The sequence below is a fragment of the Paralichthys olivaceus genome, chromosome 3 (assembly GCF_024713975.1).
Source record: "Paralichthys olivaceus isolate ysfri-2021 chromosome 3, ASM2471397v2, whole genome shotgun sequence".
Taxonomy (NCBI): Eukaryota; Metazoa; Chordata; class Actinopteri; order Pleuronectiformes; family Paralichthyidae; genus Paralichthys; species Paralichthys olivaceus.
Genome location: NC_091095.1, coordinates 19,877,863 through 20,109,606, shown reverse-complemented (window position 1 = coordinate 20,109,606; position 231,744 = coordinate 19,877,863). Strand labels below are relative to the sequence as shown.

The following is a 231,744-nucleotide window of genomic DNA, read 5'->3' as shown; positions in this document are numbered from 1 at the left end:
GATTTGGCACATCCCACATGACACAGCGAACATTAGACAACATTAACGACATCATATTCACAAAAAAAAAGGCAAACCATCCCTAAAAAATATAATATGGGAATAGTCAGTTTAGTCACTGTGCATAATGTCTCAGTGCTAGAGCAAGATGGATGTTTACATCAGCAACATCCCTCCTGCAATGCTCTCATTGGGTGTTTTAGCATCTAATGAGGTCTGTCTGCAGGCCTCGCCCAGTCCTGCACCAGCCTGCCTCATCAGCCGAAGCAATTACACTGTCAGCTTCTCAAACCATATCTAATATCTGCGACCAGGCATTTGTTCTGCAGAGCAGAATCTGAAGCTGCAGCAGGCGTCCATTTCCCCAGAGTATTCTGGTTAACAGTCTCAAAGCGTCTCACATTGTTGCAGATGAGGCACAGTTTATGTTTAATGTTTATTTGCATTTACAGCTGTAGCTGTAGCCATGTTAATATTCGTCCATTGTTCCTTTCCCAAATTCCTTTTTTAATCAGATGGAAATAATTATAATGGATAATAATATTCAGCCACCAGTGATTTCACTCAGCTGAACATTATCTGTGTACTGATACTGAATGAAGTTTGTTGTGCGTTCATAGCTGCGGTGATTAGTTTTCCACATCAGTAAATGCTGTTTGTGATTTTGTGTTTACAACTAAATACTTTGAATGCTATTGGATGACAGAGCTTGAATAATATCATCTTATGGTTTTCGCCACAGAAGAAGAGCAGAAATATGTGCTGTGGTTTCCAGTGTCATTCCAGTGTGAGCAGGGATCCCACGCTAACCTCTGTCGTGTTTACTCCAGAGAATCATTAAAATTCACAGCCTCCTCACAAAAACACAAACTCTCCTTTGTCAGCATCGGCATTAAAGATGATTCTGAAAGACTTGGAGAAAATGTATTGGAAAAAGAGGGGCACATTATGCAGAGAGCCATGTCATGGAAACTTCCACTGTGCCTTCTCATCACATTCCCACACAATGAATGTGTTGTCTGATGTGCAGCAGTTTCTGAGAGGTCCTGGCTCTTGGGACTCAGGCCAGGTCCTGCTGCCATGTTGTAACTGAGAGGGAGCCTGTCGATGCTGTCTCAGATCAGTTCTCTGTGCCTGGGGGGGGGGTTGTTTGCTCAGGTGCGCAGTGGTCATCTGTGGTCTCTCACACAAGTGCACTAACAGAAAACATGAATGCAAAATTCACAACACAACTGCGAATGCCACAAATAAATGCGGCAGTGACAACACAACTGCAAAAGCCACAACACACATTCGAAAGTCACAAAATGAATGCAAGAGTCATAACACAAATGGAAAAGTGACAACACAATTGCAAAAGCCTCACAAGGGAAACACAACTCCAACGGAAGCGGATGATGACAATGAAATATGCTGTGGAAACTTGGACAGGCTGGTCAATTTTTAAATTTGAAGTGTTATGGTACAAGTGCATTCTTCCTTTTTGGCTGCTCCAAGCACCTGTACTTTAGCACCTCAGTAGACAAGCATCTCATTTTTATGTTTATCTGGGTTTTCACTAACGATGGCTCACTTGTCCCATATACCCATGAGTTGACAACAGGAAGTCAACATCCCTTGTTGCTCACTTCTCTTGTGGTTTTTTCCATTGTGTGGCTTTTGCGGCTGTGTTTTGGCCTTTGCATCCGTGTTGCGACTCTTGTCATTGGGTTGTTACTTTTGCATTTGTGTTTTCCGTAGTCATATGTCTCGACCATTGTATGAGACTGTGTACAGATATGTCGGTGGGAGAGAAGTTTGTTAACTGGTCAGGTCACTGGGACTTGATTTTAGAGGAAATAGTAATCCTCTGGTAGTGAATGAGACTGACAGTAGTCGTTGGAGCTCACCCTAAACACACTCCGAGCTGCAAACCCAGCTAAAGTTTCCAGTTTGGTGGCAGGAGCCTGACTCATCACTGCTGGACCGTGTGATGTTTCCTCTGGCTCCTCATCATGTGCTCAGTACTGGCTAGAGTCGAGTTTCTGGCGGTCGAGTGTGATGAGTACGCGCCCTGAACCCACTGCCAGACCAGAGGGGGGATTATTAATGGGGCTGTATATCACAGCACACGATGACATGGTTACGGTTGACCAGCCTGTGGTGTGTAAATCATAGGCAATATTAAAATAGACAGAGGGGAGAAGGAAGGAAGGAAATCAAGGCAACAACACAGTGGAGGTAAGTGGGGATGTGCTCAAGTGAGAAAACTGCTTGTTCTTCAGGTACTAATATGATTTCTTCTCTAGTTAAGTAACATTTCAACAGAGGAGTCAATGAGCCACTGCAAGTTGACCAGGCATCTGTGTCTCAGTATTGTCTGTGGTCCAGAGAGGCCATTAAACACATCTGGAACAGAGCGGGATGCACACAATTTACGACAGGAGGGACCAAACAGAAGTAGATACAGACACGGTGCTCATGACTGTTGTGGCATACATCAATCCAATGTTGTGTGTGAATAATTGTAAGTCCACAAACTCAGCCCCACCCGCTTTTTATTCCCCGTTTACACTCTTCTGGAACACCCAAGGGTGTCCTCCTTGGCGCTAGCAAAGTGCATGAGATCATGGTGAGGGGCTGGCTGCAGGCACCAGCTGGTGGATGCTGCATGAGGAGGAATCAGGCGTGACCGCTGGTCTTCTTCTCAGCTCCAGTGAGATCAGACATCAAGTGACCAGATTCCTCTGCCAGAGATAAACACTTCCTTCCTTTTCTCTATGACGACTGTGATATCAAATAAAGAAAAACGACTTAAAAGTTGGACTCTCTTTTTCCCAGTGCAGACATTTATCTTTGTTTCCTCTTCCTGCTCCGTCAGCCGCTGCACATCTGGGCCCAAGTCAAATGATTTTATGTGCCTTCTCCAAAATAGTCAATTTCTCACAAACTGTGATGCGATGTGTTGATTTCCTGACACCAGAGACGGAAATTAAATGTTTCAATTATTAGTGCAAGTCCAGAAAAAACACATTGACTCTCAAAAAAATCATATTTTCCTCATGAAATCAGCACAGGTGCTTTCTTATGAGCTGTGCAGACCTGGCCTGGTGATCGTGTGCCCGGCCTTTCAAGATCTTGAAAGAGCAGGGACACAAAAGCCCTGCAGAGCCCAGAGTGAGGTGATGTGGTTCATGTATTTTCCACAGGATCGTTTTAAACACGTCGTTAAATTCTCACAGGCTGTCGTGACCTTTTCCTCTCTTTTCTGGAGGATTGAGACGTTCAACGAAATGTCAGTGGCCTGGCAGAGAGAAATTCATTTACATTTTCAGATCTCACAGCAGCAAAGCAAAGATGTCAATCTGTGCTGTAATTACATGGTTTGCTTTGTTGGGAGCTGAACTCAACCTACCTCTCATCTCCAGAATGCTCCATATGAAAACACATCTGGATGGTGTGATTAATGGGAATAACAGCCACTTACATTACAGACTAGCACTGGCAGGGTACGAGGGCCATGAAGGCAGGTGTGAGCATTTGAGGTTACTGCTCCACTGGGGCTTGTTACACTTTTCGTTTGACGGAAACAGACGATTAAACCTGGCGCCAATCTAGTGGCCGACTGGCCTTAGTGCTGAAGACCCCCACCCAGAACAGAGATGGTGGAAGTGAACATTAGAGGGGGAGAGAGAAAGAAAAAAAGAAAGATCTGGTGGATCTGAAACCTGTAATAATAACCACCTCACAGAAAACAAGTACTACTGTTAAATACATGGAGACTTTCTTGTGGCTGTGGTTTGACCTCTGGGGTCTTTACAGCTTCACTTATACCCACTGAACACATAATCACGTCTTCAGATGTGTCTTTTGTCTATTTCTGTCTCTCATGCACTAAAGAGACAGACGAGGAGACAGAAATAAAACAGTTTTCTGCTCAATAGATTTTCACAGAAGAGACAAATTCAAAGAGGCTGACAGAACAAGTAGAACATCACAATAAAATGTACGTAACATCAGTAGCATTGTGTTGTGTAATTCAATTTGTCTGTGTTTAATGACGAATAGGTGAATGTGAAAAGGCGACTGGATTGGATCTGATCTTTCACTTCGGGATTAGCACATGCACAGTGTTATGCTCTGCCTTTAGAAGTATTGTAATTCCACCACTAGATGGCAGTTAAACATTAGAATTCACTTCTGTATGTCCCAGTTTCTTACACAGTAGAGGAATTATAGAAATCATTTAGTTAAGTACAAAGTAGTAATACCACAATGAAAAAACACTATTATATACAGTCTTGCTTTCAGAGTTCTACTTTAGTAAAAGCATTATCAGCAAAAAGTACTCAACACCAGAATGTCACTAAATCCAGATTTTTATTTGGATCTGCACCAAATTGCTCACACTCATAAATCATTCCCCTGAACATGATCCATCTGTTATTCTCAGAGAAATCAATGCAGATGTTGCAAAACGCCTCATAATGTTAAAATTCAAAAAATACATGGCTCCACAACAACATGTAATGAGTTCTTCCCTGACACATGCAGCATCCCTCCACCAGGTTTTGTAGAAATCAGAAAACAGAGTCTCCTTGGCAGAGGTAATACAAGTACAAGATAAGTATGAGCCCTTGAGTATTGTTATGTTACAATGTTGGATTAATCTAATGGATGCATTATCAATGCATGTATGCATTTTGAATTTCTACCATACAGAGTGGGTTAATTTTACATTTTGGTAGAAGGTATTTTCTTATGTATGATATACTACTAACAAGTAATTCCAGCAGGTAAATGTGTAGAAAAAGTACAGCACTTGCCTCTGATATGTAATGAAGTAGAAATACAAATATAAAGTAAAATAAAATAGAAATGCTCAATTAAAACAGTTTCTTTAAAGTTGTAAGCTACTTCAGTGCAGTATTTAATAAATTGACTTTCTACAACTGCACCTAAGATTCTTACAGTAAACACCACCTGAAAAACAGCTCATCGCTCAGTTAACAAGAACTTGGTAACTGTATCACAGCTGATCGGCTGTGATTTATGTGCATCTTCCTGCCCGGGGGCCCCTGAACCAACACAGGACTGTGTGGGGACGTACTTCATTCCTACCAGATGCCCTGTGTCAGCCAACAGTCGATTCTCCAAGAAGAGGCAGAGAAATAAATATTTCTTTGGGACGTGTAGGTGAAAAACAGAGGAGGACTTTTGACTGGTAAGTGAGTTAAAGATAGAGCTCCTGACCAAGACCAAGGTCAAGGTACGACTCTGTTTAACAGCAGCCTGGTCGGAAACAGTTTCTAAAGGGGCCACAGTTCACACAGAGGGGCCAATATGCCCAACATGTTTGATTCCTTGTTTACTGTTCTCACCTCACAGCCACACATCATTGAATATATTTTGAAAACAAAAATTAACTTATTGTCATGTTCATGGTTAGTATTATTAGTAACTGACTAGTTTATTTAAGTACTACTTATACAGGGGGACTTAAGGGGCCAATCAGATTTCAGTTGGGGCCAGGAAATCCACTTTCCTACGTGTACTGAAGACAATGCCCTAAAAAGTCAGTCGATGTTACTTGCATATGATCAGGAAGTTAAATAAAAATACCAGCATGATCACGAAAAACTGGCTTTATGAGCTTCATTAGAAACGTGATCCTCTCTCTGTATGAGTGAGTTGGCAACATTTGCTGACCTTAGTGTTTTATGTTTTAAGACAGAAGAGTGATACTGTTCATGTCCTCATGTATCTGAGTTTGGAAATCCTGTGTATACACTCTCATTTATGTTTTCTACAAGTACCTTGAATGTACAATAGATGTTTCTGTGTGCACATATGGTAGTTTTGTATAAAAGGCAGGATAAATAAAAACGAATGAGTCATAACGGTGAAGGCTGTGTCCTGTAAAAACTAAATGAAAAGAATTTAAGTTCTCATTAGTCTGTTTTCAGCCATGAACCTGATCTTTTCTCTCTGTCTTCTGTATTGTTAAAAAGCACTCGATCATTCACAGCAGGTGGTCACGAGACACTTCACTCACACAACTAACATGTTTGACCAGTCAGAAGAAATGTGATGCAACAATTAACAGCAATCTCCTGTCTGACTGCTCTGTTCTTCACGGCACTGTACGTACATATCAAACACAATATATCGGTAACACATCATGCCTGGGGCAGATCCATGAGGGGCCAGGGGTCAGGGGGGGCACTGACATCTCATTGGCCTCTGAAGTGCCCATGTCCTGTCAGTATTATTATCTTTTTTATATAAAATATTCACTCACCTACAATACTAACAATAAATATGACAATTTGAAGTACACAATGTGCCGAACTGTTGTGATGCAGCGCACCACAGCAGAGAGAGAAGGAGTAGCCACGCCCACCAAAACACACATAAAACACTGAGACACTGAAAAAATAACTTAACAATCCATGATATGAACAATGAATATTTTCAAAATCTATTAAATGGTTTGGGGCTTTCCTCAAAGCGATAGAGCTGATTGTAAACAAGCAATGACTTAAATGTGAACCTTACTGACTCAGGAATTGTTTATGGATGTTTGACATATAATTGGCCCCTCTGTGTAAACTGTGGCCCCTTATTGCCCCTGATTTAGAAAAATCTTGCTAATTTTTTGATGTAACTGTGGTTCCTTGTTACACATTTCCCACAAGATAACATTGCCCTTTTGGGTCAGCCTATTAAAAGTTAAGATCTGTTTATGCCCCATTTTATCTCCATTTAGATTTCTCTTGAAGAACAGCTCATCACATTTCCCACATGTCTGACTCAGTCTCAGTGTAGAACTGAGTAGAGAGTGGAGGCCTGGTATGTTTACAATAATGATTACTGTTCTCGTATATTAAATAAATTATTATTTTGAATTTCCCTCTGGAATTAATAAAGTATTTGTGATTCTGATGTCACTCTGAGGAGTCTCTTTGATGGAAATTCAAAAGAAGAGCCATTTTTATTAATGATGTGTTTTGTGAATCTCCCACAACTTTGTAACCTCTGTCAAGCACACACATGCTAATCAGGAGGTTACTGGACACACAGGATTCAAACGGTTTGGATATTGTGAGTTTTTTTTGTCTGTGTTTGAGAAATAAAGTCTTTACTGAGAAAGTTCTTTTTTTAATCTCACTTTTATGTTTTTTCTTGTTTTTTCTTGAGGATAAACAGAGATGAGTGCTAATCATTGACTGACTAGTTCATCTGACACTCATCACAACAAAATCCTACGTACAACAGCTTGAAGTCAGAAATATTTACCATTGTTTATAGTTTACCACTTTTTATATAATTTTTTTTTTGACTTTGAAACTACTTGATTCTCTTATCACAGGTCACTCAGCCTGGCATTAACATGGTGATGTGTTAAACTTGAGCCACACTGCATATGGTTGATTGTGGCATCAGGACAAGCTGGTTGTGCTCTTGGCAGCTGGAAGTCAAGAAAGACTAACGGAAAGTTATGAGCCCTCCTCTCTCCAGGGACTTTGCAAAGGAATTTACATCTAGAGACTATTTTTAGAGCACTGCTCCAACAATCAGTAAGAAACTAAAAGCTCGGTTTTATTTTGGGCTTTTTTCCGAGCAGCTGTCACCAAAATAGTCATGACTAACGGCCCAAGATTGTGTTGCATAGTTTTATCCGTTATAAAAAAAAGGCAATAAAGTTGCAGAGATTGCACAAATCAATTGAAATAAAGCCATAGTGGAAGAAACATAGATACAAAGATACATTCTTATATTGATCGATGAAATTATAACCAATCATATACATATATTAAACACATACAATTTTAAAACTCATAATCATTCATACTATATACCTATAACAGTCTAATTATGCATATATCTACATGTACTTTTCAAAATCTCCTTTTACATAATGAACAATAGAGTTTACATCCTCATGCAATCATCCTGTGTTACTGCACTTTTCTCAAGTACATGTATATTCTCTGTATTTGTATTCCTATATCTCTATACTATATCTATTTTGTTCTCTAACATCTTCTCTTGTCTACCTCGTTCTAACCATCTGCTGCTGTGATGAGTGAATTTCCCTGGCATGGGATTATTAAAGTTGAATTTATCTTAACTATAAATCTGTAAGTGACCCTGAGAAAAGTTTTCAAACTGTGATTTTTAAGGAAGCAGCATGTGAACAAGAAGGCAGAACATCTCATAGTATGAAAACCCCCCAGAGCAAAGGGCTTTGTTGATACAAAAAACTATTATGTCACTCATTTGCCCATAAAAATTTAAAAAGACCATTTAAAAACAAAACAATTAGAGTAAAATGTATATATATATGTAAATATGCTTATTCTTCCTCTGAACACTTCATGGTATTTGGAAAAGTGATCACACTGATCTGAAAGTTTATTACTTTGTTTTCCAGAAATGACCTTGTACAAAAATAGAGCAGACATTATTATAAACTGAACATTGGCTCATCATTGTTGTTCATTGTTGGTTTCTGGGTTGGCGTTACTTCACTGAAACCTATTAAATCTTTAGTTTCTGGGAAGATGCTGAGGGTAAAAAATGCTGTTATTACATGGAAACAATTTTTGCTGTCGCTACAAATTCTATGTGTGCGCATCCCTCTGTACGCCTCTCTGAGAAAGTGTTTCTGAGAAACAGATCATGTCCAAGACAATACAGTGGTTTTTCACTGTGTTGTCATTTCAAAAACATTAAAGAGAAACAGGTCAGAGCAGCACATCGACTTCTGAGGAGAGAGGAAAGATGACGGGTTGAATCAGAGCGTTGTAGGTGGGGGATAACATCTACAACACTGCTCTGATTATAACTTGTTTAGATTGTGGTTTTGTGGGACATGGTGCATAATCATGACACTATACATATACATATATATATATATATATATATATATACACATATATATATATATGACTAACTACACCATTTATAGGGAATTGTAAGCCCAGTAATTCGTGAACAACTAGAAATTATCACTGAATCCATTCAAAATTAAAGTGTGCCGACTCATATTTTCCATTAAGACACAAATATCCAACATTTTTGTTAATCAAGAGGTTTGTGACTCCTCAGAATGTCCGACTGCCTGAGCTGTGTTTGGTCGCTGGACGGGAGCAGACCGTCAGCTGAGGTAGCAAACAAAGGGAAAGAGGAGGTAAAAGGCAGAAGTATCAACACAGAGAAAAAACTGTGGCAGACTCCTGGCAGGCGCTGTCATTTTTTTTCCCCCTGTGGGATTAGCTGAGGTTTCAGGGTGAGTGAAAGGACACAAAGCTGATAGCTGTGAAGACAGACATGTCTAATTTTCAGTGAAAACCAAAACAAACACAAAGCTAAGACATATTGTGAACAGACTTGGAGATGATACATATTCACCATGAAACTCTGCTGAGTCTCTTCTTCCTGAGAAAACTGTAGTATGATGTTGAATGGTCTCCAGGGAATGATCTTGTTTTCCAGAGAAGCTGTTATCAAGACGTTCTCATACATGATAGACAAGTAATGAGACTAAAGCTTTATGTAGTCAGACTAATTCTCAGCATGTTTTCAGAATAGTGTTCAAACTGAAACATTTAGACAATAATATACATCCACAATAGAATTACTGCTTTACAATTGTGTGCCTCAGCCAGGTTTATGTTATAATTTAATGTCCATTTTATTGTAATTATACATTCATTATCTAATTTTGCTCACCAAAGGATCACCAAAGTCAGTAGAAGTAGAAACCGTCTGTAAATCATGAATGTCGGCTCAATATTTCATGATAGTCTATGGAGTAGTTGTTGCGGTGTCAGGGAGGACAAAGTGTTGGACAGAGTAACCAACAGTGTCATCCCAAGATCACTGCTTACATGAGAGAAGAAGCCATTGTGGTTTTTCACACTTCAGCCTCCTCAGCAGAGGAATTAACAACAAACAATCCAGTCAGTGGTTTGATAGTCATTTTATTGAACAGAAGAAAATAAAAACTCCAAATGGACGTATTAGACTGTGGTTCTTCATATTAAAGCACTGAAGCTCATCACTAATAAAGTGCACTTTCAGTTTACAGCCAAAACAGAGACTTGGATTCATATCCTCCTTCCCTTGCACAACAAGCTGTCAGATCCCACCGGCTGCAGGACCGAGCTCTCATAGGTAGAACACTGTCACAGTAAGATATACAGACGGGTGGTGAACTGAGGGAAACACCGGAAAAAGGAGCAGAGCCAAGAGGACGATGACCTATGCCCAGTGAAATGTTTGAATGTGAAAATGAATCACATGCTATGGCCTTGGTTAACCAGATCTTCACCCAACTGAATAATGTTTATCTTCACCAAATAAGGGATTATCCTTTGGAAGAATGTCATCCATCCCAACATTAGCGACTTGTAGAATCAACGCTGTGGTGCACTGAAGCTCTTTCAGCAGCTCATGGTGGACAAACATCTTCCTGAGACATGTCATGTTGGGTTTTCCTTTTACTTCATCACCCGTCTGTATAACACCAAGTGCACCAAGTTAGCATCTCAGTGCGGGCAAGTGCATAAATGTTTATGGAAGATCAGCACATGAAGAGTCCCTTTCTTCCCACCTGAGTCTCAAAATATCTCAGACAACTCCTGCTTCTGTTTTCTACCCAGTGAAAGCAACATGACAGATGGAGACCTCTGCACACCATTCTGATTGATTATGTGATCAAGTGATTGTGAATTAGCACAGAACTTCTTAACAGGGTTTCATTAATGCTCAGCTAAAATCTTGCACTTTAAAAAAATATTATTTTTTATATTTCCAGATGTGTTTTTCTACATAATATACATGTACAACTGTATCTTTACAAAGAAAATAAGGTTCTGTTGGACTGTTGCAACGTCAGTATGAACTCCAGTTTGGCACGTATTCCTCGTGACTACACCCGCTGACAGACTACACGGGGGAGACGGCACATAGACAAGCGCAGTGACACCCCGAGTTTCACCGTTGTCACTTTAAATTCTGCCTCTCCTGAACGCACACAGACAAACCAGAAAATAAACCCTAATCCTACCTCTTAATTATAATGACATGTGTTTGAAATGCTAATTTCCTCTGAAGTGCAGCAAACAGGAATGTCATTCACATGAAAAAGGAAAACTGAACAGTTCTTCCATGTCGCTCTATTCTACAGGGCAGGTCAACAAACCCTGGGGGAAACTTCTACAGTACAAGGGATATATTGTATTACTCAACAATGCAGCTTGAATTTCACCTCTGGAATCCTGGGACTTAGGTTTCAGATGTACTACGTATGACACACACACACACACAATCAACATCATCACGCTGTGGATCAACATAAGAATGAAATTAAAAAAGAAAAAAGTACGCTGTGTAAGGTTAAAAAAAAAGGATGAGAGAACATTGAAGCTATCATCCCAGCAGCTTGTGCGCATTCCACATGGTGAAATGGAGGCATTTACTTTGATAGCACGAGCACTCACACACAGCACTGGGTTAAAAAAGAATCATCCGAAAACAAACACTTCTACTACCAACATTTAAATGTCCTGTATATTAGTATCGCTGGGAAAATTGCACATTGGATCACTTCACCTCTTATTGCACTAGTTTCACTTTTTCTATCCAAAGATTATTAGAAGGTCGTGTCTCGCTTGCATTATGTTAATCCGTCATATTTTTATTTAACGTGCAAAGGAAAGAAAAAAAGTTAACGGATAAAAGCAACTTTTTTTTAGCTGTCATATGAAGTTGTGCATTAGATACACCATGTCCTTCACACTGAGAGCTTCCACCCCACAGTCCTATCACACAGGGCTCCCAGAAGAGCCACGTTACACAAACTCTTATTATCTACCGGTCGGTATGAGAAATAATATAGAAATAAATATGTTCAATAAATAGGTTTTCTATGACAATAAAAAATGATAATGAAGCAGCTGATTTGAATGGAGATCAAACTGCACTCACACTCAAATAGAAACGCTTTTAATAAGATCTCCTCCGCTCCAGCATTCAGCTCTTCTCCTCACGCTGAGCACATTTGAAACGTCTGCTCTCTGACTTCTCCTCTGCTCTTCGATTTTTGTCTGTTAACATTCCCCAACCAGTAGATTGCCAGGTTCAGTGGGTGTGCTAGCTTAACATCATTGTGATCACCTGTTCTTAGTTAGCCTGAAGATAAAAACATCTTCATTGAGTCCTGCAGATCGCTGGTCACCATGGTGCAGCAAAATCAAGGATCTCAACTTTCTTACATTATGGGAACGCTGTTGCTAGCAAGTATTAAACTAAATAGACACAACCCTGTTTCTCTTCCTCCCCTGTATTTTATGGGAACAGCACCAAAAGCAATTTCATCTGTCATCACTACACCTGGCATTCTTTTGTTTGGGGAATTTTGAAACATTTGTTGCACAAAAATATTTAAGCACTAAAGAAAAAAAATCAGAGAGCAGACATTTCACACATGCACAGAAGCAGCGTGAGCGCAAAGAGAAGAGTTGAAGCTGGAGCGCAGGGAAAGCACAAGCAGGGTATATTTGAGTGCGAGCACAGGGTTTTGAGTGACAGCATGAAATCAGTGAGTCCTACTCTCAAACTGAAGGACCACACCATTGAATAAAGACCTGGAAAAAAAACACGTAAGGGCTTCCTTTCCTGTGTAGTGTTTAAGCGTCAAAGTATTCATTTGTATGTGGTTCGATAAAACATGAGCTGTTGCATTGACGCACTGCAGCTCACAGAACGAAACAACCTCTACACTGTTAACAAATTACTCAGTTTAAGTAGTTGTTAGCTTGTGACTTCTATAATGAATGCTAACATATGTCTTCAGATTCTCTCTATGCTTTTTATACAGTGTTTGTCTCCAACTTCATTCATGAACACATCAGAAGGACAGGACAGTGACAGGGACAATGAAAGGAATCATGAGAGGGAAGGGGATGTTATATATAAATAAATGATATAGTACAATTTCTGACAGCTGTCTGTATGTGCATCAGACCCTTCACCTCATCTGGTAGAGAATCACCTCCTTCTCCCACTAGTCGATACCAAGCACGTACACTCCTTTTTGTTTCTGTCATGCTGTTGAGGATTTTTGCTTTTGCTTTTTGTTTTAAAGTGCAGTCCAGATGCAGGTGACTGAAACGCACAGAGAGAAAGATGAAGTACAGATAAACCCCAGAGGCTGATGACACTGGGACTGGCAAAAGATTGGCACATGTGTCAGAGAGGTCTGGTGTGGAGGTGGAGGTGGAGGAGGAGGAGGAGGAGGAGGAGGAGGAGGAGGAGGAGGAGGAGTCTGGGGTCTGCTGGGCTGAAGGTTAAACAGTCTCATCCTATTCAGTCTCATCCTCTGTCAGCGCGGAGTCACTCTCTGGACTGGTAGAAGAGGATGTATCCTGACTCAGAGTTCTTGGAGATGTCTGAGGTAAGCCCGTAAAACTCCTCGATGGCCTGGGCGTCAATTTTCTGCAATAACAGAAGTGAAATGTGGTTTAATTGATGAACAAAATCAACAGGAAAAGTGGTAAGTCAAGGAACATCAGGCAGACAACAGTCAGAGAGAGAGAAAGGGTGACGCACCTCCACAATGTCATCATCAAACAGCAGCCAGAAGCCATGACTCTTCACTATGGTGATGTAATGACCTCTGTTTGGACCACTGAGGAAAACCACAGAGACATTGAGTGACCCTTGATGTTTTCAGTCATAAACCATAAACTTGGTCCGGACATTTACCAGAGTTTGCCTTTCACATCTGAACAACGCAGTACCCTAACGTAACGTAGTGGGTAGAGCATGCAGGACTTGATATGAATGAATTCAGCCCCAGCATTAGTTCTTCTTCTGACATCTTCATCGTAATGTTTTATTTACAGACCGATAAACAGACTAGAACACAAGCTCCTTAACAGAGGTAAAAAGAACTACATTTTCTTGATTATTGAAAACAGAACTGTTGATGTCGGAGCGTATTGATATGACAGTGAGTGCGCAAACTTCATGTGTAAAATGGGTGGGGTGCCCCTTTAATTCATACTAGTAAGGACGAACTGTACCTGCCACAGTGAACCACCACAGCAACTAGATCATACATGCGATCCAGGTTGACCGCGTCCCCAGACGTGTTGAACAGACGCAGTTCCAGGGGGAACACCACTCTGTAGGACAGCTTGGTGTAGCGGTGCAGCTGCTCCATGTACTTGAACCTCTTCAGGTGCAGAGCCAGGATCATAGGAAGTTTCTTCACACGCATCCTGCAGAGAAGTACACACATGTTCAGTGTGTGTCTGACCCATTACAGCGGTGATGTGAGCTCGGGGCTTTACTCACCGTTTCTGTGCTTCCTGCTTGCTGCAGCACGTCTCACAGTAGTATTTGTACTCGCTGCACAAAGTCTCTGTGTTACTGAAGTCCCTGAAGGGGAGAGCGTGCCACAGGAGGCTGAGTTATTTACCTTCAATTATCCAGTGTATGACAATATAGAAGACAGTTTACCGTCAGCTAGGGTGGGTATTGTTTGGATTTGTTTCCGATACAGATGCTAAATCAATATATTTCAAATGTGACTGGGGCCTTAAACGTTCAAATTTCTTTAAAACCGCACAAAGCAACGGTCGATAACAGATTTTTATTGCTAAGGTAAATTGGAAGTTGAAATTAACATATTAACTAAATACTTAACTTAAATACATACAAATATAAATTCTAAACAAATTAACATAACGAAATCACATTATTAATAAAACACAATAAAAAAGTAATAATACATAAAATTGCTTAAAACAGAAAAATACTTCAGCTCTTCCCTCCACCGGGCCAGGGACACACACAGGGATGAAGTGACGAGGTCACACGAGCAGTCGAACACAGTGAATCTCTCTGCTTTCAAATGCATCCTTGTATTACCAGCTCATTCATTGAGTTTGTTGTGCTCCTCCCTTTGCACAGAATTGTTTCCAAACATTCGCTGTGTTGAAATCCTTTCACGTAAAACGCAGACCAACCTCTGACCGTTGAGCTTTAGGCATTTTGTTGTCACATTGACTAGAGTGTATGCTAACGTCACGTGCTGCCAGAGCCATGTAGAGTGTGTGTTCCCACCAGAGTTAGGTGTGATGTTAACCAGGCTCGTGTTGTTTACAAGTTCAGAGCTCATGCACAGAAATGAGGCATTCAAATCTGCGTTGTGAGTTGGTCCAATAGGATTTCAGAACACAACCCTGAGCCCAATGCAGAGTAAATGCATACTACCTGAGACAGTGTGTTATTGATGTGTTCTGCTCCACATCCACAGAAAGATCCAGAAAATCCTCGTCTTTGCTGCTCACCTGTCACACAGAGGGAGAGAGGAGACTAAACTGTCATTTTCTGTGACTGAGTCAGTGAAGATCACACACGCGCGCACGCACACGCACGCACGCACGCACGCACGCACACACACACACACACACACACACACAGTCTTTGAAATGCTTATTATGCTGAGTAGCTTTTGTCTCTGCACAGTGCATCGCCTCTGTGTTTGCAGGGGTTGTTCAGGGCAACTCGTCCCACTCCTCGCCCTCGAATCTGAGGACAAAGCTTGTGGCGATCCTGACGTAAACTGGGTGGTCAGAGTCTACGGGTTGTGTTCACTTAATCAGTTGTTTTTTTTTTATTTTGCATCTCTCAGCGTTTCTTTGAAGGGCTAATCCCCTTTTCAGACTTATTCAGGAGACACCTCTGAGTCAGGGTGATACAGGGACTCGGCAGCAGTGTAGACAGAAAATATTAAATGTTCTAACCATCTTAAAGAACTCTTGTAAATAAAGCAGGGGCACTGACCGTTTCACAGTTGAGGCAACGCGTCTCATTGGTCAGAGTGCCTTGGAAGATATCATGAACCCATGTGGGCTCTGTCTTGTTCTCCGTCTCTGTCTCTGTGGTGACCGCGGTGCCATTGTTCTTGAGGCGTCCGTTCTGCCTCTCCTGCTTCTTCTCCTCCTGCAGGATGTCAGCCACTGTGTTCAGCAGGTAGTTTAGGAATTCGTGTGCGTCCTGTTGCATGTAGTTGTCAAATAGATCTGGAGGGAGATACAGAACAACATGAAGGATGATGACTCATAGAAGAAGATCGAGGACGTACAGAAAAGTCAAGGCCTCTGATTCCAGCCAGTTGATAGAGGGGAATATCTGTCCATTTTGATATTTACATTTCTGGACTTGTTATTCCTGCTCCTTGCAGGCCCATACTAAAGAAATTTTAAACACAGAGATGCATTTTGGGAACAGGCTTGTTTGTTTTCTGTTTGAAAGTTGGATAGAAAGATACCTATTTTATATCTGTCTACCAAGAATTACATTATCATCCATGATCTATACTGCTTATGCTTTAAGGGTTAGAGCCACTCGCAGCTGACACTGGGTTAGAGGCAGGGGACACCCTGGACACCAATGTATCACTGGGCTGACATATAAGCTGCGTTCAGACAAGCACTGAGAACTGAACATTTCCATAGGGGCTGTATGTGTCCATGTCAGTTGCCCCAGACATATCTGGAACTTTTCCTGCAAGTCCCCTTAAGTAAAATGTCCGAGTGAGTCCATGTCAGACTACAGCGGGAAAACTTGAGGAAAATGTACAGCGAGCGAGTGCGTGTTTCTAAGACTGATGTCGACTTAGAAATAAAAAAAGATTTGAGTGTTAAGAGCTGATGCTGTAATCTGAAACACAGCAGGTTTTACAGATCATGTCATCCTGAATGCTCTGCCCCAGAAATTTGATGCTCATGTCTGAAAACATATTTAGAGAAACATAATTTTCCACACTAACAATAAAGACAATTTAAAATGTCAAATCAACCCAATCCCCAATCTGCATGGCTGTGGACTGTGGGAGGAAGCTGATGAACCTGGAGAAAACCAAAGCAGACACGAGGAGAACATGCATACTCCAAACAGTAAAACCCCGGCTGTACCAAGATTTGAACCTAGAACCCTCTTGCTGTGAGGATACTGCCCAGTATAACATTATGTTTAAGTCCATTAGTGAGCTTTAGATGTGCTGTTTCCTCCTGTTTCCAGACTTTATGCTAACCTTATATACACAGCAACGCTGTACAGACATTATGGTAACACTTTATATTAGGGAACACATATCAACCATTAACTAGTTGCTTATTAGTTCCCTTACATAAAGTGTTACCGACATTATTAATAACATCAATAACAATGACAAACTGACACATAGCATTACTGTGGTCATTTTATTGAGAATTTCTGTCCTGGGGATGTAAATAAAAACAGGCTCCACTGATGAAATCAGTCACGGTACACGCTCCTGTTTGACAGATCCGTATGTGAAAGGTGAAAACTGAGAAGAGGGGGATCGGGGGAAGGGAGAGAGAAAAATTGAAGAGGCGAGCAGAGCAGGCAGCTGACCAAACAGAGATTGCATTGTTCATTCACATAAAGAGCTTCCTCAATATGGAGGGCAGAGAACAGTCGGCCTCTCTGTCAGCTCGACTCTGAACGACCTTACCACCAGCATACACCTGTCCTTCACCTCAAATATTCAGAGCACATTAAACCAACACAGCTACTGGACGACGACTCAGAACCACACATCTCCACTCTCTGACTGTGTGAGTGTGGAGAGGTGAACTGTGTGGCTGAGCAACAGAAATTGCTGATTGTTAATGTTTACACATTCTTCCAGAACTCCAAAGCCCACATATATGTAGACCAATAAGACATGAAGTCCAAACAAATGTCTGCAAATTGTTTTGCTCTGCCTTTCACAAATGAAGAACGCAGCAGGTGGTTGTCCAGATCAGACGTGTTCACACCAATAGGAAAATGTCCAGATCATTCAGGTGAAGGGTGTAGCCTGGGTAGAGCATGCAGGAGGCAGGACGTGACGTATAAATTGTGCTATAGAAATCATTGGGTTTTTTGTTTACAGCACATCAACACCAGCATCGGCCCTTATCACCAAAAGCTCTCAACTCCTTTTCTTTCTAAGTTGACATCTTCTACATATATGGCACCTCTTTTTCATCCTGACATATTTGTAGGGAAGTCATGTGACCAGAAATTTAATTTAGTAAAAGGTATAGCTCAATGTCTGTGGAAAACAAAAGCAGAGGCCACACACACACACACACACACACACACACACACACACACACACACACACACACACACACACACACACACACACACACACACACACACACACACACACACACACACACACACACACACACACACACACTTAGCGTCTGTTGCGTCATCCACACAGCCAGTCACTTGGGTAAGGGTTACCTTTTTTTGACATTTTCCTGCTGTACTCTCACATGGGCTCACTCTGACATATTACAAAGGTGTGGGCAGAAAAAAGTTCTGGAAAATATCCGGAGCAACTGAAATTTTCACAATAATATCCATTGATTAGTGAATCTCTGAAAGCAGCTAATCATTATTTTTTTTTAAACTAAATATAAGATTTGTAAGTGAGTCTTACCGTTCTCTTTCCGTAGGCGGGAGATGAACTTCTTGGGTGGGATGACGCCCACTTTCTTCTTCTGTGTGGCAATGGAGTGGAAGAGGTCGGCCAGACATGTGAGCAGGTTCTCCTTCTTTTTCTGCTGGGCTTTGTAGGCCAGCACGTTCTCCCGGAAAGGCCGGCAGAAGTAGAGAGCCTGGAGCACCGAGTTACAGTAACATGTGTTTCCGAACTGGAGGAGGGAAGAGAGCAGAAGGATACGAGGAGGACAGAGAGAAGGTTTCAGTCCATAAGTCAGTGCAGCTGGGGGAAAAATACCAATGCGCTCTTTTGTTTTTATCATTGACTGTGTTTAAAGATGGATGACTTGTCTCCATCGAGTCATACAGTCGACCAATCATGAGTCTGTCTCAGCTGTCAATCATGATGTTTCACCTCATTTTTATGGCATTAAATAACTAATTCAAACTAAAGGTACCGAAAAAAGTGTGATAACAGCTACCTAACATGACAGATACCATCTCTGAGAAAATATTATTTGACGTGTACTTTAACTTAACTTTGACCCTTCCTGTTCCTGTTCACTATCATGAGGGAGGTGGGGTTTATGACCTACAGTATACTGCAGCCAGCCAACTGGTGGCTTCACTTTTAGGAAGCTGTGATGTCATCCATCTTTATATATAGTCAATAGTACTTTTTCATTTGGTGGACGCTGCATCTGTTGTGTTCATGTCAATGTCACATTGAATAAACACAACATGCTTTTGATTGGCCAACAGACTCACGAACAACACTGTTACCACATGGTAACAGATCATGTAATAAATCGTCCAGTAAACACCATGACTCACTGCAGTGCTGTGGCAGTTTGTTTTGAATAATGACACCAGTGTTTAGTCATTGACCTTTGTTCATGTATGAGAGGATTTAGCAATACTCACATTGACCAATCCAAAGTAGTGTTCATTGATTGGAAATTGCTCCGGGCCGATGTCTTTCTCCAGAGCAGAGGCATTGGTGCCCTGAAAGGACAAAACAGGAAAACAAGGGATTGTGCATTAGGTTGTTGTCCTGTCCATCGTCTCATGTGACACAGTTTACATATTAGTGTTTATGGAGAGTCACGAGGCTTAAACCAAAAGATAATTTGTTAGTCTGTGAGCAGCCAAATTAATATGGAAATATTGTGTTTCCAGCAAACGACAGGCTACTGAAGCTTCAGAGTCCCAGCGATGTTTTCTTGCGATACAAGATACAAAATCTTCTAGTGACTTCCTCATAAACGTCTCTTGAAATAATTTGACATAGCCTGTTTTTCCATAAATGTGACAGACCAAAAAAGTTATGTCTTACAGTTTGTACCGGCTCTGTCGGTGATTTACTGCACCTCTCTGTGTCTCTATCATTCACGCTGCGTGCTGCCAACCAAATCAAGCGTGCTCGCCAACTTCTCCAGCTCCATACATTGTCTAAGTTGACAAATTCTGTTGTTTATACCCAGTCTAAGTTTACATCCTATTACACTGTGTGTGTTGGTGTGTGTGTGTGTGTCAGTGAGAGAGAAAGAAGTGAGCAGCAGGGTCTGGGTGTGTGTGGGCCGTTGCCTTTCCCTCAAGCCCTGGGACTATCATACAGAAGCTACACAATTCTTTTACAGTGATCAACCGCTCTTAGTGATCAATTTGCCCGGGACAAACGTGATCGCTATCAGTGGTTTCTACTGTAATAGAATTTTGTCTGACGGAGGCTGCCTCTATGCAGCATTAACACAGGTCAAGAGAACAGACATGTTAAGAACAGAGCACTAGTATATTAAAAATATTCACCACAAGTCCCCCATTTGAGAACCACTGTACTAGATTGACCCAAAAAGTCTCTTTCTTAAAAAGCATAATTGATAAAAAAAAAAAAAGATCCTTTGTCTAGAGTGTACAACATCCTGCTCATTTTCATTCCTTTGCTTTCCTGGAAAGAAAACTTCCTGTCAAAACAGAAAATGGATATGGTCTAAATAGGCCGACCCGTGTCAAAAGTCAGGAGTATTTAGCATCTGACTGCTGGGACAGAGCACTTATCTGTTGTCAGGTCCTTTTCACATCAGACCTCAAAGCTTTCTCCAAATGAACCTCAGCTTTGTCAAGCTAACACAGAGGACAATTTAATCTGGGGGAAGGCTTTGACTTTCAATGACCATCATTTCTCTCTGTCAAACCAGACCGTGAATAATACCTCTTTGTCCGATTTCTGCTTCCAGACTAAGATGCTGCAGTGTGTACGCAGGCACAAGTTCATGCACTGAACACATTGAGCCTTCAGTTCACAGACTCTGGACAGATAAGGTTTGCCAGCTGTGGACGCAACATCGACCGACACCTGAAGCCACATTTCAGCCCCATAGCTGGAGCCCTAATTAGAAAAATAGTCAAACTAATGCTCTGACTATAATCCCCCAGCTTTACAGAGGACAGAGAGGTGTACTATACAATGACACACTGAATGTCAAAAAGCCATACTGCCTATATTAACAACTTAGTGATTTTGTCTCTTAAGGTAGGGCCATTCACTAGAAGGTTGCTGGTTTGATCCCCACTTTCTCCTGTCGGCATGCACGGACAAGACACCGGACCCCAAACCTGACAGCTGTCCTGTCAGTGTGTGAATGATGTGTGATAGAGGAAGTGCTCTGTACAAAAGTGTGAATGGGTGATTTTGACTTGTAGTGTCAAGTGTTTTGAGTGGTTGACAAGAAAAGCCCTGTATGAATGTAACACACCTCACCTGGTCTGAACCAAGGTTCATGTTGTTTACATTTGATCCAGTTCGTTTTGCTTTCACTGTGAAATTTAGGTTCTTTTGAATGAAATATGTACGTCCTGTCATCATCACCTGTGTGGTCTGTTGTATGCACTACCTTTGATGAATGAAGTGCATGGTCAAATCTCTATCTGTTTGAATGGAGAAATGAATGAATGGTCCTCGTCGTCAATATGGTTTTACTACCAACAAAGTGAACGTCCTCATTGTTGACTACAAGCAAATCTGTGACACGCTTCAGCTTCCTTTTCTTCTTCGATAGTCTGAACAATTCAAGAACATGTTTTCACCCTGCAAACGGTTCAGTTTGATCTGGACTGAGACCACCTCTTTTGGTCGGACTACATTATGGTCCGTTTGTCCGAGCCACCTTTCACACCTATTTTGGTTTGGACTAAACTGAAAAGTTGAAGGTCTGGAGCAAACAAGGTAGCTATAAAAGCGCCCTAACTTTAACTAGCACTAGTGTTCAGTGCACTTCCTCACCTGATCTCCTGCACTTTGTCTCATTGAACCGATTTAGCATTTACTTCAAGCTCTCCCACTGTACTTAAGATTTAATGTTGTCTCTGTGTCGCTGAATAACAACATGCACCAAAGGCGTAAACGTACAACATAATAACATCCGATGTCCACCTGAGGTGAGATCATTCAGAGCTTGTGTGTGTCTGTGTGTGTGTGTTAATGCGCTCAGGACACTGACAGAGGCTGCAGGCTCTTGACAACAGTATCCTTCTAAATAAAGGGAAGGCCTTCAGGGGCATTAAGCAGAGCCACATAAGACTGTTCTTAGTGAGCACAACGTAAACACAGATTAGTGCAGATCCCTGCTCTCTATGACCAGGATGTGATGTGACCAGTGATCTGCAGCAGCAGCGTGCACTACCTGTCAATCATCGCTGACAGCTACACTGAAGGCACATGGTCTCTGCAGGTTGCAACACACAGATTCAACACCACTAGAAAAGGTCTGAAGCTCATTCGTGTCAAGGTTTGGGCTGCAGGCCTGTGTGTGAGATGCTGCAGGGGGAGGAAGAAGAGGAGGAGGAAGCTGAACATGCACCCTGCAGGAAGAGGTGGTGGAGGCAGAGGATAAAGAAGAGGGACATAGGAAGAGGAGGAGGAAGAAGAGGGAGCTTAAGCATAAACCCAGCAGAGGGAAGAGGCCGACGAGAGAGAGGAGGTAGCTGGAGCATGCACCCTGCAGGAGGAAGAGGAGGAGGAAGCTGGGGCATACATCGTGCAGGAGGAGGAAGAAGGAGAGGAGGATGAGGCTGAAGGGGAAAAGGAAGAAATAGGAGGGAGGAAGAGGAGGAAGCTGGAGCATGCACCTTGCAGGAGGAGGAAGATGAGAATAAAAAGGAATAGCAGGAGGAAGATGAGGAGGAGGCGGAGGAATGGGAGAAGGAAGCTGGAGCATGCACCCTGTAAGAGGAGGAGGGTCACCAATGGACATCAAGTTCAACACAGGCTGCAGGCACTTCAAACACACACACACACGCACGCGCACACACACACTCCCACACACAGTATGTTACTCACCATATTACAAATGGAGGCGATGTTTCTGACAGTCATTTAGTTCACAGTGTCCCCCTCACCACCATCTTCATAAAACAAACATGATGTGGCAGCGAGGCGACGCGGAGAAATGAAGCAGGTTTGCAGCCGCGGCTGGAGGCCAGACTGCAGCCTCCAGCGTCAGGGAGCAGGCGGAGGGACACGGAGCAGCATGCAGCCAGCGAGGAACCGAGCGGCGGACAACACTCAGCGTCGAGCCGGCCTCATCCTCACACACGGCCCGGGAACTCTGCAGCTACAGACCGCCGATGCATGAGAGAACCGTGACAAGTTCCAGGCAGCAAGTTGTTAGCAACGACCGGGAGACAAGCGTGATGTGCGGGGGGAGAGCACCGGTCCCGCCCATCCCGGGGGGAAACTCCAGGGCTGATTGGTTCACGCTGTTATCATCTGATTGACAGGGAGGCAGGACCATACGCAGACGTGCACGGCAAAGCTCAGTTGAGCTGCAACCAATCTTCAGCGACTCAACGAAACGGTGGCTTCTGGGAAATGTAGTTGATCATTGATTATGAAAACTGATCCAAATAATAACTTCTCTGCTCATTGATCAACCACTTGTTTTCAGCAAAAATGCATAAACAAACAAGAAGTACACTTACTAATTGATTAATAAGAAAACAAGGAATCCAGTTGAATTAAAGAGCCACTCAGTCAATTTCACGTTCATCCTCACACACACTAGTTATTAGTATCTGCCCTCCCATGAATCTGTAGTTCTGAAGACTAATTGTGTTGAGCACATAATTTCTGACACGTACTGAACTACAGATATTCTTCTGACATGATCTGGAGCGGCTCTGTGTGAGAACATTAATGTCTGAGTCAGTTGCTTTGGACAGTTTACTGCACATCTTGTGAAATGTCTCCAGAATCTCTAAGCCTGTGCCCCTGTGAGAAGATATTGTCCTGCATGTTGAAGACGTTTCTAAAGAGCAACGGACCCAAAACTTGAAATAGAATGAACACAAATATCTCAGAATGAATATGTGGTGACACACAAGTAGAGGACGCAAAAGAAGATGTCAAGGAGATCTTCTGGTGACAGGAACTGATGTCAGTGTTGACATCCTGTAAAGAAAACCATATGATTTTGGCAGTAGAATTTACATGTAATGCTCCGCTTCCTGCTGCTCGACCCAGGATCACCCCTCATGCTCCGGACATTTTCCTATTGTTGTGAATGCATCTGTCCTGGATAATCTTCTGCTGCGTTCTTCATATGTGACTCTAGAAAGTGTCCAGACTCGATTGTCCAGATGTGTTTTCATGTCTGAAAGCAGTTTAGTTTGCTGCAACTGGACTACTGTGTTCTGACACATTACTCTGATGATGTCATCAGGGTTCATGTTTCTGTTGAAGACAGTGGAGTGGCTCTTTAATGCTTAGACACAAGGCTTTACAATCAGTGTTGGGGTTTGTTGTCATCCTTAACATTTTGTCTACTAAGTAACTAATCCTTTAATTTGCAGGTATTCTGGACCCTAACCATCTATTATGTGACTGTAATGAAGAGGCAGGACATTAAAGAAGGTAAGTGTCCTGTCTGCAGAGCTCTGCAGGACGCCAGCGCCCTCAGGACACTCCCCATTCACCTCCGGCTTTGATGGCGCTTTCACAACAACCGACAGCCCCACAATTATCTCCTTAGCATGTGAACAAAAAGAAAGGAAAACAACAAATAATTAAGATGAACACACTTCAAAAGGAATGGGAAAGGAGAGAGGAATGAAAAGTATTTCGAGAAAAACAAATAAGAGAATGACAGGGTGCGGATGGAAGAGGTTCGGAATGCACCCAGGGTTAATAGGACATTTGTTGGTTTATGAATACTTTTGATACTTTTGATTGACATGTGCGGTGGCTCTAAATACAAAACATCCCCAGACTGACTTTCTATTTCAGTTCCCGTCAGTATTAATAAAACAGAGAAACTGCCCCTTTTCCTGATTTTATCATCACCACTACAGCTCTACATGCTTTCTCATGGAAACATACAACTACATCTCAAAACATTCATTGACATCCTGAAACCAAAATAGGCCTGAAAACAACTCCAGGCCTGATGTTCAATTCCCAGCCTTGTTTATGAGATCACATCTCCTGTCGACACTTCGCATGAACAGTCTGTGTTTATACAGAGTTTTAATCTCTTTGTGTTTTCCTCCTCAGGTTTGCACAGAGCTGACAGCACCTCTGTATCCACAACATGTTTTTTTCCAGCCAGTAGGTGAACCTCAGAGGACCCTGTCCGCTCGCCTCAGTGGAGATCAGATGTGAGGCTGAATGTTTGGACTTTCATGTGGGTGCACACACACACACACACACACACACACACACACACAGATATAAGGAAACACTGGAGCTCAGACAGTGTTTCCAGTAAACGCGGCCGGCTGTATTTCTAAAAGCACCGACGACCTTCCTGTTGTAGAGAATTATGAATAATGCATCTTTTTCTGTGTTGCCAAGGAAATAGTTCCCAGCTCTGAGCGTGTGATTCATTGCAGCCCGGTGACATTTGGCTGCATCTTCTGAAACATCAAGGTTAAGAACAGTCTATTAAAATTGTTTTATATACAAGGTGACTTGTAACAAAGAAACTATTCTCGCTCGCCGCACCAGAGATGGTGTGTGTTCCGGGGACTGGGTGGATTGAGATGGCTGCAAAGACAAAATGAATCATAGTCTGAGTCTCAAAACGTGCTGTTACATTTTTGAACCTTCACTCATGAATGTTTCTTTATTAAGCTGCATTCTTTGACGTCACAGGGGGAAAATTAATGCACTAGAAGTTTTTACTTGATTTTTAAAACTTAGCTCATTGTCAGTTGCCTATGACACAAAGGTTATATTCACTTAACCTTTAAAAACATGTAAACAAACAATCACCATCTCTGCTTTTTGAGTTTCTCAAATCTGTGTGGGTACAGAGATATCATAGTGATAGTATCAGCAGCAGCAGGCCCACAGTTACTGCACTGAGAGATGCAGGTGTGATGATAGCGGGATCTAATCATTTAAGCAAAGTTTCCGTAGACGTGACTCTGTACAACACAGTCCACGGTGAATAACTTATATATCTTTTAAAGCAACATCAATCACACAGAGCAGCCTTTGTCTCAGTCAGCATCTCATGTGGTTTCCTCTGTAAGTTTGAGCTGAGATCCTGACTCGGTCTTTCAGTAGAAATACACGTCTACTAAAACATTCATACAGTCATTAAAGCAGACTTGAAAACACTTTTCCTTTTAAGGAAAGTTTCTGCATGTTGTTCTTTGCAGAATTCCACTTTATTGGTATCCTAATCTCCAATCACATCTAGCTCGACTAAACATTATTTTGATTGTCAAATATTTATGATGTTTATTGTTTTGTTGCTTTTTGTATTTAGTTGTTTTCAGTTTTTAATATATTCGTTGTGTTCTTTTATTTTCATAATATTTCAAACCTGCACTTTGGTCAACAAAGTGCTACATAAATAAACTCAGCACTCGCAGGGATCCACAAACATTAAAACTGTTGTGGTCTCCAAGTCTGAGTCAGAAGAGCTCAAGTCGAGTAGCAAGTTTAAATTGTGAGTCCAAGTCCTGGACTACAACACTGGCTGCAGTACAAAGATTCCCTGCCATAACAGTTATGACAGGAGGGGACGGTGGATTATTAGTCACACACACACTTGCTTTGGTATCCTGTGGCCTTCGGTACACATTGTTCCAAAACAGACTCATCTGTTCTCTAGTTTACATGCATGGTACCCAGACTTCCATAAACAGAGCAGCAGGGCATTATGGGTACTCACAGTCAGTGCTCAGTGGATGCACAACAACCCCCCCCCCAGTATATGACACATTAGCATGCTGCTTTCTGTCCTCTTTGTCGAGAGGAAACATTTACGGCATACCTGTATTTTTGGCAGAGCTAATGTTCTGAATCAAAATAAACACTCCTGTCATGCTGGTCATCACTGTTTGTTTTCAGAAAAACAATTAACGGTAGTAAAATAAGAATAATTTATTGACTGATCAGAAAATCTATTCCCTATAAAAATGTTGAGAACTTTGCAAAGCTCCGTGTTTTCCTGCCTGAGTTCAAAGTTGATTTTGTACAATAATCAACAGGATAGATATCAACATACATATTTGATCAAAATAAAAAAATATGCATTAGTATCCTGTAGCAGCAGTTTTAATGCAGCACTGACTCTGTGTGGATATTTAGTTTTTCTCCAGCAGTTCACATCTGGATTCTACAAATTTTCACCCATTTTTCTTTGTAAAGAAGCCCAAGCTTCAGGCCAATTGTGCAACATGACACAGTCTTTAAATCTACTTTGATTTAATGCTGTAAAACCATGAAACACAAAACCTTGAAAATATAATAGTTTTTATTGATGCTGTTGTAAAAAAAGGCCAAATATAACTTCCCAGAGCCAAGAGTGAATTCTTTCATGTGCCTGTTTTGTCCAACTAACAGTCAAAACAAGTTTACATTCACATGAAACAAAGAAAAACAGAAAGTCTCATGGGAAAAGGTGTGATCAGTTTCTGTCTGACATTTTCCTGGTGTACCATTTAATTTCAAGCTCATGTATTTTGTATCGTTTCATAACAAATACATAAAGAGGATTTCACAGACCATGACTACTACATCCTTTACATCAAAATGAGCAGATATATTCAGGTAAATCCACTAATAAGGTGATTGACTTCTATCTAGATGCTGTTGCACGTTGTTTCCAAGTTTTAAAAAACAATAAGTACCTTAAACGTTCATGGCTATTTACGCGGCAATGCCTGGAGATTCAAGAAGTTAGTGTGTTCACCTTCGTGTCATGTTTCCATATACAGGTCAGAGCTGGAGCCAATAAAAATCTGCATCTACTGCTGAGTCATTTGACTGGGAGCGAATCCTGATTGTATCCATTCCCTTTGCAGACAAAAGCCAGATGTTAGTGGGTGTTTGTGGGTTTTTTGACCATTGGAAAAGGGACTCAACTTATACCACTCACAAATAGTCCCCTGCCTGATATTTTTCATCAAGATCCATGACTTCATCTCATTTACAGTCTGCTTATTTTCTGAGAAAGAAAAAGTGAAAAACAATCCTGGATCTGCACAAAACCTTTTGGGTTCTTCCATACTTACAGACCAAACAACAACACACAAACAGACAGGGGGTAAAAATATATCCTCAGTGTTTTTATCATTTTCATGTTGCAGGCCCTGTTCTCAGCCTCCTCCACGTTGCTCCTCAACTAACCCTGAACGCTGCTGTTCTGCTCCACAACAATTTTGAGTCAGTGAAACAGCGACAGTGACACAACAGCTGTGTTATTGTCACAACACAATACAGGGAGCAGAGGAGTTCACTGTCACCTTCTAATTCAGGCGGCACTAGAAATTGTATCTGCATTTATCATGTCTGTGACTCACAACTAAATCATACTGATGTAAAGCACCCACATGGAAAAGGGTCACGGAATAATGTTTATGTGACGTTCACTCAACAGTTTCACATTCAAACATCAGGAATAAACCAAGAACTCAGTGTCACTGGATAATAGCAGCAGTCAGGTTATATAAAGCACTGAACTACTTCTTATCAACTTTTCACACATCTCACACAAGGACAGAGGCATTCACACACTTTGCTGTCAGGTGATGAGTGCAGACTGTGGCTCTTCATTTAGATCTGACAGAATCTGACGAGAGAAGCAGCTCTCATGTTACAGATGTTTTCATCTGAAGGGGATGTGCATTGTAAGTGCTGACACATACATTGTCTGGCATGATACATAAGTAATTCACAGGTAAGAGCATGATTTCATTTTATTTATATAAATAAATTATGCATTTGATGTCAGGTTCAAATTACTTATTCAAATCTAACGTGTGACAGGGAACAGGGATCATAAATGACAAAAATTCTGCTGTATCACATATGAATTCATTTACATTATTAAATAGAATAGAATAGCTCTTTATTGTCATTGTTTAAAACAAGAAGTTTTACCTTCAAGAATTGTGCAGTAAATTGTACATTTCCTGGAACTAAAATGTTGTTGTTTGTGGTACCTGTGGCCAGGTTCGCCGAGGTGCTGCAGACAAAAACAAGGCAAAGATGTACCATGACGCTCTCCTATTTTCATTTAAGTTTACTTCACGTCTGACGTTTGAGCAGAATGGACTTTAAACATTTTCAAGGGACTTTTACAGAAATTCAAATTTATATTCTCATGCCATGTGTCTCATACCACGATTTACTAAGATGGTTTGAACTGTGTTTATTCATATAGTTCTTATACGGTGTATGGAGTTTGGGGTCAGTATGGCACAAATACATACTGTACACACATGTATCCCCCGCACAGTCCCCTCGTCTCCACAGCTCCAGATTCCTGTGCTGCCCTTCCTGCCCTCTGGATGCTCAGAAACATCTTCTCCTGATCACGGCCACTAACAATAGATCTGTTATTACTGGATGTGGACGGTGAGCTGAGTGAGCTGCAGTGGAGCCTGACCCGCTCTCCGCTCCTGTGACCCACATCAATCCACTCCTCCAGGTGCAAGGGAGTCTGGAGGCAAAGTTTATTTCTATAGCACATTTCAACAGCAATTCAATTCAGTGTGCTTCACATAAGATGTGAATGTGTGTCTCTACACAGAGCAGAGCTATGTTTGAGATCTTGATGTAACAGTGTCAAAGACCCTGAAACAAGTTTTGTTGTATAACTGTGTCTTCAGGGCAAAAGGAAATATAAGACTGAATGGAGACATGCAGAGATTCTGATTTTGTTACAGCAACATTGGTTAAATTCTTGTAAACTGTAATTCTATTACTTATTTCATATTATGGATTGAAACAATTACATTTGAAATGTTCACACTAATAAACCTAAATGGAAATTCTGGAAATTTTAAATGAAATGTAAACAATCACATCACTAGTTTTGATGCTTGACTGAGGAGAGAGGGCAAGTGTATTGAAAAAAGAAAAACTAAGTGCTGTGCAAACAGACTAATAAACATGTGACTGAAACCTCTGCTGCATGACAGAGATAAAAACCAGTGACAGACAACAACACAGTGTGAACTGATGAGGAGACTGTGTTCAGGTCATCATTAACCTGGAGATGTTTTCATGACCTCATTAAAACATTTTGCGCTACATATGGAGAGATGCTTTGAAGCAATTGAAACTAATCAAACAGTCAGACTATAGTTTACAGGTAAAATCAACAGCTAATAGAACAATTCATTAATTCAACTTATACCAGTCTGTCAAGTAAATACAGAAATACCAAACAGAACTTTCACACTACAAAGAAGCTAAACTAATAAATTATAAAGTAATTCACTTAGTGCATTAGGATGAGTTAAGAAATGATAGACTTTATAGTCCTACCCACACTGGGTGGTGCAAAAGGCTTTGGGGGACATCAGTGGTGTAGTGGTCCCTGGAGAAGTGGGTATCCTCTCAATGTTTGCCCTTTTTTAACGCAACCCAGAAAAATGCCCTGTTTTAGAGACAGTGACATGTTAGACTCCTCTATTTAGTTTACCCAACAATCCATCAGTAGTATTTGCTCATTGTCACATAATTTCTGCTGCTTGATCTCAGGGAGGAAGGATTATGAAATTACTAAACCAATACTGGCCCACAGACTAGTGAGAGACAACTATGCATTTTGAGTGAACTATTAACACCTATTCTCTCACTTGGAAAGTCAGAAGTTTCTTTTGTAAACTGTCTCTTTGAACAGCTGATTTGCAACAGATAGCGTGGGCCAGAGTGTGCCACTATTATAAAATTAACACGACTTGATCAGGAGCAGTTTGTAGGTATTACTGGTCACACAGGCAGCCTGCATGAATGTAAAATATAGATGAGGCAAACATGGTGTTTCAGTTATTTTTTGAACATTTATTTAAATAAAATACTTCAGATCTGAATTCGAGAATGCATCCTTGTTCATATTTCACCTTAGATAAAAAAAACTGCAAATCATTCTCTTCCACACATCAAAACCAATCAGATAACTCAAAAGTGCACTGTCATAAAATTGAAAGAAACACTATTTTAGCATAACAGGTTTACAAAATGGGTAATTTGGCTCGCGGATACTACTGAATGGTGCGCATCAGGGGGGATTTAGAAGTGGGTATACACAATGCTTATTGAAAAATAGGCGGGTATACGCCGTATACCCCCGTATACCCCCGTATACCCTGGACTACACCAGTGGGGGACATCACCTTCTCCGCTGCGATCTGCAGGACATAAATAGTTACTAAATGCTCTTATTCACTTCATGATTTTGAATGCAACATTTGCGTAGAAGTATTCCCTTCTTCTGAAAGACGCTGAGCTCCTCTCTGACGCATAAGCACAGAAAAATATTGTGATTATCTTATCGACAAAAAGTGAGAACATGCACACCTTGACTTTTCTCTCCTGCGTCAAACCGGAGGAGAATCTGCCACCGAGAAAAGCTCCTCTTAAATTTGAATGTGTGCAACGTCCTTCAAGCCCTACCACATATTATTTGAATGTGTGAATGCTCAGGTTTATTAGTTTGTTATGAGTAAAAGTATTGTCATCATACCCAACCACCACGCTTCTGTTTTCCTCTGCAGTGAGCGGGCTTGAAGAGTCACATCTCTTCATTAAGAGCGACTGAGGGCACATGATGCAGTTGTGGTCCTTCCTTCAGCATCTCTGACGCACGTCTCTTTTATTTCTTTCTTCATCGTACTTGGTGCCAATTATTCTTTTGCAAAAAGTACAGTGTGTTCCTTTCAAGAACACAGACACATATCCTCCATTATTGCCCCGAGCAGTTTGGCCTGTTTGTCTGTCCTGCTCATGCTCTGTGGTGTCATAATGGCCCAGCTACACACCACAGCTCCTCTCTGCAGCAGTAATGTCAGAGGGAGGGAGGGAGAGAGAGAGAGGGGAGGTTGCGTGGGGGTCTTCAGTTGTGTTTCATCTTTGAAATCTGCAATTTAATCTTCTGCTTCAAACTATAGTTGCACTGATTAAAACACCCAACACTTTATTACTCACACTCTCTTCCTGTAACGGACCCTCGGAAATGCTCCACAGAGAGGTGACCTTGAGATGCTCAGAGGAGATTTGTCTTTGTCTGCCTCTGAATCACAAACAGACACACACAGACACACACACACACACACAGACACACACACACACACACACACAGACACACACACACACACACACACACACACACACACACAGACACACACACTCAGGATTCTTGCTTTGTGCGATGTCTGTGAGCGTATAGATGCACAATTACGCATATGTTTAGCATGGGAGTGTGTGGGAGTGCATGTGCATATGAATGAATGTGAGGCACTTTGTGATGACTGTGATCTTCACAATGAAACATGTTGGAGGATCTCTATGCGACAGTCCGGTGTTTCCAAGTCAGCATGAGCACACACTCAAACAGCTTGGAGGAGAGTTCCAGTTTTAAAAGGTTGCTAAGAAGAACATTGTGTGATACAAACATTATAGGTCATGTGGGTTAGAAGAGCACCAGTGACTGTGTGAAACTCTGGATCAAAGTGTAGACGCACATGTGCACCTTCCTCCCCGCTTCTCCCAAACGACCACTGTGACTCACAGCGGTCAACCCACAACACAAGAGAAGCCAAGTCATTCAGTAAATGGATTAATAAAGTCTGAGCCCTCTGAAGAAGCACTTCTCACAGAAACACTTTCTGACCAGGACACAAGACCAAATACTGACAGAGCAAGCAGTTATTAACATTTCCCAACAGGGTGTCTGACTGATGAAAATCTTCTTTTGTTGGTTAACTGAACTGCCTGTTTCTCACCTGACTTCACACCAAATCACAGGTCGTCCATCTGCACCCGTGTTGTTGTTTTTTCTGCTTAAATGTGTGTCTCTTGTCCGTCTGTCTGCAGCGTGTTGATGGAGCGTCCTCGTGCAACACAGATGTAAACAGGGCCGTGTATTCACAACCTCAGATTTGTGGTCCCAGGTGTCTAATTCACCTGTGTGCAGGTTTATTCTTCCTGGGAGAGGCAGTGACAGAGCTGAGCCTGTTTGTCAGTCTGTGCACCAAACTTTATACAGACTCGAAGACGTGTGATAGACAGACAGACGACAGACACACGGGCAACCTCTAAAAATAACAAATCAGTGTATTGATGTAGGATAATGATAATAACTGCAGGATAATGATTATAGTTATGTGACATGGGTGAACAAACTGAAACATAATCAGATATCGTGAAATCAAATATGTGGCAGCTTATTTTCACATCTTGTTCTTCTCTTTCCTTTGTTTATTTTCACATAGTCGACCTGGATCTGGCTGCACATGCCCGGCACCATCTTGCTCATCACTGGGCTGTTGTTACTTATGAGCTGATGAGCTGAGCGAGGCACGGTGTCCTGCTGGGGACCGTGAAGAGGCCAGAGAAGAGCTGCGGTAACAGTCACATCAGAGGTGGCAGAGTTAAAGCATCACATCCAAATAACACCTCTGCTTTTCCTCTTTGTTGTGCACAGAGAACAAAAAGTTCTTGTCCATACACCTCACACTCTCATTACACAGCACACCCAGTTCTACCACACGTACATTTTTGTTGATTTCATTATGAGGAGGTGAAGCAAGGGCTTGGCAACATCTTCATCTTGGCAGCTCATCCACAAATCAAGAGCTTGAGCTCTGTCCCAGAATCAGCCAGCGAGGCAGCTGTCTGTTTGTATTAAAGCACCACGGAGGCCTGAGACTGAACCTGGCTCTGCCGTCAGCTCTGTTCAAGCTGAGCAGTAAAAACAGGCGCAGGATGGAGAGACAGGGCTCTTGGGAAAATTAGTGACAGTGGCCCAAATCCTTGAATGTGGACCACTGCACAAGCCCAGAGCAGTGTCCTCATCTGACTCTGTGATTTCTTCCAATAACGACCAGGATCACTACGTTTTTGTCCATGTAGAAATTACATAATAAATACATGTTTGTGTGTTTGTTGCCATGGAGATCCATTTATTGACCTCTCTTACAAATTCCACAAATGATATGAGCATCATGTTTCATTAGAAATGAATAACTTTCTGTTCTTTATTATCAAGCTTATGTCATTGGTGACTAGTGGATGAACTGCTGGAGGTGATTCAGGGCTGACCCCTTTGTTCACTGTGCACACAAAGACGAGGTGCAGAAGACACAGGTACGGATGTTAATAACATTTCAAAAGCACACTGTGGACCAAGAGAGGCAGTACTAACTATAAATACATAAATGAGAAAGTTATTTTAAAAGTATTCTTTTAAATGTATGATAGGTATTAATAATAAGGCTCATTCAGAAAGCTGCCTGAGTGTTTTTTGCGAAATTCAACATTTCCTCCATGAAAACAATTCAAGTTTATTTATGTGAAATGGTGGAATGAAATTTTGGTCTCTGGGGAATCGTGTGCACATAAAAACAGTTAAGAGACAATAGAAATACTCTGTTAAATACGCATTACTGAGTTAAAATTATTAAAAATATTAAAAATAGGTAGCACACAAATTCAATGACTTTATTTATCCATTGGAAACTTCATTTTTATCAGTACATATCATAGACATATACACACAGTGGTAAGTGCAGCTTGTCAAAGTAAAAGTAATAAATTAACAATAAAGAGTGTTAAAATGAATAGTTTTATATTATATAGACACAAAGCTGAAGCTTATGTAAATGACCTCTATCTCCTCTCACATCATAACTTCCAGCTCCTCCTTCACTTTGGATCGTTAAAAACAACAACTAGGTTTAAGTCGAGTTTTTCCTTTACTCACAGGTTTTGCATGTGAGCAGAAAAAACAACTTCTCACTGTAAACAGGATAATCCCTCATGTTTAAAGTCTTACCTCAAACACAAGTCTGCGGTCACATGCACGCCAGGCGAAACCCCCCCCCCCACCGCCTGTGTCATCCGTGTGCCATATACATGTTGGCACACATATACATGTTGACGACTGGCTTGTGCACGTCAGAAATGAAAGTGGAAAGCAATTAGCAATGTCACAGCAGAGATGAGCTGTGGAACGTAAACAGAAGATTGAGACGTTTCCCATCATGTTTGTGAAGAAGTAAAAAAATGAATGTAAAAGCTCAGAGCTGGCATTCTTAGAGGGAAGAGGAGGTGTGGTGGTGGTTGAGGCTATTGTCATACAGAAAAGAAAAATACACCAGTGCCAGCCCCCTAGTGCTGTTGACATTCAGAAGTATGCAAATGCTCCAACATGTCAGAGGGTCTCACATTTCAATAAGAAACACTAACCCTCTTCCTTTGTGCGGGCTTGTGCCGGCAGGTCAATACAATTTCCATTGGTCACTGGAAATGTAAATGTTCTTGTTGATAAAAACAAATAAGAAGGAGAGAGCGATGAAATGACGTGTGAATGGACCTGCTCTTCACAGTTTGGTTTCTGTGCATCTGCAGTAAAAACAGCAAGGTTTTACTTTAGATAATTATTTATTCGCATATGAATAAAAACAAGGAAATGCAAGCAATTAAAACATTGAAGGTGCTTTTGGAATTTGAAACATTTAATAAAGTTTTTATTGAGTTGCATTCCCACAGCTTTGAAGTAAACATGAGGTGATAACAATCTCAGCACAGAAGCCAGTGTAAAGTAATTTGCTCCTAATAAACACCTTTACAAACAATGATAAAAGGCAATGAGAATGATAAGCATCTATCATGATACTGATAAACACATGGGCTGAAATCCTCTAAATTGGCCCAGTTTCTCTCTGATATCCCAAATGACCTTTCTTTGTGGGAAAGGGCCCGGGGGCGAGCGCTGGCCGTGTGTGCCTCCTCTCAGCTGCAGTGTAAAAGGTGCGGCCACCTCGGAAAATCAGCCCTCACCTCCGTGTCAACAAGGACATCCTTCTGAGAACAGATTTCACCTGCCCCTCGACCCCTCCCTCCCTCTGCCAGCCCCCAAATTACCTCGACATTCTTCTGTTTGCAGTGAAAACCCCTGAACCCTCCCTGACAATTGTCCACTCCCCAGCTATAGAGGATTAACCCCCCGTTTTTACCCTCCGTAACCATCTATTGTCACCTCCGTGTGAATGACACTCTGATCCCCAGTCAGGCCTTGTTCTGCTCTGTTTTAGCTCCACTTGTCAAAGGCATTCTAATTTGCCTGCAGTCCTGCCTCAGGGCACATCCACACAAAAGGCCCAACTGTAATCAGACAGTGACGTTTATTAGGCTACATCCACACTACTACATTTTCATTTGAAAACAGTGTTTTAAGATCAAAACCATCTCTGTTATGGCTCTGTATCAGTTTTGATCCCCGTCCACACTAACATGCCTGAAAATGCACATGACGTGACGACTCAGTGAAGGTTAAGTCATGACAGGAAAGATCCAATCAGCAAGTGGTTGAGTGTCGATGTCATAATTTCCAAAAAACATCTCAGTTTCTGCCCGTCCAGACCAAAAAAATGCATTTCCAGGATTTTAGGGCTAAAATTCTGGAGTGGTGCAGACAGCAGGTGTTTCTGTAGCAGAGTTAATGTGTTTTCAAATTAAAATGTAGCTGTGATATAAAACACGTTGCAGGCACAGATTTAAAAAGCCAGGAGCTTCAGCTTCACTCACAAAAATAAACTCAACCACGGAGAAAACATTCAAAACAACATCAAATATGTGCTGTGATTATGGTATCATGTGCAGTATTTGCTCAGTATTTGCAAGACAGCAGGCTGCACCATGGTAACACTGCTGAGGGTGGCGTTTACCACGTTGGCTGTGATGTGGTTAGAGGGGCAGCCGTGTGTGTGTATACACCTATAGCAACCGAGTCTGCTCATGAGTCTTGGCCACTAATTTCATATTTCAGCGCAGCCACCTGTCATCAGCGCTCTTATCAAAAATACATACCAGAGCATAATCACAGAAGCAGCGGCTGCCAACATACCTCAGAGCACATGAGCGCAAATGAAAGATGGGGGAGAGGGAGGCGTGCGGGGGGACGAGACCGTGGAGGAGGTGAAAGAAAGTGGGACAAAGAGATGGTGCAGGTTAAAACACAGTCACTGAAATGATTCACCATGTGAAAGGTAAATTAATGTTTTCTTATGCTGCAGCCGTTCATGGAGAACTGCTGTACTGGATGTTCAGGGCTGGTAGATCTCATATCATCCACACCATGAATGAGCTCCTGTCAGGTATGTGTGTGTGTGTGTGTGTGCATTTGTAAAACAGCACCCCCTGTGTGGAGGATGCACATGTATGGGGGGCATGTCTGAACAGGTCACCAGCTTCAACACAACACCAGAATGGGATCAGCCACATCCCAGTCCACACATTAACATCATAATAACATCATAATAATAGGTTTTATTGCCTCCACCTAAGAGGGTACGGTTTAACACCTGGCTGTTATTTTGTAAACAAGATTGTAGAAAAACAACTGAGCAGATCACCACGTCACTTGGTGGAAGGATGTGCTGCCTGGTCAGGGACAAACCAGTTCAGTTGTTGTGTGGATCTGGATCAGGGGTAGATCCAGGATAGTTTTCAGCTTGAGCCAAGGAGTGATGAAAGTGTGTGACATGTCTGAAAGCTTACACAATGCGTCACAAAATATTAAGAATGATTTAAAGTTGTATTAACTTTGTCACTTGATATTTTGAATGAAATTGTGATTTATGAATATGGGCTGTACAGATTTGATTGATCTGTACACACTGGGGCCCAACCTTTTACTCCAGGCAACATCTGAGGTCTTTACATTTTTTTCTCAGTTCACCGTGAATATCAATTTTATCCTCTTAATTAAAACTGCCAGTTTGAGACCCTCTTTTCATTTGAATATATTCAATATTGACTTTTTACAATAACTGACAGCCCAATGGGCCGACTGAAACTTAGGCTCAGAAACGTCTGGAGTTTGTAGCTTGCAACTCTTTGATTTCTTTACTCATCATACGCTCTTCAGCAATAAATGATGAACAAACCATAAAGAATAAATGAAGGAAAGACAAATAAAGGAGAAAATAAGTTTATGTCAACATGACTCAACAGTCATTTGAGTCTGAGACAAAATGAAATATGGATCTTATTCATTCTGTGTGGACTCAAAGTGTACTGCTGAGCAGGAGGCAGAGGTGTCCCTCCGGATTTGTTTGAATAGATTCATGTTGTGGGTCTCTGCATATCTTTGTATGATATTATTGTATATCAGTTCTAGTGCTGATTGTAAAGCATCAGATGCCTCTCTCCTCCTCCTGCTCCTCCTCCTGCTCCTCCTCCTCCTCCTCCTGCTCCTCCTCCTCCTCCCCTGTAGATGAGTGTGTGATGGGCGGGGCCCTCACCCTGAGGTCTCACCTGCTGCAGGATCGTCTCTGAGCTCGTGTTTAACACATAGACATCTGTCCACGTGTGGGCGGGAGCGCACGGGGAGGAGGCACGCGCGGGGGGGAGGGATTGGGAGGGGGGATTGCTCCTCCGCAGCCAATCAGATGAGAGCACCGATCCAGCCTTATAAAGCTCGCGTGCGGCTGAGAGCAGCAGAATCCAGCGTCTGTGACCTGCGTCTGTTCCCAGCCCGTCAGTGTGTGCGCGCAGCTGGACTCACTGTGGATTACTGAAGCTCTCTCTGAACATCTGCAGACTCGTGTTTCGTTTCCTCTTTGATTCTTTCTCTTTTGGACGGAAAACAAAAATGCGTCTGATCCAGAACATGACGACCATCGCGGAGTGTGCGGCTCCTGAATACCCGGCGCACAACAGGGTGATGAAGATAGCTGTGGTAGGAGGCAGCGGGGTGGGCAAAACAGGTGAGACGCGAATATATGACAAACATCTCTATTACGCTGAAATTCTAAAGTGACGCATTGATCCTCATCATTTGTTCTAATGTGGTGGCTTTGCTCTGTTTCAGCGCTTGTTGTGAGATTCCTCACCAGACGATTCATTGGAGACTACGAGAGAAACGCTGGTGAGTGACTGAGAGACGTGAAACCTGATGTTACACCGACTCTTTAATATCCTGAGACCGAAGGTCTAATGTTTCCTTGTGTGTGCAGGTAATCTGTACTCCAGAGAAGTCCAGGTGGACGGAGAGCAGGTGACCATCCAGGTTCAGGACACTCCTGGTGCAGAGGTGAGATCTTTGCTCTTCTTCCTCTTCTTCTTCCTCTCAGACAGATGTTACACAGTTTGTTTTTTTATGACCTGACTGTCAGGTATCAGAAGAGTGAGAGTTTCACACGAGACAATCTGTGAATAATCCAACACAAAGATCATAATCTAAAATCACTGTCTGACCGTTGAGAGCATCCAAGCCTCTTCTGACCGGGCGTCAGTCCAACACTGAAGATGTGTGTGTGTGTGTTATTATTTCCTTCTGAGGCCAGAGTGAATGATACTGATCCACACACAGCCCTCACCCACACCTCTCTGTTCAGCAGCAGTAACTCTAACCATCCTGTCTGCCTCACTTAACATTCCAGTCGTTTCAGAAAATCACTTCCACAAAGTCAGGGAACGTTTGGTCTTAGTTCTGAAAATGTAAGATCTAAATCGGAGTGTGTGCTTGGTTGTGTATTAATCTCTCTCTCTCTCTTTGTTTCCAGATGACAGATAATGGAGTCAGTCTACCTGACCATGTGAGCTGCTCCATCCAGTGGGCCGATGCTGTGGTGCTGGTGTACTCTGTGACAGACCGCCGCAGCTTCGACCAAATCCAACAGTTGCACCAGCTGGTGACTCGCACCGGCGGCGCCAACGTGCCCCCCGTGATCCTGCTGGCCAATAAGGCGGACCTGGTGCACCTGAGGCGTGTAGACTCCCAGCAAGGCCCCCTGCTGGCTGGAACTCTAGGCTGCTCTTTCTACGAAGTGTCTGCTAGTGAGGACTACAGCCAGGTGCACGGCGCCTTCCACAGGCTGTGCGGCCAGCTAGCCAAGCAGCCGCCGCCCGCCTCCAGCTCCTCAAACAACTCTGTCGGTGCCACCACGGAGAAGAGGCGCTCGCCCCTTATCCCCAGGCCAAAATCTCCCAACATGCAAGACCTGAAGAGGCGATTCAAGCAAGCGTTGTCTGCAAAGGTCAGGACCGTCACCTCGGTGTGAGGACTAGTTGGAAGTGGTTCAGAGCGACCACAGGAAGAAAGAAAGATCTGTGCTTCTTCACTGAAGTCCTGTTCCAGCCTGGCTGAAGAAGGCAGGAGTGAGGTGAACAGTGGTAACCTCTGTGTGGTGGGAGGCAGATGAATCTTCAGAGGTTAATGACCTCGGTAAAGAGCAGGAGTCTGTCCTTATAGACTACATGTGAGAGGAGAAGCAGGGAGGAGGCTCATCGTCCTTTCAGGAGCAGAGGAGACGAGCAGCAGTGTTCAGTCACAAACTGTAGATGAAGCTCCCCTGGAAACAGCAGCTCTCAAGGACTCTGCTGCTTATTTTTAGCTGTGGTGCCCGTTCAGACTGCTGCCGCTGCACAGCTCTGCCACATGATGGTACAATGATACACCAGCTGCTCCAGCCACAGCTCGGTGCAGCTGGGTGTGTGTTCGTGTGTGTGTGGGGGGTTGTATCTGGGCAACCAATACAGCATGTAGCGTGTGACGTTATCACTAATGCACTTTATAAAAAAAGAAAAAGTCCAAAGGGCCTGTTTTTATTTATTTGTTACTAATTCACTGTGTGTTCACAATAAAATGATGATGAATTTGACTCTGTCTCTGGGTTTTCACTCATCACTTTGCAACAGACACTCATCTTTCTGTATGGTGCATGTGTCCATGGCCTTGGCTTCATAAGAGTACGATACAGAGATGACGCAAATAGAAGAGATTGTGTATTGTAGTCAGGAGAGCACATTCCTCCACCAAGGCCCAACAGTATTGAATTCTACCCATCTGCACCAAATGTCACACTCACATCATATCTTGCGATGTTAAAGGAAGTGATACAAAATTCCTGGATCCACACCAATATTTGAGGGGCTCTTTCCTGACCGCATTCCAGATCCTTCCACCAAGTTCTGTAGAAATCTGCTCAGCTGTTTTTGTGTAATCTTGCTCACAAACAAACCAAAAGAAGGGGGTTGAAAAAAGACAGAAACACATCTGTGCAGCTCACGATTTTCAGATCTGTCAAAAGCCAAAAAATGTTTCTGGGGTGATGTCCTTCACCCCAGAAAATCAGTCAGAAAAAAGAAACTGAAGAAATATCCGGAGCAGCACAGGAAGATTTCATGTATGTTTACTCAGGGACGACCTTGTTTTATTAGGGACTCTACTGAGAATCACAACCTCCCAGAACACGAGGACTCTTCTCAATAATAACCTGAGTTTGTGTACATTAGAGATCGGTTTATTTACAATTCAAAATCTAATTAGTGAATCTTAAATATCCTGTTCCTGACGGGTTAGTCAGGCCAGAGCAGGCCAGTACACAGGATTCAGTGGGGAACTGTGCTCCTCCTGCTTACACAAAATTCACACAGGCACTATGAAACGACTTGTTAATTATTCGGTTAGCCACCATTAGATGTGGCGAGGTGAGAGCGCTAACAGAGAGTGTGTATTCTCACCAGCACAGCAGCCTCGCTCTCTTCACACCTTCATTGTAATGAGTTCACACACGTGGCCTGATTCTAATGCACAGCCAACAAGTCAGGCAGTGTGTATGCCACGTTTGTGTGTGTGTTGAAAAAAAGTATAAGAAGATTTATTTTTAATATTATTATTTGGTGAAAGCAGTATCTGAAATATACCACAGAGAAAGACGAAGGTCGTCACATTTATGTTGAATTTCTTTAATGTTTTCGAGAGAGATACATCTAATATCTATATCATTAATTTACAACTCTCTTTCAGAATATTTGAACCAACTCACACACAGGTTAGGAATGTTGCACTTGCTAATCAATCCCTTCATTTCCATTTTTACAGCTTTTTTTCTGTGGTGCACGAGTTCTTCTGCCCTTTAGACACCGATGTCAGGCGCCAGTCTTTGGGTTGCGAAGAGCAGCTCAGGGATATCGGTCGGCCTCAGCAATCTGGTGGACAGGACCAGCACCTGGAGCAGAGCAGATAGACTCATGATGGTTATAATAAGCCACAGTCTTTAACTTGAAGTTTACAAAATCTGTGAACTTAACAGTGAGAATTTTTGCTGCACTTTATTTTTATTAGGTGTCATCTCAAAGCGTATGTTTTTGTCGGTGGTAACAGAACCACAATCTGACTTTTTGTCATTCAAACACAAGTGTAAATGTTCATTATGGATTTATTCACACATGAATCAGTTAATAATTTATAAATTATTTTCCTGAAAAAGCCTCGGATTAAAAAATCTCAAAATACATCACTGTCCACAAGATTTCACTACTTATTTAATGTCTCATAATACACAAGCATGAATGACAAGCACAGGTCATCCTATATAACATGGTCATGATTTTACAGCTTTAATTACAACCTTGATTATTGGATTATATACAAAGTATGATTAGTGAATAGCTGCTCTGATGGAAATACATAAAGGCTGTAACTGTCCACACACTGTAACAGTATGAGCTGCGCATTGAAGCAAACTAATGTATTCTCCTGTGAAGTCTGCAGGATGAAGGGTTTGACACTTTGTGTGGATCTACACATTTTTTAATGAGCTAATGCACTTTCTTTAAAGGAAACAACCCTGACAACATTTTTGTATGTATCCTATGATGTAAATAATGCTAAAAATTCAGATGGCGATTTAAAAAAACAAACATACATTTTGTTTCTATAAGTGGCAGATTTAGAAGACTGGAGGTTGTTAGCCGGCACACACAGTCTGGTATAGCCTTCTAGTTTGAGTTAGAACTACAGCTCTCTCATGCTGTATAACAGAGAAGCTCTGTTCTTCTGCAGCAGTGTTGCTTTAACTCTGGGTCAGCACCTAAATTTGGCAACGGCCCTGTTTGTAGTGGCACACGGATTCTGTTTCTGAAGAAGTTCGTCCAAGTGCAAGAGCAAAACTTAGCAGCTTGTTTTCAGAGGAACTTCAGTGGAAGATGAATCAGAACTTCATGAGTGTATGGTCCACAGTATGTTGTGCATGCACTGTATGTGGTAAGGTAAGAGTGTGTATCCTAGTGTGTGTGTGGGCTAGTAGCCTATTACTGTATATAGGCTGGTCTGTATTCAGTTTCCCTGATTACAGATGGGAGGTTTTGATCCTTGCGAGGCCTTTCATTGCCTCTGGCCTCTTTCTCAAAGCCTTTTATTAAGACAAAGCCACATTACCCCGCCTGATCTCCATGTTTGCCCTCCTCGCTCTCCTCTCACCCAGAGGAAACGCATACATCTGCATGTTTTCTATGCCACTGTGGACTGCATACGTAATCGACACTTAAACAGCGAGCAGGCAGACACAACATCTCATGCATGTAATCAACACGAGAATCAGATGCTCTCACCCGATTTGACAGAAGCCTGATCAGTGTATGTAGGGCAGCGTTCATGTCTGCTCATTGTTTGTCAGGTTCAATGAGACATCTGTCTGAAGGTGGACAGTTTGTAAACCTTTCTCTATTTATGTTTTGGCTAAAGACATAAATCGGTTCAATTCAACACATGAGTCTTGTTTTTCTGTATCTACATAGTATACTTGTAGACTCCACTTTCTTTTTTTAATAACATATAATAGCTAAAAAAAATAATTTTCACTTATTCCGGAATAGCATAGACACTAAAACTTACGTCATGCACAAGTGAGGTAAGCAGTGTGGTACGAGTTTTAGTCACCTGGTGGTAAAAGACAACTGAGTCTTATCTACTCACCTGCGTCCCTGGTTTGTGTGTGGTGACAATCTCTTTGATGAGCCGCAGCTCTGAGGGTGTGACGCCTCCTACCACAAAGAGGAGGAGCACGGGGTTGTCGCTGGGATGCGGACGACTCACCTGGAGATAAGACAGGACATTGCGATGAGTTATTGTTTTTTTTAGGTCCTTAGGTGTTGATGCTGTCCACCATTATAGACAAGTCAGTGACCTTGTCCAGTGAACAGTTTTATCATTTCCTCTCTTTGTTGCTTTCTGTGGTTCTCGGTGTCTTGTTGCTGAGTCACCACTCAGCAGGACACCTGCGATATTGTGATGATACTAAGGAGAGAGGACTCCATAAGGACACAGGTCACAGCTTCACAGCGGATGATGTCTTCTCATGCTGGTGTCATGATGGCTGACACGTGGACGGGGAGGTAGACACCCCCCCACCCATACAACACATGCAGACACGAACATATGTCCCACATCACCTGTTCACACACACACTCAGAAATGTAAAACCATTTACTGTCACTTAAAGATGACCTAACAGCAGGGTAGAGTCTGAATGAGACTGACTGCAGGAGAAGAATGACTTTGTGTTTTATTTATCGAGCTGCAACATGTGAATGCAAACCTAGCAATTAGAGCAGCAGGGGGGCGGACCTGAACTGACAGTAGCTGTACACGTGAAGCACCAGCAGGCAGGGATGAAGCGTGTCAAGTGTATTCAACATGTGTTTGTTGATTTAAAAATAAAGTGTAAATAAATGCTTTCTGGTGTATTTGCTCGTGTTAAATTTTTTGTTTTATCAGACAGATTTGCTGACACTAGACATCACACGGCATCGCAGACATGTGCTCGTAGAGCCACCACGTGCCTGTTGGCTGCGCCCATAGACACATTGCAGCCGCCTGAGGCTAACCATGTGCACTGCCATGGGTTACACTGGGAGGGAGGGGCTTATGGATGTGTGTGGTGAGGAGGTGTGAGTGAGGAGGGGACAACATTATTCATGGAGTTATATAAATATCACCAACTGAAATACCATGTTTTAGACCAGATACTCACACTTCACTTCCCACTACTCACACATCAGTGGTTCCCATCTGAAGACATTAGACCACGGAACATACGCTGCTTCTTATTATCTTTTTATTTTATTCAATAAAAATTAAGTGCATCTTCTTAAAGCTGCATTCACCCAGTTGTTAATTTAGTTAGAATCTTCATTATAAGGTGTGAATATGGAAACAGCCACTGGTTTGAATTTTTGAGAGTTTAAGTCGAAAAAGTTTCAGTCCGATTGTTTGATGTGTCCCGTCGACTGTTTTAAAAAACTTTTCAGACCTGCAACACCGTGAGAGGCCACTGGTTCAGATTGGCAGTATTGCAGCCATTTTCCTCTGCTGTGACCCTTGTTGCAAGAAACATTGGGATACTGACAATCTATATCATCTCACTGCTCCCTTATCGATGAAAAGACAATGGACAGTTAAAATCTGGAGAGACATTGGACCATGTCTCAGGGTAAAACAACATGTTAGCTATGATTAGACAATAGCTAACTTTAGCATCACAATACTTCCTATATAATGTTACTGGTCTACATTTTTTAACAGATCAATGGTTATGAAGGACAGACTCTTTCAAGACCACACCTGTCAATGGACATTCAAGATAAGGGTCAAATTACAACAGAACCTGCACCAACAAGCTACTAGCTCTGTAAATCTATATGTCGTAGCACTGCTACTTATAGGAAGAACGAAGAAGACATTATTCTAGAATCTCACTAGATACTAAAATAATTCATATTAACTCGCCCACATGCTTGTGATCCACTCAGAGCATAATCATGGTCCACTTCTGGACCTTAAGCCACCGCCAGTTGGAACCGCTGCACACTTCTGGATACATCCCAGCTTTTTTAGACTTTTATACATTTGCAACAGTTTTTCAACAATTTATTGTTGGTGTTGTTCACACATGGTCTCAATGTAATGGTCTGTAATGGTCTCCTGATTTCCTGAAGTTGGTCATTCCAATCATTGTCAAACATTGCATCATTACTCTTGAAGTAAGTTCCAAAGCTATAGACCCAATAGTGATTCCTGAGACGTATATGTATATGAAAAACACTCCCTCATAAGAAAGTATCAAGAGCACTAATAATCAAAAAGCAAACTGTAAGTAAGTAATTGTTCTCCATAAATGTGAGATATCCTGGGACATAAGCATTTATTTGCTGGTGTTAGTTAGACAGAGGTAGTGAGGCTGAATTGACATTTGAAGGAGTAGGAGCCAGTTCTCCTGTACAGCAAGGACTCTGTCTAAACAAAGACTTAACATAGCACAGCAGACACAAGATGGTATTTTAAGCCACAGTGCACAAGCTTTCAGTGGGTCATAATTCAGACTCGGGTCCAGTCTGTTTAGCGATATAAACCCTGGAGTATGCATAGGTCCTGTGGTTAAATATAGACGTTTTATTAGGGTGTTTTATTGAATAAAGGGTGGGCACTGTGCTTCTATAGAACACTCCAACTTTAGGTTTATAGGTTTGTCTGAGTTGGTGTTTCCTGGGCCAAGTTTCTTAATGTGTGTAAAACCAGGCCACGGTTACACAACCGCTCTAATTCCTCCCCCCAGGGTAATCATCAGTTTAAGCAGGCCCATATGTGGGATAATCGGACTGTGGACAGCGATCTGCTTTGTGGTGGATATACATTACCCACAGGTCTAAAAGTACATGTCTGTAGCTGAAAACCTTCAGTGCAAACCAAAAATTCTGACCTTTCGTTTTCTCCAGGTACATTTACAACTTTAGAGAAACAAATGATTGAAAGTCAAATAAACTGATCATTTAAAAAAGCAGGCTATCAACAACAAAAGATGTGAAAATTAAACTGTCAGTTTCTCAATTTTCGGCAAAACCAACTGCATCATTTGAAAAGATGAAACTTCAAATGGATCAAAGAGGATGTATGGTGGTTTTTGTTATGCAAATACTGGTATTGACCATTGTCTGATCACTTAACACTTTCTCTTCCAGTGTTTCTGTACCTTTTAAACTTTTGTTCCAGGACTATTTATTGTGCTCGACACATCTGAGGTTAATATTTTGCACCATAAATAAATGGGATTCTTGAAAGCTGTCACCTGGTTTGATGTTTACATGTTTTTAATTTTCAATAACCAATACGTTTGATTAAGGGTTTTGAAGACCAGCGCTAAAAAGTTGCTTATTCCTTTGACTTTGATCAGTTTTTTCTTGTGAGGGTTGATTCTCCCCTTTTCAACATTCTGACCAAACACCTAGTTTCAAACTTCAGACTGACTGCAGCTTCACAGTTTCAGATTAACTAATGCTCTGTCAATTCAGCAGCTAGCAACTTTTTTTTCCCACTCCATTCACCAAAGTTGGCAATGTCATATTAAGATGACCCAAAAAGCACTGCACATAGTTGTTCTTCACCCACTGAAATGTGGCCTATTGATAAACACAGCATTATTTTCTCACTGCAACATCCCATAGGAACCACATAAGTAATGTCAAAGACCCTCAACAGTCAAATTTCATTCTCATTCACAATCAAAAGAAAATGATACTAAACTGATGCTATGATTCTTTGGACATTAAAGGCATACTTAGTACAGAGGTGTTATATTCAAACAAATTACCAACCAGCGAGCAAACAAACAGAGACACAACAGAAGTGCCAGTGGGGGAGTTTGATTGCAAAGTGTCTTGAGAATTGTTTCTCTTGTTTAGTTATAATATATGTTGAGCTGAAGAACTGTTGTCTTTGCAGGTGAAAACACCTTTTGTCTTGTTTCGTCCTCTGAAGGTGAACATGACTTTTTACTTTTACTCCCTACATTCAAACACAAATATCTGTACTTTCTACTCCTTACATTCTCAAAACTGGGTCGTTACTTGTTTATACGCTTTTACGCATGGAGCACCTCTCGCTCACTCGCTCGCCCCCTGCCACGGGAGACGCGCAAGCCCTGGCGGCGTTTGCTGTCGGGGGGGGGGGGGGTCAACTGAGGTCGAGCTGCTGTACAGGTAATGATCCTTCCTCAGGTTGACCTACAGAAACTTTGTTACATTTTGCCAAGTTATCAAAAGAGGCATCGTGTATCATTGAAGTTAAAAATGAGTTTTTACTTATGTACTTAAGTACTTCTCAGAGCCTGTACTTTCTCACTTTTACTTGAGTAAAGGAGATGAATCAGTACTTCTTCTTTTACCTTAAGTAAAGAATGTGAGTACTTTTGCCACCTCTGCTGGTAACTCCATGCAGAGAGATGTGAATGTGTCATTGGCTGATGAGAGTAAACACTTGCTATTTGCAGACAGGAGAAGCTCACCCAGCACATCAGGCTAAATTAGGTCAAGTTCTCCCAATGGAAGGAGGTACTTCATTTTCCGTAGTGGGTAGTGGCAAAGGGTTTAAGAAGAGGTGACCCAAATACAAACAAATCTTTGTGGGCTTGTTTATATTCCGTGCAGGAACCTCAGACTGAATAGACTGACCCAAGAGGACTTCGTTGAGATGCCCATGAGCAGAGACTGCTTTTTGAAGGTTAAGGCCCTGTCCCAATTCCTCTCCTCTTGCTCGGAGTGTCCCCCTCGAAATAAAACCACAAGGGAGAGGGTAAGAAAATCTTCCCCTAGGAATTGGGACACCATTCTCTACATCATCAGCAGCCAACGTTTCTACAGTGACAAACAATATCAACTAATGTTATTATATCAACAACCATTATTAACCAACATTATAATAGTGACACATCTGACAACTGCAGCTGGTCAATTGATCAATTGATCAATATACAGTCAGTCAGCGTGTTTACATCCATTATTTCAATGTAACATCCTGTCCATAGAAACTTCTGCCCAATAGTGACAATGTTATTATAAGAGCAGGGAAATTTGCTCTCACTCAGACTATTGACATGCTTGTTTTCACAGTGTGAATAGCGATATTCCTTTGTTATGCTTTGCTATTGGATTAAAATAAGATATTCCGCTGGATTTAAACATTTTAACATGATTATTTTGAATGATGTCATATTTACACTTATGAGCATTTTACCCATTGCGGTCATCATGTTTATTTTCCTTATCTGTTTGTACAGCATTCAGGAATTTTCGTCCACCCCTTAATTTTTTTAGGGGGCCCTGAATTCACTACGGTTGAAGGGGTGTTTGAAGGGCTAGCTGGCCACTACCCCTACATCACATAAAGAAATGGTACAAAACTATCCCTTCAAGGCCACGCCCAAAAGAAGGGGTAGGGCCAATTGGTAGATCTAAGGGTTGAATTGGGACAGGGCCTATGACTTAGTTTTAGGGTAACAAATGGGTTTCAGTTAGAGTTAAGTATTTAGTTGTGATGTTTAGAGTTGGGGTAATGGGCCAGAGAACTATGTCAATGATTAGGGAAACAAGTTTGTGTGGGTGTGTCTGAGTGGTTTCTGACCTTCATGAACATACTGAAGCCGGTCTTGAGCAGGTCTGTGAGACCTCCGGACATGTGTTCGATGTCAGGACATTCGAGTCTGTCAGGGTGGAACACTTCCTCCAGGACCTGTCGCAGGAAAGGACGATATGTTGCCTGCAAAACATGAACACCACACAACCCAGTTGAACATAATGATCAGTGACAACTCGAAATATTTTCACTGATGACAGTTTTAATATTATGTATAAAGATGTATTAACAATAAAAAATGTGAGTATGAAGAATAAAGAGCAGTTGTTTTTCAATAGAATGGCTTTGTTTTAGCCTCTGTAAAGACAGTGGAGTTATAAACAGCTCTACTTGACCAAACAGGCCTCTGATCTATGAGTCACTTCAGGATTAACAGTTTGAGCACTTCTGTAATCACAACAAAAGTATAACACTGCTGGGTGTGGCTAAAATTAGTATTTGATCAATCAAGATCAGATATTTAAGGTGACAAACCAAAATCCCTTTTAATCTTAGAGAGTCCTCTCAGTATTGCTGAACAAAACATTCATGACATCATCCAAACTACCATTCTGCTATTATCACTTTTAAACTTGTATTCTTTGTTTTTCCAAGCCACAGGAGATGGTGACACAGGTTTAACGTTTGAGATAAAAAACCTATGAATGCTGGAGGGGACTCATATTGAAGCTTGTTGTTGATGCGCTGCTATCTTTCAAATGCACAAACGTATCGGTGCCATCACGACCATATCCTTCTTTGTGAAAACAGTAGACATCTTTCCGCTTACTTCTCCAAGGTAACGAGCTGCCAAACTTTCACAATCACAGCAAGTAGTTACTTTTATTTCCTCAGTCTAAATGAGAAAAGCAGGAGCATCAATGAAACGCTGATGTCCTCGAATGAGCTGAACTGCAGAATCTCGACTAAAGCATGATAAATACATTTTAATCTTCCTAAAAGTTGATTTATTTCAGCTCTTTCTGCCCAGCTATCCAGGACATAATGTACCATTTATAGCCTTCAAAGCTAGTGGATCAAGAATCCAAGACAGATTTTTTTAAGGGAGGGAGGTTTGCTGTTCCAGATAAGACTTGGCAGAGCTTTGTTTAAGTACTTTGAATAGCAGGAGTCTTAAAATAGGCAGAGAAATATCTTTCAGTGCTGAAGCCCTGGATAACTTTCTACATGAGGCCATAGTTTACAGTTAGTTAGGAGTTGGTATGTTGCTTATTGAGGAGATATGCTGAAATGTGAGCAAAGTAAGAAACAAACCCTTTCCTTTCAATGTAGTTGAAGGAACATCTGAACACTCAGAAGACTACAACCAAACTGTTGATTCAAGCATTAAATATACACCTACACACACAATATTACCCAAATACCAATGTATCCAGGTGCATCTGCCCACAGACATCCCCTCACCTCAGTGTGGAGCATCAGCATCTATCATTTTTACCAGAAGACTTGCAGCCTCCCACTCCTCATCCATGTGGAGCAATCAAATCAGGGGAAAATCTGCCGTTCACATTGTATAATCATAATTATACAAACTAATATTTACATCCACCCACAGAAACTCTGCTGCAAGGGTCAGCTTGCACAAACTAAACTGGGAGTAAACACATTAGTGATTCACCCCTGGTCATACATAAACAACAGCATCCCAGGCATAAATGACGAATCCAGCCCACAGTCACGCTCAGTCCATTTTCATCTGCTTTCCAAACAGTTAAAAACAATCCCATCACATCACCACTGCAAACACCCACATTTTAAAAACAATATTACAATTAGTCACAATACCAGAATTCCTCCATGCACACGCACACACACATGGAATTGTTGTGTGAAAATAAAAGTGTTGTAACAGTACAGTAAAGTGCTTTGAGGGGTCATCAAGACTAGAGCAATGTGTAAGACCATTTACACACACACACACACACATATGCACACACACACACACACACACACACACAGATATCAAGGTGGATTTCAAACTGAATGAACAACTATGCCAAAACAACAGTGACAACCTAGGCCACCTCATGGTTTTATTCTTCCATCAGCCAAGTTGCAGTGATGCTTGAATTCTCCTGCAAAGAAGCTAAAAATTCATACGCTTCTTTGTCCACACAGCACAGAAGATCTATACAATCACCACAGCGCCAAAGTGGGCATTGAAATTATAGCACTGTCAAAGGCTAGCAAAGTGTTTTTGCACAAAATCATGATTCCACAGTGAAGTTGTGGATATAAAATGACATGTGTTAAATTGTGTCTTTAGGTAGCAAACTCTGCCCACCAGCACCTATACTGCTCACAAATGAACACATTTTACTGTATCTTGTTTATTCAATTCATCTAAAAAATGTTGAGTGAGACTATTTCTTGGTTAGGCGTTGGGTACTCCAGGGAACCACTGGCTAGTCGAATTAAACCTTTATATTAAAGATTATGAGGAAATTTTTTTTGAAATTTTATTTGGTAAACTGACCCTTTAGTTTAACTGCCAGAGTGCAATGACACTAATACCACTTTTTTCTCCAAGTAAAGAGCTAGAATTTTCTGAAACTGAGATTTTGTGCTATAAAATCAAATGGACGCACTGGGGAAAAACACAGGCAGTGGGAAAGGAGTTCATAATTTTTTTAGTGGCTTTACACACGTTTCAAAAACCTGTGTATACTTGCTTATTTTAGCGTAACAGAGGTATAGCTAAGTCGTCTCAAACTACTAGGCCGACGGCTGCGTAACATGATGAGACAACTTGTTGAAGTCAGTCATCAGGAACATTGATCATGTGGTCCGTTACCAGTGACTTATGTACAGTATGTAAACTCTTAACTGTAGGAACAGAGGTTAGATAATCGTCGACAGCAGCAACACTGATAGTGTGCAGACATGCATGTGCGTCATAGCTGCTTTAAAAAATAGCACTACACTTCTATTCACAGAGTTCACTGTTCAACCGTGGTGGTAATGACTGATGTTTCCTGACACCATGTTAATGTATTATACGATGAAATAATGATCCATAATGGACAGAGAAGGCAAATAAATACAGTTGGTACATTATCAGTACAGCCTATGCAGATTCACCTTGCAAATGCTCAGACATACACAAAGGTGTTTTTGCTCGCCACAGTCTGTCAGCACAGATGAATCGTTTTCTTGTTATTGTGGCTTTAGATTGGTTATATAACCCTCCCTGTGTCTCATAACTAATCCTAACAAGTTCAAAGAACGGCAATATAACTGCCATCATCTCCAGACAAGCTCCTCCCATCCACTGAGGCCAGTATCAATCAATTTGTCAATATAATCCCCCTACATGAACATTGAAAGCTTTCCTGCTGCATCGTACAGTACACAATGCTCAGTGCAACTCATGCAAACATGCTGGGATAAAAGCGTATGATCCCATCGACTCACTGCAGTGTTATTTTAGGATTTCTGAGAACAAAAGTAGCAGACACAGGTGAGAGGTTGTGGACGATGTCAAAACCTCTCACTTGTGTCTGAACCTAAGTGCAGAGATTCCAGGGAAAAGCTTCTGTTTGAGGACGACATCTTGACCGATGTTTCGGCTTCATGGGCAGAGGGGCTGCATGCTGAGAGAAGCTAATGGATTTCTGATGTTTCACAGGAACAGCCAGTAGCTGGCAGATATCAAGCTGTTCTCCTTTTGTAAGGAGCCATTTTCAGCATTCAGCCGGAACAGGAACAGAAGATTCTGTCCTGACAGAAAGCATCAACACACTGTGACAAAGATGACAAAGGCGTTATGTTCCCAGCTATCACTCTACTCCACTTAGGTGTTGATACTGATTTTAAAGCAATATTCACAAATTCTAAAGTTTGAGGTTGTGAGAAATTCTAGTTTGTACATTTGTATTTGTAAAAATATAATTAAATGTGAATAATCAAAGTGCTTCTGTGAACATCTGAGTGCAGATGACTAACAGAAAACTCTGTTCCTCCTTTTGCCTCTGAGGCCTCTGAACAAACTTTGATTTACTAATTTGACATTCTGAGAAATTGTTGTACTCCCTTTCCTGCCAAGAGTTAGATAAGAAGATTGATATCACCCCAGAGCTTAGTTTATGTTAGTAAAAAAGAATATATGCTTTTTATGTAAGTCTTTGTCCCTGATGATTTCTTGGTCTGGACCAGTTTCCTAGGAACCAGCAGAGACTCCAGGAAGTAACTTGTCCTGATCTCTAGCTAAGCTTTTAGCTGTTTTAAGATATGAACTTTGCCTTTGTAGAACGCAGCAGGAGATTGTCAGACACATGCACAATAACAGGAAAATCTCCAGGGTGTCAGGAGTGGGGCCTGGGTAGAGCCTACAGGAGGCAGCACTTGACGTACAGCTGCACAGATCACATGCTTTTGTTTACATCACATCCACACTGTGTGTTTGACATAAGCTCTTGAATCTCGTTGTCTTTCCAAGTAAAATCTACTTTGGCATCTTTTATGTGTATGGCTCCTCTTTTTCATCCTGAGATATTTGTATTCTTTTTGTTTTCTTCAGCTTTGTGTCCATCACATCATAGAGACATCATCACCTCACTGACACGTTGGACATTTGCATTCTCACATCCAACACCTCCATCTGAGATTACAGTTCAGTGCATGTCTTCTTAATCTTTTTGACTAACTAAGCAAGCATATAAACCTATTTTCACAAAATGACTTTTCTTTCAAATATTTCTGTATATTGTTGAATGCAAATTTTAATCAAAGAGGCAAAATCTGATGGAAATAGATTAATTGCTCAGAGAACTTCATACATTTAAACATTTGATTCATCATCCTGCTGAACACAGTAGAACTCCAACTCCTCCAATTACAATAAGGCTTTGTGCCTCATGTGTTCATGACAGGATAAAAGATTTATGTAAGAATTGTAAAAAGACAAAGGCATGTCAGCCGGCTGAAGCTTGTCTTCAAACTCATCTCTACCTCCAAGAGTATTTCTTTCCCTCTGCTGTCGGTTTCTTTTAAATTTACTTACTTCTTTGTATTAAAAAAAAAAAAAAAAAAAATTAAGTTTAGTTGTACTTACTTGATTCTTGTTGATCTAGGTTTGTATAGTTGAATGCACCTATGTAAGTCGCTTTGGATAAAAGCATCAGCTAAATGATATGTGATGTAACATACATTTGGCGAAGAAAATCATTGTGACCCCAATAGAAAAAACAAGTTCCTTGAATTTCAATTGCTTTACTTTTATGTTCCCAGCCTGCATTCTCTGATAGAAGAGTGAAGGACAGCGGCTAGTGAAGCTGCTACTGTTGACTGTCTTTAAGAAAAGGTAAAAGCCCTTTCATGAGGACAAAGCTTTCAGAAGCAGAAAAAGAAGCCTTTCTGAGTTACATAAGCTTCCAGACACAGACTGAAGACTGTGAAGAGCCTTTCACAAGCTTCTCTGCAACTGTGTGACGCACAGTGGAGGGACACAAACACGGCAAAGGCCAGAGGTCCTCTGCTACGTCTGCTCCTGTGATACTGCCTCAGCAAAGAAAACAGGTAAATAAAGATGAAGGAGTGAGTAATGTGCAACTCTAACTAAATATTCAGTTTTTCACTTTTGCTGGGGATTACTGATGCAATGTCACAGCTGACGTGTGGGACTCGAAAGACGGAAGAGATGACAAAAAAGTAATGTTGGATTTGTCTGCTAAAATGGAACCATCCTACAACATCTGTTTACACAGTCACATTATGGGGACTTGTCTTTCTTATAGGGACAAAAGCAAAGTCCCTGTAATATAAATAATATAATATAAAATGAATATAAACTTCTGGGCTTGCGGACACTTGGATGACACCTCACGGGCAGTATGGAGGCATGCTATGTTTTTTCAGTTTTTAGAAGCAATCGCCTGGGCTAAAACACAGTTTACCTCCGAAACTCCAATATTGTTTTGTGGACTCAAACACTTCACTTCACCCACCACTCCATCGGCATATTAGTGACTTTTGTTTTTTTCTGTGAACTATCCCTTTAAGGTTATGTTTAGGATTATGCAGGTAGTAATTCAGTAACTATGGCTAGGGTTAGAGTTAGTCTCAAGGAAATCAATGTAAGTCAATGTAATGTCCTCTGAATACATGGAGCCATGACTTTGCATGTGCATGTGCATGTGCGTGTGTGTGTGTGTGTGAGAGAGAGTGTGTCGTACTTGGTGAACTCCATCGCTGGCAGTGTAGACGGAGTGCAGCTGCTTGAGGTGATCTCTGGAGTGGCTCAACCCTCTGAGGGTCTTGAACATGTCCTCCATTGCAGAGTGGGCTCGCTCTGTGGTCAGCTCCTCTGAGTTTGAACAGCCTGACAACACACACAAACATACACACACTCTTACTAAACAAAAAACTGAATGTGTATTTGTGAAAATGCACTGTAATGACAAACCATCCACCCAGAAAACATTTGCATTAGCAAAAATCAGCCCCAAGACGCAGCATGTTGCATTTTGCAGGTAATTTTCTCAGCTGGGTGTGCACTGAAACCAATTATCAAGGTTAACGCACAGGAGCGAGAGGACAAGCGCGCCTTTATTCGGGCAGAAATGCTGCTGCCTAATGAAAAGCTGATGTTCCCTCCTTTCTGAAGAGGTGAGCAGGGAAGACTTGTTGTGAAACAAAGCTGAAATGATAGAGCATGAGATAAAAGGAGAGGCATGGTAGAGAGGGGTTTGCAGAAAATACAGCATATGGATGTGAAAGAGCTTGAAGGGGGAGAGAGAGGATGGAAGCCAAATGGGCACTTCACAATGCAATGTAGGTCGCCTGGCACCTGCACTTCTCCCTCGTACTGCTGCTGCTCAGGAATGTGGCCTCCTTCTGTTAATAAGAAGATCAGCTGCGTTATAGAAGATATAAACCCAAGAACTGTATCAGCACAATGGGCTCCCACAACAACGAGAGCATTGATGACTCTGACATTAACGCAGCTAAATACAACTAATTCACACATGATTTTTATTTACCAATGCTGCACATGCATATTGTGAAGGAACAGCTTCATATTCTTAACATGACGGACATGCATTAAGTGGAAATTTAAGCTTTCAGTTCCCCTCGGTCAGGAACTGTGAAGATGATGATAGGATAAGAAGATTAAGCTGCAGGAGAACCTTCTCACAGCACTATGTTGGCCCACTCTATGATATAGCTATTATATCATACTACTACATTTCCTTGGGAGGTTTTGGTTAAAACACAAATTATGTAGAAACCTAACACAGTCCTGTACAACATCAACATAACTCCTGCTAGCGGCCCACAGTGATTATTTAAGTTAGGATGCTGGCCAAGTCACAACGATGATACTAATATGCCAGTATGCTGGAGGCAGACCATGGAGCACTTTAAAAAGTAATGACTAAAACAACTGGAAGCCATATAAACTGCATTTTTAGCAAGAAGGCTAAAATGGAGGGTACCTGATTGTTTTTTCTAATTGTCACGCTTAAGCGCTTATATACTTGAGGGCATGAGTGGGCTATGCCACTCAGGAAGGTAATCAGAGAATAAAAACAATGAATTTTGAAGAAGGAGAAAGCTACATTAACTGTCTCCAAGTCAGAGAACGATTTGAAACAAAGCAATGTTGATTAAAAAATTTATAATCAATGGTTAGAAAGTTAGAAAAGACTAGAAAATAACTTGGTTTAACAGAGGGGTGATCAAATGTATGATGAAATTCTTAATTATTTTACCGAAAATACCTTGTTGGATAACGTCATGAAGCAGCGCGGGATCATGGGATTTATTTTCTTTTGAAAATCTACCAGATGCAATTTCTATTCACGTTACGAACAAACAGCAATACGTAATCATGATCCATTACAAGTGATCAATACACACACCAACCAATGGAAGGATAAAACAGACGACAAGCTGACTGGCTAGCAATGTGTTTTACCTTCATCACACGTCATTTGCCCCAGAAGTTATAGCAGAGAAAGGCAAAACCACGGATAAAGAGGATAACAGGAGATCAAATGAAACGTCCCATTACCTTGACTAAAATTGGGGATTTCTCTGGGTTTAAACATTGTTGGGAATATTTTAGATAATGCCAGTACATGAGTCAATAAAATATAACAAAAGTCAAGTCATTTTTAGACATTATGATGAATACTTGTTAATGTGAACCTGCTGAACAAAATCTTATGGTAAAGTACTTTATAAAATACAGACTTAAAGATTACCTACTTTTTGCTTCAAAGCAAAAAAAACAACATGTAAGCTGTCTCTGTTCAATCTTTCTGCACTGTAGAAGACAGAATACAATAAACCAGGAAATCTCCATCACTCAGTAGCATAGTGTATTGATCTTCATTGTCTCACTAAAAGGTTCAGTGGGTAGAATTGCCATGCACTCCAACTTTGATTAGACTTATTTGGCTCTAAAAGTGAAGCATGACTCTGGCCACCACGGGGTAAACCAGCCATCTCCGGAAAACTCAATTACAGCTCTTGAAGATTATATAACAACATATGAGCTCACATTTTATACAGCAGACAGTAATGTGAGTTTTCCAAGATAAGATCTAACATTCTCAGGACATGTGGTAAAATTCTCCCCCTAAACATAATGATTCACTGACTGTAACATACTATAAACCGAAGGACGGTCACTCTTAACTCTTCCCCCTCGACACTGAAAAGAATGAAAAGACACAACTTTCAAGAGGCTGAAAACTGACCTGCATAGCTACATTTGCTTCACATTATCTGGCACATTACATGTATTTATGTGGAGGAACACATCAATGTCAGCACAGCTCGATAACATACGCTGAACAACTCGATTTGGTCAGGTCTCAGTCTCTGTTATCCTTCCCCCATAGATGATATCACATTTAGCACAGCCGCTCTTTGTTTGGAGCCTCTGTGTGGAGGAATGTGAAGTGTCTGGCCCCGTGGTTTACTCTTCTGCACTGCCCTGGCTGAGAGGTAAACTCTCTGAGGAAAAACAGCAGGGCTATTTGATGGAGGTGAGCGTGAAGACTTAGTCAGATGTGGGTCTTATCTGTGCAGACACCTGCAGAGGAGAAAGGCATCCTACAAAACAAACTGCACCTGATGTTTGTCCATGGGCTATTGCATTGTCTAAGAGCTTGCATTATACAATGCTATGATGAATACAACATATGCATTTAGGTTGAAGCAAATGACAATAACCATGTGTCACAACCTACAGCTGAGGATGTGTGCATCCTCAGTGTGTTTGTGGTGTGCACTGGATGGATAAATTAAAAGGGCTGGGTGAGAGGAGATCAGTTTGACTGCGTATATGCCGTGAGAGAAGCTTGTTGACTTGTTGCCAAAGCAAACAAGTGAAAGCAACGGGCCTCCTTCTTCTGCTGTTGAATGTGGGCCCCCCCACATGCCCTCCCTCCCTTGAGGCAATCCATGGTTTAGATGTTGATCGAGGCGCTGCACATCCTGAACGGGAGCAGGACCAGGTGCTGATCCCGAAACATTGGCTGTGAGGACGAACACCTGTGTCTGAATTCATCTCACGCAACGCTATGCTGCCACGCCACCCATCATATCTACATTTAACACCACATAACACCACACACGTTCTGCTGCCTCTCACGCAAATATGTCAACTGACTTCCGGGTTATCCAGATCGAATGTTTATGCCACAGCCATATGGTGGTTTCTAGTACAGCATCCATTCTGAATGATGATTTCAACATTTCTTAAAACCAAGGCCGAGTACTTCCACTTCACTCAGCAAAAACCATTTAAGTCCACAAAACACATTTATTTCCTGACACCATTCACTTTAACAATCGCCTACTTGTGTAGAAAATTACAAAGTAATATCTGAGACTGACTCAGCTGCACTGAGGAGCAAGTGATGAGATCATGGTGGGGAAGTGAGACTGGAGAGGATGTCGTTTGCACAGGAAACGGCTGATTGTCGGCTTTCTTAATTAGATCTTACAAAGCCGGAGGTGAGCAATAGTCACTAAGAGGAGTGTAAGCGCAACCTATGACGCTCAGAAGGATCTGCATGGGCCAGCCAATCAGAGGAGCCGAGAGGAATGTATCACTATGAATAGAGCTGGATTGAGGTAAAAATAAAGAACTGCAGACGGGGAAATGATGCAACCAAAGACAATGAAAAAAGGACTCATGGTTTTTATTTAAAAACGTGTAACATCTATAACCTACATGTGCGTCCTTGAAGGGAACTGTCAAGTTGAAATGATTAGTGTGACCAGAGAAGATCCAGCCTGCTTCTGCTCTCACATTAGAGACTTCATAATGCATAGATTATTATCCATAACCATACTATTATGAATAAACAAAAGCCATATAACCATCATTCAAAGATATATATAGAGATAAAGATATAAATAGATCTCTCTCTATATATATTTAGTTGACCTGACACAAGTTTTGCTGACTTGATCGAATTGCAACCTTTATTATGTGACAAAATTAAACTAATTTCAAAAACAAATTTCAAAATCAGAATTCTGCGGTTAAGATGAGGTAGATCTAAGTGCATTGTTCTGAAGAACAAGAATTGTTTCTTCATTGTTAAGTGCATCATTTCCTATTAGTTCCTCCAGAAATGATTAAAATGAATCAAAAATATATGCTTTCATAAAAAAGGCTGAATAATTTCTGTAGTAATTAAGGCAGCAGGATGATGACACTTTCTGAAAGAGGATTATGAAAATAAAAAGCACATTTTCTGCTTCAAATTTGTTAAAAAATACATTTAGATGATGACAATATTTAATTTCTCAATGAGAATAAAACGAATGTCTGAGAGAGACAGAAGCACATAGGTCTCGTGTCCCCAGCCTCCTGACTCCCGATTACGTGGATTTCATCAGAATTCTATTGCATTCATTTTTTTTGTTTTTTCCTACGAAACCTGGATGAGAACAGCTTCGAAAATGAATCCCAGTGTTCATGGAAATGAAGAAACATGCCCCCCATTGTTTTTATTTGGGCCGTGACAGACGACCTGTCCCTGAGATTGGCTGAAGCCCCCCTGTGACCTGGATGTTTGTATTTTTCAGAGACATATATCAAGTATCACATTCTTTAACGTTCTGAAAGAGAGCCTATTTGGACAAACTCCAAAGGGAACAATTCATGTATCTTGAAGAAAAAATTTAGCATTTAGCAATATGAGTACGTGCAATTTGGGGCAGATCCAAAAAAAAATCTGGATCTAGCAGATATAAATGTGGTTAGATAGAGGGATAGGCTTTTTTCCATCTGATACGGACAAAGGGGCAGATCCAGGAATCACTTTCTGTAACATTGCGAGATAAGGTGCTTGGCTGTGTGACAAACAAAGCAAACTAAGCAAAACAATTCAGGAAACAGAGATTGAAAACAAAACTTGTGTAAATAATGAAAAAAAGAAGAAATGTGGAAGTAGGAAGTCATTTGTGTTCATTAGCACCAAACTGTTGGTTTTACAGGGAACATGGTTTCTGCTAAATAACAGTCAACATTAAATCAGAGAAAAAACACAGTCTGTTTCCTCAACAACCCTCAAAACACAGCAACGACTCACATCCATGCCCGACCCCGCAATCAAAACTAATCGCTCAGTACTTATCACTGGAATGTAGACAACAAGACTACTTATAAATATCCTGGCTTATTTTGAAACCTGATCAAAAATTCTATTCTGGTCTGAGAAAAGAACAAGAGTACGTGATGTTAGAGGGAGGAGGCGGGACAGAGAGACGGACAGACAGACAGAAAGGGAGGCATGCAACAAAGTGACTCTTACAAAGACTTTATCAGATGTTTTAATCCTGTGTGGAATGCTGGGAAGGGAAATCTCTTCGCTACTGTACCTCAGGATGACAGAAGAGAGATAGAGATGGTGGGTGTCCTGAGCTAAATGCTTGTGATGCCCCCTCTCCCCTCACAAGATGTCACCATGGTAACCACACGATCTCTAGGTCAGGAGGAAGTCACCTTTGCTTTAGCTAAATTAAGCCAGTAGATACATGTAAACTTGAAAAAAAGATGGAATTATCCAGAGCAGGGCTCCATAAAACAAAAGTCAGACATACATATCAAATCAATTCTTAGAATTTTTTTTTCTGTGTGTTCATTTTAGATTTTATAGTACTTTATACTTATCACACTGTTATAAATATTAATTTCTCAAATAAGTTTGTTGTTTTTGATGCTACAAAACTGGGGTGAAAGGTTATGATTGATTGATGAAACGTATGATTGGCCAAGCACATCAATCAACTGTGGCTCCACACCATCATCAGCACTGCACAGGCTGTGGCTCCAAGTGACTTCAGAAGTGGAAGACGGTTACACCCGTAGCCGTGATATTTTAGCTTACTTTAGTCCAATAGGAGTAAATGAAGTTGCGTCTACAGTCTATGTAGTTCTCCCTTGATTTGTCAGTAATCCCTATGGATATTCTACAAAAGACTGCACAAACACAAACTACCACTTAAAGGAATAGTTCACCCAAAAATGAACAATCACTCATTATCTACTCACCACTATGCCAATGGAGGGGTGGGAGTTGGATTCCACAATACACTTTTGGAGTTTCAGGGGTAAACAGCGCTTCAGCAAGTTCCAATACAATTGAAGTCAATGGTTGAAGTCAACGTTCTTCAAATGTAAAAAAATCGACAGAAAAATCGACAGCCCTGGCATTTAAATTTGACTCAATGTTTTTAACTTAAATGCCCGCTGTGATCCACGTCTGAACGTGGCTCCAGAGGAGGACAGCAGACATTTAGACTAAAAACATGGTTTTAATGATGCAGTTCGATTCAAATTTGAATGTTGAGGCTTACGGACACTTGGATGAGCAGTATGGAGGCATTTAATTATGTTTTCTGTTGTTTTTTCTGTTTGAAGAATTGTTGGTGGTCTCAAACACTTCACCCACCCCTCCAAAGGTATAGCGTTGTATAGATAATAAGTGCATTTTTAAGTTCCCATTCTATTCTGATTAAAGCATTGTCTCCACAAATGAAGGCAGATTGAGACGAGGGTCAAGGTTTCCATACAAATTTAGTGCAAATAATCACTGAATTTCCATAAGAACTGCTAAAATATTGATTAATGAAGCTTTGCGTTAGTTCATGCAGGACACGGAGTCATGTGCTCGGCTTTTAGCTACCGATAGGTCATGGGTGCTCGTCAGCCCCCCACCAATCACAGCTCATTCTCTCACCAAAGAGGTCCCTTTAAATAAGACCTCATCCTCCATGATCCCTGCTCAGCTACACTGCCACCAGGGCCTGCTGCCAGCAGTCCAAACACGGCCATGGTAAACGATAAGAAAGGCACATTGCCTGCTGCACCCAACAGGGGGTTCTGCATATGTTCCCTGTTTTATCTTAGCACGCTACTCGGGTCATCCAGGAAACATCCAAGGAATGGAGCCTTTAACGGCAATCATAACTGTATTCCCATTTGCAACAAATGGGTAAATCAGGACAGAGTGTTCCTGACTGAAATACGCACTAGTTTCCATTTGCTACTGGTAATTTTTTGGGGTAAATGGTGCTAATTCTTGTTCTTTAGTTGGTGCCTTGTTGCAGAAGGTTGCACAACCAAATGACATAGTTAAAAGATCTTCAGTCAAACCCCAAATGATAGAAAACCATTTGGAAAACATGATGGAAATATGGGATTTTATGCATGTTTCATGCATGATGAGCATAATAACGGCCAACAAGGTGCTCGACACTGGAAAAACTAAGTGCGATGCCAGGCCACAAATGCTCAATGACAGGCAGCAGTCAGCGGTCTGCTTGCTGTGTCAGCACACTCCAAGTAGTCTGAATTCCCGTGGTAAGCTTAATCCTCTTCGGAGAGGCCCGGTTGAGAGAAAACACAAGACCTGGTAATCTGGGCTGTTTCATAGACTCTTTAGGAAGTGCAGAACAAAGCTCCTCATACTGTGCAACACACACACACACGTGCACACACACATTTCAGGCTATCAAGCAGTTAAAGCTCAAACCTCTCTCAGTGCTATGAGACCTCGTTGAGACCCCCACACGTTTGGACTTTGCATTTACTTCCTGTCATTGTAGACAGCCTAACCAAAAGCTTATCACTACTCTTCTCCTATAACCTTAACCTAACCACAGTTCACATCTTACTTCTAACCTCAACCAGGAGCTCAGAAAGAAGAGCTTTGGTCCCCATGAGGTCCACAGGTCCTGACAAGGTCAGTGTTTTAGCTGGAAAAAGTCCAAGGAGGTAACAAATATGAGTACACCAACAAACACACACAAACATACACACGTATACCCACATACAAATACATACAAGCCACCGCATGCCAGCGGCCAAAACATCAGTGCTCCGCTGAAAGTGATGAATCACTCGCTGAGGAGGGTGCGGTCTCAGCTCTGCCACTGATACGTGTAGAGAGAACTTGTCATGGTAAGGAGTTGGCCACAGGCAGCATAACTGTGGGGAGTGGAGGGATCTGCATGTAAAACACTGTCTCCTGAGTGCTTTGACATCAGCTGGCTGGTTGTGTTAGTGGATGGGCATGTGGGCTGCTCAGTGGCTTGGCAACGAGGAGCTTCAGATGCGCTGTCTGCTAACAGGCGAGAGGAGATCAAACATTCGGCATGTAGGACTCAGCCACAGAAGGGGGAACACCTTGTCAAACGCCCAAGGGAAATCCAGACTCTGTGCGTGGGTATATAAATGACAAGAATGAGGGAAAACACATGTATTACCAGAAATAGATGCAAGAATGTGTTTGAACGTTAATGTGTGTGTGATAAATGTGGGGGCAGAGGCTTAAATCACAGGGTACTGATCTGCTCAATTAGAGAGAGTGGCAGCCACTTATTTCCCCCTCTGACTTAAGGTCTTTTAAAGCAGATTAAAAACATGTACGCACACGCACACACACAAACATACAAAACAGAGACTGCTTGGGCAAATCCTGACGCCATTGGAGATACAAGATGATTTTCAATTGATGATCATAAATAAGATGGAAACTAATTGGTACTAACCTTTTCACATACTTCCTATCTACCACCTTTTGCTAAGCAGCACCAACCAGTACTAATGTTCTTAACATAGCGAATGCACTCATTTGTTTTAAAAAGGGAAGCTTCCCTCTCATTGGTTCACTGCATGTTACATCCAAAACAAAATGATGACTGATTAAAATCCTTTCTGCGAGGCACCTGGTGCTGATGTTAAATAAGCAGAAGTGTATTTTGGTCTCACCCTAAACGCACTAGCACCAATGCGTTTTAGAGCGTGGGCTTAGATTGTTAAAGATTTTTATTTCAAACACCGTGATTATCTCCTACAATAACTGATTCAGGACCAGCATTAACTGCAGAAATGAAAACCTTCAGTGCCGTGTGTATTAGTATGTGTGTGTGTGTGTGTGTGTGTGTTAATGGCAGTGTGTGTTATAATCAGAGTGGTTACAGTGTTTTTAGCATGGCTTCCAGTCGCACCATTGAAATCTGGCAAAGCTCAGAAAATGCCACTGACTGCAGACACAGAAAAATAAAATTACAGACACAAAATTACAACTCTGCACGCAATGCAACATGAGTCCCCTCCTTCATATGTGGTGGGGGGCGTGTGATCGTGCGTGAGTGTGTGCATGTGTGTGTGCGAGACAGTGTGTATTATGGTGGGATGTTAAACAAACCCCTTTCCACATCACTGTTACTGTGGCTGTCTGGCTGACTGGATATACAATATGTTAACTCTCCTGTCTCATAAATTTCTCAGTAGTTGCATAACTACATCCCAGTGGAACACACCGTGCTCTTCTTCGTCTACTGCAAATTATTATTCAGCAGATTCACTCGATACTCACACAAATCAAGCATACTAATATAGCATCAGTGTGTGGTTGCACATAAAAATGTCATGGGCTGAATGTTGTTGTCATGGAGATTCTAAGGTGAGATGCTGCCAGAGTTCCTTGATGAGATGCTGCTATCAGGGGTAAAGCCTTTATATAAATCATTCATCCAACATTGTACTGTATGGGGGAGGCAAAGTGTAGCACTTTTGATAAATTCATATATATTCCAAGTCTCATTCCACAAGTAAACTGTTTGCTTCCTGATTGCAGCATTTCAGGTTTTTGCTTTTGAATAAAAACTGGAACTACAATCCATCGGGATCCAATGGGATTATAATTCATATTTTAACGAAATCTAATTACAAACTGCATTAGTGGACTGCATATCTATCAGATAATCCAAATTTTGTAAATCAAAGCAGCTACAATGCAATTCCAGACATCTCACTGTGAAAAAATGTTCCCAAACATCTTCAAACTGTGTCAAATGTATGTGAGGATTCACAGTCATCTGTATTTCTAAGTGCTACAAGGAGGAAAATTCACTTGCTTGCCTCTGTTTGGTTCTCAGAAAGAAACTGTGTACACACTAACACACAGTTGTTAATGCTCAACCTGAGACAAAAACACATCTTTGCCCACTTGGTGGTAGTGGAAACAAGCACAAATCTGAAGAATTATTACCTCATAATGTTCTTATGCACTACACTTCCATGTTTATACATACATACAGACACTGTGTGGAGCAACATCAGCCTTCTGTGGGAGTCGTGTCACCGGGTTTATGCATTTTTATTTTTACTGTCCTTTAGCTCTGTTTTTGGGGACTCTTAATAGAAATATTAGAATATCAGACAAATCAACTGCCTGCTGATGAGATCAGTGGGAGTCTGACAACAGAAATGATGAGCTGAAAGGTGCTATAAAACTCTATAACTAAGGGGGAACTGTGGAGCTTGGTACTAATTCTCTGAGGGTTTCTTAAAACCAGCGACAGTTTTTATGTCTAACATGTTTTTCCCCGTTGAAAATGTGCCTGTTGGTGAGTATCATCTTTAAAGAAAAAAAAATAGCCTGAAGGGAGAAATGAACACAGCAACATCCTAAAATGTAATTGTTAACCGAATAAGCAGCGATATGAAAACTTCATTTTAGAGAACTCAGAAAAAGATGCTTGGGGTAATGATATTTCATATTTTGTCCAGTAGAGTGCGCTACGACTGACAATGTTTAATGTTTACAAGACTATCAGCTCTGTCTGGAGTACATACATCAGACAGTGATGGAGACTCAAGCGGTGTCTTCACAGTGAGTTGCTAAGTAGTTTGTGAAATTGTGATAATTGTGGTATTGGTAAGTGGTAAGTATTAAAATGTCCATATTATTTTTTATCCCTTTTCAATATCATACCATTATTATTGTTGTACTATCACCTTTAAGCCTCTCAATTACAAATCTGGTTAAACCTTTTGCAAACCACAATGTTTTATTTCAAATGTGAACAGCTTGTGTAATGTTGTGCAATAGTCAGAACAAAAGTCAACATTAACTTTGTCAATGTTACATTTACAACTGTGTCGTTTTTGTATTAATGCAAGTAAAAAGTAATTGTAATCTAATAGCAGGAAAGATTAACCCAAACTCAAACTGCACAACGTGGAATTAATAATTGCATGAAATTGTGAATAACAAATGTTTTGTAGTTAAGAAGCTTAAAGTCACTGGTAGCAAAGCCCTGAAAAGTATATGTGCTCTTGTGTACTTAGGGTGTCTGAGTTCATATAGCGTGTCACAAGGTGCTTATTTGGTCAGTCTGCAGGATTTATGTTTCTGTGGGAGAGAATGTAGTTGACATGGCAATCCAATACCTTCACTGGGGCTGAAAGGCTGCTCTCGTTGTATGAGCACAGTATAGCTCATAAAATCTCAGGGTCTCTCTCTCTCTCTGTGTCTATGTGCATTAAATTCTGTCAGCGTGTGTGTGTGTGTGTGTGTGTGGGGGGGGGTACCTGAGCATACACACACATACAAACACACACTTACATATATGTGTCTATGTGTTCCAAATTATCAGCAGCAGCTTTTTCCTGCTATGCGAAACGAGAGCTTTAATTAACAGTGAACGTTCGGGGAGATTTAATTACATTTTAGAAGCCAAAGGTATCATGCAATTGGCTGGCCAAGAAGGTGTTACGTAATGAAGAAGAAGAAAAAAAAGAAAGAAAGGAAGGAAAACCTAACACCTGTTTATACAACAATACTTACGTAAGTATGAAAGAATTAGGGGATTGTATTTAATGTGATCTTGATGTAAAAAGTGAAAACTCGGAATCAAGAGATAGTTCGAGAGAGACTAGAGAGAGATACGAGAGATATGAGAGACAGAGAGAGAGAGATACACTGGACAAGAAGAAGGAAGACGTTTTAAAGAAATATAATTGTATAATAAGAGGAAAAACAAATCTGTTCCCTGACCTGTAACACTGTGGCTAAAAAGCCATCATGCTGTGAGCTTGTCAGACACAGGAAATCGTTCTTCATTAAAGTACTCATTACTTTATTAAACAATGGAGCTTTTTTTTCTAAATGTTGTAAAAAACCCAAATCCATGTAAATGACCTCAAGGAAAGAAAAACATCCCTCTCCAGCAGGTCGGGCACTGAACCCAGCTGAACCTGCGAAGCGCTGCTGCACAATCATACCTGCCTGTGTGAAGGAATGCCATTAGCACCGTGATGAATGAGTGTGTGTGTTTTCCAGCCCAGGACAGAGAGGGTGATTTTTTAATTTGGTGAAAAATGCTGTGTTTGTGCACACAGACCTGATTAAGTGGCTGCTCGGGAACAGTTTTCATCACTCCTCAATTCAAGACCATTCCTGAAGCCGGGCGTCAGGCATCAGGCCATTCCACAGAGAGAAGTGCTCACTGTGTTTCCTATTTCTAATCTCACAGCAGGAGCTGGCAACATCTGAGCTCCTGCAACTGCTGACAAAGACCTGGACTGTGAGGTGAGATTAGACATCTCATTTAAACAAGTTACTGTGAGCAGGCATGCCATCAGATAATCATGCTGGGTTGACCACCTCTTCTTTTAGGAAGGGCCTGTCAGTTCTGTCTATGAGCAAAGGTAGGATTAGTCTGCCCTCTGTAGGGTGACAGTGACAGTGCAGACGGTAAACTACTCACAGCACACTGAGGGTGGAATAATAGCAGCTTGTTTAGAGTCAGAATAGAGCTGAATCAATAGTGTCCACTTTCACTGCCGAGCTGTAGTTCCTTCCACAGTCTAAACAGAATAAAACTTTATTACAGTATATGTGTAACAGGTAAACCTTTATGAGAGTTGAGTGTGCTCCTCCTGAGACCAGTAAACATGTTTTCCACTCACACAGAGCCCTCTGTTGGTCAAAGACAGAGCAGCACATAGTACAGTGTCTCATCAGCCTTTGTTCAATGACTATTACAAATGACAGGTGTGGGGGGGGTTGCTTTGGACAAAGGTGTTTGACAGTAGAATATAGTGCAGTGCTGATGTAATAAATGAACGTAAATCAATATGTTCTGACTTGACCACTGCACAATCAACAGCAGTGTAACAGGAGCAGATGGCTTGTAGCAAAGAAATGTACAAAACATACATTTCACAGGTTTGACTTGACCTGACCGTGGTTGCATATGATTCAAAACACCACATTGTCTACATTACTTCCACAATAAGCGTACTGTGAACCCTGGACGCCCAAAGGACAGCCACTTTATAATCCATCAATCAAATTTTATATGTATAGCCCATATTCACATATCACATATCATTTGTCTCATATGGCTTAGACAAAGTGTGACATCCTTTGTCCGTAACCCTCAACAAGAGTAAGGAAAAACTACCAAAACACCCTAACAGAGTAAAAATACGTAGAAGTCTCAGAGAGCCACTGAGAACATCAGCAAAATAACAGTATTTACAACTTGATTAAAAGAAACAGTTTGTAACATAATAAGTGTGTCGAAAGTATTTATGCATGAGAAAATGTCTGATAGAGATGAAAGGAGCAGCAATTAACTTCAGTTCTTCAAAGACAAGCGTCAGAGGGACGAGTCATCTCTGAAGCTTGATGGGGAAAATTATCTTACTTTGCACACACACACACACACACACACACACACACACACACACACACACACACACACACACACACACACACACACACACACACACACACACACACACACACACACACACACAGCTTGGGCAAACCCTGATGCCTCTGGAGATTACTTTCAAGTGTGATGATAAAAACGATCACTGACATTTTAATGCTGTTATTTTATGATGAGATCAGATTTTTGTTTGAGATAAAAAGTACAGAATCCAGTCAACACACACCTGCACTGATGTCATAATGTTGAGAATGTTTGCTGGTCTGACGTTTTCTTAGGGTCAGAACACTTAGTCACTGATTACGAACATGCCAGTCACATGGTGGTAACCAGTGGAATATCTCAACAGTTTCTGAAACAGTGAGACTTGAATAGCACGAGGTCATAAAGCCTAAAGAAGAGGGAGGTCAGACACAAGGTTAAATATGAGTAAACAAGGACTTCCTCCCTGAGGGTAAAATCTGCACCTGGACTTCTCATTACTGCTCCGCTCTGAGTCTGCTCAGCACCAAACAGCACATGTGGCCCAGAGGAAACAAGCTCAGAGCACTGCTTCTCTCCAACACTGAGTCAAACACACACACAGACACACACACAACAAGTTCTGGGAAAATGTACCGGCTAATAAGGGTTCAATGGACCACCTCCCCAGTTTTCATGAGTAACCATAGTTGGATTGCCTTCAGTAAAAGTGTTAACAAAACTTATCATGCAGCTGCGCACACACAGATAAAAAAAACAAACCTTCAGCTTTACTGATGTAATGCATGTTCAACATCTACAACTGACTCTACCATACTCTTCTTCACCTCTACCATAGCCCTCTGTCCCTTAATCGTCTAAATGCTGTTTACACCTGTTCTTCTCTTAGTGAGGACACGGGCATAATGCATTCCCTACCCCTTTACCCAAACATTCACCATCACAACTAAACACCTAACCCTAACTCTAACCTTTACATCAAGTCTTAACCAGCCCTTCCTAATGCTCTATTACAGCATTGGGTCCATCTACCCACAGGGAGGGACATTGATCAATCTACGTCTCACTGTCACTTTGATCCTCGTCAATTTAACTTCTCCTTTGCTCCGACTGTCACGTTCATCTCCTGTAATCAGCATCGATACAAACGACCCGTCTTTTCAGTGTCAGACAGCATATGCTTTCTATCCTTCTCACGTTCATCTTGTGTGCAAGACTGATGCATGTGTCAGGTTAAAACAACCTATGTTATCACCATTATAAAGCCTAAAGACAAATGTTTGGCCTATATAATACAAAAAAAGCTAGCGGGCTTGTACTCGTTCTTCATGTGTTTCTCTTCTCTTCCTCCATTACCGTCTTACTAAGGTCTCCACCTGGGGCCTGTGCAGCCATACACCATGGGGAGCAAGACATTAATCAGAGGTGGAGCAGAAAGATGAGGGCAGGAGGAGGAGAGGGTGGCAGGTGTGTCCTGCTCTCCCACAATGTTTTCTCCAACCCATACCTCCCTTTTCAGGATTTAAAATCTCTTTCAGTCAGAGGAATCATCAACCTTAAAGCCCCTCCCTTGAAAGTAATGGATCGTCCAGACATATGTACAAGAAAACACAAAGAAATCTGAAAGGAAAAGATACTTACGCCTTATTTATCCAAATGCAGGTTAAAAGAAAATGTAAAAAAAACCATTGAGATTATTCAGACAGAGCAAGTGGTGAACTGCATATATAAAAGTCAAAAGTGGGGGGTTGTTTTTATTTTGACAATTCCTATGTCCTGGAGGAAAATGGCCTCTGATCTGTTTGTTTTCCAAGGAGAAACATCTGCACATCTGTGGTGCAACATGCTGGGTTAGAGTTACAAGCTGCAGCAGAGCACAAGAACGCATAAACACATGTGCTGTCGACACACACACACACGCACACACACACGCATGCACACACACTGAAACGTAAGGATAATGTTAATCAGAAGATGATGCACTGTCTCTCCGCTGCACCATACATTTGCTATAAATCTGACCTAATGTAAATCCCACATGTGTTATAATCAGATGAGTGGAAATTCCACAACACTTCAAAGTCAGCCTGAGGAATGTCGCCTAACGTCAGGGCTGCTGGGACACCAGTGTGTGTCTGTGGCTGATATGAGCTTCTCTTCAGGTCTACAGCATGGACACATTCACTGTCTTCTGGCTGAGATGGAATACTGTGTTGTATTACTTCATATGGAGCCAAGAAACCCAAGGCTCAAAAACAACTCTTGAACAAATAATGTGTCAGCGCTAACATATTTCATTTGGCAAGACGACCTCTTTGTCACAGGACTCCTCATTCAGAAACAATAAGCAGGTTTAATCACCCTGCATTGATCTCTGTTGTGGTGAATGCTGATGAAATGATTGTGTTATGAAAAATTTCTTCTAAACCACAGAGACAAGCATGTTCTCAAACATTTTGATCACAGAGAGGAACTTTTTTGCAGCCGGTTCAGTTTCACAACTCCTATGCTGATGCAGTTTTCAACACGGTCACCAGGGGGCACTGTTACACTGCTCACTGAACCCTGAACCCTACCACAAACACAAACACACACACACATACATACACAAATCCACACTTTTATCAGCCCCCACTCCCAAACACACTGCTGCCACGACTGAGCTGTTTTCACTCTTTCTCTTGAGGGGGATCTGCTTCACTTTTTTTTTTTTTTTTTTACTGCATCCAGCCTCTCCATCTCAGATAATACAGAGGTTGTGTTCCAGATGCGAGGCACTAACTGTAAACCTGCTAAAAACACAGTCACTTTCCCTTCTCCTCTGATGTCTGTGTGTTTTCCTGTCCACTTTTAACCTCACTTTTGGGCTGTACTTTTTTTCGCTTTCTCTTGAAACTAATGACATATTACAAGGAACCACGAAAACAGAAATTTTACTTTCTGCAAAGCAAAGTACAGATACTGTGTATATTTACATTTCATGTGGTTAAAATGTGCCTGGCAACATAAGTTGAAATAGAGGAAACATAAAAAAGAGCAGCTGAGGCAAATAGATTTGATTTAAACAGAAGAGAATTTCTGGTTAAGAGCAGTCATATCAATTTATCACAGCCAGTGTTTGACTTTGTTCTGTTCTTCAGCCGCCAGAAAACATTTCAGTGTAAGTGCAGAGTGCAGTGACACTGGACCAAAATGTATACAGCCACAGCCTAAACCTCCTGGATCTTCTCTTTTATTATTCTGGACCTTTCTTTTAATTTGCGCTTGGTCAAACACTCAGGTGTGACATGTAAGATGGATAAAGTGCAGAGTTTTTCAAACCACAGCAGTGAGGTGCTCTGCCTCATGCAGAAATTGTGACCTGTAAATGTGCAATAATGGGTGAAAATAGAGGCTTGACTGGCTTTGCAATAGCAAGTGTAGCACATGCACATGTCAACACAGGTTGACATTAGAGAGAGACACTATGGCACAACATCAGATCTGGGCCCCAGCAATAAAGACAAGGAGAACTGATTCTCAAAACAATAATTGGGCGGCAGAGTGGTGAAGTGTTAGCACTGTGGCCTCACAGCAAGAAGGTTTCCGGTTCAAACTGGGTCTTTCTACGAGGAGTTAGCATGTTCTCCCTGAGTCTGCATGGGTTTTCTCCCAGTACTCCATCCTAATGCAGATTAGAGTTAAGTTAATTGGAGACTGTAACTTGTCCATTGGTGTCAATGCTTGTTTAGCTGCCTTTACAGTCGCTCCTCGCATCTAACTCCTACCAAAAACATGAACTTCACTTTTAAATGTCCTCTAGATAAAATAAACTCCACAATCGTACACTATGTTCCTCCATACCTGCACAACAACCCAAGAGACTTAATTAAAACATTGCTGCAAAACCTACAAACAAACATATGGTCGAGTTGGTGCTGTGTTGTTATGTCACACATCTGTTAAAGTAGAGAAAATGAGCATTTATCCACAGGAGACGATAACTGGCAGCAGGAGGACATGGAAAAAAGATTATAATCGAGTTGATTGAGTTAGATACACATTCTATGGATGCTTCAGACTTCAGAATTCAGAATATTACAAGGTAAGTAAGCAGTTTTGTTGACTAACATTAAATCTGTCAAACACTACAAATATTCCAATGAACTGAAGAGAAATGTTAGAATAACCAAGCAGACAGACCATAATATACAGACCACAGGTCTGTGTCGGATCAGTGGCTGAGAGCGCTTATAGCCTCATGGTAACTGTTCAGCCCTGCACACTGAGAAGCATGATAATGTGATAATGTGCATGGCAGCGCTGACTGCCCTGAGTGTAGCCTGGCTGCTCTGAGTCTACACCACCGTGCTGTGAATGAAGAGCTGGAGGAGCGGCACGGCTGCAGGCCAGCCTCACTGCCGGGGCCATCACTAATGAACCGTGGTGCAAGGGTGGTGTAATTCATGGCAGGACATCATTTCCTCTGCCAAAGTCAGACAGATACACTGAGAAACCAACCTACAGCAAAGTTTGGTAGATATAACTATTGCTTCTGTAATGATATAAGTGATGTGTTTGTCTGTTAGTTAGCAGGACTACACAAAAACTAAAGGACGATTACTTTGAAACTTGATGGAGATGTAGCATGGGTCAGGGATTAACACAGTCAATTTTGCTTTGGGTCCAGATCAGGGGGTGTATCCAAGTTTTTTTTTCCACTGTCTTTTTATTCTCAACTTTTTGTTGATTTCTCTTTGAATCATTCACAGGACTGATGTTTATCAGTGTGTGCGATTGGGTGCAGATCTAAATAAAAATCTGGATCAAGTGAATTTAAATGTGATTTTATAAAGTGACTGCTGGGCCTTGGTGAAGGTACGCACTCTACTGGCTGCTGTTATCATTAATGACATTATTACATCTATAAATATGTCTAATATTATTTTCATCATAACTACCAGTCTGACAGAGCCTACACCCAATAGTTGCACTACTGTTTCTGATCTCTCTCTCTTTTCTGTCCCAATCACTTCACTTCTCTCCCTTTTCTACCCCATTTTCTACCCTCTTGCCCCTTTTCTCTCTCCCCTCTAACCCCAACTGGTCGAGGAAGATGGCCACCCACACTGAGTCTGGTTCTGTTGCAGGTTTCTTCAGGTTATAGAGACTTTTTCCCTCCACAGTCACCAAACCGTTCGCTCATTGTAGGAACTGTTGGGTTTCCCTATAATATGGTGAGGTCTCGACTTTATCATGTAAAGTGCCTTGAGATAATGTGTGTTGTGATGTGACGCTGTGCAAATAAGGACCTGGTCATACATATGCGACTGCTAAGCAAATACTGCATGTCAAAGTTCTCCAAAGTGGAAATCCACCCGAATCTATGCTGAGATTTACTGCTCCACAGGATGCAAATGTTTTATCCGTCCCCTTTATTGTGCTGATTGGAAGTGAACGGGAGGCGAAGGTTGGCATTTCTATGACCGAGCCATAAAACTGTGACTCCTCATGGTTTGTGCATAATGCAGAACAGCAGTTATAGTGTAATGTCTCCAGTCTGAGCCCAGAAATGTTATGATTACAAAAACAAGTAAGAAAGAAGCAAATGAATACTAACAATAATTGTTCATCACTCTTTATAAATTCATACATTGCTAGAAGGAAACTGTTCAGCTACTTGGTTTTATATTCTCAACTCCTCTCCAAATAATAATGCATAATTAATTCTCCATTAGTTTTATGAGCACACAGCCTCAAGTGCTGATCTGAAAACTTACCACAAGGAATATTCCTGAATATCAACTCATGAATTGGGATAATTATGATGTTTGAAACGTATTATCATGAGAGAAGAACACAAACACCCAAAAATATTCTCACAGCTTGTAAGAGCAGTTTATAAGCAGTTTGTAAGAGTCACTGCTCGGCTGCACAATCACTTCAACTTCAGCTGAACAACAACTCACACAGAACTTGCATATAATACTCAAGCATTTCCACAGCCATCTTGTGCCCCTGACCCATTTCAAAAATCTCCATTTTGAGGGTGCATCAGAGGGTTTTCTGTAAACGTACACCTTCTGAATGAGTAAGCACTTCCTGTTTCAGTCAGAGTTGAGGTAACAGAGGGGGTTACACTCTGAAATGTCCCATTCCCCCCACTCTCTCTCTCTCTTTTCTCCACAACTCCAAAGAAAAAAAAGTAAACGGCAGGATTTTCAGTTCACTTGCAGACTTTTAAACATGCAGCTAAAATCTCACATACTTATCAAATTATAGAACAGCTCTGTTACACAGACTTTACTGGAGAATACATCAAATTAATAGCCAATTTTACAACTATTACTGAAACTCTTGGTTCCCATTAAATCAAATAACATAAACAGAGAATTTCTTTGTTTCATCGTGGAAAAAAAACATACAGAAGATGAAGAAAGATAGAAGAAAACAAAGTGAGGAGGAGGACAGGACTGTATATTTACAGTGTGCAAGTAAAAAACACTTGTGAGGAAGAAAATGCTCCCACAGATGAACACACACAGACCCACACACACACACACACACACACAAGCACACACACATGCACACACACACACACACATTAGACAAGAGGAGGACAGATATAAGTGAGGGTGGTGCGACTGATGAAAAGACATGATTAACCTTTGATCTTTACTCTGTATTGTGCATGTGTGTGTGTGCGTGTGTGTGTGTGAGTGTGCACGCAGACAGGCCTGTGTGAGCTAGTATGTGTGAAGAAAGAGAGAGAAGGAGAGTGTGTGTGTTTGTTGAATGATAACTATGCTATGTGCTTGGCTGCCCCCAGAGGAGACACATAGATAATGTTGATGCTCCTTTGATAGTGGCTGAGGAGGAGGAGGATGGTGGGCATCTGTGTTTGTGTAAAGGACGTATGTATGTGTGTGTTTGATGGGCAGATGTTGGTAGAGGTGTTTATGTAGCTCTCAGTACTTCTGGTCTATTCAGAGATGGTGACTGAGCCGAGGACAGGAGAATTATTTGGTGTTTGACCTCTGAAACCAAGCCAACCCAGGACAAAGCACTGGAGGAGCCATGTATATTTAGTGCATGTCAAAATAAGATGAAGGGAAACAAAAGAATAAAACCACAAGTGTGCATCTGTGGGAAAGCAGAGACGTGAGATTAGTGTCTATACATGCTGGACAATGAGTTGTGTATATTTGTGTGAACAAGTTCATGCTCGACTGTTTGTTGACTCTGCAGATCTGACCAAGAGTACACATGTGATTGTGAGAGAGAGTTGCGGGTTTCATTTGATACCTGAAAGACAAATAAACAACTCAGACATGCCAGATTCAAACCCAGAGCAATAAACTGCACTGTTATCTGAGATGCTGGGTCTGTTTACAGGTTCATCAGTCAACACACCACAAGGCCAGACATATATACACACATCTTAACTTGGAAACTCTCACAATAATCTTCACAATTTCGTAATTTTGAATAGAATCTGATTCATTTGCTGTAGAGTATTTAAAACTTGTGATGGTATAAAAGGCGAGGACAAACGTGATGTAAAATCTACCGCGACATGACTTGTTTTCAATCACCGAGATGCCTTCAATGGTCACATGTCTGTGTGAAGGGTAAAAGAGGGGTGAGAGGCAACAGAGAGCAGAGATTGAAGCCACATGTCGAGGCGCAGTACACACTACACACACTACACACACGCACGCACGCACACACACACACACACACTACACTCACAGATTGATTGATTAATCTCCAATGTCTTTTTCCTTTGTCTCTATAAGACTATGCAAAAAAGCCAGAGCACAGGACCATGTACTGCTCATTTACTGTAGCACATGTTAGTTCAATTTTTTCCACTGAAGCTGCTTCTTTAAAACACACACACGTGTGAGGTGATGAGGTGTTGAGCGGCGCTTTGCTTTCAAACTGAAGCTGCAGAGAACAAAGAGACCAAGACAAAGTCTTTGTCCCTCAGTTCTACGAGGAAACTGTAACACCACAGAGACAAACAGTGTGATTCCCCACTGACAACTGCTGTAACAGTAGAGAAATGTTCTGATATTAGAATAATGGGACAGTAGCACACAGCAGGAGGGATGGGCTGTATTGGCGTCAAATCCCACAGTGGGGAGGATGATGAGGCTGCAGACAGATGAGAAGAGTTTAAAAAATGACCTCTCAGATCGTGAGGAGCATCATGGGAACTAAAAACACAACGTCATACTAGGCCACACTTGAAAAACAGTTTTCATAGGATCAATTATTTCCGTAGAAAGTAGTTATAGTTATGATTGTTCACAGGGGTGTCTATGCATGTTCTGGAGTTACTAAGAGATTGATTCTGGAGACAGAGGGCCTTTCACATCACCTTTTTAAAGATTTTACAGGATATGAGGGGCATTGTGGGAAAACAGGGATATAAAAGGGCTATGCTACACATAAAAAACACTGCTGCAGGACCCACTGGCAAAAGTTATCAGGGGCTATTTCTTTGGTAGGTCCAATAAAAACTGTTCTGTGGTTTTTCCATTGTATTGTGGACACTCTGTGTGTTTACATGTGTTTATAGTCAACTGGTGTTGCATTCACAAAACATCCTGAGGCTAAAAGTGTCTCCTATGGCCAAGTTAGAAAAACCCTAACTCTATAGCAGGACTCACATGTTTGTGTTGGAGGCTTCAACAGAAACACTGCTAATTTACTTTGAAAGGGGGGACATCATGTGTAGCATTTTGGTTTCGTTGCTCGTACTGCATACAGCAGACGTGGAGCAGAGCTCAAGATTTCATGCAGCTCTGGTTGTGGATTTTATTTGCCATGTACTTCTCTTCATTATCACATTGGTAGCTAGCATTACATATGTTATCACGAAAGCCAGCTATGTTGTGTGTCCAGAGCATGAATTTGTTCCCATGATGATCACACCACCACCAAGTATTGGGGACAACCCCTGTCAGGCATTAACACAAGGCAGACATGTGGGTAACCTTAACTACAAATAAGGGGCATCATAATAGGGATACGAGTAGTAGGATGCTTTATGCTATTTTATTTTTCTGGCCTAAGAGTCATTTAAACAACGTTTTAATGCTAAAAGTAACTCCAACGTCTAAGAGAAATTGGACCAGATCACAATCACTGAGCTGCTACAGGTAATGGGCTTCATCACATCAACAATTTGGAGAGTTACAAAGGTAGAAACATTTAAAAAGCAAATGTAGATGGCATGAATGATAAAAATATCATCAGCTCATCAACCAATTGAAACAACTGAGTACCACAGGAGCTGATGGTTTGTACAATTCTAAACTACTGTTGATCTGGAAAAATACACATTGGTGTGCTGATGAACTGGATGGCTCTATTTACTGATGTAAGCACATGATTTAAAGAGCGTGGTGTAGTTAGGGTGAATCTAAATCCAGTGGATAAAACGTCGCTGTGCCAGACACATGGTTCAATGGGGTTAGACTTAAGTCTCTTATCTAATCGTGCTTTAGATGTAACATGCAACAAACCAATCAGAATGCCAAACTCCCTTTCTCTGATATACTAATATATATTTTCTCTCCCATTCAGACCAGTCAACTGTCAACAAGTTACTGTGCACATAGAGAAGAGGTTCATTCATGAAAGACACGTCACTAACTGTTCACTTTGCTTGTTCTCTTTAGTCAACTGCTAAAGGAGAAAGCTTTGTTAGTAATCACTTTTCATGCAGTTCCACTGTCTGTACCTGGTATTCAATTCTGCTTATTATCGGTTTTCTCTGATGTGCCTCCTCTAACAGCAGCAGAATTTCTTGTGATGTGGTTTTATTTTTATTTCCACTTCTGCCAATTTCCATTGATTTCATCCCTGTTTATATCATATTACAAATGTATGAGATTGTGTTTGGTTTCCAAATAGAGATATGGATAAAGGATAAATGAGAAAACATGTTTTTTGTGAATTGACCCTTTAACCTGGGAGAAAATGTTTAGCACACACAACTGGCATGCTCCTGCAACAGTAAGAGAGGAGTCAAGTATAAGAGAAAGTTGTCATTGCCAGACAGTGAGCAAGGGGTGAGATAAGGTGGTGAGTCCCACAAACACAGAGGAAGCCTCCTATCACCGGAAGCTCCTCTTTCAAATGTCAGATCCTCCTAATTGCTGGTCGGCTTCCTGTTTCAGTCCCCCAGAGTCGGACTCATCACAACTCGCAATAGTACCCACTTCCAGTTGGGATCATACATATACTTACCCATCTAGGCGGGCATCCTACTTAAACATCACATCCTGCTGGGGCTGAGGTCCACATCAAAGTGGATTATAGGGTGGATGGGGTTGGCGCTATGGTGACCGCCCACCGACAAACCACTTATAATTTCTGACCTTGATAAGTTGACGCTACCCTTGGAATATAGGAACATTTAAAAACTATTTGTCTGCTCGTCCCTTTCACTTTTACACAGAAAACACACACATACATATGTAATCTGGTCAGTGACCAAATCACAACAGTCCAGCGCCTCCCGAACGTAAAAGAGCTTAAAACTGAAGAATGCCTGTATCATATTCCAGGCCTGAGGGCTGACAGTGGACCCGCAATAACCTCCGCTGAAGAGATGTACCGCTCACCAAAATAGGTTAGCATAACACAAATAACACGCTGGACTCTTAATAACACACACACTCTTCATACACATCAGTCCTATAGAAACACTCCCCGTAATCCTGTCATTCAAAATACACAACGGGCTAATCCGCTCCCACACATCCCAACCGCGAGCCGTCACGGATGGGACAGGAACTGAGTATCACAACTGAAAACATTTCAAGTTTGCTAGTTTTAGAATTATTTAGATCAAGTGAAAGCAAATGTGTGAGGCAGTGTGTGTGTGTATGTGTGTGTCTGTGCGCGCTCAGGCTCTTGACTTGTGCTGCGGTGCTGAAAGCCCTGGCAAAAGACGGTTGCTCCCACCTGAGAGACAGATGTTTGTGTTAATGTGTGTGAGTGAGTGTGAGTCCATGTACAAGCAGACGGTAGAGTGCTAAACCTGCCACACTAATGTTATAAAATAATCCTATAAAATGCACATTAGAGCGTCTAATAGCACTTCAGGGTTGAATTAAACTCGATAAACCACTCAAATATTCAGATTTTATGGTTCTTTAAAAATAATACATTTATAATTCCACATGTTGTTTCCTACATTGATTGTAAATCTCAGTTTGTTTAACACAAGATCTGAATAAGACGTCACACCACTATTGCTACTTGTCAATGTATTGTAATGAATAAGAGTTTCAATAAAGTCTGTGGACAACTGTAAAACTCTGGAGAATGAACACTTGTGAGGAGAAAGTGGAGGGAGGCGTGGAAGAGCAAACAGGAAAAGGGGAAATTAAAACCATACATCCCATCCTGGATCCCCAACAGATCCCCTACAGTGGATTTTCTTTTGGATTTGCTATGGCTACACAACAGAGAGGGAAATTAAAGCGCAGCCAAAAATAGTTAGTGTTTTCAATGTGGAGAACTGAGTTTGTGTGTTCTGGGTCAGGGACACTGGAGTGGGCAGAGGAGAGCATACAATAGAGAAGTAGGGGTTACTCTGGCCTTAAGGCGAGGGGCAACAGTTATAAGGGAGGTGTGTATATGTGTGTTCTAATGTGTATATTTTCAGGGGGGGCTGTGTTTATGCTGGCTTCACTGCAGCAGTTCTCTCTACAGACGGTCATTATCACCGCCCACGCTCCATGGATGGCGGGGTTAACTGTAGCGACGGTCCTCTTCGCCAAAATGTTTCTCACCCGAGAGTTTACAGAGGAAATGTTAGCCACTTCATTCATCCCTCCATGGCCTCATGTCTGGACCATCAGAGATAGGGGAAACTGGACGAATGTGATAGAGCTGAGATCATGGACACAGTGCAGACAGCGAGCAGCTGTCAGCCTCAAAAGTGTGTGTGTGTGAATTGAGAGAGAATGAGTGGAAGAGACAGCCAGAGAGGACCAAGAAGAAGCAGACAGACCTCAGAGAAGATAAGACGAGATGCAGAGGCAGAAAATGTGATGAAGAAAAAGAAGGATTTAGGGCACTTTCACAACAATCCTGTTTGGTCTGGACCTTCTGACTTTTCAGTTTAGTCTGAACCAGACTGTTGGTCTCCACGATTGAGACCAACTGACCAAAATTTAGTCTGACCAAAAGAGGTGGTTTCATTCCGCATCAAACTGAACATGGTTAAGTTTGTTTGTATGAAAATATTTTGGATAGTTCTGACTTTGAACAATTGCAGGATACAAAGATCTTCAGTATGCTCACTAAATTACAATGCCAAACCAAAACTAACCAGATACATTGACCAATCTGACCATGGTCCAGACTTTCAGGTGTGAAAAAGTACTGAAATCATGGCAGCCATCTTCACAAAAAGTCAGAGTGAGCAAAGTCTTTTACCACAGGTGGACAAAATAGCTAGAACATCATACAGTTAAGGCTGTGTATTGAACTTCATCACTTCCTGAACACCAAGGGAGATGCATTGAAGCAGATGTTTAAAATACCTGCAGTCATGTGATTGTTGTCTATAAACTAACACAAGAAACATTCATTCAGTAATCATATTTGAGCTTAAAGATGGCTGGTGAGGAATAAAAAGAGTCACTTATTGAAATCTGAAACTTGATCCACTTCATAACCATGTTTATTTATGCTTTGATCAGCTGTGTAAAGATTTACTCATCATTTCTTTTCTATTTAGGCATAATTCCTGTACAGCTGCTTTTTGTCAATACAGAATTCAACAGTGAAGCTTTCAGGAGGTTTGGTCTGACAAAGACCTTCTGTTAAACAAAAATGTTCATATTTCTCCAAGTTTAGTATTAACAAAAGGACTGTTTCAGCTCAATGTAATATAAAAGGACACTTACCAGGGAAATCAGATTATATGATTCTGATTATATGAAAAACTTAGCTAAAGTCTTAAAATATAGTAGAATTGCAAGTTCATTATTGAAAGGGAATTATTATGTGACATTACTACCTCCTGTTGGTTGGTTAGTTTGTTAGTTTGTCAGCAGGGTTATATAAAAAACTATTGAATGAAAAGATAAGACATGGCCCAAGAAATAACCACTTACATTTTGACATGATCAGGACAAAATGGCAGATCCAGGAAATGCTTTGCATCACTCTCTTTTACATTGGGCGATAAGTATGTTCACCAATTTCCAAAGGAATAATTAATGGATGTGGATGGAAGAAACAGGCCCATTTAGGTAACTGATCTATGAGTGTATGAAATTTGGTGCAGCTTGATTGAAATTAAGGGTGATGTTGGGCCTTGGTAGAGGTATACGCTCAACTGAGCGCCATACAAGTTGTTATAGAAGCAATGACTGCATTGTTGTATCTACAGTAGGTAAAATTACCTGTTTACTGGCTTCACTCTTCAGTCTTGTTGAGGTTAGAGGGTTTTCATTAAAAAAAATCTTTACTCATCAGTGTGTTTTCGGATCATCGATGACCCCTTATGTTTTGCTTTGCTGCTCTTTAACAGTAGAAAATTGCTATTTATTTGACGAAAAGGGAAGGCTTAACATTCAGGTTTGGTTAGATACATTTTTTTACCTAGGTTGTGAAATCGATTATTGAATAAAGACAGGCTCTTTAAAATCTGTAATGATCTCAACTGCTCAAAGTGAAATCATCAATCTGCTAACACAGCCACAGCAAAACCCCAAAACTGAAGAAATATTATATTTTCATGCCAAAACACTCCCAAGTACGATTTCCAGTCACATTTGAACTGAGTTTTCTGCAAGGGAGTTATCTTTTGTGAATCAAACCAGTACGAGGCTACGTGAGCTCCACATGTATGAGTCAAGAGCCTCTTTGCTGTAACTGTAAATGAGTCTGCGGAAGAAGTAAATCAGCTGAGTCATTGTTTCACCCTAGAACACTGGAGATGAGGCACGCAGACCACTGGGTGATTAAGACAGACACAGCGGGAACACCAGGCAGGAGGGACAGAGTCCAAACATTCCCTCTGACCCCCCCCCGGTCAGCGTGGAGGTCAGCTGAGTGGGAGGAGCAAGGAGATAAGCCTATCTCTACCAACAGAGGCTACGGAAAGTGACCAGACATCAGACCACATGTAAAGAAAGACTCCTTTCTCCTAATTCCTTAGTATCTCCTTCCATCTGTTGGCTGAACCTGCAGTCCTCCATAGGGACACTTTGATAACACAGACCGTAACGTCCTCATGATTTACGACCACCTAAAGACACTGTTGGAGTATGAAAAGTAAGAGACCAGCAGGGCTACGGAGTGGAAGACAAAAGACCAGAAAGAAATGGGGGAAAATGGGGAAGGAGAGAAAATATGTGTATTTCTTAGGTTCTCCGCTATGACGGGACGTAAGAGAAGAGGGGCTATTAAAAAAATGGGATCAGGAGGAGGAGGCAGGGGAGTAGGGGGCGTTCCCCCTGGCTCAGGCCTTGATTAACACCAGGCCTCCTGACAGGAAATGACCCGGCCAGCTCCTAGCGCCAGGAGAGCTTCCATCTGGTGTTGAGGCCGTGGAGAAATTCTCCACCCGAGAGAACTCGGAACCAAACAGGGGAACTTCGAACTAAAAGAACACCAAGTTTAATTTCCAGGACTCACAGATTAGTCCCACTGCTTGAACTGGACTCCAAAACAGGAACCATAATTATGTTCGCTGAGTTCCAGCCTTTTCACTTCAGGCATCAAAAACCACAATCACATTGCAAACATTTTATTGCCTACTGATATCACCATAGAAAGAAATGGACCTCCAGTGAGGAGTATGAAGGAAAATTCTGTAACTCAAAAAAAAAAAGTTGCTTGAAGTAGGGATGGGAGAGGGTGGAGGGAGCGAGGGGACAGTTTGGGGAGGAAAGCGGGTACATTAGGACAGGTCATCTTTCACTGTGGACTGGAATCCTAAAAGTAAACAAGTTCTTCCGCACCAACAGATAAAACACAGATACACTGTAAAATCCAAGTGGGTCTGGTAAAAAACAGACTCTCACACACCATGCTTTGTATACACACTTATTAATGAATATTGTTTGAGTCAAGTCATTTGTTTCTACAGGCCATCAGACTGCAGAAAAAGCAGATGCAGAACCATACATCCAATACACAGAATCGCCTGCGAAGACCTGCTTTAAATTCTTTGTATCTAAGTCTACACAGACTGTAAAGCAGAAACTTATGTATGCAGATCAAGAGGGGTCTCTTCTCAAGAGGAGCCAGGGAGTTTCCCAGGCAGAAGAAAAGGAGAGAGAGGCGAGCGGGTAGAGCGTGTCCGCCGGACTCCTCTGCTGATCCCCAGTCAAAAGGGTCGCAGATTGACCCCTGTCTGCACTGACACGTGTGCAGGGGCCAGGGGCCACGGTCTAAGCCTGAGTCCCTCTGGAGTCACTCTGTGTGTGAGTGTGTGTGTCCCTGGTATGTATTTCTCCCTTTTGCTTTGTTGAGCGCATCTGTGTGGGATCATGATAGTGTCCTTTTCATTATACAAGTGCAATTCCCAGTGGAGATATAAGTGCTTACGAGCCTTTTATTATGTGCATTTCCTGTCATAAATAAGAGGCAGAAGAATTCTCTGCTGAGCGGTAACGCACTCCATAAAGCAAACAGAGGTGTAAACTACACTCCGGGCAAGCTCTGTGAAATCTACCCGACAAAACGCGGCTACTGCTGACTGCACTGCTTTGGGAAATGATAGCTTGATTCTGAGTGGCATTACAAAACATGTCTGTGTCTCTCACTGCATTCAGAACTTCACAGCACTACCTACACTTCAGTATCTGGCAGTCCGAACTCAGTGGAAGCTCATAAAAATGTCTCTATTTCTACCAGCGTGTTTCAAGTCATCTCATCCAAGAGATTTCATCTGTGTTTCATTGCGACTTGACATTGTATTCTATCTGAATGAGATAAACCTACGTAAGTTTTGACTGAGTTCTACTTATTAAATTTGAATACTGTGGGTCACCGAGACTTGTCAAAGCTATTTAGTGTGGGTGAGAAAGATCTGGTGGATCAGTTACTGATATTTCAGATATTCTGGAATATTCTAGAATATTCTAGAATCTATGGGAAAATAATGAGAGAAACTACATGGAAATAAGTTGAGGAGCTGAACATAGACACATCCACATCAGACATGGTATGACACCACTTTGAATGGTAAAGTAGTCCTATTCAGTTGCTCTCAGAGCGCATACCTCGGCTAAGGCTAATGGTCTATCTCACCACGCCAAAGTAGTGTTTCCCATTAATTATGTAGACTGTGGTGGACTGGGGTTTCTTAATTACATAAGAGATATCTAACTTGGTGTCAGTTGCTGCATTGTATAGCTGTGTCCAGCGCTATTTGCTGCATGCTTGCTTGTGCACTTGCGCAATGCAGATCTCTCTCAAAAAATAAACTAGTCTTTCACTCTGTGTACCTGCAACTTGGAAACTGTTGCACGTAAGAGCAACGTTCATATGCATGCAGTGCACCCCCGCTACCGCCATGAAATGAATGAATTCTGAAGAGAAAGTGAAACAAAATCCCTGGATCTGCCCTTTTATTCAGATGCACATGAAAAGTGTTCCTTCCTGACCCATCCCTCATCCCTCCAAGTGTCATGGTAAAATGTCCACTAAGTTTTTGCATATTCCTGCTGACCAACAGACTGACAAACAAAGTGAAAACATAACCTCTTCAGCGGTGGTAAAACAAAATTTGTGATTAGTTGTCTCTTTATTTTAAGGTTTGACAGGCTACTTGCACAATCTATCACTTTCGCCCCTTCTTCCCCTGTGAGGACTGCTTTCTACATATATCTGTCAGTACATCTACTGACATGTTGCTATTCTATTTCTGAGGTGCATCTATTTATCTTGTCTCCCTGTTACCTGCTGTCACTGCCCCTTTGGCCCACATACTGTAAGTACAACCCAATAAAGAAGAAAGTGGTAAAGATACACGCTACAGAGGGAAACGTATGGGGACCAAACTCTCTGCAGACTTGGGAGCAGACTTGGTGGGTTGCGGGTCTGGGGGGGCTGATCGCGACACTGTGTGTGGCCCTGCCTGTGAACCAGGCCTGTCTGGCCCAGCAGTGCAGAGCTGATGAGCACCCAGTTAATTAAAGCCTGAGCTCCATGTCATCAGCTTATCTGATGAAGTGAACTAGAGAGCGTGATGCCACTGGCAGCTTTGTTCACCCCGGGGATGATGGTTTTCACCCCATATATGCATGTGTATGTGTCCCTGTGTGTTTGTGTAACATGGGAGGAAGCAAAGAAAGAGCACCAATTAAAAATAATTGGGACTAATTTCATAAACACAGTGCAACAGGGGGAAATATGTTTAATCAGGCGAGATCATTAGACCAACTTATGCTCCACTTCCTCCCTGCAACCAGCTCGGTGCTTTAGGCCCTGAGAGAGAAGAGAGGGGTAAAAGGAGAAAATGGGGAGAAATGGAAAAGGAAATTTAAAAAAACAAAGAGTCAAAAAGTTTGTAAGCGGACGGAGAGCTGGTGGCTGGAGTTATGTGTGATCTCTTTCATGTCCCTCGACTGGCCCGTATAGCCATGCCAACCCAAACAGCCGCGTTGGGGAGGTCCGACTCTCCCTACTGCTCTCCTCTTCCCTGCCCCGTGCACACTACACTGACAGGATGAATAACAAACCTAATGTCTGTCTGAGGCAGAGCCATGACATGAGACCAGTTCCAGTTCAAATTCACATCTTCGTCTAAAAGCTTTTAAGTGACCTTCTTTCACTGTCACTGCCGCCTCTAAATCACTGTCACCAACACTGGAGATTTCACATTCTCACTACTGGAGCTGTACACCCACACGCTGACATAAGTACAGACAAACTATGATTCATCATCTTAAACTAGCTGGATGTTCTAGGGTGAAGAATTTGGAACATTTGCGTTGGCCTGCTTTCTGCCTCGAGTTCCTGTACCCCATTCCTGGGAAAAGCAATGAAACATTTTGAAGAGGGAGGGCGATTGAGTCTGAAGCAAAGAAAATCAAAATCCAAAGGACACAAATCCATAAAGTCGTCAGATTTTTTGGTCTTTTACCAGCAACAAAGTAGATGTTGCCACAACTGAAATGAGGGATTAACAGTAAATGCTCTGAGCTATTTACAACCTGCACACATCACACACACCACCCTTGTACACCACAGACTTTCTGGAAGCAGCCAATCAGACTCAGACTTTCAGGAGATCAGTGGGTTCCTCGTCCAATCCCATTGTTTGCTCTCCCTCAACAGCGCTTGCTTACGACCAATCCGGTTCCTTCCACATGTGGTGTTGGCTGCGGAGCGTCTGGTTTAAGAGCTCATTTCCCAGTCCGCAATAAGCAGAACCATTTTCTTGGACAAATACTGTGCGACCCTTTAATCAAAGCCATACACCGAGACAACAATGCACAGACATGTTCATTTGACATGCACAGACACACAAAGTGATGAGAAAGTCAAATTGTACACACAAATGAGCACAACAAAGGTTTTCTTCCCTTAAAAACTGTTTTGATATACTCTCTTTTCCCTGTCCCTGTCAATGAGATCCTAAAACCAAGTATTAGGTGTGGAGCCAAAGTCTGATAAGTTTAATTCATTTTTCTTTGAGGTTTTGCAATCTTAAATTCTTCTTTGCCTTTATCCTTGAAACATTCCTATACATTATATGTAAATATCCACCTCATGGTTCATGCAACAAACAGGTACAGACACATTGTTAAAAAAACAGTGCATTCATTGAAGTTTGATGCTGCACTAAAGAAAACGATGGTCCACTAGGCCTGACAGTGAATATGGAAAAGTAAATAAATCTACAGTATGTATTCGTCTGAGGAGGAAGATTTCCTGAAGGTGCTCTTTAATTAAGTCCCCAGAAGGAGGTAGTTATGGAGGTCGCTGTGTTTTTCATAGGCCTGTCCTGCGTCTTGTCCTAAACTCACTTGTCCTTTTTCCTTCTTTGTGTTTCTGGCATTGTTCCATGTGAATGTTGTCTCTGTTTTTCTGCAATCTGAATGTGCATGCACTTTGTCTGTACGTGAGCTGTCTGCAGCGTGTTAGCTAAACTTGGGCTGCTTACTGTAGCCGAGGGGAACAAAATCAAAGAATTTGCAAAAACATTGTTCTCATGGAGACCAGGTTTTTATTCAACGTCTGGTTTCCATTTGAGTCTTTTAATTGGGGAGAATGTCACAATCAATGTTTTACTCTGGATGCAGAAAGAGAGACGACCTCCCGTGTCATGTTACTCCAGCCGAGCACTTCATTGGCTGCCATAAAAACCCTTGCACTGGCACTCCTTCATGAACATACACACACACTCAAATTTGAAAGAAAGGTGCACACACTGCTGAATTCCTCTGAATGGGCAACATGTGCGCGCACACGCACACAGTTTTTTTTTGTCTAAAAACACCTGGCACACCACGACAGGGTAATTTCCAGAGACGTGTTTATAACAGAAAGTCAGGTTTTTAACATGAGCCACATCTCTCAGCGTGCGCCTGCCAAGAGGCCCCTGACATCCAAACTGCACTTAGCCAACTAGAGCAGGAAGAGAGAGAGACAGAGTATGTGATGGAAAGAGGGAGAGAGAGAGTGTAAAAAAAGAGCATGGGGATCAACAATCTTTATTAGTGCTTAATCCATCAACCCTATACATATATATATACATATATAAATTATATATACCATATGACCCTGTGTGCGATATAAGATGAAAACACTAACAGGGGTGTATTATTTCAGGGTGTGTGCTAAGGCACTGAGCGGGCAAAAACTAAATGTAGCTCTAATTATGAAGTATGTGGCAGGGGAGGAGATTGTGTGTGTGTACAGGCTCAAGGTTAAAGACGCTATTACTCTGGGAGGTACAGCCGGCTGTGGTGTGGAGGTAGACGGTTAATTCATCATAGAGATGGCCTTGATCTGCTCCACCACACAGTTACCAGCACAGCTAAGACCAGCAACGACTCACAGAGGAACCAAAGAAACCAGGATACAAACAAACACACGCAGAGACTAATGCCAGTGCACCAGGGGTTTTCCTTTTTATGCTTTTCAGATGAAACTCTGTCATGGCGATTCATTTATAAGGTCATTTCTCACAACACACAATTTTTCTCTTGAACTTACCCACTTGCACAACTTGAAACACTCCCATACTCAACAATTTGAGTAACTTCTTGCTAAATTAACCAGATGTGTGTGTGTGTGTGTGTGTGTGTGTGTGTGTGTGTGTGGGTGTGTATGAGTAGGAGAGCGTGCAGGAAAAAGCGTGATACAAAGAGAACAGAAGAAGGATGGGGTGTGAAGACCTTGAAAAAAAAATCCTCTGCACTGGAGGCAAATAGAGGAAATAAACATTCAGCTGTTCCCACTTTCTAACTGTACTATCTCTGGACCATCAGTAAATCTGGCAAACTGATGCTACTGGAAGTAATCATGAGGCTGTGATCACACTGACTCTCACTCACCAGTGAGTTTCTGGAACAAGGGGCTGAGCTCCATCTCCTGCGTGATGACCAGGGTAAGTGCTCCTATCAGGTCCTTCTCCAGCTTCTCCAGCTCCTCCTCCTCGCTGCCCTGGTCTACAGGCTGCGCCTCGTCGGCCAGGGAGTACAGGTAGACCAGCAAGAGGATCAGTTCATCAGGCCCACACTCATCCTCCTTGGACCTTGACCCCGAGGCTGAGCTGTCGTCGCCTCCACGGGGCCGCATCAAGGGGAGCAGCTGCCTTAGCACAGTGGGGAAATCAGAGTCTCCGAGAGCCTGCGACACACAGATGTACAAGGAAAACTGGTGGTTAGTCTGAGGACAGCCAATTAGGAACCTTATAGAACTACATAAATAGGTGTGATAATGTCAATTCCACTCTCATGTCTGTACAGTGGTGAATAGTTTCCTCAAATTCAGTCAAGCTGCACCAAATTTCTCCCACTCACATCAGTTTTCTAAATGTGCCAGATTTTTTCCATTTAGATCCATGAATTGCTCCCTGGGAAAACAACGAAGATGTTGAAAACGCCCTGTATTGCAACGGTTGCATCCAAATTTTATGGGTTCTTTTTTTACCCATACTGCACTGTTCCAACAGGGGTGAAACACAACCTCCTTGGCAAGGTAATGAGTATTTTGCATCATAATGCAAAGAGTATTTACATCATCTGATGTTACCTAATCATAAGTCAACATGTCTATTAGCTGCCTTCCTTATTTCTGTTGTAAAAATACTGTAAGTGGTGAAATTACAAGCAGTGTGAGTGAGCTCATCGTTCCATTCGGCAATTTTACAGCTTTTCAAGAGGATGAGGTAAAGCTTAATTTTGTTTCATTCTTCTGTTGGATTTTGCATGGGTACTGAACTGTTTTGTCTCCCTCACACATGCACGCACGCACACACACGCAGTAGATCACAGGATACTGGCCACTCTCAGAACAGGGTGAGCTCATAGGCCTATAAAACAAGGGCGTGGAGCTAATCTGTCTGATGAACAGCCTGAAAATCTAATGAAAAATAAGGCTGAAAATTGGAAAATGGAGACAACAGGGTCACAGAGGGGAGGGAGACATTGAAAAATAAAGGAGGGAAGAAAATAAGTTGAGACAGATACAGAGACATAACAAGAGCAATTAAGGTTGAGATGATAGTATGAAAGGGAATGATTGTTGACAGAGGACTGTATGTTTGTGTCGGACAGAGCTACAAATGCCCCTCTGGATATATTTCATTTTAACAAGGGATTCCTCTGGAAAGAGCTTTGTGTTCTTCCCACCAAGACAAACAGGCTCTGAGAATGAGGGGCTTTGGACCCTGTGGACCCACTGGGGGGATCCTGTGTCTGACCCAGAAGAACTTTTTACTGAGCCAAACACGCAATACAATCAGCCCCAAAGATGGTGAGCCAAAGCCACGGAGACCTCTGATCTGATCTCTCTGAAGAGAAGTCATCTTGGTGTAAGTCGCTTTAGTTAAAATTGTGAGAACAGTGAAAGTGACATGAACAGATACAGTTGAAGATGTCAGTCACATCCTCCTTATGTGTACAGTATCTCAGAAACACAATCTGGCTCTTTCCAACAGGGCCTCCTCCCTGCCTCAGACCCCAGCCAAACACTCGCCCCCTGGGGACGTTCACACATAATCTTACCACACATTCTTCTTTTTAAACATTGTGAAATCAAATACCTCTCCAAGTTGCGCTCGTTCGAACAGCCAAACAATGTTTGGGAGCTTTCCCTTGCTCATGTTGCCGGTGGACACAGCGAGGGGAGAAAGACAAAGAACATTAAGGATTTCTTGCTGAAAAGCAAATGGATGATATACTTTTTCTCTCAACTCTCACTTTAGAACTATTAATCTCCAACACTTCTGTCTGTACACATCCAGCAGGACGTTCATATGATCCTCCAGGTTCTCAAAGAAGCGTGTCCACTGCCAAGAAATAACAGTTTCATTTCACTGCAGCCATGTAAGTTTGGCATCACAAGCTGTCAGTATGGGTCAGTGCAGGGAGGTGGAGCTGACAGAGGAGCCATGGGCCTCCACATCATTTGTCAAAAGGTACTTTGCTGAGAGCTGAAATAGCATGACTACCTTTTATGTTGCTATCTTGCACGAAGCAGATATTTCTTAAAAGCAGAAACATTTAATTATGTATTTAGAATTTGACTTCATATATCATCCTCAAACTGTGAAACAAAAGATTTTAGTTTGAATAGTCATTTAAAGTGATCATATCTTTTCAAATATAGTTTCAAATGAAGCAGAGTACATTTGTGTGTCATCACATGTCATTTATCACAGTGTGGGCACGAGTTTGGACCACTTCAAGTCAAAACACCCATTCCCAGTATTTAAAGCTAGGGTTGGTAATCCTGGAAAAGCTAGCAAGAGCAAACAACACTTTGAAAATATGCAACAGGCACACCCCACTTCCTCCCATCAGCCCTTCCAATCAAAGCCACACCCCCAAAACACATGAATGTGATTCGGTCTGAAGGGAATGATCGGCCCTTTTAATCCAGTCTTGCAAGGGACACTGGCTATTTTTTTTAAGACAATTATTTATTGATGCTATAGGGACAGAGGATTTCAACAAATAAGGTAAAAAATGCTTCAGAAACAAATTCCCATCACAATCCAACGGTTTAGCTACCGTTACTGCTACACAGCACAATAAAAATGCAAGCCTTTATGGAGCCAGTGGAGAGAGCATGGTTATTGAGATCGGTGACTGATTGATTCAAATCAGAGTGTTTCTGTTCTGTCAGACATGCATGAGACAAACGACTGAAAAAAACGCAGCTGAAATGCTCTCTGTGTTTAAACGCCCTCTAAGCATCCAGGAATCAACACAAAAAAAAAAAAGAAGCAAAACACAGACAACAGTGAATAAATGACCCCACAGATTTATGTTGCGAATTTATCGAGGAAGTTCTGATTCAGGGATTCAAACCAACGGCTTCGAAGGCTACTTATCCATTGGTCACACCATAGATAGTACAAGATTTTTGTACATATTTTTAAATTTTTAAAAAAAATTTGTGAACCTACTAACAACAATTATTGAAAGAAGAATTGTGTATTTCAGTTTTTTTTGGTAATGGCTCTTTCTTTCATCATTGAACAAATGCACAACAGTACACCTTCCTCAATCAAACTGTAAACTGTGCTGTTTGTGTATGTTTTCACACGTGAGAGGAAGCATGCACTCTAAGTGGGTCCCTTCAGGAGATCCATAAAAGCTGCTGTCAGCTGCATGACATGGCGCCAGCGCAGGAAATGGAGATCTTTGGTAGAGAACTAAGACTGAGTGAAGCTGAGTGGGAAGACTGACTAAAGCTCTTTCCAGCACTGAAACTAAACTCAACAATGCCCGACTCATGGTGCTGGCCCACACGCTCCCTGGAAAGATGTTGGACTGTTCACCTCTGGGAACAGCATGGAGCAGAATAGAGCATGCTTTCCATGGCACTCTGGATAACACAATCAGGCTATTACACTCAGATAGTGTGTTTTACTTGAGAACAGCTATAGACTAAGATTAGTTTTAACTACACAGCAATAAACTGATTTGATTTTGTGCCATGTGTATGAAAGGCCAGTAAATGTTTTTGACTGGTTCAGTGTTGATACAGTATATATTATAGAAACAGAAATAAATCATTTACATAGTTAATAACAAATTCTAAAATAAGAAATGAAAAAACGGAATATCTTTAAAAAGTACTGCATTTATCTAAAGATCAATATAACAAAATTACAAAGTAATTAATATCATTAATTGATATTCATTTAAACTATATAAAATGGAACTAAAAATAAAGAGGCTAGAAAAAGAAAATAAATGACTAAGTAAATCCAATATCTATTGGGATTTAATTAAATTATGTATATTTAAATGATCTGTAAGATGATGTACTTATTCAATATTTATGTTATTTTGTAAATCCCCTTTTCATTTCAACTATTTATTGATGGATCCTACTTAATTAGTGAAAATATAATAGTCCTATTTTTGCTGCCCACTAAAATACAATTACTATTACTATTGACACTTGTAGTCCTCCATACATTCTATTTAACATATGAATATTTGTACAGGTTAACAGGTTAATGCATCAACTCTGAGAGGAATCAGTCGAAAACATTCAATTTATGCAGCATTAGGGTCCAGTCTAAAAACAGTGCGTTTTTAGGGGCAGTGATTGTGGACTGAGCTGGAGCATTACTGCCGTAATAACAGGAAGCTAACGTTATTATTACAGACGATTACTCAAGGCACCAGTCATGCTGCAATGTCCTAATGTGACTATTACACACAATTACAGAATAACAAAATAATCACTCTGTCAAAACAATGCTAATTTCAGAGCTTGCAATTTCGAAAGCAATTTCTTCAAATTACTATTATTTTTTTATCAAATTGACTTTGGAAAAATAAAGCGAACATACACATTCTTTGCCTTAGAATAAACTCAGATTGGCTGAGACTAAAATTGCAGCTGGATTATTGGTATAAAACCAAAGTATCATTGGCTTCTTGCAAAGGACTTTGCACCAATCATAAGCTCTCTCTTGCATTACGTTCTGGCTTGAATCTATATGCCAGTGATTGACAGATTACTGTCTGGCAATCCCAACCATCCTGGGGTGCATAAAGGCTCAATCTCGCCCAATGAAAGAGTCGGGCCAAACTCCGCCCCTGCCCGGCACAGCCTGAACAGGAAACCAGCTCCAGATGCAACCCCTGGAGGAAGGTGACTGTTTCAGATGTAGCACAGCTAACCAGAACCAGGCCCTGTTTGCCTCGCTCCCTGCCTGCACAATGAACCTTTTTCTGGGCCTCAGGGCTGGGGGAGGGGCCAGTGTTGAAGGTGGGGGTCCTTGTGGTAGCATGAACAACAAAGTTGCTAGAGGTCAGCTGTTCTTGCTGACCAACGACACACTGGCCAGGAGTCACCTTACACGGATGTCAGACAGTTCTTCAGGACCATAGCAACACAAAAAAAAGACCTCATCTGCACACATGCGCTTCATTTGAAAATATGTAATCACATCCAGTTTGCATTCACAAATAACAACATGCAAAGCTGGAAGGGATACAGGCAAACTACATAAATACAAACAAAATACATAAATCTTGAAGTTAGAAGGCAGCAACTAAACTCTGACTGTAAATTATGTACAAGTACACTGTTGATTTGTAGTAGAACAGCTAGAAAACAAACATGTATGTCTCCGCTCTCAGAGAGGCTGGCAGGAGTTTGAACATGTAAACAACAACACTCAGAGCAAACTCACAAATGCTTCAACAAACATCTCATAAATGAATAACTGAGCCTGCCAACACATTTGTGCATGTACAGTATCTCAGCAGGAACACGAGCTCATTGCAACCTGCGGTGATGACAATGATGGATCCTTGAGCTGGGTTCACCGGAAAATTTCTGTTTATCAAAAGACGGAAATTTGGAACGGAAAAATAAAGTTTATCTCTGGCACTCTTTTTACTGCCATTATTCTGTCTTGTGTGAAAGGTGTGGACAATGCCTCAGGTCTTTAACAAGGGGAGCGGAGATGTGACTCTAAACACAAAGAAGAGCGAGTGAGCACACAGGTTCATACGGATGAAGAACACCAGTTCATCAAATCACTAAACTTTGAGTAAAACTAGCTTGAAATTCAAACCTGTGTATCCACATTTCTCTGTGTCGCTCACTTCTCATCCTGTTTCTTGATGAAATAAAAACCAGATGATTTTGAAAAAGCCTGACAGCTGTGTGTGGACATTTATCTTTCAAAAGAACGTTTTCTACCTGATTATCAAAGAAGTTTGATCATCTTTTAACTGCTGACAACAACAAAGTTATCCCATTGAGATTTGTTTAAATAGTGGTGATAAAATCTAACATTGGAAATGTAACTGTTCACTGGTCTGAGGCTGAATAACAAGGTGAGAAATGTAGGTTCGTACACAGCAGAATACAACTCATCACAGCTCTGAGACTTAAGCAAAACGTCTGTCAATGGTACTGTATCTTATTTTATAGGCTGCAGCTTTAATGTCTGTCACTCTGAGCTGACGACTCAGCAAAACACTGCTTCAGTGTAAAAGGAAAACACACCAGGCGTTTCTTTACAATAAATCTATTAATACTCAGTAAATTATGGAATGTAATGAATGTAGTCTACACAACCACAACTCTGTGTGTCGGGCAACTTGTACTTGCCTGAGCATAAACACAAAAAGTAGAGTAGCCAGGTTAAAAAAAAGGGAAAACATAGGAAAAAAGTTAAATGATGGCTTGATTGATTGATTTGACAGATATTGATAAAAGAAAAGAGATGGCATGATAGATGGGGCAGTGCATAGAGAAGCTCTTAAAGGTAAGGTGAAGGCCTGGTCTGGCTTCACCAGCCTAATCCTGATGTTATTTGTGGGACCAGCGAGACATAAATCTTTGGTTTTAAATGGAGCTTGAATTGCCACACATAGTGCGAGGTGGGTCTGTTTTGTTTCTGCCCAGCCGAGCGGCCTGGTCACAGATCTGCATGCTGGACTGCTAGGAGAGAAATCAATGGACTCCTGCACATGGAGATGCAAAGCACAGCTGAAGATCAGCTTCGCCAGAGGAGGCATGTACACGGGCAGCTTCCTCTCTGTCAATACATGCAAACGCTTTCAGTAGCTTTTATAATTACTTCTCCTTTTTTCTCACCATTTGTCCTCTTTAGGCCACTGTCTCCACAGTCTGTCTTATCTGTGTTTTTTCCTCCACTGCTCTGTGTGTCAAACGCTGGCCTGGCGCAGAGCTTCAGGGCTATAATTTAGAGTAGACGTGGAACCCAATCACAGACACAAACATACAGTCCGTGCACTCCTCCCTGTCACCGCCAGTCAGCCACATGCTGGTCACTGTGGCTGGACTGTGTCTGCCCGGCACACGACATCCTGCCTCCTTATCGCACTGAGAGCTGCAGCTCTTTTGATTCTCTACTGAGCGAGATAGAAAACGTATGAGCTTTTAATGGGAACTTTTGCATTAAGGCAGTTCACTCCAAGTGTTTGTAAACATAAGGGAATTAATGAGCCTGTATTTTTGCCACATCTGCTGCAACAGATTATGGCGCAATTCACCAGATGAGACTTGCTCTGCAGCCACAGGCTCCAGGGCCGTGTAAAAACCTCCTGCACTTTTCTCACACTGGGAGAAATGAATCGTGAGCAGACACACTTGAGGACAGTACATTACATCCACTACTAATTGACTCAGGAGGCTCCAGCAGGGAGAAAACATCCTGGGGTAAACAGACGGTTTCTAGAAGAAGCAGAATGTAACAACCACGAAGTTATCCGATGGGACTTCAAGCAAAACAACTGACTGTGACGTTTTGCCTTTACTCTGTTGTATTTTTCATAGTAGCCAATCAGAAACATGGCACGGACATATTACAAGACAACTCTTCTGTTTTGTTGTTCCTTTTTTTTCTTTTTAAATGAAGAAACTTGTAGAGTGAAAGACTAAAGCAGCCCATCTGATTTCAGTTTCTGTCTCACACATGGAGGGGAGGGTGCAGAAGTGGAGAGGGGGGTTGGGGGGATGGTGATTAAGTTTAACCAGCACAAAGGAGGTTATTTCAAAATAAGAGTTTGACTTGACTGCTATAGGGAACAGCCAGAATGCAGATATTTAAAACGTGTTGTGCCAATTTTGTGTGATCCTGATCTGTGTTTGAGTTTGATTTATGAAGGGAAAACACAATTTAAGTTTTTATATTAGCAAGTTTGCTGAAGTGGGAGATAAAGTTTTGGAAATTCAGTCCCAAAACCTACGGGGCACTTTCAGACATTGGGGGGCACTGTTGCACTGGGCCTGGGAGCGCCTGCACTGATTGAACCAGGACTGTCTGTCTCTTTCGCTCCAAAACTCCATCCCTCCGTCCTGGAGAAAGCTTCAATAGACAGGAAATGGGCTAAAGTTGAAGTGTTGGATATTTTTAAACTGTCAGCTCTGTATCAGGTGGGTTACGGCTGCGCAATTGCAAATTCTGCATTGCTGACCTCAGCTCCGTCCACGTCGCCGTGTCTAACCCAGGAGGGGTGTCGTCACAGGCTGCTGTGGTGGATGCAGAGCTCTGTCATGGGTGAGGTTTTTTTTTTTTTTGTTTAAATAAAACATGGAATTCATCATGAATAAACTGAGAGCTGTGTCAGTGACGAGTGTACTCTGATGTGAGTCATTACTCTGGGGTACAGCTGGTACGCTCGCTGCATCTCTAAGGAGGAGTGTGTGGTTGTGTGTGTGTGTGCTGAGGAGAAGCTAATACTCTTGTGCCACATATGGAAAGAGGCTTCTTCTCTGAACCCCACATTAACACAGAGGTCACAGACTTAACACTGTATTTATGTGTAAATGAAAAGAGGTAACATACACATCTGTTTGAAGGCAAAAGGGTTTTTATATGAAGGGAAGGCAGTGTATTGCATGTGTTTTTCCTGTGTAAATACATACTACATCGTAATCTGGACTGTCCCGACTACGTGTATCTCTATCATAGACATGGACAAACACGCCCACACACGGCTGCTCTTCTCCAAACATTTATAAAATCCACTCATTACAGACACGGGAAATGGAAAACAGCTAATCTCCCTTCATTTCCCTGTACTCATACACACACCTGTGAGGATGTAGAGATGAATTATGCTCAAAATAGGAAAGTTCTAAAACATGTTAATTAACAGGAAGAAAAACATCCCAAAAGACAAACAATAAGGAAAGAGAGAGAGTGGAAACATGGGAGCAGAGATGAGGATGATGGGAAGAGATTGTAGTAGGACCTCCACGCAGAGATCTTATCATCGAAGGGATGGTGGTGTGACTGTGGTTATTCCCATGACGCTCCCTGATGACCACAGTGATTCAGGGGCTGCATCCTTTGGCGGCTGCATTTGAGGACCAGTTGAGTCACGGCGGTTATGGCACTATGAAGGCGACGAGCCTTCCAGTGCTGAAGTATCAGAGATCAGCTCGACTGAACAGCTCACAGAACACTAGTTAAAAAACCAAGGTGCATTAAAACTTTCTCCTCATGTCCAACGGCAGCGCTGTTGCTAGGAGACAGCAGTAAGTGCAGGACAAGCTGGTAACGCCAATCACAGAAATCCTCCGCAGACCAGACTGACTCATTTCGGTTCAGCCTTCGTGGTTTGCAACTTATGAAGACCGCCCTCTTTACCACCTTCTACAGTGATGATGTCACTCAGAGCAAAACTCTATCCATTAGTTAATAATCTCACACACACACACACACACACACACACACACACACACACACACACACACACACACACACACACACACACACACACACACTATTGTGTAAAAGCCACATGATAAACAGTTACAGGCTTATTCTCCTACCCATTTTAACTGGAATCCCACGGTTCACACATAAAGGAGAAAGAAAATGGAGTTAGGAAATAAAAGCCACAATCAGGGTAGTGGTTGCAGGGGGAGGAGACTTTCAAAACAAAAGTTTGGAGGAGATAAAATATTTTTTTTCAACTCTTTTTCTTCCATTATTTCAAAAGCTCTACTTTCACAGATAAGACCTGAACCTTTTCTTAAGGTTTGCTCCTGAATGCATTTGTGACGTAAAGTTAATGGTGTTATTTCTTATATGTTATTATACAAAGCGACTCGTTCCTCTACGCTTTATGTATCAGAGCAGTGGACTGTGAAGAGAACGCTATTTGTGTGAGTAATCTAAGACCTGAGACGGGGTGGCATTCTGCACACACAGCAGTCCTCTGTCACACATGCATACTCTCGTGCTGCCGCTAACACAGGTTGCGCTCGTCACACCTAAACACACACACACACACACAAGCACACGCACACTGACACTCATACTCAAAGGTAACAGAAGGTATATGTGTTATGCTTGTGTTTACCAAAGTGTCGTGGCGAGGGCTGCACACAACATGCAGTCAAGAGTGAAAGAAAGCACAGACATGCAGTGATCCTTCTGCAGACTACATGTCTGCACACTAACACCCCATCACCCTGCATGGATTCCATCTGTTACAACACTTTGAATATTGGAGGACTTTAAATGGATCTCCTTTTTGGCAATTTATCTGAGCATTGACCCACATTTCATGAAAGGGGCAGAAAGCAATAAATGCAGAGAGTTGGGGGTTAGGATGGAGACAGACAGGGTGCATGTTTTTTATATATATATCTGTGTGTCTGTGTGTGTGTGTGTGAAAAGAAAACATAGTGCTGCTCTGCTGTCACTGGTTCGACACACAGGCTGAAAAAGAACAATACAAACAACATCACCCAGGGTTTCTACTGCACAAACATTCCCAGAGCCTTAAGCCCATAGCTCAGCTAAAAACACTATGAGGAGGAGCAATGAGACAGGCTCAGACCATTAATACAGCCTCACTTTGCCTTGGACACAATACATCATTCTTTCTATTATTGTCTCCAATTTCCTATATTTTTAACCTATTCCCCAATGCATCCTTTTCTCCTACACTCATCACTCTGGCCAAATTAAACAGATTCCTAAACTCTTATGACGTGACAGAAAAAAAAAACTCCCACAAACGACAACCACAGCTCTGAGAAATCCTAACTTCTGACTTTGAAAAAAATTGAAACTGCGATTACTCAAGAAACCAAGAATGATAACACAAATCAAATCAAATAACAGCTCCGCTGAGGTTTTGCAAGCCAGTCTTGTACGATTGGGAGCTGAGATAGTGTTGGAGTGAGGGAGATGGTATTTATGGATTGCTACACTAAACCCAATTTCTCTACCTTATTCCATCCCATTTTAATCCTAACTTTATCTCCCAAGGGTCTAATGGATCATCTGTGTTTCCCAGAATTCTTGGGTCACAAACTGTGTAACACTCGTGCACTAAGCATCCCTGTCAGCAACTGTCGATGACGTTTCTCACACTTTCTGAATGTTTGCATGGATAATTTCTCTCTTTCGACAGCACTCAGCAATGAGCTAAGAGGCTGCTCAGGGTGTTATACCTTCAGTCAGCGGGGGGTTCCTATGCCAGCAGCTGTTTCCAACATGATTATCTCCCTGTCACCTTTGTGGTCCATAACACAGGTGGGTCTTGTATAATAAAGACAACAATATCTTTGACAATCTCTGACCATTACTCTAAATTAAGGGTGACAATGTGCCACAGAGGGTACGACAATGTTTGACTGGCTTCTCCGATAAGTAATGGTTCACGTCAGGCAGTAAATCCTCAGACGCACCCCGGCCCGGCTCTGCATACACTGTGAAAACGTCTCTCTGCTCCTCATCCTCTCCCATCATGTCTGTCCTTCCTGAACAGATGGTAAACACATCGCTAATGCCTTGTCTGTCTGTTTGTCTGCCCTGTGATGCAGCACAGAGCCTCGCTGCTACACGACGACTAAACACATCACAGTGGCAGAGACGTCTAACCTTTTCAAACATCACCGTGACTGTGAGAATCGCAATGTCAATGATAGTCTAAGTGCTTAAGTGTCCAGCGTATACCACTTAGCTAATATTATATTTATTCATATCTACTGTTTAAGGTGTAACTTAACATAAGTATTACACAGGTCTGTAGTGGCCTCAGACTGCCAGCAGTGGCCCAAAGTAACTAAGTAGATTTACTTAAGTGCTTTAGGTTTTGACATACTTAACTTAAGTATTTCCATTTTTTACATCTTACATTTCTATTCTGCTAGATTTGAGATATTGTACTTTTTACTTGTACTCTACTACATTTATCTAATAGTTTAACTAATTATTAACTTTACAAACTACAGTCACATTCACTCTGAAGATGCTGACCCCTGGGTAATTATGATTTTACCAATTCTTTAATGCAGGACTTTTACTTGTAACGTGGTGTTGGTACTTTTTAAGGATGTAAAGCCTTCTTGCAGGAAGGCTATTTGTAAGGGACGATGCATGTTAAAAGCCAAACAGTGTCAACATGTAAACGGTTTTCAATGCCAAATTATTTAAATATACAGTATAAGAATTCAGTCAGGACCGGGAATTGTGTGACAGGTGCTATAAAAATAAAATTTGATGGGTAAAATTTAAAATTGTTAAGAAAAAAAACAATAACTTCTACCTCAACCAGTTATTGAATGTTTAAAGACTAGTTAGTGAGTAATAATACACTAACTATTCTGTAAAGTGTGGTATTGGTACTTATATAGGACCTGGATATTTCCTCCAGGATGGCCATTTATACAGAAAAGTGTATATTAAAAAAAACAGTACATGAGTTATGAAAACAATGCCAACAATGATAAAATGTTTTTAGAATAATATACAGCAGTTAAATCTTTGTTGAACTTGTCAATTAAATAACATGCAAATGGTTTTCAATGTCAAATTATATATATATACTTAAACCATTTACCTTAAAGTAAAGACACTTTGACATGATGAGCAACCCTCTGCTACTACACGAGGTGTTTGTAAATGTTTGTCCACCCACACTGGATAAACATTTTTCTGTAATTTAATGCAGTGCAACACCACGCACTTCTGCTAGAGTCAGCAACTCTTTGACAGTCTCAACACAAACTGAATATGATGAGCTTTACAAATGTAAGGTTTATTGCAGGGCTTGGTCACTAGATATCATCAGATTAAGGTGTACCTAACTCAGTGTAGTATTTATTATAATAAGTCTTGTTTCATTCTGAAACATATGATGACATATTTGAGCAATTGCTTATAGCAAAAGTTTTGTCTATTTGAAGAAATAGAAAAAGAAACAGTAGGAGCAGACTCAGCCAACAGCAGACTAAAATGCAAACTTGCAAAAGTACAAATTTGATTCTGCAGTTTAACCTCTGTATTGTTGTGTTTTAGGCAGGATGTGGAGAAGCGGCTGGTGCAGTGTGAACGAGGACATCTGAACTTTTGATCCTCGTTGCCAGATGTGCAGTTTAATGTGCCGTTTGTGTCAATGCTTCATTTTCCATACAATCAGCTCCTAATAACCACAATAAGCAACTGAGAATCAGTTGAAAGCTGATGACAATTTCAACACAAACCATGACCACCCAAACTGAACACACTCATCAAATCATAAACAGCATAATTTATTATGCCTCTCAAACACACAATACACACCATGTAAAAGGGCTATAAACCTTATCACCGTTAAATAGCGTCTGAAATTATGAGATGAAGTGATGTTCAGACACATGGGGCGCGCACAACAGCTAACATGAAAGAGAGAGCACACAGCATCTTAAATAACAAAAGCAGAAAAAAAGTGGGTGGAGAAGCTGGAGAGTAAAGAAGCAGGAGACTTGAGGGGAGGGGGTTATGGGGGGCACATGTTGGCAGTAAGAGTGAGCAGTCTTCTCCTCAACCCCCCTGCATACCCTTCTCCCACTCATAATTAGCGGTTCGGCGTCGGTGCTCGTTTTGGGTTACTTTTATTCCTTTTCCCCATTTCACTGAAAACAGCAGTGGGACAAACAGGCCCACATGTGTGTCCTCATATATACCAAGCTTAGAACAATAGAGGAGGAGAAGCGGGGCATGTGAGTCCATTCCAGATGAAAGCTACAGCGGGAGAACAGAGAAATTAGTGACGTTTTCCATACAAAGTCTGCAAAGTCAAGTTTTCCTATTGTATAAAGTGTATAGTGAGGAGGGCTGGAATGGCTTAGTTCTGGCTTTAACTGGTATAAACTATGACAGGCAATGGAAACATTTTAACATAACTCTGTAGGCATATGGAAATGCACTGATGTCCAGTAATCCTTGTGTTCTGGTTACTTCGGCACACTCCATGCACTCGCTGTGTGCCATGTGTATCTCTTTGAAAAGACTTCTTTCTGTGAGCTGGGTTTATTAAACATGCGGGCTATGGATCTCTATTTGTCATAATTGCACTAAACATATCCAGTATTTTGGCAACTGTTCTGAGGCATTTCTTACAAATCCATTTACAAATATTTTGTCAATGCGTACATGTTCACATGGGCCGCTCTGGTTTCAGTCTTTTGCAGGATGTTTCAGCATGTGGCTACAGTCCCTCTCACTGCTGTACCAGATACACCCCTCTGCCCCAAATAAAGAGTGCATGGACATAATGAGATACATTTCTACAAATAAACACAAGGCCAATCATATTAATAATGAAAGATGAAAGTGTTAGAGAAGAAGAAAGACATATGCTTTAGAGGAGGACAAAGTTACAAGAAAAAGTAAGAGTATGAAACCAGAGGATGACAGAAAGATATTTAACTGCCTCCAGACCCCAGCAGAGAGAGAGAGAGAGGGAGAGAGAGAAAGAGAGAGAGAAATAAAGGGGTGGGGGGATTGTCTCCCTATTCTTTGCACACTTATGTCAATCAAGTCGTTGGGGGAGCGGAGTGGTCCCTTTTCAAAAAAAAAAAAACAGCACAGATGATTTTCATTTGTAGCTCATACAAGATGATTCCAAGAACAACACAAAGCAACCTTGCCAAAAAAGAAAAGAAGCTGTAACTATTTTCTTTCGTCCACGTTGCTCTGAACAAATACAAATTTGAGAGCTGAGCTCAAAAGCAGATACAGCTAAAGTTGTCACTAGCTCAAAGCATTGAAAAAACTAGAATGGCACTCAGAAGAGCGCAAACCTCCACCAAGGTCCAACAGTGATGTTAATTTAATTGTTCCACATCAAACTGCAATAATAGATATCACTACCCTAAACATGATATTTTGTCATCAAGACGCATTCAGATTCTTAAGAAATTAACAAAAGGTTGAAAGAATCTTGCAATGTTTCAGACATTGAACAATTTCCACTCAAAATTTTTAGGAGTTCTTCCATGGCCCATACCTCAGCCTTCCAGCAAGTTCCAATTAATTTGGTTCAGTAGTTTTTGCGTAATCCTGCTGACAGACAGAAAAACATTACCTCATTGGTGGATGTAATTAAAACTTAAAATGGACAGGGACTCATATGCTCACACCTAAAACTAAGATGCTGAAATTGCTCTGCAATGAACTTTTCAAACATTTAACCAATTTAAGTTGTCCCTTTAGAGCCAAAGGTCTCTGTAACATCACACAGGTCAGAGGAACGATTTGAGTTATTATGGCTAACTTGACATTTCCATTTGACATGCCAGTTTTAGAGCTAGTGCACTCTCTCTGTTGGTAATAAAGACGCTGACCTTGTCATAGATACGCATATGCAAAGAAAGGGTGTGCTTCACCTGATCATACACTCAAACCACTTGGATTCAGCCTGTTGAGCTATGTAGGTACACATGGAGTCATGCCCCAGGGAAGTATGGATAATTAATGACAGAGCGAGGGTGGCAAAATCTGTCTCTGATTGACCTGGTTTGACCCTCCCTGCTTAGTTACTATGGTGACTGGTCAGTCTTGTTCCCTCCGGTTGACTAGTTGAATCCCTGGGGCAACAAGATGGTCTGGAGGGTGGGTATGGGTGAACAGAAGGGTGGAGAAGGAGGTGCAAACTGGGGTTTCACATGGGTACAATTACACCAAAGAGGAGTCCTTGTCCCACCTTTATTTCATGACCTAAGGGGGTCACTCCTACTCCCCCACCTAAACCCATTCAAGTTTTTGCCCATCCTTAGCAGTAGGGGGCACTGCCAATCTATCATGTTCCTAAATGTGTAACCAGCAAAAATCTGGCCAAATAAACAGAGTTCACTGTCCAGGGGCTCACAAGGCTGAGCATTCATAATCAGTCACCCAAGCACAGAGGAGTGTGAACTGTCATGTCCATCTGATGCGATAAAAACGGGAGCAAGTTTTCTCAACTTCTACTGTTTGCTGGAGTACTCATCACCTTTAACTGATAAGTCACAATGAAAACTATTTAATCTGGCTCTAAGAAGCACAGAGGAAGACACTCTAAGATCCTGGAATGTGTCTCTGTCTCCATTTAAGATCAGACATAAAGACACAAAGATACATGTCCTGTGGGCTGTGACCTCCCCTGGCCTGTGTTCAGCAGGTAGTGACAAATGACCTGATAGTTAATCTGTCCTGAAGTCGAGCTTTTCTACAGAGAACAGAGAGCCTGTTTGTGACAACAGGAAGTTGAGACACTGTTATCAGAATAAGCACATTAAAGGATCCACATGCATGAATGCATGCGTGCACACATGGCTGCACACACACTTAGCTGCAAGCACATCTGGCCATAGTTTTAGGGAAACATCAGGGAAAAAATGTAATATAAACAGTTAGCAGTGACCTGTCAAACTGAGGGAAGGTGTTGACTGCCAGTCAAAGGAATATAAAGGTATGACGTGGTTCGTTGGCCAGCTCTTTCTAGGACACTAGGTCATTGTTGGGTCTCAAACCCTGGACGTCTTTCCTAATGGTCAGCTTTTTATATGGTCTTTACTTGTTAACAATCCAAGGGTGAATGCTGGGCATTGTGGGATTTTTCCCTAGTCTGTGGTGTCTTGTTGGAGCATGCTCAAATGAAGTCTGACGCCAGGAGGCCAAGTCAGCAGACCACACTGACCTGACTCACCGGTGTCAGTGGAAGCTCCCAGAGTCCCCCCTCTGATCCTGCTCCCTGGACCACCTCACCAAAACACTGCAGCATGACAATACAGCACAGTGCAACAGAGATCTGAGATAGCAAAAGTATGCTCAAGTTGAGAGAGCAGTGTGGATGATCTCCAAGAAAGATCAACATTTGCACTCTGCAAGAAAGTGTGAGAAAAACCTTTGGCTGAGGCTGCGAAAAACATTCAGTTTAAATCCTACAGAACCCTCAAAAAAACACATCTGTCAAAAAACCCCACCAGAAAACCACCCTGGGCCACATGAAAAATCCTCCTGATGCAATGTGTTCTGACTCCACAGTTTAACAGCCGCACCAAACAATAGAGACCAGTACGAAAAATATCCACAGATGCGGACTGCAACTCTGACTCGCAAGAGAACAATGCTAAAGCAAAAAGAGTGCTTTAAGTAAAAGAGAAAATGTTTACTGCATTAAACCTTTATGAGCTCATCCCTCCCTTGGCTTTAACATTCAAGGAGCTGTAGCTCTATAATTCCACAGCTATTAACACCAAAGCAATTCCTATAAAGTTTTAGTTCAGTGGGCTGAGACGAACATGTAGTAGAAAGGCGCTTATTAGAACATTTAAAATGCAGTATATGCAAATTGCTTTTGAGCTGAGAAGTGGAGTAATTGAGGTTTAATATGAGTCGACAAGATTGAGCCTTCTTGTATTCCTTGATTTTCCAGGGCATACGGATTGACATAATCATGGCCAGCAGGAGGGCGGGGCGATTATGGATAAGTAATGCACAAAGCAGAGTGAACCCTACAAGCACCTATCTGTCTCAGAGAAGCAAGGTAATGATAACAGGAAGTGAGATGAGTTGGTGTTGCCCTCTGGCCTACCAAACCATCACCTCTGTTAAAAAGGTCCCTCTCTATAAACAGGCCTCTCTCTGCCTATTAAACAGATAGTACATTAAGCCTGAGCTGCGCAGAACAATGTAAACACAGCCGTCTCAGGGTATGAGCTTTGAGATGGGGTAGGGGGGAGAGGAAGAGAGCTGTAGATGGGGGCTATTCCTGGGTCTTCCTGGGAGTGAACTCCCATCACCGCTTTTCTCTCCCACTGTAATCCTCTCCAACTAAACACAGGAAGGAAGAGATAGGTAAATAACTCTTCTGATAAACCTGTCTTTTTTCCAACTCTGCAAGTTTTAGAAGAGTTGTTATGCGTCAAAGTACAGAGCTGTGGACATTTTTAGTTCATCTTGTACAGTACACAGTGTTTATATTAAAAGATAAAATTAAGAAAAAAAGAGATAAAGGGTAAAAGTGGCCCTTTTAAAACAGAGGTACAACATAAAGTACAGTTTGGAGATAAAGGATAGGAGAGAGACAAAGAGGCCACTTTGTCAGGAGACAGACAGGAGTTGATCCTGAACCTCCTGTGGTTCATTTGGTGAGGGGATCTGTGTTGCCCCAGGGATGAGGAGGCTACAGAGAGGAATCAGAGTGGCTGGATGAGGCAGAATGTGGTTAAAAAGTGGATGGATGGGGAGACGGTCAGTCCAGATGTGAGGCTGTAAAACAGTGGGGTAGTGTGGGAGGTCAGTGTTGGACATCCGAGGGCAGCGCCCCAGAGTCATTCACACCCCTTTGTTACAATCAGCAAAACATGGCAAAATCCCCCCCTGTGGGAGCCAACGGGGACACAGCGGGATGGAGAATGTATGGGATGTGGGGACAGGCTCTATACCCTGGGGAAAGGCCAATTACAGGCTTACAGCCCCCTGTCTGTCTGTGGCATGCAGCTAAGATAAGAAGAGGTTGCTTGGGAGGAATATCAACATTTTCCTCCTCTGTCGCCATAAGAAATGATGCTAGCCAGGATCCTGACACAGTGCAGACCTCTACAGGTCAGTTTATGCCCAAGAGGGTTTGAGGTGAAGGGTCATGAGTCTTTAGGCAGAGGTGGGGGGTTAACAGACTAGATTATCAGTCTGAAAAATACTTGTATGCGATTACTTTATATACACACTGTATACAAGTACACATGACACAGCAGCATATACAGTAGATTTGGATACTATTGTATGTGAAGATAAATGATGAGTGAATATGATACATTTTTAATATATTTCTGCCATTGAATTTTATTTTCATAAAATTAATATGAAGGCCATTGGTTTGGGTTCATAGCTCTATTTAAACTTCACTTTATTTCAAACTAAAATACAAATATACTGTATAGACAGAAAGGACCAGGTAGGCAATTTGCGTGACCGATGGGAGATGGGGGACCAGTGCAGACGAGTGCAGCTTTCTGTCTGAGCTGTGCTGTGACCAGTAATAACTCGGAGCTTGAATGTTTGCAGAGGCATGCCCTCGTAATCCCAGCGGAGGAAAGCAACAGGCTGGGGTGAGAGAGGTTAGCTTCTCTACTGCACTGCTGTAATCGCTCCGATGTTCAATGACGTGGCTGCACGGACATTCAAAGACAGCACTGGCCTTAAAATGTCATTAGAAAAAAATTATAGCTGCAACTTGTTCCAAGTCAATTCTCTTTGGGAGAGAAGTACAGTAGCAGTGTGCAGGAGTAGCTTGGTGAGGGAAAGGCTCTGACTGGGCTGTTGATGGGAGGGCAGTGCGGTGCGCCTGTGATGTTCTGGGAAGAGGTGAAAGAGGGAGTCTGTTGAGTATTGCCTGGGCCACACCAGCGCTGACCATGTCTAGCAGACACATTCTCTAACTGTGGGCTGGAGCTGGACCAAGGCTACTCAATCTGCCCCATTCAGACCAAAAACCCAGTTACATGCCAGGCAAGCCAGGGCCAAGGGCAGCAGGGGTGGGGGTACAGATACAGGCAGGGTGGCAGTGCCAGCCAAGAAGATATGTGGCCATTTCACATAAATATAAGTAGTATACTGTGGGGGTAATAAATCCAACTGCAGTATAAACACTATATATCACACTAACCACATTTATATCACAGTCCAACTAACATGTCAACCTGCATAACCACAGCTGAGCCAAAATCTTATTAACCTCCCAGGTATATCGTCTCACTGGCAAAGGCAGCCATTAAAAGTCTGCCAAAGCACCAAACATTTTCCAACATTTTACACATGTTAGAAGACCAGACTGTCTAATTTCGGTTCGGAGTTTGCAGTCTTGGCAGCCCACGAATTGTGACACAGCTGTAGACTGATTACAAAAATCCACTATCCAGAAATGATGCCAAAATAACCAGGATAGAATACTGCCAACGTTGTACAGATGACATCACTTATGGCCATCAGGGGATGAAGCCGCAGTATTGAGGTCCCGCTGATACACGTGTTTGACCAATCGCAATTCAGTCTCAGCTGTCAATCAAGAATTTTCACCAAGTTTTTATGTCATCAAATAAGTAAAAAATGTACACATTAAAAAAACTCAGTGTTATAAGAGCTAGCTAAAACGTTGATAAAATTAATAACTTCAGTTTAGTCCATTCGATCCACTAAAATGGAGAGGCAGGGTTGATGATCTATACTGCAGCCAGCCACCAGGACAATCATTAGACTTTAGCGTCACTTTTGGGGACCTGTCATGACATCCACGTTATATATTATGTTTGGTAAACCACTGTGTTGTAGCTCAGAAAGAGTTGTTTAAGTCACAAAATACTTAACAGACAAATCATTGGAGTGGAATGAACTAGGCCGGTCCATGAACTTGACGGCCCTTTGCCTCAGTACGGCCAGTGGCCACTGAGCACTGAGCACCACAGACGAGCTGGCCTGAATGAACTCGCACTGTCCACCTCGATGGAGTGTCCGGCTCTGCCTAGTCGTGCCCACAGCAGCCCTAACATACTCAGGCAGAGCAAACACAGCCTTGACCACGAGGCAGAGCTGAGAGGCGTTTCACCCGGCCATTTTGTAATGTAATTAACTTCTCTCTGTCCATGTCGAGCCAAAGCGTAAACCTTGCATGGAAATTAAATAAACACAGGGGGCACAGAGGACAAACAGCTCATTTCCTTTAATACTGCAATAAAACTCCAGCCCGTTTTGATTGCAAACACCAGCTCTCACATTGCGCTCAAGGCCTGATTATGAGATTTGATTCCTGAAGAATGTCGATTTGAATCTAGGCCAAGTGCTATGTATGCTATCCAAAGCTAAATACAACAACTGTCTGTTACTAACACAGTCGCCATCAGTTTAATCAGACCCACTCATACCTGACGGCACAGTCACCTCAGAAGCCTGGTCGTTCTGAGACTGAAACTAAACAAAGTGGTGAGAACCTTGTCTTTGAATGATCCAGGTAAAGTGAATAACCATAGAGAGGATCAAAGTGGAGTCATAGAGTAAATGAATACTGGAACTTTAAGCCCTAAAGTCTTCTTCCTTTATTTAATAAACCAGCAATGGCCCCAGCTGAGGTCCAAGGTTTATGAGGTTGTTTTCAAATTCCAATTAGGCACGGGGCACTGCTGCAAGCTTGTTTTATTTTTCCGTGATTTACTTTAATAAGCTCCTAAATACTCTGCTGTTCTACTGTTTACATTACAGCTTCAGGAATATGAAAAGACTCAATGAAAATAGAAAGGTATGACACAGGGGAAATGGCTTTAGCATTAGTTAATTCATAGTACATCGCTGTTTAGCTGGTTACCCTGCTGATATAAAGGTTTTAGAACACACACTGATCACAGGTTGCGATCTGGAAAAACATGTTAGAGTAAGAAGTGAGTAGAATTGATGACTGGCTCGTCTGGGTTGTTATTTATTCTTACAGTCTAACTTTTCCTCATCTCCTCTGTTGGTCATCCCTGTAACACTTTTGACCTTTCAAAAGTCCAACACACGTATACATCCGCCTCAGTCTGCCCCGGTAAACTAGATCCCTATGTTTTCTAAATAACATGAGTGGAAATCTGGCATTTTTCGCAATGTTTACTGGATCTGAATGTTTTCACTACAAACACAACCGACCTTGTTTATGAAGGAGAGGAATCTGCGTTTTTTCCTGTCTGTGTCAGTTAACACAACATTCTGGCCACCGTTTAGAGAACCACAAGTACCCACTTACCTGCAGAGCGCTGGCAATAAAATCTTTACCGAAGGGAAAGATGTGAAAGACTAATCACCAGCTTAATCATCATCATATACTGCCAGTAAATATACAGTTTTTGTCCTTAATTCTATCAGGGTGGCATGGTTTAGGAATAACTTTGAAAATCACTATCCAAAATACTTTTAGATAGTTCCTTAATATTAAATAGAAATATTGTTTTGCAGTTAAAGAACCTAAAAAGGTTTGTGTCTGTCAATACATTTTTTGAGTGCTGGATATCACATTTTAAACAAGAGACTTTCACTTTTGCCATCGGTTGTAACAAAAATGGTCAATAGATTTGTTTAAGATGAGGACGGACCTGCAGCAGCAGCCGCTCAAAGGCCAGGCAGGAGTCCCAGCGGGGCAGGTTGGGGTGGCGGAGTGTCTGGGCCGTGGCCAGGCCCAGCTGGAGCAACCCGCAGTGACTCTCTAGAGCCCCCCAACTGTTGCGAAACAGCTGCGTGTAGGAGCACAGCTGCTCGGGGGTCACACGACCTGCAAGGAGAGAAGAAGACACTGTTAAAACTTTATGTCATCAAAAAGTCATCAATCAAAATTGGCAAAAGCTCAACACACAGTATATAAAGGCCACAGTTGTACTCTGTATACTCACACACACTCACGCACGCACGCACAAATACACAATAATTCCTCCTGACGGGAAGAATGGAGTTTGAAAACAGAATAAATAGACAACCTTTTCCCAAGCATAACAGACTTTTTAATAACTATCATATACTCAGTTTAGGGAAGAGGGGGGATGACTGATACCAAAGCAGACCATAATATTATCTTAATGAGCAAAAGCTCCCCAGGCTGGGCGAGAGCACAAGCCGTGCAGAGGTGTGTATGTGTGTGTGGCTGTGCCAGCCGGGAAGCAATATTCTCTAAATGTGCAAGAGCAGGTTGAGAGTTACTGTCAGACATTTCAGTGGAATGTTTATATGAGTCACAGTATATGACTAAACATCACTATATAAGTATATATGAATGTGTGTGACTGTGCATATAGCTGAGGTGCCTCAACACCAATAGGAGCTCTTGAGCGCCGTTCTTAAGTGTGACTAATAAGTGTGAATCAGAGATGTATTTCTTATAGAGGCAGCAGAAAAAGGTTGGACTCCTCACACCATTTAGGAACCCCCTCCCTCGCTCCGCCCTTCCCACGAAGATTCACACAGACAGAGGAAGAGCAGTGTAAAGGGTGTAAGGCCTAAAGGGGGGTGCGTATGGTGGCCTGGAGGTACGTGGGGCTGTGTCAGGAGCTGGGATAGAGAGGGGGCACATTAACTCCCCATAAAGCCCACTTCTTCATGTTGATGTTCTGAACCAGCACCAGATGTGGGAGTATTTCCTGTTGGACTACATGGCCAGTGTTTTCTTTAGCGAGGCCAAACACATGACTAGAAGAGAAACAGACAGGCAGGATAAAAAATAGAGCGGAAAGCTTCATGTTACCAAATACAATATGGAATCAAGGCACATAAAATGTAAAGACAACACATTTTTTAAAACTATAAAAGTAGATCTACATATGTGAAATATTTTCCGAAACGAATCATCCAGGGAAGCGAGTCAAACTAATATTCACAGTGGCTGATAAGTAAACCCGACAGCAACAGATTTCTGCAAGTCCCCTATTGAGAAACATATTTTCCAAAGTGAGCTGAAAGGTTCAGTGTTTTTATCGACGGCGGAATTTCTGGCGAAAACAGAAGAAATGTCTACAAAAGGGAGTCAAGTTTCAAGTATTTCTAAAGAATAAGCTTCAGTCCAGAAATATTCAAAATCCTGAAAAGCTTTATTGTGAATATATCCCCCCATAAAAAACCTCAGGCAGTTGTAACCATGGTTCACCAAACTTGATGTGCCAACCATAATTTAGAACCAGGAAATAGGTCCAAAGCCAGGGCCAAGCATAATTCCACCTGAGAAGAGGCAATGAGAATGGTGCAGTGTTAGGCCAAATGTGATCACACTTTACAGCTCGGGCAGACTAGTTGGGATAGACTTAGAAAATGTCAAAGGAAAAGCAGAAAGAAGAGCTCTCCACACAAAAAACCTGTTCTCTATTACACAATCAAACAGCCCTGGCCAAGTCTTAGTTCTTATCTATGTCACTTAAGTTCCCTTAAAAAAAAAAAGGTTCTCTGATTCCTCAGGCATCTTGATGCCAGATGCAAAATGAAACTCAGGGAGAAGATCAGTCAGCTGAGCTCTGGTTTCATAGTAGAGTGTTTCTGGAGTGGAGTAAGAAGCAGGACTGGAAAAGTTATAATTCTTAGACTAATAAATAAGAGAGTACATGTATGACGACAATGTACTTCAGTTCAACCAACTGAATTATGGAGAGTCAGGGACATCAATATGTTAAAAAAATATCTGTGTGTGAAGCATATTTCTTTCTGGTACAGTATAATGTCGACTTCTCTGTTTTGTTCAACAGCTGTGGTGGAAGAAGTATTCAGATCCTTCACAATTATTACAAAAGTACTATATAAAAATACTACCCCATCATTTAAAACTTTAGTTAAGTAAAATCCTTTTAGTAATATCTCCAAAAAGGAACTTAAAGTATGAAGAGTAAAAGTACTCCTAGTGCAATAAAATGTTATTTTTTATTCAATCTGATATTTTTGGATTAAAATTACAGCCGCAGAAATGTGTACAGTATTTTATATTTTACTGGTATATGTTTCTGAATAGGTTGAGCTCATTTGAAGTACTCCATATACTTTTGAGTTGTCTATTCTATAGCAATGCATACATCAAAAACAATATGTCTGTTTTCAGCTTCGTGATGATGCATTTTCCAGCTTATCCAAGCCACTTCTAAAGCATGAATATGATATGTTGTCAACATAAACATAAACAGGTAATCCTTCAGTCTATTACAAACATTTAGCATTAACACATCTGGAGATACATAGTTTACACAAGAAAAGTAACTGAAGCTGTCTGACAAATGTAGTGGGGTAAAAAGTACATTTCCATTGGATATGTGATGGAGAATAAGTAGGAAGCTGTGATATTGCCAATACTTATGTTGAGTACAAGTACTTAAATGTGTACTTAAGTACAGTTAAAGACTCAATGTACCTAGTTAATGTCCACTACTGATACTATACAGTACAAAACAGTTTGTCTTGACCATCTAATATGGTGGACAAATGTGAACCCTTTCCCTATTTTAATGGTCCTAGAAGTGAATTTATTGCTGGAGCAGCAATAAAACAAATCACATCTTCAGTCCCATGCTATAAACTTTTGGAAGATCTCGCCCATTTCAGCCTGATGTGCAGAAGTGGCAATTGAGGCTCGGCCATGATCAAAGTCCTGAACAATTCAAAAAGGGGCAGGGGCCAACAGTGATTTAGTCCCGTTACTGGAAGATGACTTGCATTCGAGGTGCACAGGGTTAGTCAGAGGCTAAGTGATGTCTGCTGTCAGCGTGGAGCTGAGTGGTGACCTGCCTCAGCAGCTGGACAGCCTCATAAGTAATTCTACATGGATGGGGGACACAGGAAGGCTGAGAGATTTTTATGTATGCAGTCCAAGAGGAGGAAAGTCCTGGAACTTTTATTTGTGGATGCATGTTGGGGCCCCTTTCAGTACTGTTGAATTGGGAGAACTCAGTGTACAACAGGACAGCTACATCGCCAAAATGAAACAGACTCTCACTAGAATCTGTCATAGAATTTTTGTACTCTTCAGTTATGACCATAAACGTTACATGTAGGTTGTTGTTTGTAAACTCTTCTTTATGAGTGGAGAATGACAAATGTTTTACAAATCTGTGGTTGAACGTTAGTACCAGTCATTTGTTATACATCCTCACTGTGCTTGCACAATGCATAAACAGCATGTATTCAACTTTTTATTATTTCTGTTGATGAAAACTACACATTATTATGATTATTGATATTGTTTTATCATGAAGCCATCATCACAAATATTGTCTGATCTGAGACCTTTTCTTTTATTCATAAATTTAACAATCCGTGTGAGTGGTTTAAGAGTAACTTGAAATGTAATACGGTCAAAGTTGTTACATGATCTGTGTATCATGTCTGTATGTCTCTAAGAAATGTCCATTAGAACAGTAAAGGTCCCAAAATATGCTGTTTTTGGCATGATCCTTTAACATTAAGAAGGAAAGCCATGAATCAGTATTAGAGAGAGTGAAAAAGCATTTTTAGCGACACACAATAAATGCTCATTTGAAACTAGAATGAAATTACAGTATTTCTCTTCCCTAAATCTCAATATTTTAAATAAAGAATACAATCCCTGCTGTGAAAATGCCTAGAGCGCATTACAGGAACAGAGGCCCTGACAACACATCTCTTTTACAATCTGCTATCAGTGCACACAATATAAAAACAAACTGTATAAGACGTGATGCACACATGTGCATACACACACATAAACACATGCACGCAGATGGACAGATAAAAGCACGTTTACGGACGATGAAACCAAAGCTGTCTTACTTATTCCCCGCTAAGAGCAAAAACACCCAAGATAAACACTAAATGAACACTGCACAACCACATCTTCTCTCTCTCTCTCTCTCTCTCTCTCTCTCTCGCTCTCTCTCTCGCTCTCTCTCTCTCTCATACAAACACACAGCGAGAGAATTTCATCATCCCATTGTGCTATGAGAAACTTAACGGGTCATACTGCAGCTCTGAGAAACTGATTATTTTCTCTGTCTCTCTCTGGATGATTCTATCCTGTTGTGATGAAAAGGAGCCAAGGCGGGTCAGTGTGTATGTGAGAATACAGGGCTTGTTGTAGACTGATACTGTAGCTTCTAACCAACTCACTCTGGTTTCTAACCCACCAGAGTGAGAATGTAGGTGGAAAATTCTACTCTCCTCGAGATTGAGTGGGCACTGAGAGAGCAGACAGGTATTAACGCTAAGCATTTTGTTTTACTGGGTTCAGCCTGGTCTCCAACGAGCAGAGCATGATGGATTGAGATCTCGGCTGGTGGCACTGGTGGGTAGGGATGGGAACTGTGTGGGGGTGTGCCAGGAGCTCAGGGGACTTTGTGGAGTCTGGTCCTCTGCCAGTGGGGTATAATGGTTCAGTGTGTGTGAGGAGTATGACGGTGGCCCCATTCCCCCCACTTTTCTCTTTTTCTCTCTCTCAGCAAAGACATTAAGTCAACACACTGTCAGTCAGCAGGCGGGAGCAGCTTTCATGCTACACCTTCTTCATCCCTTCTCACTTTTACTGTCCCTCCAATCTCTTTGTTATTTTTACTTTCTGCCCTTGTTGTTTGACGCCCTGAATTAGGACTGCTGCTGTTTAGCACAAATGTGTGAAAGTGTATGTAGTTGCTTGGCAGGGTGTGTGGGTTGTGTGCATTTGTGTGTGTGTGTGACCTCCAACATATTACAACCTGGTTGTTAAGAGAGACAAGACCTTTTTTACCTCTTAGATTATAGGAGCCAAGGGACCACAAGGCCCCTCCCTTTTAACATCCCCTTTCTGCCAGATGCTAACCTGCATATTAGTCCGATACCTGTGTGTGTGTTTATTTACATGTAGTATATCCATTACTTATGTGAGTCAGAGGTTTAGCATAAAGGTGAATGTGCGCGAGGGCACGGTCCAAGAGTGCATGTAATGACTTTATTTTCTGCGTGCCTACACATATTTTTATCCCTGGCTACAGCCCCCTTTGCTTCATTAACAGACAACAAAAGTTTTCGAAAGCAGCATGTGTGCGCAGGAGAATGAGTGTGTGTGTGTGTGTGTGTGTGTGTGTGTGTGTGTGTGTGTGTGTGTGTGTGTGTGTGTGTGTGTGTGTGTGTGCGTGTCAAAGAGCCAACATGTGGTTCAGATTTCCTCTGTGGCCACATGGGCAAATACACAGCAGAGATCAAGGATCTCAGTAGGAGGCGCTATGGTTCTGCACTGAAACACTGCAACACTAACATGAACTTCTCTCCAAGAAAAATACCTTTTACTCATGTTATTCAATGTGAATATGAATATTTATATATTTGTAGTTTCTGTTTTTTGTTTGAATTTGTGTTTCTATGAGAAATAAGATGGGGACTCTGCATCTTACCCATGCTCATCTTGATTGGCAGCTTCTCCTTACTGGCTGCTTCCACCAACTGCCGTCGGACCTCCATCACCCCCTCTTTTTGTTTACTGGTCAGCATGGCCTCCCACAGTGACTGTGCTGCAGGTGACCTGAATGGCAGAACAATAAAAAAGATCACTTTGGGGAAAAACACAGCAGTAGGAGTTATGTGATTACTACCAAGCAAAACAACTGTTGCTATTCCTGCCGTTTGCTCAGAGCACACGGGCCTCTGAATGTAAACACATGGACGTGATTGAGAACTCATCTCTGTGATTGAGAGCCTGCTGGCCAGGGAGTGGTGACTCCCCTATGGGACCCCTAACAGGAAAAAGCTGAAATTAGCAGAGGAAACATTAAGGAATGTTCTCAATCCACCTAAAGTGTCTGTGTGCCAGCATTCCTCCAGACTGCTCAGAGCTGTCCTTGCATCAGTGACACAGCAAGACAGTCTGTAGACCAGGGCTCCTCTCGATACCATCTCAGTCCCTGGTCTCATTATCTGCAAGGTTATGAAACACTGCGATCCTCATCTCTGAAGGGACAGTGAAGACAAGGCATGTCTGAAACACCATTACCATCTGCCATGAGCAGTGGAACAGCCTTAAGTCTTTTCATGAGAGAATCAAGGAGTGCCACTGAGGACCTTCACCATCATTAACTTCACAGAAAGTGACACTTTCTGATAAAATATTCCCTGAATCTGAATTCAAGCTATGATCATATTTTTACTGCTCTGTCTGTTCTTACTCTGGAATTTCTTGTCCTGTTAAAAAGCCACTGACACGTGTACAGTCTATCTCCATCTCTGCCTTTGACAGCTACACTGAACAGCGGACATGATTTCCTCTGTTCACTCAGGAGTGACCAGAAACTGTGAAGAGAAGGAGACAAAGAGAGCAAAGGAGGTAAGGACAGAGAGAGAGAGGGAAGGAAGGAGGGAGCTCGTTGACAAATCCACTGTTTTTCTTTCTTTTTTTTAAAAAACTTTTTTCTTCTCTCGCCTTTTCTGCTTTCTAACTGCTGCCATGTGTTTAATATCAGATGTAATCTGTTCCAGACCGTGGGCTGGGGCTGGATGGGGAGGAGAGGGGCTCACACTGGGACGCCCGCCATTTTCACACTAGAGCCAGACACAAAGACCGGCAAACACAACTCACCTCAGGACAAGAGTCTAATGTAAAGGCAGATTATGTTAAAAAAAAAAAAAAAAACTTTTCGGGGAGAAACAAGAAAATAAATCTGGTACATTTTGACAACCTGTTTGTTTGCTTAAACTGTGATTAAGATGTGAGTAATAAGTACTGCAGTGCAGCTATTACTCAAGAGCTACGACATGGTGTCAGTTTGGGAAAATACTCCACCTAATCCTTCAGAACACCTCCCATGTACTTTTATACAATTGAGCAAATCATAAAGCCATGTGTGTGTTTGTGATTGAGGATTCTTTACTAATGCATCTGTATATGTTTGCCTGTGCATCCCTGTGTGTTCTTGGAGGACGAAGACCCTCGGCAGAGCGTGGATGAAATATGGTTCTCATTTGGCTCCTTGCCCACACCATGGCCTCCTAGCCGGCCCATTCCCCTGACGCTTTCCGTGGGCCATTTGGTCAGACGAGGGGGGGGGGTGTTAAGTTGGGCTGAGGGGTGAGGGGTGAGGTTTATACTGGCTGATGTGAGACAGGGTCCATAACCAGCCAGGGACCTTGAGTAACTACCATACTATGAGAGGGGGTCGGGGGTGTGCTTGACCATCTTGAAGCGTTAAGCGCAGCCTGGCTGCTCGTCTGAAGGGGGCACTCTTGCATTTGACTTGTGAAGCCAGTACAGCCAGTGACCTCTCTGCTCAGACTGGGTGAGTGAGTGTCGGGAGAGATTGGCCATTTGTGGACAAACTGTGTGTGTGTGTGTGTGTGTGTGTGTGTGTGTGTGTGTGATTGTTGTACCATTAAAAGGCAGGTAAGCTCCACATACTGTAACTTGAAGAGAGATGTACGTACTACGTGAAAGAATGTCCACATATGTGCCTGTTTAAGTGATGAAATTCCTCTGGCCTTGTCCAAGTCATTAATGAGTGGGGGTTGAGGAGGGGGACAGTGTTCCTGGAAGTGAATGAGGCAGCAGAAAAGAATGGCTCAAACCGTTCTGACTCAGGATTTCTTAAATTTAATCCCTATTCCGTTGCCCCCTCATCAACCCCCTTCATGTGTACAAACACGTTTCAGTATTTATTTCTTTACCCTTACTCCCACTGCTAAATTCATCATTCATGATTCAGAACCGAACTTACACACACACACACACACACACACACTTGATGGATCCTGCCTGAGAGGAGTGGAAAAATGTCTTTAAATGTTCAGCTCATTCAACTTACTTTATTTTACTTTCTGCAGCATTAAGCTGCACACACAGTATTTGTTATATTTAAAGTTTTTGAGAAGTGTGCTTCTGAGCTTTCAGATGTGAATACAATGTTGTTTTGTTGTGACTCAAACCATTGAAAAACAACATTTAAAAGTTCAGCTTTTCCAGAGACTGTCCCAGTTTCTCTGTATAATCCACTTAACATGTTGTCAACAGCTTTCATGGGGAATATTTCTACTGGAGAAAGTAACTCCAATAAAACTTTGAGAATTCTATAGAGGTATCCAGGATGTTGTTTCTGAGAGGGTATGTTGCAATGAATGTATGTAAAATAAATTTGACCAACTTGCACCTCAAGTGAAATTAGATAATATTGTACTGAGTGTTGGCAGCAATCTCATAAGTTAATATCTTAAAATGTCAGGAGCTGAAAGTTAAATTTCTTCATAGTCAAGGGTGTCGTTTCCACTGGGGTGGCAGGGACATGTCCTTCTCACTTCGGAAACTTGTATTACTGTACCCCAAACTTTTATATCTCTAGGTTGAACTTTGTATTCAAAATTTGAACATTGTCATCATTTATGGTCCAGCTTCTATTATACGGAACATTTTTAATATGCTCATCGTAGTCACCTTCAGGCATTGGACCTGAGCAATTAGCTTGGCAAGGAACTTTACCTTTTTTTACCTGGCTCATGCTGATGGGGTTGTGAGGGCCGTATAAGCATGAAAGGAGGGCCTACTATGCATCTTAGTGTTGAAAAAAAAAACATTCAGATCTTTCAAATTGGGGTAAAAACACAAAAATACAAAAATAATCTAATGTGTATTTTTTCATTTCATTATTTTTATTTAAGGATATTTACTCTACTCATTCCAGAAATCTCTCTCTGCTTGAATGCATATCTCGAGAACTGTTACCTATCAGCTTCACACTTGGCGTGTGTATTGTTAAGGATCTAAGGAAATACATGGTTGAATTTGGTGCTACTTGGAAAAGTGATACATTCACTATTATTAAACTCTGAATTAGCTGTCGACCAGTGCTCTGTAGCAGCAGTGGCTGAGACTCATTAATGTAGTTAACATTGCTGATCATGACAACGGAAATGACAACTGATTCTCTATTTCGTCTGTTCTGGGTACTGAGTTGAGCTTTGCAGAGCTTTGAATAAACAGGTGAACAGCTCTTTGTGCAGCAGCGGTGGTGCAGCGTCAGGGTTCTGTGGAATGATTCCAGAAGCAGGACTTTACTTGCCACTGCTCAATTACTGAGGGTCACTTTTACAGTCTCAGAAAGAAAACTGCAACCAGCATCACCACAGGACAAGAGAACAACCCAATCCAGACAGGCACTACACTTGAAACAAAGATTAACTTGTTATTACATCCTCTGGTCTCTACAGAAACCAAATATTATTTAAGTGGTTGGTGCATTAACAATTCTGAGGTTCACATGGAATTACCTTTTTTATTTATTTTTTGTTTCCCTGCAACCAAACCTTACCCCCCGCTTATCCGGTTGCCTTCATCTTGTATTTATCCAAACACTTAGATAGCTGAGCAGCATCCTACTACACATCACAGATCATCATTTTTTGCACCACTTCTCCATGTTTGTCGGCATCTGTACAACACGACACATCCACAAATTACAGCACTCCCCAGTGCATGCTAATGCAACCTTAATGCGATCAAGCGTGTCTAACATCACACTCATCACACCTCATATACCAGCCTGTAATTTATTTCCCTGTGCAGATGATTAAGATGATCGAAGTATTCTCAGACATGCCTACGTATAACAGAAACAACCAACTAGAATTGTGCAAGGTCAGCCCCATTCCTTGTCGACTTAATTTATGAAGTGTCTTGAATGGGGTAAAAAACACTGTCGGTTTCCTGTAAACATCCCAATGTAGAACAGGACATTACATGAGATTGAAAGGGAGAAGTTGACCAAAACCAGACCTGGCCTTGAGTTTCTGTATGTCCTGGCAAGAGGGACAAACGACCCGATGGATTTATGTAGAAAAAAAAAGGAGAAAGAGGAGTTCTGCAGGAAGTGAGCAGGGGAGGAGATATATACACAGGAAAAAACTCAAACAAACCAACACAGATTTAACAGGAGCTCTCATGGGCATTATTCAGTAATGACCCCATGTATCATTTTCCTAAATCTCAATGCAAAATACATTTTTAACATCCTTTGTGACTCCAATTCATGTGTTTGAAGGAAAGAACGCAGTTGATAACTATGACATTTAACAGAAGAAACCCTTTAAATTACATTAATAGTGTGATAATAAAAGCGTGTATCAATGTATAATTTACACAGTAAACCTACATTTACATTTATACATTTACAGTAATAGTTTGAAAAAACTCTCTCTGTCTCTCTGTCTCTATATGCAGCAGCTTCAGGGTTATATGGATTTAATCCTGCAGGTCTTTACTTACTCAATTTCTAAGGTCAGTTCTACAGTTCCTTTTTTACAGGCCAAGCTAACAACTCTTTCCAGACAGACAGGTTTAAAACAGGCACTGCACTCGTTTGAAAAAGTACATAACATTTGATGTTGGCTGCAATTGTAGAGTACAGATGTGAAATAATGTCAGTCATTCCCCAAAAAAAAGTCAGTTATACAGGAGTCTCTTCCTTCCCTCATGTGTCTTGGCTTCTTTAACGTTTCAAATAAAATCCAGCAGCAGAGGCTCTTTGAAGACATCGGACTGGCAGGTGTACGGTGCCTTCTATTGAGGAGTTTTATCATCTCACTGAGTAAACGTGAACACGCTTTTTTGTAATTCTATATGTTGTGCAGTGAAAACCAGATTAGAGAGCTGATGTAATATGCACGACTAAAGTGCTGATGGGAGCATGGTGACGATGTACATGTTAATCTACATGACTGATGTACTGTGGGTTTCAAAAGGAGATTAGTTCTTCAGTGGAGGAGAAAACAGAATTAGGCAGCAGAGGAAAGAGAAACAGGATCATAGACGGACCAGGGGACATCATGGAATCACTTGTGGCTATATCCTCCACTTTCTGACTGATAACAACTCTCTTTTGCATATATCTGAAGCTATCTTTGACCTCTGGGCTAGGCTGATAAAATCACTGTGACAAATTCTTAGATGAAAGTCTCCTACAGAAACAGACAAATATGGCTCAGAGGGGGAACGGTGAAGGCTTCCACATTAAACTGTGACTATTTCAGCTTGAGCTTCACTCTGTGCTGCAACAACAAAATGACAACACAAGCAAAATTGATTCTTACTTAGGAATGGCAGGTTTATTCTTGAAATGAAAAGGCAATTTTCTGTGGGCATGACAGCCACTACTTCCTGTGTATTGAAACACACAAACACACATCAATGCAAAACATTGCACAGCTCTCCTTGTTAGGACTTTGCATTGACTTTAATTCATTGTGGACAGCCTTTAGCCAAAACCTTATCCCTAACCTTAACCATGACCAATTCATGCCTAACCCTAACTTTAACCTAACCACGATTCATATATTAACCCTCAGAAATGTTGTTGTGGCTCACATACACCCACACACACAAGCAACGTATAAACACCCCAACTGCTTTTTCACAGAGCGAGATTTATCATCGGCTGCAGGATGGACTATGGTGAGAGTGGAACATGGAAAGTAGCTACTGTAAGAAACACAAGATATAATGTCAAGAACACCATGTTTAGCCAGAATCAATATCCTGTAAGCTGCTGCGTGACAGAGCTTTTGCCCCAATCCTCAACACATACTTAACAAACAGGCCTGCAAGTAATGCAAAGATGTTATTGAGTCTATAAATCACTTGAAAGACTGTATCTTCATTCAACTGTTTATGCCACTGTTCACTAAGTATAGAAGGGCAAAACTATCTCTACCCTATAAGCAACCACCACAGACAGAGTGTGGCCACTCTTCAAACCCTCTTCTTCATTGTTGGAGGGGTAAAAACAGGGTTATCCCTTTTCAGTTGTCTGTCATTTGGCCTCTCATTTCCACACTCTACTATCTCTGCTTCTTTTTGTTACTTTTCCCACACAGCCTGAACACAAATAAGTGTGCACGTCGTTTTATCCATGCTCATATTTCCCAGCTGGGACAGAAATAGGTGTTTTCCCTCCCTGGTGCACATGCAGGCTCTGCTGGGCAGATCTGAGGAGATGGCAGCCTTGCAGTGTTTTCTCATGGCAGGGTGCGGTCACTTTCTCTGCCTGGCTCCGGCTCAGCAGCTCCTGAGGCAGACCCAGAGCACCTTGGCCACCCGTACTTGGTTCTGCCCACATGCACACACTCCTCACCACAGGTTTCAAGGTCCAAGGCAGCCAGATGATGGGGGTGCAGGGTTCAAGTCTGACACTAAAGGAAACTTTGTGCCCTCTGCCAATGGGGTTCAGAAGTCCTACTCAGGATCAAAAGGACTGTGCAGCCAAGGACAGCAAATTACACAGACTGGGCTGAATGGGACCTGACCATAAACACACGTACACACGAAAAAACACTTCCACAGGCACTTTCATCCTTCTACATACAGTATGCATAATATACATCCAGGAACTATTACTTGGCTGTAACAAAAAATACGTAGAGAAACCAAAAACCTGCACAGATGTGTGTGTGTGTGTGTGTATGGAAATGTGTGTATGTGTGCCCACACATCCACACCCAAAGTACACTTTCTCTGGCATGATTACTAAAACCACACAGTCAAAGTCAAGTTGTCGGATCAGGAAAATTCACACCAGGTTATGAAAGACAATACGACAGTAATTGCAAAGTAAGTGTGGGGTCCTGCAGGGAGAGCTAGAATCAACAACCACCCACAGAATGTTTAAGACATGGTAATCTTTAAAAATATCCTGGAATTACTGAAGGAAATATCATACAAAAGGTCCAAATTAGGTCCCTACCTAATATTTTAAAGGCTTGAGTCGGTCTATATAACAAAACCCGCTGTGGGTTTAAGTTAAAAATAGCTCAACAAATCATAGGTGTATAAACAGGCAGCAGAAGGAGAGTTACATAGACAATCAAACCACACGGAGCCAGGGTCTAGTGTTTTGCACAGCTCACATCATGCAAAAAAACCCAGTCGCTTTTAGAAACGTGTACTTTGGTGTATTTTGTAGAATTAGGGGAGATTAATGCTTTAAGAAAGTACGCCTCTAACAACATGCATTTACAGAGTCCTGTCTTGAACATATTAGGGTGATTGACATAGACTCGTCCGTGGAGAGCTGTGCACTTGAAGGCATTTAAATGAAGTGGGAACTCTTGGCTTCGTTCTTGCTGTGTCTCAGCAGCACTTCAATCTCCCAAACATCTGTGATAAGGCTCAACTAGGCCATCTGCTCAGAGATAGCACGGGCAATAACGCTCCCGCTGATCCAGCCGGCCCCGATTAGACATGTATTCCGCACAAACACAGCACCCACCACATTACTTACTACACGTCTTCATCTATCTGTCTCCCAGCACCTGCTAGAGCTTGCGTACTATATCTAAATCGGTCATCTAAATGTTCTAAGATGTGTGTGTGTGTTTAAGTGTGCTTTTGGCTGAGACTCTTCATATTTGGTGAAAACATCTGGATCGATGATTGCAAACATTTACTGCTGGGAACTCAACATCTGCACAGACTTGGCATCTTTTCTCCATCATCATCATCATCATCATCATCAACTCTTTCCAATAGACAGACAGTGAGAGAAGATAGGCTTGTTCCTTCACCAAAAAGCCTACAAGGTTAAAACATTACACCCATGTACAGACACTACTCACCTGTGGTTGTATAACCAAGATATTTAGAACCAAAACAACTTGAGATATGCATTCATGTGTGTATCAGGTATGTGGTTGACGTGCCCCATACTTGACCCCTGCATCTGAGGGTCAGTGCAACCTCCCCCCCGGCTGTGCACTCATTATCTGCTACTGTACAAGCTGTCTAAACAGCACTGACTAGTAAGAGTTAAGCGTGGTTCCATTACAAATGAACCACCCACCTATCTCAGAACAGGCCCTGCTGCATTCAATGTAGTGTATGTATGAGCCTGATCATGAACTCAAAGTGACCAGGCACACTGCATGACAACTCAAGCCACAAAACTCTTCTTCTCAGTCAAAGTCTTTTCCTCCTGTAACCACATGAAGGGGAAAAGCGGGAGTGGAACACATGATGTAGAACTAATCCCTGCCATGTACAACAGCCCCACCACAGGCACCGAACACGTGCATCTGCACAGCCAAGACTCGAGGCAGACTTCACTGAACCAGGGGCACCTACTCCTGGTCATGTGCCACTCAACCCACTCAGTGGGGGATGGTGCTGGGTGGTGAGTGTCTTTGTACATAAGTGGGTTTGACCACACGGGATAAAGTAAAAATGCATGTATATATACTGTAGTCATGTCAGCAGGAGCGAAGGGTTCATTTTGGACATCGGTACAAGTTGGTTCTTGGATTTGATGATGATTTCTGATCTCTGCACTGAGGGAAATGACAATGGTACTTACTTTAAATAAGCTGTCTTCATTCTACACCAATACAAACTGCATACACACTTTAGAAGGTATTTGAAAGGATTTGGATTTAATAACCAAATCTGGAACTGGAGTCAATTTTGATAAATTGATCCTCAATCCTTGTCAATGGATAAGAATCAATAAGGAATCAACGAGAACGGCATTCAGAAGAGCACAAACGTCTGCCTACATTCCCCTTAAAGTTAATCGTGCTATGTAAATATCAGTACTCTACTTACGCCTAATTTTTCATCAAGATTAAAAAAGTTATTTGCTGAGAAATCAGTGAAAATGTCAGAAGCACACAAGTGAATACATCCAACCTTGGATCTGGATCTGCAACAAAATGTAATGGGTTCTTCCTAGGGTTGTGCCCCACCCCTCCACAAAATTACTATAACTTACAAACAAGGCTAAAAAGCTTCCTTTTGAAAACACATTAACTACATCTAGATTTTTATTTGGATCTGCACCAAATTGCTCACACTCATAAATATCAGTCACATGATATTGCCTGACATGTCTAATTTTTTTCATCAAAATCCATAAAATATTCTCTGAGAAATAGTGAAAATGTAGAAATTTTAGTTTTTTGTTTTAGTACAATACTGCTGACAAAACACAAACAAATGGAGACAAAAACATCACCTCTTTGTTGGCAGTAATACAAATATTTGTGCAGAAAGGAAGAAACAAGATGGTATACTTGAACCGAGGGCTTCCTTAATAACATGACTTAATTTAAGTGGTATCAAATTAATTGGTTGTAATAAGAAAACAACACTTTATGAGACAGTATACTTATCTGAAGCAGAAACTACAGTAGACCTTTTAATGAGCTAGGTCTTGCCCTCTTAATGAGAAACACAGTCCTTTGAGCACAAACACTCCCTCCTCTTTAATATGAAGTGCTTAATGATTGCACAGAAAAACATGACATAATCTTGATTGTGATTATTGATAGAGAAGAGAGAGAAAAGCTGCACCCAAACATGCTCCTTTTTTTTGTTAATTTCAAAAATCACCCAGGCTCCATCTATTGGGACTGATTTCTTGAAAACAAACGGCTTGACCTTGCTATCTGATCATATGTTAAAGGGACAGTCACTCATTATCTACCCACCACTATGCAGGTGAAGGGGTGGGTGAAGTGTTTGAGTCCAGAAAACAGTTTTAGACAGATTTGCAGCCAAAGTGACGTTATAAATAATATAATGCCTCCATGCTGCTCACGTGGTGTCATCCGATTGTTCTGAAGACCCGTTATTTAAATTCGAGCCTAAGTGATGCTAGCGGAAGTAGCCATGCAGTGTGTGTGGTGTTTTTATTTTTTTACGTTTACGTTTGAAGCATTGATCACCAGTTACTTAAATTGTATTGGATTTGGCTGCAACTCTGTTTACCCCTGAAACTCCAGAAGTGTTTTGTGGACTCAAACAGTTCACCCACCCCTCCATTGGCATAGTGGTGAGTAGATAATGAGGGAATTTTTTTCTGTGACCTATTCCTTCAGGTGTCATATCGGGTCTAATATACACAGTGAGCTGTAAAGATTCAAACATTAAATGCATTGCCAAAATACTCTACTTGAAAACTTTGTTGGGGACATATGGATGAGAGCACAGTGCAGACATTGAGGTGAGGCAGTGGCAGTGTGTGCATAATATTATCAAAAATGGCAGCTACTGAAATGAATGAACATTCTAGAATATGGACAGTAGAGATGAACTCACTGGTGTTGTGCGAGACAGCCGGGGGCCAGGGTGTTTTGGGAGTGAGGGGTGCGCTGCAGACTGGTGAGCTCCAGCATATCCACCTGTACATCTGTCACATGACCAGGTAAGGGTTTGAGCACGGTCAGAATCTTCTCTGCCAGGTTGTCACCATGGTGACCAACAGCTCCTGAAAACCAAGACATAAGGAATTTAAAAAAACAGATAACTAGAGGAAAAATATCAACATCTGTATACATACACATGTCCCTCTTTTTTGTAGATTTATCATGTCTTTTCTCATGTTGTTATTTTGTTGAGCTCTAATACACATGGTATCAATTGCACTTCTGTCCATCTTGGGAGAGAGATCCCTCACTTGTGACTCTCTGAGGTTTTATTCCCTGTTAAAAGGTTTTTTTGGTATTTTTTTCTCACACTTTTTGAGAGTTACCGGCAGAGCATGTTGCACCTTGTAAAGCCCTGTGAGGGAAAATGTGAATATGGGCTTAATTTGATTTGCTTATGATAAATAAGGCCACAACGTGTTTGATTGTGATGTGTTTATAAGGTTTAAGATTGATGGGACCAAAGTTCAGGGAGATTTCACCTGTGAGATCCATTGTTCGATCCACAAAGATGATCGACGCTTTATTAGAGGCTGTTTTCCTTCGATTCTTTGCTTGAGGGTGACTGGCCAGTTCTCCTGCTATGATGCGGCTCATGGGACCTACAGAGAAGCTCTCCTCCTTGGTGCCCGTGGCCTCAAACATCGCATTTAACACTGAAGTCAAGGATTTGATTTCAATCTGCAGCTCAGCAGGGAGGGAGTGCATGTCTACATCGCCCAGGCTCCCAAATCTCTTCTTCTCTGCTCGTTTTTCATTGATCGTCTCCAGGTCAGGGGGGAGCAGGGGAAACAGGTGAGCGAACATGGGAGTGAGGAGTAGCTGCTGTGACACGGGGGCGAACACCACCGGCACGTGCATGACTTCAGCTGTGTAGTTCATGTTGCCCATCCACTCGCACAGCTTCTCCTCAAACTGCTCAAACACAGGGTTCCCCTCCAGTTCAGCGGTCACCTTATTGGCGAGCAGGTGAACGGAGTGAGCCACGGTGGTGAAGACGACGCAGTACTGGAAGTGGCTGAGGGAGAGGACGTCTTTAATGACATCCACGGTCCTCCCCTTCAGCAGCGTGCTCACGACAAACACGGCTTTCGGCTCGTTGGCACCGCAGGCTTCGAAGCTGGAGAACTGCCTCAGGTTTCTGGCTCCTGCCTCCAACAAGGCGGCAGCCCCTCCGCTCCAGTGGAGAGCCTCCGCGCACTCGTCATCCATAAACACCACCGCCTTCTTCACCTTTGGCAGCACTTTGTCCCACATGAGGAGCGGGAAGCGGGAGAAGTCCTCCGCGGTCAGCATCCTGCCGGTTACCGGTGTCAGCTACACGAAGCGGAAGCTTAGAGCTGTCATCTGCGGAGCAGCAGCAAAACAAACACACGAGTCTCTCAAAGGTGACGTGGCGCGCGTCGCAGCATAAATGCGTCACCGAAGCGCTGACTCGTTGCCACGGGGATAAGCAGCATCCAGAGAGGAAACTGCCAAGATGCGCTGAAGAAGTTTTAACATTAAAGAGACATCAATGATTATTTTGAAATAAATATAAAGTACTGGGTCTCTGTGATTTATTGTAATTATTACAGTTAGGGTGAGGAATACTTCAGAACATTCATTTCTGAAAACATATCCACACATTCTATGTCAGCAGTTATTAATTGTTACCAACAATTATCAGTTAGCTTGATTTAACTGTTGGCTAACCCAGCATGATGAGCTTGATGCTGCCATAGAAACCAGTTGAACTGTCAGACTGTGGCTATGGATCCATCTCTCCTGTTTCCCAATACGACACTTTTCACCATTTAAAATTACCTGTTTTTATTTCAAAATGTCTTCGGAGTCCGACTCTGAAGTTAACGCCGATAAAGTTGAAGATGAAGAAGGAGAATTATATCAGTGTAAGTCTTAACAGTCACCAACCAACACGTTCTCTCTCCATTGTCATTAGAAACATATACTGAGGTACACCTAGCTAAAACTAATGCTGTCTGTGCTCCTGCAATAAACCCTGATGTTCGGTTTAGGTTTCACAGAGGTGCTGATTTCAATTTTTCAGTTTTAACAGATGTAGTCTGTGTTGTTATTGAACTACATTATAATAAACAGACATGTCCATTTGTATGAGTGAGGGTGTGTTACAGTAAATAACAATAACAGTCTGCAGTTCAAGAGCACCACCACATCCTCCAAAATGATCACACAGTTTAATAAACACCTCAAACTGTTTCAGTGTATCTGGAACAATATGACTGATTGCAGGTCTCCTGTGTTAGACTGCATTCATTGTAGTGGATCTGGACCTAATAAACTGCTAACTGTGTATTTGCCTTGGGTGGAGAATGTAGCACACAATACAGAAGTTAAATATTCAGATTAAGCAATGTTGATTGTGTTTCTTTCAGTGATTTATGACATGTATACCAAAGAGAGCAAGGACAGGGAAGGAAAAGAAAACATTCAAATTGCATCCAGGTAAGTTTATTAGAAAAGCCTAAAGACTTTTCTGATTCTGACACACCTCAGATCCACCCCAGCTCCCCTTTGTCCTCAAAACAAAACCAGTGAAGGCCTCAAAGAGCTTGTTTCTCCTTTTTTCCATCCTTTCCTTCTACCTTTGGCTAATATCCTCATATTGTGTTCCATACAGGAAAGCCACATCCTCATCCACGCACACATGCATGCACACACACACACACACACACACACACATTATTTAACATCAGGACCTGCGTCAAAAAGTAATATTATAGACCTCACCATGACCACAAGGAAATTATGACATAATTCAATATGAGACTGTCGTCGCAGTTATTTCACAAAACTCATTAATCCTTCTCCTTTTTTGATGGAAGACATATTATTAAGTTTAAGACAAGAAGAGTTTGACAGGCCATTAATAACAGTGAGTAGTTAATAAATTCTAAATGAACTGTGGTTGTGCTCATTTCCGCTTAAAACCAACTTCATTGCTGTAATCAAGCACTCAGATAGAATAGGCTTTTCACAGTGCAATAATGACAGTGAACATTATAGCTGCACAATGCATGTGTGACAGCACCCTGTGATCTGCCTGAAATGTGCAGCCAGTCATGTGGAGAAGTATTTTGATGCTCATTAAATCTGCTGCCAGGCGAGGAGTGTTTATTTTTGAGCTGGAAAATGTGGTTGTAAGCAATCACACGATTGGAGCACCATTGGTATCTGATGCCTGCATCTTCTAGGCTCTTCTCCTCAGAATAAATAACATAACTGGCCCATAACAGTAAGTTACTGTAACATACACAACAGCTTTTAACAAGTGTCTTGTTTTTTTAGGTGAGTTAAGTCATTTTGGGACTTAAAGCCCCTGATGTCTGATGGTTAGAATGACCCACCACAAGATTGTTGAAGCATATTATACTAATGTAGTGCCAATGCTAAACATACCTGTTTGAAGGTGGGTACGTAATTATGCTGTTGTCATGATCAACAACATCATTGAAGTTGATGTTTCCCAGCCGTTGCTGCTACAGCGTGCTGGAAATCTATTTAGTTGAAGGTTTTGAACATTGAAGGAATCACATGCCCTAATTGCACCAAATTGAACATTGAACTAGTTGACAAGATGAACAGTTTTTGAGCATTCTACATGCAGACAGACTGCAGAATTATTATGCTGCATTTAAGCAAAAGATTAAGACCAAAAGATACTATAATGATAAATGTATGCCACTTCAGATACTTTTTTTTTTCAAGAACATAAAGTCAATCTCTGAAGAATCAGTGAGAGTGGACCTTCAGTCTGTGATTTTGCTTGAAAAGAGAATAGTCTGAGTGATGCACTGAACTCCTCCTCTCGCCCAGTGTCTGCTCAGATTGGCTCTATTCCCCCTTCCCTCACAACCACAAAGGATAAGCAGTTTAGATAATGGAATGCAATGTGATCACAGTATAAGCATTGTGTACATTTTTGTGCATATTATTTTTGTTACAACAACGGCCAAATAAAAATTTTGTTTATTTGACATACACGTGTATATTATTGTTGTGTTTATTCTGCTTTTTATGCAGCTATGCTTATGAGAGTGTAAACTATCCATGTTTACACAAACAACATTGAATTTTCCAGCTGTTTGTTTGCTTGTTGGGTAAAAAATAATTGTGCATCACTTGTCAGGAATTTACTAAATGTAGCCTTTACATATTTTCATAATTTTTTGTCATTTAAGACAGCAATTGAAATGATGTTATCAGCGCTAAGGCAGGATAATGTTGTTTCTCAGTGTTTACGTCATGATGGTACTCGTGTTGATAATCCACGTTTTTCTTGCAGCTCTAAGATCTCACCTGTGTATCTGAACATTAATGCTGAAAGGAGGACACATGCAGTTGGTAAATGCAGTAAGTGCTCCTGCAAAGCTTTTGAGGATGACTCAGAGGACAAGATGACACATAACGCATCACAAGCACAAACACTAAAAGACCAGGGATGCTTTTATATTTCTTAATGTAACACACAATGTTCTTTTTTTCTGTATAAAAAAACTAAAATCACACTTTAACCTCCTCATTATATGAATCTATTTGAAATACAGATCCTTCCTGATCAACCTGAGACAATATGGCACCTTCTTTTGCAAATTCCTAAATCCTCCATCATTAGTTGACCACATGCTTATTACCTTCACTACGACATCTCATTTCAATTTTCAATTCCAGTTCATTTACATTAAACATGTTCGGCTACTAGCATGGGAAATGCCTGCAATGCTGCTGAAAATGCCACATCTGGCATCATCAAGTACAAAAATCTATGCACCACCCCAATATCACATTTTCAAAGTATATTATTTTCACCCAGATAAAATTCCAAAACAGCCATGTACTGCTCCTTGCAAGTAGCTGTTTTAGAGCAGTGAAGAAGAACAGATTTCTGGTAGTGTAGCGTTACCACTAAAATGCGATTGCTAAAATGTCAACAATAACATTTTACACTGGAATGCCACACAAGAAAAATGGTGACCTGTACTGTATGCAAGACTTCAGTTTCAAGTTATTTTAAATAAATATTTTTTTTAATTCTTATATTTATTCATTTGTTGCTATTTTAACAAAAATATGTTTTATCTGTAGCAGGACAGAGACTCAAACTAGCGACTAACAGAAGTTATAATGCATATATTCTCTGTGTTTATTTGTTTTACAAAGGGTTTAATTTGAGCCAGGCCATACAACAATGACAGAACACATCACTTCCATAGGGTTAGTAGCATACAGGTGATACAATACATTATATAAGTTGATATTTTTTTTGGGATACACTGGTGCCTGATCTATACTCAGTATTGGTCAACATGCAAAGTTAAGATATCGGTATCAGGAAGGGAAATAAGGCTATAGTAACATCTCTAATTTACACAGCACAATTCATATGACAAGGATAAACTCAATTGGCTTTGAGATGAATAGCAAAGATACACAACAAAATACATGACATGATTAATCATATGATGTGAAAATATATTAAAATCTTTTCAGATGTTGAATCCTGTCAAATGTTTTACAGTTGATGCTAAAATAAAAATAGATGTTGATGCACTTCATAATATCAACGAAACATCAGTACTGAACACTGCGTCTGAGTCTCCAGAGGAAAAGCCATGGAAGAAAAATGGTAAGTAGTGGTTATTGTCTGTAGATGTTGTTCCTTCTGTCTAAACTCATTCACTTCTACTGTGTACGCATGAACTATTAAAACTTGTCTTTACTATGCTGTGCTCTGGTTTCAGGTAGTGACATCTCAGATTACTTTAACTATGGCTTCAACATGGAAACCTGGATTGCCTACTGTAAGAAACAACGAAAGATCCAAGCAGTAAATGGAAAACTACAAACTAAAGCCAGGGTGAGGCAAGATATTATTGATGTGATTTAGTCAACAGTCTTTAAGACTATAAGCACAAGAAGACTGGTCACTATAGATACAATTTTCCTTATGTAATTTTAACTTGAAATTAATTTTTAAGCAGAAGAGAGAACAGATGAGTTAAAACTTGCTGTTATTCCTCTTAGGTCCAGAGGGGGCACACTAGACACAGGGAAAAAGAGCCCTTTTCTGCTCATTCTTCCTCAGGCAGTTCATCCATACTCACTTCCAGGTCTGTAACATAAAGTTTCCTACTGTCATCGAGCGTATATCCTCACTGCTCTAGCCCATATTCCATTCCCTGACGTGGCTCCGAGCTGCGAGGCCAGGGGAAGATGGCAGCTGGCTGTTTTTGTTTATTTGTGACGGAACAGCTATCAGACTGATGCCAGCTGTTTACTGTGATCCTAAATGGGCTTAGGATAATAGGGTTGTATTGGCAAGGGATCCCAAAGTGTTGAGGTAAACACAGACTTGTGTTCATCTGTTGTAGGCAGAAGTTACATTTCATAGAAGGTATGTAAACACACACAGAGAATACTGTGAGGTGATTTGTGCAAATGGTACAAAGATAAAAAATGTGCCAGTTAATGTTCTTCCAGAAATATTTAAGAAGTATTTTTACTGTTGCGTTTATTCATTCAAGTTTTTTCTGCTAACAGTATTTTGTCACCACTTTCGGTTACAATCAGTGGCTGCATAGTATATTTACTCAAGTACTGAACAGACTTGAATACTGTACAAATGGTATCATACATGTTTTCAGGTATCAACTTTTTCCATTTTGTTACTACATCTATTGTCTTACATTGCGGAGGAAAAGAATAGTTTTTCACTGTTACATTATTGTATGGTATGTATGTAATAAATCTCAGCAATTCCTCAATACTACCTAAATAACTGTTTTGAATTAATTTACATAAATTGGAGGCATCATACCATTTCCATGTAAGTATATAAAGTGTCTCTGGAAAGAGGATAACAAGTGATGTTAAGATTGTAGAGCCCACTGAGGCAAATTTGTGATTTGTGTTTTTTGGGGCTGAATGAACTGAAAGTGATTAAACTTGACTAGAAAAGATTTAAAAATAACTAACATGGTTAGGATCTAAATTTAAATGGGTCAGCGTTGTGTTGTCAAACTGCTCTGGCTCCAGTCTGTTTACATTATGGGGGATGCTTTTAAGAGGAAGCTTTGAGCAGCAGAGGTGGCTGAAGGCTGTGGGAGACAGCGCTGTTAGACTGGGCCCATGGTGCTTTACAGCCCAGTTACAGTCTCCCATCATTTGTGTATACACTCATGGGCAGTAGATGCTTGTCATGTTAGTAAGCACTCATCCCAGCATGCTGCCTCTATTTATGGACCAGGTGCTGTATGCCTGTGAGTGCTTTTTCCCATGCAAAACTGCGTCTTTGCCCCAATTCCCTCCCATTCAGTTAAATGGTTAATGAGGATGTTGGAAGGTCTAACAGTCAGCTGAAGCTGACTGGAAGAGCTGGCTACTTAATTAAAAATTCTACCCTTGACTATGATCTCCTCCATCGGCAAGTTTGCCCTTCAGGGGAGGTCATGTGGATCTGAGAGCTCTGTGGCATCACCCTATGTGACAGGGCTGGATCAGAGTGGAACCAGGATGTCAACGCACGCACGCACGCACACACACACACACACACACAATTATTCAGTAAAAGCTGACACCTCAGTCTGTGAGAGTCTGAAAATGTGATGCTCAGTTTCAGAAGCTCTTGTTATGTGTATCGCTCTGGGTGTAATTTTCTCCACTGGTGTTGCCATGTCATATATTTTGGATTGGAGTGAGATTTAACTAAAACTTTTTGTCCTTATTCTAAATGTTTTTGTCTCATAAGACAGGATGGTTGATGGTCTGTGTTCTTTTCTTTTTTTTTTTTACAAATCTGTTGTGTTAAAAGTTGGTTTATATTTCAAAGCTGAAGTGAGCAAAAGAGACATTAAGAAGCTCTGAGCCCTCCCCCGCTGAGTTGCCTTTAGATGTTGCTGTTCTCCCTTTTTTCTGAGCGTTCCTCTCTACTGTTGATTAAATCCTAGTGACAGAAAGGGGTTAGTGTCCCATCTGTATGTGTGTGTGTGTGTGTGCACACAATGGGGGTGTGTGTGGGAAGGGGGTGCTTAGGACTGTAAAGAGCTGTTTTGTGAAGAAAGCGAGATGACCCACATAAGGAGGTTTAATGCGTTAATGGACCTGGAGGGGGTTGTAGTAAGGACATGGGGAGTGAGATTAGGACAAAGTAATGTCCTGTTTATAAAAATGTTATGTAAGTGCTCTTCCGAAGCACTGGAAGGAATCATTTAAGGTGAACATGAAAACAGGACTTACCTTTAAGAAAGGCTCATCTCACATTTGTGGCGCTGTTTCCACATTTTGCATGTTCATATCTGATGTATTTGTAGACTTATTATTATAACATTCCTGAGCAACAGAGAGTCAAGAGCCACCGCTGATGTGACTGGAGGACGACCTACAACCAGCAGCATGGGTAGAGGGCACCAATGTCTCAGTGACATAAGCATTACTCAGGTAATGTGTATGTGTGTGTGTGCTCTAATTTTGTCTGTTCACACTTGGCATTAAAATACATCCTGCGACGATGTGTGATTGGATCTCACTACCCCCAGCTCTATGCAAATAATCATGTAGGTCATTTAAGTTGGCAAAGACCGAATGAAATTGTTTTTATCCAGGATGAGTTTACAGATGTGTCTGATGACAATATGTGTGTGTATGTGTTGGTATGCTGGCATGAGTGATAGAAGAGAGCAAGAGGAGTCAGGAGGGACTGAATGAATGAATGCATGCAGCTATGAAGAAAGATTTTATCAATTTAAAAATTGTCTGTCATTACGTGGTGGTCAGTGTTGATATTGTGACCACACAAGCCAGAAGTGTAAAAAGAGAAGGTGGTCCTTTATATTTGGGCGAGGACCCATTTGCATTCACACAATGAAAAGTATGTGAACATGCATCCCAGACCACCTCAGAATGATATTGTGTGATCGGATCTCAGGATGCATTTAGATGTGTTCAGACCTGAGCTTATCGCTGACCACTTGTGATGTTGATACCAGTTCAGGGTGGAGGATACTTTTGAGATCCAATTACACAGACCACATTTGGAGGTGGTCTGGAACATATGAGGGACTGACGTCTCAGCTTTTTCCCAATGAACAAAAACGTTTTTAAACACTTCTCAGTGTTTTTGATTTATTTGTGGCCACCACCACAATATCAGCTCTGACCACCATGTGATGAGTTTGGTTTTATTTTTCCCTAATGATTAAGATTTTATTTGATTGTGCTGCTCTCCCTGTCACACCAGCACACATTGACAACTGATCCATCCATCTAGTCGGACTGGCTAAAAACAACATCATTTGGTCTTTGTAAACAGAAATGATGTATGTGTGTATTTGCATTTAGACTGGGACGTGAGATCCGATCGCACATGGTCACAGGAGACACATTGAGGACGCATTTTAATGCCAGCTGTGAACAGACGTACTTAGAGCTGTCCACTTGTGATTGGATCTCTCAGGATAGATGTTAATATCAGGTCTGAGCAGGGCCAAAGACACTTACTGAAGCTATTATGTTTACCTTGCAGGTGGTTACTAAGATGTCCCCTGAGGAGGATAGAATTACCTCTTATCGTCTGAGCCCTCTGCCCCATCCCAGTTCTCTCCTCACATATACCTCTACACTACGTAAGTCACCACACCACTGGGAACAATAAAAACCTACACACTGACCGTGCTTATCTCCATGCTCATTCACAATATCCCTACAATTAATAGATAAATATCCTTGCATATTATTATCTTCCTCCTCATTTGACGCTATTATTATGAACAGATGAGTTGTCTTTTACGGAGCTGGGGAAGCAGATATAAGTGAAACTCTCACATGTAACTTTCATGTGAAAAGAGCCCCAGGAGACCCCCCCCCCGACCCCCTGTGGGCCACATCATGCAGCTGCACAAATGACTAATGGCAATCTAAGCGTGTGTTTGGAGAAGCTACAACACGTGTTATAATAAATAATCCTGCAGAGTTGAAGAACAGAGGTGAACATTGGTGAGAGTGTGTGTCTCCTTGCATGGTTTGAATTCAGAGGATGGATATGTGCCTTCCTGTTGCGTGATCCAGGTGCGAGGAGTCCATCGGTGCATCCTGTTGATCTTTGAAGTGAATCAGACAGAAATCCAGGAAGTCTTCCTGGCTCAAGCACACAACTGAGCACATGTCATATCTTCATCTTCAAAGGGTCTAAAATAGAAATGCGGGGTTAGTCCCTCGTCTTACCCCCTCACACCCCCCCTATGAGCCACACACTGCCCAGAGAACTCATGCCAGAGCTGCTAATACAACCAAAATATCCATACACCATGTTGACTGCAGCTTTTAACAGACAAGTCCAGCTTTGAAGAGTTTTTACTTAGCTTTTATCCAGGCCACTCCCTCTTCTTTAAGTTATGGGGCCTGCCTCCTTTTGTGATGCAAATGTGTAGCATGATAAAAATAGCCCCTGGTAAAAAAAAAAGAAAAAAAAGAGAAAGTGCTGGGCCAGCATATTGTGGCACAAGAAATGTGCTGAACAGACCGACCTCAGGGAATGGAGCAGAGGGAAAGACAGAGCTGCTTTCATTCCTTTGTTTGTTTTTCAGCGAGGTCAGATTAGATGCTTAGTGTGTTTGATTAGTACACAATTTGGAGTCGAAGTGCATCATTGCAGGGGCATACTGTCATCATTCAATGCAACACAGTGTACAGCCAAGGTGAAGCTGTGTGCAGGTGCCTTCTGCAGCTGGTTAGTAGGTCAGTACAGTCAGTGTAGCAACACGCCGTGTACATGAGTGTCCTTTCATTTGGCATTGATACACTTACTGTAGATCACAGCTGAGCAGATGTGCAGTCCTTGCTGAAATGACCATATGAACAGATGTCCAGTGATCACGGCTGTTGATGAGAACCAGTGACCTCAACAGCTCTTATAAGTGTAAGCATCATTTAAATCAAAAGGGCTTAATCAGCACTTTGACATCTTAAAATTACCATTAGGTTAAAAAAAAAACTAATCTGAAAATTTCTTTTAAGCGTAAGCCTTTTTCATCATTTCTAAAAACAATATCTGAGAGCAGTAATTCTTATGTTTTGATCGTCAATGTTAAAAGTCGGCACCCTGTAGTGATTCTGCAGATTAGAGTTGAGAAAGCCAGCGTTTGTTTTTCAGGGAGCACAAGACCAGCCGCTAATGACTATCCTTTAAAGCAAAGAAAACTCAGGCCTCTACTGTAGTGCAGAAGGGCAGCATGTGGTACGATGTGAAATTTTATCTCCTCCATCTAAACCCCTCCAGCCTGAAACTCTGTGAAATATTAGCGCCAATCGAGAGAGAAAGCCACGCAAGCACAATCGGCAGCCATTAGCTCTCGGCCATTAGCTCTCTCATATGCTGCCAAGCATGGAGCTCCAGCCTTCATCAAACACTCACTTGAGATCGCCACAGGTAGAAACAATTACTCACTCACGCTAACATTGATGACGTGTGTGTGGACAAGCCGGTGTTTATTGTGCATGCATGTGTGTGTGTTTGTCTACACAGTATATTCCACTGCAAAACAAGTCCTGAGAACTGTAGAGCACACGGGGAGTAGAGAGCGTGAGGTTTTTCGCACACTTTTAAATACAAAACTTAAATATTCTCATCATATTGTCAGGGATTCTATATCCTCTTTGTTGTCTTATACAATGAGTTCAACTATTTCTCGTGATGAATCCTTGTCTTATTGTTTACCCCTCTTTCCTGATGAATCACTCCTTTGTCTTTTACTTTGTTTTTCTCGGAAAGGAATTGCCTGAAGGCCTTCAGCACCATGTTTTCTTTTCTCAAACTGTTGGAGGTCAGTGTGTGCATGTGTGTGCACGTGTCTTCCCTTGGGTTTCCAGGTGTCTGAGGTATCAAAGGCCTCGCTGGGTCAGTGCTGGGATGGTGAGCAGTTCAGCCCCCCTCAACTCTGTGGGACTCATATTTGAAAGGGAAGGAAGATGTTCTACATTTCAGTCACAAAGCAGGGGAGCCCGCTGCTCTTTTTTCTAATTCACATCTAAACTTCCAGCAGCTCTTATTATTCTTGCTCCAGTTTCAACCATTCTGTATGTTGGTGAAAACTGCTCCGAGCTCACTCTTTTGTTGGGGTTCTTTGTGGAAAAAAGAAGGGGATGTTATCCAGATGTGACTGTGTGTTTGTGTGCTTGATTCCTCAAAGAGATGTGTGTGCCTGTGTGCGTGTGTGATTTAGAGCTGATTGTGTTGCCCGCTCATTAAAGATGTGAACATTATAACAAGTTGGACGATGAGCTATACAGCCAAGTGTTTGACTCATTCTCTTTTACTGATGGAGGAATAAACACATTCTGCATGTTATTATGCAGAATCTGTGACAAAGGACAACATTTTGTGGGCTAGAGGCTTTCTGGTTTCTGTGTCTATTTTTACCAATCACATTTGAGCAGGCTTTGGGTAAACAGTGCATGTTGAGAGGTGGGACACATTGACTGAAATGCACCGACTATCAGCATCTGCAATTAGTAGAGATGAACCACTAACACTAAAACACCTACATAAGGTATCACTGTTTGTGATCTGTGTGGAGAATCTTTGTGTCTTAAAACAAACTAGTCAGACTCCAAACAGTGTACAGTGAATGGACGAGTCTAGACCTGTATCTGCTATCTACACCAGAAGAACCAAAATATTGTTTGTTGCCCCAAGAGGCAAATTCCCTCTCAATATCTGATGAGCTCAGAGACTGTGTTGTTGGTAAAGAGTGATGTATTGGAATTTTTGACTTGTACTCGTGTTTCACATATTAATGCTGATCCAACACTTAATGTACCACTATAATTTTTGCACATCCATCCATCTCAAATATGAGATCCAACTGACCTCGGCTCTGTATTGGCCTTTAATTCCTAATGTCTAATGTTAGCTATGTTTTCTTGTCCTAATGCATGTAGCCTGGAATATTTTAGATCTTCACAAATCTAAGAGAAAGGCAAATGATTGAAACCTTCTTTTTATGAGATAATCTGATTTCACAATTTTGCATTTAATATGCAACAAATGTTTTAAATGAGGTTGCCATGATGCAACACTAGTCATTTTGCATGTATTTTCATGCATGAAAATACATGCAAACAATATTTTTGTTTAATTTACACAATTTCAGCACTCACTACGAAGCCACTCTAAGCACGGGAAGCAAAATGCTCCAATATAAATGATATTGCATATTGACTAAAGGTTATCCTTGATTTGTTCTTTAAAATATGGAGCAAACACTGTGAGTCTTTCTATTGTCTCTACAGCAAATGACCAATTTAAAGATGTTCGATCATACACATATGGTGTTGGTGTGTGTCTACTCCCTCCCTATTGGCAAACTGTGGAGTTGGCAGCAGTGCATACGGAATTAGGACATGTCAAACTGTAGAGAAAACAAAGGATGGAAAAAAATAAAGTTTACAATGAGGCATTCATTGCTTGATTGTATTTTTGTTGTAGTGCATGCACATTTATAACAGGGGGCTTCTCGGACCATGTCCGTCACAGACAACTGAGCTTAACTCTGCCAAGTCGTACTGGAGTATGTGGCCATCTAACACAGCAGTTAGTCCATCCAATAACAATCCTCACAGATGGTTGTGGGAGCGAGAAGAAGGGATTTTTGCCATTTTTGTTTCTGGATGGATTACCACAAAACTAGGAAAGGATGCCGTATGGGTAAGGGGAATAACCCATTGAAAATTAGTGCAGATGTGGATCAGGGGATGGATCCAGATTTTTTTCCCAATTCTCTTTAACATTGTGTTATCATGATTTGTCAGAGAATAACTCATGGAAAAATGAGGTATGACTGAAATGTATGAGTGTGTGCACTTTGGTGCTAAACCTTTTGTGGTTTCATAAGGGGACTAGTTGCACATGAAATAATGTGATCCTGGTCACTTTCAAGAATGACTAGAAAGTAACAGTCTTTCTTTTTTCTCATTCCAGCTTTTCTTTGTGAACGAGGACCCCCTCCAGTCTCCCCCAAGGTTACTTTGGACAGGTGAGCCTGGGTACTAGTCTGTAGTGTCTGAGGAATAGGAGCAGGAGGAAGTGCAGGTGGGATGGAGATAGTGGCCAAAAAAATGAAGCACCTTTCCTTTTTAGGGGGGTTTAATTCACCTGTGGACACAAGTAAGAAACATATTCTGGAACAATTTTGGAAGAAAAGAAGAAACATTTGTCAGGGATCATTATTAAAGATCTGTAAAAATGCTTGCAGTTGGAATCAATTTTCTCTGAGGCAGGCTTGGTGACTCTCATTCAACATCAAAAGGCAACCTGTAATTAGGTTTTTGGACATTTTTGCCTTTTCATCGTGAGCTAGATCGTTTTTTATCACTGCACACTTGTCTGCTGCTGATCTTGCAGCTGAAACAATGTCCAAATAAGGTAGAAAGCAAGACAGCAACCTTGTTTGTGCTTCCAGTTTCCTGTTTATCAGTATCCAAGTTATCCCCCAGTCCCCTCCTCCGATCCATGTCACAACCTGTCAGCAAACTCCCTCTTTTCAGATTCTAATTTACACCACTTAGATAACGAGAGGGCCACGTTGTACTCCAAGCTCTCCCGCATTTTCTGAATGTAGCTGCAGTCCTGTTTTGTTTGCTATTGAGCTCGTTTCCTCTGGATGTTGTCTGTATCCAGCTCGTCTCAATCCATCTCTCTGTTTGTCTCTCCAGCTTCCTGCCCCTTTATCTTTTTTTCTCTTTTCTAAATCCTACTCCAGTCCTTACTCCTAATTTTCTGTCTACGTGTGACTGAATTCACTCTCTGCTCCGTCCTAAAAGATGTTTTTTCTCACATCTCAGTCCATCTGCCAAATCCCCACATCCTTCAGGGACTTACTGTTCCTATGAACTCTGCCAGCCATCTCCCGTTCGCTTTATAAATCATTTCCTTTGTAACTTTTCACACACACACATGTGCAGTGTCTACACAGATTGTTCCTGCCTTATAGCTGCTCAGCCTTTGCCTCAGGGTAATTCTAGCATGGTCTCAGCCCTGGCCTCTCATGCTGTATGGAGGACCAAGGTCCCATTGGGCTTCCAACGTCCATATTTAGTATTTAGTACAATAGTTGTGTAAATGTCTTAATGAGAAGTCTTTTATGAAGATAAATAACTAAATGTTTTCACACCGTTCAATCAAAATCAATTATTACATGAACCTCCATTTGAAGGAAGAGGATTCAGTTGATTTAATTAAAATCAATATTTAGACGTGTATTTTGTGGATTTGTTTTACACAGTGTGGCTGTAACTTAAACTTTAACTCTCAAACATATTTAGTTAAGTTAATTTAGCCAGTAAGACAGAGCACCCCTGGTTGCAAATATAAATGTCCAATACAACTAAGGAAATTGACTCAATAGTTTGATTTTGAACACAAAGAAACAGAAACAGTAACAGATCAGCATATTGAAATTCAGAGTTGATTGTAATGACAGTATTCATCTATCCATACATCCATCCATTTAAGAGATGCCAAGGGGCTGGAGCCAAGCCCAGCTGACATTGTGCAAACGTCAAGCTGACATTGTGCAAAAGTCAGGATAAACCTTGATCAGGTTGCCATATATATATATATATATATATATATATATATACACACATATATATAGACTGTAATAATGCCCAAAGAAATCATAATATTTACCATATCACCTACCTCTGATTTAGCATCAATGATCTAAACTTGTTTTGTCCTCTGGAGCAGCGCTGAGACCACAATGTGTGAACCCTGAGTAAAACATAATACTTTGATGATGATCATAGTTATTATCACTCTGTTAAGGCCTTGCCAGCAGCTGCATGCTCACTCACCCACACTCACTCTTCCATTCACTCATTTAGTCTCCATTCACAAACAAGCCTCTGTGCAGCTTTGTGTCTCTATTACACCAAAATAAAAATTAAGGAGAGAGAACTGGCCTGGCCAGTGCTGATGTAACAAAGGGAGTATTAGACCCAGTTACTGCAGGATTTATGGTGTAGTGTGTTTGGACTCACATCTGGTGGGAAGCAGTTCCATTGGACGAGCTTCACACACACAGTGCACCTTCAGCCCACTCGGAAGTGTTCAACTGGAAGCGGGTGCGGGTCCAGGCCACGTGGATGAGCAGAAGATCCAGATAGTATCAATAATGTGCCCTCCATCCGTTCCTCGCTCCACCTTGACAATGAGCCAGTCACTTCAAACACTTGGAAAACACAGCTGTGCATTTGGAGGAGTGCTTTGATCATGCTGCAGAGCAGTCCACTTGTTTATTATTCATTGATTCATCTGTAAATGTATCTGCTCATCAGGTTTCTGTTTCAGTTTCTTAGAATGAATCACAGTTGGCACTACAGTCTGCCAGGAAAAGATAATTCACAGGAGGGTTTATAAATACTGATATATAATAATGCAATACCTCTCTACAATACTTCTTTTCAAAGAAACTGTATCTTGCATGCCACAGAGAAGATATATTTAGTATGATCTTTTAATCTAGTTTACAACATACAGATGCAAAACACTGCTGTTCTTACATCACAAATCCTGTATTGATTGTTTTTGTTGGTTTCACGTCATTCAATTGCCATTATATACACTAAAATTGAGGCAGGCTTTCATGGTATATATTCGTAGTTTAATTGTATGTATATGAGTAGAAACTGAATTATATTCACATATTCACTCCATATGTTTTTTATTTTTCCGTTTCAGTGGACCCTCCAAAGAGATTTATGATCCACCAACTTCGCAATACCCAATTTCATCAGGTAACATATCTATATCTCTAAATAAACAAAGTTCATAATTCATGATGTTTCACAATTGTACTCATTGTACAGAATATTATGCCACCTGATAATTCTGGGATAGTTACTGTGTTTTAATGGATTGCCTTTAACCAGTATTTATTTTATTTTCAATAGAAAACCTTATGTTATAAACCTCCAGTGTGTGTGCACCTCCTAAATTTAGCATTAAATGAACATAACAGTTGAAACTAGGAAGTAGATGTTCCATTACTCATATACTGGCATGTTTTGAAAGGTAAACAATGACATAAATTGGTGGCAGGTGCTCATCTGAACACACTGATGTAGTGAAGCTTATTTCATACATTGAGTAAGTAAAATCGATGCTGGTCCAGCTGCTGCTGTTTATGGTCTTCTCCAGTCATGTGTCTGGCTTGACTGTTCTTTCTTTGGGGTGTCATCTTCAATCCCAGGGAAAATTGCCTCCAGCTCCAGAAAGATCAGTGCTGCCAAGGCTGGGGAATGCTACATGTGGCAGGAAAAGTGTGACAAAAGCAGAAACAGATCCCGAGAGCACGGCCACGATAGAGAATCTAAAAGAGTCCGAGAGAGAGAAAGTGAGAGCTGGTCCTCTGCACACAAGAAGAAGGGGAGGAAGAAGGATCCTTTATTGTCCAAGTATGTTTTACACACAGGAAATTGGACCTCCACATTGAACACATCTGTAACTATTGAGCACAAACACATTGAGAAAGCAGTGAGCACACACACCTGGAGAAGGGTGCCTGGGATGTTATGGGAGGAGAAAGCACTGTTCTTTCACTCCCCCCCCCCTCTCTCTCTTGCCAGTTCTTCCTGCCAATCCAAATCCAGAGATTCAAACCAGCAAGCCGTTGACCCAGTGCACTCTACTCTAGACTCTTTAGAGTAATTCTCAATTCTGTTTCCCTTATTCTATATCATGTTTAGGGTTGGGTACCTAAATGTGTATATGAAGGTATACAGTCAGAGTTATGTCAGTACAGATGAGCATTGATTGATGTTAAATCAATTTGTGAGATCATCTGGGTGAGAGCAAGTAGAATATATGAAGAGCCTATGCAGCTTGCCTGTACACGTATACTTGTGTGCTAGTTTATCTGCGTAGCATGCAACGCTACATCTCTTGAAAGGTGTGCACCAGGCTACGGTGTCGGTTATGGGAGCCAGTGGTGAGACTTTTCAAAATGCCAAGTCACACGAGGCAACCGCAGCTAACGTTAGCAGCACGCCTGCAGCCAATGATGATGAAGTTGAACCCTCCCATGGACGATGTAACTAACATCGACTTAATGAAATTAATTCACCAGTTGGACAAGTCATGGTTGGAGAAGATGTTCACTGTCGCTTTTCTTTCAGTTTACTGGCGAACAACTTTACGGTGCATATCGCCACCCACTGTACCGGTTTTTTCAAAAGTATTTTACTGCAGGAGGTGAAATGACATCTTCTGGCACTACAGAGAAAGCAAAGGACTAAAAAAAGTACTTTGGGTTCTGATACTGTATTTTAGGTACCGGAACTTGCACGGAATCGATTCAAATGTGAACGGTACCAAACCATAATCACGTAAAATAACACGTTGCTACCATTCACACTTCCCGCTTCAGTGGATCATGTAAATATCTGCTGAGCAGCTGTGGCCTTCTGGAGTAGGCAACATACTATGTGTTAGTTCTAGTCCAGATATCCACTGTATTTTGACTCTTTCAATATGTGTGCACTCACAACCTACCTCCCTCCCTCTCTCTCTTTCTCCCTCACATACACATGCCTGCAAATACTGTATATGATTAAGAACTTTAGAGGAAAGACAAAAAAAGAATTGGAGGTTATGAGACGGGTGTGTATGGTGTTGGCACCAGTGCCTGGTAATATTTCAACATGCATGTGATGGCAGTTTCTGTAGGATCTTCTGAAATACTGGCTGCCTCAAGTGGCAGAGAACCAAAAACCCTGAGGGCACATGTAGAGGGAAATAATTCAGTCGTGGATTGATCGTTTTTCAGTTACAGTGCACTAATCGTTTAATTCTAAGAAAAGATTAAAATGTATATTCTCTATCTAGGTGTTTTTTATTTGGTGCTGTAAAATCAAGTGTGCAACAAATAATATACATTTATTTCCATATCACATTGTACTCTGAGTCTGCTGGTGGTGTCTCTCCCATATCTCCAGCTGATAGGTTTAATATAACTGTTGTGAGAAAACATAATTTGGAAGAAATGCACACTATTGCAAAAGGAGCATTGGACCATTGTGACAGAAATAAAGACTATTGCAAGGCCAGGAGAAATTATTGCCAGCATATGCAGAACTATTTTAGTTTTTGTGGTGCAGTGAGGGGGGTGCAGGGTGCCGTGCACGAGGGAACAAATCACTGTATTTGCCAACTACTACGAGGAAATAATTGAGTGTATACGCATATATCAGTGTTTATGGAGTTTTGGCCTTTCCTCCCAGTGGTTCACTGACGATAAGAACCACTTCAAATTTTACTGAATGCCATACTACCCTACAGTCTGACAGCCAGAGTGTGTCTGTATGTGTACTAAAACACTCAAATGCTCACATTCATGCACAAGCCAAGTCGGGCCCTACATTTCCTCCCTGCACACTCTCTGTTGACCAGTAGCCAGTTGTCGTTTTAATTATTAGGGCAAGCAGCTGCCAGCCATAAGACACACAGTCACATCTTTCCTCCTCCTCACGCACTCCTCAGCTGACTTGAGTCTCATTTGGTATGACAGGGTAAAGCCCAATTCACGCATCTGTGTCAAATCTACGGCATAGCTCCGGCAAAGTGTACGTGTAGACGTGTACCCTACGCAGAACCCCATACCGTACCCTGACTTGCACCTCTCCAAACATATAACTATGCATCGAGAGGTGACGCTGACCACAAGAGCTGCAATTGATTCTGTATGGTAGCATTGCATTTGCGACAGACAGTATTTCCGGAATCTCCTGCTTTGCCTCACCAGGTTTAATGGTCGTACAGACCATCTTCACCGACGTCTTTCTTTTCTTCTTGAATAAATTGTAATTGCTCTTCATCAACTCCAACTCCAAAATAATAGCAATTGCCTTGTTCTGAAGTAAACACAGACTCCAGAGAACTTGTAAATAAGTGGACCGGAAACAGGAAGAAACTCAACACCAGCATACAATCTCTGCTATTGTTTTTGCTCCATGCCCACTAGTGTTTCAGTGGTGTCATTGCAGAGTGACCCACACACACCTACGCACAACTATGAATGATCCCAAAGGCATAGGCCCTGTGCGTTGTCTCTGTGCGTACCTACGGCGTAGCTCAGCACAGAACCATGAATTGGCTTAAGTGGGACATTTCACTGTGACAGAGCACACCTCAGTCAACCATGCACATGTTAGCCTTTGCCCTTGAACAGAGAACTTTCCTCAGATCAGGAATGGGATTCATTCATTAGATATTTACTGCCTATGCACTGCAAGTACATGCAGTACAACAGAAAGTTAAACTTAATATAATTTCTCCATCTGCGTCTGTGGTTGCAGAAGCTGTAATGCCTTTGATAACAATGAATCCCTGTGTCAGCGAGTGTTGGAGCTTCACTGTTAATCAACTTGCATGGAAATAAGTGCAAAATAGCAAAAATGACAAACTGAAATATCTCTTACTGTACTTTGCTCTGTTGAAATACACTGTTATGCTTCTCAGCACTTCTCCTACTTACTGTGGTGAGCTTTCGTCTGGGACTTTGTGCGCATTTGATGCCTGGATCCAGGTCTGTATACGATGCTCAGAACAGTGTTGTGGGTCAGACTAGGGAAGTAGGACATGGGGACAGCTGGGAAGCTGTAGGCTGAAGATAGGAAGTATGGGACTCACATGTGCGTGACAGACACAGGGAATGCACAGGAGGATTGGTGTGTCACAGTCACCACACCTCGCTCCTGTGCTGCTCACACCTTCTGAGCTCTCATGTATGCCCTACATTCTGGTCACATGATCAGACTTCATACTGTGCATGTGATGCACACACAAACACACACACACACTCACATGTGCAGGTTATATTTTCTCTGTTACATTGATTTATGACTGTGCTCGAGAGTATTTTTAGACTGGAACTGGAGGAATTCATCGTTAGTGTGCGTGGGTGGTGTGTGTGTGTGTGTGTGTGTGTGTGTGTGAGGGAGGGAGAAACAGATGGAGCCTTCCATAGCCTCCGTTATTGTTCATCGATGAAGATGTGTGTGTTGCTTTGGATGAAGTGTTTCTGTGCATTTGTGCAACTGATGTGGGAGCTGTGCTTGGTATAGCCCACATGTCCTGTGCTGAGTCACACACACAGGCTGTTTATAAAAAGGTCAAACACAGGCACAATGTGGCAGGGAAGCCCTCTTGGCATCAGCTACTGGTTATGTGGTTGCAACTACATACTTCAGATTAACCACCACTACTAATAGATTCCACAAGCTCAACACTCGCATTTCCTGCCATGCACTTATCCAACGTGACTGATAGACACTGTGTGTGTTTCAGTTGCAAGACGTGCCATTTGGTCAACCCTCCAATTTTAAATCTTTGATGATAAATCTTTCTTCTATTTTCTGTCATGTGCAAAAATGAGCCATACGGATAAAACAATGATACTAAGCAATATTTATTTTTTGCGTTGGTCCATTTCTTACACATGGCCTTGTTCACACGTTCAAAGAGAGTAATCCAATTCAGATATGCTTCAGAGAAAAGCTTCCACACAGAGCCCAGTGAGTTCAGAGGCTGAGTATGATGAGGAAACAAATGACATCTGTCATCCAGCTTAAACTTGCACTGAAAGCTTTGATAGAAACTGCTGTGGAAGAGCATTTAAAGGCACAGTGTGTACAATTTTGTGATATTGAGTGTTGAAGTTGCATGTTACAGGTGAACACCCCTCACCTCACCCTCTCCTTCCAAACATGAAAAAGAACCTATGGTAGACTTCAGTTGTCATAAAAACTCAAAAGGTGTTTAGTTTGTCCAGTCTGGACTAATGTAAAAAAACATGGCGGCCTCCGTAGAGAGGGTCCCCTCAATGTAAATATAAAGTATTTAAATATAAAGAACCTTTTCTGGGGTAAAGAAAACTACAATTCATACAATTTAGTTGAAACGAACTAGTGACAACATCATGAGGATTATTCTACATTAAATTTCTGCCAATAGATCCCTGTCACCTAAATCTTACACACTGGACCTTTAAGGGATTTTAGGGACCCATGCAAAAAAGGGACATTGGGGGGACCTGCACCAAACCAAAGAAAGAGCAGACCATGTATACAATAATAAAATAGTTAAGTTCAAGTGTAAACTCCCTCCCAAAAACAAATGTACAAAGTTTTTGACAGTAGTGGCACGATGATGGTTGCAGTCTCCTGTACATAGCCAATCAAAGAATATACTCAAGGGGCTGCCCTCTCAGCACGGGGCCCCAGGTAATTGTTTATTTTGTCTAGCCTGTTGCAACACAGTTGCTCAGACGCTGGTTTCAGTGTTAACAAAGGCGTTATCTGATTCTAAATGTAGAAGAGAAACTGATTAAAGAAACAGCTGCAATCTATCTCTCTGGAACCAAAGTTAGGGCATAGCTAATTCCAAACAGCATGGCAATAACCATTTACAGAGTCAAACAAATTTGCACCAGTCAATAACAACAGCCTCGTTTATTTTGAATAAATTTAAACTTCAGTGATTTCCCTCCTTGGAAGAAAAAATGTGGAGAATAACATTTTCATAAGTTTGATGGCAGCCTTGTGATTTTTAACTATGCCTGTCTCCCAGATTGGGTTTTAGATTTAGGAGGTAGCGTGATACAAATTGCCACTTGCCTTCTCCCACTGGCAGACAGGTCTATATTAATACCATGATTTTTTCTGCTGCTTTTGTGCCTAGTGCCACTTTTATCCTGGCCCAAGGCTCTGTCCTGGGGCCTGTATATTCTTCTCCTCCTACATCTGTTTTTATTTTCCTCAGTCCAACTTTTCTTAGTGCTGAATGTGACATACTTTTTGTCTTTCTGCTTTAGCTTCATGCATGAAACTACTTTCTTTCCAGAGCCAGTGTCTAGGGATCTTTACCCTGTCAATTTTAATGTTCCTTCCAACAGTGCTTGCATGTCCCTGCATTCAACACCACTTTGTGTCTTTAATGTTAAACACACTGCATCACTTCCTGCCTTGACCTAATATACATACGTGTAATAGCTGCCATACATTCCTTTGCATGGCTTCTTCTTTTCCCTGCTACAGCATCATTCGCTCACTGACTTGCTTTGTATGGATGGGTTAAATCTACCCTCTCAACATCCTTTACTAAACATGTTTGCTTCTCACACATAGCTGCAGTTTCCACTTCTTTTATTTTGAAGGTTTGACCCAAGCCCCCAATTTTGTTCAATTTTACACCCACGCTCCTGCAGGAATAATGGCTGGAAGCTTTGTTCTAGCTGAAGCAAACTGATTGGCACCTGTGTCTTTACATAATCATGGCTCTGTCAACCTAAGTCACTAAGATAAATCTCACCATTCTGCCAAATCAAACAATGTGCTATGAAAACAAGGAGAATATAATAATAATTACAGAAAAGCTGGCTTATTTCTGACCCCAGAGTACTGCCATATGTTACAGTTACATTTCTTTTGGCAACCAATGACTTATAACCATAATGTACCTTGAATAACAACATATTTGACTACGTGGGTTATCTTACATTCTATCCTTCCACCCACAGCTGCCATTTGTTTTTGTGGATATTACTTTCACTTTAATTGTGTGACTTATAAATTCATATCTGTAATGAGGTCCCAGAATCATCTAGGTTTCTGAGTTAAATGACTGTAGGGATGGAGTGGACAACATTACACCACGTTCGGCTCATGCATCTAATGAAATCTGCACTGCCCGGCTTAACAGGCTACTGGCCACTACTAATGAATAGAATTATAGAATGTGAAAATAAAACCTGAGGCTTCCGTGCTATTATTTACTCTAAAACTAAAACGGTCTCCTTGGGAAATGTTTGACTGTCTCCTTGGCGTAATGTGAGGTGGCTGCTTCTGTGTTAAAGCTTTGAGCAAGAACAAATCTGGGCCTTGGGTCCTAATCCCTGCTGCTAGCAGAAGAGCTGTCTCCAAATATTGAATATATTAAGCTTTGTACTCGCAACAACTCTGCCCCTAAAGGCTTTCTGTCGCTCTCTCTGTCTTTTCTGTGTGGAGTGAGTGAATGGTAATAATTACTCCAGCCATGTGTAAGCCGAGAGTCTGCATTAATGGGGCAGGATCTGTACTTTTCCGAAGAAGACGAAACCAGATGAGATGATAGAAAAGCCTTTAGTGTGATGTTTGTGAAAGGTCAGGTTGATCATTTTAGACTAAAAGCTGTGATCCGAGTTCATGTGCAGTATAAATGTGAGGGAATTTTAGAGAGAGTGAGAACAATTTTAATTTGATACGCGACAGATGCAAAAATGAAAAGAACAAAAAGAAAGCTAATATCTCCTGGTGAAAAAGCAGTGACACACATGTGGAAGACGCAGATGAAGGAGTTTGTGGTGATAAGAGCCGACGACGGTGTCGGGGTGCTGATCACGTATGCAGCAGAGTTAATATATCACTTACACCTCACAGCTGTATAACGCGGAGGATTTGTTGCTGCTGTGAACACGTCTGTGCAAAAAACCTTTCCCTGTGTTGTGCATGTGAGAAAGGCAAGACTTTCTTTAACTCTGGAGCCAATTGTCTGGATTTTACCCAGAGGTCATGTCTGAAAACAGCTCTTATTTCTATGGTGTCCCAAAATGGACAAACCAAACACTATTTCTAAAGAGGGTTTTTTTGTGTTTTTATGTCACCTGAGGGCCACCTCATAGATTCACCCTACTCACCTGGAAGGGGAGGGTGAGGTGAGGTGTACTCGCAATCTGCACCCACACTGCACCGTTCTATCTATCGTGTTGTTCTATGACACTTTATGACACTGAAAACCAGCTATTATCACGTATATCTGTGTGTGTGTGTGTCTGAGAACTGCAAACACACAGTTAAGGGATGAAATCCACCGCTTAGAGTCAGATCTCTTGCTGCTACCCAGGGAAAGAACATTCCTGCCATTTCCCCATATATGTCACCGTTGGTCTCTCATCTGCAGCCTCGATCAATCCCATTAAAAATGTCACGAGGTGAAGATGTCAGTCTCCTGCTCTTTCTCCTGGTAATCCACTCACCATATTCTGTTATTGCTCTCCCAGGCCAGACCAACCACCTCCGAGATGTCGTAGATGGTCTCTAATTCTGAGGCCACACACACTCCCCTGGCTGGCCTCGACATACACTGACACTGCAGGTCAGCCCGAAGGGTTTAGCAGCGGAGGAGAGTGAGCTGGAGCCAGGGGTGGCAGGCTCTGTTGCTCCGTTGGCTCTACCCCAAATCCAGTCTAAGCTTTTTAGACAGAATTTGACTGTCTGCTCTGCTCATTTCAGCCCTGACTGACCATCATCATTTGAGTTTCACCAAGCTACAAAAGTAGTAACCTGTATTGTCCTGGTTGTTTATCACTCAGACATCAATCATTCAAAGCCTCTGATTGGCTGGCTGACCTGTCTCCACAAAGAAGCATAAGGATGCAAAACTTCAAATATGTGAAGTGTGAAACATGGGACTTCAAACAAGGTTTTTAACCTAAATCGTTATCTTTTATAGCAAAATAAGCAGTTGAACACAGGTATTTTAACTGAAACTGATTGGTAAATACTGATTGTATCCATTCCTCATTGTAGACAAAAGCCAAATGTTAGTGGGTGACAGTGGGTGTTTTAACCAATAGAAAAGGGGTTATAGGGATTTTAAGTGGGATTTTAAGTGTTTGTCGCTTATTAATCTTAGGGCACATAAACTTGTCTTTTTGGCACTTCAGAGTGCTGCAGCACTCAGTTTGGGAAACACTGCAATGTACAGTCTAGTTTGAACCACAAGTGTTTGGAGACATTCGCTCCAACCATCATTACATTACTGGAGGTGTGAAATCATCATATTCTCTACCCTGTCAGCCTCCATCTTTGCATGAATATGTTCTGACACACGTGTTAATTGTGTCATTTTAGTGGATAAATGTGTGAAGTAAAGTAGAAAGGCAGTCTCACAGGGCAGCAGTGAGTGAATGACTGTAAGGACACGCTGTCATACTAGTGCTGCACTCTTAGTCACGGCCGGGGGGAGGCTACAAAATCTCAGAAAAAGCATTGGCAGGGACTGTGGTTAAGGTTATGGTCCCTTTAGTTCTGAATTATCTCTTTCCCAGTGGAGGAGGAAAAAAATCAGCCAGCAGTCTCATTCCTGTGGGCAATGAGCTATGTTTCCTTTTGTATTATTTCCCAATGAAAAGCCTCCAGTTTTATCAATAGCAAGTGTAAGAAATACACTGCATGTGTGTCTGGAATTTTTCAGCAGTGTGGAGCGAGTGAGGCACAGGGACACTACGGAGCGAGGGCACTTATGCCACAGTTTTGAAAGAGTCAGTGGAGAAGAAGAAAAGCACAAGGGAGACAGCGTAAAGGCCAGAAATAGAAAAAAATCCCCATGCAGGTTTGTAACTATAACACACTCATGTGCTCCTGATGAGAAAAATAAGGAAAGGCAACAGAAGTGATTATGTGAGTCTTTGTCATCAATGTCTTCAACAGCAGCAGCAGATGTAGGAGGGATGATGGTCGAGGAGAGGGAAAGACAGCAAACGCAAAAAGGCCAAAAGAAATAGGAACAAGGAGACCAACAAAATGTTCTCTATTGACCAAGAGAGGAAATTAAAATCTGACCGACTTTCAGTCTAGACTTTCAATCTTGACTTTCAATCTGTGTGACGAGAGAAACTGCCCTGAGGCAATTTTTAGTATGTTGTAAGAAAAAAGTGCTGTTCTTAGCTGAATTACATAATTTAATTTATTAGAGAAAGAGCACTGTGCAGTGTCTAAAATATGAATGTGCTGTGTTATCTTTTAGTGTATTGAAGTTTTTAATATTTCTAAATGTTTTATTTTTTATTGACTTGAAGTAAAGCTTTGGAGGAAGCTATGTGAACTGTGCTTGAAAGAGATTTTCTCACACACTCTTTTTCAATGACTTTATTGATCGTTTAACCAAATATACCATCAGATATATTACACAGGCCGAAGCGTGACACACAGAACCACAGTAGACGGGCCTCAGACCATCCACTGATACACAGAAACCAAGTCAGCTTTTTTTCTTAAAAGTAAGAAAATAAGTAAGGCCTCCACAATGTCAATTATTTCTTTTAACATGTTATGAACACATTGATCCTTTATTTTTTTATTTTCTTTGCCAGTGGTTTGATAAATTAGCCATAGCTTTGAAATAAAAGAAAAAAAAACTCAACACAGACGACTACTTGGTAACGTGTCCTCAGGTCAACAGATGATGACAACCACTGTCAGTACAAACAGAATGGAGCCTGTATTTAAGGGCCATACCACAAACAAACAAAAAGAAACGTATTACAAGTGCTTGGATCAGTACTTTTTTAGACACCCAACATTTACAGTCAAGAAATGTGAGTCCAACTTAACGCATACCCTAATATATAACTACTGGAATTGGCAATGTGTTGTGTCTTCTCTCGATCCACCCACACTCGCTGGATGATGTGCCAGAGAATGTCCTTCTTCTAAACAGATAACACCCCACATCCTCAGGCCTGGATTCTCCCGGTCCAGCGTTCTCCGAGGGACAAGTTAACCTCTGGTAACAATCCCGTTTTTTGTTTTGTTCCCTTGCAAACTCCTGGCAAAGTCTCAGCTGTCCATTCAGATTGTGAGATATCCGTAGCGCTACAGCACTATTCTAGGCTTCTCCCACACAGCAAGCTTATGGTGTTCGACCAGTCTAAAGCTCTGCCTTCCACATTCCTTAGTCAGTGCTTGGAGTGCCGCTACAGCAGGCTTCCTGGCCAGGAGACGATGGTCAGGGTAATTCTGCCCCGCAGCTCCTTCAGAAGGCGCACCAAAGCTGTGTGGGTCATCCCCCACGTACTCTTCCCGTTCACCTCGAGTAAGATGTCCCCACACCTACACAGAGAAAGATCCCCATTGAAACAATGAGCTTCATTTAGGGTTATGTAAATGTTCACAGATCCCCTAAAGACATAAACTGCTCTCAGACATGCACTGAACTCCATATAATCTAGTGAAACTATCTGGAGAGGCTGATGTGAGAACAAAAATGTCTGAGTCAGTTGCAGTGGACATTCTCAGGATCTTGTCCTGTAATCCCCCAAATAAAAACAGTGGATAAAATCCAAATTAGCCCAGGGGCCGATGGTGGTGTTGGTATAAATGAAAACACATGAAAACACATGATCCTGCCTCCTGCATGCTGCACCCTCTCTGTAAGAAATAATGCACTAAAATACTATATTATTTTATCATTCCATTTTTTGAAGCTGGTCTATATAGTGTTGCTCATGGGAAATAAGAAGTGATAAAGGCTGAATACCTTATCCTGCCATCATTGTAGGCTGGCGTCCCCTCCACGATGGAGCGGATAAAAAAGGATTGATTGCAGTTGACCTCCTCCTGACCTCCAACGATACTAAAGCCCAGGCTGCCCGAAGTGCTCCGCCGCAGGATGATGTCTTTGCAGCAGTAGAGATGCCTGCATGAGCCAAGAGGGAGCTTTAAAACACTAATCTCTCAACTTCACCTTTAACGTATATATACAGTACATATATATATATATATATATATATATATATACACACACTTTGTATCCATGCTGAGTGTGAATTGTAGCTAGGCTGATGAAACCAGATAAAGACCTGGTAGCTCTTTGAATGAAGGTGAGGCTTTTCCTCTCAGAAGACGTGATCCAATGATGGGACTTCTATGTCAGTCTCAGACAAAGAGCACAGGGCTGAATGAAAATTTAATTCAAATCCTTTTAGTTGCTCCACTGGTCTAGACCACGTTCCCATGGAGGTTTCGTACTTAGTTATGACTCATAATCAATTTGAGGATGGAGTTCGAGGATGATCACATTTTTATTTCACTTATAAATGTGGGGAGGATAAATTCATATACTAAAATCCAAGTGAAAGTTCTGAAAGAAAGTTGAACTGATATAAGAGCAGTGCAAGTATAATGAGTATTCTCTCCCAGCTGGCTCTGTCAAAATGTTACTCAGCACCAGCTGGCAAAGGTCAGAGGAACCAGTGTGGGGGTGTCAATTATACTGGGCACAGAACAAATAGGAGAGAAGGCAAAAAATGAATATGGAGTGGATTCAGGAATGCTCACCTGGGGAGCTGCAGCCATGACACCCACAGTGGGGAGTAATCGTCATTGGGCAGCAGACTCTTGGTGCTATCTGTGGGTGAGGGTGTGAGGCAGGGCGGCAACGCGCACTCCTGCAGGCTTTCCTCGGGAGGACGCATCTCTAAGACCTTGAGCACGACAGGAGAGGAGGTGTTTTTCAAGTTGGCCACGGCCTCGCCTCGCGTCACCCCCGTCAAATCCATGCCGTTCACGTTTAGCAAGATGTCTCCTGCGGGGTGAGGAAGAGGACAGCACAGCTCATCATCCACCCAAGTTGGCTGCCTTGATAATCGGGTTTTTAAAAAACCTCACAGGACAGGGACTCATCATCTGCCTATTTAATATACAACAGCTTCCCTGCTGGAACACAAAAGGGATGGAAACGAAGCGCCACCTGTGCATTAAAAAGGCTCTCAGTGATGAAAGTGGTGCATGAAAAACAGACGACTCACTCCAACACGCTAATCGAAGGACACGTTTACTCTGCATGGTTGTGCAAATGCAAAATAATAGTCTATTATAATACACAACCATGTTTCATAACTACACAGAGACAGCCACTGCAGCTGGGCGGGGGGGTAATGAGAAGCTTAATATGGTGATATTTTAAGACGGATATGTTGGCGTTACATGGAAAATGCATTATCTGATACCAAGATTGCTGCAATCACATCCAGTTATGTGTGATTTTGCTCCGATCATGTACCAAACACAAATACACAGTCGGCCCTCAGCACTGTGATGCTAATGTTTGTTTGTGTTTTTTATTTAGGCGCGTTAGAGCCAATTTGTTGAGCACTGAACCGCAGCAGCACCACAGAGTTTTCTGCTGGATGAATAACCTTCATAATGAAACACGGGTCAAGAGTGTTCATCAATCACCATTTCTGTTATATACACAGTGTTCATCACCAAATTCAAATACTTGACATCCCTGTGTAATGTGACAATCAAATACTATGTTCACCAGTGAGCAATTGTTTAATTGTTTAAAATGTCTAATTTTCACTGAATAAAATATTTCTTATAGTCAAAAATATGAGTCTGATCATTCTAGGGTTAAGTGTACAGGCGATAAATAAAATGAAACAAGACATTCCTTAGTGATTCACTTTACCTTTTCGAATGGAGCCCTCCTGTCCCACCACTCCATCTGAGTCCACATTCGTGACGTAGATGGGGAGGTCCCACCCTCGGCTGGACATGCCCCCTGCCACCGTCATACCCAGGGAGTCGTACGGTTCCTTAGTCAGAGTAACTGTCTTCTCGTAGCACGCAGGCTTCTGGCAAGAGTCCTTCACAGAGGAAATGTGGCAAATTAATAATGGCTGTTATCTCCAATTTTGTAAGGCCTTGACCTTTCTCTGTAAAGTACATTGAAGTAATGGACATTATGATTTGATAGTATATGAATAACACTGAACTCAAATGCTGAATTTCAAAAGCGACAGGGCTGTTTTTCCTTATGTCCCAATCTTACGCTTTATGGTCCCAACCTTTTGGTAAATGTTCATCTTTCAAGTATTCATATTCACTTAAACACTACATTTCAAGACCAAAACCTGACATGAACTCAACTGTTACACCAAGGTCACCTTCAGACTATATAAACTGATTAGATTTTACAGCAGCACATTTGCATATTAATAAGGACTGTTTTCTCTGGGGCCTGTGATAGCCCCTTAATGTTTGGACAATTCGTATGAAAACCACCTGTGATGTGCTATTGGGAGTCCAATGACAGAGACGTAGTTGCTAATTAATGAATGACCTCATTAGCATAAATGGTAATGTATATATGGCGGTTATGAGAGTGGAACCTCAGGCAGCTCAAGAGCCTTTTCATAATGTGTTTGATATAGAGAAACCGATTAATTCATAGACGTCATGATGTGCAATTTGATTTGGTGAAGGCGTTTGATATTCCGGGTGAGTGTGTGTCAGATGGGGGACGGCGAGGGAGCGTAATGAAAAACACACGGACACATTGAGGTTGATGGGATGTAGTGTGTGCTGCTTTGTCAATGTGCTGCATTCACACATTTCTGCTGCGCTCACAGGAGGAGAGCACTTGTGGTCACATGGTTCTGAGTATGGTGTCGCAGCGCAAACACCATCCACACGTAACTGCCTTCCAATGCAATGTGAAGTAGGTTGTAGTGTACTGTGTATTTAATATGTAATGGGGACTTTGATGGTGACAAAGACTCATCATATATAACATTTTTCTCCAGCAAAGTCAGAGGTAACCAACCTTAGTAGTGGCTACATTAAAAGGAGTCGTTTGACATGTACATTTGTGTCAGCATTGAGGCGGTAGAGAGTAACAGTATCTGTCTTTCCAGCTCCAGTAAAACTTAGAAATTGCAGTGACACATTATATCTCATTTGTTTAAACATAAATAAGCCAAAGGTTATACCACAAGGTGTTATGTAAGCTGTTTTCAGACATGCACTGAGGGACTGTATGTGCAAATGTCTGAACTTTCCCAGTAAGACCCCTTGAGCAACTATGTGAGAATACAGCAAGTGAGTAAGTGTGTTAATGACTTTCTAACTTGTGTCAGACGCAAAACAGATTAAAAAACACCCCAAAAGAATACAAGCATGAAAAAGAAGTGCTATACATGAATAACACACAGATGAAGATGTTAACTTGGAAAGACGATGAGATTTTAGAGCTTTCATTAGAAGGACAGATGCAAGAGTTGATGTAGTGTAAACAAGAATGGGACTTCGCAGCAGAAGTTATGTCCTGCCTCCTGCATGCTTTACCCAGACACCACCCCTCACCTGAATGTTAGGGACAAACATCTGTTTGGACCCAATGTTCGGAAGGTTTAGAGATGCATTTTTTATTTTTTGACGCAGCAATGCTAGCTGAATCTGGTTACGTGCTGTGGCATCATTTTAACACATCAGTTGTGAGAGCAGTATTAATCAATCAAAGAGATTTAGCCTGTTTGTCACTTTATTGCAGTATGTGCAGCATGTAGTGTTTTGACTAGAGATACACTAATGTAGTAATGTAGAGAAACTGACTTCACTGGCTGGAGAAAAGCTTTTGCTGCAGGATGGCAGATGATACTCTTAATCCTGCAGGGTGACGGGATGTTCTTTCTTTGTGGTGAAAGAAAGATGGCTGATACGAATGCAACAGCTCTGTGCGAGGCGAAGACTGTCTGCTGTACTGCCTGAATGACATGCTTTGATGGGAGAATAATAGTCTACCTCCATGGATCATTTGCACCTAAAAGGGAATTTTTATCAGGAGAAGGGGAGACGGTGGAACAAAGCTTTTCTCTGTGAATCTGTATGTGCTGCTCACCAGTAGTGTTTGCTCAATATCCACAGGGGAATATGGTGGGGGACCATCCATGCCCCACGGAGCTTCTTGTAAGATGTCTGGTGTTGGTAGGCAGATCTGACGAGACACTATGAAGTGGACACCCTCCTCGCTTGCCTAGAGACCATTCAGAGACAACAGAGATCAGACATTAGTTCCAAATGATACTGAGATAACAAGCATTCTTTCAAGATCACCACTCTTCTGTCTGCCTGGTATTTAAGGATACATCATTTCCAGTCTTAATATTAAGCTATGCATACTAGATAATGGTTAAAGTCATAGTGAACAAAGTCTCAGAAAGCAAATGAGCAAATTTCCCAGAAATATTTAACAGTTCCTTGATAAGTGGTCATCGCAGCATTACAGATAAAACGTTATTCGTGTATATCACTAAACAGAAAGACTCAGAGTGAAAGTATGTTTTTTTTCAGTTTGGGTGACTCATCCCTTCAATAACCGATTTGCTGGAAAATTCAAATTCACTGCCACCGAATAGCAACCTATTTTGCAATTCAAAGACCCACCAGTGAACTTGCCAGTCCCACTTTCATTCACACATTTAAATGAAAGTGCTCCAGTAGACCCACTTACGAGCTGGCTGCCTGCCCCCCCTCCCCTCACTCATTCCTCCGAGGTTTCCCCTGGTCTCTGCTGCACAGAGCTGACTCCTGAATTAGCCAGCTACAGCCCATTATTGCCTTAGTTGGACTAATTTAATTTCTTCCCTGCCAGTTCTTAATCTCTGACAGAGCATGCCTTCTCTGAGAGGCCATCTTGGCTCCTCAGAGATCCACAAGAGCCAGTCAGACTGCTCAGACAGGAACTGCGGGCCCAGAGACCCAGCACAGTCGGCCACAAACATTCTGCAATTAACTATGATTAGCAACAGACACACCACCATTGACTGGTATCAACCAGGAACCAGAGGCAGCTGCATGGCCCGGTCCATCAGGGAATCACCACAATTAAATACCATTAACTGCAGTGAGTGCAGACACAACAGCACAGTACAACACAATTAGCCTGAATCACCACAATTATCTTTAATACCTCAGAGACCCTGGGTAAGAACAGAGCCCAATGTTGTTTGCAGTCTGTAACAACTAATTTGAGTGTCACAACTATGAACTTTCTACAAAATGCTCAGACCTGCTGTCGAAGTTAAATCGATTCATTTAAAGGAAGACAGACTTTCCCTTGACCTTTGCTGACTGACCTGAATAAGCAGAGCAGCATGTTCTGGTGCTCCATAACGTAGATCGTGCCCGTTGATGGCCAGCACACGGTCACCAACACACAACTGTCCGTCACGAGCTGCCAGGCCGCCCTCCAGCAGGTGAAATATGAAAACTCCATGCTCATCTGGCCGCCTCACTAGCTTAATGCCCAGCTGCTCCTCTGGACTGCTTTTATTCAGGACCACATGGATGCTGTCATCCCTCAGGGGATGGTGGGGTAGGCCGTGAGATGGGTGACCCCCAGCGGCATCATGGCCGTGCCCATGGCCATGCAGGTGGCCATGTGAGTGTGAGCGGTAGCGATGGCGCTGCTCTCTGAGCACGGTTAGCCGGAGGAGTTGGCACGGCTGTTTGAGGGTCGTCACAGCGTAGCAGTGGGGTACATTGCTGATGTCGATGCCATTTACCTGAGACAGAAGTAAATTAATTATATTGATTCCTTCTTATTGACATGGGATACAACTGTAATCATCTCTGCCAAGGCGGTTGTGTTTTCATTGGTGTTTGTTTTGTTTTTATTTTGTATTTATTAACGGTATTACTCAGGAATTAGTGAACCAAGGATGAACCCATTAAATTTTGGAGCCGATCCAGATAAACGGGCAGATCCAAACAGAAATATCTCTGATCCAAACAAAAATCTGAATCTTGTGAATTTAAATATATATTCATGAGGGCGCTGTTAGGCCATTGTGGAAGAATGCGCTCTATTGAGTACCATTCTAGTTGTTTTGGTAATACCTTCAGGATCATGTCCCCAGGCAGCAAACGTCCATCCCGTGCAATGACACCTTCTCTGTAGATATCCTGGATGAGGATGCGAACCAAGGGGGTCTCATTGCCCCCAACAATGCTGATAGCCAGCGGATCTGAGGGATCTATCCGCGTGATCTTAATACTGGTAAGTTCTCCATCAGGGATCAGGTGATGGAGCTGAGGAAGAGCCAACACTAAAAAAGAAGATGAGAGAAGGAAAAGGATGATCATATTCTCACCGCATAATGACAAGAAAAACTACATTTGAAGAACAGCCAAATAAAACAGGAGAGGAGAGGAAGTGGGAGATGAAGTGAGTGTTGCAGAGTGAGAGAGAGACACATGGAGGAAGAGAAACTGAGAGGATCAGCGGTGGAACCAGCTGTCCCTACTCCCTCAGGTTAGTAAAATAAACTTGTACAAGCCAAAAGGGAAAATTTACTTGGCTGATTATACCGGTTGATGTTTTAGTGATTAGTCATATACATCTGTAGCAAGTATGCTTGGGAAAACCCGCAATTTCATATTTCCAAAGTTATTACTTGGGTGGGGATGTTTTTCTTGTGACAATATATCTACCCAAGGTTTTTAATTGCTGTCACAGCATGATATCAAAAACAAAAGCTGCTAATATTGGTTTTCAATTCAACACTATCAAGACACCGGAATTTGCCTTAACAATCAATACAGGATTTAATACGAAAATATTTTTCTAATATACGGTCAGTATTTTATCCCAACATTTCTGAGAAACATTTATTTTTCTGCCAGTTCTATCAACTTCTCTGGTGCACGCTCCTCCGTCACGCTCAGTGGTAAATTCAGCTTACCAGTAGAATGACACATCCTGGACTGGCCTATATGGAAGTGGGTGGGATTCTTTCCGACAGTTTTGGCCCTCGGCCTTGGCTAATAAATTACTGAGAAGATGTATCTCTTGCATTTCTTTTTCTTTGGTTATGAGAAATGTCTCCCTCTCCCTGTTCCTCAGTGGGCTCTCTCCCCCTGAGTCTCTCGCTCCATAGCCTCAGTCGTTCTTTCTACTCACGCTGCACTTTCTCCATTCCAAAGTCAATATTTTGCAGATTGCTCCAAGGGTGGAGAGCACATTTACACAGAGATCTGCAGCTATTATGTAACCCCTCCATCTCTCCATCCCACACCCTTTTCACCTCTGTCTCATCCTGTCATTTCTCTTTATTGTCATGCCCTCCTTAGGACATTGCTATGCCATAATTTCTTCCCTCAATTATTTTTTATGTATCTGCTCTTCCCTCCATTTTTCCTGTATGGATCAGTCCACACATTGAAGACCATTTAATATTGCAGCTGATCAGAGCTCACTCTCCATCCTCTGCCTATCTTGGTGTCTTTGGGAGCAGGCAACACAATGAATATTTAATCTATCCTCTCAGCCTCCACAGTGATGGCCACAGAGAATAATCTAGTCCCTGATCGTTCGTCATCCTTCATTCTTACGCAATACCACATTCCTTCTCCTCTTCTCATCATGCTGCTCTTCTACTTCCAACATTAAGCTCTTGGATACTTGGCTGTATTCCCGACTCTACTTTACCATACCATGAGGGTCATACTGTGGATATTACATTAAATATCTCTAGAGCACATTTTTTCTTCCACACAACATCTAACATGTCAAGAACACGGCTCTCTCCGCTACCACTCCCCCTCCTGATCCGTCTCTAGTGATGCACCAGTGGCATTACGCAATCTGCCACTGAATTATTAAAGAAACATATGCTACTGTTACGCTGTGGGCTCCCAGCTGTGTCACCATCCTTGTACAGCCAAGCATTGGACATACACACATTTGGGAGCGCGCACTCAAGTGCAGACTCAGCAGTGACATCACTCAATCAAGAAACATCACAAAAAAGTAAGAGATAGATGTATAGAGCTTGATCCATACCTTCCTGTGGAATTCCAGTGGAATTCCTGGTATTGTCTCTCTCCTCAGACGTCTCATTGCTCACTGCGTTGCCACTCTTGGTCCTCCGCAGGACACTGAATGCCCGGTTCAACCTCCTGAAGGAACGGCTCCTCACAGAAGATCGGTCAAAATTTCTGACTGCAATGGAGACATGGGAGAGAGAGAGAGGCATTTTATAGGTTACCTCACCCTCAACATGCCCGGACATGTCTGGATCGGCCTCCTTGCAGCCAGTGACATGCCTATTCAGGCTTTAGAGAACATTAAGAGTGAAAAACACAACTGTAGGGAAAAACCTCAAAAGATTTGTTCAGGTAAGAAGATTAAATACGTGTATGATCCCATCGGAATAATATAACCATGAGTTTTAAGGTTTACCTGATGCCAGACATTGTAGTTTTTAAATACTTTGAAATTTCAAAACTTTGGTCAGTTTTCAGCTGTCTGTTGATGTATGAATATGAAGCCATGTTTTTACAAGTGGGTGCCAGTTTAATACCCTTCTCCTGATAGGCAGTTGGTGGTGTGATATATAGCAATGCACCCAATAATAAAACTCAGTAAGTAAATATCAACTGGGCTATAACTCAAGTGACATTAATTTGTATTACCTAAACTCTCTCGCATATTTATCAATACAAAGTACCAATCCATCCATCCAACCATCCATCCATGAATCCAGTGTTTATAATGACCTTTAAGGGTCACAGGGTGGCTGGAGCCGATAATGATAACACATAAGGAACATGACTCATTAACCTGAATAAATGTAACTGAAAAAGCTGAGATATTTTAAATTTTTTCCCCTGGGGGGGTGTTTGAAGTAATGAAAAGGGAAAGAGAAGTATAGCAATAGATGGCAGTAATACACTTTGACATTGGTTGCCACCTGCCAATAAACCGCACAAAGAAGAAGTAGAAGAAGAAGCTATGATATTCAGAAAGACAGAACTAAAGAACTTGAACTGTATGAAAAGAAAAGTTTTGAAAGATAAAAGTGGAGCCTCCTTCAGCTTTTTCTTGTCTGAAAGTCCTTTTGTGTCTTTTCCTGGAGCCCTTTGTAGCAGGATCTGATGTGTCATCACAATGGTCTCACTGAAACGAAGGAGGGGTTTTTGGCCTCCACTCAGCCTTTTTTTCAGAGGTTTATTTGTTGAGCAACTTTCAACAAGACCAAACAGAGCATCCTCTTTGTGGATAGTGGAGCTGCTTTCAGCCAGTGGCTGTTTAATTAATAAATCCAATCTTTGCTGAGTATAGTTACATGGTTGCGTAACCACAGCAGTGATGTAACAAGACGTCGACTCTAATGACCATGTCCGAAAAAAAACCCTCCCAGAGAGAGTCTCGTCTGCTACTTTGCTTTTCGCAGAAAAAGACAGACGGGCAACAGGAGGCTGCAGTGGAGAGGCCCTGCTGCACTGAGCACAGGGCAGCAAGCCTCTGCAGCACCCCTCCCTCTCTCTGTGGGCTCGGGGAGATGCAAGGGCTCCTGACAGCCACATTACTCTTTAAAAGCCCCAGCCGCTTCTGGAGCTGACAGCTTGTTCAGCAGTAGTGCTGCTCGTGGTGGTGGTGGTGGTGGGCACCCGGCCGGCCGAGCCTAAAGTGCTGGTGCAGCGTCATTTGGTGTCCCCACTGCTCATGTTAGGGGCTGGAGGGAGCGATGGAGGGCCAGCGTAAGACACCCGTGACTGTTTCCTGGTTTCACAGGTGGGAGAGATGGAGGGAAAGCTTCGACCACATCATTCGGTATTAACATATCTCTCCTTCCTTTTTTTTTCTTGAGTACATAATGTACCTGCCCTCTCTGTGACTTTCTCTCTCTCTGCTTCTCTTGTGTTTTCTACAGAGAGATTTTATGGATTGGTGGAAAAAACAAGGCAGTAGAGCTAATTGGCTGATAGGATTTCTATCACAGATCATTAGGGAAAACAAAGACTGTGTTCGAGGGTGAACGAGTGGCTCGGCTGTATGTCGTGAGTCTACAGGTGTAAATATATGTTAGACATAGATTACTTGTATCAGGTTTTGACCGGGAGACTATGTAACTGTGACTAGAAAGCTCTACTCTCTCTATTGATTTTCAATCTGTCATTCTGGCTTAACACACACTCCCTCTAGCTGTCTCCCTCTCTCTCCCTCACTCGACAGATAACTTCAGGGTAACATCATGCAAGACTGAACATGACCACACACACACACACACACACACACACACACACACACACACACACACACACACACAGTACAAACATCCATACGCCCACTCACACTCACTCTTCTTGGAGCTGCTGCGGGCGGCCAGGCTGGTCGTGCTGCCTGACTGGCTGTTTTCCTCCATGCTGGGGTCGAAGGCAGGGTTGACCAGACCCGGGTCATCAGACAGGAGGGCCACGGCGGCAGAGGTGGGGCCGTCGCTGGGCAGCGTGGCGATGGTGAGCTCCGATGTGCTGTCGGTGCATTCGCCCTCCTGCGAGCGCCGCTTCCTGTCTGCTGAGAGCCCATAGTGAGAGGCCCCTTTACACCTGCACACAGAGGTCAGAAGGTCACTCTCAAACTCATATTACACAGATGGCATGGTGCACTTAATACCAGACATGTTAATGAAATGGTGACGTTGATGATTTGACATAGCATGCTGACATCCTGTAATGAACGACATGTCGAAGCAGCAAAAACCAAAAAACAGCACCGCTTATCACAGTAGAGTGAAAGTCAACAAATTCATGTTAACATCGAAGGAAAAGGTCATGTTCTTAAGAACTAATGTGAGCCGATTTCTGCATCTCCTCCAGCCCGAGGCTTTTTGCACACTGACCTCTGTCTTCTACTGAGACTGCCTCACACAAAGGCTGCTTATCTGACCTTAACACTCACACAGAACCTCTCCACGATACCACGCAGCCGCAACAGCAAATGTTGGGGTAATATGTTTCCCAACGCTCACACTTAGAAATCCACTCACAGTAGCTCGCTAAGAATGTACCAGGTATGTCATATTTACTCTCAAAAAGAAAAAGTGTCAGTTTCTGTTGCTTGAGCACCTTCTTTGTAAAACAATGCCTGCATCACATTTAGGATGGGCTTTCTCTGCGGCTTAGCCTGTGAGCATACACGACAGATGATTGAACACAAATGTAAGAAAACACTCATTACAGGGCGGAGAGGTTTGGAAACTGACACAACATTTGAATATAAAACTGAGATCGTCTGAATCAAATTCCCAAGTTGCAGGTGTCTTCTTGCTGTCAACATCCCCACAACACATTGACAAGGTCTCTCTCTTCTTCTCTCTCTCCCCCGTATTATGCTACATGCCATAAAAGGCTTTTTCATACTGACAAAATTAAATTGTGAATGTTTCTTTGTGAATTAAAGATATCCCTAAAGAGCAGGGAGTTGTATTGTTGGAGAATTTTTTTCTCCATATGTAAGCCATAAAGGCTTTGAGCTGACGCTTCATCAGAGGCAGGAATAACACTGGCTTGTCTCTCCGGCTGTCTCTGCGGGGCCATCAGCACAAACATTAACTGGGTTTTAATGAGCTGGATCAAACCCAGGCTCTGCTTCAACAGTAGCCCAGAAAAACAAGAGGGAGCAGCATCCATTCTCCTGTGCTGTAAGATGGAAGATGGGCTGGGTACCATGGACTCTTATATAAATGGATGTTAGGTGAAAAAGGAGGGGAGGTTAAGTAACAGCAAGGTTAAAACGGTGGCCATAATTACTGAGCCACAAAAGAAACAAGATTACAAGCTGGTGAGAGTCAGTGAGCATCACACATCATCACATGACAAGAAGCAGCCTCTTCAAAAACAGAGCTGTCTTGGTGGGTTGTACATTCTATCCATATATTTCACAGGGAAAATCTTCTCATCCTGAACTATGCTTTATATCTGTACCCATTGATCCCAGCTCTGTAACATAACACTGCAATACAGTGCATGTGTCTCTGCATGTGTGTGCATGTCTGTGTATCTGTGTGCGGGCAGTGCCCTTCTGAGTTATTCTTGTCCATCGATTCAGTTAGCAAATTGAATGCTATCAAGCATGTCCATGCACCAACACACCACTTAACTGAGTGAAGTGGTTGAATAGAGCAATATTTCAATCATCAGCAGAGGCGAGGGCAGAGCTGCAGTGTGGAAGGGGCAGAATCTTTCCTCGTGTCAGTCAGCATCAATTAGAGGAATTGAAGCTGAATGCAGCATGAAGGCTGGTGCCCACACAACTGTCTTCAAGTGGCTGCAGAGACTATTAGCGGGAAAGAAGAGTGACACCCCAAACAGATACATGTGCACACACACAAGTTTGCTAAGCTGTCTTTATCAGGACTCCGCACAGACTTCCATTCATTGGGGACCGCATAACCAAAACCTTATTCCTAACCTTAACCATGACCAATTAATGCTTAACCTTAACCTAACCACCATTCACATCAATACCCTGACCTTAACCAAAGGCTCAGAAATGGTGTTTTACCTCATTAGGACTTAGCTTTGGTCCCCGTAAGGTCTACTGGTCCTGACGAGGTCAGTGTTTATACAGGAAAAGGTACTAAACAGGAAACAAAAAGACCAAGCCTAGACCCTCAAACAGCTCTTTGAAGGTGTCTCAGAAGGTGAGGACGGCCAAATTGTCCTTACTTTCCCATAAATGTCCTCACTAGGTAAAGTCAACAAAATGGTCCTCAAAAAGATATCTGCACCCGGATACGAGTACAGACACAAATACACACACCTTATGACTTCAGAGGAAGTGACATGACAACGGGTGTGGATTGGTGTGGCTGTGGATCAGGAAATACAGCGGGGAAAAGAAATTGGCCACAATGTGACTGTATATGAAACTGATGGTCCCCACAACTTCAGTTATACCTAGACCACACACACACACACACACACACACACACACACACACACACACACACACACACACACACCTTTGATAGGTACTCAGATGGCAATACTGGTCTACTGACTACATGGAATGGAAAACTTAAGACAACATTCCCCTGTTTCACAGACGGTAGTGGAAAATGAGAAACCACAGTCAGTTAGTAGAGATGGGAAAATACTGTTGAATACAGATTGGTTCAGTTAAATAAATCTTACAGACCACCCAACATTTTTAGTCCAGGTATAAATTAATGCACACTGCTCAAATAATTTGAGTCAGAGTCTCTCAGGGTCTATGACTGTACAGGAACTTACAGTCTTTATTTCACTGAGTGAAAATGATAAAGCTGAATTAAATGTATATTTGGTGGTGTCCCACCAATAGGGAACAACAGATTCAAGTTGCAGCTTTGATAAGTAGCAGAATAACATAAAGGCACATTCCACTACAGAGTCTGTGATGCAGCAGCAGCACAGCCATTGTTTATTGTGCGAGTGGTTTATTAGAAGGTTTGTCTCCCTGTAATTAAAATCTCCTTCCTCTGGGGGGTATAGGAGATGCCTTAAAGCCATATTTCAGCTGCTTAGACTTTTAATGTTTAAGGGCATAGTGTGTGCTGTCTGAGGTTACAGGCAGGCAAGCATGACAGAAACCCCTTGTCTTTCTCACCAGGGTGGTCTTGGAGCTTTGAGAGCCGAGGTAAGCGAGCCAATTAAGTCTGCACGCCGCAGAGGTGAAGCGCTCGCAAAGACTTCCACGTCTACACACTCTCCCTTCTTATTTTCTTCCTTCCTTTCTTTCTCTCTTGAAAAACAAACATTCTTTTTGTGTGCAAAGATGGAAGTTTGAGTGCTTATGCAAAGCTGTCCTCTTTTTTTTCCCATGAAGCATAATTTTTTTCAGGGGATGATCACTGAGCTTAGAGGATGCTCATTAGCGCTGCAGTATCCTTGTCTTGGTCAGCACAGCCTCGGTTATCACATCATCTCTCTAAACCCTGGGATCTGTGGCCAGATAAGGAGCAAAGACACCAAAACATGCTTAGCGCTCCTCCATGTCCTCCTCCTCCTCCTCCTCTCCTCCACTGTCTCTCCAATGCAATAATGATATACCCATGGTGCTCGCAGTGACACGGTGGTCTTGTGGAAGCACTCTGGCTGTGATACAAACAGCCTTGTTCTTGCGATGTGAAATAAACACCAGCTCACGACTCATCAAAGCCTGTGGGATTCTCCAATCCTCTTTAGGGGTGAGTGGATTATCCTTACTAACCCAAATACTCTCTCCGCTCCCTGACTGCCACCAACAATCGTGTTGGGCCACACTCTGCACACTGTCCAAATTACCTCCAATTCCAGGTCAGACAGTCAGATCCAGCAATTGTGCTCTGTCTGGGTGCACATATTCACCTGCTGCAGACGTGTTGCACACTGTAATCAGACAACTGGCTTGGTATCTAAAGCATCTCTGTGGGGTGCAGCTGGCTTACCTCTGCATGATCCACAGTTTGAGTGGGGACTTCTTGTACTCTCCACTGTCGCCGCTTCTTGTTCGCAGTGGTAACTTTTAGGTTGCTTTATAATTTTGTAATTTTATATGTTTTGACCTAACTATGTAAGGTGCCTTGAGATATTTTATGTGGTGATTGGTGCAACATAATTAAAACTTGATTGTCTTTAATGACTTTTCATCTGTGTGCTTTTCTTCCTACTGCCTTATTAATGTGAGAGCAGCACCAGGTAATCTTCTTCTTTTCTTATAAAATACACCAGCAACACCTGACATGTAAGAACGTCAGACACATAGGAGAGCGTCTTCACAGTGTATCTGGTGGTAGATGACAGGTTTTGTTTTCACAGAGTAATGTGTAGAAAGTGTGTGACGGATGGAAGGTTTCCTCGTGTGAAAAAAGAATGCAAGAGGATCTTAAAAGTAAGAGAATGTGTGTGAGAGTTTATTCTCTGAACATTAATGAACATGGGAATGCACAGACACAATTGGTGCAAAATTCAATGACTTATTAGCCGTCTGTTAGTTTAAGCACAGAAATGTCCTCATTCCTAATCCATCTGCAGCTGAAATTTAATTTATTCCCATCTCTAACAAATGTCTCATGATAAAGACGAATAATGCAAAGAAAATAATCCTGCCTGCCTTTACTCATCATCTAATCCAGCTGATACCAGGATGAAGCTCCTGAGAGAAGATTGTCTGTCCAGAATAGCCTTTGGCTAAGACCCTTTAAAGAGAAACTTGCTCTGCAATAGACTGAGCAGAGGAAACAACAACAAATCACAGCCCTCTGGGGAAGCACCTGTGGCCCCTAACATGCACAAACACAATGAAGCCAAACAAGACTGCTGGTGCTGCGTCCAATAATTCAATTTAGTTTGATTAAGGACTGAATTTACTCCTTGATTAGATTAATGGATCAATTATTACTTTGTCCAAGACTTAGCGCTGTGGCTCAGGAGGTAGAGGGGATCATCCACTAACCACAAGGTTGGTGGTTTGATTCCCGGCTCCTGCAGTCTCCATTCAGAACCTCTATATACCCTACGATGGCTGTGTCGACAGTTTATGAAAGGTGTGTGTATAGAAGTGCTGTATAGGTGAATGTGGCTTATAATGTAAAGCTCTATGAGAGGTCCATAAGACTTTATACATGCCATTTACAATTCCATTTACTTGGGTCACTTTACATCACAGTGTTTTAGTTGAGAAAGAGAAACAGATAAATATATAGCTTACTCACTGATATATAGAGAGGGCGAGACAGAGAGAAGGGAGTGAGCGACACGAAGACAGACAGAGTAATCCAGTTAATGATGAACTAGAAGAGTGTGATCAAAGGATGTGCTTGTGTGTTGGTTGTATGCGCCTGCTGTGCAGGGTAATCTGGAGCTGGAGGAGACACTCTCTGTCGTCGTGAGAGGAAATTTCAGCTAAGCTTGTTTGCAAAGACAGATCTGCTAAATTGAAGTAGGAGGCGAGGCTTAGTTGGGTGTGACTTCTTACAGCCTTTTGAAAAAAAAAGAAGATGTAAACACAAACCAAAAGCGAATGTGCGCTGGAGACACATAGCACACAAATCCTGTCTTTGAGTCTGAACTTTCCATTGTGCTTCACCAGCAATGGCAGGCTTGGCAGGTTTGGCGTGCTTACTGCGTCTGTGCGTTCAACAAGTGCACGAGAGACGAGGCCTCCCAGCCACCACAGTCTCAGCTGAGTCAGCCTGAAAGAGCCCCAACACTGAGTCATGGGTTTTCAGCCAATCAATATGTACAATCATCAGTTGAGCCCTGACCCCATGATCAGGCAGGAAGGACATTTATGCAGCATTTATTGTGTCAGTGTCTGGTGGATGGAAGAAAGGAATGTCACACTACGTCTGTCAACAAAGAAGAGCACAGGAGGCACTACAGCAGATTTAATCACTGCTCTCTGGCTGAGCTGGATCTCAGCTTACTAATGCACCTTACATATGTCCACCTCAACTGTGGCAGCTTTCCATCCTGCAGTGAAATACTATGTGTACTCTCACTGAAGTGCAGATGACTGACTGTAAATCCCTGTACACTACGCTACATGACCACAGAGAATCCCCACTAGGCGGCTGTCCCACGTTGCTCTTGGCACCTTTTAGCCTATATTTCTCACTCTATGCCACACTAGCCCTTGGCAGTGTCCTGATTTCTCTACCTCCACGTGCCATGGTACTACAGCCTGAAACGGGGCCCAACCCAAAGCCCTGGCACTCAGTGGGGCATCGCTCACGTGAGAGATTAACTCCACACTGCTCTCCTCTCTGCTGTCAGTTACACCCCACTGGCTCGCTGCTCTGCAGGCCGCTCAAACGGAACCTTACTGCAGATTAGCCCGCTGCAGACAGGAGGAGGTAGTAAATTTTCCATGTTAAACATGTCATGCCTCAAAAACCCTCAACAGCAGCCAGAGTCTGAGGCACCCAGAGGCACCAAGATAACAGATTTCCATTTTTACAACATTAGAATCTTCATCGATTTGTCTGCGAAAGAGGGTCTGATTAACAAATACAACATATCCAAGCGTAGTAAACTGACTATAAAAAACAACATGCAGCGCTCAGCCCCATCTTTAAAGCCTATCTGGATGCTGACACTAACACCTGTTCTCCTGGCTTGTGCTGCCGTATTTGGGCTTGAACAGAAACACATCTGAGAGGACCGCTCTGCTCAAGTGAACACATTGACCTGCTGCTCACTTCTCTCATGAATAAATGAATAAATGCATAATTCATCCGCATTTATGTGACTGTGTATTTACACATGCGTCGCACACACTTCAATTATACATGTAAAACGTGTTGTTTCATGCCATTTTGTTTTATGGAAAGTGTAATGTGCAGTATTAAATATATACATTGGTCTGATTGTTTGTAAACACATTGCAGTGTCCTCTACATGTGTCCTTGCCCCATGTTTCCTTTCACGCTTCATTATGTGTGCAGTGCTCACTGCTTCACACTGTTGTATCTTATAGACTCTGTGTAGCCGTGCATATAAATGCTCCCATGATGGAGCAGCCGAATGTGCTCCGTAGTGTAAATGCCATAATCAAATAATTAAGCTGATTTACATATTATCTACTTCCAGAGCTGTGCGAGTTGTTGATGAGGGCAGGAAGTGGGCTCATGATTTTTATCTCTCAACCACTTTCAGCCTGGACGTTCCTGTATCTCTGGCCTGCCAGTTACAGCAACGAGACAGGGAGAGCTGCCTCACCACAGAGCAGGGATTAATATTTAATCCAAACAAAAGTCTAATTAGTGAAGCCTTCCCCACACTCAGAGCGGCTATGTGGGCCTAAGAGGTTACGGCGAGGTGCGCTGCCTTAGACTTGGAGAGGAAGCTGGCATAAACTAATGACTGGTGTTGTTCAGATCCAGCAAATGCGTGGCAAGCGGGTGGCTAATCTTGTTAGGATGCGTCCATGCTGAAGATGTCCGGAGTGCCAGGACTGCGCTCAGCTCTCTGTGATCAAACACCTCTTAGATGAGGGCTGAAAGGACGGAAGCTAAGCTAATCATAATGTTTGAGACATGTTAGCTGTGGCCCAGAAATGAACGTGGATTAATCATTAATGCTCTATGGTACTGTGCTTTAAGAGGAGGGTGTGTGGGCTGGGGGAGGGAATAGTGTTTATGTGTCTTAGGAGGAAACAAATATCCCCATCTAGGTGCTGTCCTCTGTGCGGGTGCAATGTTTGTATTGGTTGGTGCTGACAGAGTAAAATGTCAGTAACTATATTAAGCATTTCATCACAGAGAAGCATTTACTCTCCTCTTTCATTGTTAGTCCCATCTAAACCCTGTGTACATCAGCCAATATATAGTCTGTGAGCCAGACAGACTGCAGCCACTCTCACTTCTCCTACTGTAGTGATCATGCATTGGTAGGCATCAGAAAAAGGAAGAGCTGAGGGAGAAAGGTGAGTGAAAAGAGGGAGCAGGAAAAACCTGGAGGCTTCTCCTGTCAACAGCAGTATGGATAAAGATGAATGGTGTGCCACTGCTCTCCAGCCAGGCAGAAAAACACCACGTCCGCGTTTGTCTGCTCCTGGCTTCTCTCTGTGTCATGTCATAATCAGCAAAAAAAGACAGATACACTGCCTGACTATCAATGTTTCTCACAAGGTGCGTTTAAGTTAATGTCAAATATGTCTTATCTATTTCCAAGGAACTCCTCACTAAGATGACCCTCATACTGCGAGGGGTGCCATCACCATGGCAGCCATATGTATGGCCAGATGGACTGCAGACACAGGAAGTGAACTTATACCCTCTTGTCTCCTCTCCGCTATACCGCTCATCCATGTCACTTCCACTCTCACTGCATCCTTCTCCTCCTCTGTTCTTTCTTGCTTTCAGATGTGAGTATTCCTCCTCGTCTAACCTTTCCTATCCATTTGCCAACATTGGCTTTTCTCTCCTTTTCTTTTCTCTCGTCTTTGGCATCCATGGCCGTCCAATGTTGGCTCTTGGTGTCCGCTTGAGCCAAAAGCTCCACTCAGAGGAAAGAGCATACAATGAAATGAGGGGATTTGCGGAGGCTCGTCATTGTTCCATGTATTCATGCAGTATAATGGGACATTTCCGCCAGGGCTGGAGAGACGAGCGGTAGCCCAGCTTAGGGATCAGAGAGCCCCGGCTTCACATGGAGCTGCTGGGTATAGTCAATATTAACTCCCACACAAAGAGAGTCTGGGGGCCACTACAGAGCAGAAGTTCCGAGGACAAGGAGTCGGGAGAAAAGATGTATCGAGTCAAGAGATGACAGCAATGTTTGTCTGTTCTTTTGTTGGTTTAGCTTAATGAAAATATTGTTTCAGATTCCCACTATTTTCCTCATATTTCAAACTAAATGATTAATGTTCATTGTAAACACATTTCGCAGATCAGTCAGTGATGTAATCAATCCTTAGTTGCAGCTCCAATGCTGACACACAGATAAGAGGCTTGTTTCCATGGTGTCAAAATGCAACAACATTCGACACGCTGCCAATCTTGTTTACAGTGAATAAATATCAGAGGTTCAGAGAATGAACAAGAACTGCTTGTTATGTTATTTTATGCTCCATTTATATTAGAAATGATAAAACGTATGTGTGTATGATGGATCGTATGTTGAACAGATGTGATCTGAGAGAAGCAAGCTTTGAATTTTAAACGGTGAAGTGAAAGTCTTTTTCACAAACACACACTGTACTTTCAACTGTCCATATGCTCAGTGAGACACACGGACACAGACACACACACACAAACACAGCCATGCTGCAGCACTGCTCGGTAACATCCCAACTGTCCTGAACAGCACAAAGCTCTGTTTGCCTGCTGCCTCTACTGCATCTGCACCTCACTGACCACAGCATCAAGAAGCAAACCCTCTGGAAATGCTCACAACTTAAGAGGCACATTTTAAGTAAATGATGGAAGCGTAAACACAGGAAGTTGCACGCTGATTGTGCATGAAGGTATAATGCCACGAGCACACACACAAACGGCTGATCACAGTGAAAGACGCGCAACAACAACACATTAAAAGCTGCATGGACTGTGGATGGAGGGGGGAGATGGAGGTACATGGTGTTGATGGGAGGATGCAGGTGGAGGCTGGGTGTCATACTCACAGCTCAGAGTAGAGGATGTGTAGGTTGCCCAAATTGTCTGTGTAGTTGGCCGGGCTTAGCCAGGGCAGGACCAGCAACAACAGAGCCTTCATGGTCAACGCTGGGCTCCTCTCCCCCCTCTCTTCTCCCCCTCTTTATCTCCTCTCTGCACTGAAGCTCTTTCCTCGTCTATTGCTCCCTCCTCCTCCTCCTCCTCCCCCTCTTCCTCCACCACCTCCAATTCTCCGAACCTGGCCGTGCTGTCCTCCCTTCCTCTCCTCGACTGCTTTCCTTCTCTAGAAATCAGAAAGAATTCTTCACCTCCTATACCTTTCCACCCTGCCTTGCCTCCCCCTGTCCACAGCCCCTTTTCTCACCCTCTCTATACCTTTGTCTGTGTGGGTTTCTCCCTGTGCCTCAGGCTGGCCGCCTGGTCATCTCAGCTGCAGAGGCAAGCGGGCCAGTTGCCAGAGGTTGCAGGCGGAAGCGGAGCAGAAGGAAGCAGCAGAAGCAGGTGCTGAGGAGAGATGTCCCGTTGATGCACAGGAGGAAGAGGAGAAAGTGCAAGAAGAAGAGGAAGGAGACCCATGAAAAGGTGGCACATTTGGAATACAATTTGAGATGTGCAGCCCCTTAATCTGCTCTGGGCACTAGCGAGTTGTAAGAGGATTTGCGCTCGTATGCGTGTGTGTGCATGTCTGTTTTCCCTCGGTGTGTGCGTGTGTGTGTGCGCGTGTGTGTATGTCAGAGAGAACAGCGCAGGCTGTGACTTATACTGCAGCAGAAACCACTGAGGTGGGGGGGGGATGGAGCAGACCAAACAAAGACATGGGGGGGAGGTACCTGGTGCTGCTCTGATTGGCTCTGGCCTCTTCACACGCGTGTACACACACACACAGGCTCAGACACACACTCTCATACAAACACGAACAACCTCTGCATTCACCTCCCACTGCCTACACCCGTGAAGGGGAGGATAAGGGGCGAGGGAGAGAATATGTTGCCTCCTCACCCTCACCCCCTGCTCTCCAGCGATGGACTGCTCCCTGTGCTGCAGATTGGTCTGATCGCTCAAAAGAATCTGCCTACATGTGTAGAAAGAAAACAAACAAACAAAAAAAACCTGTGCGTGGCCAAAACACACCGGCAAATCAATATACTCTGCAGGGATGAAGCTTGTTATTCTGAGAGACATGAAAGAGAAAGACAGGGAAAGAAATAACAGAGATGTGGAAGAAGTCTCTGCTGAACCACTGTCTGTCAGTTACACATTAATTCAATTTCAGAATATGAAAACATAAAGCGAAAGATGAAGGGAGAACGGTTAAACCCTTCTGTCATCACTACCAGGATGCTGGGATGTGACTGTAGGAGAGGTGTGTGTTGACGGACTGTTAGGTGGCTATTTGTGACTGGTGATTGACCCTAAAGGTTTGAAGACTGAAGGAAACGGCAATGAGCTTGTGCACAAGGGTTTTTTCCACCTATTTCTGTCTCACGTCCTCACACTGCCAACTGTCTCTCTGTAGACAACGCGAAGGAGAGCTAGTCGATAAACACCTTTAAATATGAAACACCGCAGCACCTCTGATCTATTTTAATTCCCTCCTGTCAGATCTAAACCTTGATCCATTTTCCTTGTATTATTTATTTTAGTCAATTTTATTTATACCCATATCACAAATTTATCTCAGCGTTGTAAAACATTGTCCTTTTCCTGACCTTTATTTCCATCTTTTCGCTCACTTTCTTCTTTTCCTACTTGATTTCCCTCTTCTTACTTTTTTCCACTGCTCTTATCATATTTTATAGCACTGAGCCCCAGAGAAAGACATTCAACTGGTGTAAATACACCGTCTGAATGAATATTTCATAGATGGATTTTGTGTGGTTACAGGCTGACTTTCTGTGTGCATGTGTGTGTTTCGATGTGTGTGTGCATGTATTAGTGCTTGCATGTGTGCATACTGAGGCATAAGTTGTCCTGCGGTATTTGAACAGTACGCACAGCAACAAGACCACAGGGCACGCAGGAAATGGAAATGTAATTGGATTGTGACAGGATGCAGTTTGTGAACAGAAACCAGCCTGCCCCACAGGAGCCGTTTCATACACTGGTGCATTAACTCACACTCACAGAAAACACCATCATAACACACTGTGCACACATAAACACATACACTCCACCCCATTGGTCACAACTGATGTGCGTAACATGGGTGGGAGGAGCCAAATGTAGACAGGCAGGTTGGTAGGTGCAGTGAAGACACTCCAATGAAAAACATGAAGTAACAACACACCATACTACGGTCATGTGGATACTTGGAAAACTGGAAATGCGTTGTTTGCGGGAATGACGGTTGGGACAGAGGGAGTGAGAATGCAGCTGACTGGGAGGGAGGAGCAGAATTCAGGACAACACTTAAAAATGTCCCCCATTCACAGGAGCCAAGGACACATACTGATGAAAAATCTAGCTATTATTTAAACAAGAAGTCCAACCTAAGTGATCTTCATCTACCAGGGGCAGGTGTACCAGATCTTCATTGACAACAGATTGTGAACAGTCACTGTTTGGTTAGATTTAGGAGCATATAATACTTATAGGTTAAAAAATAAATCATGAAACAGGTACTTCATTGTCATGGCATTCAGAGAGCAACGAGGCTCCATCAGCAATATTAAAGAAATTCCAGGGTCTGCCCCCTCAATCATGTTCGCTGCTTACCCCACCCTTCATCCAAGTTTCAACAAAATGGTAGTTTAAGTAGTTTTTGTGTCATCCTGCTGACAGGGTTAGAACAAACAAGCAATGAAAAGATAACCTCCTTGGTGAAGGTAAAAGGAGTAAAAGGAAGATGACTGATTTCACATGGGAAACAGAGAGTGGTCTCCAGTGTTAACTCCTGTCAATTGTTGGTTCCTCCATCCACCACAGCCTCCTCTTGGGGCTCTACACTCAGCTGGGTACACCTAGCGAAAACTAATGAAATCTAACACAACAATCCTGCAGTACTTCCTTTATAAGGCTTATTGTGGTGAGATTGTTAAGTGTTTAACTGTGTATAATAGTACAGTGTATAGTATAGAAACTATAATGGTGCAGAATAACAGGTGGCCATATTATTTACCACCAATTAATGTGGTCTCAACCCTGTGTCACTCCCTGATACAAACACAGAAAGATTAAACACAAAATTAACAAGAACAAAATTATAGTAACTGCTAGGAATTGTCTTTTTGTTTGAAAACAAATGCTTCACAAAAGACAAGAAAAAAGAAACAACTTCATGCTGAAGGCAGAAAATCAGAAACACATATGCATGGATAAATTACCTTACAAATGCAAAACATCTGTCCTGAACTACAGGCAATATAAACACGTAGTGACACGTAAACCAGAGAACACTAGGAAGCCCATTCCATTCTGTACAAGCCCTTATGGGTCGAATGAACAAAGCCAACACAGAAATACCACTGATCAGATTTGATCTTGATCGCAGCAGATGTGTCCCGAATAACAATGTCTCCATCCAGAAGCTGACAAAGGTCACAAGTGATTGGATGAGTATGAAATCAGCCCTGACCAGATGGTCAGCTGTCTCAGCCACTACAACTGCTGAGCCAGTGCCAAATTCTGGGGTACAGCAAAAGACATTACTGTCACAACATACACCCAGAAAGATATGGTCACAGTGTGGAGCAGTGTCACATACAGATGATTTCAAACTTGAGAGACACGGTAGTTTGTTGTGCCATTTTGGGTTTATGATTTTGAGAAAAACCCTATTGCTGTGTAGTTAAATGTACTATGTCACCACTTAATGTAAAATAATATATACAGCAAAAAAAAAGCAGGAGTACATGCATCTCAGGAACCTGAAAATGAACTCACGATTTGAATTCAGTGACTTTGACGTTCTCAAAGTTGTTTACACTAAGCATTGTGGCATAGACTTCAATTTGAGGTTCAGTGTCTACAATTTGTCCCTAAAATATTTAGCTCGTATGTATATATATATAAATGTACACTTTAATGACAAATGGGTAACAAGTTAATGAGATAAAAAAAAGAACAGGAGCATTCTCCGCAATAAAAATGTCCACAAGTGTGTGGACGACACCAGAGGATGGAACTGTGATAATTAAACACCAGAATCAAAAATTGATCATTCTATTCTCAGTGAGGGCAAGCTACTTCATGTAACACAAAACTATTCTGGTCCAGTCATGACGAAGTTAGTGTTCAAGAGACATGGGCCAGTTTAGTCAGCTCAAGATTGATGAAAACCCTGAGGTGGCAGACACACAGTGTGAGAACACATAGGATTTTCTTCTTCTTCAATAAACACTTAATAATAAGTTATGTATTATATGGTGTTTATAGTTAAAAGAAACCAAACTTGTAATAGATAATGGTTCCTCATATGAACGTCTGCTATCCCATCCAACCATCCTGACCTCCTCTCTCTGCAGACTTTTGTCTTTCTAAAGCAACTAGAGAGCTTTGACTCTTGAATGTACATGAATGTCATTTTGGCCGTTTGTTCTTTCGAGTATACTCAACCCAACTGAACACAGCTCTAACCCCTACCATTATCGATAATAGTATTCCATCTGTCCCATATTGTTTGACTTGTTTAACATGTATGATGTATGTATTCCAGAGTGTATTTAGCAGACTTGTGGTAGCTCTACCAAAACCTTAGTATAAGGTATATATATACTGGTTAAGTATATTTCCTCTCAAATCTAAAAACTCAACAAATAGGCCAACAACCATATCCAGAATTAAAACTATTCAACCACAGATACATTTACATTATTTATAAACAGCCAGAATCACTGAACCATGGTTCAATAAGTGAAGAGAATAGACATGTCAAAATGGGTGTTTCACTGAAACCTTTTCACATCCTTACAGACAATGTGTAGAGCTGTCTATAAGGATGTGGCCTCTGACCTCCACAGATAACCACTTCTAACTATGGGAGAGCAGCTGAATCCCTCTGGGAGCTCCACACTCCTCATTATACCATTCACACTACATGAAGGGGAAGACTGTGGAGCAATGCAGAGAAAAAAGATGGAAGTTGAATAAATGTGTGTGTGTGTGTAGGTGAGGGGAAATGAGACAGATGAACGGGGCAGAACAACTTGTTATGTTGGAGGAGTTTTATGCAACTTGAATTTCTGTAAAGTGCAAATGAAAAGGGAACATTCTTCTGCCTGTGTGTGATGTGTGGTGAGGTGCACTAATTATCCCAGCGGCCTGTGGGCTGGGGGAGTGTTAATGAGCATTAATGAAAACGGACCCAGACTGAGAGAAACCAGAGTACTGTCTTTGATGATATATAGTGTAAACAGAGGTGCTGTGCCTAGTTTAGATGAAAGCCTGGTTCTAGGAAGAAATCTCCCATTTGGGGCTCGAGCCAAATAACAATGGGGCAGGACACTAAGAGTGTGTGATTACTGCAGGTCAGTTTTTTTTCAGATTGCAAGGGTAAATAGGAGAGAACTCTTCAAACAAACTAGCTAAAGTTATTGCTTACTTATGTATAAGAGCAGCGATTGTATCTTAGCTTCTTTAAAGGAATATGATGGAAGTGTTGGGATGAACTAAACCGTGCTTCTACCATCCTACCTGCTCTTGAGGTGGTCTTCCATTTCACCTCGGGGCACCACTTCAGTGCAGTGCTCAGTGAATGGACAAGCCACGGTCAGCTTGTCCAGCAGTTTGTGAACCAGCAGGCTGGGCTTCCTGCAGCTCTGCAGCATGAGCGGCGCGCGGCACACGGGGCAGAAGTCACTCTCCAGCAGGAAGCTGGTAAGACACTCCTGGCAGTAGGTGTGTCCGCAGGGCGTGTCCAGGGGCCGGATGAGCGGCTGCAGGCAAATGTGACAAACAAGGTCATCGTCCACCTCGTCTTTATAGAGGTACTCGTGGTTCTCCTCCAGCTGGTGACTGTGGCCGCATGCCGCACAGAGGTCAGGGGGTGGGGACAACAGCCCATAGTCAGAGGGAGAAAGAGGCAGCGCTGATGCTTCGGCCATTGCGACAGCACCTCCAGGCTGTATACTCGCCTCCTGGATACTCACATGGACTCAGGATGTCTTGGAGGATCCATTGAGGAGGTTATTGGCGGCATCTGTGGGGAAGTAAATAAATATAGTGCAAGACAGTTATGGAAGAAATACTCAGAGTATTTAATTAATTTAAAAACAGCTACCACCATCAAAGAGTTTTGTTCCTTGAAAGTGAAGAAATGTCAAAAGAGAAAATAATGTTATTATACCGTAGTATAACCTGTATGACTTGTAGAGTCTATTCTAAAGTGCATTAAAATCATTCTGGTGGGTTGCGGTGGTAGCACCATCACCTCAGTATAAGATATTATACACTTATATCTTAAATACTATAAAGGTTTCTCTTTGTCACAAGTCTTAACACTTAAATAATAGTTGGCCAATAACCGTCTTCATTATTCTTAATCAAAAAACGTTCAGCCAAACCCACATTTACAGCACACTCACTGGACCATGGTAAAATAAGTGAAGGGAATAGAAATGTTGAAATGGGTGTCTCACTGAAAGCTTTTCACATCCTTGCACACAACGTGTGGAGCTGTCTCTCTGGACGTGGCCTCTGTTGCATCAATGTGTGAGCAGCACTTTACTGTTGTAGCTGCTAGAGCTTCTATACTGTTCATTCAGTCCAGTGGTTTCCAACATCTGGATCAGGCCCCTGGGGGGAAGGGTCTGATGATGATTAATGGGGAAGGAAAGAAGAAGTTCTGATACGTAGTTTTGTAAATGCTCTGTATTTATACAGCTCTTTTCTGGTCTTGTTGATCCATTTAAAATGCTTTACAGTACAGTTTTTACACTCATACAGTGCATCCATGTGCAGCACCTTCTCTATCACACATCATTGCCTCCAGTGTGTGAATGATGGACACTTCAGCACTGGGGGGACAGGGATCAAACCGCTGACCCTCTGGTTAGTGGACAACCGGCTCTACCTCCTGAGACCCAGCCGCCCTGTGTCCTTGTTTTAAGGCTTTTGTTTGATTCTCTATAATATAATGTACAAATTTCCATTTTTGGTCTTTGAAGAAGAGCAAGAAGGGGTTTTGAGGGAAGATACATGACAAGATGCCTGGTTTTGTAAATAGGTCACAGACCACAAAGGTTTAGAATCAATGTTAATTTTGATTACAAGTGAATTAAGTAAAGTAAAGCTGCAGATAAATGTAATGGAGTAAAAAGTGCAATGTGTATCTCTGAAATGCAGCAGAGTAGATATAGCATCAAATTAAGTAAAATGCAAGTACCTCAAAACTCTACTCCACAACAGTACTTGAGCAAATTTACTTAGTTGCTTCATCTCACTGCAGAAAGGGAGACAACATACATGCAGATATAAACAGGGTGTGGAAGTACTGGTATTTGGCGTTTTCTTTTTCCCTTTTAGACACATATGAACAACAGCAGCACCGAATGTGTGCAGCTCTCCAAAATGTCTTTTGTCCCTCAGTTTTTTCCACTTTTTTGATTTTTCTTCTCTCGCACTGAGAGGAGATATCGACCCACTGAGTTTTCTTCTGTGGATGCAGGAACATCAATACCACTCATCTCAGCAGCACGTTTAGAGACAGATATGCACAGACGAGTCCTCACTCAGCATCACGTATGACCAACACACATGGGGATGTGACATGATTTCAAACATGCCAAGTGTTCTTTTTTTTTCTTCCTATAACACAGGTTTCACTTTGTGCTCAGAGCTGTGAGCATGCCAGTGATCACGTCATATCCAAAACAGGATCCTCAAGCACATGGACACGAACAGATGGACTCAGTCAGACACATCACCTTGGCAACAGCCATCTTGTTGGCTCTCTACTGGGCTGACTATTGTGTCCTGGCTGCTTAATGAGACACTAGATCTGATTAAAATTATAAAAAAATACCAACGACAACAAAATACAAATGTAATCTAGCCACTAATTAACTGGACACGTTCCCATTCTCCAAATACAATTATAGCAAACAATAGAGTGTGACGTGTGTCCCAATATGCTAATGCATACAAATACAGCCCGAAATCCACAGAGTAACCACCAAGTTGTCAAAACAAACAGGCTCTCTTCATTTTTGTACACACAGTGTGAGGACAGCGCACAGCGAGATGTGTCAGCGTCAGTAAGAGCTCAGCGTGTTTGGTGAGTCTGGGAGGGGAAGGCTAATAAGAAGAGGCTGAGCAGTCTTAGCGAGGATGAACTTTCCCACTGAGAGCTTGTGGTAACACGGCTGATTCATCGCACACTGTGGCACCTGCTGCATCCCAGGTCTGCTCTGATCTGTGGAGCAGAGCGCTTTCATCACCAAGCAGGAGAAGATGTGCGCAGAGACATTAAGGGAGAGAGAACGGAAGAGAAAGTATCTGCCTGCAGGAAACGAAAATTTAAAAAAATAAAAATTCAAAGTTTAAGAAAATGACAAATGAAGGTGCTTTGATGTTTTTCTCTCCAGCTCCAGATCTGAGCAGGATAACAGCAGAGCACTCTCCTTTAAGTTTACCTGTTTATTCTGCTGGGAAACTTTGGTGTTGGAATATATCATCAAAACAAAAAGGATCCGAATGTGCTCTTTAGTCTGAGACAAAATGGATGACACATCCAAAACTTTACTTAGAGCCTGACTGGAACCTACATTACTAACCATGATAATTTGTGTTTGGAATGGAAATCGCACATTCTTGCTCACAAATACACTGAGCTGCATGCTGAGACATGCACTGGAACACACACGCATACACACCTCCACACACCAACTGTACAGGCAGGCATATTTGGAAGCCACACCCGTGCCTGAGGAACACCAGCTCCCTCATTCCTGCCACAACAGTCGCTGCCACAACAGTCCTGATGCATTTTGCTCCATAGACAATTACAGCGAACAGATTGGCTGAACTTTAACTATAAATTGGTGATGTTTTATTAATAACTACACTTGTAAATCCAATAACCAAGCAGGAGCAAGCATGAGAAACATGAGAGGTTCAGTTTTGCTGCAGAATATAGACTCTGTATACATTTCTATTTCAGGTTCGATCAGAAAGCGAAAATATAAACAAGTGGTTAAATTATAAATACGACTTCAGAATTTAAGTGTTTCCTTTGTCTTTGAACCAAAGTCATGTCATGCCTCGGCTCAGCAGGCTGTCCCTCGTGCTTTTTCAACTATTAGGAGCAATGCAGTTGTTTGTATAGGCCGATACCTTCTTCCCCACACAGCGGATGTTATGCAAACATCAAATCACTCTGGGTTTACTCTCCTATGAACTGCAACGACTTGAGTTAATAGTGATACAAGGCTGTGCCAACTCAGCCCCTTTTAATGACCGAGGGTGAAAAACAACCCAGTGACAGTTAACTGTGTCTGCGTCAGCAGTCTCACTGTTCACACTCAGCTAGCATGTCGCTATGTGCTGTACAAATCCCTACATTCCACAGAAGAAATCAAATCACATCTGTATCAATCAAACAAACACAAACACACACAGCAAAAGGCCCACTCAATCAGACAGTTTGTGTGTTTGTGTGTGAAACGCATGATGGCTAACATGTCACACAGCCTTCCTTTACTACTTTGTCAATCATTGAAGATTTTATTTCATGTGCTGCAAGATACGTCTCTAAAGTCTGAGTTGACCTGCTCATTGTAGTTTTAGCAGGTGTGGCCTCAAAAGATTATAATATTCAAGATCAGAGACTGCTCTTTGATTCACGTCAAGAACGAAACTCCTTGAGAGACTGACACACAGGGCCAACACTCACACCTACACAACACAAAACAAGTAGCTCATGAACGTCATGAGAAACTATGAGGTCATCATCAGATCATTAAAAAAAGAAATCTGAAAATACTCCCAGCTATAGTCTACTGATGTCAGAACAGCGACGGTGCTCCATGCAGCTTAATTCAGACTCTGAACGCAAATTGAATTAACAAAATTCAGCCTGGAGTTATGGGCAAGAAGAGTGTGAGACACACAGAGACTCCAGCATAGTCTGTTGTGTTCAGACATGTCCACAAAATGCAGAAAATTCAAGAAAGACATTTAATTAGTTTTTTCTCTTTAAGGAGTAACCACCTGCAATAAAAAAAACCAAATATATATATATATGAAATATATAATTCAATTAAGTTATACACATGATATTCCTTATAAAGACTTAAACTATAAGTGCTAGATAATACACGCCCTATCAGGAAAATTGTCATGGATCATTTAGTCACAGGTCTTCTGATTGCTTATACTTTGTTCTAATTGAGGAATCAAGGTCTCAGGTTTAAGCCACACTCATTAAAAGCTGGACACAGATTATAATAAGATATCCTACAATCATTTGAAATCCAGAGCACCTTGTTCCATCTCCAATGAACATATGGGATGCAGAGCAACAGAGCAACGTAATTCCTGCCCTCTCAATAACCTGCACATAAAGCTTGTGTGTGTGTCTGTGTGTGTTGGTGTGTGTGAGTGTGTATAGGTTTGTGTATACCAGTCCCTCTCTGAGTTCATAGCAATCTCCACGGTGAGTCTGAGCCAGACCTGACACCCCAGTCTGGGATAACAGCTGCAGGTAGATGTGAAGCTCTGTGAAGTGTCTCTAATATTAGAATGGCTGACTGGATCAGTACAGATTGTACTGAACACCAGCACACACGCACAGGTAACAGAAAATCTACACACACAATATAATCATAGTTGTCATCCATCGCAAACTCACATGTAAAGTGACAGTGAAACTCTGCTCATACAAGGAGTCAATGCAAATGATAAAAAGCAGAAGAACCAGTTTTATGACTTCACATGAAATCGTAGTTCAACTATTACAAATTTAAGACAATGAAAAATCACCCTTCTAATAACAAAGCCAACTTGGAGTGGGAAAGTGTACTTACGTGTGCGACGTTCTCTTTCAGCAGTGCAGTTCACCTGAACAGGTAAAACCTGGCAGAGGGTGTAACGTTAAACCATTTAGAGACGAGGTGGAGGGGAAGGAACAGAGAGTTAAATGACTCAGTAAAGAGGACTTTGTCCCAGTCACAGAGCCTGCCGATTGGCCGCTGGCTTTCAAGTAGAGAAATATTATCTGGTGGCCAGTCTCTGGGGAATTCTCCAACCCAAAGAGAGAAAGGCTGCTTCAGTGTGAGTTCAGAGCCAGCTCACCTCTAATAGGCCAAGGTGATCAGGAAGTGGCAGCGCAGAGGGGCGGGGGCCACAGAAAAGGTAAACAAGAGAGCTGCCCAAACCTGCTCTGGGAGTTTAGGAGAAGCTGGAATTTCCTGTGAAATGATGTGGACATAAAGTAGGAAATGAAAGATTGTGACAGTTATATGACGAACAGTTGAGACATTATGATTTTCAAGTGCACCAGTACCACAAGCAAACAAAGGCTTTTTGTTGCTATGAAATATTGAAATGTCTCAGAAAAGGGCACAGACTTCTTGAGATACAAGTTCTGACAGGACCGCTGCTGTGACACAATAAAAATGTAATCACCCACAACACATTTTAAATACCTGATTGATGATTGATTTCCAGCAGACAAATTGTATAAACACAGGCACTGTGCTCAGTTCTTTAAACATAATCTGAGTAAATGACAACATGTCTCAGCCTCAGATAATACTACTATGTACAGCAAATATTTTAAACCTGTGTACAATACAGACCTGTTGCTTGTATAGTGCCCTTTTTGTTGTGTCTTTTCTTCTCTTTGACAATAGCTACCTTTGTAAAGCTCTGCGTGTGACTCTGACTTTGTACAAAAACAGTTGTTATCCTCGTTTTCAGATGTGGTTTTCCTCTTGACTTTTCCTGCCACACACAGCTCTTTAAAGTCCGACACTGAGCCACAGGTGCTGCAGGCACAACTGCAGACACAAAATCACAGCTCTTCATATGAGTCACTCAGAAAGTAGAGGTGAGTCATTACTTCCCAAATAAATGGAGAATAGGCTCAAGCAACTTACAGCCACATGCCTGCATTGCTGGTAATGCAGGATGACACACTTAATCTTAACTTTGAGGTATCATCATCATCGACGTGTTTTGGAAGAATACAGATGGGTTAGTCTGGAACATTCGGGAAACAAGCGATGGAAATGATCCTGTATCAGAAATCTGGGATTCAAATGGAAACAGGTAACCTTTTAATTCCCCTCTCATGTTTTCCAGTGATATCATAGTTGACTACTATCTCAAAACCAGGATATGACTACTAGAAGCCATACTGTTCAAAGCAAAATAACTGAATTAGGGACTTTGATCTAATTTCCATGATTAAGGCAAACGACACAAAGTATAACACAAGTTTGTGCTAATAAGTAAACAGGTTCTGGTAATAATTGATGTACATCATGCCAACTGAATGTCAATTTTAAACCCTCTGGAATCCCAGTAGGGGGCTGTGTTGGTGGGCAGGTGAACTCTACCCTGTCACTGTGTTCACTGGCCCTGTCATTGTGCCTGATCATTCTGCTGCTCATGAGAGCAGGTTAATTTGAAAATATCAGCAATTTACTGTATAAGTGTTCAAAGTACGGGCACTTTAAAAAGGTGAGGGAACCTGTTGAAATTCATATACATATCGTTTTGTTTTGCCTGTGATCTAAAGCTGTTCCTGACGTGTGAGTGTAGCCTCTTCACTAGATGAGTGATGACTGATTAACAAGAGTTCACTGTGACCTTTACAGCGGTCATATCACAACTTCCTTTTCACGACTCCTCTTCTCTTCTGCACACTATGGCAGGATTTCCCTACGAGTAAGAAATGCCCATGAAACAGACGTAGTTCTTTTGCTAAATTAAACAGTGTCCATTTCTTCAGTGGTTTAAATAGTTTGAGTTTCTTGAACTCTTGAGTTTTCTTTGAAGTGCTGAGTCCAACCTGCATCCTGTTCCATTTCTGCTGAGTCCTCTGCTCCCTGCTGCTGGGGTTTATCTAAACACTGTGGTGCAGGTGAAACCAATCTCCCCTTGGTTCTCTAGGACTCTCACACACACACACACACACACACATACTTCCCTCTATCTCTTCTTGGCTTAGTTGGCTTTACATTCCTCTGACACACTTTCCCCTCAGTCCCTGCAATGATTTGAATTCAGATGGCAGATGAGAATGTGCTGATACAAAGAGGACTACATCTGTGGTTTTTGAAACACCCTTCGTCTGTTTCTTTATCCTAAATTCCTGATGTGCCAGTAGAAGGTCAGATGTCCCTCTTCTTTCTATGCAGATTCTATATTTCTTGGTTCCAATGCAAATCGTCTGCATAGCATGAATATTGAAGAGAGAAAACAGAAGCAGAAGGAAGGTCGTCAAATAGACACAGCCACGGCGGCTCCACTGTCACCACGGAGATGGCCTTCTTCTTTTCCTTCTGATGTGATCATTCAAAACACGGCGTCTGTTTTGGGTGCAGGTGTTGAGTCAATGGACACATTTGTGTGTGGGTGTCAAGAAAGTACATTTGGGGTCGATACAAGAGAAAAGCAAAATACTTTTAGCTTTCACTTATTATGAATAGGAATGACTCAACACACCTTCAACTGCATAAAATAAAATGCTATCTTTTAGTCTTGTTTTTGTTGTTGTTACATTCTGAATGTACAACATTTATCAAGAAATGGCTGCAAGAGTAGCAGGAATGCAAAATGACACGGAAACTCCATTAATCTACGATCAACCCAGGTGTTATCATATTTTTGTCCTTTATCACCAGAGGTTAAAATGGGTTTGAACAATGCTGTGTTCTGACACCTTTGATTAATACATGTATAACTGTGATAGGCAGTTCCATGCATAATAATGTGGAGCAGTAGACCATCAAAAATCCATTACGTGTTTTTCCATCTGTGTCTGTATTTTGATGAGATGATAATAATTCCCTCATCACTTCTTTAGTAGAGTGGAGTAAAAACTTTAACCAACAACATTAATCAGAGCAAGTGTGAGCTTTTCCAAAAAAATTGCATTTACTTGAAACACAAACCATCTCAAATGAAAACCAAAATGTTCCCTGGACATCCTGTAGTTGTAGTCATGTGAACCATGGGGCCACTTCTTAGTGAGACATGGAGGTTGACTTATCGACTGTGTTGATGCGTACTGGTTTGTTTTTGTAGGTGCAGGACTTTGGGTCACTTTCAGTTTTGCTTCTGGGCTTGACAAAGAAGATTCACATAAAAAGACATTGCCTTCAATGTGTAGCTTTAGCCATGCAAGTAGCATTGAACAAGGAATGGCGACATCAGTCAGTTGGCCAGTCCACTGGGCCAAAAAAATATCTCAACAAATACTGGATTTGAATGGATTTGTTACATTTGTACAGAACTACTCATGGTGCCCAGAGGGTGAATCCTAACTCTTATCCCCTGACATTTCCTTTGTGGGATTTGTAGTTAAGAGTGAAAAGTTACAGTAAAAGCATGACGTCAGGACAAGATCAATCCATATTTGTTCAATACTTTGTTTTCAGGTATTATCATTACACTTGTCTACTTTGCTAATTAGATGTTAACCCCACCATGTTAATGAGCATGTTAGCAAGGATGAGACGGTGCGCTTAAATTCAACCTCACAGAGCTGTGAACATGTCACCACTCCCAGGTTAGTGAGAAGCTTATAAGCAACACTGAGTAAATATATAGGTGTCTGTGACTGAAGCAGAAAGGATCATCCACTAACCAGAGGATTGGTGGTTCGATCCCTGGCTTCATATTGAGTGTCTTTAGGCAAGATACTGACACGCATTGACTGACCAAATATGATAGACAGAGACTCTATTACGGCTTGTTGTGCTGTTCTTGGTATTGTTTTGTTTCGGGTTAATTCAAAGGTCAGGACAAGGGTTACAGGATATCAGCTTTTTAGTAAAGCTCCGACAGGGCCATGTTGCTTGACTCGATCGATATCATTTCTGAGAGTCAGAGGTTCACAAATCTTTATTGTGTAGTGAAGTATTTCATCACCATTCATATGAACAAAATATTACATTGACAAAAACTAGAATCTCCCTTTAATCTCACATGTTAGACCACACTTACAGTGATAACTATACAGGCCAAACATGATTCATTATTAATCAGTTTGTTGTAGTGGAGAATTGTTGTAGCTGTATGAAGATGTGGCTATTTTTGGATTTACTTTGCTGGAGAGGTTTATCTCAGCTGGGTTGCTACAGTCGGAAAACACAAGTAATGGTTTTAGACTTGGCCCCCGTGTCATATTCTGTGTAATTATTCAACAACTTGAATGAAAAACATTCTGCGCTGCGGGCGAATGACGCACATTCATACATGGCTGAAAACAGAAACACTCCTCTCTCCTCTCATTCCCACTCTGGCATCTATCTGGTAGTTTGCCCTCAGACCACTTTCTGATTCCACTTTTTGTTCTGTCTGTTGTGCCGCCTCTGCTTTCACTCAATCTCAGAAAAAAATGGTGCAGTCTCTGTTGTGTTCTTTTTCTACTAATGAATACATTTTACTGAGTCAAATGCTTTCCACATCTTACCTTAATCTTCAGGTACCTAATTTAAGGTGGCATCTGAAATACACATTGTCCCTGTCTCATATATTCTTCCCCTTCCACTCACAGCAGTAACAGAATGTGGCGTGCCATCATTCACAGAGCCACAAATAAGAATAAATGCGATACACTTTCACTTAAATACACACAAAAACAGCACAAGACATCATCCATTAGATTCTGTCTTTACACGCCTGGCCCACTGCCACCCAACCATTCCCCATCCTCCTCTATCACACCTCTGTCTGGAGCCATACACTGACACAAGACATCAGAAAGCAGGAGTTCTGGGGCATTTTTATCAAAGTGTTGCAGTCTTTTATTACTGCCGGTCTCATTCGAACAAAACAGTGCAGTGATAAAGTAGGGCAGTCGATTTTAATTTTCCCAGCTCTGACAAAATAATATGTGGAAATAATGAAGTATTCAATAAGCCATTAGTCTGGTGTCAAAAGGGGCTCCACATTTGACACAGGGGAAAGTGCCATGTAAGTGTGTGGTTGCAGAGCACGCACTCGTGTGTGTCGCTCTGACAGCTGCTCTATAAGCAGTAATCACTGGTGTGAATGTCATCATTCAAAGTGCAAGGGACAGATAGGGTTATTTGTTATGCTATTTGTCAAATGTCACAGTGACACAGAGCCAGATTGTAACAAAAGAGGGAGACATTTGTGCAAGTGGGACAAGAGGGATGTAAGCTGAGCAGAATACAGAACCAGACGGCACAAGGAAACAAATGAAAGAGAGCACGGGAGAGAGAGACAGACAGGGAGAGATGAAGCGAGTGGTGTGTCTGGGTGTCGAATCGGTGGTCCGAGTCTCAGGGGGAAACAGAGCGTTTCTGTTCCGGCAGGTAACACAGCTAACACCAGTCAGCAAATGAAGATGAATGCACTTAATCTCTCTGCTGCCAAAACTACACCTTAGCATTGAGACACACACACACACACACACACACACACACACACACACACACACACACACACACACACACACACCCACACACACATTAGCCATCAATCTCATACGGACTTCACTGTTACAATGTTTATATCCTGGCTCGTTTAAATTTTTCTGTCACTAAGTGAATTAAATTTTGATTGTGACTCAATATAAAAGTCTGGATGTGTGTGTGTCTGTGTGTGTTTGTGTGTGTGCTGAGTTTATTGAAGAAAACTAGACCGAGACCACAGATGCTTGACAGCGGGATAGTCTCATTATCCTGGTCCAGTGTGAGAGGCCACCGGCAACCCCTGCCAACCCCGTATGTCACTCAGAAGTTTCCCTCCGTTGGCAGCAGATTAGCCTGATTGGCTGCGAGTGCTGTAACAACAGAGGGCAGATTTAAATGTGGTGTGAGAAATAACAGAGAATAGAACAGAAATGGTTTGGATTTAATGTAGAAGCAACAAGACACAAATGACTGAAGTAGAATGGTACATATCTCCACCAAGGCCCAACAGTCCCCTTGAAATCAGCACCAAATCTGTCACAAATACACTTTGGGGGTAGTTACAGGTTTGAAGCCAGCTAAAAAAATCCAACCAGAATCCACATTTAAATCCACTGGATGCAGATTTTTATTTGGATCAGCACCAAATTCAAGATTCATGAATTATTCCCAGTATTATTATTATTATTCCAAATCATTGGTTAAAATGTCAAAGAATTCTTGCAATGCTGGAGAAAATGATTCATGTATTCTTCCCTTTGTCCAGATAATGCCAAAATTTAATAAGTTCTTTTTTTCGTTTCACAGGAATCCATTCAGTAGTTTTTCTGAATTCTTGCTGAAAAACATACAAAGAAACAAACAAACCAACCAACAAACAAATGGACAGGGGTGAAAACACGACTTCCCTGGTGGAGGTAATGATAAAGGTAAATAAATCGGCAAAAATTTGAAACATCTGCGGGGAATCTGCAAAGATCAGTCTCTCCTTTTGTTCAATCCTGCATATCCCTGTCCCTGGCGAGCCCTCGGTGTCCCAGCAGGACCTTCTTGTCACTGAAGAGCTGTAAAAAACACACTCAGTCCACTGAGAATAGACGGCAAACAGAACGCGTCCACATCCTAATACTCCCTGACATTCACATCACAGTCTCTGTGGAGACAGCATCACTGTATCACCTTAATGTATTCTTCTCTCAAGAAAAGCCGCACCTATGAAATGTCAACCCATCCCTTCAAATTCCCATTCTGCCCAATATTTCATAATGTTTTTAATGGCTGTGCATAAGTCAAGTTAGGTCGCAGCACAAAATAAAAAGCAGGCTGTTCATTTGATAGTATTTCTGAGTGATTAAATTGGGCTTATGATGCAACAGTCCAGATGACCAGGACTTACAAGAAGGTGAACAGACGGAGCCATTCATCACTGCCGTAATCCTCTCATCCTTTTATTAGACAGCCTCTCTGCCCCACTGCTGTGCAACTTTGCATCCTCGTGCATCAAAAAATAATTTATCAATTATCAAGAAATGCACAAAAGCAAAAGCCTGTAAGAGGAGATCCGCGGCTGTTTGTGTTTACCGTTTCTGAAAGCAAACGTCATTTTGGGAAGAGCTGCCGAGCGCCTAACAAATTAAGCTTTTTAAATATTCATGCATCTCTCCTCTTCTCGCTCTGCCCTACTGCGATCGCTTAGCTGCACATCCAGAAAGCTTCAGATCTTCGCAAGCGTTAACTTCCAAAGAGGCCCCCAAAAAAACGTATTAATATAGTGAAACACAACATGTTTATTTGTTGAGAGAAATATATTCATGCAATTAGACAGAGACATGAAACATTGCCGGGGACATGCTGCACCCAATCACATTAATTGATAATCGTAGTTATGAGATCAGTGAAATTATTCTGTCTGATGTTCTGACATCCAATTATGACGGTCATTATTTCTGTCTGTCGGTTGCTATGGAGACAGTTGTGTTATTTCATGCTTATTTACATGTTTGTTAACACGGTTACACCTTTTTCAGGTTGATTTTCTGCTTCCTTGTTATCTGACTCGTGCACCTTACGACTGCTGGAGTATTTCTGTGTTGTATTGATTTTCAGTGGACACTGCTCGTCTCTCTGTGTTGCTACAGTGGAGTGTGATGTGCTGCTCTGCCCATTATCTGTGCTGCTCCAGTCACAGCAGCTGCTCGGCTCTGTAAGCCGGTCACTGGTCGGGTAGCACACTGTTTGATGTGAAGCATCTTGATGGCTCTCATTCAGCCTCTGGCTTCGCTTTACAGCCTCACATTGACTCGCACAACAGCCATGTCAAAGAAATAATGCAGACATAATGATGTCAACTGTGTGTGAGGCCGCACACTGTGGCTTGTGTACCAGTTTTACTACTTATTATAATGTGTTTAAGTATATACTGCAATAGCGCGTGTGGACATTATATATATAATTTCTACTCTAGTTGCACAACCAATTTAATATTACTGAAGGAAAACAGTCACACAAAGATTAGCCATGGTATTTTCATTGTATTGTGGTGAGCTTGTGGGGAAAAAGGTCACAAGTGATAAAGATTTTGATTCTGATTCACAACCTACACTTTATACACTGCACAACAACATCTAATATGTTTTATTTCGCTTCATTTCTGACACTTTCCCCATGGACAGTAACCAGACCCGATCATACATACCATACTGCGGTCTCGGTGGCTACCAGTAAACATAACACTTAAAACTATCCAAAACGCATAATCATAAAAACCACATATACCAAGTCAGAACATTGACATAACAAGAGTGAAGTGACAGATAAAACATCTCAATATATATAAAAAAAATTTTTTCTTTCTTTTATATTATTTTATTTATATTATATATTTATTTATGGTTGGATGGATGGATTTGTTTGTGTGACCCTGCTCTCATATCTGTCTCCTAAATGTAAGGCTACAGTCAGCAGTTTAGTAAAACAAGACCCAGAGCTCATTCAGAACACATTTTCTGGTTTCTAGCAAAAACTGAATGCTCACATGAAGAACATACATTATAGGACTGGTTTTAGTTTTTGGCTCTCTGCACCAGTTGGTTCATCAGCTACTTAGTCACTGTGCAGGCAGGAGCATTTCAAGGGATTTTGGGGTCCTCAAGGCAAAAGGGACCATGCAGAGAGGCCCTATATTGAGTCAACGTGACCCAGACCCTCTTTCAAAAAAGAAACACATGATACCAAACCACATTCCAAAACTTTAAGTATCACAATTGTAAACAAAGTAAATACTGTGCACATAAATAATAGTAAAATAACAAAGGTTAATTGCAGTCGTCCACTACCATTCCACATCATAGACACATATTTAGACATAGTTTCAACCAAACCTCGAACAAAAGGCTCTCGATAGAAATCTAGTGGCATAGGGTCTTGTTAAAGGGTTCCTGACCATGGTGTCGTTGGAGTCTCCTGCACACAGCCAATCATAGACATTAATGGGGTTCTCACAAAAGTCTGCCTGGGGTCCCTCAGTTCACTGCCCCAGGTAATTGCTTGCTTTTCCCAGCCTGATGCAATGCCCCTGTGTGCTGGTTGCATCGGTTGGTTTGAAGCTTTTTTTAAATCTGAAAATCAGAGTGGCAAGAGTCATCTAAATCTTAGACAGAAAGCAATTGAACATATTTTCATATTGTCAAACTAATCCTCAATATAGGCTTGGAGGCTGCAAATGACTTTCATGTGAAAATATCTACCACTTTCTCTTTGGTGTCTTGGTCTTTCTTTTCAGTACAATGTGTGCAGTGTTACCATGCAGCATCTGCAAGACACACTTTGTGCAAGTGGCTTTTTTTAACCTAAGGGGGACATAAATGTTCAGACAGGGCAATCTAAGCTTCTGAGAAAAAGCTTCGAAGGAACAGGGTCAGATTCGAATAAAGAATAACATTATTTTGAATCTTAAATTACTACACCGTCTAAGAGTCTGAAGTACAGAGCTGCTGTGTGAAATTAAAAGAGAGCTTTCACATCATAAAGGAGAGAGAAGCAGAGAGAAGGCCCATGGAGAGAACAGGGAGAGCAAAGGGAGGCTGAAAGCTTTTAAGTCAAACGACTGGTTGACGGAACAGAGGCAGCAGAAAAGAGATGGGGAGGTGATTGTGCGGTGATGTAATGGATGTGTTTAAAATGAGAGTCCACCAGCAGGAGAAGGCCAGGAGTGACTCTTAGGTCACACTTGGAGCCGTGCCTCTCTCTCTGTCCCTTCCTCCCTCTTTCTGTCTCCTCCCTCTCCTCTACTCTCCCCGCCACCAACTCCTCTCATCCTTCCACTGCTCATCCATTTCCCCTGGTCCCCTGGTCCCTCCCTCCCTTGACCTCCCCTACGGCTGTCCTGTGACGTCGAGCCGACGTGGAGGTTAGCATCACGGAAAGGATGGAGGCGATGGTGCAAGGGGGGGGGGGGGGGGGGGCTGATGGTGGGAGGGGGCTTGGACGTAAATAGAAACTGACCTATCATGAGCACACACACTCACATTTACCAAGCATTAACGCACAGAGGGATGGCGGTTCACCAACCAACCAAACAAGCACATTTCTGTATTTAGCAAAGGTTACATGCTGCATTAACATAATCTCTTGTCTGTGTATTTTTGCAGGAGGATTAAAATTGAAGTGCCAACTACTGTAAGCTTAACAAAGTATGACGTCCCGCATGATTCGGGGAACTGATGCTCTTTCCTCAGACTGTCCCGCTCTCACCAGCATCTCCCTGACAAGTAGAAGTGTAATCAGACGTCTCAGGTCTGTCTGGCACGGCTGGTGCTCCGCTTCATCTGCCAGCAGTGCTGTGCCGCACAGTGACAGAGCAAGGTTGGTACAGAACAAGACCATTTAGCCAAACCACAGGATGAAAGAGGACACACACGCTGCATGAGAAGGATGAAAGAAGGGGAGGGAATTACATTTTCATCTATTTCATGTATTTAAAGCAACCCTACGCTGAATTGGAATATAAAGTGGTCTATTAATCTAAGAGTGGGTGAAAGAGCGAATAACAAAGGGTCCCTGCACTGGTGGTAATCCCATTTAGTTGCTCTCTAATCCTGTGGTATAGATGGCCTGAGCTGGGTAGACTGTACTAGATGCTAATTATGAAACGTATTGACTGTGGCAGAGGCCTATTTTTAAACTGAAATTGTTACATAATTAAGAGCAGATCAATAAGTCAATTGAAGGAGAAAGAAGAACAGTGACACAGCCTACATACAAACATGTTGACAACCCCCGAGGGAGCCGTTTGCATGTGCTCTCTTTTTATCGCCATAAACACATCACTCTCCTCGTCCTTCTCTCTGTCACACGTGCAGACACATATGAAAACAAACATCATCTAGAAACCACCATGTACTATACAGTGACCAACCAGAAATAAAGGATAAAAAGATCTAAACATTTACTGACCGCTCGTACAGCAACACAAGAAGCAGTGAAGTGGCCTCGGACCAATAAAAGGGAAGCGGTGAACTGTTGAGGTAAGAAATTAGGAACAGATGGAATTAATTGAATTCTCTTTTGTCATTTTTATTACAAGAGAAAGGCATCTGTGTTTACTCATTATGCATGTTATGTAAAATTATTCAAATGAAAGCAACGAGCAGCTCCAGTTTTGAGCTTGTGTAGTTTCACGCATTCTCAAAATGAAGTGTTTTCGACAATGTTATTCCAATCAAACTGTGATCACGTAAGAGAGGTTGTGGTGGAAAGGCAACACATCACAGAGAGTTGTAATACAGTGTGTGGTTAGTTAAGTCCGGTGCAGCCTCATTTCTTCATATTGATCTGAGTGGCTCTGCTGTAAGTAAAGCTTCAGTGAGGTCTCTGCTGCGCCGTGCTTTATGCATGCAGTAAAAATGGATTCGAGTTTATGTGAGTCAAATGATGCAGCCTGGGTGTCACTGCCATTGGTTAGCTAATACACTGCATGGTGTTTACTGTATTTACATTTAGTGAAAAGGGTTCAGGAGCTATGCATATTCATTTATATTCTGTTATTCATAGCTAGCTGTTAGTTTAACGTAGCACAAAAACTGGAAAAAGGGAAATGGGTAGCTGATGGCTAATGGAGACAAAACCTTCAAGTGTTTTGGTTGCAAGCACGACCTTGGGCTTTGAGTCTCTATGGGTTACCTGGCAACTGCTCAGGGCAAGGACATGGTCCAACACTTGTTCTTAAATGGAGGAATATGCTGTTAACACTCGGGGGTGGATCCAGGATTTTATTTAAATCAGGGAATATATAGGAGCCTCAATTTACTGAGGGGTCATTAAAATATAATCATCCACAATTCCTGATTCAGTAAGGTGCACATTTAAGTCAATTCTTGTTTACTGCTACCTCTATAGCTTTGACACACTATTGAATATGTTTCGGAAATTGTGCCTGTCCAAGCACATTCTGTTCTTCAAAAAAAAATTCTAAAGCCTCCATATTGTCATATTTTTTTTAGTTTTGTTAGTAAGTGACACTTCAAGGGCCAATCGGATTCCATCTGGGGCCAGTGACCCCCTGGCCCATCACTAGACCCACCTCTGTTTAGACTTTATTATTGTACACAAACAGGATATAATGTCTTAATTAGAGGTGCTGACAGGCTAACTTTTTTTGTTTCCTTCTGTTTCCTTTCTTCACGCTCTGCTGCAGCCTTTTATTTGATGGACAGACATGAGTGTCATCTACAAAATGCCCCCAAATATCAAACTACTCCTTTAAGATACATGAAACAATTTTGGACACAAACAGGAGGATATCATGCACATTCATGCACATACACAGCTCATATGGGGTGTATCGTGCAGTACATCTGAGACATCTGTACAATCTGTACTAATGTCACCAAAGGCTGCGCTCTATAGGACACCCTATAAGTGTGATCTGAACATGGCAACATTAACTGCTTCATCTGACACTTCATGTATAGAGCTGGGATTAGCTTGTAGACAGCATGCTGTATGTCTGCTGCTGGCTCTACACATGAAATATCTCAAACTTAGTGACATATAGTACATGTTCAATGAGCCGGCTGGAGAATTTTTCATAACAACTGCAGGATGTATGCAGATGGCTTGATAAATCTCTCTGAAAAAAAGGGTTATGCCTCTTGAAAGCGGCTGTGTCTGTCAGTTAGCTGCCGTCGCTCCAAACAGATGGAGTTAGGATGGAGTTGTCGCGCACTGCTGCTGGAGTCATCAAGATGCAGCCACAGCCAGAACACAGTATTTAGCTCTAATGAGCCTCTGACTTTGAGGCACATCAATGAGGCGCCTCATTCATAATAAAGAGCTTCAGTCCCGCGGGCAGCAACTAAATGAACTGGGACCGAATGCAGGCAAACAGTTTAGCCTGCTCCCTCAGCTCTGTGACAATTAAGCCTGCAGCTAAAATCCAGAGAGGTCTAATCATACAGACACCAGAGATACACGTGCAAACATCTAACGCGGGAGTATCAGGGGAGGAAATAACAATCTTGTCGCAGCATGACAAGCTGATGACTCTCTGCCATCGACCGAGTTACAAATAAACAAATAAACAAATCTTCCCTTCCCATTGTGTCTGTGAGTAAGAGGCGATTACATCTCCCCACCACCCTAAGGATTCAACCCTCAAGACCCAAGAAATAATAATGCAATAGAAGACTGGTACAAAACAAAGGATTAAGGTCAGGAATAATTAAACTTGGAGCAATTACAAAAATTATCTTACACAACAGACAATTTATATACAATGCCCTGTGGATCCCAAAAATAAATTCAGTGTTTTGTCGCACACACGCTCCAAATCCCCTGAGAAATGATCAATGGATCAACTCTGCAATTCTAATACCCAGAACAAAGCACACGGGGGATTAGCAGTGTTTATCATCATCATCCTAATAGTCCCCATCCAAATGAAATGAATTTTAGGAACTCGTTCATGCTTCTCAGTGTTTGAGTGTCGGCACACGCAACTGAAGAGGCCATCACAAAGCCCTCAGAAGCAACTGCGTCCACACAGGTCGGTGGTGACGGTGATTGAGTCACAGTCAGTGTGACAGAGATGAGGGGAACCCGCTCGTGGAGGAGCCAGAGAGGTGCACGACAGAGCATTCCTCATACAACAGTCTCATGGAACCACAAGGATTTTGATGTCAGGTTTCTTCCTGTTTGTGCAACATAATGATGATGTAAATCCGCACTGCGAATGAAAATGAGAAAAAAAGGTGTGTTGCACAACATCAGGTACATGTAGAGTACTAATGAACGGCTGCAATTTCAATAGTTCTGGTGTTAGTTTTTTTCCTGTGTGAAATCTTCGTCTTTTATGACCTTGCCTTTGCCAAACCATCCGGTTTATTTGGCCTTCTCCTCTTTCCCTTCCTGTGTTGCAAACTCTTTTGCTTTAGATGACACTTCAGATTTTTGGATCCCAGGTTTTAAGTCTGAGTCAGGCTTTTGAGTCTTTGCCTTGTGGTTTTCAGCTGTGTGAACTCACTGATTGACCACATTGTGTTATTCATGGACGTAAAGTAAAATTGCTCCATTAGCAGTTCTGGAAATGGTGACCCTGCTGTGGTTACTTTTATTTTTGCTTTTAAAATGCTTGCAATTCGACAAAAGTAGAGGCTTCTAATGTTCTGTTTGTGGGAAAGTGTGAGTAATTCATGAGTCAGAGTTCAAACAAGTTTTAACTTTGGTACTAGTTGGAGCCTGCTGTGACACCTTGATGAATATATATGCCTTCTCGAAGAGCACCTCCTGCAGATGCATGAATGTATAAAATATAATGAGGTGGTTGTGGTGAGCTTATATCAACACGTCAGTGGCATTTAAAATCACTCCAAATTTGCTGGTTGGGAGTTTTAGAAGTGTTAATGGAATTATAAAAGGACTTAAGTTCATTTCTGGGCTTTATTGTGATCTGCAAGAGAAGGGTGTTAAGTACATATAACTCTGAATATATAACTATGATCTCACTGTTTTACATATTTTTGACGGAGACGTCAGCAATTAAGTTGTAATTGACACAATTCATGGACATTTGGATAATGTCTCCTCATAGGCATAGTTCACATTTAAAAGATTAAAAGGAACCTCAACACACACATTCACAACCAAAGGACACTCAAAGCTTGGTCTTGGATTGAAATGCACCTTGATGGGGGGCCGCTGAGTGAATAAGTCATTGGCCCCAATTCAAAGTCGCCTCCTTATCCAGAGTTAGTTTGAGCTGCAGTGATAAAGACAATAAAAATCAATTACAGCACTATTGGGTCTAAAATTGTGTTTTTGACAGGGGCAAGGCTGGGCCACAGACACACATTTAAATGTACAAAGTAAAATGGTTAAAAATTATAGCCCTTTACTCTAGGTTATAACACACTGTACATTATTAATAACAAATAGTCTTTGCAGAAAATTAGGCAATGTTATGTTAATACCTACTGTATATCTTCATTTTTTAGGCTCTGGTAGACTGTAACACTCTCAAAACAAGTTATTCGTCAGTTAGTGAATGTAATAACTGTTAGAATAAATATATAAGATATTTTCATCATATTTAGTTTTGAGGGAGCAGAGATGAAACATTCATACTATGCATGTGAAGGTTGTCATTTCTGCAGAGTTGGCATGAGTTTAATAACATCAGTGTTCAACATTCTTACCTCATTAGTTTAATGTGTTAGCAGCATTAATTCAATTCTTCGCTAATTGGCAGAAAGCACAGCTGAAGGTGCAGGGAATATAACTGTATGTGTAATTTAGTACTTAGCAGCACACTGACAGATCTGCTTTACCATCCCTGGAAGCATGGTACCTGTTAAAAAAGGACTTTCAAACTGAATTTTGTAGATGCTTTAGAGGAACACATTATGAACAAATTCACAATTAATAAAATGTCTCTTAACATAAACTAATTATAAGTAATTAAGGTTTTTATTTTCTTCCCTAAGAATAAAGGAACATTACACTAGTTTACCTGCCTGCCTGATGTTGCAGACAACCACGGTTTATACATTAAATACTCTGATCTTATATCTAGCTAATTTAAGAGAACACCATAGGCCTGCATGTTATTTGTGGAAACATTAGTCTATGACCCAGCCGCTGTGACCTGGTACACTCCTCCTCTGGTATTGTAAACTTCCTCTGTCAGGATGATCTGGAACATTCAGGGACACGGTGGTTTTAAAAACTTCATCCAGAGGTTTGAGGCATTGAGGTCAGGTCTGCAGACAGAATGAGGAGGTCTGAGGCTGAGACACTCTGGACGTAGAGAAAACAGGTCGAGCTCACCTGAAATAAACAAGTCATGTCAGTATCACTGCAAAACCTGCCTCAAACCCACATTTTTAAATTCCAGTACATATTGGAATTACTTCACTTATCACACACCTTCTGAAGCCCTGCACTTTCTCACATGTATGTAACTGTGTATATGACATGTGCACATGTGAACTCCTCCCACTTCCCCTGCTTGACTGCACCAGCGTACATTATCACATAATCATCTTGACATTTAAGCTTAAGCTCAAAAGACCTATTTCTGCTTCAGTGTAATAAATAACATTGTTTAACATAAAACTGTGATAACTCAATGTGCAAATCAGATGAATGTCTCCCCCCCATCTCTCTCCATTCTCCACACATTCACTCGCAGTGTTTGATTCACTTGATTAACCCTGAGTGGAGGACACTGTGCCTTCACGGGGGGTGGATCAAATAAATATAGACCCATAGAAAGAGAAACACACAATTACAGTCACGTCTCTGGGGCCACTTAGGCCTGAAATAGCGTGAACTAGGCAGCGTTGGGAGATTATTGGAGCCTGGAGTCTTTTCCTTCCTCCAGGCTGGGAACACAGAGCGAGTCCCAGTCAAAGGGCTCATCACTGGGATGTTGCTGAGAGGCCCAAGGGACCAGCAACAGGGATAATGGACAACAGTGGTTAAAGAAGGCTTGAGGCAGATTTTATCCGATATATTTAGCAGTGTATCTAATGCAAGATCAGCCCTCATCCAACCAGGAGCTCACGTGGAAGCAGAACAAACGGGTGTAGGCCCAGCTACTTCACCGTCTTTTAAAAATAAAGTTTGTGCTACAGCTCTCAACGCCACAGTATGAATAATTCTATTTCTATTTATTCATCTGGCTTTTATCTCAGAGAGACATATGAATCACCCTGAGCTCGTGTCCCCAAGCAGGTGTGTTTTTATCTGCCTGTTGTTCTTGTTCCCTGAAAATTTCCTCTGCTCTCCACTGGTGTTTAATCTCTCTCATCAACGTTCCTGCACGCTCTCTCTTATTCCCAGTCACCGCCAGTCCCTCTTAAATCTAAGCACCTCCGGTAGCAATAGGTATTTCAGGGTCGTCCCTCCCTTCCCTCCCTCCTTAAAATGTCATCTTCTCATGTTGTCACGTGGCATTTGGAGCAAGTCCTCTGGGGCCTGGGCCGTTTGAAGTATTGATTGAAGTGCCTTCGTCCCCTGTGCACAGTTATGTAACAGAGATGCAAACATCCACAAAGTCACTGGGAGGGAGGGACAGAGTGTGAAGTGGGACAGAGGAAAGAGGGGAGTGAAGGAGAAAACATAAAAAGGCACAGAAGAGATGGACGAAGGAGAATGAGACTGGAGGATTGAGAGGAAGAGGGGGAGAGAAGTGTCAACTGTGGGTGAGGGGGAGGCAGTCATGAGTCGGTGGATCATCCATCAGGAAACGTTGGGAACCTGGACACCTGCAAATGAGTGTCATAGATCAAGCAGCTGAAAATAGGCCAGAGATGGAAGAAGCTATCTTTACTCCATCATTATTGTTGTGTCTCATCATAGGATCACACAGATTCTTATGTTGCTCAGAGACACAGAGGAAAAGCACATTTCCTTTCAGAAAGAAGTTAAGACAAAAGAAAGTGGGCTAAAGCTCTGGGAGGGAACAGAGAACAACAGAAAGAATAGATGATTTGACAGTTTATTGTTTAAAAAAACTCTTTATAATAGCCGGCTTCATCATCCCGGCTTCTCCAGAGTTACTTTGTTGTGGGAAAGTAAAGAAGCTCTGACATGGATAAAGACTGTAATACTGTGTATGATATCAGTGGCATTTTACATAATCCAGTATATTGACTATGTATATTGCAGTGAAAGAGTAAATCCAGTATTTTTTAACCTGGGCCCTATGTGTAAAAATGTGGGTGTGTAAATACCACTTACAAAAACAATGGTAATTGGTCCAATATTTCACCTCATAGTGTCAACTGCATCACAGCAGTAGTGGCTGCAGTGTAATGTTATGGGGCGACTGTGACAGGCAGTGAAACATCCCCTAAAAGTTCTTTTTTTCAAAGTAAAAGGCTCAAATTGTTATTCTGAGTTGGAGTGTGGCAACATTACACATGTCTCGCTCAACAAGATATCTCACTGAGACTTGGGTTTTTAGCAGGAGGACACCTGAAAGTCTAAAATAAAATAAATCCTTCATTCGAAACAATGCAAGTGTCGTGATGGTGATTTCAGATCTGTGAGCAATAAAAGCAACGTTAAATCAAACAGTTAAACTTTCATCAAAATTAAAATTCTGTATTTCTTTGTAATCTTACATAAGGTCTATGTGCATCCACCACTGCGCTCTAAGATCTTATTTTTCTTTCTGGCAACATAAGGTGAATGTTAGCACTGAGAGTTATCCAATATGGAATTGATTACTAGAGATATTTGACTATGATGTAGCTTGATAGAACTTAATTCTTTTGTAAAGTCTGCATGGAGTAGGTGACTGGTGCCTCTGGAGTCAGAAAAGTAAGATTTAAGTGGAGGGTACATGGATAGGTCAGAGAATGAAAAGATTCGGAAAACTGAAATCAGACTTCTTTGACCTGCTCTCTTAACTGTAAAGAACATTCCTTATCATCATATTCTGTTATGTTACAAAACTTTGCTGTTTTACAATTTACAATACAAAAATAATATACAATGAGTTCAGTTTGAACAGCATATGTGACAAATAGCACAAATCACACACTCCTAAAGCAAAAATCGCAAATCAACCTGGATTTCGGTCAAGCCAAAGATATGACTCATGCTCTTTAATGATAACAGTTAATCCCAACACATGAATATTCACAGTCAATCTATCTACAGCGTTACACAGAAGATGAGTGAGACATTTTTGAAATAATCCAGGATGTGGCAAGGACCGCAGACTGATAGTGATGGCCACCCCTGCATGCCCTCAGTTCACAAACACACACACACACACACAGGAAGGATGTTCCATGTTACACAAGGTCTTCGTTTGACATGCAGGACTCCCCACCTTGATGTACGACCCCTCTTCAAAGCTGTCAGAGATGAACGTCGCCGCGAGGACAGACTCAATATGTGACCTTTGATCCAAATCAGACCCTTGAACCACATGTTATTCTGCTGGTGCTTCAAGATGGGCATGTGTTTGTGTGTGTGTGTGTGTGTGTGTGTGTGTGTGTGTGTGTGTGTGTGTGTGTTTGTGTGTGTGAGTGAGAGTGTGCGCTGATGCCTGTCTCTGCTTAGGGACTAACACATCTCCGACATTGTTTCCATCATTACTGAAATGGACTGGTGACTCAGGAGTTTGGGTTTTGTCTGATGAAAAACTTTTTTGAGGAAAGATTTTTGTGTTTTAGAATGTGCTTTCTCCCATGTTGGCTCCCAGCTTTTCCTGCAGTTAGTTTTTGCATATAAGATATATGCTATCAGTATTGACCAATGATTAGTTAAATCCAAGCCCCATGTTTGAACCTATTAATGGTCTGCTTCTTTCTTCAGCAGCCATCCTGTATACGCCTATTTGCATTCATGTTAATATTGTAATTTCTACTAGCAGTAAAGTGGTTGTGTGCTGGATTCAGATTGCTAGACGTATGTTTTCTCCATTCTGTGCCATTCTAGTTAAAAATGCATCTACAAAACAAGATGTGGTCATTCTAATAAATTAGCTGCTCCATTATTCTTTGCTATTGTCTTAAGGCATGTGTTTTTATAAAGCATTCATTTCTGTGTAGTTCCTCAATCCTTTTCAGGCAACCAATCAGATAGGGTGGGACTCGTTAAACTGGTAAACAAGAAATAGCGGTAGAAAATTGTCCATGTCTGTGTATTGGGCTGCAATGATATGTTCAATACAAACTATGCCACTAAAGACAGAAAAGCTCATTTGTTGAAATGCATCAGCCAGAAAGACATTCAAAAATGTTGAGGAGCACTTTGCTTTTATCACATGACATGTTGTAAGCTTGTTGTTAAGCTGTGTTTTCAACACAACACATCGACACAACCCCTAAGCTGCTCTATGGCTCTCAGATATGTTGTCAAAATAGTGTTGTCATGGAACCATGCGTAGTGCTATTCTGATGAAGCCCTGGGATCCCCAGCAACCTGTCAGCACATTTCTGTCGGAGAAAAATATCCACACGGACACACACCTGTAAAGTGCACTTGATGTTACCAAGGTAACCATTAGTGTCACCTGACTGATATCTTACAATTTCCTGCTATCCGTCCTTCGACCAAAGAATCTCCAGCGCAGACTCGTCATTGATCACCGGAATCGGTTAGAGAGAAATCTAATTTTCACCCTCCTACAGTCTTTTCTCTCAGCTCTACACTTAAACTACTTCATTTCTTCTTCTTTTGTCTCAGTCCCAGCACTATCTTTCAATCCTGTCTCCATTTACTGCAGCCTGAAGAGAAGAAACATCTCTGTCTGCTTGTCTCACATTTTTTTTCCTTCTGGTAATGCCCCACGCTTTTATCTTAACAATGTATTGTTGGCCTGCTGTCTCTCCTCCGCACTGACAACAGAGCTGTCTCATACTTAACTCAAGTAACTTTCTTCTCCTCAGAGCCACATGCCAGCAAAGGAGGACCAGGGCAACTTGTCTTTGGACTTTATTAACCCAAATGTTGGCAGAAAGGCCACTTGTAAGATGAGATAAACCCAGAATCCAACAACAGTCCTCAGCAAACTTACGATCAGGAGAGTAAATATCATCTGAGTGAGCTCTGTCTGACAGGAAACCATCAATGTGAGTTTGTTAAAGGGCTTTGTAAGAGCATGTCCACGGTAAACAGATTCATCTGCCTCCCTTTGTGACTCTCTGTGAGGAAGAACAAAAAGGACTGCTTCTATTTATAGGGCTTTTAGTCTACGGTCTAATTTTACCTCTATATCAGCAATCACCTAGATGCCCTTCATGATGAAAGGTGGACTCCTCTCTGTTTCTGTAGCTGTGAGTTTTTAGCAAAGTTGCAGTGAAGCAGCCCTGTGACAGCGGCAGCCGCTGGCAGCAACGTCGCTGGTGACAGATTTTAAAAGGGCAGCTCATATGAATGCCACACATGTCTTCCTTGCTTCCTCTTAGAGACTGTGTTATTAAAAAAGATACTGCACATGTTTATGTGTTTTATGAGCTTTTAGCTAAATTAAATCACTGTTCTTTGATGAAATACATTAATGCTGGTTCGATATTACATTTATAACCAAATTTATAAAAATAATCAACATTTATTAGTTGAACATGACTTACTGACATCCGGTGTTTAAAAACCGTCTTACTGCAGACCTTCCAGGGCCAATGTTTACATCTACCGCTTGGGATGTCTCTACGCCATGACAATCATATATATATATAAATGTTTGAATGTGGAAAACTGCCCTCATTTACAAATCATTGCTAAAGATTAACCCTAAACCTCCACATCACCTGCACTTCAGAGAAATCCTCTCCTGTCCCTCATCTGTCTCACACAAACTGCGGTTCGAACCTGGTCCCTCCTCCTAGCATTCTAAAGACATTTTTTAATTTCCAGAATCATTTCAGCCAATACTTAAGGTGAAGTTACATTTTATTGATCCACGTGTGTAAGTATCACACCTCTATCACATGATGACGTGTTGGGCTAAGGAGCAGAAATTAGCGTATTTCTCCCTGCGGCTGCACTGTTTGAAACCATAGACTAGATCAGTATTAAGTAGGTTTCAGAAAATGTAATTTACAAAGTGGTCTTCCCAATAATGTAATGTTCACCGGTTATTACCCAGGATTGAGCTTCTCTCTTTGAACCCCTTGTCATTATCGTTTCATATAAACGTGTCTTTAAGCCTCCAGCACCAGAGATTGAACATGCTAGTCAGCTAACACTCATGGAACACTTATGTAACATCCCCACCTCCTTTATGTATATATGCATGTGTGCAGGGGGAAGGGTGGGGATGGGAGGGTGTTGGGCCTGACGCAGAGGGATGTTCATAAGTGTCAGGACTCACTTTGAAGATTAAGGAGGGAGATATCATCATTGTGCCGTGCACATAGGAGAGTGGAGGCACTGCAGTGCGGCTCCACAGGCAGGGCTCACCGCCGTCAGCTGAATACTCAGCGCACAGTGAGACACACATGGAGGAGGAATATTAACGAGTTTCGCCAAAACTTCAAAATTTCAAAATCAACACTATGATTTAATAAGAAAATATCCTCCAAACGCAACAAAAGTAGTGTGCAGCCGCTGCTTGTTGCCAAGCGATACCCACCTGACACCTGCAAATAAATCTGGGAATTATCAACTTTGTTAAAACTGTCAGATGTGTATGTATGTTACAGAATGCTATGTTACATTAGAAATCAAGGTTTTCATACAAATATACGTGATCTTTATGGATGACAATGAAATAATAGTTCTAGAATACTCTATTTAAGATTAATTTACCTAAAACAATTAGGTCCTCATTATTTTTTTGACTATATATATATATGTATATATATATATATGCAAAACAAATTAGGATGTGGTTTCATCAAGGGACTGTTGATGGAGCTATGTGCTCTAATGAGTGACATTCTAGTTCCACTTTTCATTTCATGTAACCCAAACAAAACTCCAGGAAGAACATGAGGAATTACTGAATGCATTACACACAGATGCACGTCCACAAAAACAGGCCTACGCGAGGTCAGCTGGTTGTCTCTGTGTGGGGCTGACTCGGCTGACCTCACGGCTCACAGGTTACCATCCATCACAGTCTATCATGCCCAAGGTGAGTGTTTGTGATGGGGCGGCCTGGGGAGCCAGAGAGACAGCCAACCATGGAGAGGCTCAGTGGTGAGGTCAGGGGGCAGAGGTTGCGCCTGTTCCCACAGTAGCAGAGGGGGCTTGTCTCTGTTCACTGTCACCTCATCAACACACTCATGACGTTTGACCCCTGTGAGTTGCTGAGTAATCCTGGCTTCAGTAAAAAACAAATGGAAGAAAACCTTATAAACACTATTTTCTAGGGAGATTAATTCCAGCTGGAGAATTGTTACGGTGCTGTCAACCCACGTGAATTACTAAAGGCATCCGAAGTGCAACGATTATTTTTAATGTGAGGGTAACACTTTTTCAATCTCTGACACCGTTCAATTTAATAAGTCACTGTAATGACTCAATGGCTAATTAGGCCTCTAATTGACTTCTTAAATCTCCCAAACTTGAGTTGTGCTGAGCTGAGAAGATGGCGTCACTCCAGCAGAGTTTCAGGCTACACTGTCTTTCTACTCAGACTCTATCCGTGCACTACAACATGGGGACTTGTGATGTGAGCATGATAGAGTCTGACACATGTTTGCAGTGAGTTACTCTAGAGGACGGTAAGTTGACTGTGGAGAGCAGCAGCAGTCGTCGTCTCACGGGAGAGGGCTAAGCTATAGAAAGTGTCATCATCAATGTTGAAGGACCCCACTGTGAAAGACAGAGGAGGGGACATGCAGAGGTGTTCCTCAGAGAAGTGCTCTGTCTTCTTCACTACCAGTTCTCCTCCTCTTCCTCAAAACTTCATGAATAAAGAGCTTAAATGAAACTTCTGTGTTCTGTTCCAAACATTAGAAAACCTCACTGAAAGTCATAAAAATTAAACCTTGGAAGATAATGAAACTCCACATTAGTTTGTGTGGTGCACTTGACGTGTCCACATAAAGACGGAGCCTGTTAAAGAAACAAATTGGCATCACTGTTTATTCAAGCACAACGAAATTTAAAAAAGAGTTGTCCTGAAACAAAATTGTGTTTGTCATAAAGATGTACAAAGGAAATATTGATATTGAATATATAATAAAATATGACTACAAGCAAAAGAAGTATAAAATAGAGTATTTCAATAAAACGTAAGTAAACAAAAGTTAAGGTAATGAGAGTACAAAGAGCATAAATTAGAAGTAAAGTGACTGATCAATGTTGTAGAAGCTTTAAAAAATAACTTTTCCTATTAGTCCTACTGTTGTTCAGTGAAGTGAATTTTGAAGGCAGAGGGGTTATTATACAAATGGAAACAGCACAAGCAGCTCAAGTTCACTCAGACACGCTTCCATGTAAGATAAAAATGTTTCAAAGAGTTCTTCACTTCTCGTCTGATCATATCTTTAAACTTTTGCAGGTTAAATGTCACAGAGGAGAGTCCAAGGGTCACAGGGGGTTCAACAATAGAACAGAGAGGACTGAACGTTTTAGCTACAGCAGATTTCTCCTTGTGGATTTTAGGAGAAAATATGAGTAACAATGATACTTTTTATGTTTAAGTGTTTTAGGTCCAGGTGACATTTGGCTCTTATCTATTAACCGCTTTCTGCATAGGAATATATTCAAATAAAACATAAAACAGAGTTCCAGCCCTGAAATCTTGTCTCTTATCTACAGATTCTACATATTCACTCACGCAGTCTGTTTATAAAGAAACTTTGTGAAGTAAAATGTTCCTCTGGGAAGTTACGCTTAGTACCAATGTTACTGTGCTAAGTGAACGTGTATTCTAATGAATAATTGGTTGTTTAACATTGATAATATTATTACATTTTGAACTAATATCAGCTTATTGAATCATCTTATATTTATCATTGAATATGCATGGTAAACCCTGATGCTAAATAAGAGATTGCACAGGGTTGAAGCTAGTGAAATTGACTTCTCATTGCTTCAGTATCTTCACTGAAGCACAAATTGAAAGTGTGAAACCTGTCTGCCCATTTACGTTACAATGCAATCACAGCGCCAGAGGTGACTTTAAAAAAATAAACATTACGCTTCTTGTCAGTAATGAGTCTTCACACGTCTGTAATGAATTGCAGTGAAGTGATAATGAAATCCTAATTCACATTAACGGCTGGTCAGTAGAAAACTAGAAATCAGCAATGGCTTACAGAGCAGATAAGAACATTGTGTACAGGAGTGTCAGCTGCCTCAGCCACGAGCTCCACCCTGTTTCATTGAGGACAGATCATCAAGATGAGTGACAGGTGTTGGGGCACAACCCTGATCCCCACGGTCAGAGAGGGCATGGTTAACAATACACTCCCTGTCACCGGGAGAAGAAAAAGTTTCCTTTGGCTCATTTAATTGTTTCTTTGAGGTGCATATTTGTGCCTTTGCTTGGTCCTGATCTCTGTGCTCTGCTCTCTCTCCCACTCTCGTCCACACACAAACTCTCTCTGCTCGCAGACTCATAGGTGCAGTCGAGGGGAGAGAATATATCATTCCCATCAGTTGAGAGAACTCCAAGAGTGTTATTACTTTGAGCCAAGCCATTAGGCTTTTACCTCGGAGCGGTCGATGGCAGATGCTGGAGGGGTTGTTTATCTTTTGTCTTCTTATCAGAGCGGCAAGAAGTGGTGGTGGTGGGTTGGGGGTGGGGGGCACAGAGGGAAGGAGGGGAGGGAGAGAGGGGCTGAGGGAGAGATACCAGAGGAAAAGGAGGAAGAGTGACAGAAAGGGAAAGAAAGAGAAGAACACCTTGTTCCTGTAGAAGTAAAAACCTTTACTTGATATTCAGGGCACAGTCTGTATGCTGCTGTTTGATTTGCCGGGATCCATGTGAGGAGCCTAACACTTGTGATGTGGTGGATGAGACGAGGTTATGTGAAAGGCTCCCAGCCTACAGGGGGATGACTCAGTATGATAATCAGATGATCTGAAAGTCCTTATCATTAAGCTCACCCACGTAACAGGTTGGCTGCATTATGCAACTCTCTGAGTCTATCTGTGTGTTTTAGGGTTAATATTTTATTTCACCTCTACTTTTGCTACTTTGAGCTCTGAATCAGTCAGTGAGTGACACACATACACACACACACACACACACACACACACACACACTACGCCCACACATTTGTACATCTTTCTTAGTGAGGACATTGGCATTATCCATTCCTCAGCCCCTTACCCTAAACTAAACCTAATTCAATCCATAACCCTACAAGTACAAGTACACACACACACACACACACACACACACACACACACTTTAGCCCCTAACCATCACAACTGAATGCCAAACCCTTGATCTCTACATCTAACCCTTACCCCCAAGTCTGTACCCTTAAGCAGCCCATTGAAAAAGTTATGACTGGCCAAAATGTCCTCATTCCATAAGATCCAGGCTCAAAACGGTCTTCACCAAAATATCTGTACAAGTACACATACACACACACATGTCTCCATGACTTCAGAAGACATTTCATTTATTTACATTGATTTCCTGGAGACTTTACTTTCTTTGGGGGTGGCTGCGGTTTAGGAGATATGGGTCACTATGGGTAATACATATATATATATATATATATATACAGGTATACATATATAAAACATTTACTTACTCCAACCTTAACCTGACCCTAAACTGACCTTAAAACTTCTTCACCTTAAAATGTAATGATTTATGTTATGGGAGTTGATTTTTATCACAGTAAGGAAGACAAACCACATAATGTGACTGTGTGAACTAATTTAGGTCCCCACAACATGAGTAATACCAGTACCACACACACACACACACACACACACACACACACACACACACACACACACACACACACAAACACACTCACTTCTCCAAACTGAGATGGGTGATGAAAGCCGCGCGAGTCTCCACTAATGAGGAAGATGGACCAAGCATGAAGCAGAACGATGAGAAACAGCTGTCTGGAGGAGATTCTTCCCTCCCTCTCCTTCTCTCTCTATCTCTTGCTGTGTCTCGTCTCTGTCTTGTAAACACACCCAGACACACACATATACACAAACCTTTTCATGCTCTTTCCCCCTTTATTTCAACTTCAAAGCCCTCTCCCCAAAATTATGACAGCCTATCCTCACAAGTCTCTCCTCATAAATAAAGTAAAAACACAGGAGTGACAGAATTAGTCTTCATGATCATAAGATGTGATCTTCCTCCTTCCTGATTTTCTTAATCTGTTTATTCATCTATGTCCATCCCCTTTAGTCCAGGTCCTCAGTATATTCATTCTTTCTTCCTCTCACACTCTTTCTCTTCTTCAGCCCTCTCTGTCTCTTGCCTCATTTGATGCAGCACTGACTTCATTCTAATTATCCAGTTGATTCTGCATGCAGATGCGAGCGAAAATGACTTTCAAATCAAATATATCCTAACAAGTGAGTGTATTTTCCTTAGTGTCTGGAAACACTTGTTGATCCCACACAACCAATCCTCATACAGGTTGAATGCAGACGGTGCATTCATGTGCTCCTCAGAAGGTCCTGTAGTCTGACAGTCTCCTGACCCATCTTTATGAGTTCTGTTTGTTTGTTTATTAGCAGCTCGTCCTTTGTCTCCTTATGCAGAAGGTATCTGCAGGGTGGAGTCTTGTTGATAACCTTGATTGGAAGCGACTGGGCCTGGTGCTGACAAGTTCACATTAAAAAGTACTGTTTAGAGAACACATTTAAATTATGGTAATTGTTGTGATGTCAGTGATCATCTGCAACTCATGTATTGAAATTTCCACCAATTTTTTTGTTGGTTGTTTTTCCAAGTTGAGGTTCTGAGTTGAGGTTCTGAGTTTAGTCAGCATTAACATGAACCTTCCCAGTCAGGAACACATTTTTACATTTAACACTCTGTTAATGGACTAATTAACCTTATCAATTATGCAGTGTCACTGTTGTCATTTTGTTTGGAGTCTCAGTAACTAGATGTGGTGTTTGCATGGGAGCATGGGAAGTGTGAATCACAGTGCATTCACCTGGCCTGCACAAGGCTGGTGTGTTCCTGTTGAAAGGGCCCATTGATAGGCCTGAAGCCTGGGTGTTTCCTGCTGAGCAGCTGCTGACAGCACTAACTGTGCTCTGGGGAGCTCTCTGTCAGCATCTTCCACTTTCCATAAAGCAGCAGCTCCGAGCAGCACAGCTATCAACAGCTTGTGGAGGTGATCAGGGGTCAGTGTCCGTCCACTGGAGCTCACATTTTTCTCAAGTATTTTTCCACTCTCCTGTTTGTGTATCAGTCAGTTGGCTTGCCCTTAATGACAGCCTTCACAATACAAGCCGCTATCATCTCTCAGGAGGAGATGTTGCCTTGGTTACTTGCATTTTCACACTTGTTGTGCAGTGGTTTGTAGTTTAACTGTTGACCTAAACCATGTTTAGGCTGTCCTGCTTTGTTATTAATGGACTTGTGCCAGCCAATCAAATACATAGTACACATAAGGCTATATACACGTGTGGATTTTTTACAGGCTTTTTAAATATGATTCACCCCCACAAAAACATTTAAAGTTCAAAAGAATTGTGGCAGAAATTTTGCATTTTAAATTTACTCAGATGATTGACAGTGTGCAGAATTGAACTTTATTAAAAAATAATTAGATTGTGCGTTCATGTGGTGTCAGAATAAATGAGTTCCCAAATGTGAAAATGTATATGAACGCCATCTGAACTCAAAACAACAGCTCGAGGTACAAGAGTTGCAGAGTTGCTGACGTCATCAGTCATACACGAAGTAACCTTATCTTACAATTAACTCTATTTGAACTTGTTAAGTGTTACACTTTTGTTCTTTGCAAACTGCATGTCCATCTCCCACTCTTTTCTTTGCTCTTCATCGTTCTACCAATTATGTCAAAAGGTATCAAGATGTTGTTGAAATGCTCTAAACTTATAATTACAACATAGTTTTTTTCAGCATACATGATTTTTCCCAATTCTGACCTCAAAGCACACAAACACACCAAAGTCAGAACATACTTCACAACTCTGGAAATGGGACCATGTGATTGCACAGTCAGTGTGGTTCTAAATACTAAATACTTAACAAGTGAGTCTTCACAATTCTTAGGCTGCTTTTGTAAAGGCTCAGCCAAATTATGATGCTTTTTGTGTAGAAACCTTCTGAGGCTTCAGCTCGTGAAGTGTGACAGAGACACTGGGTTTTATCTTTCAGTCAGACTCAGTCATGCCATTTCTGCCCAGTAGGCATCCTCCGAACTCCCCTACCCTCTTAGATCACCTGACTCTGCTTGTAATCAACCACCTGCCTGCACAGCTGCTGCTGCTTCGCTCGTGTGCTCCCCAGATCATACAGACGGCGGTTAGCCATGTATTATGTCAGATTGTTTTTGTTGCTTAGACTCTGTGTAGTTTGACCCATTCCTCCGTTGCTGCACCCGCTGCCTGCTATGATCGCCTGTTGCAGATGTTCGTCCAGTTTGTCTGAGCTGTTCACCTGATCCGGTCTGACGGGCTCTGACCAGCTGTAAGCCTGGCATTATGGGAACTGAAAAGGCTGACACACACGCACACATGCACACATACGTACACCTGCACAGAACTCACACCCTCTCCTGTGTTCCTCCGAAGCCCAATAAAATCACACCACTGGAAGAAAACCTTGTAATGTGTTTTTATAGGTGCATCAGGAAACAAAATATGTGCTAATTGTAACTGTTGATGGCAAAATGTACAGGAACAACACACTCAACAAAGAGGTTATTATTCGTATCATGTCGTAAAGTCATCACCACGTCTGTGAGTGCATAAAAAGAAAAAGCACATAAAAACACAAAAAGGATGAAATAACTAAGACAAAGGATCAGGTTCATGTTCATGTTTTGCAATAATCTTATGCAGAAGACTGTAGATGGGGGGTGCAGATTTTCACTTCAGAGCTGTTTGTGCAAATAGTTCATATTTTCTGTCTCTCATCTAAAGAGACAAAAAGAACAGAGGAAGAAGAATGTAGCAGAATAACTGTATTTTGACAGAGGTGGAGCACAATAAGATTTGATAAATGAAACATGCATACAGTCGTAAACAGAGAGAGCGACGTGAAACAAAGTGGAATAAAGGTCTCCAGATGTCGGTGTAGGAGAAGGAGGAGGAGAGGTCTTTGTGTAGCTGAGCCTTGTCCACATAATAACCTGCAGTATATGACTGCTGCTATGATCTCTGTGTGTTTAGATGATTAAATCCAGTTTAAAGTGCTGAGCCTTTACAGACTGAGCTAAATATAGTACGTACACATGCACGCACACAAACACACACATTCAAACTTCTTGTGGAAACATACAGTTGAAGAGCAGTGTGCACATAGACAAGGCCACATTTGTTTATTTTCAGTAATGAGAGAAAATCATACAATAACTCATTCAGTTCTAATTTGATGTGAATACATTCATGTGTTTTTACCCCTGTTCATTGGTTTGTTTGTTTGTGCCTTAAAACCATAGCATGCAGTTTGAATTAAAACTCATACTCCTTCTCTGGGTTATAAATGAGGCTAATCTGAACTCACAGGAAATATACACATATTTTAGAATTGAGTTTGATAAACATTTCCTGAGGACATGATTATAACTAATGTGAATCATGAATAAATGTCCACTTATAGGAAGAGAAAAATGCTCTTTGTAACTCCAGAGCAGATCGTTGTCTGTACGTTCATTAGTGCTCAGTATACACAATCTGCTAATAGCCAATTTGCCATCATTTTAGTTATGCCAAAGCATAAACAAATATGGGAAATAAAAGCGCTTATGTTGTAGACCAAGCACTTTGGTCAACCAAGTTGTTTTAAATGTCCTATATAAATAAAATTGACGTTGACTATAGCGTTAGGCACCGAATCAACAGCAAGAAGGAAGAGAGGACTTTTCTCTGTTCTGTCCAAAAGGAGGCTCACAGTTTCAGACTTTGCAACAATATTTCTATTGCATACAGAAACAGAGGTGTAAAAACAATGAGAGTTATGGGAGTTATTTGCCGTATATTTCTTGGCCAGATGCAGTGACTGGAGACTCTGCTTGTTGATTTGCCAGAATAGCTCATCTCCTTACCTCAATAGTGAGTAAGAATATATCCTGAAATGTCAAATTGAATAGTGAAGAGCTCTTAATGATTTTACCTGAGTGTATAAAGTTTCAGATCCTGTATCAGCCAGATATTTTTCACTCAATGTACAGATGACAAACTATTCCACTTGTGGAGCAGCTCTGTGTGTGTGTGTAGATCTGTGGTCTAAGTAGAACCACAGCAAAGGTGGCGGTCTGCCACAGTTTTCAGGGTATGCTGCCTGGACCTGCTGCTGCCGTGTTGTTGCTCTCTCAAAAACAGCTGTGTCCTGAGTGCCAGCTGAAACCCCTGTCAGATAACCCAGAGTTCACCTCTCCTGACCACTGACACACTCCGGCTGACTGTCCATGCTGTCACTCTCCATGATCTCTTCCACTCATCACCCATGTGGTCCAGGCATATACACATGGAAACACATAAACACTTGGAATACACACAGATGGCTGCTAAGAAGACCGCACAGACGCTCAGACACACACACACGTTTCTCCCACTTCTACTCCATACTGAATGATGCTCTTTCATCACACTGGTGTTTACTGATCACTGCTCAAAATGTGCAGGTGAATACATTGAGGTGATTAACGTTAATACTCGACTGTCCAAAAATGGGGGACCTGCATTCAGAGCATCTCATCCCTAAAAGGATCAAGACTGTGTCTGATCCACCGCAGAACCACGTGGGTCTCTGTGTGCTCATTTGCTCCTTGCACCATGCAGGGTGATTGAGGGATATTTGTAGATGTGTGTGTGTAGCATAGTAATTATTAATGTACTTCTGTAGCCAGCACCTTCCTAATTACTAAAATCCATAGACCAGAGAGGAGCGTTACACACATACACACACCAAAGCTGCATGGCTTGTCTCAGCGCTCAAACAGCCTGTTACATAAATGATGGAAGATAGAGGAGTGTTAAATATGGAGAAAGAAAGGTAACAGGAAGCCCAGCACACTCAGGTAAAGGGGCGGGGTCTTCAAAAAGGGGCGGTAAATTCACTTCCTGCATTGAGGATCTGTGATTTGAAAGATCCCTTTTCTTTAAATAAATATTGCTAGAAAGCATGAAGATGATGGTGAACCTGCACAACATGAAATATATATTTAAGCTCATTGTATAAAGGATTTGTTGGATGAATATTTATAATATGTATATATATTATGGCTCATTTTGGCGTGTATGCAGTATATGGCAATATATGCAGGTATTTATTCTCACTGGCTGCTCCAGATAACCATTAGGCCTCCTCTCTAAATGATGATGATAAATATTTGTGAAATGATCCTGACACCTACAACCAGTAGTTGTTTTCCCTCTTTCTTAATCTATTGTAATGCTATTTAATGCTACAGTACACAATACACCCACAGTAAAGCTGACATGTTATGTTGAGATGTGTCTGTGTACATGTTGTGGTTTTGACAGAGTCAAGTCAATCAGCTCCACTGTCCCTCTCTGATGACACGACTCAAAACTTTCAGAAAAAATGATGATAAACGCGCCTGTCTAAATAAACATTGCACATACTGCATGCATATACACACAGATAACAGTGTGTTCACACTCCTCCAAGAGCAGCCTAGTCCTGTGTGTAGTGGTGCTGTGCTTTAGATAAGACTATCAGTAATCTCTGCTCTTCTTATCATGCTGCTACAACAACATGACCCTAATCCTACTCTGCAGCAAACACATTCTTGAAAACATGTATTTGTACTGCAGAGTTTCTTCTTCCTGTGACAAGAAGTTGTAGGAGCTGTGGTCCGTGTGTGATCCTCTGCCTGTAGGTGTTGCTATAGTCACGGCCCTCTTATCTGATAGTTCATCATCGCGTCAGATTGTTCCTGCTACTTTTATCTTTTATATTCATCTGGGTAACAAGAGAAAAAGCTGCGGTCAGAACCAGAAGAAAAGCTCATGAAGCTCTGCTGATAGACCACCTCTATCTCTTTTAATTAAAAGATGGGTGACAAATTACAGGAAATACATAATATCCCTTTTTACATCAAAATTAGCAGGTATACACAAGTTTTTTTTATTTTAAGAATACGAGTGGTGAAGTTTGGCTCTTTTTTTTATTTTAATTTTTTACCATTACGTCATGTTTGATGTCAATTACGAAAACTGAGGCGCTCTTAACTCGCTGTCTTCCAAAATGAGTACGTTCATTCAGGTGTCATGTTCCCATCATTGCAGAATGGTGCTGTAGCTGATAAAAACCAGTGTCTACTTCAGAGCCATTTGACCAAGGAGAGAATGTCGCTTGTATTGATGCCCATCACATATTAAATCCAGATGTTATTGGTTTTTATGACCAGTGGAAAAGAGGCTATAGTTGGGCCACCACCAGCTGCTGAAGTAGCCTCAGTGCACCTTGGCATTGAGTCAAGTTTCTGGACTCTAGTGGAGAGGTGGACACCTTTCTTCAAAAAGATATTTCCACATGTAGGGTGTTGATGTTGGCAGACTTGTCCAACACGTCAGTCCATAATCTCTCATAGGTGTTCACTTGGGTTGAGATCTGGTGACTGTGAAGGTCACAACACATGATTCACATCATGTTCACGCTCATCAAACTATTCAGTGACCTCTCGTGCCCCATAGATGGGAGCATTTTCCCTTTTTTTTTCCTTCTTTGATTCCTTTAATGTATGATGCTGAGAGGATTCCTGGCGGAAAGTCAGAGTTGTGCTGCTCTGCATTTGAAAGCGGACCTGGTGCCTGGTCAGTCTTCTCTATAAGGACTTGAAAATAGCTCCCTCCCACTCACTCCTATCCCTTCTGCTCTTACTCTTTTCCCCTTTCCTTCCTCCTCCTTTCCTCTCTCAGATGTGCGCTTCAAAGTGCGTCACAGATCCGGCTGTTTATTCCCAGCCTTCCTTCAGGCGTCTCTCCTCCTGAGCATCACTTTCATTTGCCACAGCGGCTCTGATGGCCTGTCAGCTCTGCCACACATGCCCTGGCACATATTGTACGTGCAGAGTGACACACGCAAGAAAAAAACAAACTTAATAGAGGAAGGGATGTGTGACTTTGTGTACTCACCCTTCGTATTTATTTCAGTAATGCACACACATGCAGAATCCGCCAGGCATGGGAAGAGGAGGGAGGTGTGACAGAGAGTAACGGCACACACAATAAAATGTGCTCACATCTGCAGCTGTACTTATCCCAGCTATAGAGCAACCTTTGCATCTTGCTTGTTCTGCCCTGGGCGCAGCTGAATGCATTAATTACATATGCACTGCTATAGATCCACTGTCCAAGCCTGCTGATTGCCTTCACCCACCGCATGTCAAGCCTAATTGCAATTGTTAACCTTAAAGTTGCTCCCATAAATGAAATTGACAATCTGTCAGCTTTGATTAACTCGGGTAATAGAATGGATTGTGTAATTTCCCTTATACCTTAACACACCTTCCACTTTTCATATAGCGTGCAACCAGCTGTGTTCTCAAGTTCAGCTGAGAGGCAAAGCTGAGACAGCAGAGTGTAAAGGTTTTGCTCTTAAACTCATGTCAAATATTCAATACTCTTTTTTTGGTTTTTTCTTTTCCTGAGTGGTGTGGAGTCGTGTAACCTGCAGCTCTGAGCATCTGAATATAGCACCGTGATCTTGGGATGCTGCGTTGCGTAACAGCGTCCAGAGTGTAATCACTTTCAGGGTTCAATAATTTATGAGGAAATGTTACACAGATGGCTGCTGAGATGAAATAGTCACTGCACTAAAACTTTCACACACATTTCTTCAGTAAATGAAGAAAAACAGGGTTTCTATAAAACGCAGCTTGATACGGGGGAGAAGGTTATGTTGCTCTCACAACTATATCGAGTATATTAGAGAGAGGCTGGATTGATGGAGCTCCACGCTCTGCAGCTTCACACGTCCTCGCTTTCTGCAATATATGAATAATGTAAAAACTAATGCAACAACACGGTTCAATATGCAGATGAATTATGGCATAACTCTGAGGCAAATCATTTTAATCAGTGGAGGAAAAAGGAGAATATAGCTCCGGTTATACCAATGATTTGTCACAAAAATGGTCTCCTCGACTCTCCGGGCTCTCTGTCTGATCCTAATTTCAGTCTCAGTCTGGGCTCAAACGAGAGATGGAGATATTGAGGCGTATGGGTATAAAAGGCTTAGTGTTAAAAAATGTAATAAAGGGGAAGGAACCCCCTCAGGGTGCTGGAGACAGACATGGGCAGCCATCTTGGTAATAATCCTGGCCAGACCTGACAGAATATTAGAGCAGCACGGTGTGATGTACGGCACACAGACAAAAAGGGTACATGGTGACATGAAATATGGAGGTCTGGGTGGCATCCCCAAAGTTACCGCTGCACTTCTGTACGGACCAGTGACCGATGATATGTGTTTGACGACATGAACAAAAGCTCATGTTTTACAGACACAGTGAAGGCGAATAATGGAGACCATCCTCCTTAAAGACTAACGTAGATAATACCATCAGCATCATTTAAAGTCTAAATCCTTCTGCAGGGCCTCAGACACTTTTCATTTCTCCCCCACCACTATGAGGCATTCCAAAAGTAATTAGATTTGTGGACATTAACTTATTTTTTGTCATTTGTAAGGCACAAATTTATGGTGGTAAACCAAGCTTGAAATTAACCACTGTTCTGCTCGCACAACCCGCAAAAAAATAGACAAGATAGTGATAATAAAGTTGTTCGGCAACACATTTTTTTGAGGGATTATTTCCTGCCAGAACTTTTACTTCTTCGTGAGGGTGTCAGGTAGCTGACAGTAATAAGTGTGATATAATGAGCAGAGGACTCCAACTCATAAGACCAAATTTCTAACTCCATAGTGACGGTGATGGATTACCTTGTTCAGGCTGTTTTCAGGGCTTTGGAATTTGATTTTCATATAAATGATGAAAGAAAATATCCTCTTCTTTCGGTAGAAAATGAATCTTAATATCATGAGAACAACAGAGTATTGTGCCACACACACAATCTGTGCTGAATACACATGTGATGTTCTTCCTACAATGGAAATAAATAATTGTTTGCTCAAACCCTCAAGGGTGTAGGTTTGATTGGAAAGTGGTGGAGAAGGGACATTGACAGGGAGTCCTCCCAAAGAAAGTTTGGGAACTTTTCATGGTTGCATTTCTTGCAATCCACTGTATAACAACCTTATTAGCCTAGTTTTGGATGAATTGGTTTTTAACTGTTATATCAGCAGGAAGTGCTTATTGAAGTAATATTACAGTGCACAGGTCTGACACCACTAAGTGATAAGTGGCCACTCTGCTTGTGCACTTACAATGAACAGTGGGAGGAAATGTTCACATGAGAAATATGAGCTTGTTGAGGTAACGTGACAGGTCTTTTACTCCTGGGCTTTCTCTCTTTCTTTCCCTGTCTCTCTCTGATGTCTGTATCAACAGAGCTTGATGAGAATGAATGGAACTCTGAATTTGCTGTACAGCTTATGAGGGAACATCTGATTTGCAACACAACACTGGACAATAAGTTCACTCACCAATCATGTACTTACTGATGGATGTTATTTGTTGATGCATGTAAAAACAAGTGACAAAATAACATTGAGCGAGAAATAATGTCCCTCTTTTTCTTCACGTACATGATTCTAATTCAGCTCTGCCAAGGCCCAACAGTCCCTCTAATCCAATCAACCCACACCAAACTATGTTTCAATGAAATCAGTTCTATATTTTCTCTCTTAATCCGGCTAAAGAAAGACAAACAGACAAACAATCAAAGGTCATAAAAAAACATAACCTCCTCTGTGGAAGTATTTTGCAGGAGGTTCAGTACAAGTAGTTCACTACTACTAGGCCTATATGGGCTAGTTGTATGCCTACCTATTCTTGACTGTGCGGTGCTACGGTTAGTGAGACTATTACTATTCTGGGTCATCAATGAGTTAGCTAGCCTAGGACATATGAAGCTGGTGTCTGTCATATCACAGAACATGCAGGGACAATTTACATTTATCAGAAAACTATTAGTGTTACATCCCTGTATTATTACGCCCTTGCTTACAATGTTACAGAAGTTCCAACAAACATGTTTCACTTTCATTTTCTGATCAATTCATCCCATGAGCTCAGTGAGGTTTAAGTCTGGAGACTGAGCTGCTCTTCATCCCTGAAGCCTCATCTGGTTCTTTTCCTCTACTATCTTTGACCTTTATCTAAATGTAGGATGAACCTCTGACCAACTAGTCTGTCCTCCTGTGTTTCTTGTCTTTTTCTAACCATTCTGACAGTGATGCACATAACCACTTCCTGCTGCACAGTATTGAACTGCCTTTGCACAGACAGGTTAGGCAACTAATCACAAGTAGGAACTGTTGACTCTCAGGCTGCAGGAAAGCTGTTGTTCACTGGTTTCTGAAACCCTGAAAGATGTACCATGATCTTTTATGTCAATGACTTACATCCTTCTCCTCGGCTATTTACCTTTGCACCATTAAAATTTGACAGAAAAACTGCATGAAGGAGCACAGAGTTAGAAGTAGTACAGATATTTAAAAAGATATCAGACTTAGGTTTAATACTCATGGAGACTTACTGCATTAGTCAGGTGTGTGCACAAATCCACCGGTGATAAATATTCACTGGATAAACGAGTAGTCAATCTCATCGACGAGAACATTGAAATTAATGAGTCAGCCATCCCAGTTAGCTCCTAATGCATATCACATGGACCATACTGCAGCACGCTTCCTGCACTAATGGCTCACAGGGCTCTTTTATCTAAGCTGGGACCACGGTCCAGATGATGTAACAGCTCAATTGAAATATCATCATATGAGAAAGCCGAGCATCAAAAAAACAAGGCGAGCCATTCCCAAAACAAATCTTAAATATTAATTCAGCAATGCCACTTACATAAGACTCACCAGAGGGAAGGAGGCAGACACGTGTACATGAGCAGAGCAGGAAACATTGGATTTTACAAGTGCTGTGATAAAGTCTCTAGTTTGAAACATCTGCCACATGCTGATCAGAAGACAGAAAACAGACAGCCAGATCTCATCCTTCTATTTGACTTAAACTGATGTGTATTTTGAAATGCTTTCAACAGTCCAAAATAATTTAAGTTAAGTTTTTTTATTATAGTATAGCTGGAATGTATAGGGCTGATACACAGTAAAGAGATAATGGCAGCTAATATGTTTTAGAGAGGTGAGGCAGAGTACGTATCACAGGAAACAGTTAATCTTGCTCAAGACAGAAAAGGTTACTCCGAATCTGCAGATGTCCCAAATATTTAGAAAAGGTGTACATAGTCATTCAATCTCTCTTTACGCTTTGCTTCCTCTCTTCCTCTGAGGTGAAGCTCAGAGGGAACCTTTTAAACTGTTTCATTAGATATATCAGGGGAACCTAAATATTTTTGTAAAGGGATGGGCGGGAGGTTGAGGTATCATTTGTCGAAGAAGACTGCAGAGGGCACAAAAATGGAATTTACTATACCAACATTTTGCTTTGACTCTTTCCTTACAGATATGTTTTGCTATCTGAAACAGTTGTAATAACAGTATGTTTAGCTATGCTAGCAGCCTGGCCCCAAACGTCCTGACTTTGTTCCATATTGAGGTATCTCAACAACAAGACATTCATGGTCCCCATGGATACAGTGACCCCTAAAGACAAAGATTAAAAGCAAAAAAACAAAGGGAAACAAAAATCAAATACTAAACATAGGGTTTTGTATTGATTTCATTTGGTTTATGACAAAATACCTGCAAATCCAACCATCCATCAGCCTCAACCTTTACACTGATGAGGATTTCGTTACGAACTTAGACACAAATACTGGTGGACTCAAATGCACAACTCAGACCAGGTGATGCATGTAACAAAAAGGTTTATTCCAGGACTAAAAGTGTACGAACAAAAAGCACTCGTGGAGGATCAAAAAAAGTAACAAAACACTGAGTCAAACAAAAGATCAAAAACTTGAAAAAGGCAAACAAACTTGATTTAGAAGCAAAACTCTCATAACTCACATGGAATGACCAAGACGAACTGGCACAGGACAAAGGGAGACGAGGACTATTTATAAATGATGAAGGGGAAAACAGGTGAAACCAATCAGGGGCGGGGAAGACGATCACCAAGGTGGGAAAAACACACAAAGGGAGGAAGTCAGGGCCTGAAACGAGAGGGAAGAGGTGAGTACAAAATAAAACAGGAAGTGCACGACGAGACTAGACATGAGTGAAATTTAACTTAACACATAGTGCTCAAAACACACATGACTAGACATGAACTAACACACGCATGACATAACTTAACATGAACATAATTAAATTTACCATATCTGATGAGACATAACAGATTTGTCAAGATGGAAAAATAAAATGGTGAACATGTATGTTTTTTTCCATCTTGATTCAAAATGTGCTTTTTCCATTTGGGAGCAGGACTTATTGATTTCATGTTCAGGTTATGTAATACTTAATAATCCTCCACTCTTGATTAGCCCCTGCTTGTGCTTATATTCGCTCAAATGGTGACTAAGAAGTTAAACATGGTCAGCATTATTCCCTTTGATAATCAGCATGCTAACATTCTAAACATTTCAGCACACAAAAATTAGCATGTAGCTTAAAATGCAAATATGAAAAGAATCAGTAAAAAACCGTAAAAGAAAATTTAAATGTATATGAGCTTCTATCCATTGCTGTGGAAAACAATGCATTGTGAAAATATGGCATCTATTTGTTTCATTGTTTCATTCATAAATTTGTGTTTTCCATCAGACCACCTGCCATCTGCACATAGGATGCTTCAAGTGCAAACTGAAATTGCGTACAAAAACATGTAGATGCAAACACACAGACACACACAGACACTTGCTTCTCTGATTCCTAGAAACACAGAGCAATGCATACAATCTGTCTCGCCTTCCTTCAGTGTCTTTAATACCTCCATGTAGGAGTTGTGTTTAATCAGTCAGTGATTGTTATATCACCAGTGTCTAGCATGCTGCCTCCTACACAAAGCAAAGAGAAGGAAACTGACATACTAAATATAACAACCGCCTGTGCTTCACCAGTTCAGCTGTAGTAATGGATACACTGCCATCTGCACCTCAGGGATAATTTGATTTGCCCTGACGTGGCAAATTACCCTGCTACAGCCTGTCCATTTTATTTGCTAATTCAATCTAGTGTCACTTAACACCCAGAGCCCCGGTATCGACGGGGCCCCAGAGGCACAGAGCGGCTGGGTTGGTGTGCACTGGTGAGCGGAGGTGACCTGGAGTGGTTTTCTGAGGTGGCCTCTGAACTACAAAAACACACTGACCAGCGTGACCTTTACATGGAGGGAAAAAATCTGCCACAGCAGCAGAAATACATCCTGATTTTATATGTGGTGTCAAGGGCGGCTGAACTGGGCCGACCACAGATCTCAACCTCACACCAGAACACATGAATTTCCATGTAGATGAACACATACACACATGCATATACATATGTCTGATGGGTTAAAGAGAGAAACATTCTTTTGCTGCCCCATCCTCATTTTTAGACTCTAAAGAAAAGTCCGTGGTCCATCAGACCTCGATAATTCCTCCTTTTGACATAGATATCCTCAGGGAAGTGATTCAAGACATTTATATTTTCCATGTGGTTGATTAAAATAAAGATGTTCTCTCAGTGTCTCGTTTATCCTACCACTAATTATACTTTCTGCATAAATAGACAAAAGATTTTTGCTAAGAGGCATTTTTCCTTTTTTCCTCTGTATACACCCTTGTCAAGAGGGTTTTTTACAGTTTGAACAAAGAATCAACCTGGTGACTAAGATGCTCCAACCAAAGGTTTCTCTTTAAATCACTTTCTTCTCCCCTTTCACCAAATCTTTTGTGTTCTGTCTAGTCCTTGCTGAAGTTTTTGATCCCAAAGCCCACTTCTCTGAGCTTTCCATTAGACTAATATTTGTCTTTCCACCTCCTCCCTCTCTGCGAACATCTGGACTGGAGCTTTGCAGCAACACAAAGTTCCCCTGGCGAGCCTTCGTATCTTTTGATGCTTGCATATATGAACATCAACAGTTTACCATGACCATAAACATTCCGCTCTGGCCACCAGCACACTGCCGCTCAGCTGACTGGTGACTTTTGTCAATGAGGATATTTATCAGAGGGAGATTTGGCCTTTGTAAGCAATTCTCATGATGTGGTAGAGCAGTGGTTCATGTATTTATAGTGGAACATTTCAAAAGTTGAAATAAAGTTAAATAATCTGAGGCTGAAATTCGGACATAAACTCTTTTATCCATTTGAGCGGTGAAAGGTCTGATCACATTCGTTCACTTTAATTATCAGCTCATTGAGTGGCTCCACTGAATAGCTCTGTGGAAAGTGCAACTTTAAAATGTTTTTGTTGCTGATGGAAGCTTTATCCCTTCATTTTGATAGGAAGTTCTGCAGGGGGTTGATGTGTCTGTGGCCCTCGGGAATAATTGGATTGGTCTGAGCACTGTGGAGGAAATGAAAAACACACCCAAGCCTTTATTTTGTAGCATCTCTTTCTTGCCATGGCGCTTCTATGGCTGAGGTGATAAGAGAAATGAAGAGGCAGAGCAGAGCGAACGTGAGCTGCTTGCAAACAGGCTTGTGTGTGTTAGTCCATGCATATCTGCCTGAATGTCTGTGCCACCTTGTGTATTTCAACATGTCACAGAGTCAAACGGACTTCGATTTGGTCCAAATGGTGATGGAAGTCATTACAACTCTGGCTCACCGCTCTGATTGAAGTCTTTTAGTCACAATGGACCAGTGTGACTTTGTCTGAATCAGGGTCAACTCAGTAATCAGGGATTCAGGAGGGAAGATAAGTTCAATCAGGCACATTCCAGCTCCACTCTGCAGGTCATGAGACAGAAAATGTTATATGCAGTTTCATGTATCAATGCTGGTGTCAATCACATACAGTAAACTATACAGTGTGCATGCACATTTAAACACAGGTGATCAAAATATTCACACACTGCTGACCTGAATATCTGTCAGCAGTGTGTATACCGCCATGTTTGTTACTGTAGTCCAGACTGGACGAACTAAACACCTTTTGACTTTTTATGACAACTGAAGGCTGCCACAGGTTCTGTTTCATTTTTGGAAGGGGAGGGTGAGTTGAAGGGTATTCAGCTGCATGCAACTCAACCACCAAATTCTACACACTGAACCTTTAAGTGATGAGAACTCAACAGGCAGTATCTGTGGTGGCTGGAGTTTGAGGTATTAGGGTTCTGTCGTCCTTTATCGCAATACAAGTTTGTGATCATCTGTATTGTGGATTTCAGTAGCAGAATCATTACAGCCCTAATATTTTCCAAGACATTGATTGTGTCTGACAAACGAGCACACTGAAATAATGGCTGTAACATTTAAATAGTCTGCACAAATACCACATGATTCAGTATTCATAAATCCACATTAAAACTAGAATAGCACATACCTTTGCCAGCAAGACCCTTAAATTCAATAAAGTTAAGCAATCTTAACTAGCAAATTGCTATAGTTATAGAAGTTATATAAACAAGTCTTCTAAATATGTCTGATGTTAGACATGAGGACCCAAAAAGTTTCCCCTGGGAAATCAATAAAAAATTAAAAAATGAAAAGAAAAAAAAATGGCTGAGGTCACGATTAAGCTGATGAGCTTCATTAATTTATAGGATATTAAAGTTTAGACATTGCTACACCCGAATAAAGCGTGACACATCACTATGTTTTTTGTTGACTACATATATAAAAAACATTGCTTCACAGTTGTCCTGCAGTGTTACAGTGTGATGCCTTTTTTTAACTCAATATTTAATTTTACCTCAATATTAAAGACCCCCTCTGCAGAGATCATGCAAACCTGTCAACAGGAACATCTCAGTTATTTCCTCAAGTTCAGTGAATGTGACTATAAACTTTCATTTATTTCAATTTAAGTAGAGTGTAAAATGTTGGACAATGTAAACAGGCATACAGCATGATGCTGGAAACAGCTGTTTGTCTCCATAGATGGCAGTGTTGCACAGATTTCTCGCAGCCCTCTCTCTGCTGTGTGCATGTTATTCAATCCCCTGATAATCAAGACAAATCCCCTGTAATGGAAATATTCCATTTATTCCTGAAATGCCAGCAGTCCATCTTACCATATATAACTCACTTTTACACAAGTACACAAATGCAGGATGCTCATACAAATAAATCACTTCACCTGATTTGATTTCTGTCCTTGCAAACTGAATTAGTTGAGAGCTCTGACACAAATACAGCAGAAATACAGGATCATTTGTATGTGTGTTTTAGGAGACGAATGATGGAAACTGCAGATTCCTCCTCATCTGCTTCATGAGGCTGACAGGAAAACAAGCCAGCTCTTTGAGCAAGAATAAATTGAATCCTGCATTCATTTGCATTCATGTTTCCAGTAAATATATTCCTCTGTGTTCCACAGACAGAGACATCAGTGTGTAGAAGTAGGCTATGTTCAAGAGTGGCCACAAACAGAGAGGAGGGTTCAGGAAGATACGGCACATGGGATAAAGGAGCAGATTAGGACAGAATTGGCAACGGAAATAGTAAATTTAGCAGATACGGTATTGATAAGTGTGAGGGGGTTAGATGTGAGGAGTGCTGCCAGGAAGGACTTTGACATATATCATAGTGTTGTGAAGGGAGAGGAGGAAAGAGAGGAATGAGTCTATGTTGAAAGAAGGAGACGGATGTGACCCAATGGTTAGTCAGGTCCCCTGTGGGGTCCTCGGGGGCCAGCAGCGTCTCTTGCTATCGTTCTCTGTCCCTCTCTCCCTCTCTCTCTCTCTGTCAGGCCTCTTGCACTCTCGTCTTCTGCTCTCCTTCCACATCTGGAGTCTGTTTAGCATCATGACCACCAGAGCCCCCGCCATGACACCCCTCACAAAAATGCCTATAAGACCAGGACTTCTTCTGACGCTGAGAGGAATAAACAGTCCAAGGAGAATCACCGAGAGCAACTGTTTTGATCCAGCAGTGCGTTGCATTGAACGCTGCTCTATTCCTGTGGTTTCACACTACATTCATCTTCATTTGTCCTCATTGGGATTTCTCTATTGCTCATTACTGATCACATTCCTACACATCAGCAGTCCCCTCAGCTCTAACCTCAAACTGCTACATCGTGTCTGACTAAATGC

General features: G+C 41.8%; 5 protein-coding genes across 9 annotated transcripts; 2 read left to right on the top strand and 3 right to left on the bottom strand.

The window, feature by feature from the left end:
• Positions 1 to 9,951: 9,951 nt before the first annotated feature.
• On the bottom strand, positions 9,952 to 23,244 carry usp46 (ubiquitin specific peptidase 46). Its single transcript, XM_020080453.2, has 9 exons — positions 22,865 to 23,244; positions 19,450 to 19,530; positions 18,524 to 18,737; positions 15,844 to 16,082; positions 15,271 to 15,347; positions 14,350 to 14,433; positions 14,076 to 14,273; positions 13,600 to 13,678; positions 9,952 to 13,485 (listed from the first exon to the last, which is right to left on the bottom strand). Exons 1-9 carry the CDS (start codon positions 22,898 to 22,900, stop codon positions 13,384 to 13,386), a joined length of 1,110 nt encoding a protein of 369 aa, XP_019936012.1. The 5' UTR covers positions 22,901 to 23,244; the 3' UTR covers positions 9,952 to 13,383.
• Positions 23,245 to 38,473: 15,229 nt separating this feature from the next.
• Positions 38,474 to 40,653, top strand: rasl11b (RAS-like, family 11, member B). Its single transcript, XM_020080539.2, has 4 exons — positions 38,474 to 38,757; positions 38,862 to 38,918; positions 39,007 to 39,083; positions 39,556 to 40,653. Exons 1-4 carry the CDS (start codon positions 38,643 to 38,645, stop codon positions 40,051 to 40,053), a joined length of 747 nt encoding a protein of 248 aa, XP_019936098.2. The 5' UTR covers positions 38,474 to 38,642; the 3' UTR covers positions 40,054 to 40,653.
• A 1,071-nt stretch (positions 40,654 to 41,724) lies between these two features.
• scfd2 (sec1 family domain containing 2) lies at positions 41,725 to 129,711 on the bottom strand. Its single transcript, XM_020081466.2, has 9 exons — positions 128,781 to 129,711; positions 128,192 to 128,360; positions 117,525 to 117,652; positions 111,759 to 111,934; positions 89,756 to 90,050; positions 55,415 to 55,560; positions 49,230 to 49,364; positions 43,752 to 43,871; positions 41,725 to 42,003 (listed from the first exon to the last, which is right to left on the bottom strand). The coding sequence occupies exons 1-9, from the start codon at positions 129,592 to 129,594 to the stop codon at positions 41,911 to 41,913; spliced, it is 2,076 nt and encodes a 691-aa protein (XP_019937025.2). The 5' UTR covers positions 129,595 to 129,711; the 3' UTR covers positions 41,725 to 41,910.
• A 153-nt stretch (positions 129,712 to 129,864) lies between these two features.
• fip1l1a (FIP1 like 1a (S. cerevisiae)) lies at positions 129,865 to 155,551 on the top strand. Of its 2 annotated transcripts, none has more exons than XM_069522395.1 (13): positions 129,865 to 130,190; positions 130,695 to 130,764; positions 132,605 to 132,672; positions 133,838 to 133,945; positions 134,061 to 134,176; positions 134,344 to 134,429; positions 136,659 to 136,755; positions 137,840 to 137,939; positions 142,292 to 142,346; positions 145,055 to 145,110; positions 145,566 to 145,770; positions 154,604 to 154,741; positions 154,843 to 155,551. In XM_069522395.1, exons 1-13 carry the CDS (start codon positions 130,121 to 130,123, stop codon positions 154,961 to 154,963), a joined length of 1,290 nt encoding a protein of 429 aa, XP_069378496.1. In that variant the 5' UTR covers positions 129,865 to 130,120; the 3' UTR covers positions 154,964 to 155,551. The 2 variants fall into 2 exon arrangements, with proteins under 2 accessions (XP_069378496.1, XP_019936149.2); XM_020080590.2 differs by having other exon boundaries at positions 129,870 to 130,190; positions 154,840 to 155,551.
• Positions 155,263 to 188,063, bottom strand: lnx1 (ligand of numb-protein X 1). 4 transcript variants are annotated; one of them, XM_020080381.2, is made up of 11 exons: positions 187,802 to 188,063; positions 182,472 to 182,976; positions 167,054 to 167,307; positions 164,759 to 164,917; positions 162,814 to 163,022; positions 162,051 to 162,479; positions 160,814 to 160,948; positions 158,603 to 158,780; positions 157,468 to 157,714; positions 156,668 to 156,826; positions 155,263 to 156,240 (listed from the first exon to the last, which is right to left on the bottom strand). In XM_020080381.2, exons 2-11 carry the CDS (start codon positions 182,879 to 182,881, stop codon positions 156,105 to 156,107), a joined length of 2,316 nt encoding a protein of 771 aa, XP_019935940.1. In that variant the 5' UTR covers positions 182,882 to 182,976; positions 187,802 to 188,063; the 3' UTR covers positions 155,263 to 156,104. The 4 variants fall into 4 exon arrangements, with proteins under 4 accessions (XP_019935940.1, XP_019935941.1, XP_019935942.1 ...); XM_020080382.2 differs by having other exon boundaries at positions 167,060 to 167,307; positions 187,802 to 188,062; XM_020080383.2 differs by lacking the exons at positions 182,472 to 182,976; positions 187,802 to 188,063 and adding an exon at positions 176,849 to 177,586.
• Between the last annotated feature and the right edge of the window lie 43,681 nt (positions 188,064 to 231,744).

What these genes read in the sequence shown, in the direction of transcription:
- rasl11b (XM_020080539.2), top strand. Translation starts at nt 38,643, where the DNA reads ATGCGTCTGATCCAGAACATGACGACCATCGCGGAGTGTGCGGCTCCT. An exon ending in CAGCGGGGTGGGCAAAACAG is followed by an intron (nt 38,758 to 38,861) that starts GTGAGACGCGAA and finishes GCTCTGTTTCAG; the next exon opens with CGCTTGTTGTGAGATTCCTC. An exon ending in AGACTACGAGAGAAACGCTG is followed by an intron (nt 38,919 to 39,006) that starts GTGAGTGACTGA and finishes TTGTGTGTGCAG; the next exon opens with GTAATCTGTACTCCAGAGAA.
- fip1l1a (XM_020080590.2), top strand. Translation starts at nt 130,121, where the DNA reads ATGTCTTCGGAGTCCGACTCTGAAGTTAACGCCGATAAAGTTGAAGAT. An exon ending in AACATTCAAATTGCATCCAG is followed by an intron (nt 130,765 to 132,604) that starts GTAAGTTTATTA and finishes TTTTTCTTGCAG; the next exon opens with CTCTAAGATCTCACCTGTGT. An exon ending in AAGGATCCTTTATTGTCCAA is followed by an intron (nt 145,771 to 154,603) that starts GTATGTTTTACA and finishes GGAATTTTTCAG; the next exon opens with CAGTGTGGAGCGAGTGAGGC.
- usp46 (XM_020080453.2), bottom strand. Translation starts at nt 22,900, where the DNA reads ATGACTGTCAGAAACATCGCCTCCATTTGTAATATG. An exon ending in GTTGCCTCAACTGTGAAACG is followed by an intron (nt 15,348 to 15,843) that starts GTCAGTGCCCCT and finishes TCTGTGTGACAG; the next exon opens with GTGAGCAGCAAAGACGAGGA. An exon ending in GTGGTGGTTCACTGTGGCAG is followed by an intron (nt 13,679 to 14,075) that starts GTACAGTTCGTC and finishes GGTTTTCCTCAG; the next exon opens with TGGTCCAAACAGAGGTCATT.
- scfd2 (XM_020081466.2), bottom strand. Translation starts at nt 129,594, where the DNA reads ATGCTGACCGCGGAGGACTTCTCCCGCTTCCCGCTCCTCATGTGGGAC. An exon ending in GCCAATCAAGATGAGCATGG is followed by an intron (nt 111,935 to 117,524) that starts GTAAGATGCAGA and finishes CTCTCCTTGCAG; the next exon opens with GTCGTGTGACCCCCGAGCAG. An exon ending in CTTGTTCCAGAAACTCACTG is followed by an intron (nt 55,561 to 89,755) that starts GTGAGTGAGAGT and finishes GTGTGTTGTCAG; the next exon opens with GCTGTTCAAACTCAGAGGAG.
- lnx1 (XM_020080381.2), bottom strand. Translation starts at nt 182,881, where the DNA reads ATGGCCGAAGCATCAGCGCTGCCTCTTTCTCCCTCTGACTATGGGCTG. An exon ending in CAGCTCCAAGAAGAGTGAGT is followed by an intron (nt 164,918 to 167,053) that starts GTGAGTGGGCGT and finishes TCTCCATTGCAG; the next exon opens with TCAGAAATTTTGACCGATCT. An exon ending in CACTGGAATTCCACAGGAAG is followed by an intron (nt 163,023 to 164,758) that starts GTATGGATCAAG and finishes CTTCTTTTTTAG; the next exon opens with TGTTGGCTCTTCCTCAGCTC.